This window comes from Dipodomys merriami, unplaced genomic scaffold (genome assembly GCF_024711535.1).
Source record: "Dipodomys merriami isolate MVZ:Mamm:240054 unplaced genomic scaffold, mDipMer1.0.p SCAF_3, whole genome shotgun sequence".
Taxonomy (NCBI): domain Eukaryota; kingdom Metazoa; phylum Chordata; class Mammalia; order Rodentia; family Heteromyidae; genus Dipodomys; species Dipodomys merriami.
In genome coordinates this window covers 28,625,184-28,913,541 of record NW_027204492.1, presented here as the reverse complement: position 1 = coordinate 28,913,541, position 288,358 = coordinate 28,625,184, and the positions used below count along the sequence as shown (strand labels likewise).

Here is a 288,358-nt window from a genome sequence, read left to right as displayed (position 1 = left end):
GTAAAACTTAAAAAGTAAGAGTTATTTGTATTTTCGCATTCATTGAGGAATTGTGTAATCGCTTATTGAAATACTACTTGACCTTTCACCTTTCTCTTTAGTTAGAAGTAGAAGACTTAGGGTCCTTCAGAGATAGCAAGGTATTTTGTGTATTAGAAAGTAAGTGAGAAAGTTGTGAACAAATTAAGATTGGGGTTTTTGCCATTCTGGGTGACTTTTAGGTAACATGAAGTGAGATATTATCTTTCTGATAAAACAGTCCAAAACACTTTCCCCTTCTCTATGCCATAGAGATAGTGGCTGGTTTATATTACAATACAAGAAGAGTCTTAAACTCTGAACTGAATATTTTAGGCGATCCTGACTCTGCTGTGACTGAGCTCCGGTGTGTTTGGCACAACCTGAGCTATATGACATGTTCCTGGCTTCCTGGAAGGAATACAAGTCCGGACACGAACTATACTCTTTACTATTGGTGAGTATGTATACATAGTCGATTTGATGAAGCTCTGATTGTAAGTGATTGCTTAGGCCTTTGAATTCAACCTAGTTCAAAAGAAAAAAAAATGGCTTATCCGTTTTTGCAAATGGGATCCATTTTGCATGCCAAACAAGTATTCCACAACTGAACTGTACTCCCAGCCCCAGTCTCATCTTTTCTGAAAAGACAAAAAAAATAGACAATTTGCTTCAGTGAAAAATATATCTTCTTTGGATAGTTAATTTAAAAAAACACTTTCTGGCTGGGCACTGGTAGCTAACACCTATAATCCTAACTACCTTAGGAGGCTGAGATCAGAGGATCATGGTTCCAAGCCAGACTAGGCAGGTAAGTCTATGAGACTCTTATCTCTAATTAAGCAGCAAAAAAGCCTGAAGGGGAGCTGTGGCTCAAGTGGTAGATACTAACTTTGAACACAAAAGCTCAGGGACAGTGCTCTGGCCCTGAGTTCAAGCTCCAGGACCAACACACACACACACACACACACACACACACACACACACACACACACACACACACACACACACACACACACACACACACACACACACACACACACACACACACACACACACACACACACACACACACACACACACACACACACACACACACACACACACACACGACCACTTTCTATTTTTAAGTACAGATACACAAGAAATTGCAAAAAATGTATAGGAGAACCCATGTACTTTTTAATCTAGCTTCTCCCAGAGATAATATCTTAGAAACATTGACAAAACCAGAAGATTCGTATTCTATACCCTTAATCTCATTTTATCAGTTTTATGTATACTTGTGTATGTTGTGTTTGTGTATATGTGTGTGAAGTTCTATGTAATTTCTTCACATAGCTCCAACACTACAAAGATCTTATTGCTACATCTACCTCCCGAAATCCTGAGTCTCAAGTCTCTAACCTCTGGCACCCACTAGTCTGTTTTCCATCTCTGTATTGTTTTCATTTCATGAATATTACTAGAATGAACTCCTACATATATGCCACATAAAACTGGCATTTTAGGTGTACTGGGGATTGAATTCAGGGCCTTGTGCTTGCTTAGACAGGAACACTACCACTTGATTGATCCACGTCCTTCTGGAACCTTTTTGCTTCAGTTATTTTTCAGATAAGGTCTTGAATTTTTGCCCAGGGATACCCTCAGACCATGATCCTCCTATCTATAGTCTCCTTTGCAGTGGACTTTTGCCACCAGACCTGACTTATCTACCAAAATAGAATCTTGCTAACTTTTTTCCCCAGGCTGGCCTTGAACCACAATCCTGATCCCTGTCTACCCTCCAGTAGCTAGGATAACAGGTATGACCACCTTGCTCTGGAAGACTTGGATTTGTTTTGCCAGTCCTGGGGCTTGAACTTAGGGCCTGGGCACTGTCCCTGACCTTATTTTGCTCAAGGAGAGCATTCTACCACTTGAGCCACAGCACTACTTCCAGCTTTTTTGAGTAGTTTATTGTAGTCTCACAGACTTTCCTGCCTGGGCTGGCTTTGAGCTGTGATCCTCATATCTCAGCCACCTGAGTAGCTAGGTTTACAGGCATGAACACAGTGCCTGGCTCCAGTTTTTCTTTTATTAGAAGTAAAGCTGCCATACATAATCTCACGTGTTTTTAGGTAAGCATGACCATTCATTTCTCTGGAAAAGTGCTCAAAGTACAATTAGTAAATAATGTCATAATTTGAACATTTAGGTTTTCGTTGTTGCTGTTTTATTGTTGTTGCTTTTGTGCCTGTCCTTGGTCTTGAACTTGGGGCCTGGGTCCTATCCCTGAGCTTTATTGCTCAAGACTAGCACTCTACCACTTGAGCTACAGCTCCATTTTGGGCTTTTTTGGTGGTGTATTAGTCTCACAGACTTTCTTGCCCAGGCTAACTTCAAACCAGAACACTTGGATTTCAGCCTCTTGAGTAGCTAGGATTATTGGAAGAACTCAAGGTGTGGCTTGTGTGGTAGAATGCCAGCTGTGAATTAAAAAGCCAAGCAAGAACTCTTGAGGCTATGAATTCAAGCTCCAGTACTAGTACACACATGCATACAAAGACCAACAACAACAAAACTACCAAACTTTTTTAGAGCAGTTGGATCATCTTATATTCCTATTAGCAACGTATAAGTTAGTGATGTCTAGTTGTTGTTGTTTTTGTTGTTGTTTTTCGTACCTGTCCTTGGGCTTGAACTCAAGGCCTAAGTGCTGCCCCTGAGCATTTATGCCTAAGGCTTGCCCTCTACCACTTGACCCACAGCTTCACTTCTAGCTTTTTTTTTCTTTTTTTGGTGGAGATGAGTCTCATAAGGCTTTCCTGCCCAGGCTAGCCTCAAACTACAGTCCTCAGATTTCAGCCTCCTGAGTAGCTAAGATTATAGTCATGAGCCACTGGCATATCCATCCTGATGTCTAGTTTTAAAAAGAAAATTGAGAGCTAGTGGTATGACTTATGCAATACAGTGCTTGCCTAATCAGCACCAAAAGTCTGAGTTCAAACCCCAGTATGGCCAATAAACAAACAATAAATAATATGGCTTAGCAAGTAGTTTAGCTTCTCACCAAATAACTTTGATACTTTGGTATGTGGTACTTTAATATTTGATCATTCTTGGTATATCATCTATAAACTTAAAATTTTTAAAGTAATCTCTCATCATTCCTTTTCACTTGGAATTCTTTCCGAATACATTCTTTAGAATTATTAGCAATCAAACATGGAAGAGAGGGCCAGGCAAACTCAATTCAGTTCAGTGAGCTTTTATTTAGCACATGGTGTGGGTAAAGTACTGAATGGACAGCAGAAACCTATCCCCTTGGGTCTAAAGCTTAAAATATAGAAGGGAAGGAAGTGGCCCACATAGTTGTCTATATTAACATACAGTCATATATGTCAAAGGTATTGAATAACTGGTGGAATGTGAATTTGTTTTTTAAAAAAAGCAGCTTTGGGGCTGGGAAGGTGGCTCAGTGGTAGAGTACTTGCCTTGCATGCCTGAGGCCCTGGTTTCAATTCCTCAGCACCACAAAAAACAAAAAGAAAAAAGCCAGAAGTGGTGCTATGGCTCAAGTGGTAGAGTGCTAGCCTTGAGCTGAAGAGCTGAGGGACAGCGCCCAGGCCCCAGAGTTCAGGCCCCACGACTGGACCCCAAAAAAACCAAACAAACATAAAAAAGCAGCTTTTTTTCCAGGGAAATGAATGGAACTAGAAAAAATCATTTTGAGCGAGGTAAGCCAAGAGCAAAGAGACAAACGGCACATGGTCTCCCTGATACTATGGATGTTAAATCCAAAATGCAAGGAGATACGACAAAGTATACAGGACTTGAAAAACAAAGGGCCTCCACTCATCTTGTCATATCATTACTAATTGACCTCATGTTGTTGACCACATATACGGTGTGTGTGTATATGTATATGTGTGTGTGTGTGTGTGTGTGTATGTATGTGTGCATACACACACACACACACACACATATACGCACACATCTGCGGGAAGCTAGGAGGAGGACACAAACAGAGAGAAACAGGGGGAAACACACAACAGAGGGGCCCATCAGCTGCACTGCACATTGATGAAAATGAACTAAGCAACTCAAAGGCAATGATGAGAAGGAGGGAATGAGAGGGAAAGAGGGAACAGCTGACAATAAGCAAAAGGAAAAAGATGTACATATCACCCTGTGTGGAAGAAATAGTTGTATTGTCAAAGCTCATAGAATTCACAAACTTTATAGACCATGATAAGGACAAGTTGCCTCCTGAAGATTAGAATATATTTGTGACTTTAAGTATCACTATCTCACAATACTGTGAAATTTGTGAAATGTATCTAATCATTTAATCACAATAAAAAATTCTTTTAAAAAAGAAAAAAAGCAATTTGAAAGTGCCTGGCTCATGAAAAAAAAAAAAGCAGCTTTTTTCTAAAGACCCTCAAAGCCTCAGATATTCATTGACTACTTTTTAAATTGACATACAATATTCATACTTTTTTGCTGGTATGGTACGAATTCAGGGCTTCATGCTCTTGCTTGCTTGTTCATGGCTAACACTCTGCCACTTGAGCCTTGCCTCCAGTATAGCTTTTTGGCTGGTTAATTGGAGATGGAGTCTCACAGACTTTTTTGTTTGGGCTACTGTGATTCTCCAGATCTCAGCCTTCTGAGTAGCTAGGATTACAGGCATGAGCCATCCACAGCAAGCTGGATATTACCATTTGTATATTGAAATCTGCATACTCTTCTCCTCTCATTGTTTTGAAAGTAATTTTTGTAGACCGTTACAAGCCTATTGTGCTAGACAACATTAGAACTACTCTCCACCCTCAGTACTGTATTTTGCTAGCTATTATCCTCCCTCTCACTACTCCCTTATCATTCAGAAATGGAGACATTGAGTCAATATGGTAGTAGGGTGGAAGAGATTTAGCCTCTGCAGTCTGCCCTCCACAAGGTCTTGACCCCTTCACTATTTATTGAAACAGCTCTGAGAGAGTGGGTTGATCAGGCTGTGTCCATGATAACCTGAACTTTCCTTATGGAGTGTCAGGCAGCTTAGTGGGAGCATACATGCCTAGCAAGTGTGAGGCTTTGGGTTCTATCCTCAGCACTCCCTCCTTCCATCATTGTGGAGTATCCATTTTACCTGATAAAAATTATTTGCAATCTATTAAAAAAAATTATGGAAGCCTGGCTCCAGTGCCTCATGCCTGTGATCCTAGCTACTCAGGATGCTGAGATCTGAGAATCGCAGTTCAAAGCCATCAGGAAAGTCTGTGAGATTCTTATCTCTAATTAGCCACCAGAAAACCAGAATGGCACTGTGCCTCAAGTGGCAGAGTACTTACCTTGATCTGAAGAGCTCAGAGACAGCACCCAGGACTGAGTTCAAGACCCTCGGCCAAAAAAAACAAAAACAAAAAAAACACATTTGTTTTATGGTACCAGACAACCATGACTCACTCCTACAATCTTAGCCACTCAAGAGGCTAACATCTGAGAATTGAGGTTTGGAGTTAGCCTGGTTATAAATCTGGGGACAAATCCATAAGATCCTTATCTCTACTTTTCCAGCAAAAAGCAAAAAGTGTGTCAAGTGTTAGTGTGTCTGCCTTAAGTGAAAATGCTGAGCAAGAGCTCAAAGCCACGTTCAAGCTCTACTATAGGCACAAAACAAAACAAACACTATGGCTATGTCATAAAATAATGTGCAAAAATCTCCCATAGGTTTCTTTCCATCTTAATTACTTTTTTAACAGATATACAGAAAAACATAAAATATATATTTATGTATGTTTGGGGTACAGTTTGATATTTCAATCAATGCTTAGAGTGTATAAGGTTTACATGAACTTCAACATATTTATCTCCTCCAACCATATGAATTTTGGAATGAGCACTTCCAAAGTGACCTGGGGTTCTTGTTCCCTCTCCTCCCCAGAGGCTGGGGAGGAGGGTCTGCCTGGTTAAGTCAAGAGCAGTGTAAATGAAGCCAGATGGCACTGAGATTGTGTTCTTTCAGGAAGTTTTACCTTTCTCCATGTAAAAAACAAAGTTCTCATTTGAAGTTTTGTATTTTCACTCATCTATTTTTTGGGGGCCAATCTTGGGGCTTCAACTCAGAACCTGGGTGCTGTCTCTGAGCTCTTTATTGCTCAAGGCTAGCTAGCACTCTACCACTTGAGCCACAGCTCTACTTCTGGCTGTGTGTGTGTGTGTGTGTGTGTGTGTGTGTGTGTGTGTGTGTGTGTGTGTGTAATTTACTGGAGATAAGATTCTCATGGCCTTTCCTGCGTAGGCTAACTTCAAACTACAAGCCTCGGATCTCAACCTCCTGCATAGGATTACGTGCGTGAGCCACTGGCTCCTGGCTCACCTACTTTTTTTCTTTCTTTTTTTTCCTGGCCCACTTTTTGTACCTGTTATTCTCCCAGTTTATTGTTCTTTTCCTTAAACCCTTCGGTGATAAAATCCATTCTTTCAACATGACAAACAAACCTACTTATGACCTGACCCTTGTCAATCTCTCTAGCCCCATCTTATTCCCTTCCTCTCACTCTGCCTACTGTCCAGCCCACATAGAACTTCTTTCGGTTCCTCAAATTGGCTCTTTAGACACTCAGTCAAGAGAGGAATTCAAGCAGAATGTTCTCACCGAATAGTGGGAACATTTTGTCTCCTTGCAATCCCATGCCTTAGCCTTTCCCCCATTGCCTCTTCCTTGTCCTCAGCTCAGCTCAGATGTCCTTCCTCTGTAGAATGCCTTCCCTGACCTCTCAAGTCCAGAGACCTGCCCTTCTATATCCCACAGCACCTTTTACTGCATGTTCTGTTGCTCAGCACATTGGGTTGTCATTTCCTGTTTACTTAGTGGGAGCCTTCCACAGACTTCAATCTTCTTTGAGAGCAGGGACTGTGTCTTATGACACACATGGTAGGTGTCCCATAAATCAGCTATGAACTATTAGTTAGGATCCAAAAGCTAGAGAACATTCCAGGGTTGTGATGACTTAGGGTGTCTAGGCACCTCAGGACATTTATAGTTGAGGAATCAGAGGATTGCATAGCTCTGGCTCCCTGAAGGCTTGCTAGTGAGTGGGCAAAAAATGAAGCCTAAGGTTAACCTAGTGCTGTAGTGAAATTTGGGGATAGCTGTTCCTGCAGGATTTAAGGTGTCTTTGGACTTGATAGCATCCTATGTTGATTTTGTTATTAGTACTCAGAGTCATTATGGGTAAAACCACAGGGAAATCCTTTAAAGAGGCTGAGTCTATATTAGGATTAAGGAAATCTTAAAACTCTACGTCATTGCATGGCAGACTGTGTAGGCGAGTAGCCAGACTGTTAGAAACGGGGTGTCATTGCAAGTAGGTAAGGTAGCCTAGTCCTTGAGAAGAATTCTAATAAAGGAAAATAGCGAGTGTCTCGAGGATGGATTTACCCAAACCAAGTCTCAGTTCAAATTGCATAGAAGGCTCCCCTGAGGTGAATGAATTGGGGGAAAAAAACTGAATTGAGCAGTTTGAATTGAGCTGATATGGACTCTTGCTCCACAGTTGACAGCAGATGGTGCTTGAGCTGGCTTTCAGCCCTCTGTTGATGCCTTTTGGCAAGGCATAGTCTTGGTGTACAATTGGGACTGGCTCAAGAAGTAATCTGGCCGGGTGCCGGTGGCTCATGCTTGTAATACTCAGGAGTCAGAGATCTGAGGATTGAACTTCAAAGTCAGCCCAGGCAGGAAAGACTGTGAGACTCTTATCTCCAATTAATCACAGAAAAACCTGGAAGTGGCACTGTGGCTCAAGTGGTAGAGCACTAGCCTTGAGCACAAAGAAGCTCAGGGATATTGCCCAGCCTCCAAATTCAAGCCCCACAACTCATTCTTTTTAGAGCCACAGTGCTTAGGTTCCAATCCTGGTTCTCTTCCTTACTAGTCATGTAATTTGAGTCAAGTCTTTGAGCCATAGTTTATAATATGAAAGTGGGGATAGTGGTAATAGTGCTGTGATTAACTGGTATCATGTATAGTAAGTACTCCATGCATAGTAGTTGTTTTTGGTGTTTTATTCCCACTCCCTTGCAGAGAATCAACATGCAGTACAGGCCTCTCCCTTCACCACATAGAATTGGCATGAATCCCATATGTCTTCCCACCCTGGCTCTCCCCTAGACAAGAGAAACCCTCCAATCAAAGTCACAAAAGCAGGGAGTCCATATGTATTCATTCTCAAGCATCTAGAAAGGGTTTAGGGTTGGGTGTAAATTATACCACAAAACTTGCTAAAGACTATTTCCCCCAATCTCCAACCAGAAAATATACAGTCAATTTTTGAATTCAGAATAATTATTTCAAGCCTGTCAGGGCAGTGACTTAAGTTCTCAAAGGGATAGTCTAGCATTAAAAGGAACCTGACCTGAATAGCTCCAGACTAGCCAGGGTGATGAATTTTAGGGAGTTTTCCCCCCTACCATATCAGTCATCTTCAGAGTTGGAAGCCTAGTCTTCAATTTTTCCAATTCCTTCTCCTGTCTCTAGTGGGATTGTTCACTAGAATTCTAAGTGGGAATTTTCATAAGAATCACCTGCTAGCTTGTATTTCTCTTCAGATCATTCACAGAAAAGTTCCTAAAGATTGTCTGCTCAAAGCCAATGTTTTCCCTTTTAGTATTTTCAAATTACAACGAAATGGCTTTACATTTTTAAGTGTGACTATATATGAAAAGAACAAGGGAGCTAAAAGAGTGCCTATCAGAAGATACCTTTCTTTTTTTCTTTTTTTTTTGTTTGTTTTTTTTGGTTGGTTGTGGTGTTTGAACTCTTCAGCTCAAGGCTGGTGCTCTACCACCTGAGCCACAGTGCCACTTCTGGTTTTTCTGAGTGGTTGATTGGAGATAAAAGTTTCATGGACTTTCCTGCCTGGGCTAGTTTTGAACCATGATCCTCAGATCTCAGCCTCTTTCATTTTTTTTAAATACTTTTTTTACTTAGCTTTCTTTAGTTATGTAAGGGAAAAGAGCTTTAGTGTCTTTAGTTTCTATTTCTGTGAGTGGAAAATATTCCAGGACTGTATGATTCAAAAACCATTCATGATAATAACAATTTTAAAACAGTTTTATATCATAAGTGTGGAGACCTGCAACTAGTAGAAAAGGTTTGGTAAGATACCTATTTCTTTTTTCTTTTTCTTTTTCTTTTTCTTTTTTTTTTTTTTTTTTTTTTTTTGGTGCTGGTCCTGGGACTTGAACTCAAGGTCTAGGCACTGTTCCTGAGCTTCTTTTGCTTAAGGCTCACACTCTACATCCACTTTTAGATTTTTTGGTACTTTGTTGGAGATGACAGACTTCTGCAAGACTGTCATCTTTTTTTTGCTGGCTTTGAACCATAATCCTCAGATCTCAGCCTCCTAAGTAGCTAGGATTGCAGGCATGAGCCACCAGTGGCAAGCTTGTAATATCTCTTGAAGGAAAAGAATATTTTCAGTATTAAAGCATTTCTTTATTCAGTCTCTTTAGGAGCAAATGCATTAGATCTAAATGTTTAAGGCTTTACGTGGCTAAGTGCATGACTTTTTAGGTTGTAACAGTCCTGGGTTTAATTGCCAGTACTGCAAAAATACCCTTGATTTGCAGCAGAATTCTGTCCAAATGCTGATTTTTAGACCTAGGGAAAACCTTCTAAATTAGATCTTGGGGAGTTTAAGGAACCAGTAATTTTGGTAGGTAGTGCAGGGATTTGAACTGAAGTCTTTAAACTTGTTTAGCTTGGGGCTGGGAAGGTGGCTCAGTGGTAGAGTGCTTGCCTTGCATGCATGAGGCCCTGGGTTCGATTCCTCAGCACCACATAAGCAAAAAAGAAAAAAACCGGAAGTGGCGCTGTGGCTGAAGTGGTAGAGCACTAGCCTTGAGCTGAAGAGCTGAGGGACAGCGCCCAGGCCCTAGAGTTCAGGCCTCACGACCAGACCAAAAAAAAAAAATTTCTCTGGTGTGTAAACTTGTTTAGCTTACTTTCTCACATGTGTCTACCACTTGAACCATGCCTCCAGGCCAGATATTTGCTTGTTATCTGGAGATGAAGCCTCATGGACTTTTCTGCCCAGGTCAGCCTTGAACTAGCATCCTCTGAATCTTAGCCTTTCTGAGTAATGGAAATTATAGGCATGAACCTCCAGTAGTTCCTGGCTAGGAACCAGCATTTTAACTTGCTACAGATGATTTTGAGGTCAAAGGTCAAAGCTTTGGAACTCTGCTATGTTCATTTTTTTTTAATTATCTTTTCTGCAGAATCTTTGCACAATTCCCATTGTGGCTGATGATGTAAGGCTTAACTCTGTCTTTTGACATTTACTAAGAAACAGACTACTCTGATAGCCTACACAAAAAATGTAATAAGCACACTCTGCCTTACTGCACCAGATTAGGGGCTGATGGTCATTATGAAAAGTACTTGTAGGAGTGAAATGAGGAGTGAGATACAAGCAGTATCACTTACAGAAGACATTGAAAGCTCTATGTTGGAGAACACACAGAAAATCATTGTGTTCCAGAACATTGATCTGGCAGGAATCAGAGGGCACTAATAATGAAGATCAGAGAGGTCTATCTGGCAAGGACATGAAGCCTGAAGCAGTGAGATCATGAATTAGGGTGTGGGCAATGGGATGATCACAAAAGATGAGACTCCAAGCAACTTTGCAAACAGAATTGGTGATAGAAAGAAGTCAAAAGGTAATTTTTAAGTATCTAAGGAGCTATAGAAGATGACCTCTGAGTGATGGAAATGGGAAGGTTGGAAGAAAAGGCAACGTGGTGGGGAAGGGTGTGTGATCTGTTTTGAATATGGACTATGAGGCAAGAGTGGAGCACTCACATGGAACGGTAAGAAATCTGAGACTAGCTGTGAGATGGAAGGTCAAGACTAGGAATCTCCAGAATACAAATTAGAGTGGTGGGAGTAAAATACTGGAGTGAAGCTGGGTGGGTGGCTTACACCTACAATCCTAGCTACTTAGGAGGCTGAGATGGGAGGGTTATGGTTCAGAGCCAGCCCAGGCAGGAAAGTCCATGAGATTCTTATCTCCAATAAACTACCAAAAGGCCAGAAGTGGAGCAAAAGAAGTTCAGGGGCAGTGCTCAGACCCTCATTTTAAGCTCCACAATTGACACACATGCATATGAAACACACACACACACACACACACACACACACACACACACTCACACACTGAGATGAGTAAGATGAGGGAATCAAAAATAGAAAAGAATGTGTTCATGAGCCTCTTGAGAAGAGAGGAGAAGGAGAGGAATAAGTGAAGAAAATGAAGGAGCAGGAAGAGGAGACCAGAGAGGAACCATGAGTTCAATACACAGTATTTTCAAGAATGTGAAATTTCTCTTGGTTCAGAATGTCTTCCCTCATCAAAGGAGGTCAGGATTCCTGTAGTTTCCATAGCTATGGTTACTACCAGTTTCTTATCAACAAAGACCAGTCTTTTCTTCTAGAGTATACAATCAGCCAGATGATAAAATAGCATTTTCTTAAAGCTTTTGTGCCTTGTTGCAAATATTGCTTTTCATTGACATCTACTTTAAAATCTCCCCATATCTCTTAACCTTATTCAAAATAATGCATTTTGTCTTATAGGCACAGAAGCCTGGGAAAAATTCTTCAATGTGAGAACATCGATAGAAAAGGTCAACACATTGATTGTTCCTTTGATCTGGCTAAAGGAAAGGATTCCAGTTTTGAACAACATAGTGTCCAAATAATGGTCAAGGATAATGCAGGAAAAATTAGACCATCCTTTATTATAGTGCCTTTAACATCCCATGGTAAGTTTTAGAAGCCCTCTGTAAAGGTACGGATAAAAGTGTGTTACATCTTTTGAACAATTAATGTAAACAATTTTTTTAAATGGTAATTTTACCATCTTCCTGAAGCAGACTAAATTTATGTAAACTATTCTTTGGTAGGCCCTTATTTTGTTCATGTAGAATGGCTTGGACTCAGGGCCTTGTGCTTGGCTTTTTCCCTCAAGGCTGGCACTGTACCACTTGAGCCACATCTCCACTTCTATCTTTTTCTGGTTAATTATAGATAAGTGTGTCATAGACTTTTCTGTCCAGGCTTTATTTGAACCAGGAACCTTAGATCTCAGCCTCCTGAATAGCTAGGAGGATCGCAAGTGTGAGCCACCAGTGCCTAGCCTAGATCCTTTATTAAAGCAGCAAGTTTGGAAATTCTGTTCAACATTTGTGTCAGATGCTTTATCTTTGTTTACTTAGGCTGAAACTTAAGAGCAATTAGTTGTAAAACTAGGATTACAATGCAGGCTGCCTCACTCTTAAGATAAAGTCTCTTTTTCACGTTTTTTACTTGAAGGATGATGCTCATATGATTATATAGTTACTGAGTAATCTGTCCCAGTTAGAAAAAGTTTAGATTGAAGGTGGTGTAATCAGAGATGCTGAGGGTTGACCCAAAGCCTTCAGAATGCAGGGTACATCTACCACTGTTACACTGCATCCCAAACTATTTAACACTGTGCAGCATAGGCACTGACTAATCAGAACAGCCCAGATAAACATACCTGAGACACTAGCTGAATTCTGGTCTGTTAAAGGCCTCATCTTTTGAGATACTGGTTCCTCTTAACTTCTGACATATAAACTCATATTTCTTATCTGTAAAATGGACTATGTAGCCCCATTTGGCCCCAAAGACTTTGTCACAAAGTTCAACTTATATAAAGTATATAAAATGTTTTATAAATCTCTAAAGCAAAATACCAGTTTATTAACAAGAAGCTCAGATTCTGATTAAGTGGTATACAGATGATTTACTGGTAAAGAACTCATTACATGAAGGCTTTCAAGCCTGGAAGCAGAATAATATTTAAGAGGAAACCAAAGGCAGACTTTTATTATTATTATTATTATTATTATTATTATTATTATTATTATTATTATTGTGAAAATATCGTACAGAGGGGTTACAATTACATGGCTAAGGTAATGAGTACATTTCTTATCAAACATTGTTGCCTCCTCCTTTGTTTCCCCTTCCCATCCCTTCCCATCTCCCCCCCGCATCCCCCTACCCCTGCCAACGTTGTAAAGTTCCTTTTTCAACATAACGTCTCAATGGGTCCACCTGTATCCCTATTTAAAAGATTTGTTTTTTTTCCCTTCCCCTCCACAATGTATACCAACATCAAATACAGTGAAAACAGGGGTTATACTGTGTGGGAGGGACATACAAAGCAACAAAGAAGTCATCTTATAAATATGTTAGAAACAATCACAAGAAAGAAAAACCATTTGAATCCTTATCTTGGGGTTCATTTAGCCTAACATTAACTTATCTGACCATTTTTGCTTATCTCAGACATATACTAGTTATTGCAAATAAGAGAAACCATGGGACCTATGTTTCTTTGGGCCTGGCTTACTTCACTTAATATAATTTTTTCCAAGTCTTTCCATTTCCTAACAAATGGGGCAATGTCATTCTTTCTGATGGAGGCATAGAATTCCATTGTGTATATATACCACATTTTCTTGATCCATTTATCTAATGAGGGGCATCTGGGTTGGTTCCATATTTTAGCTATGGTAAATAATGCTGCAATAAACATAGTTGTGCTGATAGCTTTAGTATGGTCTTGTTTGTGATCATTTGGGTACATGCCCAAAAGTGGGATTGCTGGATCATAAGGGAGCTCTATGTAAAGTCTTTTGAGGAACCTCCATACTGCTTTCCAAAGTGGTTGAACAAGTTTACACTCCCACCAACAATGCAGTAAGGTTCCCTTCTGTCCACATCCCCTCCAGCATCTGTTGTTATTAGAGTTCTTGATTAAGGCAGACTTTCTTTTTATAAGCCTAGAGAATGAAATCTGGGTAGTTTGCATATGTGGTAGCCTGAAACAAAGCTTCTTTGTATCCTAGTTTTAAGACTTAGCTTTTTACTCTTAGTGGAATTACTGGCTACATAAGGCAAGCCTTCTCAGCCAGAAAAAATAACATCTACAAGTTGTTTTCTGTTAATGATCAATTATTGTTACTTGCTTTTAAGTATAGTTAATTCCTGCAAAAGTGAATTGGCTTGGAAGAGACTTTTTAGCAACTATTTTATTCTTAATTGTGGTTATAATAGTTTACCATAACATTTTTTACTGTACAGTTTAATAGTTTAGTTGTATATTCACATTGTTGCACAGTATGATCTCTAGGACTTTTGCATCTTGCAAAACTGAAACTAGCCCACTAGACATTAATCTCTCTCCTCCCCTAAGCCCTTGGCAACCACCTTTATACTTTCTGATTCTATGACTTTGATTATTCTAGATATCTCATGTGAATGGAATTATACAGTATTTGTCTTTTTTCTGACTCGCTTATTTCACTTAGCATAATAACTCCAAGGTGCATCCATGCTGTAGCATGTGATGGAGACTAGAATAATTTTGAGGTTTTTTTATTAAGTTTTTTATTGTGAAAATACTGTACAGAGGGCTGGGAAGGTGGCTCAGTGGTAGAGCGCTTGCCTTGCATGCATGAGGTCCTGGGTTTGATTCCTCAGCACCACATACACAAAAAGAAAAAAGCCGGAAGTGGCGCTGTGGCTCAAGTGGTAGAGTGCTAGCCTTGAGCTGAAGAGCTGAGGGACAGCGCCCAGGCCCAGAGTTCAGGCCCCATGACTGGACCCAAAAAAAAAAGAAAATACTGTACAGAGGTGTTACAGTTACATGAGCAAGGTAATAAGTACATTTCTTATCAAGCATTGTTGCCTCCTCCTTTGTTTTTCCCCTACCATCCCTTCCCTCCCACCTCCTCAGCTACAGCCACCCCCACCCCCCACCTCCCTATCCACCCACCCCACCCCCCCACCCTCTACCCTACCCCCCCACCCCGCCTAAATTGTAAAGTTCGTTTTTCGACATAGTGTCTTGTACATTTCATTGTTGCAATGGTCAATCTGTATCCCTATTTAAACAATTCGTTTTTTTCCCTTTGGTATTGTGTTTATTGTGCCTGTCCTAGGGCTTGAACTTAGGGCCTGGGTGCTGTCTCTGGCTTTTTTGACTCAAGGCTAGTGCTCTACCACTTGAGCTAAAGCCCCACTTCTGGCTTTTTGATAATTTAGTAGAGATAAGGGTCTCATGGACTTTCCTGCCTGGGCTGGCTTCAAACTGTGATCCTCAGATTTCAGCCTCCCGAATAGCTAGGATTATAGGCATGAGCCATCAGCACCCTGCAAGACTAAGTTTTTGTTGTTGTTGTTGTTGTTGTTGTGTGTGTGTGTGTGTGTGAGAGAGAGAGAGAGAGAGAGAGAGAGAGAGAGAGAGAGAGAGAGAGAGAGAGTCTGTGTGTTGTGCTGGTGCTCAGGGCCTGTGATGTCCCTTAGTTTTTTTGCTCAGGGCTGGTGGTTTACTACTTGAGCCATTCCTCTACTTCCTGCTTTTTGGAGGCTAATCGGAGATAAGAATCTCATTGACTTCCCTGCCTGGGCTGGTTTGCACTCCAATCTTTAGATGTCAGCTCCTGAATAGCAGAAATATAGGCCTGAGCCACTGGCACCCAATTTAGGATAATGTTTTAATTGTAGTCTTGGATTGGCCTGAAAGAGTAACAGCTAAGGATCTTGTTACTCCTCAGGTGAAGCTCATCTAGACCTAAGCAGATGTCCTGTTTATAACCTGGGCATTTTTAACCAGATACAGGTTGGAGTTCATGTTATCTATCAGACACCAGCAAAGATGTTCCTTAAACCTATTTTACTAACCAGCTTCCTCCACTAACTGTGGCTATTCAGAAATTCTACAGCTATATAACAGATCATGTAAAAGCCATTAAAACCCATCTGTACTAATTGAATTTAAACTTTAGAAAGCTAATTTGTTTTCTTCTATTTTTCAGTGAAACCTGATCCTCCCCATATTAAAAATCTCTTCTTCAAAGATAGTGCTTTATATGTGCAGTGGGAGAATCCACAGAATTTTAGTAGCAGATGTTTATCTTATGAAGTAGAGGTCAATAACAGCCAGACTGAGACCCATGGTACTTTCTATGTAAGTTTTTCAGATCATTACTTTTCTTTGGATATGTTTCTTTTTCTGGAATTTCCTACACTGAATCATGAATGAATTGTAGCTTTTTGTGGGGTAAAAATGATAATGAAACATTTGGTTTGAAATAGGGCATCGTGGAAGATTTGAGGGTATAAGATAACATTGCCTGCAAGGTTCCAGTCATTCATTAATTCATTCATTCAGCCCCCCCCCCTTTTTTTAAGTATCTACCATATTCCAGGTATCAATTTATATGCTGGAGCTAAGGCAATGAACATGACACCTGATGGATGAATAAATTTTTTTTTTGCCTTCATGAGCTTGTATATTAGAAAATAAGATTGTGAAAATGAACAAACTAATTTCAGAGCAAGAGTAGTATGAAGAAAGTAAAATGGAGTGGTGTACTAGGGTGGCTGGGAAGGCCTGAGGGGATGTTAGCTAGTGAAGTCATGAAATAACAGCATTTAATAGGAGACCAGAATACTGAGCAGCAGCTAAATGTATGCAAATCTGGGCTTAAAAGAGACAACAGTTAGAAAGTCTGAGGCACTGATGAACTTGATATGTGTGAGAAAAGGGGCTGGTGTGGACAAATATAGCAGAAAAGCCATTGAAGCAGTAGGCAGAGATCAGATTGTGTAGATACTTAGATGCCCCCATTTTCTTGGAGTTGGTATTGAGAACATAGTCTAATCTGAGGCATATTTGTTTATGTGCATTTATGCTGCTCAGAATCTAATGCAAAACATACCAGTTTGAGGTCCCTACTAGGCCTTCACCAGAATGTAGTGTAACCTCAGGACCTTAGTCCCATTGATATCTTTCCCATACATGTCACAAATTAAGGCCTTAGTTTTTTGTTTGGACCACAGGCAAAGTAGGAGTTCATTTGTTTCTTTGCTTATTACATTTTTTTTTGCCCAAATTTAAAATCATTTGCCCTAGGAGCATATTTCCATAAGGTGGGGCCTAAAGACCACAGGGACTGTACCACTCACTTGTTTGCTTCTTGTCTGGTTCTTTTGTCTTTTGAGTTTTAGAGGTTTGATGCAAACTATATTTGCTTTTAAAAGAGCCCAGTATTGTGCATGTGGGCAAGTTCTTTGGTCCAGTTCATCAAGGAACTTACTAAAATAAGCCAGTGTTGACAGGCAGTAGCTCCAGTGGGAGTAGCTGCGTCCACAGCAGAGCAAAGCTCTCCTGGGCATTTACAGATGACTTTGTCTGCTGGCTTACAATCTTTACTAGTACCAGAGGTTATGGTATCCTTATGACATACCATAAAGGGCAAAAGCAAAAGGCTTCCTTGTGGGGAGGGAGTGGGTATGATGAAATGAATTATCAGAAAGCTGAACTTAATTATTCCAGCCTTGTCTTTCCCCTTGTTGGTTCTATGGGAAATCCTGAGGTATATGCTGTCTGGATTAACTCATTTAAGCTATTAAATTATGTCCTGCTTATTTAAAGCCTTGGTTACATATGGGCCTTTTCTCTCCACTGAAAATATAAACTCCTCTAGGGAGGAGTCAATTGATGTCGACTCTACTGTTCTTGTTGCTAACAGCAACTTGCACGTATTGATGGACTACTCTCTAGTAGGTATAGTAGTAACTACTTTGAAGTAATCTCATTTAGAACTCACACTAGTCCTAAGGATCTGTTATTTCTCCATTTTACAAATGAGAATTTTTTTTTTTTTGTCGGTCATGGGGCCTGAACTCTGGGCTTGGGCACCACCCCTCAGCTCTTCAGCTCAAGGCTAGCGCTCTACTGCTTGAGCCATAGCACCACTTCTGGCTTTTTCTGCTTATGTGGTGCTGAGGAATCGAACCCAGGGCCTCATGCATGCAAGCAAACACTGTTCCACTGAGCCACCTTCCCAGCCCCACAAATGAGAAATCTTTGTTCCTTAGGCTACATTTCTAATAACTGATTAAAGCAGAGTTCTTACTCCAAGTGCCAAGTGTTGTATTCCTTTTTTTTCTCTGATGCTGGTACTGGAGCTTACTTGAATTCAGGGCCTTGCATTCTCACTTCATTCTTTCCTTTACATCTGAACCACACCTCCACTTCCAGCTTTTTGCCTTTTATCCAGTTAATTGGAGATAAGAGTCTCTGACTTGACTACCTAGGCTGACTCCTAAGCTGGATCCTCAGATGCCAGTTTCCCAAGTAGCTAGGATTATAAATATGAGTCACTTGCACTCAACTTCCTTTTTTCAAGGTTGTAAAGATGTTCTATGTGACCAGGTTTCAGCTCACACCTGTAATCATAGCTACTCAGGAAACTGGCTGAGTAGTTAGGATAGAAGTTCAAAGCCAGACCAGTCAGGAAAGTCCATGAGTCTCTTATCTCCAATTAACTATCAAAAGGCCAAAAGTAGAGCTGTGGCTCAAGTGGTAGAGTTCCATCCTTGAGTTAATAAGCTGAGATAGAACCCAAGCCCTGAGTCCAAGCCCCAGTACCAACACACACAAAAAAATGTTCTGTGTGTTCATATCAAAGCTGGATTATATTAATGTGTTTTATTTGTTCATTTATTTACTTTCCATATTTAGATGTGAAGTACATTTGGAACTGATCTTGTGGATAGTGTCAGGTTAGGAACAAGATTCCTTTATTCCCCTATGGATATTTAATTGAGCTACTGCTACTTAATAAGAAGACGAATCTTTGTACCTGGATCTCTTTTGGTGGACTAGACTAAAGGAAAGCTTGTTGATAATGGGTAAATGACAATAAATGTGTTTTGAAAACTTTGAAACCCATTCTTTTTATTTTCAAGGTTGAAGAGAACAAATGTGAGAATTCAGAATTTGGGAGTAAGGTCAGTACATTCAACTTCAGCTATTTAGACTTGAATACCAAGGGATTAGACATGGGGCTGGCCTAGCACACTGTAAATCTGAGCTGCTTGGTGAAAAGCAAGCAATTTTGTTCTATGGGTTATTGCCAGGAGTGAAAGATAATTTGAGCTGACATCTAAGTCTTAATCATATACAGAATTTGGTAGATAATCATGATTCAATAGCAGAAAATAGTAATGTTGTGTGTTTTTATTTTGTGTCTAAGGTTACAAGTTGTTTCATGGTGGTCCCTGGTGTTATTGCTGATACTTTTTACACAGTCAGAATCAGAGTCAAAACAAATAAGTTATGCTATGAGGATGACAAGCTTTGGAGTAATTGGAGTCAGCCCATGAGTATAGGTAAGAGAAGCAGATTTTGTCATAATATAAAACCCTAGTACATGGAAATTAAACTGATGCAGAAAGTACATTGGGAAAGTACCTCTTGAGCTTTCTTAATGTCAGCCAAAGAATACCTACATTGAAATTTATTTCCTCTTTAATCCCTGCCAAATCCCTCAGGATTAATTGACAATATGCAGCTCTTTGGAAAACTATAATCCAAGTGGTGTTCTCTTATCTGTCCCATGTCCATCTTTATGTATAACCAGAACAAATACATAGAAGGAGGCATGATTAAATCCTTAAGCTATACCATGCCAGAAAACTTTTCCTATACTGGAGACATGAATGGAAGAACACCAGCTATGAGCAAGAAAGCTGAGCAAGAGTGTAGTGCTCTGACTTCAAACTCCATTACTGGCATGTGTGTGTGCACACACACACACAAACACAAACCCTATCCTATATAGAATCGAGGGGAGTAATATCCATGATGGTATTTAGTACAAATAAACTTGTATCTAGGTTTGAAAACAGAAATCATTTGTTGATGGTAACACTGAGTAAACCAGATTCAAGTACAAGATGGGAAAGATACAGGCTGTATAAATGTAGGTGGTCATAGAGTGGGGTACATGGCTTCACTTGACTGTAAATTCAATGGGACTCAACACTGGAGCCTTCCATATCTCTAAAAGCCACTCTTGGTCTCAAGCAGTAATGTTGGTATAGCAGGAGGGATTCCTCACTAGAGCCTTAAGAGGGAGTATGACCTTGCTAATACATTGATTTTTAACTTCTAGCCTCTAGAACTGTAACAGAATACATTTTCTTGTTTGAAGCCATCTAGTGTATGATCATTTGTCACAGCCAACAACAAGAAACAAATACCGAGACCTCCCTTAGTTCCTTGCTTCTTGGACCTTCCCATATAACCTCCCTTCTGACATGGGAATTGGTTTCCCTAAGTGACAGATCCAAGCAAGAAAGAATATATTAGAGAACACCCAGTGTGAAAGTCCTGATCTTTCATCACCTAATCTTGGAAATTACATCCCATTTCCCCATGCCCCCCCCCCAGCTTTTGCCAGTCCTAGGCTTAAACTTGGGGCCTGGGTGCCTGGGTGCTGTCCCTGAGCTTTTTCAGTTCAAGGCTACTGCTCTACCACTGAGCCACAGCTCCACTGCCAGCTCTTTTTGTGATTTATTGGAGATAAAAGTCTCATGGAAAGGAGCTGGGAAGGTGGCTCAGTGGTAGAGCGCTTGCCTCGCATGCATGAGGCCCTGGGTTCGATTCCTCAGCACCACATAAGCAAAAAGGAAAAAAAAGCCGGAAGTGGTACTGTGGCTCAAGAGGTAGAGCACTAGCCTTGAGCTGAAGAGCTGAGGGACAGTGCCCAGGCCCAGACCGGACCCCCAAAAAAAAAAATCATAGTAGTCAGGGCATGATGGGGCATACCTGTCCTCCCAGCCCCTTGGGGAGCAGAGATTGGGAGGATCATACTTGACAGCAGCCTGGGCAAAAAGTTTTGAAGACTTCATCTCAGCCAACAAGCTGGGGATGGTGACATACATCTATCATCCCAGCTACATGGGAGGCATAGATAGGAGTATCACAGTCCAAGGCCAGCCCTGGACAAAAATGTGTATCCCTATCCAAACAACTAAAAGCAATAAAGGACTGGAGGACTAGCAAGCATGAGGCCCTAAGTTAGACCCCAGTACCACTAAAAGAGAATCCTAGTAGTGTAGTAGTTATTAGGATTATTTTAGTGTTTTTTGTCAGTTGTGGGGCTTGAACTCATGGCCTGGGCACTGTCTGAGCTTTTTCACTCAAGGCTAGCACTCTACTACTTTGAGCCACAGTACCATTTCCAGTATTCTGGGGGTTAATTGGAGATAAGAGTCTTATGGACTTTCCTGCTCTGGCTGGCTTTGAATAGCGATCCTCAGATCTCAGCCTCCTGATTAGCTAGTATTACAGGTGTGAGCCACAGCACTCCGCCAAGAACTTATTTATTTATTTGGTGCTAGGGATTGAATTTAGGACCTTGCTCTCAAAAGGCAATGTGGCACTTGATTCACAGTTTTTTTAAGTAATGATAAACAATAAGAAAAGGCAGACACTCTTGATGAGATGTCACATTTAATAGGATATCTTTGTTACTAATGTCTGAAGCAAGTTAAGACACCTGGATTGCAGGTAATCAAGGTGTTGACTGATCCAGAGAGTTTAGGGACCAGAGCAGATCATTTTCCAAAACTCGAGGTAACAGAATATAAGATGATTGAAGAGTGTGGTCAAAGGGAATGAGATAGGGATGGATACATCTGATCTCATTAGCTAAAAGTATTGGTGCTTCTCACGTCTTGCTGTTTGTTCTCCACTGTGTAGGTAAGAAGCCCAACTCCACATTCTACATCACCATGTTGCTCATCATCCCAGTAATTGTCGCAGGTGCAATCATCGTCCTTCTACTTTACCTCAAGAGGTAAGGCAGCAGTTGGTGAAGCTTGTATTCTTTCTGCTAGCCTTGTTGCTATGGTTACTACTCTTTATGCTGCTATTTTATATTTGTCCAGTATATTAGATGAATTGTGGCCACAAATGACTTCTACTGGTATGACATGGCAAAGATGTACTTTGTCCACTTTGTGGTGAGGAAAGCAAGCCTAGGGTACATTTTTCACAGCTCTGCTCAGTTGCAGATCATTTTGCATGTGATTGGAAGTGCTAAAGAGGCCCTGTGTTCAATTACTTCTTCCAGTACCTGATAAATCAAGTTAGCTGGTAGGTCTTAGAATGAGGTTTTAAGAATAGAGGCCAGAGGTATAGCTTAGTGGTAGAACACATGGTTAGCATGAGTAAGGACCTAAGCTCGATTCCTAACACCAAAAAAGGGAATGAAAACTGTTGCTAATGAGTGACTTGTCAAGTACTAAAGCAAAGCAGGCTGCTACCCAGTATTTAGAAAAGACAACTTTACTTATGCTACTTATTCTTTAAAAATGGTTTATGTTCCCTATCTCACTATAGGGGACTGCGTATTGCTCTTGTGGTAAATAACTGAAAGCAAAAAGGGCTCAATTGGTAGAGCACCTGCCAAACAAGTGTAAGTCCTTGAGTTCAAACCCTAATACCACCAAATACAAAAATTCTGTGATAGGATGTAAATAAATTGCTTATCCTGGTGTTTCATTTGTGCTCTACCCAAACATGATGCTCTTACAATCATTGCTTTTATGTATGTGTTTGCTGGTCCTGGGAATTGAACTTGGTACCTGGGGGCTGTCTGAGTTTTTGTGCACAATGCTAGTGCTCCTACCACTTTGAGCCACAGCTCCATTTCTAGCTTTTTGGTACTTAATTGGAGATAAGATTCTCATGGACTTCCTTGCCCAGGCCGGCTTTGAACCACAATATTCATATTTCAGCCTACTGACCAGCTAGGAGTTTGAGCCATTGGCACCTTGCAATCATTGCCTTTTGTTTTGTTTTGGGGAGTTTCAGTTGGTTGTGGGACTTGAATTCAGGGCCTGGACACTGTCCCTGAGCTCTTTTGCTCAAGGCTAGCACTCTACTACTTAACCAACAGCTCCACTTCCATTTTTCTGGTGATCAATTGGAGATATGAGTCTCATGTACTTTTCCTGCCCTGTCTGGCTTTGAACCACAATTCTTAGATCTCAACCTCCTGAGTAGCTAAGATTACAGGTGTAAGCCACTGGCACCCAGTAATCATTGCCTTTAGAAAGGTAAAGGTAACTTTTGATATGGCTGTACTAACATGGGACATTCCGATGTACCAGAAGGTTTGATCCATACTTTCTCTGTTTTCTTAAAGGCTCAAGATCATTATATTCCCTCCAATTCCTGATCCTGGCAAGATTTTTAAAGAAATGTTTGGAGACCAAAATGATGATACCCTGGTAAACACAAACTTCTTATGAATTTAAAATTGGTTAGAATTTTGGGGTCTATGGGATTTCTTTTAAGGTGGTTTTATTTATATGTGTGTGTGTGTGTGTGTGTGTGTATGTGTGTGTGTATGTATGTATGTATACATATATATACACATACATGCATGCATACATACATATGTATGTATGCATGCATATGTATATATGAATGTATAAACATGAAACATTTCATCCATTTATAAGTGAACTGTTCAGTGCCATAAAGTATATTTACAATACTGTCAAATACCATAATTATCTGTTTGTAGAACTTGTGCATCCTCCTGAATAGAAACAGAGCCCACTAAACAATGGCTCTCTATTTTCTAGTTCCCTGCCCCTATAACCACTACTCCCCTATTTGTGAATTTGCCTGTTGTAGGTAGCGCCTATATGTGGACCCCTATGGTATTTGTCCTTCTGTGTCTAGTTAACTTTACTTAGCATCCTGTTTTCAAGATTTATTTTGTTGTAGCATGTATCAAATTTACATTTTGAAGTGTGTGTGTGTGTGTGTGTGTGTGTGTGTGTGTGTGTGTGTGTGTGTGTTTGCTGATATTGGGACTTGAACTCACGGCATTGTGCTCAAGGCTAGTACTATATTACTTGAGGCACAACTCTACTTTCGGCCCTTTGGTAATTAATTAGAGATGAGTACAACTTTCCTGACCAGGCTGGTTTTCCTCCTGAGTAGCTAGGATTACAAACACGAGCTACCTGTGCCTAACTTTAAATTGGTTATTTTAAACTTACAACTTAGTGAAAACATTAAAGAAGTGTTGACTTGAAATGCTGTATCTCAGGCCAAGTATCTAAGAAACTAGAATGTTTGCCCACCTCATCACTGGGCTCCATTCTCCTTTTGTGGTAGGAAACATATTTTACCCAAACACACAGGAGGATGAACCTCTCTTATTTTTTAAATAAGTTTTTTATTGTGAGAATACTGTACAGCAGAGGGGTTACAGTTACATGAACCTCTTCTATTAAGCTAACCTAATAGACAAACCTTCTGACTCTTAAAACAGGACCTCATTGGCTGGGAAGGTGGCTCAGTGGTAGAGTGCATGCATGAGGCCCTGGATTCGATTCCTCAGCACCACACAAGCAGAAAAAGCTGGAAGTGGCGCTGTGGCTCAAGTGGTAGAGTGCTAGCCTTGAGCTGAAAGCTGAGGGACAGTACCCAGGCCCAGAGTTCAGGCCCCACAACCAACAAAAAAAAAATCAGGAACGTATAATGCAGGAAAATACAAAGTGAGCATAAACAATTAAAATGCACTTGTGCTATTGCATAGAAAGCTGGACTCCAAGACCATGGAAACTATTGTAGTTACTTTCCTGCAGACTCTCATGCTAAGATTTGTGATTAAAATTTTAAGGCATATGGGAAGAAAATAGTTAGAGGTTTCTGTGTAAATACATTTTGCTATAATGAGATAATGAAGATATTGAGTGAAATAAATATCAATATCATTTTATATATCTTAACTGAGCAATAACAGGCAGAAGGCAGTTAATTTAGGAAAGTAGCAAAGCATACTAGATAATAACCTGGGCTCTGGAGTCAGATTGTCTGCATGCAGATTGCAGCTATGTCATTTACCATCTTTTTGACCTTAGGTAATTTCCTTAGCTTCTCTGAGACTCGGTTTTCCTATTTATATAGTGGAAATTACAGTAGCCCCTACCTCATAGTAGGTTATTTGGATCCAGTTAGTTTAATACATGAAAATGGACTTAATCGAAACCAGCTGATGTATCTGGCACATTTTATGTGCTTAGTGTTAATGATGAGTCATGTGTGTGTGTGTGTGTGTGTGTGTGTGTGTGTGCCCATGCATACACACATGCGCGCACCAATATTGGGGCTTGAACTTAGGGCCTCACACTCTAAATTGGCTTTTTTTTCTCAGGGGTAGCACTCTACCACTTGAAGTACAGCTCCATTTCCAGCTTTCAGGTGGTTAAGGACTCCTATCTAGGCTGGCTTTGAACCATGATCCTCAGATCTCAGCCTCCTGAGTAGCTAAGATTACAGGCTAACTCTAAAATACTCCAAAATCTAAAACTTTTGAAGTCTATATCAGTGCTCAAAAAGTTTCTGATTTGGGAACATTTCAAATTTGGAGTTTGTATCTTTTGTATATCCTTTCTTGAAGGCAATTTGGTCAAATGTACCCAAGACTTTTTGCTTCTATAATTATACGTTTAGAAATAGATTTTTAAGAAAATGATCCAATAATGGCTTAAGTATTATTAATGTATCATTTGTTTATTACTGTGAAAATTAGAAACTAATGAAAAATCAACAATCAAGAATTCATTTTTAAAAGTTAAGTTTTCAAAGCCTTCAATGTCTAAAATACTTGAGTAAAAGGCAAATTATAAATGTATAGTATATTGCAATCCTATTTTTACAGAAATATATTAATACACACATAGAGCAAAGAGTGGTAGGAAATGGGTCAGAATGAATGTGCTTCTCTAGCCAGTGGAATTGTGGGTAACTAATATGACTGTCTACCTTTCTGAAACTTCCAATTTGGCTATAATGAACATGTGTTAGTTTTACAAAGGGAAAGAATATCGTAGTCATCCAAGCCTGGGAGATAATAGTGACTTGAACTTACATGATAACAGAAGAGATTGATGGGAGAGACATTATTAAAAGAAACTCATTATGACTTGGTAACTCTGGGTGGATGATGAAAGGTGAGGGAGAGTAAAAAATAATTTCAACTTTTCAGCTTTGGGTGATAGACTGACAGCAAAATCAGATCAATTATCTTTCTCAGAGATGGGAAAATTGCTTTTTTTCAATTTACTGTCTAGATGAGAATATGTTGGTTTTGTTCTGATGAGTCAGATAATTTTGTAATTTAGTGAGGTAGATACTGACAAGATGGACCACTGAACATGCTGTTGTTATTCATGGTGGCTGCAGACCATTAAACAATAATCAGTTGTGTTTTTTTTAACTAGAAGTATAATAAAAATGCCAGGCATGGGAAAAGGTAAGAGGACAAAATTTCCTGTTTGTTCTCAGTCAAATGACTCATCTGCTTTCTTTCTTTTCTGGGGCTTGAACTCAGGGCCTGAGCACTGTCCTCCAGCCCTTTGGTGCTCAGGCTAGCAAGCACTTCTGGCTTTTTCTGAGTGGCTTATTGGAAATAGGGCTCTCATGGACTTTTTTGCCCAGGCTGACTGTAAACAGCAATCCTCAGATCTCAGCCTCCTGAATAGCTAGGATTACAGCTATGAGTCACTAGCACCCGGCTTCATCTGCTTTCTTTACATGGCATTGGGCCTTACAAATAAAACAGCATATGTAACAGAAAGAGTAGCCTTTACCTTCTAGAATCATTGACTTGCAGAACAATCTTGGCCTTAATGAGATGAATGTTTACATGTGTACTCATTCCCTCTAATTACAAGTTTCCAAAACTCTAGATTTTCAGCCAGGCACCGGTGGCTCACACCTGTAATCCTAGCTGCTCAGGAAGCTGAGATCTGAGGATCACAGTTCAAAGCCAGCCTGGGCAGAAAAGTCTGAGACTCTTAGCTCTAATGAACCAGCAAAAAGCTGGAAGTGAAGGTGTGGCTCAAATGTTAAAGTGCCAACCTTGAGTGAAAAAGCTAAGGGACAGAACCCAGCCCATGAGTTCAAGCCCTAGTACCAGCACACATACATTCAATCTCTCTCTCTCTCTCTCTCTCTCTCTCTCTCTCTCTCTCTCTCTCTCTCTCTCTCTCTCTCTCTCTCTCTCTCTCTCTCTCTCTCTCTGTCTCTCTCTCTCTGTCTCTCTCTCTCTGTCTCTCTCTCTCTCTCTCTCTCTCTCTCTCTCTCACACACACACACACACACACACATACACACACCCTCTTAAGTTCTCATCCAAGCATCTCACTATAGAGAGAACTGTAGAAGGCATGGAGAGAAGTATGGCAATTATCATATAAAGAGCTTACTACAAAGCTGGACTACATGGGGGCTGGGAAGGTGGCTCAGTGGTAGAGCACTTGCCCTGCATGCATGAGGCCCTGGGTTTGATTCCTCAGCACCACATAAGAAAAAAGCCAGAAGTGGCACTGTGGCTCAAGTGGTAGAGCGCTAGCCTTGAGCTGAAGAGCTGAGGGACAGCGCCCAGGCCCAGAGTTCAAGCCCCACGATCGGACCCCCCCCCCAAAAAAAAGAGAAAAGCTGGACTACAACCAGAAAGCCCAAAGTTACCATCTCCTAAGCCAAGTACTCCAGGCCCTTTTCAAAGCCCCTTCACCGCTGCACTGCACTTCCAATAATGCTCCTTTTAAAAACATACTTAGATGTGGCTATTAAATTAAATACAATCTTCAGATTTGTAGTGTTTTGTTGATGTTTTGGTCATCACTGTAGTAACATTTTGGCCAACAACATGTCTTCCTGTTGCTTTGCTATTTGCCTTTTCCTTGTGACTAATTGGGCTGCTGGCCATATTCAGCATGAGGAAAAGGGTGTAAAGAGAATTGCTTCTTCTGAGTCTGCATTGCTTTCTTCCTTTAAAAATATATATCTCTTTCCCTACTTCTTGGAAACCAATTATATTTTCAGTGCTGTGCCAGATTTACATTCCTGATCAGAAAGCAACCAGCCAAATATTTTTGTGTTTTTTTTTAATTTAGTGTCTATTTTTTAAACTAAGGCTGCTTTCCAAAATAGCCTACAGAGCATTTCTGCATTTAAAAAAATTATAAATTCCTTAATATTGTGTAATACTTAGCCCAAGATCATATTTTTCCAACTGTTCCAGTAGTCTTTGGACTCATAGCATCTAACCATGCCACCATTAGTAAGGCTGAGATTGGCTATCTATTTAAGGTAATACAGCATGTTACTTCTTGCCATTTATTTCATCCCTACCACCAGGAAGTTCTGTGTAGAGTTCTGCTAACACTCTGTCCATCCTTCAGCCAGTGCAGGTTTTGGTTTGGGGTGTGTTGTTTTTTTGTTTTTTTGTTTTTTTGTGTTTTTTTTGTCGTGGGTCTTGAACTCTGGGCCTGGACGCTGTCCCTGAGCTCTTAAGCTCAAGGTGAGCACTCTACCACTTGAGCTCAGCACCACTTCCAGTTTTCTGGTGGTTTATTGGACATAAGAGTCTCACAGACATTCCTGCCCGGACTGTCTTTGAACCAGTATTCTCAGATCTCAGCCTCCTGAATAGCTAGGATTACAGGCATGAGCCACAAGTACCCAATGGGATTTTTTTGGTGCCAGTCCTGGGCACTCAGGGACTGGGCACTCTCCCTGAGCTTTTGTGCTCAAGGCTAGTGCTCTACCACTTAAGCCACAGCTCCACTTCTGGCTTTTGCTGAGTGGTTAATTGGGGATAAGAGTTTCACAGACTTAACAAAAAAAGTTTCACAGACTTTATTTCCTGAGCTAGCTTTGAACTGCAATCCTCAGATGTCAAGCTTCTCAGTAGCTAGGATTATAAGTGTGAGCCACCAGAGCTTGGCTTGCTGTTATGTCTTACCTCATCTTAAGATTTCCATTGAACTCATTTTAATATATGGCAATATTACATGCCGATTGGTATTTTGTCCTTTATACATATAGTAATGCTAATTTTATGAGTACTATTAAAATATTATTATTTTTGCCAGTCCTGGGGCTTGAACTCAGAGCTTGGGCACTGACCCTGAGCCTTTTCTGCTCAAAGCTAGTGCTCTATCACTTGATTCACAGCAGCACTTCTGGCTTTTTGGTGGCTATTTGGAGATAAGGAGTCTCACAGATTTTCCTGCCCAGGCTGGATTTTAAACCATGATCCTCAGATCTCAGCCTCCTGAGTAGCTAAGATTCCAGGAATGAGCCAGTGTTGCCTGGATCCCTTTGCTTTTTTGCTCAAGGCTGGTGCTCTACCACTTGAGCCACAGCTCCACTTCTGGCTGTTTGCTAGTTAATTGGAGATAAGAGTCTCCTGAACTTTCCTTCCTGGGCTGGATTTGAGCCGCAATCATCAGATCTCAGCCTCTTGAGCAGCTATGATTATAGGTATGAACCACTGATACACTGCTTAAAAACACATTTGCTATAATTAAAATGTAAAATAATTTCAAATAAGTATTTATTGAAAATTCCAAGTAATGACGAGAGTGCAGAATAACCAGCTCTGGATGATAAAAATGTAAAATAGCACAGTCACTATACAAAACAGCCTGATAAGCTGGGCTCCGGTAGCTCACACCTGTAACAACTATTCAGTTGCTCCATACTGTGCAATTGGAGATGAATGGATTATGTTAGAAGCATTCAGTTTTAGAGTATATGAAAGAATGAATGAGAAAATGCTGCTTAAATGTCCAAATTATTGGAAACAAGTTATTTGCCAGGTGCCAGTGGCTCACACTTGTAATCCTAGCCATTCAGAAATCTGAGATCTGAGGATCATGGTTCAAAGCCAGTTCAGGCAGTAAAGTACGTGAGACAGTTATCTATAATTAACTACCAGAAAACTGGAAGTGGTAGAGCACTAGCTTTGAGCAAAAGAGGTCAGGAACAGAAAGCCCAGGCCCTGAGTTCAAACCCCATGACTGACAAAAAAAAAACTGATAGTAGCTGGGCACTGGTGGCTCACACCTGTAATCCTAGCTACTCAGGAGCCTGAGATCTGAGGATTGCAGTTCAAAGACAGGCAGAAAAGTCTTTGAGACTTATCTCCTCAGAAAAAGCTAGAAATGGAACTGTAGCTCAAGTGGTAGATCACTAACTTTGAGCAAAAAAAAAAAGCTTGGGGATAGTGCCCAGGACCTGAGTTCAAGCCCAGGACCAGCATAAACAAAACAAACACAAAAAAGTTACAACCTCCACAAAGACAGCCTGACAGTTTCTTATAAAACTAATCATATGCTTATCACATGACACAGAAATCCTACTCCTATGTGTTTACCTAGAGGAAATGAAAACATGTCCACACAAAGGCTTCTAGTGCATGTTATTGGCATCTTTATAATAACTCTAAATTGGACACAATCCTGATGTCCCTGATCAATGTTTACATATGAACTCTCCAAACTCACTATGCAAACAGGGCAAAGCTGCACTCCAAGGGGAAAACTCTGTCTGGCAATAGACTCTAACTGGCCAGCAGAGCAACATCAGACACAAAAATTGAGAGAGAACTAAGAAAGGGAAAAAAAGAGAAAAAGAACAAGCAAATAAATGTGAAAGAAAAGTAAAGGATAGAGACAAACAGGTCTAGGAGATTTCAAAAATTAATTCACCATACTCTTGAACAATTCTTAAAAGTTATATAAGAGGAAATTCTACAGTCATGAAATTAGGGAGGAAAAAAAAACCCTTACTTATGTAACTGTAACCCTTCTATACATCACCTTGACAATAAAAATAAATAAATAAAAAAGAACTCTAACTAACCTAGGTGAATTTTCTTTCTAAAAGTTCAGGGAAGCTCTTTTATGTAAAAATGTAAAAAACAGAATAATATCTTGCAGAATTAAAACATGCCAGAAAGATATGTCCACAAAGATAAATGGGAAATATAACCTATCATTTCCAAATGCTGTTATAAAAAATTACATGATATGAGAAAATGTAAATGACAGGGAAGAATGCATAAAAAGTCAGAACTAGTCAGGTGCTCCTGGTTTATAACTGTAATACTAGCTACTCGGGAGGCTGAGACTGAGGATTGTGGTTGGAAGCCAGGACAGGTAGGACAGTCTGTGAGAGTCTTGGGTCTAATTAGCCACCAAAAACCTGGAAGTAGACCTGTGGCTTACGTGGTAGAGCACTAGCCTTGAGCACAAAAGCTCAGGGACAGTGCCCAGGCCCTGAGTTCAAGCCTCGAGCCCCAGGATCAGGACAGACAGATGGACACACACACACACACACACACACACACACACACACACACACACACACACTTTATCTACCTTTTTACAGGGGGCCTACTTAATAGGTGTGTTGTCTCTGAGCTAGTTCAGCCAAAAATTGTCTTTTTTTTAGCATTAGCCACTCTACTAGATGGGTCAAGGTCAAATAACTTGTGTATGTGTGTGTTTGTGTATGCATGCATGTGGTGTACACGTGTATATGTGTGTCTCTCTGTGTGTGTGAGCTGATCCTGAGGCTTGAATTCAGGGCCTGTACACTATCCCTAAACCTCTTTACTCAAAGCTAGTGCTATACCACTTGTGTTGCATCTCTGCTTCCAACTTTTTAATAGGTAGAGCTGAGCCTCAAAGACTTTTCCTGCCTAGGCTGGCTTTGAATAATAATCCTCACATCTCAGCCTCCTGAATGGCTAGGATTACAGGTGATAGCCACTGGCACCTAGCAAATAACTTGTTTAGAGTAATTTGGACATTTTGACCAGCATTTCCTCACTCTTCATATACTCTAAAACTGAATGCTTCTAACATAATCCATTCATCTCCAATTGCACTGTGTGGAGCAACTGAATACAGTTTCTCTTGTTTCTATTTTGTATATTTCTATTTCTTCCTATAAGCTTAGTAAACCATAGAACAGATAAAAGGATCTTAGTCATGATCTAGTGCAGGGAGTGGCAAGCCTTTTTAAATGAAGGCCCAGATAGTAAATATTTTGGCTTGTTAGTCTCTGTCACAACTTAAGTCTGCCACTATAGCATGAAAGCAACCACAGGCAATACAAAATGAATGTGTATATTCCAATACAACTTTACTCACCAGAGCAGGCAGCTTGGCAAGTGGCCCATAGTTTGCCCACTCCTGCTTTAGTGCAACAACTTTGACAGATGAGATAACTGAGCTCAGAAGACCAACCAGGATGTTGAGCTTGCACTATATGAGACCAGTTTGAATTGGGTTTAAAACAACCTTGCTTTATGCATATTACCTTGATCTAACAAACAATGTTACATAAAGCTGTTGATACAGAGGCTTTCAAAATTTTTAATTACACACTTTCAGGACATCCTACATACTACCATTTACCTGAGTGTTAATTGGTCTGTTTTGAGCTGTCTTGGGGTTTGCTTGGGCCTTCACACTTGCTAGGTATATGCTCTACTACTTGAGCCATGCCTCTGAGCCCTTTATTGACTTGAGTCTATAATATCTCTAGAGCATTGGTCAAATTTCAGTGGAAAGAAAGTAAAGAAAGATCCAAGTACTGGGAGAGAGCAAGGGAAGGGTGACACTGTGCATAAAGAAATATGCTCATTGGGCTGGGAAGGTGGCTCAGTGGTAGAGTGCTTGCCCTGCATTCATGAGGCCCTGGGTTCGATTCCCCAGCACCACATAAGCAGAAAAAGCCAGAAGTGGCGCTATGGTTCAAGTGGTAGAGCGCTAGCCCTGAGCTGAAGAGCTGAGAGACAGTGCCCAGACCCAGAGTTCAGGCCCCATGACCGACAAAAAAAAAAAAAGAAATGTACTCATTACCTTACTTATGTGATTGTAGCCCCTTTGTGCATCACCTTTATAACTTGAACTCAGGGTCTGGCCTAGTCCCTGGGCCTCTGTGTTCAAGGGTAGCATTTTGCCAGTTGAGCCACTGTAGTTTATTGGACATAAGAGTCTCATGGACTTTCCTGCTTCATCTGGTTTCTAACTGCCATCCTCAAATGTCAGCCTCCTGAGTAGCTAGGATTACAGATAGATTACTGGCTCCTGGCTAAAAAGTTAACTTTAAATAAATAAATAAATATAGAGAGAGGAGAAGAAAGAAAGAAAGAAAGAAAGAAAGAGAGAGAGAAAGAAAGAAAGAAAGAAAGAAAGAAAGAAAGAAAGAAAGAAAGAAAGAAAGAAAGAAAGAAAGAAAGAAAAGAAAGAGAAAGAAAGGAAAAGGGAGGGAGGGAGGAAGGAAGGAAGGAAGGAAGGAAAGGGGAAAGGGAAAGGAAGGGGAAAAGGAAAGGAAAAAGGAAAGGGAAGGGGGTCCAAGTGAGTCTGGGAAAGGTGGCTCTCACTTGTAATCTCAGCTACTCAGAAGACTTTAGATAGGAGGACTACAGATTGACTACCAACCCCAGGCAAAATATGACACCATACCTTAACAATAATCAGAAGCAAAAAGGGCTTGGGCTATGAGTCAAGTGGTGCAGAGCCTACCTAGCAAATGTGAGATTCTGAGTTCAAATCTCAGGACTACCACCGCCCCCCAAAAAAGTCTAAATTAAGTAATTAAAATAAGAAAAGCATCATTACCCACTTCGTTTATCTTCAAAAGACTGTTTCCAATGTAGGAAATGTCCCACTTTGTTTTACTCTTGATAAACAAGAAATGCTTTTCCATCTTTAATATTTGTTTCTGATTGTTTTGTTTTGTTGAATGTTCAAATCAATGAATAGTCTCAGGTCAAAAAACAAAACCAAGAAAACATGACATTCATGGTGTCTTGCACAGATAACAAAAAAAAAAGAGAAGAATTAGCAATTGAGTGCTCAGGGAAAGAACATTGTTTAAAGAAGTGATCACCTATGTTGTTTTTTTTTTGTCTCCCTAGCAGCACTGGAAGAAGTACGACATTTATGAGAAGCAGTCCAAAGAAGAAACTGACTCGGTAGTGCTGATAGAAAACCTAAAGAAAGTCTCTCAGTGATGGAGATAATTTATTCTTGCCTTTGAATGTGATCCTGTGAAGTATCATCAAATTCTCCATTTGTTATCCCAGAACTTGGTAAATGGAAACTAAAACTACTGGACCCTTTAGAAACAGGCAGCCATAGGAGCCAAATGAGTGGTGCACTGACAAAGTAAAAATATTGGGTCCTTTGGAAACGAAAGTGGAGTCATTCCTATTGAATCGTAAAAGTAGACATCCTTTGAGAAGTCTTCAAACTGGAGGACCAAGGAAAAGCTAATGGCAGTTAAGTTAATCTTAGCAAGAGTTATGATGACTCCCTAAGGGATGAATGCTTGTTTTGTGTCAAATAAGATCAAGAAATTTTATGTGTGAGGTAACTATTTCTGAGTATAAATGCCATGACTCACATAGAACATCTAGCAAACAAAACAGATACAATTTGGTATCTGCCTATTGTTTGGGATCCCACTGAGTAATGTTGGTAGCTATTAAAATTCTTGAAAGTCCAGAAACATCATCCACTAGAGTAGCATTTTCCTCTGCTTTGAAAAACCTCAGCAATCAGTGATTACCCTGGTGATGATAACCAACACACAAAGCCCAGGCAACTTCTTTACCAAGACCATTCCATACCTTTCCAAGACTTTTCAGGGCAGTGGAGATAGAATGACTCCTTGGATATTAGGATTGGAACCAAGGAGTCTCTAATGATGGATTCTTTTTTTTCACCTTTGCTACTCAAATCAAGTATTGACTGGCTGGTGCTAGGCCCCCAGTGGGTTTAAGATCTAGTTGGGACTTTCCAGTTCTTACCACTTTTTTATTTTTTGGGTCCGGTTGTGGGGCCTGAACTCTGGGCCTGGGTGCTGTCCCTCAGCTCTTCAGCTCAAGGCTAATGCTCTACCACTTGAGCCACAGAGCCACTTCCAGCTTTTCCTGCTTATGTGGTGCTGAGGAATCGAACCCAGGGCCTCTTGCATGCAAGGCAAGCACTCTACCACTGAACCACCTTCCCAGCCCCATCTTACCACTTTCTTGATCTCCCACCAGCCAATGCTCAGACTTTTCAACTCCCCAGCTCCTATACTGTTTTCCACCTTCTTCATTCCCTGTCTTTGTAGCCTATTGGCTTTCATTGGAAATTAAGAGGAGCAGGGAATCATTTGCATCTCAAGTAGTCTGCCTAGAGTGACAAACCGTGACTAAGTCTTTGCATTTTTGTTAACTTCTCCTGGGCCTCTTATGTTTGAGGTTTTTCAGCTCTTGATGTTTCTCTGTGTATTTTCTAAATGGGGATGTGTATTATCTTCACTTAGAACTTAGCTGTTTGCTTGAATTAAACATAGTTGCACATCCTTCCCATTCATTGCAAGATGGGCCCTAGGGGTTCCTCTTTGCCCTCCTACAAATGCTTACTTAGATTTTGTGTGTTATATTAATAGCCAACCTTGTAGGACCTCCACTGTATACTTACTCATTTTTTTGCATATGTTAGGGTTCCATTCTCCGCATCCCCATAAAATACACATATACATTTATACCTACTACTTCTTTTACTTCCTCCAAATTTAAACCAAGAATGGGAAGTGAGAAGTATCCCCTTTTTTCTCACACACAGATTCAGAGTCCTGTTCCTGGGGCAGGGAACAGACCTCTGCTCTAAACACATCTGTGCAAAAATGCCAACCTGCTTCCATTATAGTAGGGGAGCGCAGTGCTCTGGCATCTCAGAGGCAATTCAAGTGCATGCTAATGGTAACTGTAAAGGTATTTCCTCCCCATGCTTTTATTGGCATCACACTGAGGCTGGGACACAGGCCTAGTATGTATATTCCACTTTGTTCCACTCTAACTTAGCTTTCTGGTGGAGGGATGAATTTAACTTCTTAGCCTCAAGGCACTGGTGGCTCCTGCCTGTAATCCTAGCTACTCTGAAGGCTGAGATCTGAGGACTACAGTTCACAGCCAGTCCAGGCAGGAAAGTCCGTGAGACTCATCTCCAATTAACCACCAGAAAACCAGAAGTGGTGCTGTGGCTGAAAAGGTGGAGCACTCGTCTTGAGCACAAAGAGGCTCAGGGACAGTACCCAGGCACTGAGGTCAAGTCCCAGGACCAGCAAGAATAAATAAATAAGGCCTCCCTCAAAGCCACTTTTACTGTTAGCCTATTTTGTAGAGGAGGAGAATGCTTTGAAATCCTCAGCAACCGTTACACAGCTTTGGAATGGGAGCGAGAGGGGTGGTCAGACTTTGTTTCCATCCTCTTTTAAAAGCAGTGAAATCGGTGAGGCAAAGAGGGCAGTACATCATAGGAATGCCTCTGCTTATTGTACAGTTCATTGGAGTCTCCCAGCTTGGAAGCGCTCAGAGACACCAGTACATCACCTGTAGGAAACTAATACGTTTATTCACTATTTTGTCTAACCATATACCTAAGTAAACCCATGGTGGGGAGGGTCATTCTTATTCTTTCATTCAGATAAATATTTTTTCTGCATCTGGGCACTGAAGGGATTATGTGAAATAATGTTAACATTTTTGGTAATGTCTTCAATGAGGGATCATTTTTTGTTAAACTTCTATGAATGCTTGAGTCAAATAAATACTGTCTTTTTATATGTCACCTAAATGTTCTCCTTTGGTCTTATTTTGGGGAAAATATTAGGGTGACTGTTAGGGCACAGTTTTGAGTTAAAAGAATAAATATTGTAAAAGTAGGAATCTATTTTACCTTGTGGGGGGGGTGTGGGGGTGTGCTCACATGCCAATCCTGAAGCTTGAACTCAGAGACTGGATGTTGTTACTCTGTCTACAGTATCTAAACTCTTAAGGTAAGGGCAGGACTGCTGATATTGGGTGTGTGTGTGTGTGTGTGTGTGTGTGTGTGTGTGTGTGTGTGTGTGTGTGTGTGTGTGTGTGTGTGTGTGTGTGTGTGTGTGTGTTGGTCCTGGGGCTTTAATTTAGGGTCTGGGTGCTGATAGTGTGTGTGTGTGTGTGTGTGTGTGTGTGTGTGTGTGTGTGTGTGTGTGTGTGTGTGTGTGTGTGTGTGTGTGTGTGTGTGTGTGTGTTGGTCCTGGGGCTTTAATTTAGGGTCTGGGTGCTGTCCTTAAGCTTCTTTTGCTCAGGGCTAGCTAGTTGAACCACAGCTCCACTTCCAGCCCTCCTACCACCACCACCACTACCCCATAGTTAGAGATAAGAGTGTCAAAGAGTGTCAAACCAAAATCCTCAGCTCTCAGCCTCCTGAGTAGCTAGGATTACAGGTGTGAGCCACTGGTTGGTCAGAATATTTTTATATGTTTATAATTATCCATGAATATTCTGGAAATCCATCTCCAGTTAAGTACAGTTGTTTGCTTAAGAAACCCCATTTAATGGAGGACATTTTTTAAAAACATATTCAATTGTACAAAGGGGTTTCAATTCAACATGTCAGGTTATGAGTACAATGAATCTTGATGAACTTAAAGTCCATAAATATGTATAGATCTATGGAAAATAGATTCCTGTAGCCACAAACACACTGACCTTGTCTCAAAGGGAGTAAGGAGCCAGAAAGATGAAACAGATTCGCTTTCCAGAGTAATTTACCACTTTCAAATTATCCTGGGCTCCTGCTCTTTTCAAAGTGCAACTTTATGCTCAGATGACTAGCATATCATGGTGCCGCTATAGTAGTTGTTGAAGAAAACAAAAGTATAGGAATGCTTACTTCAGAAATCTGATTTCTTTCAGACTTCAATGTGGTTAGCTAACTCTTAGTCTGATTGTACTTCAAGGAAGTATTTTTCTTGACATTTTGGATGTGCTAGATAATTTTGGTTTTTATCTCAATCCTGAACATTCTTTGTCTTTTAACTGTCTTTCATAGTGGTCATACCTGTACCATTAGCAACAGGAAAATATTTTATTTCTGGTCTTCCGCATCTGTTAGGTACACTTATATGGGTAAAAAAAACCAAAATGATAAAAGCAGAACACTGGAGGGGTAAATGCAACACAAAATTGGTTGGAAATACATCTGTATCCCTAAGTATTTATCTCTACAAACTAAGGAACTTTTTTTATTTTAAAAAATCAGAAGGGTAGAGTGGGTCATACATGTAGTCCCAGCTATTCTAGAGGCTAAGGGTAGAGGATCTCTTAAGCCCAGTTCAGGACCAGCCTGGGCAACACAGATTTCTTCATAAACAACTTTTCAACGTCTTTATTACACTAAAAATTAACAAAAGTGCTGAGCACTGGTGGTTCACACCTGTAATCCTAGCTACTCAGGAGGCTGGGATCTAAGAATCATGGTTCAAAGCCAGCCCTGGTGGGGCTGGGAAGGTGGTTCAGTGGTAGAGTGCATGCCTTGCATGTATGAGGCCCTGGGTTCAATTCCTCAGTACCACATAAGCAGAAAAAGCCGGAAGTGGCACTGTGGCTCAAGTGGTAGAATGCTAGCCTTGAACTGAAGAGCTCAGGGACAGTTCCCAGGTCCAGAGTTCAAGCCCCACGACTGACAAAAAAAATTAACAAAAGTAGCAAAATGTTACCAAATATTCAGTTAATGTTCATATTTCCCCCATTGTCTCTTTTCTATTATTTGATGAAATCAGAATTCAGTAAAGTGCATGGTGGAGCTTTAATACTTGGGCTTTGTGCTATACAGAGGCAAGCATGTGGGAAAAATGATTGTTTGGCCTTCAACTTTGTATTATATCAGCACATAGTAATATGGCTCTGTCACCAAAAAGTAACTCCCTTTCCCCCTTCTAGGTTGCTGTTGTGAAATGTTTAACCCCTCATAGGATTCCAAACGTTCTTTATAAGCACTGTAAAGACATCTGTGGCAGTATAAAAGAAGGGAAAATTCACATTTACCCTTGACATTTTAAATTTTTTAAAAAAACAAGACATTGTCTTTCTTTTTTTAATTTAATTTTATTTTATTTTATTTGTGAACATACTGTACAGAGGGGTTACAATTACATGGGCAGGATAATGCATACATTTCTTGCCAAGCATTGCAGCCTCCTCCTTTGTTTACCCTTCACATCCCTTCCCAGCCTCCCCCCCCACAATCCCAATCTTTCCCCTCCCCCCCCCCCCACCGACGTTGTAAAGCTCGTTTTGGACTTGACAACTTGTACTTATTGTTGCAACAGGTCCACCTGTATCCTTAAACAACTGGTTTTTCCCCATCTCCTCCACAAGTTATACTGACATCAAATATAGTGAAAGCAGGGGTTATACTATGGGGGAGGGACATACAAAGCAACAAAGAAATAATCTTATAAATGCGTTAGAAACACATGCATGAAAGAAAAAAAACATTAAAATACATATCTAAGGGTTCATTTTCCTAACATCACATTATCTGACCTTTTCCACTTGACTCATACATATACTAGATATTGCAAATAAGGGAAACCATGGGGCCTATGTTTCTTTGGGCCTGGCTTACTTCACTTAATATAATTTTTTCCAAGTTTTTCCATTTCCTAACAAATGGGGCAATGTCATTCTTTCTGATGGAGGCATAGAATTCCATTGTGTATATATACCACATTTTCTTGATCCATTCATCTACTGAGGGGCATCTGGTTTGGTTCCATATCTTAGCTATGGTAAATAAGGCTGCAATAAACATAGTTGTGCTGGTAGCTTTAGTGTGGTCATGTTTGTAAATGCCCCAAAGTGAGATTGCTGGGTCATAGGGGAGCTCTATGTGAAGTCTTTTGAGGAACCTCCATACTGCTTTCCAAAGTGGTTGAACAAGTTTACATTCCCACCAACAATGAAGTAAGGTTCCCTTCTGTCCACATCCCCTCCAGCATCTGTTGTTGTTAATGTTCTTGATTTTTGCCATTCTAACTGGAGTGAGGTGGTATCTCAATGTTGTTTTGATTTGCATTTCTTTTATGGCTAGGGAGGTTGAGCATTTCTTCGTGTGTCTATTGGCCATCCTTCTTTCTTCTTCAGAGAAGTTTCTCTTCAAGTCTTTAGCCCACTTATTTATTGGGCAGTTGTTTCTTTGAGAATTTGTTGTTGGGGGATTTAATTTTTTGCGTTCCAAGTATATTTTAGATATGAGACCCTTGTCCGTTGTATGGCTAGTAAAGATCTTCTCCCAATCCGTGGGCTTTCTATTGATCTTGCTAGCTATGTCCTTTGCCATGCAGAAGCTCTGCAACTTTATGCAATCCCATTTGTCCAACCTTTCTTTGATTTGTTGTGTTTCCGGGTCTCTATTCAGAAAATTTTGGCCTGTGCCAAGGAGACCTAGGGTTTCTCCTATTCCATCCTGTAATGTTTTCAGAGTGTCTGTTTTCACTCCGAGGTCTTTGATCCATTTGGAGTTGATTCTGGTGCAGGGTGATATATAAGGATCTAGCTTTAGTTTTCTACAAGTAGTTAACCAATTTTGCCAGCACCATTTACTGAAGAGGCTGTCTTGCTTCCATTCTATTGTTTTAGCTCCCTTATCGAAGATTAGATGTCTATAGGTCTGTAGGTTCATTTCTGGGTTTTCAATTCTATTCCATTGGTCCTGAGGTCTATTCTTACGCCAATACCAAGCTGTTTTGATTACTATGGCTTTATAGTAGAGTTTGAAATTTGGTATTGATATTCCTCCAGCAGTGTTCTTTCCGTTGAGGAGTGTTTTTGCTATTCGGGGTCTTTTATTGTTCCATATGAATTTTTGGATTGCCTCTTCTATTTCCTTGAAGAATGAGGTTGGAGTTTTGATAGGTATCGCGTTGAATTTGTAGATAGCCTTGGGAAGTATTGCCATTTTCACGATGTTAATCTTGCCAATCCAGGAGCATGGGAGGTTTTGCCTTTTTTTAAGTTCTGTGTTGATTTCTTTTTTCAAGATTTTAAAGTTTTCATCATAGAGGTCCTTCACTTCTTTGGTTAAGTTAATTCCTAGGTATTTTATTTTTTGTGGGGCTATTACAAATGGAGTTGCTTTCCTAATTTCAGCCACACTTTTCTCATTGTTGGCATACAGAAAAGCCACTGATTTTGGGGGGTTAATTTTATACCCTGCTACTTTGCCAAAGTTTTGAATCAGCTTGAGTAATTTGGGAGTGGAGTCTATGGGATTCTTTAAATACAAGATCATGTCATCTGCAAAGAGGGAGAGTTTTATTTCTTCTTTTGCTGGGGCCCTGAGCCAGTTGCTCACACCTGTAATCCTACCAACTCAGCAAGCTGAGATCTTAGATCTTAGGATCACCATTCAAAGCCAAGCCAGACAGAAAAATCTGAGAGACTACTACTCTTATCTCCAATTTTTTTTAAAAAATTCAGGAAGTGGTACCAGGCACCCATGGCTTCCACCTGAAATCCTAGTTACTGAGGAGGGTGAGATCTGAGGATCACAGTTCAAAGCAAGAAAGTCCATGGAGACTTATCTCCAATTAACCACAAAAAGTCAGAAGTGGAGCCATGGCTCAAATGGTAGAGTGCAAGCCTTAAGAACCAAAACTCATGGACAACGCCCAGGCCCTGAGTTCAAGCCCCAGGACCAGCAAAAGAAAAAGGAAAAGAAAAAAGAAAAAAACTAGACTTGGGAGGTACCTCAGTAACAGAGTGTGTACTTAGCATGCATAAGGTCCTGGGTTCCAACCCCATCACCAAATGCAAAACACAACTCTTGTGAGTGCCCACATGTGTAAATGCCAGCTTCTAACACATCTAGGGGATATTTTTGCAAACAGCAGCACAGATCATATCTGTTTTATGTGATGTGTCTTCACATAAGATCAAGACCAATATAGATATGTTGGACATGCACTATTAAAAGAGAGTACTTCAGCCTAAATTAAGGCCAAAATGTTGCAGCCACCTTCCCTTCTTGTAGTACTGGGGTTCAAACCCAGGACTTTGAGCCATGTATCCAGTCTTTTTGCATTTCAATTTGTTTTCAGATAAGGTCTCTAGATTCTTCAGTAGCTGGGGGGGGGGGGAGAGGGCACAGTTTTGTGCCACTATGCCAGGCTTGTTTTGTAGATAGAGTCTTGCTAACTTTTGATTGATTACATTGAACTAGGAGTTTGGGAAGTATTCTATTCCACTTGCCTTTTTTGAAATTTGTATTTTACTGTAAAGGCGCTATACAGAGGGGTTACAGTTACATAAGTAAGGTGATGAGTACATTTCTTGTGGAACACTGTTACCTCCTTCCCTCGTTTTCTCCCACTTTCCCTCCTCCCTGACTCCTCTTCCCCACCAGGTTATAGAGTTTATTTCCAACATAGTGTCTTGTGACTATTGCTGTTGCATTGGTTCACCCTTTTCCTTTGTCTCACCATTTTGTGATTCCCCTTCTCTTCCCCAAATCAGATAAACATATATCCAAGACACAGGGTACCAAAATAAAAAACAGTGACAACAGGGGATAAACCAAATGGGAAAAAATGAAAGAAAAGAAAAATAACTTCACACAGTACATTAAAAAAAAAAAAAACCTTTGTTTCCTTATCTTGGAGTTCATTTCAATTAGCATCATTTTATATGGTCATATGTATATAACTATTGAGCTATTCCCATTTGACTTTCTAAATACATTTATTCAAGAAACCTTTAAGTATATTTACACATATTTAATATGCTATATTATATCAATATAGTGTACATAAATACAATAAATGTAAAATAAATATAAAATAATGTATTATATAATAGATAATATACAATACATTATGTAATATGTATATTATATACATATTCTATATAAAATATAGAATATTATATATATTCTTGCCCTCAGGAATGACAGATGTGTTTTCTCTTGTTGTCAAGTTCTGCTTTGAGTACTGTTCTGAGAAGAATTTGGAGGCTGGTTTGGGGCTCAGAGGGAAAATCCTGAGTACTGAAGCTATTGTCCTGTTGAGTTACTATCCCTGCCTAAAGGCTGGAGGGAGCTCCTCAGATAGATCAACAACACATAATCAACAAGGCAAACTGTTCAAAAGTATAGTGGATAGACAATGAAAAGAGTGATGGGGATGTTGGGACCAGAAACATATTCTTAAAGGAGGAGTTGAGATAAACTTTAATGATGGGTAGAAAATGAAAAAAATTAACAAAAGAGGGTCTCTCTCCTTAGTGGGGTTTGAATTAAGGTGTAGATCCTAATAGCAAGATGGGTTGTGAGAGGAAAATGATGAAGATAAGCAAATAAGCTATAATATTAAGTAAGAAATGGCCAGGATATGCTTTATGTCAGGAAAACTGGAGTGAAGGTGCGGATCTGAAATTGTTTAGAGATGGGAGTCACCACAGTTTGATGGAAGATGATAAAAAATGATACAAAGAGCCAGATATGGTGGAACATGTTTGAAATTCCAGCAGTTAGGCTGAGGCAAGAGGATCATGATTTGAAGCTAACTTGGGCTACATAGCAAGACTTTACCTCAAACAGACTAAAACGTACAGAAAAATGATAAAAAGAAATGGAGGAGTGGCTAAAAGATATGAAATCTATTTTGGATCTATTGTCTATAAAGTGCTGGAAAGAACATTATTATCATGATTTCCAGTAGGGCTGAGAACACTCAGGATTGGTAATGACAGGAGAACAGCTGTAAAGAAGGATCAAAGAAGACATTGCAAAGCCCTCTCAAGACAGGTAAGAAAACCCCAAAGCTAAGCTTGCTATGGGAGCAATCATGAGATGACAAGTTCAATGGCAAAGCAGAGTACTCAAGCGCTTCCAGATCACGAGTGACACACTGCTTCCACCTGGTGGCTACATGTAAAACTCATAATGAGGACATTTTAGAGCCAGCAAAGTCCTTCCCTCTTGAAAGCCTTCTAGAGTTCATTGTTCTCTCTACTTAATTTTCTTTTCTTTTCTTTTCTTTTTTTTTTTTTTGGGGGGGGGGTCTGGTCGTGGGGCCTGAACTCTGGGTCTGGGCGCTGTCCCTCAGCTCTTCAGCTCAAGGCTAGTGCTCTACCACTTGAGCCATAGTGCCACTTCCGGCTTTTTTCTTTTTGCTTATGTGGTGCTGAGGAATCGAACCCAGGGCCTCAGGCATGCACTCTGAGCTCTACCACTGAGCCACTTTCCCAGCCCTCTACTTAATTTTCTTTCCATCTCTACTTCTTTTGAGAGACATTTAATTTATCAATATTTTAGATATATGGGCTAGACAGTCTGGCATTATTCAACTTTATTTGTTATTTTTGCATTTTAAATATTATCCTTAAGAAACATTCAACAAGATTGCTAGCCTTGAGCTGAAGAGCTGAGGGACAGCACCCAGGCCCAGAGTTCAAGCCCCACGACCAACAACAAAAAAAAGAAACATTCAACATTTTTTTTTGCACTACTGAGTATGGAACCCAGAGCCTTGTACATGCTAGCAAATGCTCTATCACTAAGTTACATCCTCAGCCCCACTATTCTGTGTGTGTGTGTGTGTGTGTGTGTGTGTGTGTGTGTGTGTGTGTGTGTGTGTGTGTGTGTGTGTGTGTGTGTGTGTGTGTGTGTGTGTGTACGGGAGCTTGAACTCAGGGCCTGGGTCCTGGGTCCTGTCCCTTAGCTTTATTGCTTAAGGCTGGTGCTTTACCAGTTGAATCTTGCCTTCACTTCCAGCTTTTTGGTGGTTAATTGGAGATGAGTCTCACAAACATCCCTGCCCAGAATGGCTTCAAACCATGATCCTCAGATCTCAGCTTTCTGAATAGGATAACAGGAATGACCCACTGGCATCTGACTCTCACTATCTTTTTATAGTAATCGTTCTTGTTTCCTTTTAGCTTTATCATATCTATATGCATGTACAAACAGTATACTTTATCTCTCCCAGGTCTGAGCTTCATATACACAGGTGCATACTACCATAATTCTTTTTTGAAAAGCGGGCTTTGTTGTGATACACTGTAAATAACACAAATTCATTTTTTTAATTTATGTAGTTCGTTTTTTAAAATAAATTCAGAGCTGGACCACCATAATCATGATCAATTTTAGATTATTTTAATCATAGTAAAAAGAAATAATATACCTTGTCCATATAAGTGTAACCCCTCTGTACGGTATTTTCACAATAAAAAAAAAAGAAAAAAAGAAATAATAAGCCGGGCGCTGGTAGCTCACATCTGTAATCCTAGCTACTCAGGAGGCTGAGATCTGAGGATTGAGGTTCAAAGCCAGTCTGGGCAGGAAAGTCTGTGAGACTCTTATCTCCAATTAACCACCAGAAAACCAGAAGTGGCACTGTGGCTCAAGTGGCAGAGCATTCAACTTGAGCTGAAGAGCTCAGGTACAGCACCCAGGCCCAGAGTTCAAGCCCATGACTAAACAAAACAAAAGAAAAAAATAATGTACCCATTAGTAATCACCCTCTTTTCCTTCTTCTTGAAGCCCATAGCAATCACTAATGTACTTCCTGTCTCTGTGTATTTGTATCTTTGACCATTGTATGTAAACAGAATCAGACAAAATGTGCTCTTTTCTGTTTGTCCTCTCACATTGTTTTCATGATTCATCTATGAACATTAATTGGTACTTTTTTCCTTTTGTCCATTCATCAGTGGATGGACATTTGGATTGCTTCTACTTTAGGCTATTATTATCATTAATATACTGCTATGAATGTTAGTGCACAGTTTTGTATAGACATGTTTTCATCTCTCTTGGATATGCACTTAGAAATGGAATTGTTGACTCATATGGTGATTCTATATTTAACTTTTGAGGAAATTCTCAACTGTTTTCCAAAATGAGTGCACCATTTTACAATCCAATCCACAATATTTGAGGATTCTAACTTCTTTGCAGACACCTGTTACTGTATTTCTTTATTATAGCTATGCTAATTGCATTAAGTAGTGTTTCATTCTGGATTAAATTTGCATTTGTGTGATGTCCAATGATATGGAGCAGCCTTTCATGTATTTATTGCCATTTTCATGTTCTGGAGAAATGCCTACTAAGATCCTTTGCCCATTTTAAAAAGATTTATTTTGCCAGTCCTGGGTCTGGGCACTGTCCCTGAGCTTCTTTTGCTCAAAGCTAGCACTCTACCAGTTGAGCCACAGTGCCACTTCCGGCCTCTTCTATTTATGTGGTGCTGAGGAATTGAATCCAGGGCTTCATTCATGCTATCCAGTACTCTTCAACTAAGTCCCATTCCCAGCCCCTCAAAAGATTTTTGTTAGCATACATCAGTTGTACAAAGGGGGTTTCATTGTGACATTTCCACACATAAATGCATTACATACATATATTACATACCTACATATATACAATATACCCTGATCAAACTCCATGCATCACTGTCCCTCATTTCCCTACTCCTCTCTTAAAGCAATCTCAACAGTTTTCACTCTTCTTTCACATATTCATATAAAGTATTTCAACTTTATTCAGTATCTTCACCCTCTGAGCTGGCCATCACTTCTCCTGATGATATTTAGCTCCAAATAGAGCCTGTTTACCATGCTATAAGGGCCTGGGCATTGTCCCTGAGCTCTTTAGCTCAAGGCTAGGCACTCTACCAGTTGAGCCACACAGCACCACTTTCGGTTTTCTGGTGGTTCATTGGAGATAAGTCTTATGGAGTTTCCTGCCTGGGTTGGCTTTGTACCGTGATCCTCAGATCCTCAGATCTCAGCGTCCTGAGTAGCTAGGAGTATAGGCGTGAGCCACCAGCATCCAGCTTGTTCCTGAAGGTTTGTGCTCAAGGCTAACACTCTACCACTTAAGCCCCAGCTCCACTTCTTTTGGCTTTTTGAGGTTAATTGGAGATAAGAGTCTCACAGACTTTCCTGCACAGGCTGGCTTTGAACCTCAATGCTCAGATCTCAGCCTTTTGAGTAGTTAGGATTACAGGCATGAGCCATTCGCACTTGGCTCTATGTCAAGTTTCATGCCTTTAGTCTCAAGACACAGAATTGACTCAAGGGAGAAAGGAAGGATAGAGGGAGGAAGAAAGAGTCTTAAATTCTGCAATTGGCTTCCTGTATCCAAGAGGTTCACTTGTTCCTTGAGCCTGTTGCTCCGTCCTCCCGGGCCCCCTCCTCTTGGGTACCCTGGTCAAACCTGAGCCAGTCGCCCGCCCCCGCACTCCACTGATTGGCTGCAGTGGCCTGTTCGTCACACTCTGCTGTCATCGTGGTCAGAAGATAAAAGCAGCCGCGGCTGCCTTGGGAACCGTGCTGCTTGGACTCGGGTACCCTTCTCTGGGTGGCCGTGCGAAGCAGCCCCTTTCCCTCCCCCTACGCCCCCGGATCGCTTAACGGCAAGAGCGGCGCGCGTCTTCCCCCCGACCCCAAGCAGGGTTGCAGGACCAGTAGGCTGAAACCAGGCTCCCAAACGTCCTCAGCCCACCAGCTGCGTGGAGGTAAAGTTGGGGGGGGATTTGATTTCCTGGTATGGGGAGACGTGAGGGGGGGGAAGCTGGCAGTCCTGGGTGGCACAGGGTTTGGAGAATCGGCAATTGCGAGGTAAGGGAAGGAGCACCCGCAAAGCCTGGCAGCTTTGAGGGAGGAGGTGGGGTTCACCTGGTTGCTGCAGAGTGGGTAAGATGTGCTTGCATTGGGGGAAGGGAAGAAGAAGCCACGCAGGAGAGGAGGGAGAAGGACTCGAGTTTGCCTTGGACTCCCCCCTCCTCTTATTTTGAACCCCCCTTTGCACCTCATCACATCTTCCTGGGGAGGACTATGTGGGTGGGTGTGTCCAAGTCCTATTCCATTTCTCTAAAGCAGCCGATCTAAACGGAATCTGACCTCGAATTGTGTGCAACTGCTTGTAGATCTGGTAGGCAATGCTGGCACGGGATCAAATGGGGAAGGGTCGTTGAGGATCGTTTGAGGGAAGGTGGGAGAGGGAATTTTCTGCCTGGCGACTGCAGAGGCGGGGAAAGGGAGGGGGAGGAGGGAGCAGCGGGATGACGCGCAACACTACCTCCGACCCTCCACCCCCTGCCCGCCTCCCCTGTGGCGCAGTTTGGACACCTGGAGCACACCGAATCTGTGAATCCTGCGGACTGTGGTCGACCCGGACCCCAGAAGCAAGCTTTCTTACGAAGAGTACAGATTTCACCAGCTGGAAATAAAGGTGCACTCATTTCTGCATCTGTAAAGGATCTGAGAATTACCACAGGGGTGGGGAGGTCACAAGGGGGTGTGGCTGAGGCCAGATGATGCAATCACTGAGATCCTCTGTGATTTCTACGCATCTGCGACTGCTGTGCTTGCTTATGAGAGTCTCACTGTCGATTCTATATACTGTTCAAGCTAGATAGAATTCGAAGCAACAGTTGCCATTCCCTTCGAAGGACTTGGGGGCGCAGGCGGGGGTGGGGGTGGATTTGGCTGCATAAAGCGCCCAGCGAGCCTAGAAGCCACCTGAGACGAGCAACAGGAGGTTATCATTGCCCATCTCTTGCAGGATATTTTTTTAAGAGGAGGCGGGGGGGGGGGGCCGGGGACCCTGTAATGCAGGCTATTGAGGTAAGGAGTGAACACAGCTACAGTATGTCTCTTATTAACTGCCCCCCCCTTTTTTTTCTTTACAGACCCTACTGGAATAAGAGGAGGACAGAATCCCCTGCACACCTGCAAATTAGCCCCCTCCCACCCCCGCCCCATAAAAGCCCAGGAATTCTGTATTGAGATCCTGTGTCATCAGCAGGCATGGCAAGCATCCTTGCACACGTGGGTGCCAACCGGGGGCAAAATGCAGCCATGCCTCCTTGGGCCCATTCCTTGCTGAGATCCCTGGGGAGAAGTCTTGGCCCTTTGATGGCCTACATAGCAGAGAGAAACCTGAAATTGTTCTCAGGGAAGGCAGTGCCAGTCCCGGGGGAAGAAACCTTTGAAAACTGGCTGATCCAAGTCAATGGGGTCCTGCCAGATTGGAATATACCTGAGGAAGAGAAGCTCAAGCGTTTGATGAAAACGCTCAGGGGTCCTGCCCGCGAGGTCATGCGTTTGCTCCAGGCTGCCAACCCTAATCTAAGTGTGGCAGATTTTTTGCAGGCAATGAAATTGGTGTTCGGTGAGTCTGAAAGCACGGTGACTGCTCATGGTAAATTTGTAAACACGCTCCAGGCACAGGGGGAGAAAGCCTCCCTTTATGTGATCCGTTTAGAAGTGCAACTCCAAAATGCTATCCAGGCAGGCGTCCTGTGCGAGAGAGATGCCAACCAGACTCGCCTGCACCAGTTCCTGGTAGGGGCTGAGCTGAGTAGGGACCTGCACTGCAGGCTTAAGGGGCTTCTCAGGGTGTATGCAAATGAGCCAGAGCAGCTTCCTGATTTCCTGGAGCTAATCAGGATGATACGGGAGGAGGAAGATTGGGATGACACATTTATTACACCAAAGCAGCCCAAAAGATCTGAGTCAGAGGTGGAGAATGTAAGCAGCCCCGTGATATTTGAGGACAACTCCCAAATCGCCATGAGCAGTGCTGACTGCAATGTGATAGAGATAGACGATACCCAGGATGACTCTGATGAGGATGTGATTCTGGTAGAATCTGAGGACCCTCCGCTCTCATCCTTGGCTTCCCCTCCCATCCCAGACATCTATCAGGACCAAGTGCTGCTCATTGATTCCCCCAGCACTTCCGCCACTCAGTCTCCCTCCACCAGCCATGGTGATGGGCGGAGAGCCAGGAAGCGAAAACACACAAGGGGCTGTACTTCTTGTGGTGAGGAGGGTCACTCAAAAGAAACCTGTGACAATAGCAACAAGACCCAAGTTTTTGAGAATCTGATCATCACCCTACAGGAGCTGACACATAGAGAGCAGGGGCCAAGACCTGTCAAACCCTATGGCCCCTGTGAGCTACAGTATGGTGCTGGCCCCCAGCCTTAAATGAGCTCCTGACTAGGAAATTAGAGGAGGGGATGTCTAACTTGCATGAATTAATCTGAAAAGCAGTTTTCTTTTGTATAGAGAAAGGGTCTTGAATAGCAACCAGTAGAGTGAAAGAAGATGGCCTGTAATCCATCCTTGCTTTTTCTCCCCATTGCTGAAGATCCTGTTTTCTGTGTGTGCCCATTTCCTTGATTGCTTTGTTCTCTTGATGAAAATGGCATCTTTCATTGTTAAGTGTTCAACTATTAGAGAAAATTATAAAAAGGTGATGTACAAGTGATCTAGAACTCTCCACCCTTTGGTAAATGTCCTTCTAGATATTTCTCTATGCCTATGTACACAGATAGCTCTATATTATAGATAAGTGACTCAATATAAGTGCTATTCTATATGCTGTATTTTTTCACCAAATGATACATGTTGTGGCCTTCTATGTCTGTAAAAAAATACAATACATACATACATATGTATGTATAACAACATCTACCTTAATGTCTCTGTGGTATTATTTAACGTCTCTGTGATAGTATTTTAAGAAGATGTAAAGGGAAAGAAAAAATATACTGAAAAGCTATAAAGGGGCAGGGTCATAGTCTGAGGATTTTTTTTCAATCAGCTTCATTGCAGATGAACAAAGAAGAAGAAATGTGCTGAAATATTTCCCAAAGAGAAAAAGTCCCTTTACCACAACTGACCTGTCCCCTACCTCATAGAGCCAAATTATGACCTGCATTAATTGACAATACACCACTGATTACTTTCCTGTTGAAGCTAGAGGAGTGGGGTGGGGGAGGATGTCCAGTGCTATGTGCCCAACAAGAGAATCCCAAGGGTTCCGCTCCTGTTCACTTTGGTGAAGGGAAGTTCTCCCCTGGGTGGATTCCTTACATTTCTGCAGCAGCTTCTGGACATTTTTTTAAGGTGCCACGGTCCTGGAGCTTGAACTCACTGTGTGGGCACTGTCCCTGAGCTTTTTAGATTATAGCTAGTGTTCTACCACTTGAGCCACAGCTCCACTTCCAATGTATTTGGAAGTTATTGGAGATAAGGGTCTCACAGACTTTCCTTCCCAGGCTGGCTTCTAACCATGATTCTCAGACTCAGCCTCCTGAGTAGTGAAGACTACAGGCATGAGCCACTGGTGCCTTGCTTCTAGACAACATTCTGTTGACAAGGAATCTCATCTGTGGACTGACACCACCCTCTGCCCCCTCCCCAATGAGGGAAAGAGAAAAGAACAACTCTTGGGAGCTCAGCACCAGCAGGCTCAGCTCTGTTACAGATTACAGGACTCCCAACTAACCCCACTGGAACCCAAGATCGCTTTCATAAGGCAGGTTGAAAAACAACCCCAGGGGCTGGGAAGGTGGCTCAGTGGTAGAGAGCTTGCCTTGCATGCATGAGGCCCTGGGTTCAATTCCTCAGCACCACATAAGCAAAGAAGAAAAAAGCCGGAAGTGGCGCTGTGGCTCAAGTGGTAGAGCACTAGCCTTGAGCTGAAGAGCTGAGGGACAGCGCCCAGGCCCAGAGTTCAGGCCCCATGACTGGACACCCCCCCCAAAAAAAGAAAAAATCCCATACCCAGGTCACTTGAAAAAACATGGGAATCAGCCAGCCAGGAAGCCCCAGTCGCCATTAGAGGAGAGTGGAGGATATGTGTGGGGAAGGGACGGAAAAGGGAGACTTTCCTAGGAGCTGGCCTCACAGAAGCCCACCCTGGATCATCTACTGACCTCCATTTGAAGGATGACAAGAGAGGACAATGTGATCTTAGACCATATGGATCCTATGTTTTGTGAGCAGGACAGGGCTGAGCATTTAGGAGCAGGAAGAGAATGAAATGTAATGGAAGAGAGTGGAAGAGTGGAAGAGGGTACAGGTAGTGTGCAAAGGAGACACAGAGTGAAGTGAATGGGTGAGTCTGGGGTTCTTGAGGGATTCCCAGGTAATGGAGGGCCCACACTGCTTAAGAGGACAGCGTATGCAGTAGCAATGGGAGCTGGTATGCCAGAAGAGAAGCATAGAGCTGCTGTGTGGCTCAAGGAACTACAGGGACTCCCATGCAAATTGTCAGGGGCAGGAAGCCTTGTAAGAATCAGGACCAAGGGATTCATGCAAAACCCTGGGCTGGATTGTACAAGAATTGGCATAGGTTGGTGGGGGCAGGACGGGGGCTCCCCAGAGAAGGCCCTTAAGGTCCTAATTATGCTAGCAATGGATGGCCCACTAAGTGGAGACAAAGGGAGCCCAGGTTGAAGTTCTGAGGGAAAGGTGGTGACCAAGTGCTCAAGAAGCTCTCCCTGGGTTGAAGTGCTTCTCTGCAGAAAAACCCTTTAAGCTCCTCTTTGGCCTTTTGCTCCTACTCCTTTCATGACTGAACTTTTTTTTTTCCTTGTCAGTTGAACTCACAGCCTGAGTGCTGTCCCTTAGTTTTCACTCAAAGCTAGCTCTCTACCACTTTGAGTCACAGCTCCATTCCCATTTTTCTGGGGATTAATTGGAGACTTGAGTATCATGGGATTTCCTGCCTGGGCTTAGAACCACAGTCCTCCATCTCAGCCTCCTGAGTGGCTAGGATCACAGGTGGGAGCCACCACTGCCTGGCTAATGACTCTACAATTTGACCTTACAGTCACCACCAGTCCCCTCACCCCGTGCTCCCTGGCGCCCGCACTTGTCTTCTGGTGACAGTGGTGGAGGCACAGAGCTCTTTCCTCAGCTTCCATGTCTCCACCACTTCCAACCCCACCACTAGATGATTGTTTTAAGCCTCAGCCTCTAGAAAGAAACCAGAAGCCGGGATCCAGTGGCTCACATTGGTAATCTTAGCTACTCAAGAGGCAGAGATCTGAGGATCATGGTTCAAGGCTAGCCAGGGCAGGAAAGTCTGTGAGACTCTTATCTCCAATTAAAAAAAAAAAAACAAACACCAAACTACCAGAAAGAAAAACTCAACAACAGAAGTGTCACCGTGGCTCAAAAGTGGTAGAGCGCTAGCCTGAAACAAAAGAAGCTCAGGGACAGTGCCCAGGCCCTGAGTTCAAGCTCCAGGATGCCTCTCTCCCCCACCCCTCCTGCCCCCAACAAAGAAATATCTTCTGCCTCTGCGTAGTTGACAACTGGGTAAGCTCCACAGGAGGACCACTCCTAGCATCCCTTCATGGCACCTCTGAGCCCAGGGCAGCCCTCTATTGTATTCCCAGAGTGGAGCAGCTCACCTCTGATCTCCAGAGCCACAGGAATCCCCAACAACCCTTAGCTTGCACAGGTTTTACCTCTTAATTTTGATCTACCCTGACTAAAGCTTCTCTTGACATGCACGTGTGTGTGTGTGTGTGTGTGTGTGTGTGTGTGTGTGTGTGTGTGTGTGTGTGTGTGTGTGTGTGTGTGTGTGTGTGTGTGTGTGTGTGTGTGTGTGTGTGTGTGTATCTCCCCACCTAGTCTTTTTTTTCTGGTCCTGGAGCTTGAACTGAGGGCCTGGGCACTGTCCCTGTGCCTCTTTGTGCTTAAGGCTAGCACTCTAACACTTGAGAGCCACAGCGCCTCCGGATTTGTCTGAGTACTTTATTGGAGATAAGAGTCTCATAGATTTCCCTGGCCAGGCTGGCTTTGAACTGTGATCCTCAGAGCTCAGTTCCTGAGTAGCTAGGATTACAGGTGCCAGGCTTCCATTTTTTTTTAAACAATGGTCACTTTTTCTCATTTTTACTCTATAAATACTTGTTGAATGGTTTGCCCAAAGATACAGATTGATGCTGCCATCATTTCTCTCTGGCACCATGCAGATTAGGAACATGAAAGGAGAAAGAAAGAAATCAGTTTTATGCCTTACTACCAACTTCTTCCTCACTAAAGTTAGCTGCAGTGGAGATCTCTGTAGAGATCCCAGCTTGTAAAACCTGTTTTATGGTCCTTCCCCTTCTTTCCTCTTCCTAGTTTCTTCCCTGTTTGTATACACTTGAAACGGACAACAATTTTAGCCTGCTGTAAACCAGCATTTCTTTTTTTTTAAAACTTCATTTTGTGAGACACTGGCTTTGCCATCATGCAAGAAATATGTATTTGCTCTAATTGGATACCTACAGTATTCAGGAGAGACTAATGGGCTTTGCCAAAAGGAGGCTATTAGAGACTTTTATGTCTAGATCCCTCATTTCAAGCTATGGGCTTATTTTCTTCCTCCTACCTACATTCCCATTGGTTGCTAAGGGATGAAAATGGCTCTTTGTCTTGTTAGAAGAAGCTGGCCTCTGGGCACCCTTTTGTGTTATTTTCCTCCTGCCTGGCATCTTTTCTCTTGGTTTCCATGACACCCTCCTTTGATGGCTCCCCCTCCTTGGCCTTTTTAGTAGCCACTTCTCAGTCTCTTTGCTCAATTTTCTTCCTCTTCTTGATCTCTGTACCATTATTTCCCGTACTTTTTTTTTCTCATTTTTTGTGCTGATCGCAGATGGTATCCTTGATTTCTTTTTTTTTTTTTCTCTCAAAGCCAGCACTCCATCACTTGAGCTACAGCTCCACCTCTGGATTTCTGGTGGTTAATTGGAGATAAGAGTCTCATGGACTTTCCTGCCCAGGCTGCCTTTGAACCTCTCAGCCTCCTGAGAAGCTAGGATTACAGACATGAGTCACCAGGACCCTGCTTACTCTACCTTTTATTTGAGGAGGGGTGAGGGGAAAGTTAACAGAGAAAAAACTGGGAACAAAAATCACAAGTATTGATTGCTGAATAAATCAGGTTTTGTGTATACAGTGGAATGCTACTGTATGTGTACATGTGTGGGCATGGTGTCATATCATTGCTGGAAAAATAATGTATGTTCTCTGTGGATCAGGGCTTAGAAGAGTACCACTTCATCATACCCTCTGTGTTACCTTTTTTTTGGGGGGAGGCGTTGGTGGTGCGGCTTGAACTCAGGGCCTAGGTACTGTCACTGAGCCTCTTTGTGCCCAAGGCTAGTGCTCTATCACTTGAGCTACAGTATCACTTCCGGTATTCTGATGGTTAATTGGAGATAAGAGTCTCACAGACTTTCCTACCTGGGCTGGCTTTGAACCAAGATCCTCAGATCTCAGCCTCCTGAGTAGCTAGGATTACAGGCGGGAGCCACCACTGTCAGACTTCTGTATTATCTTTTTTGTTGTTGTTGTTTAATTTTATTTTATTGTAAAGATGCTGTACAGAGGGGTTACAGTTACATGAGTAAGGTAATGAGTACATTTCTTGTCCAGCATTGTTACCAACTCCTCTGTTGTTCTCCCACTATCCCTTCCCTCCCCCACATCACTCACTCATGCCCCCGCCAGAAGTTGTAAAGTTCATTTCCAATATAGTGTCTTGTGGATATCATTATTGCAATGGGTCATCCTGTGTCCTTGTTTCAGAATTTCGTTATTCTCCATCCCCTCCCCAAATTAGACAAATGTGTTATCTTTGATGGTCCAACCTGCTGACCCCTCCTTCACCTGCCAGATAAAGATTGCCCAGATTCAAGTCTCATCACCTGGCATCCCTTGGGGCCGCCTTCCGTGACTTCACCAGAGCTTGTTTCCTATATACTAGGTACTGCTTCCCATGTTGTTCTATCAGATTGTATAATGAACAGCTTTCCCTGCTAGGCTTACAGTCCTGTGTCCAGCACAGCATGGTTGTCCAAACACAGTCACAGGTTGGCATCTGCTATTCCTCCAGAGAGTGGTGTGGATTCTTCACAATGTTTCTGAATTTGCTTAGAAGTTGCCTTTTCAATGAAGCCATTTAAAACTGCACAGCTGGCCACCCAGCCTTCTCCTTCCTCCTATTCTCTGCTTTCCCATGACACGGCTCTCTTCTGCCATACATCGCTACATCATTTACTGGCTTATTACAGAATTCATGTGGACCTGGCACCGTTTCTCTATTAGCTTCTCAACCATCATCATCTGGAATGAAACAGACCAGGGTAGCATTAAAAAGAGCTCTGGAACCAGATGCCTGTGGCTCTTGTAGCTACTCAGGAGGCTGAGATCAGAGGATTGCCATTCAAAGCCAGTCTGGGCAAGAAAGTATGTGAGACTCTTACTTCCAATTAACTACCCAAAACCCAGGAGTGGAGCTGTGGCTCAAAGTGGAAGAGTGCTAGCTTTGAGTGAAAAAGCTCAGGGACAGTGCCTAGGCCCTGAGTTCAAGCCCCACGACACTCTCTCTCTCTCTCTCTCTCTCTCTCTCTCTCTCTCTCTCTCTCTCTCTCTCTCTCTCTCTCTCTCTCTCTCTCTCTCTCTCTCTCTCTCTCTCTCTCTTCTCTCTCTCTCTCTCACACACACACACACACACAAGAGCTCTGGTAAAGCATGGTCAGTAGTATGTATCACACAACAGGTACAAGGAATCTTACATTCACTAAGGTGTGATATACTGCCCTGGATCTCAAACATCAGAAACAGTGCAAACGAAGGAACACAAATATGGTTTACTGAATAAATTTGGCTCCATACAGGCAATGGGATTCTGTACATTTAAAAGTGTGAATGTAGGCTGGACCTGGTAGCTCATGTCTTTAATACTAGCTACTTGAGACCTGAGGTTTGAGGTTTGAAGCTAGCCTGGGTAGGAAAGTCTGTGAAACTTTTATCTCCAATTAACCACCCAGATGCTAGAATTGGAGCTGTGACTCAAATGGTACAGTGCTAGCTTTGGGAAAAAAAAAAAAAAAGCTCAGGGGCAATGCCCAGGATCTGAGTTCAAGTCCCAGAACCCAGGAATTGACATTCGCTCCCCTCTCCCTCTCTTTTTCCCTCCCCCGCCCCCCCCCCGCAACAAGGGGGTGAGTCTTTCAAAGTGGTGAGTTTTTTCAATGTGTGTATTTTACTGAGATTGGGTATGGGTCATGGTATCAACACTCTAGGCTTGGATATTAGCAAAGGGGAAGTTTTCAGGTTGTTGGAGGATGCAAGTTGTGTATGCTTCTCATTGATGGGATGGGATGGGATGGGATGGGGGTTCTGTAATGCAGAAATGGTTTGCCTGCACTGAGGAGTCCTGGAAGAGTAATGCATTTGAAGACAGTGTAATCCTAGCAAAGTCCTTTTTAGGTAGCTACCAAGAACTGGATTTGTTTTTCAGCATGCAGGCTGAATGTTGGGGAGAAATGGTTTTAATTTTCCTATACATTTTTAAATTAATATTGCATTTTAACTTGTGTTTTATAATGCCCAAATTTTTGTTGTTGTTTTTGGCCAGTCCTGGGACTTGAACTCAGGGTCTGGATGCTGTCCCTGAATTTCTTTTTTTTAATACGTTTTTTATTGTAAAAATACTGTACAGAGGGGTTATAGTTATTTGAGCAAGGTAATGAGTACATTTCCTATCAAGCATTGTTACCTCCTCCTTTGTTTCCCCTACCATCCCTTCCCTCTCCGCCTCCACAACTACAGTCCCCCTCCCCCAGCCTAAATTGTAAAGTTCATTTTTCAACATAGTGTCTTGTACATCTCATTGTGACAATAGGTCAACCTGTATCCCCATTTAAGCATTTTGTTTTTTACCTTCCCCTCCCCAAATTAGAGAAGTGTATACATAAGATGCTGGGCACCAACATCAAATACAGTGAAAACAGGGGTTGTACGGTGGGGGAGAAACATACCAAGAAACCAAAAAAAAAATCACATGGTACATTATAAATAAGTTAGAAACAATAGCAAGAAAGGAAAAAAAACACTTGTGTCCCTACCTTGGGGTTCATTCCCCTAAACATCATCTCTTTTTTGGGGGAGGTTCAGTTGTGGGGCTTGAACTCTGGGCCTGGGTGCTGTCCCTCAGCTCTTCAGCTCAAGGCTAGCACTCTACTACTTGAGCACAGCTCCATTTCTGGCTTTTTTCTTTTTGCTTATGTGGTACTGAGGAATCGAACCTAGGGCCTCATGCATGCAAGGCAAGCGCTCTACCACTGTGCCACCTTCCCAGCCCCCTAAACATCATCTTATCTGATCATATGTACATAGCTTTGGACCTTTTCTGCTTGTCCCATACATATACTCATTGTTGCAAATAAGGGAAACCTGGGGCCCCATGTTTCTTTGGGCCTGGCTTACTTCACATACTATAATTTTTTCCAAGTCTTTCCATTTCCTAACAAATGGGTGATGTCATTCTTTGTGATGGAGGTTAGAAGGGAAACCTACTGCATTGTTGATGGGAGTGTAAACTTATTCAATCCCTTTGGAAAGCAGTATGGAGGGTCCTCAAAAGATGCCACATAGCGCTCTCCTATGACCCAGCAATCCCACTTTTGGGCATTTACCCAAATGATCACAAACAAGACCATACTAAAGCTACATACTAAAACAACTATGTTTACTGTAGTATTATTTACCATAGCTAAGATATGGAACCAACCCAGATGCCCCTCAGTAGATGAATGGATCAAGAAATTATGATATAGATAGATAGATAGATAGATAGATAGATAGATAGATAGATAGATAGATAGATAGATAGATAGATAATGCAATTCTATATTCCTGAATTTCTTTTGCTCAAGGCTAGTGTTCTACCACTTGAGCATTTGAGGCAGAGCAACACTTCTAGCTTTTTCTGTCTATGTGGTACTGAGGAATTTAACTCAGGGCTTCATGCATGCTAAGCATGCACTCTACCAGTAAGCCACATTCACAGCCATAATGTCCAATTTTTTAATTAAAATTTATTCCTTTAATCCAGTACAAAAGAATACGTGCTCTTGTGTGGTAAAGCGGAAAAATAAACAGCTAGCTTTGACCAGTGTGCTAAACCCTTTAGGTGGATTATCTTGGCTATAGATACATACTTTCAGGACAAAACAAAAAACCTCTTATTAAACAAAACTGCTAAAAAAAAAAAAATAAAAATCAACAAAACTGCTCCTTCCTTCCTTCCGGGATTCAGGTTCAAGGTCATTATTTGGCCATTTGGTCAAGTTGGGGGTCATCCTCACTCTGGGAAGGAGAAACTATATAAGCCTCTATCCATCTTAGTTGGGGTTTGAGGCCGCTGCCGTGGATCTCGTGGTGGGGAGCACACACTCGGTCGCTTCCACTATAGAGGTCAAGGGAGTGTTGATACTTGTTTCACTTGCACAGAGTCACCAGCCTACTTTCGGCTCTTCTTGCTGCTTCCGTCTGGGTTTGGTATACTGGGTTGGCTAAGCTCAGTTTGCTTCAGCGCTAGCTGTGCTCGACTAGGCTATTCGGCTAGCCTCGGACTCACTTGTGCTTGATTTGGCTACACTCGGCTGCCTTCGGTTCACCTCAGCTGCGCCCGAGTGCTTTCGGCTGGGCTCGGCAGTACTAATCTGCCCTCGACTAGATGTACTTGCTCGGCTGCGCTGGTCTGAGCTGTATTCGACTGCCTTTGGCTGGGTTTGGCTCGGCTGCACTCGGCTCTTTGGGTAGGCATAGCTGGGCTGAGCTCGGCTACCTTCGGCAACGATCGGCTTGCTTGTGCTGGGCTCTATTGCACTAGGCTGAATTCGACTGCTCTGCTTTTGACTAAGTCGGCTGTGCTCGGCTCTTCAGCTGTATTCGGCTAGATTCGACTGCCTTCAGTGGCCTTCAGCCAGGCTAGCCTAAACTTGGCTCCCTTTGGCTGCACTCGACTGCCTTGGTCTGGGTTGGGCTCGATTCAGCTGGTGTTCGGCTGAGTTTGTCTGGGCTGCGGGCAACTCCCTTTGGGTTCTATGGGTCATGAATTGCTTTGGCTCAGTTCGTTGCTTTCGGTTGTGCTGAGTTCTTTGGCTATCTTCGGCCGCATTCAGCTTGTTTGTGCTAGGTTCGGCTCCAGCAGTGCTCGATTCGTTTGGTTGGGATCGACTGAGTGGTGCTTGCTCGTGCTCGGTTTAGCTGCGCTCCCCCTAGCTGGGTTGGGCTCTCCCATCCACAGTGCTCGATTGCGCTAGGCTCGTCTAGGTTTGGCTGGGCGGCGCTAAGGCTTGAGAGTGATTTAGAACTAAGTAGGCAGACTGGGAGAGACAGCCGCTCGATGGACGCGGCACTCATTCCTCTTCCTGGGGATCCTGAGCGAAAGCAAAGGCCCGGGGAGCCTGCACCTGCTCATCCTCTAGAAAGACCCCGGAAAGGCAAAGATCGCACGGTGGAATCTAAATCCCTTCCTGTGTGAAAGTTGAGATAACGGCTCCGACAAAGCAAATACCCCGACAGTTTTGGAGCAGACCCCCCCTCAGGGGCACTTGCCTCCCGGGAGTGAGGTGGGCGGTGACTCTACCACTAGCCAAGGTAGCTGAAACTCATGTAAAAGACTATAAAAAGAGGACCCTCCTCCCGCCTGCAGGCAGGGCTGTTACTTATTTCTGGGCTATAGGAGAAGTCTGTACTCTTCTTGCCGGAGAGGCAGAAAGATAAGATCTTCTATGAAGCTGGGAATGTGGCTCAGTGGTAGAATGGTTGCCTTGCATGCTGAAGCCCTGGGTTCGATTGCTCAGCACCACATAAGAAAAAAGAAAAAAGCCGGAAGTGGCGCTGTAGCTCGAGTGGTAGAGTGCTAGCCTTGAGCAAAAGAAGCTCAGGAACAGTGCCTAGGCCCAGAGTTCAAGCCCCAGAACCGACAAAAAAAAATAGATTTTTCTATGATGTAAGGTAGCCCTTCCACTTAGCATTGGGGCGCTAATACGCACTCGCCAATAGCAGAGGGGCATTTCCTTGTCTTCCCCTGGCATCTTACTCTTACTTTCAAAGAAACTTGACCTCGACTCCTACTTCTTCACGTAATTCTCTTATTTGGTTTTCAACTAGTCTGTCTCCAGTGATAACAATTACTGTCTCTTTTCCCCTTTTTAATTTTTGCTAGTCCAGAACCTTGAACTCCGGGCCCAGTCACTGCCCCTAAACTGTTTTTGCTCAAGAGTTGGGCTCTACTACTTGAGCTATAGGTCCATTTCAGGCCTTTTTGTGATTAATTGGAGATAATAGTCTTACAGACTTACCTGCCTGGGCTGGCTTCTAACCACAATCTTCAGATCCCAGCCTCCCAAGTAGCTAGGATTATAGACATAAGCCACCAGCGCCTCGCTTAGCTTTGATTTTTGTATGGCAAGTATAAATCTATTTTGTATGTGTGTGTGTGGGGGGGCAGTTATGGGGTTTTAACTTGGGGCATAGGCAATGTCCCTTAACTTTTTGCCGAAGATTAGCACTCTACCACTTGAACCACAGCTCCACTTCTGGCTTTTTGCTGGTTCACTGAAGATAAGAATCTTATAGACTTTCCTGCGGTGGTTTGTTTCAAACTGTGATTCTGAGATCTCAGTATCCTGAGTAGCTAGGATTACAGGTGTGAGCTAACAGCGCCGTGCTCTTAAAAAAAAAAAAAAACATTAAGTAGTTATACAAAGAGGTTTCAATTCAATAAGTCAGTTTATGAGTACAATGCATTTTGATCAATATCACTCTTTCTATCGTTGAAACTCCTGACCCCGCTTGTGTCCTTTACTTTAAATTCTTTGTTGGACTGGAACAACAAATCCGAACACTACACACTAAGTCTCCCCCTCTCCGCTGGGCTCGCTGCCGCAGGTAACTCAGCGATGTCTGGCTAGTTCGGCGTTTTGCCTACACTCGGCAGCGATCGACTTGACTCGGTTACACTCGGCTACATTCATATCTGAGTAGCCCTGCTTTCGGCTTCCTTCGTGTGCTGTTACGTGCTTGGGCTGGGCAACGCAGCACTTGGCTGCGATCGGTTGCTCTTGACTGCACAGTCATGCGGCTGGGCTCGGTTTGGCTTCTCCGGGGCCGGCATCGGCGGCCTTCGATGCGTGTCGGCTACATTTGTACGCACACTCGGCTGTCTTCGGCCTGGGCTCCGTTGTGATCGGCTTTTGGTTTCGGCTCAGCCGTGCTCGGCTAAGTTCGGCTTACCGGCGTTCGACTCTTCGGCTACGACCGGCCCATCGGTCGCGCTTATGCTCTTCGGTCAGGCTCGGCTCTTCGGCTAATATCGGCTCGGCCAAGCTCGGTTCTTCGACTAGCTCGGTTCTTCGACTAGCACCGGTTCTTCGGCTGCACTCGGCTGCGCTCGTCTTTTTGGCAGCGCTCGGGCTTTCGGCTCGGCTGCTCTCGGCTCTTTGGCCGCGCTCAGCTTGATGCTCTAAAACTAGGGTAGGCTCAGCCCTGCAGAGCTGCGCTCGGCTTCATTCGGCTTGCTCGTTATATTCACTTCGGCTGCACTACTGCCTTCGGCTCGGCTGGGCCTCAGCACCTGCTGTGACCGCTCCTGACCGCCATGAGGCGCTGCCTCATGCCTGCGCATTCCGAAGGTGCTGCGGCCACTAGACCCGGGGAGGGCGGGTTTCAAGCTCCGGGTCCTGGGGTGAACGGGGAGTTCGCGGCCACTGCGGGGAAGGGAAGGAAATGCACTCAGTTGCCAACTCGGCATCGTCCCGCACCGCACCGCACATGGCCCTGTAGCTCTGCGCGACCCAAACGCTTTGTCCAAGTACAAAAGCAATGGAAGCCCCAGCCCAGCTCAGGAGACTCCTCTCTGCACCCCCAGCTCCAGGCGGGTTTTGCTCCTAGGAAAACTGGCAGACTTAGCCCCAGGCCTTCTAGCGGGGAGAGGTGCTTTGCACCCTGGTGTGTGTCCCCTTCGTCCCGCGACAGTTGCTCCCCGCTGTAGGACCCCAAGGTGGCCGGCAGTGGGGATACACGTGTATCTTCGCTGCTGTGATAGGACATCCCCGACCCTTTGTCCTCACCTCCAAAATGAGGTATTCGGTGGTCCACATTTCAGGCTTGGGCCGAGCTAGAGCAGTGCTAGTTCTGATGTGGGCCAAGAGGTGCAAGCAGAGTGACCCGAGTACAGTTTCTCGTGTGGACTTCAGACTTTGGACATGCACAGGCTTAAACTAACAGAATTATTATTATTATTACTATTAGTCAGTCGTGGGGCCTGAACTCTGGGCCTGGGTGCTGTCCCTCAGCTTCAGCTCAAGGCTAGCATTCTACCACTTGAGCCACAGCACCACTTCCGGCCTTTTCTGTTTATGCACAGGAGTCAAACCCAGAGCCTCATGCATGCGAGACAAGCACTCTACCACCGAGCGACCTTCCCAGCCCCTAGCAAAGAAATTAAATAAGAAATGCATCGATTTGGGCTGGGAAGGTGGCTCAGTGGTAGAGCGCTTGCCTTGCATGCCTGAGGCCCTGGGTTCAATTCCTCAGTACCACATAAGCAAAAAGAAAAAAGCTGGAAGTGGTGCTGTGGCTCAAGTGGTAGAGTGCTAGCCTTGAGCTGAAGAGCTGAAGGACAGCACCCAGGCCTAGAGTTCAGGCCCCACGACTGGAACCAAAAAAAAGAAATGCATCGATTTCCCCCCCACCCAGCCTTATGCTATACATATTATAAAGTCCATTCATTGTAAGTTTACAATGCCTTTTACTTAATTATTTGTGCAACTATCACCACAGGCTGGTTTTAGAACAACTCGACCACTCTCCATAGTTTCTTTAAGAATGTGTGGAGCGAATTTCCCCTCTCCCTCTTCTCTATAACCAACCACTTTGCTGCTGTCTGTAGGTGATTTTTATGGCTTTTTTTTTTTTTTATCCTGGAGCTTCAACTCAGGGCCTGGACACTGTCCCTGAGCCTTTTGTACTTAAGCCACAGCACCACTTCTGGCTTCCTCTGAGTAGTTTATTGGAGATAAGTCTCATGGACTTTCCTGCTCAGGCTAACTTAACTGCAATCCTCAGATCTCAGCCTCCTGAGTAACTAGGATTACAGTATGAGCCACTGGAGCCCAGCTTTCTTGCTATTTTATTTAAACAAGTTTCATACAATATTTTATATTTTCCAGGTTTATTAGTTAATAGCATTATTAAGTCTCTATTTCGTTTTTCTGGTTGAATAGTATTTCATTATATGGATATTGTTTTTCTATTCATCAGTTCATGCACATTTGAATTACTTCAACTTTTTGATGGTTACAAATAGTCCTATTGTGATCATTTCTATAAGAACTTTTTTGCAGGCCTTTGTTTTCTCTTGAGGGTGTAGCTACGAATGGAAATGCTGGGTCATAGGGTAAGCCTTTTTAAGAACTTCCAGACTGTCAAAGTATGTGCAGTATTGTATGTTCCCATTGGTAAAAGTGAGGATTCCAACTGGCCACAATTTTTTGTCTTCTTGATTTGTCTCATTGTGGTGCTAATTTGCCTAGATTGAGTATGTTTTTGTTGAATTTGGTTTATCTAGTTTTACACACCATGGTAAATGTCTTACTTATTTATCTGTTTATTTACTTTTCTTTTTTCTTTCTACTGCTTTTTTTTTTTTTTTTTTTGGTCAGTTGAGGGGCTTGAACTCTGGGCCTGGGCGCTGTCCCTCAGCATTTCAGGTCAAGGCTAGCGCTCTACCACTTGAGCCACAGCACCACTTCTGGTTTTCTGGTGATTTATTGGAGATAAGAACCTCACAAACTTTCTTGCATGGGCTGGCTTTGAACTGTGGTGCTCAGATCTCAGCCTCCTGAGTAGCTAGGATTACAGGCATGAGTCACAGGCACCAGGCTTTGCTTTCTTACTTTTGATACTGGTCTTAGAGCTTGAACTCAGGGCCTGGGCACTTTCCCTGAGCTTTATTTGCTCAAAGTCAGTGCTCTACCACTTGAGCCATAGCTCCACTTCCAGCTTTTTTGGAGTGAGTTTGAGATAAGAGTTTCATAGACTTTCTTGCCCTGACTGGATTTACTAGCCATAACTTAGTCTAGCACCAGTCTCACATGCACTGATTTTGAAATTGGACATTCTCACGCCATGTGCCTTGTCAATCTAAATGAAAGACACATGCTGAGCAGGCAGGAATGAGTGACTTCCCTTTTGCTGGTTGTGGGGCCTGAACTCTGGACCTGGGCCCTGTCCCTCAGCTCTTCAGCTCAGGGCTAGCGCTCTACCACTTGAGCCATAGCGCCACTTCCGGCTTTTTCTGCTTATGTGGTGCTGAGGAATCGAACCCAGGGCCTCATGCATGCAAGGCAAGCACTCTACCACTGAGCCACCTTCCCAGCCCACAATGCAGATACTTTAAAAGGGGTCTCTTGACTTGCTTTCTTCATTCCTATTACATGAATAGTATTATAGTACTATCATATCATTTCAGTAAGTCACCACCAAAATACTACTACTTTTCATTCAAACTTTCAAAGCAAAAGTAAAGTCTTCATAAGCTCTATGATATAGCACAAGTGATTGACAGTTCAGGGGTTTCAACTCAGGGTCTTATGTTTGCTAGGCTCACTTGCTTGGTTGGCATTCTGCCACTTAAATCAGTCCTTCAGTCTGGCTTTTTTTTGCTAGTTGAATGGAGATGTCTTGTGGACTTGAGCTGACTTTGATACAGGATATTTCACACCTCAGCCTCCTAAGTAGTTAGGATTTATAGACATGAGCCTTTGGTGCCTGACTAGTTTTTCTTTTACTCTTTTTTTTAATGGCTTTGCTAATATGGTCTAGCAGCTTTCAACCTCTATGAAGCAAACATTTATTCTAGTCTATTCTTTTCTTTAGTAGACCTGCAATACAAGGGCTTATATTTGGAATTTAATAAGAAATTGTGGATATATATATATATATATATATATATATATATATATTTGTTATTGTTGTTGATCATGGGTCTTGAACTCTGGGCCTAAGCGCTATCCCTCAGCTCTTCAGCTCAAGGCTAGTACTCTATCACTTGAGCCACAGTACCACTTCTGGTTTTCTGGTGGTTAATTGGAGATAAGAGTCTCACAGACTTTCTTGCCTGGGTTGGTTGTGAACCATGATCCTCAGAACTCAGCCTCCTGAGTAGCTAGGATTACAGTCCTGTGTGTGTGTGTGTGTGTGTGTGTGTGTGTGTGTGTGTGTGTGTGTGTGTGTGTGTGTGTGTGTGTGTGTGTGTGTGTGTGTGTGTGTGTGTGTGTGTGTGTGTGTGTGTGTGTGTGTGTGTGTGTGTGTATTCTCTTAAGTGCCTATATTCCTGCTTTTGCTCCTTGGCCCACAAATACTAACCATTACCTAGCCTTGACACAAAAGTTTGCTGACTCCTGGTTTAATGAAATAAAAAGAGGAATAGAAACCAGTGGCCATGTACTTGCTTGATCACCTTGTAAAGTCACTTTGTTTGGTTTTCATTTTTGTTCTTTATAAAATGAGAATAAAGGGGCTGGGAAAGTGGCTCAGTGGTAGAGTGCTTGCCTGGTATGCGTGAGGCCCTGGGTACAATTCCTCAGCACCACATAAGCAGAAAAAGCTGGAAGTGGCGCTGTGGCTCAAATGGTAAAGTGCTAGCCTTGAGCAAAAAGAGAGAGAATAAAAACAGGTGAGGGATCTTTGTCTATTTGGGAGGCAGAATGGCAAGAGAAGGTGGAGAAATCAAAGTTCAAGGCCAGCTGGGCATAAAAGTTTGTGAGATTTACCTCAAGCAATATCTAGGTGAGATAGCATGTCCATGCTATTCCAGCTACAGGAAAAGCACAATGGCTGGGTGTGGTGGCACATACCTGTCGTCCCCATCAACACTGAGAAAAGTAGGATCACAGACCATGGAAAATACATGGAAAATAACTAAAGCAAAGAGGACGTGGATCTGTGGCTTAAGTCGTATAACCTTCCCAGCAAGTGTGATGCTTGGGCTTCAATCTCTTTACTGCCCTTCCTACCTAAAGTTGATAAGGGGTGATGGATCTATGCGGAAAAACTTCAAGATAGACCCCCCTTAACCCACTAAGGTTTTTTTCTGGCCTGCCCACTGTCCCTGAGCTCCTTTTGCTGAAGACTAGTGTTCTACCGTTTGAGGCACAGTTCTACTTCTGCCTTTTTCTGAGTAGTTTATTGGAGGTAAGAGTCTTATGGCCTTTTTTTTTGCCCCAGCTGGCTTCAAACCATGAACCTCAGATCTCAGCCTCCTGAGCAGCTAGGATTACAAGCCTGAGCCACCAATGCCCAGCTTTTAATTAACAAATTATACAGATAATTGAGTTATTGTTATATACTAAGAACTGTTAAAGGCCTTGGGAGTATAGTAGGAAACAAATTTCCTGGCTTGAAAAAGACTACTCACGTACACAAGAAGACACTTAAGAAGCAATGTGTGGTGTGAAATCAGATTCAGATTCGAACATCTATCTGGGACATTTTGGGGGAAATGAGAGGAATTTGAATATGGCTGCCATTAGATGAGATGAGACCTTAATAGCCATGGAATGAACTGAGAAGCAGTTACAAAATGGGCATAGTATTCTCATTTAGGTAAAGAATGCATAGATGTAGAAAAGAATTAGAAGGATATATACTAAGAGGTTAATAGTGGTCATATTGCATGTGTGTGTGTGCGCGCGCACCAGTCTGTGAAATCAGGATCTAGGGCACTGTCCCTGAGCTTCTTTTGCTAAAGGCCAGACCTCTACCACCTGAGCTACATCTCCACTTCTGGCATTTTGTGGTTAATTGGAGATAAGAGTCTCATGGGCTGGCTTTGAAACTTGATTCTCAGAACTCAGCCTCCTGAGTAGCTAGGATTACAGGCATGAGCCACGAGCACTGGGCTAACAGTAGTCATTTTTCAGTGATAGGAATACAATATTTTCTGTTGACTTATTTTTGTTTTCTACAATGATTATTCATGCATTTTTGTAAAAATCAAATGTTATTTCTAACTAAAAGAAAAAAAAACTAATCTTCATGGAGTTTACATTCTGTTGCCTTTGCAAGTATCTATAATGTCAAATTTGTCCACCTTTCTCCCCCCTGAAGAATAACTGCAAATCTGGAGGTGTCCCCTTGCTCCTTGACTACAAGGGATCCAGGAGCTGTAAGGAACAGGTATGGAGCAGTAACTGCCACTGCCACTGAGTCCCTTGGAGTAGTCAGGTAAGCAGAGCTTTCTTTTTTAATTTTTTTTTTTTTGGTCGATCATGGGGCTTGAACTCTGGGCCTGGGCGCTGACCCTCAGCTCTTCAGGTCAAGGCAAGCGCTCTACCACGTGAGCCACAGTGCCACTTCTGGTTTTCTAGTGGTTTATTGGAGATAAGAGTCTCATGGACTTTCCTACCCAGGCTGGCTTTGAACCTCAGATCTCAGCCTCCTGAGTAGCCAGGATTACAGGCGTGAGCCACCAGCACCTGGGACAGAGGTTTCTTAATGCCCAAGGCTTTCCAGGGCACAGGATTTTGCAGGGCAGGCAGCACTTACAAGGAGGATCTTCAAAGAGGTCATCCACAGTGCCTATCTAAGCAGTGTTTAGGAAGGAGAGGCCTCTGCCTGGCACTGAAGGTACATGCCTGTGTTGTATTGCTAAACAGGCTACCACAGCTGAAGCAATTAAGCAGCTGAATCACATCACTAGTCCTCTCCTTCATCCAGCCATGGATCAGCACAGCATAGCCTGTGCAGCAAATCTGACCCACTCCTCTGCCCCCCACTTTTTTTGGTACCAGTCCTAGGGCTTGAATTCAGAGCTTAGGTACTGTCCTTACGTTTTTTGCTCAAGGCTAGCATTCTGCCATTTGAACCACAGATCCAACTTTTAGCTTTTTAAGAAGTTAATTAGAGATAAGAGTCCCACAGCTTTTTCTGCCTGGGCTGGCTTCAAACCACGATTCTCAGAACTCAGCCTCCTAAATAGCCAGGATTACAGGCATGTGCTACCAGCACCAGCTGTATACTCTTATTTTTGTAAGTCATGTTTTGGGGGAATCATCCACACTTCACTTGTGTGCCTATGGTCTGTCCCCACTTCTGCTCTAGAGACTGTGTATAACTCACAAAACCAAAAACATTTACTCTCTGGGCCTTTACAAAAAAGTTTACAGATCTTTTCATTTTCCTATTCTCAATAGAAAACCATCTCCATGGGCATTCCTGTGGGGGAGAGAATGCTCACTTAGGATTGTATTAATGAATTGGTGATTAGCTTTATTAGTGTGTTTAGAGTTCTCAGCTGTGGCTAGTTCTAGATTAGATTTCTTATTCTGCAAAGCTGAGTTGAAGGGCAGGCCATGAACAATGAGAGCAAATCCATGCAGATAGACACTCCCTGTGTGCTTTATCAACAGCTAGGAGATTGGTGTTCCATTCATTTAGCTAAGGTCTTCGAATGCTTCTCATTGAGTGCCAGTGCCACCTCCTCTCAGAAGCCTCCTCTGTAACACCCTTCACAGTCAGTCCCCCAGCATACCCCTCAATGCTACCTGCTGAACATTGGACTTCACCTCGTTCCATGGGAGAAGTGAGCACTACATTCATTTGTTCTCACTGTGTTCATGAGCCTAGCACACTGTCAGGCACACAATATCTTACTAGCTATGTATCTGTGGCCATGCAATGCCTCAACCTCAGCTTTCTCCTCTGAAAAGTGGAGTGATACCTAATAGTGGGGCTTATTAATGACAGGAGACTGTAGCAAGTAACTCTTCAGCGATTACCATAGCCAAGATGTGGAATCAACCCAGATGCCCCCTCAGTGGACAAAAGGATCAAGAAAATGTGGTAGATACACAATGGAATTCTACTCATCCATCAGAGAGAATGATATTGCACCATTCATAAGGAAATGGAAAGACGACAAAAATTATATTAAACCTGATGCAAATGTACATAGTTTGTATGGTTTCCCTCATTCGTGGTAACTAGAATGTGCCTATAAATCTACAAGTCAACACACTGGATGGTAAAAGAGAAAAAATACACTGGGAAATGATATATTATACAAGACTCTAGACATTGACACAGTGAGACCAAAGGAGGCTATTCTTAGGATCATAAAGGTACAAAATCTATGTGCATCTGATCATATAATATTTATTGAAATGAACTCCAGGAAATGGAAACGAGATTTTTTTCTTTGTTGCTGTTTTTGTTTTCTTTTCCTTTTGTCTTGTTTGTTCGTTTATCTGTCTTTGGGAGCGTAAAAGTAGCACAGAAATCGAGAGACAAAAGGTGAACCAATGCAGCAATACTCACTAGATACTGAGTTAGGAATGAACTATACAAGTTGTAGGTGAGGACGGGAGGGAAAAACTGGGAATCAGCGAGGGATGGGGGACAGTGTTCAAAAAGAAATGTAATCTCTATATGTATATACCTATGTACATACCTATAGTTATGTACCTATAACTTCTCTGTACATCACCTTTACAATAACAATGAATACATTTAAAAAAAAGTTAATATGATCAAGAATGGACCCAAGTTGGAATACGAACACACACACACGAAGGAACTTAACGGTATTACAACTAAATGAAGAGAACCATGTAAGGTAGGAGAAAATAAACTAGGTATTGGGGACTGAATTGTGTTCCCATACCAATTTATACATTTAAGCCTAATTCTCACTTCCTATTTGGAGATGGGACCTTTAAGGAATAGCTCAGTTTAATGAGGTTGTAATCACCACATCTTCTGTGGAAAGAAAGGACCAGCAGGAAGGTAGGTGCAAAGAAAGGCCATCTGCAAACCCAGGAGGGAAGCTTCATTACAAAGCAACTTTGTGGCCATGTTGATCTTGGCTTTTAATCTCCAGAATGGTGAGAAATCAATTTCTATTTTTTCTGTCACCATTTGTAGTATTTTATTATGATGTCCTTTAAGCTAAGTAAGTTTGGAAAACAATATGTTTTTTTTTTTCCAGTCCTGGGGCTTGAACTCAGGGTCTGGGCACTGTCCCTGAGCTTCTATTGCTCAAGGCTAGCACTCTATCACTTGAGTCACAGTTATATTTTTTGCTTTTTTTGGTAGTTTATTCTAAATAAGTGTGTCATGGATTTTCCTGCCCACCAGTCTGGTTTTGAACCAAGATCCTCAAATCTTAGCCTCCTGAGAAGCTGGGATTGCAGGCATGAGACACTAGCAGTTGGCCAGAACATATTACCTCAATTTAGTCAGGATGAACAGTTAGACAAACCCTGAACTGTACCTAATTAGTATTTTTGAAAAATTTATGCCAATGGGAATGGAACAAGACTGAGAAACCATTTTAGGCTGAGGAAACTTCAGGAGACCTATGTGATACTAAGGAGACCTATGTGATCCAGATAAAGGACATTCCTGGGGCAACTAGAGAAATCATATATGATCTATAGATTAGATCATAATTACTTCCTTATGCTCTATAGAGTATTTACTTTTACCCAAATATCCCTGGGCAATCCCTGATTGCTCTGTGTAGTGTGGCTGGTAGAAGGGCCAGAATTAGGTCAGCAGGGGAAATGATAGTAGTGGAGATAGAGAGGGATGGATGCATTTAGGATGCATTGTTCAGCTTGGGCTTAAACGCAGGGTTTGGGCACTCTCCCTGAGCTTTTTTGCTCAAGGCTAGTGCTCTACCACTTTGAGCCACAGTACTGCTTCCAGTTTTCTGGTGGTTAATTGGAGATAAGAGTTTCATGGACTTTTTTGCCTGGGCTGGCTTTGAACTGCTGGATTACAGATGTGAGCCACCAACACTCATATTTCAGGATGCATTTTGACATTTCCATGGAAAGGGCATTGTACAAAGTACATAGAAGGGGGGAATAACTCATTTATAAAGGTAGTTCTCTGAGTATACTTTCAGATATAGTGTGGAACAGAACTTTAAATCAACTACTTTTCTCCAATTCGGAAGAATTTCAACAGTAAAATAAGTTGATACATTCCTCCACGTGCTTTCATCATTCCTTTCCCTTGTTTCTGTAGGTATCTTTTCCTTTGAAATATCCTATTCACTTCCTTTGTCCCTAGTGATTTTCCTTGTAACTTCCTAAGAACAAGCCTGTTCCTTTCTGTTATTTCCACTAGAGGGCACTCCTTTCCACATATAGGTCATTTTCCCCCCTTTAGACATTGAAGATTTCCACAGATAAAATGGCAAAGCAAAGGAGAAATAGTAGGAAGTGAGAACTAACATCTCCTGGGACTGGATGCTCAAATGCCATTTCACTGGTCATATTGTGTTTTGATATGGTTCTAGTCCATGTGTCAGGATTTCTCCCTTTTGAGAAAGGTTAGACCAACGACTTCATATTTGTTGTATTTCTTAAAAAAAAGATAAAGAGGTTGTGGCATGTATGAGAAATACTCAGGGGAAATGACTGCTTTTTTTTTTTTTTGCTGGTCCTGGGGCTTGAACCCAGAGCCAGGACTCTTTCCTTGAGCTTTTTATGCTCAAGGACAATGCTGTGCCACTTGAGCCACAGCTCTACTTGTTGTTGTTTGTTTTGTTTTGTTTTTTGGTGGTTAATTAGAGATAAGAGTCTCATGGACCTTCCTGCCACCTGGGCCGGCTTTGAGCCAATATCCCTAGATGTTAGCATCCTGAATGGCTAAGATTACAGGTATGAGCCACCAGCATGTGGCTCAAATTGCCTACTGTTTAGCTGGGGTAAGGTAAGAGTGTCTCTAGGATAATGCAGCAAAATAAAACTATAGACTTGTAAAAAAAAAAAGATTTCTTTCTTCCCAATCTACTTCATTCATTCCGGCTGCAAGTCCATATGAAGTGTAAATTTCATGTCACATGTTGTTGTCCATACAGAGTTTCATTTGTAAGCAAAACAGGCCGTCACCAACCTCATGGAGCTGATATTCATATACAGCAGTCAATAAGAAAGACAAAGACCACACTTAGTACATTAGATGGGGATAAAGATACAAGAGGAAAAGTATGCAGGATCTGTAGGCCATCGCAAGAATTCTGACATTTACATGAGGCATTTTGAGCGGAGAAGAGTGATGACTTCTATTTTGAAATAATTTCTCTAGTTGTTTTGAGGTAAATGAATGGTAAAAGAATTGGGAAGAAATTATTTGATCTTTGGATATATTCTGAAAGTAGAGTGACTGGATATGCTAACAGATCAGATGAAGGATGCAGAGAAATCAAGTTAAACAACTTCTCCATGTTATACACCATCAATATCATTCTTGAAAATGCCCCCAACAGGGGCTGAGAAGGTGGCTCAGTGGTAGAGCGCTTGTCTTGCATGCATGAGGCCCTGGGTTCGATTCCTCAGTACCACATAAGCAGGAAAAAAAAAGCCAGAAGTGGTGCTATGGCTCAAGTGGTAGAACACTAGCCTTGAGCTGAAGAGCTGAGGGACAGCACCCAGGCCCAGAGTTCAGACCCCACAACCGGACCCAAATAAAGAAAGAAAGAAAGAAAGAAAATGCCCCCGACACCCTCTGGGTGATGCCTTCATTTTTAGTGTAAGAAGCTGGAAGGGTGGAGTTGCCACAAACTGCAGTGGGAAGCAAACTTGGCAGCATCTCAGAAGGTTGATTGTGAATGTGTGGAATTTCAGATGCCAGTTAGATATCTAAGTGAAGGTGTGGGATATATGAGCTGGTATTCAGAGGAGTAGTTTGGGCTGAAGAAAATGTCTGAGTCATAGGCATCTAAATAATATTTGACATGTGCTCTAGATGACATTGTCAGAGGGACAAAAACAGAGAAGTGCATGGGACCAAGGACCAAACCTTGCAATATTTGGAGGTGGGACACTAGGAAGAACCAACAAAAAAGATCAAGAAGTGATCAGATGGTAAAAAGCAAACCAAAGAGAATGGGATCCTAGACGCAAAGTGAAAAAGCTGCCTCAGAAAGAGGAAGTTAGAAACTGTAAAAGAATACTTCTAGGGGCTGGGAAGGTGGCTCAGTGGTAGAGTGCTTGCCTTGCATGCATGAGGCCCTGGGTTCGATTCCTCAGCACCACATAAGCAGAAAAAGCCGGAAGTGGGGCTGACGCTCAAGTGATAGAGTGCTATCCTTCAGCTGAAGAGCTGAGGGACAGTGCCCAGGCTCAGAGTTCAGACCCCGCTACTGATAAAAAATAAAAAAAAAAAACAGAAGAATACTAGCCAGGTGCTGGTGGCTCACACCTGTAATCCTAAAATCTGAGGATTGCTGTTCAAAGCCAGCCCAGGTAGGAAAGTCCATGAGACTGTTATCTCCAATAAACTACCAGAAAACAGGAAATGGCATTGTGGCTCAAGTGATAGAGAGCTAGCCTTGAGCTAAAGAACTGAGGGACAGTGCCCAGTCCCAGAGTTCAAGCCCTATGACTGACAAAAAAAAATATATTTCTAGAGTTAGGCTTCAACTGTTAAAGTTTGCCTCTGTGTTTGTTAGGCTTCTAGAGTTAGGCTTCTGTTAGAGTTTGTCTCTGTGTTTGTGTGTGTGTGTGTGTGTGCGCGCGCGTACACACACACACACACACACACACACACACACACACACACACACACACACACACACACACACACACACACACACACACACACATACACACACACACTGGCCTGGGGCTTGAATTCAGGGGCCTAGGTGCTGTCCCTGAGCTTTTGTGCTCAAGGCTAGTGCTCTACCACTTGAACCACAGCTCTACTTCTGGCTTTTTAGTGGTTCATTGGAGAAAAAAGTCTCATGTACTTTTCTGGCCTGGGCTGGCAGTTTTGTTGTTGTTATTTTTTGTTTTTTTGTTTTTTTTTGTGTTATAATCAGTTATGGGGCTTGAACTCAGGACCCTAGGGGGCTGTCCTGAGCTCTTTTGCTCAAGGCTAGCACTTTACCATTTTGAGCCACAGTGCCACTTCTAATTTTCTGGTGGTTCATTGGAGATAAGAGTCTCACAGAGGAAGTGGCGCTGTGGCTCAAGTGGTAGAGCGCTCTCTTTGAGCTGAAGAGCTGAGGGATTGTGCCCAAGCCCAGAGTTCAAGCCCCACGACCGACAATTAAATAAATAAATAGATAAGCAAATTGCAGTTTTTACAAAAGGGTTTTACAGAGTTTTCTGTCTGGACTGGCTTTGAACTGTAGTGCTCAGATCTTAGCCTCCTGAGTAGCTAGGATTACAGGTGTGAGCCACCAATGCCCAGTGAAGTAAGGGTTATATAGAGGAGGGGAATCTTCAGCTTTGTGTCTGTGGTTTAACAAATCCTGGGATATTGATATTGATAACAAAAATCTCTTGCAGTTCACCAGAAATGAATTTTGTAAACAGAGATTTTTTTCCCCAGCAAATTCCCTTCACAAGAGGCCCCATCTAGAATTTTGAAACGCAGGGGAGCTACTCTGGGCCAACATTGTGTGGCTAGCCTTTCCCAAATGCAGAAAACATGGTTTTGAATAGTATTCCTTGGGCAAACCTCCTGTTTCCGTTTGTAGTTTAGCCAGAGGGCCCTTATGGGCACTGGAATACATTTTAGATGATTCTGTCCTGTCTTTGCCCCCCCCCCCAATACATTTTCTGAAAAGATTGGCATGCGATTTTTGATCTTCCTCACCCCAACCATCAGGCAGGGGGGAAGTAGAGAGTGGCATGTTTTCCAAGAGAGGGCTAGGGGCCCACTGCTTGCTCACATTTTTAATAGGGGCCTCTCAGTCATCATAGCATTGGGGCTATATTTAAATTATTGAGATCAAGGCCAGAGTGTGGGGAGAGGAAAACCTTTATGTCTCTTGTCTCTCAGAAAACTAATAAAGCCATTGAAGCTTGTCTGGTTCTCCATGGAGCTAATGAGAACAATAGAATTTAGAGTTCCTAGTGTTCCTCTAGAGCTGATTTTGGCAAGCCATAAGTAGCTTGTAAAAGGTCTTATTATTTGAGGAGAGCTTTGGCTCCCTGACTTTTTAGGCTGATTATTTATTTTGCATGTTGTATAACAGGAGCATTGGGCAATGCTCTGAAGAGGCCTTCTGACTCCGAAGTATAAGGGCTTCCCTGACATTCTCTTCCCAACAGAACTGGATTCTAGCTACACAGTAAGAGGCAAGCTTGCCTCCAGGGACCAGGGCCTAGCCCCTGAAGAGTCCCTAGCCACCAGACAGGCTTCCTTACACTTTCTTTAGGGCTTGAAAAACATCAAACTTTCCATCTATCCCAAGACAAATATTGTTGTGTATGTATATAAATGCTCAAACTTGGTAATGTGACCTGCTTTGAAAAGAAATAGTTTTAAACACAGTTTGGTCATTTGTAATAAGCAGTCATTATGAGACCCTTGTTGTTTCAGTAAATAGAGGCCCTAAAAGATAGGCTTTCAATTGGCTGCTGCAAAAATTTTTTTAAAAAGGGCAAGTATTCTTCCTTCCTCCATGAAGAATGCTGAACCAAAGTTATCCTCAGCCTTTTTCTTTGTCAGTCATGGAGCTTGAACTCAGAGCCTGGGTACTATCCCTGAGTATTTTTTCCATCAAGGCTAGCACTCTACCACTTTGAGTCACAGTTCTACTTCCAGATTTTGGGTAGTTAATAGGAGATAAGAGTCTCAGGACTTTCCTGCCTGGGCTGGCTTTGAACCATGATCCTCAGATCTCAGCTTCCTGAGTAGCTAGGATTATAGGCATGAGCCACCAGGGCCCAGCTTGTCCCCATCTTTTTTAACGCATCATGACTCCTCTCTCATGCCAGACTTGCTAGCTTACTGAGAAAGATTCAGAGGCTAGCTTTAGATGTTTTAGTGGGGAAGTTCCTCTTCTTCTCTTCTAATGTTTAAAAGTGCATTGAGGCTGGGAATGTGGCTTAGTGATAATTTGGGGAGGGGAAGGGAAAAACAACTTGTTTAAATAGAGATACAGGCGGACCCATTGCAACAATGAAATGTACAATATGCTATGTCGAAAAACGAACTTTACAACTTTAGCGGGATGGGGGGAAGTGTAGACGTGGAGATGGGAGGGCAGGGATGGGAAGGGGAAACAAAGGAGGAGGCAACAATGCTTGATAAGAAATGTACTCATTACCTTGCTCATGTAATTGTAACCCCTCTGTATGGTATTTTCACAATAAAAAATTATTAAGAAAAAAAAGAGGGCTGGGAATGTGGCTTAGAAGTAGAGCACTTGCCTTGCATACATGAGGCCCTGGGTTCGATTCCTCAGAACCACATAAGCAAAAAGAAAAAAGCCGGAAGTGGTGCTGTGGCTCAAGTGATAGAGCGCTATCCTTGACCTGAAGAGCTGAGGGACAGCGCCCAGGCCCAGAGTTCAGGCCCCACGACCGGACCCCCCCCCCCCAAAAAAAAAGAAAGAAAAAAAAGAAAAAGAAAGAGTAGCACTCTACCACTTGAGCTACAGCTCTACTTTCAGCTTTTTGGTGGTTCATTGGAGATAACAGTCTCATGGACTTTCCTGCCGGAGCTGGCTTCCAGCCTTGATCCTCAGATCTCTACCTGCGGAATAGCCAGGATTTCTAGTAATTTCTTGTTCTTTATGAGGCTAATCTCACATATTTGGGGCAGTTTATGCCTATAGGCCCTAGTGCCTCAGGTTTGTTTCACCAGAAATGTATCCCAACAAAATGAAGACAAGTCCTTATTATTCTTAAGTATCATTGAGATACTCCCAGAAGAAATGATGGATGTTTCCAAATTTGTCACACAAAGTAAAGGCCACTTCCTAGAAGGAATCTAAGAGATAGTGGTTGATTTTTCCTGACCTTTTCCTGACCTGACCATAGTGTGTAAGAGAACAGTAGCTATTGGATTATACTAAAGTGGTCATATCTATTATCTCTCTCTGTATATCTAGAGATCCAGATGACAGAGATATGAACAGATAACACACACACACACACACACACACACACACACACACACTATCTATGGTATTTGGTAGCTCAATCCTTGCAACTATGGATTGACCTCTTTCTTTCTTTCTTTCTTTCTTTCTTTCTTTCTTTCTTTCTTTCTTTCTTTCTTTCTTTCTTTCTTTCTTTCTTTCCTTTCTTTCTTTCTTTCTTTCTTTCTTTTCTTTTCTTTCTTTCTTTCTTTCTTTCTTTCTTTCTTTCTTTCTTTCTTTCTTTCTTTCTTTCTTTCTTTCTTTCTTTCTTTCTTTCTTTCTTTCTTTTCTTTTCTTTTCTTTCTTTCTTTCTTTCTTTCTTTCTTTCTTTCTTTCTTTCTTTCTTTCTTTCTTTCTTTCTTTCTTTCTTTCTTTCTTTCTTTCTTTCTTTTCTTTCTTTCTTTCTTTCTGTGCTTGTCCTGGGGCTTGAACTCAGGGCCTGAGTGCTGTCCCTGCCCTGAGCTCTTTTGATCAAGGCTAGTGTTCTACCACTTTGAGCCACAGATCCACTTTCCATTTTTGAGTGTTTAATTGGAGATAAGAGGATCACAGGCACTTTTCTGCCCAGGCTGGCTTTGAACCACAATCCTCAGATCTCAGTCTCCTGAGTAGCTAGGATTACAGGCGTGAGCTACTGCCACTTTGCTTGTTCCTGAGCTTTTTTTTGCTTGCAGTTAGCACTCTTGAACTATAGCTTCTCTCCTGGCTTCTTTTTGAGTAGTTAATTGGAGATGAAAATCTCAAAGACTTTCTTGCCTAGGCTGGCTTTGAACTGATCTTCAGATCTCAGCCTCCGAGTAGCTAGGATTACAGGTATGAGCTGCCAGCACCCAGCTTTGACCTCTTAAATTTGACGCTCAGGAATGCACAAATGAAAGGAATAATTTACCCGTACTGCTTTTAGAGCCTTCCTTGGGAAATGAGTGACTGATGGCAGTGTAGTTCAACCCAAGGAGAAGAAATCTTTCAGAACTGTGTCCTAGCTTTTTTGGTTCTGGCATATATACTTTTTTTTGAAAGGTAAGCCCTTGTAAATTCTTTATTCTGTGGATAATTGATTGGTAAATTTAGAAGGGTGGAGGGGGCAGAAATGTAAGGAGGGAGAGGTAAAGAAGGGCCTTGGCTGATTGGGCCATGATGATTGATTTTCTCATAGGCAGGCTCTCTCTCTCTCTCTCTCTCTCTCTCTCTCTCTCTCTCTCTCTCTCTCTCTCTCTCTCTCTCTCCCCCCACACCTTGAGTCCTTATTTATTACTTTTGAGATAGGGCCTCAAGGTGGGTTTGATCTGTGATCCTCCTAGTTATGCCTCCCAACTACACCACTTGGCATCAAGCATTTTCTGATGAGATAGTGTCTCTCAAACTTTTTTGCCTGGGATAGCTTGTTTATATTTCCCCTATCTTTCCAGTTAACAGCATTTAAATTCTCCAGTTACACATTTTCATGTCTTCTTCTTCCTATTTCACGTCCCTTGCTATTGTTTGATTCTTTCCTTGCTAAGTTTTCTTCCCTTCTTCACAATGAAACCCTAAGCTTTTCTTCTTTTGTATATCCTTAGTTTGGGTTCTTATGTGTGAATTCTAGTAAAAGTTTTAAGTTGTTGAATATGTTTAACTTAAAATAGTTAGAATGGCCCAGATTTGTGTGATCTTTCCAAGGGATTCAAAGTAATCCACTTAAAAACTAAATACTCAATTATATTTCATTTATCATGTCTAGATAGCTGGAAATGAGGCAAGGACCAATTTTACCTTATTTACACATTTATTATTTTGAGTCAGGGTCTCACTATGTAGCTTGAGCTGGCCTTCTCCCTGCCATCTGAATGTAGGGATTATAGATATGCACCCCCTGCACTGGAAGGGCATGTTCTTTGGAATGTTAGAAACCTAGAAGGACAGGAAGAGGCCAGCCAGAAGCAGCTGGCAGGAGGAAAACACAGTTGTCTGGAAAATGACTAGAGAAATGGTGTATGTTGGACTTCAAATGAGATTTTGGGAGGGCTCATAAATGCTATTTTAGAACCTCAGAAGTGATAAAATGTGAAAAATGACAAATTACTTGTACATGTCTTTGGAGACAATAAGAAAACAAAGCTGAAGCAAGGACAAAACCGCTAGGGCGCAGATGTATATATACTAACAAGTATGTTGTACATTAAATATACATCTATTTTCTGTATTTTTTTGTTGATCATGGGGCTTGAACTCAGGGCCTAGGCTCTGTCCCTGACCTCTTTTTCTCAAGGCTGGTACTCTATCATGTTGAGCCACAGCACCACTTTTTGAATATACATATATTTTCTATGTTAAATGTGAAGATATGGCTGAAGACTCAGCAGTGATAACTTTCATTCTCATCATCATTGTTGATTCTTTGATATCTAGACCACAAAATAGTGAAATGATGGCCTATGAATTCTGCATTATATATCCTTCTTGGGCTGAAAATGAGATTGAGATACATTGATGGAGATTGCTATGCATACCATACATGGGTAAATGATCTGGCAAAGGCAGAACTCTGTAGTAGGACCCTCAAAGGCAGGGACCATAGTACCTGGAATTCCTTTTATCACTGTGCACAATTGGGCAGTTGAAGTCTGGTCTAGCTTTTCCAGTAGAATCCTAAGGAGTATGTAGACATAGTAGCCAGTTTGCTACCAAGAGTATTATAAACTGTAGAAATAGAGAAGTATTAAAATGTTCTTTCTTGGGGCTGGGAAGGTGGCTCAGTGGTAGGGCGCTTGCCTTGCATGCATGAGGCCCTGGGTTCGATTCCTCAGCCCCATGTTAGCAAAAAGTAAAAAGCCAGAAGTGGCGCTGTGGCTCAGGTGGTAGAGCACTAGCCTTCTGAAAAAGCTGAGGGACAGTGTCCAGGCCCAGAGTTCAGTCCCCACGACCGGACCAAAAAAAAAAAAAAGAAATTGTTCTTGGGACTGGGAAGGTGGCTCAGTGGTAGAGCGCTTGCCTTGCATGCCTGAGGCCCTGGGTTCGATTCCTCAGCACCACATAAGCAAAAAGAAAAAAGCCGGAAGTGGCGCTGTGGCTCAAGTAGTAGAGCACTAGCCTTGAGCTGAAGAGCTGAGGGACAGCGCCCAGGCCCAGAGTTCAGGCCCCACGACCGGAAACCCCCCCCCCAAAAAAAATGTTCTTTCTTAATGTAGCAACTGATGGTTGAGGATAGGAAAACAAGAATGGCTTTTTAAAATTGTTATTATAAAGGTGGTTTGCCAAGGGATTACAGTTACATAAGTCAGGTAACGAGTACATTTTTAAAAATTTTTATTTAAATTTTATTGTAAAAGTGCTATACAGAGGGGTTACCATTACATAGGTCAGGTAAGGAGTACATTTCTTTTTGAGTAGTGTCACACCCTCCCTCATTTTCTCCCCTCCTTGTCCCCCACAACTTGTATAGCTCATTTTCAACATAGTGTCTAATGAATACTTCTGCTGCATTTGTTCACCCTTTGTCCCTCCATTTCTTTCCTCCTCCTTCTTCTTCTCCTCCTCCTCCTCCTCCTCCTCCTCCTCCTCCTCCTCCTCCTCCTTCTTCTTCTTTTTGCCATTTGTGGGCTTGAACTCTGGGCCTGGGCGCTGTCCCTGAGCTCTTCAGCTCAAGGCTAGCGCTCTACCACCTTGTTTTCTGTTGGTTAATTGGAGATAAGGGTCTCACAGACTTTCCTGCCCGGGCTGGCTTTGAACTGTGATCTTCAGATCACAGCCTCCTGAGTAGCCCATGAGATTTTTTTTTTTTTTGGATCCGGTCGTGAGGCCTGAACTCTGGGCCTGGGTGCTGTCCCTCAGCTCTTCAGCTCAAGGCTAGCTCTCTACCACTTGAGCCACAGTGCCACTTCTGGCTTTTTGCTTTTTGCTTATGTGGTGCTGAGGAATCGAACCCAGGGCCTCTGGCTTGCAAGGCAAGCACTCTACCACTGAGCCACCTTCCCAGCCCCCCCATGAGATTCTTATCTCCAATTAGCAATCAAAAATCTGGAAGTGGTGCTGTGGCTCAAGTAGTAGAGCACTAGCCTTGAGCAGAAGAGCTCAGGCACAGCACCTAGGCACTGAGTTTAAGCCCCAGGATCAGTCACAATAAACAAACAGAAACCACAAAGACATGTTTCCAGCTCCCAAGGTTTTTAGGTAAGACTTCTAAGATCTCAAATATTATTATTATTATTATTTTGGTGCGGTCATGGGGCCTGAACTCTGGGCCTGGGCGCTGTCCCTCAGCTCTTCAGCTCAAGGCTAGCACTCTACGACTTGAGCCACAGTGCCACTTCCAGCTTTTTTCTGTTTGCTTATGTGGTGCTGAGAAATCGAACCCAGGGCCTCATGCATGCAAGGCAAGCACTCTACCACTGAGCCACCTTCCCAGCCCCTCAAATATTATTATAACTATAAAACTTCAAAATTCTCATTTTAGAGGCTAGGAACGGTGGCTCATGCCTATAATCCTAGTTACTTAGGAGATGGAAATTGAGAGGTATATGGTTGAGGCCAGCTCAGGTAAAAAAAAGTTTACAAGAATGCATCTCAATTAATAAGCAGGGTTTGGTAGTATACACTTGTGATTCCAGTTTCATAAGACATTTCAGACTTTACCAGAGGCTGCCTCAGCTGCTCATAGGCTTTTCCTTCTATTTCTTCCCATGGCCCAGGAGCCATTGATCTTCTGTCAAAGTCTGAGCTGGAAGGGAATACAGATCAGGATTGAGGATCCTTAACAGGAAGCAACTCCAAACCTTAGACAAATCCCTGCCTGGTTATCACTAGATTCATTGTGCTAAAGAACTAGCCTAGCATTTATCAGCACCTCTTGAGTCAAAAGCCCAGGCCAGGCACGGAAGCTGGTGTTCACATTCCTCTCTTGCAGCCTATCCTGTTCACATGGCCATGAGCTTTCTCATCAGCTGCTGTGAACTGGCAAGTCCTGGGCCAGAACTTTCTGCTACCATCACATGCATCTGCAATTACCTCTCTTCTGTTGCTTGCTGATTAGTAGCCTGGTCACATAACTCTGTCAGCAAGAAGGTCTGCTTTATTCACTGTTTTCACTGGCCTCCAACCCCCCCACCCTATGACACAGAATATGACTGACTTGGTTCAAAGCAAAGAAGCAATGAGGCTGCAAAAACCCATAAAGCAGTCAGAAACATGTCTCACTTAGCCCTTGCGATTGTAATGCATTGGCTCAACATTTTGCTGCCTTCTTCTCTTCTGGCCCTTAACCTGCTTCACCAAGGCATGACTGCTAATTGGAAAATTCACTGCATTAAATCATCCTTGAGGCTGGGTACAAGTGTCTCAGTCCTGTAATCCTAGCTTCTCAGGAGGCTGAGATCTGAGGACCATGGTTCAAAGCCAGCCTGGGAAGAAAAGTCCTCATGAGACTCTTACCTCCAATTAACTACTCAAAAACTGGAAGTAGTGGGGAAGGTGGCTCAGTGGTAGAGTGCGAATGACACCCTGGGTTCAATTCCTCAGCACCACATAAGCAGAAAAAACTGGAACTGGCACTGAGGCTCAAGTGGTTGAGCACTAACCTTGAGCTGAAATACTGAGAGATAGTGCCCAGGCCTAAAGTTCAGACCCCATTACCGACAAAAAAAACAAGCAAACCTGGAAGTAGTGCTGTGGCTCAAGTGGTAGAGTGCTAGCCTTGAGGCTCAGGAACAGTGTCCAGGCCTTGGATTCAAGCCTCAGGACCAGCAAAAAAAAAATGCCCATGAAGATGCTTCTTACAACTCTCAAACTACTAAATAGGACACTAAAATGGAGCAGTGCTCTTGCCTGGGAATCTGGAAGCCTGGGTTCTGATCGTGGATCAGCAGTGACTGTGATCTTGAGCAGGCCTCTTGCTCATCTTGCAGAGGGGTGGAGGTGATGGGCGTACTATATGATCTCTGAGGTCGAGCAATAACCTTCCATTCTTTTTCTTGCCCACACAGACCAAGACGTTTTGATGCACTGCTTAGAGTGTTTTCTCTCCTCTGTATCCATGTGTCACTTTACCTAAACCTCTCTTTTGGTGAAGTAGTCATCGATTTTGTTTGAAAGTTCCTCTAAGAATTAAGATTGATGTGATAAAGTTGCGTTGGTCCTAAAAGTTTTTGCTTTGAATGGGACATGGAATTCAAGGTGAATAGTTGTTGGAGTATTTATCTCCAATTCTAATGATTAAATTCATAGGTAGAGCAGCCAAACTCACCATCCACAGTGCAGTGCCATTTGGGATTATTCTCTTGTAGGTGACTTGGGTGGGAGAAGAAGGAATATGCTGTCCCATCCCATAATATCATCTATACAGAAAAAGTAAGGGAGAGATTAAAAAGGATGTGGCAGCAAACTTGAGTAAGGATGCCAGACAAGTGGCAGACTTTATTCAATGCTCACTGTTTGGCAAATGAGCCAGGCATTGTGGAACAAAGAGGACATCTTTCTATAAACAATCCCTGCCTGTTCTTCTTCTTCTTTTTTTTACATCAGTTATGAAGCTTGAACTTGGGGCCTAGGCACTGTCCCTGAACTCTTGGGCTCAAAACTATTACTTTGAGCCACAGTGCCACTTCTGGTGCTGGCTTTGAACTTTGATCCTCAGATCTCAGCCTCGTCAGTAGCTAGGATTATAGGCATGAGCCACAAGCACCTGGCTGCCTGTTCTTGATTTTTTGGCTTACACCAACTTATTTTTTGCCACCTGACATCCTTCTTTCTCTTCTTAACATATTGGGAATCACACTCCTACAGCAAGCTCCACCTCTGTTTCAGTCAGTAAGTTCTCATTGAGAGCTCCCCAATCTTTGGGCGATTGCTCTTGGGGGATACAGAGAACAATCAAAATGTGGTCCCTGTTCTTAGGCTGATTGTACTGCACTGTCCTGCTTGGGTTACTGTTGTTTCATTTAGGTTCTTTTCCTCTCTTCAGCTAAAGATTAAGATCCTGGAGGTCAGTTACTGGGTTTGGGGAGTCCTCCAACCACCCTAAGTTGGGTGATTTGCAAGAAAGACATACAACTCAACAGCAGGTTTTGATCACAGCTAAGGTTTATTATAGCAAAAGATGCAGAGCTAAGACACCAGGATAAAGGGCTTGTTCAGGGACAGACCTGTAGGTCTTTTTCTATCCAGGATCTAACTAACAACAAATTGCAAGGACGACTATGAAGTATCACTGCTCAGAAAAGGCTGCCTGAGCTTCATAGTCTCTGAGGCTTTTACAGAATAAAAATGATGATCTAAAGCTGGGCGCTGGTGGCTCATGCCTATAATCTTAGCTTCTCAGGAAGCTGAGATCTGAGGATCATGGTTCAAATCCAGCCTGTGCAGGAACATCCAGGAGACTCTTATCTCCAATTAACCATCAGAAAGCCAGATGTGGAGCTGTGGCTCAAAGTGGTAGAGCACTCAAAGTAGTAGCCTTGAGCAAAAGAGCTCAGGGATAGTGCCCAGGTCCTGAGTTCAAGCCAAAAACATTTGTTTATATATTTTCCATCACTCTATACAGATTAGAATGCAACTTTATCTATTTTATTTCCAACATCTCTAATATCCATGCCAAATTCTGAGTAGGCAGTCAATAAATGTTCTAATATAGTAGGTGATTGATAATTGTACGTAATTCCCTAAAAGTGACAATCTGGTCTCCATCCTAAAAGGTTTACATTCTACTGAAGATTTGATTAGGAAAATAAAAAAGCCAAAATAAATAAAATATCTTTGGATGTTCTGGTATCCAACACAGGATGGGCAAGACTCATTCTAACCACAGCTCCAGTAGCACCGAGTTCACTGTGGAGGAGTGGGAGTTGGGAAGGAAGGGAGCTCTCAGCAGCTTGGATGCAAGAATGATGGAAAATGTCAGGTCAGGACAATTCTCACACTATATTTGTGCCTTGCTTCTGGCCTTCTGAGAGATTCACCTCACAAGAGTTTAGAGGGTCTTTTTTTTTTTTTCAGTCATGGGGCCTGAACTCTGGGCCTGGGCGCTGTCCCTCAGCTCTTCAGCTCAAGGCTAGCACTCTACCACTTGAGCCACTTCTGTTTTTTTCTGCTTATGTGGTGCTGAGGAATCAAACCCAGGGCCTCATGCATGCAAGGCAAGCGCTCTACCACTGAGTCACCTTCCCAGCACCTTCAGAGGGTATTGAGCTGTCTAATACCATTCAATCCATTTTTTTTCTGCTAGTCTAAGTGGATTCTGTAGTCTATAACAAAGAACTGTGACCTATTTAATAGGCTGAAAATAAAAGGGTTGAAATCCAGACTCCTGACTTGTAACTCACATTTGAGTTTGAATAGCAAGTGTTAAAATTATACCGACCTTGGAGGTATTACCTCCACAAGCATTTACCCACAAGCATAGGGCAAGGTGTGTCCGTATATATTTTCATGTATCTGTAAAGGTCTATTTTTAAAAAATGAGTATCTTTGAGCACTTGCTTCATTAAATTGTATGTTATTATTGTCCAGTGTCATATTTTTATGTATATGAAAATTATTAAATGAGAGAAACTTCAAATATTTTTAAAAAGTGAAACTAAACTGTAGAAACTTGGGTGATAAACCTTGGGTGACAAAACTATAAAGAAAAGCAAAGAAGCCAGGTACTATGGCTCATGCCTATAGTCCTAGATTTTAAGATCAGAAGTGTCAAAGTTCAAGGATAGCTGGGGCAAAAAGTTCATGAGACACCCCTCATCTCACCAGGAAAAGCTGGGAATGGTGGTACATTCCTGTTATTCCAGCTATGGTGGGGAAGCATTATGGTTCAAACCAGATGTGACCCTATCCCAGATATAATTAAAGCAACTGGGCTCTAGTGGCTCACATCTATAATCCTAGCTACTCGTGAGGCTGAGATCTGAGGATTGTGGTTTCAACCCAGGCAGGAAAGTCTGTGTGTGGGACTCTTATCTTCAATTAATCACCAATAAGCCAGAAGTGGAGCTGTGGCTCAAGTGATAGAGATAAAAAGCTAAGGGACAGCGCCTAAGTATATTAACTACGCAAATGTGAATTATCTCTAGAAAAATATCCTTATTTGTTTTCATTTCAGAATCTGAAGACTTCAGAATCTCTGAGGATTTCATTATGGACTTTTTTCCTTTTCTGGGAACATGAGAATTCCTATATAAGCTTAACAGAGAGCTTAAAATGTTTGCCATTCTTTATAATTAAAGTAATACAAAGGACAACAAGACACCATTTTGCCCTATCAAACCTTTAAAGAAGCCAGGTGTTGGTGGCTCACACCTGTAATCTTAGCTACTCAGAAGGCTGAGATCTGAGGATGGCAGTTCAAAGCCAGCCGGGGCAGGAAAGTCCATGAAATTCTTTTTTTTTTTTTTTTGGTCCAGTCATGGGGCCTGAACTCTGGGCCTGGGCGCTGTCCCTCAGCTCTTCAGCTCAAGACGAGTGCTCTACCACTTGAGCTACAGCGCCACTTCCGGTTTTCTGGTGGTTTTATTAGAGATAGGAGTCTCATGGTCTCTCCTGCCCGGGCTGGCTTTGAACCGCCATCCTCAGATCTCAGCCTCCTGAGTAGCTAGGATTACAGGCGTGAGCCACCAGTGCCCGGCTTGTCCATGAAATTCTTATCTCCAATAAACCACCAGAAAACCAAAAGTGGTGCTGTAGCTCAAGTGGTAGAGTGCTTGCCTTGAGCTGAAGAGCAGAGGGACAGTGCTCAGGCCCAGAGCATTGTTTATTTTTGGTTATTAGTGCCCTGAAAGCAGAAATTAAAAAAAAAGTGAGTATAAAGGACTTTTTTTGGGGGGAGGGGGGTCCGGTCATGGGGCCTGAACTCTGGGCCTGGGCGTTGTCCCTCAGCTCTTCAGCTCAAGGCTAGCGCTCTACCACTTGAGCACAGTCACAGTGCCACTTCCGGCTTTTTTCTTTTTGCTTATGAGATGCTGAGGAATCGAAGCCAGGGCCTCATGCATGCAAGGCAAGCACTCTATCATTGAGCCACCTTCCCAGCCCCATAAAGGGCTTTGTTGTTGTTTTGTTTTTTTTGGCTGGGCTTGAACTCTGGGCCTGGGCAATATCCCTGAGCTTTTGTGCTCCATTCTGGTTCTACTACTTGAGCTACCACTCTACTTCTGACTTTTTGTGATTAATTGGAGATAAGAGTCTCAAGGACTTTCCTGCCTGAGCTGGTTTTGAACTGAGATCCTCAGATCTCAGCCTTCTGAGTAGCTAGGATTACAGGAAAGACAGATAAATGAACCAACAAGACAAAAAGAAAATGAAAGAAAAAAAATCTTCTTGTTTCCATTTCCTGGAGTTTATGTTGATAAATATTATTTTATATTTTCAGAGACACATAGGCATTGAACCTTTGTATTCCTCCCCTAAGAGTATCTTCCTTTGCTCTCACTGTGTGTGAATGCCTAGAGTACTGTATAAGTTATTATGTCCCAGTGCATTTTAGAACTAGCTTCTGCATATGAGAGAAAACATGCTCCATTTGTCTCTCTGAGCTTGGCTTACCTCACAACATGATTTGTTCTAGGATCATCCACTTCCCTGCAAATGATGTAATATTATTCTTTCTAATGGCTGTGTAAAGTTCCATTGTGTATACATACCATAATTTTTTGATCCGTTCATCTATTGTAGGGCATCTAGGCTGTTTCTACAACTTGGCTATTGTGAATAGTACAGCATAAACATAGATGTGCCAGTATCTTTACAGTATCCTGGCTCATGATGTTCTGGGTAGATGCCCAGCAGTGGTATGGCTGGGTCACAACCTGCACTCTTAATTTGCAGAACTGGAAAGCAGAGGGTGCTCCTGAATTGCAACAGTGACCACTGTCTCCGAGCCTCTTTTGTGTTCAAGGCTGACATTCTACCACTTGAGCCACAGTGCCACTTATGGATTTTTCTGGTAATTTATTGGAGATAAGAATCTCACAGACATTCCTGTGTGGGCTGGCTTTGAACCACAATCCTCAGATCTCAGCTTCCTGAGTAGCTAACATTACAGGCATGAGCCATAGCACCCAGGTTGGTTTTGATTTTTTTTTTCTCGGTCATGGGGCCTGAACTCTGGGCCTCGGCGCTGTCCCTAAGCTCTTCAGCTCAAAGCTAGCACTCTACCACTTGAGCCAGAGTGCCACTTCCAGCTTTTTCTGCTTATGTGATGCTGATGAATCGAACCCATGGCCTCATGCATGCAAGGCAAGCACTCTACCACTGAGCTACCTTACCAGCCCCTGGTTTTGATTTTTGTATAAATTATACATAAATCTATTCTTTTTGTGTGTGCAGCAGTCATGGGGTTTGAATTCAGGGCCTGGGCACTGTCCCTTAGCTATTTTTGCTCAAGGTTAGCACTCTACCACTTGAGCCACAGTTCTACATCTGGCTTTTTGGTGGTTGATTAGAGATAAGAGTTTTATGGACTGCCTGCCATGGTTGGCTTCAAACTGTGATCCTCAGATCTCAGTTTTCTGAGTAGCTAGGATTACAGATGAAAGCCACCAGCACCTGTTTTAAAAGAGTACCTTTTGTGTAGAAGTGTAGAAAAGGTCTGGAGATGAAGTAAGTGCTAAGGAATGAGAACCTTAGCAGAAATGAAGAGTTAAGACAGGAAACAGGCCTATCAGTTGGAGGCAGTGGGTCCCAGTAAAGTGGACTTGAAGTGAAGGAATTATCAGAAGAGGATTTAGAGCATGCAGAAAACAAACTTGGCCTACTTCATAAATGGGCCTAGAGTTTGCCCTGGTGGGCCCTACTATTGAGTTGGATATCTTGGTGCCACAAATGCCTTGAAACCCAATTCAGTGACAAACAGTATTTAGGCCTAGCACTCGTGGCTCATGCTGGTAAACTTAACTACTCAGGAGGCTGAGATCTGAGGATAACAGTTAAAGTCAATCCAGGCAGGAAATTCTATGAAATACTTATCTCCAATTAACTACCAGAAAACCAGAAGTGGAGTTGTGTCTCAAGTGGTAGAGCACTAACCTTGAGCACAAAAAGTCCAGGGACAGTGCCCAGGCCCTGAATTCAAGTTCTAGGATTGTCATACACACACACACACACACACACACACACACACACACACACACACAAAAAAAAAAAAAAACTAGTATTTATGAATCCAGCATACTTAGCTAAAACTAAGGGTGAGGGTACCTTTAGATTTCAAGAGAGCTTTCTTTTCTTTTTCTCTCTTCTTTTTTTTAAAAAAAATCAAGTTACCTCCTTTTATGTTCAAAATATTTTTCTTCTCTCTCTAGGGCAAGCCATCCTTGAAATCCTACTTGTACAAGGAATTCAGCTGCCAAGTACTGAAAACTGTCAGTGTGTTTAACAGAAGTGACAGTCTCAGGTGGTAGGATTTGTCCTGGAACTTAGGGCAATAGGACAGTTCTTGCATGTTGCATTCTTCTGCCCAAGGCTAAGCAGGGCTTTAGTGTTTTTCACTAAGGTTATTTTACAAGTGTTTTCCCGCACTCCACCCTACCTAAGACACAGGTGACTAGTGATATAAGGAAGGCAGATCCAGTTATATAACTTTCTGCTAGTTAACTAGTGTCCAACAATTGGCATACTAGTACATTGTGCTGTATTTTCCACTGCTTTAATCTAGTGGTTATAAAATAAACCACTACTTGTTTTATTGACATATAAAGTGGCTCTTAATACATGAGAAAGATGTTAAGACAACAAAGACTAATCGAAAGCACAATTTATCACTTGGTTTTTTTGTTTTGGTGCCGGTCCTGGGGCTTGAACTCAGGTCCTAGGTGCTGTTCCTCAGCTTTTTTTGCTCAAAGCTAGTGCTCTACCACTTTAGCCACAGCTCCACTTCTGGTTTTCTGGTAGTTAATTGGAGATAAACGTCTCATAGTCTTTCCTGCCCGGGCTGGCTTCCAACTGTGATCCTCAGATCTCAGCCTCCCGAGTAGCGAGGATTATAGATGTGAGCCACCAGCACCCAGCTTCACCTTAGTTCTTAGACTCAAACTATATAGTGACAGCAGCCCTTGGTTAAATAAGCAAAACAGTAAATCGACAGCAGAAGTACTAAGGCAAAGACACACAGTCTCATTCCTTAAGAGTCCTGGCAATGGCACCTGTATACCAGGTTGCTGTGCTTAGGTGTGACCCAGGAAGAGGGAGATCAGAGAATTCAGACATTCCAAACAAATTAACAGTAAAAAGAGAAGTACTGCTTGAGGAAGAGTAGAAATAAAATATACCTAGGAAGCTAGGAAGGTATTTTTGAGATGCAACTGAGAGCAGGACAGAAATACATATACAGGTCTAGTGCATTTAGGACCCTTTCATGGTGAGGCTCAAACATTCACAGATGGGGCAGCAACCTTCCCTCCATGTCTGTTGATCTAATTTTCCATTTCACTTGCTCTTTCCATACCCAGCCCCCCTGTGGGGCTGCACACTAATTATCTCATGGTGGCAATACCATCTGCCAAAGAAGCTGGCAGATGAGCAATCCTCAGCTTCCAAACTTGTGGCTTGCCTCTGCCTGCCCTGCTACAAGAAGCAGAAGGCCATGAGATGTCCCCAGGACCCTGCTCAAGAAACTGAATCAGTTTCACAGGTTGGAGCAGACAGAACTAATCCATTTCAAGCTGTTTGCTGGTGGCTCACGTGCCTGTCATCCCACCTACTTAGGAGGCTGAGATCTGAGGATCATGGTTCAAAGCCATTCAGGGCAGGAATGTCTGTGAGACTCTTATCTCCAGTCAACCACCAGAAAATCAGAAGTTTTACTGTGGCTTAAAGTGGTAGAGCACTTGAGCAAAAAGAGCTCAGGGGTAGCACCCAGGCCCTGAGTTCAAGTCCCATGACTGATTTAAAAAAAAGAAAGAACTGAATCATTTCTCCTCTGCCTGTAAGGCTCCACATCAAAGTTTTTGGATTCAGCTATGTTTACATTACCTATTGCCTAGGTGGTAGACCAAATAGGATGGCAGGTTTAATCAGAGTAGTTGGCAGGGCTACCAAACATAGGAGGCTCATGGTTTTGAGACTGGTATAAAGGAAGCAGTAAGCTACTTGGCCATTGCATTTACCTGTAGCATTGAACACATGGATCCACACACAGCAAAGCTGTTTGGTCATAAGAGAGAGTATGGAAGATGCAGAATAATCCCATCCTCACCTCTGGAAAAAGAACTGAAAAGACATGGCTTACTCATATATCAGTTGTGCCATCTTTCCGTAGACTAGATAGTACGACTTTATTCACAGTCCCTCTCCTGAATTTTTGTTGTTGTTGGAGGGGGTCATGGGGCTTGAATTCAGGGCCTGGGCACTATCCCTGAGCTTAGGCACTCAAGGCTAGCACTCTACCACTTTGAACCACAGTGCCACTTCCAGTTTTCTAGTTATTAATTGGAGATAAGAGTCTCATGGACTTTTCTGCCTGGGCTGGTTTTGAACTGTGCACCTTAGATCTTAGCCTCCTGAGTAGCTAGGATTATATGCGTGAGCCACTAGTGCCTGACCCTGAAATATTTTTAATGTTCAGAATAGAAGTTAAGAGCATAGGTATTCCACTGGATAAAATGTGTCTACTGGCAAGTATGGAAAAAGATGGACAGGGAAGTGATCCTAGTCTTACCCCCCACTTGTCACCAGTAAAGCTTTAGAATATTTGGTAAGATGAGTTGGTGAGGTGAGACAGTGTGCATTTATTTATATATTGTTTCACATGTTTATATGAATGTTTAGACAAATTCATATAAACATGTTTCACATGTTTATACGAATCCAGACACAGCATTAAAAATATATGTATATATTAAAGCAGTCTGAAACTATGATAACCGTGAGGGAAATTGTAGGCAGAACAATTCCACTATCTCCTCAAAGTCTGCAATATTCCCCAGGCACCAGTGGCTCACACCTGTAATCCTAGCTACTCAGGAAGCTGAGAACTGAGGATTACAGTTTGAAGCCAGCCCAGGCAGGAAAGTCCGTGAGACTCTTATCTCCAATTAATCACAGAAAAATCCAGAATTGGCTATATGGCTCAAGTGGTAGAGTGCTAGCCTTGAGGAAAAGTAGTTCAGAGACAGTGGCCAGACCCAGAGATCAAGCCCCAGGACCAGCAACAAAACGAAACAAAACAAAGTGAGCAGTGTTGTTGAATGATGATGGTTCATACCTGTAATCCTAGCTACTCATGAGGCTGATATCTGAGGATTGAGATTTGAAGTCAGCTCAGGCAGGAAAGTCAATGAGACTCATCTCTAGTTAACCACCAGAAAGCCAGAACTACTAGCTACCATTTGCCTTGAGCAAAAAAAGCTCAGGGACAGCACCCAGGTGCTGAGTTCAAGCCCCAAGATCGGCATAATTTAATGAATTAATGAATTAATGAAAACAAAGAAATAAGGCCATTACAACATCAATGAAGCTATTAAAAATCCAAATGCCTGTAATCCCAACTACTCAGGAGGCTGAGATCTGAGAATCATAATTCGAAGCCAGTTCAGACAGGAAAAGTCCATGGGATTCTTATCTTCAATTAACCACCAGAAAGTGTTGCTCAAGTGGTAGAGCACTAGCCTTGAGCAAAAAAAGCTCAGGGACAGCACTCAGGCCCTGAGTTCAAGCCCCAGGACTAGCACACATGCGCGTGCACGTGTGCACACACACACACACATTTCTCCTTTGACTCTCAGTTTGTTTTACTTACCATATTTTGTGATTATCTAGGATTTTTTGAATCTTCTGTTCTTCATTTTTACATGGCAAAACTAAAACAGAGAAGGAAGGGGGCTGATCTCCGGATTCTCATTCCTATAGTTTTTCCAGAATATGATATTTGACCCCATTGCTACATATTTTCCTTGCTAAGATCTGTAAAGGTCATTAGTTGGGATTCCTGGGGCATATAGCCAATTAAGTGTTAAGGGAAACCAATTCAGAGCCATACAAACAATAGGAAATTTTTTTTTTTTTTTGGTCAGTCGTTGGGGCCTGAACTCTGGGCCTGGGCACTGTCCCTCAGCTCTTCAGCTCAATGCTAGTGCTCTACCACTTGAGCCACAGTGCCACTTTTAGCTTTGTCTGCTTATGTGGTGCTGAGGAATTGAACCCAGGGCCTCATGCATACAAGGAAACACTCTACCACTGAGCCACCTTCCTAACCCCAAAAGGAAAATTTAGACCCCAACTATTCATCCTGAATGATCAGATTGAGACTCATATGTAGTTTTAAGTGTTAAAGTATTGGCATTTTCCTAGATTCTATCCTTGGCCTTCTTAAGAGTAGCTTTGTATTCAGGGTTGATTTTTCTGTTCAATAAACAAGACTAAAACTTTGAATTGATAGCTGTTAGCCGGGCACCTGTGGCTCACGCCTGTAATCCTAGCTACTCAGGAGGCTGAGATCTGAGGATCACAGTGCAAAGCCAGCCCAGGCAAGAAAGTCTGTGAGACTCTTATCTCCAATAAACCACTAGAAAACCGGAAGTGGCATTGTGGCTCAAGCAGTAGAGCATTCACCTTGAGCTGAAGAGCACAGGGACAGCGCCCAAGCCCAGAGTGCAAGCCTCAGTCAGTCAGTCGTGGGGCTTGAACTCTGGGCTTGGGCGCTGTCCCTGTGCTCTTCAGCTCAAGGTGAATGCTCTACTGCTTGAGCCACAGTTCCACTTCCAATTACTTTGGTTTTTATGATGTCTGCCTATTTCAGTAATAAGGTGTCATTTCTCCAGTCCAGTATCAAGCTTTTCACCTATCCATCTCTTATAGTGCTTTGTTTTTCCATTATTCTATCTGCTATATTTGTGACCTCAGTAAAAGTCCTCTGTTGTTTTAACAGCATCACAATACAAAAGGCCTTTTACCTGATGTACCCCGTAACTATTGTAATCTGCTGAGCCTCTTGTGTGTGGGGGGGGGGGGCACATGCTTGCTTGCTGGTCCTAGGGCTTGAACTGAGGGTGTGGGCACTGTCCCTGAGCTTTTATGCTCAAGGCTGGAGCTCTAATGGAGCCACAGCTCCACTCCCAGCTTTTTGATGGTTAATTGGAGATTAGAGGCTTAAGGATTTTCTTGTCCAGGCTGGTTTTGAACTATGATCCACATGGCTGGATCCTTAGATCATCAGATTTTAGCCTCTTGAGTAGGTTGGTTTACAGATGTGACCCAAAAGCAGCACCCAGCTCTCCTTTCTTTTCACCTGCATCCAATGGACACCTCATATTCTCAGTGATCTTGCTCTGCAGGATTCATCACTGTTCAACCACTACTCTCTATTCCATGTTTTATTTTTAGAGTCTCTTTCACATCTGTTAATTCATTTGTAACCCCTTGCTCACCACTCAGTGTGTTCATTTGTAGATTTATAGGCACACTTTAGCCACCCCAAGTGAAGGAAACCATGCAACCTGGTTCTCTGGGTCTGGCTCACTTTGCTTAATATAATTTCTTCCAAAGTTTTAATTAAACCATTCTCTTCCCATTCACCTATTTCTCTGATATTATCAAGGAACTAATTTGGTTTTAGTTATTTTGGGGGGGGGGGTTAATGCTCAGTTTAAAATGTCCTTTATTGACCTTTGTATGTCCCTCCCCCACGGTATAACCCCTGTTTTCACTGTACTTGATGTTGTTATAATTTGTGGAGGGGAAGGGAAAAAACAAATCATTTAAATAGGGATACAGGTGGACCCATTGCAACAATAAGACGTACAAGTCATTATATCGAAAACCAACTTTACAACTTTGGTGGGGGAGGGAGGCGGGTTGGGGGCCGAGGGGGCAGGGATGGGATGGGAAGGGGAAACAAAGGAGGAGGCTACAATACTTGATAAGAAATGTACTCATTATCTTGCCCATGTAATTGTAACCCCTCTGTACAGTATTTTCACAATAAAAAATGTCTTTTATTGAAATACTTCATAAAGCAGTGATAAAGCTCTGGGATGTAGCTAGTTGTACTAAGGATGGATTTCTTACTACAGGTGAATGCCTGGCTTGTAGGAGTACATTCTCTTGAGTTTGTTAATCGAGGGAGCCAGGCTGGTAGGTCACATAGATTCACTGTGGCCAGGTGACAGTGGGTGAGTGAATAGGAGATACTACTTTGTAACAAAAATAAAAATAACCCAGGCGTCACTGGTGGCTTACACCAGGAATCCTTGCCATTCAGGAGGCTCAGATCTTTGGATTTTGGTTTGAAGCCAGCCTAGGCAGAAAAGTCCATGAGATTCTTATCTCTAGTTAACTACGCAAAAGGCAGAAATGTAGCTAGAGCTCAGGTGGTAGAGCACTAGCCTTGAGCAAAAAAGCTCAGGGACAATGCCTAGGCTCTGAGTTCAAGGCCCAGGAATGAATGAATGAATAAAATAACTAAAATGAATGTATAAAATAAGCTCATATTCATGGAGAGTAAGGGACAGAGATGTTCAGGAGGAGAGGAGAAGGAAGAAAGGGGAAGAGGTGTGAAAAGCAGTAAGAAGAGAGAAGGGAGTGATGCAAGAGGGAGGGGGAACATGTAGAGAAGGTACCCAGAAACCTTTCTCTTGGGTGCTTATGCTTACTTCAATTGAAGTATTATTCCCCTGTATCTTTATAATAACCCTCTCTTTTTACACTTTATTTTAAAGGATTGCTGTTTCATGCAACCTTTTTCCCAAGGCACCTCTTCCTCCATACTCTTCGTCTCTCCTTGAGTGTTCTCATCTACTTTCTTTTTTATAGTTTAAATTTTCCTCTCTATCAATTTCATACATGCTCATAGCTTTTTTGTAAGAGGGCCAAAGATTTGTAATATTATTCAGAGGTCCATATTGCATACTTTTTCTGACTTCTCAGAAACAATCACTTTGGGATCTTCCTTAGGCTATTTACCTTATTTCTTTAGAAAATATATCTTTTCTGTCTTGTAAAAGTTCTTGAAAAATAAGGAGAGAGGAAGAAAGAAGGAGGGAGGGAGGGAGGGAGAGAGAGAAGGAGAGGGAGAGAGAGAGAAAGCCAGCCAGCTGGGTACTGGTGGCTCACACTTGTAATCTTAGTTATTCAGGAGGCTGAGATCTGAGGATCATGGTTTAGAGCCAGCCTGGGCAGGAAAGTCTGTGAGACTCTTATCTCCAATGAACTACCTGAAAACAGGAAGTGGCACTGTAGCTCAAAGTGGTAGAGCACTAGCCTTGAGCAAAAGAGCTCAGGGACCATGCCTAGGCCCGGAGTGCAAGCCCTGTGACTGACCCCACACACACACCAAAAAAAAATAAGGGAAGGAAGAAAAGAAAAAGTTACTGAGGTAAGATGTCCGCAGACATCTTAGCAGTTTAGCCATGTTAAATGTACATTTCAGTGGCATTAAGTCCATTCATGTTGTTGTACAGCCATCATCACCACTATCTAACTCCACAACTTCTACCTCATCTGTCTATTAAAAGACGACCTCTCAACTTATATTAGGAATTGAGAATGAAGAGCAGTTTGTCTCATATATCTCTGGGAAAGCCATCAGTCACTTAAGAAAAAAATAGACTAAGCTGTGCACTGGTGACTCACACCTATAATCCTAGCTACCAGGAGGCTGAGACCAAAGCCAGTTCGAAGCCAGTTCAGGCAGGAAAGTCCAGGGATTCTTGTCTCCAGTTAACCACCAAAAAGCTAAAACTGGAAGTGGAGTTGTGACTCAAGTAGTAGAACGCTGGCCATGAACAACAAAAAGCTCAAGGATAGCACCCAGGTCCTGAGTTCAAGCCCTAAGTTCGACACGTGCACGCTCACACATGCACACACACACACAGCACTTTCTTCCTCCAGTCCATGGTGACATTTTGTTTTTCAAAAAGTTATTCTTTTTTTTTTTTGATAGAATGTCTTGTTATGTAGCCCAGGCTGGCCTTGAACTTTCATATTCCTGTCTCAGCCACTGATGTGTGCCAACAGGTGCTCCCAGCCCTGCTTTCTTAGGAATCATACAATATATTTTTTTTTGGGGGGGGGGGTTCAGTCGTGGGGCCTGAACTCTGGGCCTGGGCACATCCCTCAGCTCTTCAGTTCAAGGCTAGCACTCTACCACTTGAGCCACAGAGCCACTTCCGGCTTTTTTTTCTGTTTATATGGTGCTGAGGAATCGAACCCAGGGCCTCAAGCATGCAAGGCAAGCGCTCTACCACTGAGCCACCTTCGCAGCCCTACAATATTTTTCCTTTTTTCTCCCTCAGCATGTTTTTAAGGTTTATCCATGTTGTAGTATGGATCAGAATTTCCTAAATAATATTCCTTGTATGGATGCAGCACATTTTGGGGCTCTTTGAATCATGCTGCCATAAGAACAGTTGTATAAATACCTCTTCAAGTACTGCTTTTTACTTTTTGGGAGTGTATACTTATAAGGGGACAACTTTAGAAGGGCAATTATTGACTTTAGTGAATAATACTGTAACTCATATAGTAGTAGTGCTACTTTTTGAAATACTGCCATACCCTTCCACATCTTGCTATTTCTTGGCACATACTTTTTGAACACTATCTCCTGATTTTAGATTAGAGTAGCTCTTAAAATTTTATCTAAGCCAAGCATAGAAAGACAAATATGACATATTTTTTGTTCAAATGTGGAATCCAGACCTAAAAAAATATATGACATGATTGTAAAAGGAGGAACTGCTTGAGTAGCAACCAGCTGGAGGTGGGGAGGAGGGGGAATGGGGGTGAAAACTATAGAAATATATTTGTACAAAAAAAGCATAATAAAGCACACTAAAATTTGTTCAAAAGGAGGAGAAAGTAAAATGGGGAGTTAAGAAAGTAATATAGATGGGGTGAATTTTATCAAAGTATATCATATGCATATAATGTAAATATCACAATGAGAACTCTTTGGGCAGTTAATTTATGTGAATAAAAATAAAATTTAGCAAGGAAAAATACTAACCCCTATATGCTGATTCTTTTCTATGTATATCCCCAGTCCTGTCTTTACCCTTGATCCTCTGGCTTATATTGTCCAAATGTTTGCTGGAAATCTCATGTAGAAGTTAGGCTGTGTATCCAAAACAATTAAAATAAATGCCCCTACTTCAACCTCCAAATATCTTTCTTTTTATACCAGTCCTGGGGCTTGAACTTAGGGTATGCGCACTCTCCCAGAGCTTCTTTTACTCAAGGCTAGCGCTCTGCCACGTGAGCCACAACTCCACTTTTGGTTTTCTGGTAGTTAATTGGAGATAAGAGTCCCACAGAGGGGCTGGGAAGGTGGCTCAGTGGTAGAGCGCTTGCCTTGCATGCTCGAGGCCCTGGGTTCGATTCCTCAGCACCACATAAGCAAAAAGAAAAAAGCTGGAAGTGGTGCTGTGGCTCAAGTGGTAGAGCGCTAGCCCTGAGCTGAAGAGCTGAGGGACAGTGCCCAGGCCCAGAGTTCAGGCCCCACGACCGGACCCCCCAAAAAAAGAGTCCCACAGACTTTCCTGCCCTGGCTGAGTTTGAACTGTGATCTTCAGATTTGTCTTCTCAGTAGCTAAGATTACAGGCATGAGCCACTGGTGTCAGGCACCCGGATATCTTTTTCCTCTGGTTATGACACTGTCCTCTGCCTCAGTGACTGTTACCAGTATTTACTAGGCACCTCAAGAAAAAGCCTGGAAATGGTCAAACTGCATTTAGACCTTACCATCTATGGATTACCAGGCTTTCCTCCTTTCACCTCTTAAATATTATTCACTTCATTCCCTTTTGCTCTAACTTACTGTTATGGCCTTAGTCCAGATCTATTTTTAGGTGGACAGGATGCAAGATTTATTAATGAGCATTACTAAGGGCTCTTGTTCAGATTTTAATAGTCTATTTTTGTTGCATATCTGTATTTAAATTTTGCTTGTAAACAGTTTTTATTAAGATATCGTTGACAGCCACTCAATGGTGGCTCACACTTGTAATCTTAGCTACTCAGGAGGCTAAGATCTGAAGCTCTCAGTTTGAAGCCAGTTTAAGTAGGAAAAGTTATGAACCTTATCTCCAATTAGCCACCAGAAAGCTAAAAGTAGAGCTGTAGCTCAAGTGATAGAGCACTGGCCTTGAGCAAAAAAAGCTAAGGGACAATGTCCAGGCCGAGTTCAACCCCTAGTATTGGCACAATAAAATATAATCATTGACATGAATTGTATATATTTAAGGTATACATCTGAATATTTTGATATACATATAGTTTGTGAAATGAACACCATAATCAGGGTGATTATCATATCTATTACTTCTGTGTTATTATTGTGTGTTAATGTATGTGTGTATATATGTATGTATGTTTTTTGTACTGGTCATAGGCTTCAACTCAGGACCTGGGCACTGTCCCACAGCTCCACTTCTGGCCCTCTTGCTATTTTAATTGGAGACAGGAGTCTCATGGACTTTCCTGCCAGGGCTGGCTTTGAACCGTGATCCTCATATCTCAGTCTTCTGAGTAGCTAGGATTACAGGCGCCCAGCTAAGATTTAATATTTTAAAATAATTACCTTTCTGGGCTAGAAAGGTGGCTCAGTGGTAGAGTGCTTGCCTAGCATGCAGGAAGCCCTGAGTTTGATTCTTCAGTACCACATACACAGAAAAAGCTGGAAGTGGTGCTGTGGCTCGGGCAGTAGAATGCTAACATTGAGCAAGAGAAGCTCAGGGACAGTGCCCAGGCCCTGAGTTCAAGCCCCAGGACTGGCAAAAAAAGCCTGTATTAAAATAATTACCTTTCTTTAATCATATTACAACTCAGGCTAAGACAATTTGACCTCATATAATCAAGGATTTTACAATGAATAAATATCAGTAGCTTCCAATGATTAGAGATAGTTGTGGATTGTGGTATTCATCCTCTATTTTGGGTGATAGGTGCTAATGAAAACACCACTGTGACCCAATTCTGCCAATCATACACTTTTATCAGTCCTGTACCTTGGCTTCATAAGCTCCATCGAGCTCATAGAGGAAAAACTCACTTGAAGCAAGTTCAGCAACTTGCTTCAGTAATAGTTCAGTAATAGTTTAGCTAAATGTTTAGTCAGACCAGGCAACCAAATCTTTCATTAAGTGTCAGATGTGAAACTTGGTAGATTTCTAGACCTAGAAATGCTACTCTGGGATTACCAGCTCCCTGGGCCTTGTTCATGTGAGGTCAGATTGAAGCATTGATCCATACATACAGAATACCATTTATTTCACCAGTGAAAGAGTCCTTGATGTCAGTGGACAAGTTGTAGGTTTGGGAAGATTGGTTAAAGTTTTCCAGTAGTTGCTTCTGGAGTTGGATTCATAATGAAGTCATCCAGATGTGAAGTCAGTGCTGCCACAAAGTGATCTTTCTTGGGGGGTATTTCAGATATTAACTGTGCTGAGGGGATAGGTGTATGTACATGTGCACATATATGTGTCGATAATAAATTTATCCTTCCATGTATATCTGCCACATTGTTTTCTGCATAAAATCGTTCTCTTCTCTGGTTCCTTACTACCTACAAAGTAAGGTTCAAGTTTCTTTAAGTTATATATAGGGCTTCCAAGACCTGCCGTTTACCTCCTTCTTCTTAGCACTTTACACTCTAGTTAGAAATTACCAACTGTGTGCAGTTAGCCCGTGCTGCTCTCCTGTGCTGATCTCCCTGTAGCTCTGTTAGGGGCTAGTGCTTGACTTCCACCTGGGCCAGATTTCCAAGCTTTCTTCATTTGGCTCACTTTTACTCATCCTCTGTGATTTCAACTCAGGCAGCAGCCCTTTCGACATGCTTTCCTGTAACCCTTTCAGAGTGAGGCTTATGTGTCTAACACTTGTCTAGTGTTCACTGTGTGCCAGAAACCATTCTAAATACCTTTAACCGTCACACATTTATGAATTAGGTTCTATTATTATCCCATTTTCAGATGAGGAAGCTGAAGCATTACAGGTTTAACTTGCTTGTGTTTATATCATTTGTAAATGACAAATCTCCCCTTTGAACCTGATCTGTTTTGGAGGGGTTTTTTGGGGGGGGGTGTTTTTGTTGTTGTGTTTTTGGATTTGTTTTGATAGGGGAGTCTTGCTATGTTACCTACACTGGTTTTGGAATCCTGGTCAAGCAATCCTCCTTCCTTAGTCTCCTGATTCATATGCTCTTAATCCATATGCTGTGCTGCTTCTCAAGAACTCTTCTTCTGTATTCTTTTTTTTTTTTTTTTTTTTTTTTGGTCCGTAGTGAGGCTTGAACTCAGGGCTTGATCACTGTCTCTGAGCTCTTTTGCTCAAGGCAAGCGCTCTACCACTTTGAGCCACAGTGCCATTTCTGGCTTTTTGTTGATTAATTGGAGATTAGAGTCTCACAGAAATTCCTGTCCAGACTGGCTTTGAACCATAATCCTTAGATCTCAGCCTCCTGAGTAGCTAGGATTATAGGTATGATCTACCAGAACCTGGCTTTGTATTCTGTTGTTGTTTTTTGTAAGTTGAATTTAATTTTATTAATTATACCTTTAATATAAAAATGATGCCAGTAATTGTTATTGTGTTTACAAATTCATATCTATCTTTTAAATGTAGAAGTTACATGGTTGTGTTTTTTATTTTTAAATTATTATCTTTAAGTAGTTGTACAGAGGAGTTGCCATTTAACGAAGCAGTTTATGAATACAGTATATCTTGGTCACTATCACTCCTTTCAACATTTTCATCCTCCCCTACCCATCCCTTCCTTCACTCTTCTTAATTTTGTAGGATATAGATTGGATTCTTATCTACATTTCCCACTTTTCTCCTCTTCATTCATCTACCCTTTTCCCCTTGACCTCACCCAACCTTTTTCAAGTACCTGCTTCATGTGCTTTATTTTGCTGAACTTTGTCTTTCTAAGGAATTACATCATTTGAGTTTTTCCTTGGATTCTTAATATATTTGTCTATATTTGCATATCATCCAATGTATTTACTTTTAAGTTTATAAGCTAAGTCTAGCTTCCATATATAAGGGAAACCATGAGTCCTTTGTTTCTTGAGGCCTGACTTACTTCACTTAACATAGTTATTTTTTGTTCCTACAATTTGAGAATATTTCTTTGTGTATGTTTTTGCTGCTGTACCATAAGGCTCTTAAAACTTACTAGTATCTGAGGCAGCATAATATAGTGGTTAAGATCATGAGGTTTGGAATGAGACCTGGGGTTGTTAAATCCTGTCTGTGCTATGTACTAACTGTGCATCCTGAGACATAATATTTAACCTTTCTATGACTCATCTGGACAAATGGCAATAAGAAAACCTTGGAAAGAAGAAAATGGGATGATGTCTTTAAAGCACATGGTGGAGTATCTTTCATAGTAAAAAAAATTCTTAGTAATTCTTGACAATTACAACTAGCTATTCTCTCTGTATCTGTAGCAAACCAGCATGGTCCCTGAGAAATAAACATTTGATAACTGCTTGTTGAACTGAACTATTATGGAAAGTTTTAACCTGTATAATGTGACTTCAGAAATAATCTCCTGCAGTTGTAAGCATGATGTAATATGTTACTTTGCTAGGATATATATGAGTTTTACCTCTAAAAGTTAGATAGCCTTGTAACTTTATAGTCATGCATCTAATGAGTCATCCATTTGAATGTGACTAAATTCATCACTTTGAACTTCGTCTTATTATCTAAGTCATCTCATCATCCTTCAAAATGGAAGAGAACCTCATTTCCATTCTTACCTTCTCAGGGCTATCCATTTTCAGATCCCTAACCTTTCTGGTTGTGAAATTCTTATGAAAATTTCTTCCCTAATGTCCTAAGACTTAAATCCTTTCGGCTGGACATTTATTTCCCTTGTCATCGGGATGAAAAAGTGCAAGTATCAAACATGCCCTGATCACCTTTGGAACCTGTCATGAAAAAAATCCCAGTTATAAATTAAATGCCCATGTGCTTGTATCTAGGAGTAACTGGAAAGTTGAAATAGACATGCATGTCTCCACAGGAAAATGGAAGGCAGAGTTTTTAGCTAACTTGAGGGCAGAGGAGAAACCTTTTCTTTTTTATTAAGAAGGGAAGTCAAATAACTATTTATTTTCTCTTCCTTCAGAATCTTGCAGAGTCTCTAGGTCAACCCATTACCATCTCAGAATGTTAGGTAGAAAGAGAAAGTGGAACAAATGGAACTGAACATGTGTCTCAGTTGTAACCTAAAATCCAACAGTTTGGTTAAACCTCTGATATTTTCAATTGTCACTTTTCCGTGTGTGTGTGTGTGTGTGTGTGTGTGTGTGTGTGTGTGTGTGTGTGTGTGTGTGTGTGTGTGTGTGTGTGTGTGTGTACGCGCATGTGCACGCCAGTCCTAGGGCTTGAACTCGGCCTGGATGCTGTTCCTGAGCTTCGTTTGCTTAAAACTACTGTTCTACCACTTGAACCACAGCTCCATTTACAGCTTCTTTGGTAGTTTATTGGAGACAAGTCTCACAGACTTTCCTGCCTGGGCTGGCTTTGAACTATGCTCCTCAGATCTCAGCCTCTTAGTAGCTAGGCTTCTAGGCATGAGCCACCAGCAACTGGCTTGCCTCTTTTTTCTCTTCCCTGATGAATTTTATTATACCATCACACAAAACAGTAAGTCTAACTAGTTATAAGGCTCTGGATTCTTAGGTACTAATAGTATTTGCTGAAATGGAACAATGGCTGTAATGTGGGTTTGGTCAAGAAGGTCCTGGAGAAAGTCTCTAGCTAGGTGACAAGGGTTAGCAGAGGATCCCAGGAGGGACTAGATGTGAGCCAGTGTGCACAGTGCACATAATTAGCTAAGGTTTTATGCCTCTGGTTTTATGCTTAGAACAAGGTTGAGATAGCCATCTGTTTTTCTGTCCAAATTGTCAGAAGCAAACCATGATCATTTTAGGAACATGGAAGTTAAAAAATGTTTAGCCATAGAAAAAGACACTGGCCAGAAGTAAGGTGATGTGATTTCCTGGTTCTTCCACTGACTTGTTCTGTAACAGTGAGCAACTTTTCCTCAGACCATTTCCAGGTCAGGGTCAACACAATAAAGATGGACATATGATTAGGTCACCACACAGAGCTGATGGATGGATTTGGTTAAAGCTTGTAATTATCCACCAGATGTACATTATTGAGATATTGTTATTACAATACTAAAGCTGGGTGCTGATGGCTCATGCCTGTAATCCTAACTACTCAGGAGCTGAAATCTGAAGACCAAAGTTCAAAGTCCATCTGGGCAGAAAAGTCTTCCAGACTCTATCTACTTCCAACAAAAAGCTATTAACCAGCAAAAAGCTAGATTGGAGGTCTGGCTCAAATGGTAGAGTGCCAGCTGAAAGCAAGAAAATTGAGAGAGAGCACAAGACCCTGAGGTCTTGACTTCAAATCCAGATACTAGCACACAAAAATATTGATGTCACAGAAAGATAGTATATTTAACTAGTCAGTTGTATATTATGCTCACAGACCCCAAGAAGTGGGTGTTAAATAAAGAAAAGATTTTTTTTTTGTCAATTGTAGGGCTTGAACTCAGAGCTTGGGCACTGTCCCCGAGGTCTTTTGCTCAAGGCTAGCTTTCTATCACTTTGAGCCACACTTCCAGTTTTTGAGTGGTTAATTGGAAATAAGAGTCCCAGGCTGGCTTCGAACTGTGATCCTCAGATCTCAGTCTCCTGAGTACCTAGGATTACAGGCATGAGCCACCTGCACCTGGCAAAAAAAGAGATTTTTTTTTTGCAGTTCTGGGGATCAAGATTCTAGAAATTTACTTTTATCTCATGGGAAGGCCCCTTACAAGTGACTCTTATGGTGAACATTTCAAGGAGAGTGGAAAGCTACTGAAGGGAATATTTTGGAGGTTGCAAACTGATATTAGATACAACTAGTTTAATCCCTTTGTGTCCCTTAATCCATATTGATCTTGGCTGACTTGAGAGCCCTTTAAGCTTCTGTAGCTAAACTTTTAAATTTTATTGTAAAACTTGTTACTACTGACACAGAATTCTGCTAAAGTTTTATTTTATATGCTTCTGCCAAACCTTGTAAAGTTTGATTCTCTTCTGTGTGAACTGTATGTTATTCCTTTGAGCCTAGTTTGGAAGAGGAAACTGGAAATCGATAACTTAAAAAGGGAGATAAATGTCAGAGTTTAAGTTTGTATCAGAGGGCTTGAGAACAAGAGCCTGCAAAGCATGGAGGTAAGGAGGGAGAGAGAGGGAGAGGAAGAGGGAAAGGAAGAGGGTGGAGGCAGGAGGAGGAGGAAAGGAGGGAATGAACACACATGTGTACATTTGGTGCTTCCCCATATCCATTAACTGGATACTGCTAGCTGGATAGGAGCCTTCCTGGTTCTTGTCCTTGGCGTTGACCATTCAAATTCTCTTTCCAGTCTTTTTTTGTGTCAGTTGTAGGGCTTGAACTCAGGGCCTGGGCGCTGTTCTGTAGCTCTTTTGCTCAAGGCTAGCACTCTACCACTTTGAGCCATAGTGCTACTTCTAGTTTTCTGGTGGTTAACTGGAGATAGGCAGCACTGTACCACTTTGAACCATGGCCCCATTTCTTATTTTCTGGTGGTTAATCAGAGGTAAGAGTCTCATTTGACTTTCCTGCCTGGGCTGGCTTTTAACCATGATCCTCATATCTCAGTCTCCAGAGTTGCTAGGATTACAGGTGTGAGCCACCAGCGTGCAGTTTTCTAGTGTTTTTTTTTAAGCAAGGTACAGAAGAGTGGATTTATGACTGAGACAATTATATCAAAATTGGCAATATATAACGTGACAAAGGATGCTTTTTTTTTTTTCAATTACCAACCATCTCAGCTACCAGAAAAGCTTGGCCAAGATGAAGAGCTAGAGACATTGGCGGGACTCCTCTCTAAGATATGTTTGCTAGCCTTTTAAACCACTCTGTCTCGGAATGCAGGATTTTTTAAAATGTGTGTCCTGGAGCTTCAACTCAGGGCCTGAGCATTGTCCCTGAGCTTTTTTTCTCAAGGCTAGCACTACCAGTTGAGCCACAGCTCCACTTCCAGTTTTCTGGTGGTTAATTGGAAACAAGAGTCTCATGGGCTTTCCTGGCTGGGCTGGCAATCTTCAGATCTCAGCCTCCTGGTATGCTAGCATGAGCATCAGCACCTACCTGCCTGCCTGCCTGCCTGCCTGTCTGTCTGTCTGTCTGTCTGTCTGTCTGTCTGTCTGTCTGTCCCTCTTTTCAAGACCAGGACTTGAACTTGGTACCTACCACTTTCATTCATTGACTAGCATTCTGCCACACCTCCAACTCCTAATCTCTGCTGTCTTGAGCCAACATTAAGCACAGGAATCTTTTTAAGAATGTGAGACCTGTTTGTCGAAATTTAAAGGCTGAAAATGTTAACTCTGAACATATTGAAAGGACTTGCAGTAATCCTTGTGACTTTGTTACAGAGGATCCAGGCTTTTTCTTGTAAAGGATGGGAGATTTTTAAAGTGACTGTTCTCTTTGAGAACATGTCCTTGAGTTTAGCCCTGTATTCAAGAGAAGTTTGAATATGCTTCTGTGTAAAGTTGGTGGCTAAATGCCATTCCCTTAGCCAAATCATAGCATTTACACCTTTGTTTAATTAAGGCGGTGGAATTTCAAATTTGTGTGTTAATATATAACTTCAGTAAAACTCTGAAGAGGTATCTTGTTAATATTTTCACATTGGATCATTTAAGAACAAAACACTTTTGTTCTAGTGAAGGGAGAGACTCCGGAATTCATCACACTTTTCTATTCCCCACCCAGTATATTTTACATAAAATTACACAGATTTTGTTAACAGCTTTAATAGTACCCTATTGTAAATGCCATATTATACTAGAAACCTTCTCAATGCTAAGTGATTTTTAATTTAGAATGCATGAAGAAATTCTTTAAAACTCTTAAGAGAATCCACTTTTCCTCAGCTAAATAATAAGTTCAAAAGGTAAAAGGTGCAGTTCTTATATAAAAAGTGGCTCAAGTTTTGGAATCATTACAATAAGCATTTGTGAGCACCTTTCTGATACATTTTAAAATGTCCTTGGCAAGCTGAGTGCTGACCTGTTCACACCAGTAATCTTAGCTACTCAGGAGGCTGAGATCTGAGGATCGATGTTCGAAGTCAGCCTGAGAAAGGAAAGATTTGCACAAATCTGCTGATCTCCAATAAACTACCAAGGAAAAGATTCAGAAGTGGAACTATGGTTTAAAGCACTAGCTTTGAGAAAAAAGGGTCAGGGAGAGCCTAGGCTCTGAGTTGAAGTTCCAGGACTGGCACACATGTGTGCATACACAACACACACACAGAGTTGGAAGTAGAGCTGTAGCCTTGAGCAATAAAACCGAACACTAGTATGAGACAGCTCATCCTAGATGCTGCCAGCCAGTCCACAGATGGGAAAAGAGAAAGAATGGAGATGGTATGTGGAATTCAGACTTTACTCTGAATACCATTGCACTAATGAGGACTTCATAGTAAGCCCCATCTCCATGGAAGAGGATCTGAGAAATGCCAGTTCCCATCTGCTGAGCCACTCCCTTCAAAGCCACAATTCGGCATGATGAAAGGAATGATACAGATATTTGGAGGCTAGCCAAACATCCTTTGTCACAGTTATATATTGCCAATCATTAATTGTCATAAATCCACTGTTCTGTAACTTGCTTTATATTAGTGATTGGATGCTGGAAAGCAGGTTTCTGCCTTGTCTGTTGCCTCTGTGTTTGGTTCTCCCAATAGGAGACAGTAAGAAAAGAAGCTGCAAAAATGGTGGAGGACGAGATTTGTTTCTGCCTGCTTACTGACTCTGCATTTCCTGTCTGTTTGTGACCGCTTCACTCTGGAAATACCAAGTCCTTCCTTTGGCACTAGCCAAACCAGTTTGCAGTAATTCATCACACTTGGCTCAGAAACAACACTAAAGTTCTGTTCCCCTCTTCAGAAGTCTGGGTCCTAGAATATCCAGGCAGCCTCCTCTAAACTCAGAGATTCCAGAACCTATCCGCAGGTACCCCTTTTCAGAAGTACAATGTTAGCTTATGTTAGCTTAGAACCCTTCTTTCAAGTTTAATTACCACCTCTTCCCTGTCTCCCCTCATACCCTAGGGGTGATATTTGCTTCCTACATCTTTTACGTGTGTATGTGTGTGTGTGCGTGTGTGTGTGTGTGCGTGTGTGCATGCACTAATCATGGGGCTTGGACTCAGGGCCTGGCAATTGTCCCTGAGCTTTAGTGTAAAAGGCTAATGCTCTACCACTTGAGCCACAGCTTTACTTTCAGCTTTTTGGTGGTTAATTGGTGGTAAGAGCCTTAAGGCCTTTCTTGTCTGGGCTGGCTTTGAACCACAATCCTCAGATCTCAGCCTCCTGAGCCAATAGTACCCAGCTCATCTTTTATTTTTGTGGTACTTTAGGGACAGCACTGTCCGAGAAATATAAGATGCATTGTATACAAGATTTTGATTTTCTAGTAGCCTCATTTAAAAATTAAAAAGAAAGCAGTGAATTTAATTTAATAGTATATTTAACCCACTATATGCAGTGTTTTCATTTTAGTATGAAAATGACTAATGTGATGATGTTTACATTTTTATATGTCTTTGAAATCAGGAATATGTTTTTACACCTCTAGAATAGCTAGATTTGGATGAAAAATTTTCAGTCTGTATTTGGATTTCACAAAATTTACAGTTGAAAAGTGTACATGTTCGAGTATCTCAAGACATACTTAAAAGTTTTCCAGTAATTGAGTTGAGCATCAACTTTAGCATCTCATTTTGAAATAATTAGAAAAAGTTGTAACAAGCAGTATAGAGAGGGTCCAGATACCCATTACCTAGCTTTTCCCATTAGTGACATCTGATAGCAAAGTAGATTACAGATCTTAATCAGATTTCACCCATTTTAGCATATAATTTTCTTCTCTCTCTGTCTCTCTCTGTCTTTATCTCTGTCTCTGTCTCTCTCTTTCTCTTTTGCTTCTCCTGGAGCTTGAACTCTGGGCCTGAGTGCTGTCCCTGAGCTAGTGCTCTCCCACTTGAGTCACAGTACCATTTCTGGCTTTTTCTGAGTAGTTTATTAGAGATACGAATCTTACAGGCTTTCCTGCCCAGGCTGGCTTTGAACCATGATCCTCAGATCTCAGCCTCCTGAGTAACTAGGATTACAGGTGTGAGATACAGGTATCCAGCTCATTTTCTTATATCTTTGTGATTATATGGCATTTCCCCAAAGGTTAGCTGTGTAAAGTTACCACCACCACCACAATCAAGAGATAGAATGGTTCCATTACTACTATGTTCACTTCCTCCTTTACCCTCGCCTAACCCTTTGCAGTCACTAATACATTCTCCATCTCTTTATTTTTTATTTTGAAGATATAATTCTGTGTGTGTATATGTGTGTGCATGTGATTTGTGCCTGTCCTGGGGCTTGGACTTAGGACCTAGGTGTTGTCCCTGAGCTGTTTTGCTCAAAGTTAGAATCTACCACTTGAGCCATAGCTCTACTTACAGCTTGAAGATGCAACCTTTTTTTTTTTGGGGGGGGGTCCGGTCATGGGGCCTGAACTCTGGGCCTGGGTGCTGTCCCTCAGCTCTTCAGCTCAAGGCTAGCGCTCTACCACTTGAGTCACAGCGCCACTTCCGGCTTTTTTTTTCTGCTTATGTGGTGCTGAGGAATCGAACCCAGGGCCTCATGTATGCGAGGCAAGCACTCTACCACTGAGCCAACTTCCCAGCCCAAGATGCAACCTTTTGAGATAGACATTTTTACTGAACATAACAGCCTTCAGATCCATATAAATAGTTAATTATATCGATGATATAATTATACCAATTATATCATTCAACCATTGAAGAACATTTGGTTTCTTTAAAAATTTTGGCTATTACAAATAAAACTGCTATGAACATTTAAGAACAGATATTTGAGTTTTTTGAGACAGGGTCTTGTTTTGGAGTCCAGTCTAGCCTGAAACTCAAAATCTTCCTGTCTCAGCCTACTGAGTGCTAGAATTGCAGGTACTCAGATTGAGTACAGATTTTGGGGTAGGCACGAATGTGCAAATAAATAATAAGTACCTAAGAGTGTGATTGCCAAGCCTTATGACAGCTGTATATACTTTTTATTGTGTGTGCCAGTCCTGGGGCTTGAACTCAGAATCTGAGCTTCCTTTGCTCAAGGCTAGCACTCTACTACTTGAGCCATAGCTGTACTTCTGGCTTTTTTGTAGTTTAGTGGAAGCAAGAGTCTCACAGACTTTCCTCCCTGTGTGGAAACCACAATCCTCAGATCTCAGACTCCTGAGTAGCTAGGATTACAGGCGTGAGCCACTGGCACCCAGATATAACTGTATATACTTTTTAAAGAAACTATCAGAATGATTTCCAGAGTAGCTATCTCATTTCACATCCCTACCAACAATGTATGAGTAATCTTATTTCTTGGCATTCACATCAGCATTTAGTTTAACTAGTGTTTTCTTTCGCTATTTGAATAGCCACATATCATTGTAGCTTTAATTTTGCATTTTGTGATATTGAATATCTTCTTATGTATACAACCACCATTGTTTATCTAATCTTTTGGTGATGTGTTTAAGTCTTTTTCCCATTGGCAAAAAATTGGGTGTATATGGTGGTTCATGCCTATAATCTTAGTTATTCAGGAGGTGGAGATAAGAAGCCTGAATTCTGAGGCTGACTCCAGCTAAAGCAAGACAACTATCCAAAAGACAAACTAAAGCAAAAAGGGCTGGAGGCATGGGTCAACTGATAGAGTACTTGCCAAGCAAGTATAAGGCCCTGGGTTCAAAACCCCAGTATCACCAAAACATTGCCTGGTTTCTTAGCTGAATCTTAATAATTCTTTTTATATTCTGAATACAAATCCTTTGTGAGAAGTATGATTACAAACATGTTCACCCTGTCTATAGATTTTATTCTTTTATATTATTCATTTTCCCTTCTGTGCATTATGTATCTGCTGTTATTTCTAAGTCCCTTTCACCAAATATAAAACCATGATGTTTTTCTCCTATGTTCTCTTCTAAAAGTTATGTAATTTTACGTTTAAATCAATTTTATGTTTAAATCACTTGTTTCCAGTTGTTATATAAGGATTTATCATCATTTTATCATCATCATAGGTTTATCATCATTTTGTCTAGGGATGTTGAATTTTGCCACCACAATTTGTTGAGTAAAATTCCATGCTTCTGGGATGCCAGAACTGCTTCAGGCTCGTGGATACTCTAGAAGGAATAGTAGATTTTACTCACTGCTATGTTTATTGCAGCAAAGGATTACAGAACAAAAAACAACAGAATAAAAGACATGCTTTATTCAGAGTCCAGAGAAGTTAGGCATAGACTGCCCACCGGAAGTCCCACATGATGTTCTTTTTCTCTCTCATTGAGTTACAGGAACGCTGAGGAAGAACTGCCCAAGAAAACCTGTTCCTGTTCCATGGTTAGAGACTCATCTATAGAGGAAGAGCTCTGTTTTGGCGACCTGGTGACACAGGCTACATAGGCTAATTTGACCTGCACTTTATCTCGGAGTCTTGGCAGACCTATTAGGGATTCTCTTAGTATGTGTTTGATGTCATCTTTTTTGCTGTGTTAGAGAAGGTTCACAGGGCACTGGCACTTTTGAATCCTTTTGAAGTCAGGGCCTAAGCACTATCTCTGAGCTTCTTTTGCTCAAGGCTAGCACTCTACCACTTGTACCACAGCTCTACTCCTAGCTTTTTGGTGATTATTGGAGATAAGAGTCTCGTGGACTTTCCTGCGCAGGCTGGCTTTGAACCATGATCCTCATATCTCAGCTTCCTGAGTAGCTAGGATTTTAGGAGTAAGTTACCAGCACCTGACCTTTGAGTCTTTTTTTTTTTCCAGTCATGAGTCTTGAACTCTGGGCCTGGGAGCTGTTCCTGAGCTCTTCAGCTCAAGGCAAGCACTCTACCACTTCAGCCATAGCACCACTTCCAATTTTCTATATTTTTTTCTCTTTTTTCAGTGGTGGGGGCATACTCAGGGCCTCATGTGTGTTGGGCAAGTGCTATTCTACTCACTTGAGAATATATGTTTTCCTTGGTGTACATAACTTAGAGGAGAGTAGATGAATCATTTCATAAGTATATGATTAACTTTTTTGATATAACCATCAAACTGTTTAAACCATTTGCATTCCTGCCAGCTCTGTGAGAGACTTCAGTTCATTGGCATCCTCAGCAGCATTATTGTTTTTTGTTTTTGTTTTTGTTTTGTCAGTCATGGAGCTTGAACTCTGGGCCTGGGCACTGTCCCTCAGCTCTTCAGCTTAAGGCGAGCACTCTACCACTTGAGCCACAGTGCCACTTCTGGTTTTCTGGTGGTTAATTGGAAATAAGAGTCTTACAGACTTTCCTGCCCAGGCTGCCTTTGAACCACAATCCTCAGATCTCAGCCTTCTGAGTAGCTAGGATTACAGGTGTGAGCCACTGGTTCCTGGATTTCAGCAGCATTTTTATAGATATTCTTTTTAATTGAAGCCATCTTCATGTGTATGTTAATATATTTTATGATGGTATTAATTCACATGTACCTAATGACAATGACAATGTATGTCCTTTTTGAAGAAGTATCTGTTCAAATCTTTGGTCAATTATATATTGATTTATTCATTGAGTTTATTTTCTTATTAAAAATTGAGAGTATATTTTTCAATACAAATCTTTTGTAAGCTGTATGCATTGCAGACAATTTTTTGAGTCTATAAATTGTCTTTTATTGTTTTGTCTTTTTATTTCTTTGTTTTTGCCATACTAGGGTTTGAACTTAGAGTCCTGTGCTTGCTAGGCAGGTGTTCCACCACTTGAGCTATGACTCTAGCCCCAAAACATACAGAGAGAGAGAGAGAGAGAGAGAGAGAGAGAGAGAGAGAGAGAGAGAGAGAGAGAGAGAGAGAGAGAGAGAGAGAGAGAGAGAAGGGGGTGTGTGTGTGTGAAGATACTGGGGATCAAACCTAGGGTTTTCTTGACCATGTTAAGGAAGTGCCCTAACAATGAACTACTTCTCCACTCTCAACAGATTTTTTTTTGTAGTATAGAATTTGAACTCAGGGCCTCCTTGTATGTGCTATGCAGGTACCTTATCACTTGAGCCTCCTCTCCTGTCTTGTGTTTCAAAGAGCAAAAGTTTGTTTTTGATTTTTATAAAGTTCAATTTATTTTGAATGGATTTTGCTTTTTATGTCATCTAAGCAATCATTGCCTAACTGAAGATCATAAATTTTTTCCTCCTAAATGTTCTCTAAGGACTTTTTTAAATCTTAGTTTTTATATTTAGGACTATGATCTATTTTGAGTTATCTTTGTATATGACATATGTATATCTAGTTGTTGCAGCAACATTTATTGGAAAGGTTATTCTTTTTCCAGTGAATTGCCTTTTTACCATTGATTAAAAAATAGCAGTTGTCTGTTTTTGTGTGTATATTTTTAGACACTATCCTGTTCCATAACTATATTTATTTGACACTAATATGCACTATCAAATATAATATAGCTTCATAGTAAGCATTAAAACCAACAGCTTTATAATAACTATTAATATTAAGTGGTTTCAGCTTTCTTTTTTATAAGTGGTTTCAACTTTCTAAATGTGTTCTTTTATTAAAGTTCTTTGGGCTCGTTTGGGTCATTTACATTCCTATTTGAATTTTAGAATCAGTGTGTGGGTTTTCATAGAGAAAATCTTTTGGAGGTCTGAAAGAGATTTTACTGAATCTGACTCAATTAGGAAAAAACGTCATCTGAACAATACTGAATCCTCTGACAATATGAATAAGGCACAAATCTCTTTATGTAGATTTGCTTTAGTTTCCGTTGTAGATTATTGTTTCCAACAAAAAGCATTTCAGGCATCTTTTGTCTGATTTATCCATAAGTATTAACATTTTATTGCTTTGTTTTTGAATTAACATACATTTGTAATGCTGAGGAGGTTTCATTGTGATATTTTCATACACTCAGTAAACTTTGCACAAATTCACTCCCCACCATATTTACATGTTGTAAATGCTAAGTTATTTATTTAACTACTCAGCAATATGTCTTCATTTCAAGGGGTATGGGGGGCAGTGTTAATATCTGCCTTCCTTGCTGTTGCCCCTGCCGCCCAGGGCTCCATGGAGTTCAGAGTCCTCTATTGGAGAGGCCCTGACACATGTTCTGGAGGAGGATAAGCCCTGGTAGCTTGCTTGTCTTTTTTATAGTGGCCAGGAGCACAGGCTCCAGTACTCACAGCTCCATTATGTCCACAGCTGCTCTTGCAGGGTAGTGGGGAATGACGGTATTCCCCAACCTCAGCAGCCAGAGAGCCTCTGTAATTAGTCTTCCAGGGTAGCACCAGAGAAGCAGCTTAAAGCAAGGGCTTCTGACTGAGGGCAGGGCTGGTGGGAAAGCTGTGCGGGGGCTGCAGTAGGGGTGGTCATTATATAGGCTCAGTGTAGAGACGTGGATGGCCATGTTTTCCTCAGACTCCCTGGCATTTCCGAGTCTCTGCCCTCTCCAGGTAGCATACGCAAGGCCCCATGGGAGAAGGATGTGTAGGGGGGGGGAATTCCAGAGGCTGCTGTAGGATCATTAAGATTCAAGGTCCTGTGGACCAAGGGGTCATAAATGATATTTTATATTTTCAATTTCAATCACCCTTTTAGTAGAGAAGCAAAAATATTTTTTGTATATTAAGATTGTAATCTGAAACTTTGCTAAACCTTATTTAGCTTTTTTTTAGTTGCAACTGTTTTTTGTATACAAGCAGTTATCTGAAAATACTTCTTCTTTTACAATTTGATTGTATGTCCATTTCATGTCCAGTTAGTCAGGTGGTCTGTATATGTTAAGCAATTAGCCAAAGTCTTTTCCTCTAAATCTGTAAATGTATTGACATACATTTATTCCCTTCTTCTCCTTAGTATTGTTGTTGTTGTTGTTCATGAGGCTTGAACCCAGGGCTTGGGCATTGTCCCTGAGCTCTTTTGGCTCAAGGATAGCCTTCTATGACTTTGAACCACAGCACCACTTCTGGTTTTCTGATAGTTAATTGAGATGGTCTCATGGACTTTCCTGCCTAGGTTGGTTTTGAATCGCAATCCACAGATTTCAGCCTCCAGAGTAGCTAGGATTATAGGTATGAGCCACTGGTGCTCAGCTTTATCCAGTGTTTTTATCTTAGATATTACGATTTTCATGTTTAGAAACTCAGTTTTCCTCTTTGTAATATCTTGCATGCCTCTATATCACTTTTTGACCATTTAGAAATGATAGAGTGACAGTTATAGTTCAGTTTAATTCTTTTTAAAATTTCTTAAACATAGTTTTCTCTTTTTTTTATTGTGAAAATACCATACAGAGGGGTTACAATTACATGAGCAAGGTAATGAGTACATGTCTTATCAAGCATTGTTGCCTCCTCCTTTGTTTCCCCTTCCCATCCCTTCCCATCTCCCTCCCCCCCCCATAGTTTTTCTTTTTTGTCAGGTTATCTTTTAGATAGCAGCAAAGCATTGTCTCCCCCTTCCTCTCCACTGCCAAGCTAATTATCCCCTTCTAATGAGACAAGACCCTTCTGAGTATGCTATGCAATTCACCATGAATGAGTTTTCCAGTCTGCCTTTGGGGATAAGGAGTGCTCTTCTAGATTTGTATACATGACAAAACTAACAGGACTTAAGAAACAAAGAACTCCCACTCATCTGGTTGAACCACTACCAAATATCCCCACGCTGCTGATCACATATATGGTATATAACATGTGAGCACCGTTATATATTACAGACTGTGATAGACAATTTGCTCCAGGAAAGTTAGAATGAACTTGTGACTTTAAATGAGCATCATTATTCCACAATACTGTGAATTTCCGGAAATTAAGTAATCACTTAATCACAATCAAAAAAAAAAAAAAGAACCTCGGGGAAGGGAGGGAGGGAGGGGATGGTAGGGGGAAAACAATGGAGGGGGTAACAATGTTCAAGAGGAAGTGTACTCATTACCTCACTCATGTAACTGTAACCCTCTGTATAGTATCTTTACAATAAAAAAATTAAAAAATATATAGATTTGTATACAGGTTGAGTGCTGTTCCTTTCCTTGTCTCTGGTAGTTTCCTCACATATTTGCACCTATCCTTATTTTGCCATGTACTCAAGGGTGAGCCTTCTGCAACTTTCTGAAGTTATCTGCCTGGGAAGTGCCCTCCTTCATGGTATTTTTGTGCTGAAAAATCTAGCTGCTTTAAGCATCCTGAACTTGTAGCTCTATCTTCTTCTTCTTCTTCTTCTTTTTGTTTGTCGTGGGGTTTGAACTCTGGGCCTGAGCGCTGTCCCTCAGCTCTTCAGCTCAAGGGTAGTGCTCTACCACTTGAGCTACAGCACCACTTCTGGTTTTCTGGTGGTTTATTGGAGATAAGAGTTTCACGGACTTTTCTGCCTGGGCTGGCTTTGAAGCGTGATCCTCAGACCTGAGCCTCCTGAGTAGCTAGGATTACAGGCGTGAGCCACTGGTGCCCAGCTTGTAACTCTATCTTCTTAACTAAGGGAGTTCCAGGCTCTGCCTCTGCTTCCCTTGACCACAACCAGGAAGCTCTCTCTCTCTCTCTCTCTCTCTCTCTCTCTCTCTCTCTCTCTCTCTCTCTCTCTCTCTCTCTCTCTCTCTCTCTCTCTCTCTCTCTCTCTCTCCTCTCTCCTCTCTCCTCTCTCCCCATCCTAGGGCTGCAACTCAGGGCCTGGGCACTGTACCTGAGCTACTTTTGCTCAAGGCTAGCATTCTACCACTTGAGCCACAGCGCTACTTCCAGCTTTTTCTATTTATGTGGTAATGAGGAATTGAACCCAGGGCTTCATGCATGCTAGGCAAGCCCTCTACCACTAGGCCACATTCCCAGCTCCAACTCTCTCTTTTTTATTTTATTTTTTTATTTTTTGTTGGTTGTGGTTGTGGGACCTGAACTCTGGGCCTGGGCACTGTCCTTCAGCTCTTCAGCTCAAGGCTAGTGCTCTACCATTTGAGCCACAGCATCACTTGTGGCTTTTTCTACTATGTGGTGCTGAGGAATTGAACCCAAGGCTTCATGCATGCTAGGCAATCACTCTACCACTAAGCCATATTCCCAGCCCAGGAAATTCTCTTAAATTAATAAAGCTGGGGGACAGTCCTTGATTATTTTTTACTTCACTTGTTTCCTTCTCTCAGGGATCTTTGCTCCTGTTTGTTTTTCAGTGCCTCAAAAAAACTACTTTATACATTTTTTCCAGTATTCAGTTGTGTCAAGGAGAATAAATCCAGTCCCTGCTTGTCTAGATTGGCCAGAATTGGGCATATCTAGGCTCAGGTTTTTTTTAATTTAAAGGAATTACAATTAAGTAAAATTAAAAATGTAGTTCATCATTTGTACCAGCCATGTTTCAAGTATTCACAAGGCATATATACCTAATGACTATTCTATTAGACAGCACAGTTTTACCTCTATTGGGTAAAAATTTGCCTTTATGTTGTTTCAGTTACTTAGTTAACTGTATGCTTGATTAATAATTATTTATATTAAATTTTCTTAAATGAAATAGCTAATGTGCTTGCTTGCTCTTGATTAGGCCCTGGTTGATACATTTATTCAAGGCCCAGTGTGGTGGCTCACTCCTGTAATCCAAGCTATCCAGGGGGAGTGTGATTCAAGATCTCTGACTAAAACGTGGGTATGGTGGTTTATACCTATGGTCTCATCTATGTGAGCTACAGGTTGGAGGATAATGCTCTGATTGTAGATCCACTTAAAGAAAATAACTAAAGCAAAACAGGTTTGTGGGCATGGCTTACATGGTAGACTGCTTATTGAGCAAGTGTGAGGCCCTGTATGCAACCCCAGAACTGCAAAAGAAAATTCTATCCAAAGAGCAAGTAGATAGGCCTTAGTATACCAGCAAATTACTTCATCTCTCCAAGTATCAGAATGTTACCAGGTAAAAAGTGGAGAGCCACCCTCCAGTAGCTCATGCCTGTAATGCTGGCTACTTAGGAGGCTGACAGCCAGAGGATTACAGTTTAAAGCCAGTCTGGGCAGAGAAGCCAATAAGACTCCATCTCCAAAATAACCAACCAAAAACAGGGCTGGAGATATGGTTTAAGTGGTAGCATACCAGGTGAGCAAGCAAGCTGAGCTAGTGCAAGGCCTGGAGCATCTCAGTACCATTATATAAGCCTCCCACTCAATTACCATTATGTCCTGAGAACACGAATGCCTATGCAACTACATGCCTCATGTTTAGAGGAGTCCTAAAAACCAAAAGACCTGGGTAGAGTAAAGATAACCATTTTGTTATTAAAATATTATATATATATATATATATATTGTCCATCATGGGACTTTAACTCTGGGCCTGGGTGCTGTCCCTCAGCTCTTCAGCTCAAGGGGAGCACTCTACCACTTGAGCCACAGCACCACTTCAGGTTTTCTGGTGGTTAATTAGAGGTAAAAGTCTCACGGACTTTCCTGCCCAGGCTAACTTTGAACCACAATCCTCAGATCTCAGCCTCCTGTGTAGCTAAGATTACAGGCGTGAGCCATCAGAACCAGGCTCTCAATATTTTTTAACAAAGGAAAAGCATGCAATGTTGGTTCACTTTGCATAGACAGAATTCTGGATTATAATTCATAAACTTGATCATTAATATATATCTGTATTAAAACTTCTTCAAGCTTCAAGAACTAAGATGGAACTCTGCTGTGATCCTAAAAGAACTGAATCATCTAAAAGGGCTTGTAATTTTTCCAAAATAATTTAAAGCTATACTAGGGATTAAAATTGAATCAAAATTTGAGAAGTATTCTTTAATAATGACATTACCTACATTTGGGAAGTTTATTGCTTCGCTTATTACTACATCATTTCTTTTATTTGGCCTTTAATTAATATTGGTTTTCTTTTTTTAAAGTTGAGTTTCCTTGTCTCAGAAGTAATTCTAAGATGACAATTTATTTTGCAATTGGTTATTTTGTATGATTCATGAAGAAACACTTTAAAAATAACTTCGTAATAACGACAGAAAACTGTTTCTTCACGATTATGATTCATCATAATTATTTTTGAACATTTGGTAAACCCTATTTCTGTGAACTTGGAAAAAGAACTTGAAAAACCCCTTTCAGAGCCTTGTTAATCCATCCCACTTTGTGGATTCTGCAAAGGATTCATTTGATTAAGCATATGGGCTTAGGGCTGGGAAGGTGGCTCAGTGGTAGAGCGCTTGCTTTGCATGCCTGAGGCCCTGGGTTCGATTCCTCAGCACCACATAAGCAAAAAGAAAAATGCCGGAAGACGTGCTGTGGCTCAAGAGGTAGAGCGCTAGCCTTGAGCTGAAGAGCTGAGGGACAGCACCCAGGCCCAGAGTTCAGGCCCCACGACCGGACCCCCCCCCCAAAAAAAAAAAAAAAGAATATGGGCTTAGGGTAATAAACCTAGTATGAGACAATAAAGTTATACACACACACACACACACACACACACACACACACACACACACACACATACACACACACACATATATATCCCTCCATATTATTTACATTTTCAGTGTCTCCCCTAAGAAGTGCAAATAAGTCAAGTGATTATCTTGTGGAATTAAAATTGTGAAGAGTGAAAACATGGCTCCATTAACCTTCCAAATGGCATGATCTAAGCTTTTTGGCCCAAGGGACAAGCAGGAAGTAGGTTATATATTGCAATCTAGAGAAGATGGTAAGGATACTGTGGCCATTTTTAAAAAAGAAAACTTGAATGGAAACACAGACACATTTTCTTAAGAAAAGGAGAGAGATGGATGCTGGTGGCTAATGCCTGTAATACTAGCTACTCAGGAGGCTGAGATCTGAGGAACAAAATTAAAAGCCAGCTCATGCAGGAAGGTCCTGTAGACTCTTATCTCCAATTAATCACAAAAAAAGGAAAAGAAAAGAAAACCAGAAATGGAGCTGTGGCCCAAGTGGTAGAGTACTAGCTTTGAGCTGAAAAATCTCATAGACAGCACCCAGGCCTTGAGATCACATTCAGGACTAGCAAAGGAAAAAAATAAAAAGGAAGAAAGAAAAGGAGCCCAAAGCACTAGAGATTGTGGCTAAAGTGTCAGAGCACCAGCCTAGCAAGGACAAGGCCCTGAATTCAATTCCCAGGACTGCCAAAGAAGAAATAAGAAGAATAAAGAGATGGAGAATGTAGTACTTGTAACCAGGTTGACATGCTATATATGACATTTGTTGCAAGTTTATTTTGTTGAAGTGAATTTTCAGTTTCAAGTTCATAATTACTATTTAGGGAATGGAGAAGACCACTGAATTGTACAGAATGAGCACACAGCTGTCATATTATCCCCCTCCCAAGGTTATTAACAGTTTGTCCTAGAGTGATTGTTTTAATCTGCTGCATGGATCCTGAGCAGAACAATCATAAATGCATACACATTTTGTCAGGAAAATCTGCATCTTGAATATATATATAAATGTATAAATATATAACATAATTGTGCAATGTATATTATTAATTAATGATATTAACAAGTCAATAATATTGCTAGGTTGATAACTTATTAGATATTAATAATACTTAATATGTAATTATATATAAATATATATAATCTCTCTATATAATCTATCTCTATATATAATCTCTAGGGTTTCCAAACTCACCTAGAACCTTCTCAAGGTTCTAAAAATGGAAAGGTTTCCCTATCACAACTACTATAAATCCTGTTGTTCTTCCTCTGTCAATATTAAAAATCTAAACATAGACTTTAATGGTCATTTAAGTTACATTTTTCTTTCATAAGATCTCAAGGTATCCGAGTCTCTACTGTTTGAGTATCTTGCCCCCCTCCCTCCTTCCCCTTGGGTCCCCTTGACCCAGGCATTTTCACTGATGCTGCTGCCTCAGGGCTGCTGAGAGCCTCAGTTGGTTCTCTCCTCTCCAGGCCATGTTCCCACCTTCCAGTCACTACCTCTCTTCCCTGCTCTCACAAGCTTCAAATGTTCAAAGGTAGGGATTTGTTCTCTCAAGGCCTTAGTGCTGTTTTCTGAAGGAAAAGTAGACATTTCTCTAAGAGCCTCATAAATGTCACTTGCAGGAGGAGGTAACAATACCCAATAGGAATTGTACTCATTACCTTACTCATGTAACTATAACCCCTCTGTACAGTAGTTTTACAATAAATAATGTATTTAAAATAAATAAAAATGTCACTTGAAATTTAAAATCTTTACATATTTTGGAGTGTGGATAACCACAGATTTCACAGATTTAAATTCTCAATGATATTGTTCCTCATAAGGTATAGAAGTAGGATACTCTAAAGGACTATTGATTACACTGAAGTTGGTATTGTCTGATTTGAAGATTATTGTTACTTTACCAGAGAGCTAGTAGAAATAATACCTTTTCCCAAAGAAAGGGTTCAGTAGGCCCCATGCCCGGAGCCTGTGGCTCACGCCTGTTATCCTGATTACTCAGGAGACTAAGATCAGAGGATAGTAGTTCAAAGCCAACCCAAGCAGGAAAGTCCATGAGCCTATTATCTCCAATTAACCACCAGAAAACTGGAAGTGGCATTGTTGCTTAAAGTGGCAGAGTACTAGCCTTGAGCCAAAGAGCTCAGGGATAGCGTTCAGGCCTTGAGTTCAAGCCCATAACTGACAAAAACAAAACCATAGGCCCCAGTGGAGGTAACATATTATTTGGGAGAGAATTTAGGGTATCTCATCATAATATATGAGTGGCTACTTTTTTTTCCTGCTTGCTTGCTTGCTTGCTTGCTTGCTTTGTCAGTTGTGGAGCTTGAACTCTGGGCCTGGGCACTGTCCTCAGTTCAAGGCTAGTGCTCACCACTTTGAGCCACAGTGCCACTTCCAGTTTTTGGTGGCTAATTGGAAATAAGAGTTTCAGGGACCTTCCTGCCCGGGCTGACTTTGAACCACTATCCTCAGATCTCAGCCTCCTGAGTAGCTAGGATTACAGGTGTGAGCCACCAGTGCCCGGCTCATTTATTTAATTCTGCTGACAAAGAAATTAAACCTTTAGTGTTACCATTATGATATGGTCCCAATGAATACAAAAATATAATATACCTTAAAATACTAACAAAGATGCCAAAAAATGGTATGAGGGGGAAGCATTAAGTTCATTTAAGTCAACATAACATTGATCTTGCTGGTATTCTTTCATGTTGTTAAAGGCTCCATGGGAAGGCTTGGATGGCAAGGAATCAAGAGAGGCCTCTAGCCAGCAGCATATGAGGAATGGAGTTGTCCTGACAACAACCCCACAAGCAAATATGGGGAAAAGATTCACTCTGATCATCTTCAAATAAGACTGCATCTCCAGCTAACACTTGAGGATTGCCAAAGCAGAAGACTCAGCTAAGCTGTGTCTGGATTCCTGACAATGTATATTGTAAGCTGCTGAGGTTTGTAGTAATTTGTTAATTTGTTATGCAGCATGATATTTCACCTTCCAAGATGTAACCACTATCTTAAGTATGTGGTTTATCATTCCCATGAATGTCTTTATGCAAAGACATATATATATATATATATATGTATGCAGGTATGTGATGCGCATAATATATTTGCATACCTAATTCACACATGGTATTGAATGTTTTAAAATCTATATAAGTGCTCTTAGAATATTTGTATTCTTCTGAAATTAGCCTTACCCTTATTCTTTCTCTGTCTTAGCCACTATGAATTCTAGCCTCCTCAGCTCAGTATTTAGTGTCCTATTCACTTTCTCCACAATACTCCCAAGCCAGTGAATTGAGCCAGGTCCTACCTTTGTTGAAGCTCAGCTCCTTCTGACTCTAAACTGAAATACAGATGGAGGCTCTTCAGCAGTAGCTCCCTGGGCTATCACTTTGGTTTCCTTTGGTGCTGGTGTATTCTAAATCAGTGTATAAGTTTAATTTAATGTGTGTAATAATGATCTGTGGGCCTTGTTAAAATGTCATTGTGACTTATTAGGTCCACAGAAGGCCTGAGATTCTGTATTTGGATAACACTCAGGTGTTAGTGATGCTGTTGATATATGAGCCATATATTTTAATACAGGGTTTCAGAGGCACCTTTATCTATATCTTGATTTACAAAACAAAACTGTTTTAACTTAGACAATTGATGTTAAACAAAACTGAAGAGCTTAGAAGAAAGAGGCTTTTACAATGATAAAATGTGATAACCTTGCAAAAGATGTAAGGTAGGCCAAAAACAAAACCTGATGCGAGTCAAAGGGAGGAAATACTATATTAGAGTGGAAATTAGTGGAAGAGAAATAGAAAAGGAGAAATCAACAAAACCAAAAAGTAGCTCTTTGAAAAGATCCACAAAGTTGTCAAATCTTTAGCTAGATAGATCAAAACAAAAACAAAAATACAAGACACAAATGATCAGCATGAGAAATGAAAGTAGAAACATTACTTTTGGTGGCAGTACTAAGGATTGAACTCAGGGTTTCCAGTTGCCACGCAAGTACTTTAACACTGAGCCATGCACCTAGCCTTTTTTTTTCACTTGTTATTTTGAGATGAGGACTCATTATTTTGCCTGTGCACATGCCTGGACCACAGTCCTCCTATTTTATACTTTCTGCAATAGCAGGATGACAGATATGCACTACTATGTCCAGCATCTTCCACTGAAAGAGTCATACAAACTTTTTTTCTTTTTTCTTTTTTTTTTTGCCAGGGCTGCCATGGAACTATGATCTTCCAGACCTAAGCCTCCCACATAGCTGGGATGACAGCATGCACCACTGTACCAAGCTATTGGTTGAGAAAGGCTTTGAAGAACTGTTTATGCTTGAGCTCATCTTGAAGCAAGATCCTTCTGATTCCTGCCTCCTGAGTAGTTAGGATTATAGGTATGAGGCACTGTGCCTGGCTAGAATATTACCTCTGACAAGTATAAAGGGGAAAAGGGAATATTTACATAGATTAAAATGGAAAAATTACTAAAAAGATGAAAACTATTGAAATTGACTCAAGGAGAAATTTGAACATGGATAGAGGTATAACAAATGGAAAGACTGAATTACTGCAGGTTCATCATCCCTAACCCAAAAACCTAACATGCTCCAAAATCTCCAATTTTTTAAAATACCATCTGGATGTTATAAGTGGAAAATTACATACTATCAAACTTCATTTCACATACAAAAGATTTAAAATATTTTGTACAATTTACTTTGGGTCATGTATATAAAGTATATGTAAAACATAAATATAATTTATGCTGAGAGTTGGATCCCATCCCCAGATATCTCACTATGTATATACAAATATTACAAAGTCCATAAAGGTTGATATCCAAGACAGTTCATTCTGGTCTTGAATATTTCAAATAATGAACACTTAATACTTTTAAAAACATGCCCACAAATAAAAACTCAGGCCCAATCATGTTCTACTGAGTCCTAATAAAATATTTAAAGAATTAACACATTCTTTACAAACTTTCTCTAAAATGATAGAGGATAGACCATCTCCCAAGTTATTCTCTCAGGCCAGTTATTAACCTGGTACCAAAACCAGACAAAACATCAGAAGGAAACTACAAATTAATGTGACTTACAAATATGGATGCAAAAATGAAAAACAATATCTAAAATATCCCCTGAAAAGTGGGGTAGGTCTCTGGGATATAGGTTTGAAAATCAATGCAATATACCACAGCAATCAAATTTTAAAAATCACATGATCATCTCAACAGATGCATAAAAAGCACTTCACAAAATCTAACATCCTTTCATGATTTAAAAAAAAAAAAAAACTCAGCCGGGCATCAGTGGCTCACACCTGTAATCCTAGTTACTCAGAAGGCTGAGATATGAGGATTAAGGTTCAAAGCCAGCCCAGGCATGAAGGTCCCTGAGACTTTTATCTTCAATTAACCACCAGAAAACCAGAAGTGGCACTGTGGCTCAAGTGGTAGAGCACTGGACTTGAGCTGAAGAGCTCAGGGATAGGACCCAGGCCTAGAGTTCAAGCCCTACAACTGTCCAAAAAAAAAAAACTCAACAAAGAAGAAATTGAAGAATATTTTGTTAAAGGATATCTGTAAGAAATCCACAGCTAACATACTTAATAGTAAACAAATGAATACTCTTCAAATTAGGAACAAAGCAAGGATGCCAGCATGTCAACATTGTACCAGAGTTCTAGCCATTAATGCCATCTAGATTGGAAAGCAAAAAATGTACGAGTTTGCCAACATTGTAGAATATAAGGGCAGTTAGTAACTGGTGAATGGGATTAAGAAATAATTACATTAAAAAGACAGAATACATTTAAGAAAAGGAATGTAAAATTTACACATATGTGCTGAAAGAAATTTTAAAAGTTTAAATAAATGGAAAAATTTCATGCTCATGGATGGAAGGCAGATTATTAGGCTGGTTATTTCTCCGAAAGTGTTCTAAACTTTCAAATGCAATGCCTGTAAGAGTTCCATCTAGATATCTTTTCAAATTATTAAGCTGATTCTAAAACTCAAATGGAATTGCAAGTGTCTCAGAATAGCTAAGACAGTCTTGAAAAAGAACAAACTGAATGTGGAATCATAAGCCTATAATACCATCACTTGGAAAGCTGAGGCAGGAGAGTCATGAGTTTGAGGTCAGCCTGGGCTCTGTACCAAGACCTTGAAAAAGAAAGGCAGAAAGACAGACAGAAAGAAAGAAAAGAGAGAGCGAGACAGAAAGAAAGAAAGAAAGAAAGAAAGAAAGAAAGAAAGAAAGAAAGAAAGAAAGAAAGAAGGAAAGAAAGAAAGAAAGAAAGAAAGAAAGAAAGAGAAAGAAAAGAAGGAAAAATGGAAAGAAGGAAGGAAGAATGGAATGAGAAAAAAGAAAGAAAAGGAAGGAAGGATGAAAAAGAAAGGAAGGAAGGGGGAGGGAAGCAGATAGGGAGGAAAGAGATGCTTTCTGATTTTGGATTTTTTTATGAATCAATTGTAATCAAACAGTGAGGCACTTGTATAAGTTTAGACATGTGAATCACTGGACTAGAACTGAGTGCAGAAATTAAACACTATGTCTGGTCAACTCATTTGCCAAGACCATTCACTGAGAAAAAAACACTAATAGTTCGGGGACAAATGTATAGGCATATGTAAAACAAAGGGTGTTTCATACCATATACAAAAATAAACTCAAGTAGGTCAAAAACCTAAAAACAAGGACTAAGTCTATAAAATTCTTACAAAAAGCACTGGGTAAAATTTCATAACCTCAGATTTGACAGACTTGTTATTTATGACATGAAAAGGATGAATAACTAAGGAAAAATGGATAAACTGGACTCCTCAAAATTTAAAATTTTTGTGTTTTGAGACACAGACCCTGGTGCCATGGGCTCACACTTGTAGTCCTAGCTACTCAGAAGGCTGAGATGTGAGGATTGTGATTTAGCCAAGACAGGGAAGTTAGGGATATTCTTTTTTTTATTGTGAAAATACCATACAGAGGGGTTACAATTACATGAGGAAGGTAATGAGTACATTTCTTTTTTTTTTTTTTTGTAACCAAAACTTTAATAATGAGTACATTTCTTATCAAGCATTGTTGCCTCCTCCTTTGTTTCCTCTTACCATCCCTTCCCATCTCCCCCAGTCCTGTGCACCACCACCACCCCCCCACAAGCCAAAGTTGTAAAGTTTGTTTTTCTCAAAAGACTCCACATAGAGCTCCCCTATGACCCAGCAATCCCACTTTTGGGCATTTACCCTAATGATCACAAACAAGACCATACTAAAGCTACCAGTACAACTATGTTTATTGCAGCATTATTTACCATAGCTAAGATATGGAACCAACCCAGATGCCCCTCAGTAGATGAATGGATCAAGAAAATGTGGTATATATACACAATGGAATTCTATGCCTCCATCAGAAAGAATGAATCGCCCCATTTGTTAGGAAATGGAAAGAATTGGGAGATTCTTATGTACAATTAACCCCCAGAAAACCAGAAGTGACCCCTTCACTCAAAGAGGTAGAGCACTAGCTTTGAGCACTAAAGCTCAGGAACAACGCCTAGCCTACACACACACACACACACACACACACACACACACACACACACACACACACACACACACACACACACACACACACACACACACACACACACACACGGAAGGAAGGAGGGAGGGAGGGAGGGAGGGAGGGAGAGAGAGAGAGAGAGAGGGAAGCAAGAAAAGGAAATGACAACCCATAGAATAAGTGAAAGCATTTGCATATCATTAATGTAAGGGAAGGTTAACTACATAAAGAATGCTTAGAACCCAATAATAAAAAGATAAGGCCAGGCACTGTTGGCTCATTCCTCTAATCTGGCTATTCAGGAGGCTAAGATCTGAGAATCACAGTTCAAAGCCAGCATGGGCAGAAAAGTTCCTGAGACTTTTTTTTTTTTTTTGGTCCAGTCATGGGGCCTGAACTCTGGGCCTGGGCACTGTCCCTCAGCTCTTCAGCTCAAGGCTAGCGCTCTACCACTTGAGCCACAGTACCACTTCCGGCTTTTTTCTTTTTGCTTATGTGGTGCTGAGGAATCGAACCCATGGCCTCAGGCATGCAAGGCAAGCGCTCTACCACTGAGCCACCTACCCAGCCCATCCTGAGACTCTTATCTGCAATTAACTACCAAAGAAATGGAGGTGTGGTTCAAATGGCAGAGTACCAGGCCTGAGCAAAAACGCTAAGGGAAAGTGTCCTGTTCCCAGTACTCGCAGATACACACAAAAATAAGATAAATAAGCCAGGCACCGGTGGCTCACGACTATAAAACTAACTACTCAGGAAGCTGAGATCTGAAGATTGTGGTTCAAACCCAGCCTGGGCAGAAAAGTCCCTGTGAAACTCTTATCTCCGATTAACCACTGGAAAACCAGAAGTGGAACTATGGCTCAAAGTGGTAGAGTGCTAGCCTTGAGTGAAAAAGCTCGGGGACAGCACCCAGCCCTGAGTCCAAGCTCCATGACTGACAAAACAAAAATAGCCTAATTAAAAATGACTATTAAAAAAGATCTGAGAAGACATTTTCCCCCCAAGGGAGATATATAAATGAACAATAAGCACAAGAAAAGTTTCTCAGCATTAGCCACAAAATGAAAATCCAAACCACAATGAGAGATGCACCTTCATACCCACTACAAATATAATTACAAAGTCAGATAACAAGTATGGGCAAGGATCTGAAGAAATTGGGACCCTCGTATACTGCTAGTGGGAATGTTAAGTGATACAGCCCTTTTGACAGAAGTTTCCCTTCTTAGGTGGTGAAAATTTGTGATACTTGGATGTGTATGTAAATATATAACCAAATGGGTGAATGTTATGGTATATGAATTATATCTCAATAAAGCTGTTGGAATATGCTGGGGGTATTCAAAGTGTTTACCTTGTTTATTTCCTTTTGCTCTGGGGTCACTGTCCTTTACTGACTACTGTTTAATGTCTTCAAAACTTTTGTTATTGTTTTGAGATAGTGTCATTGATGTAGCCTAGGTCAGCCTGAAACTCATGATCCTCTTCCCTCATTAGTGCCTTAAAAGCTCTTGATTCATGTTGATGTTTTGTTTTATTTAGTTTTGTGTTCTCATATAGAAAGGTAACCTAAGCCCAGCTATTCCATCTTAGCCACAAGTGGAAGTCTCCCTATTTGTTTTTAAGTTGAGGCCAAAAAAGTTAATTGGCTTATCAGAGTTCACACTACTTGATAGCAGAATGAGTACTGTAATGAAAATTTTCTAATTTGTAATTTTTTTTTCTTGTTGTTCATCATGGGGCTTGAACTCAGAGTCTGGGTACTGTCGGAATTCTGTTGCTCTATCACTTTGAGCCACAGCGCCACCTCCAGTTTTCTGGTGGTTCATTAGAGATGAGTCTCACTGACTTTCTTGCCAGGACTAGCTTTGAACCACAGTCCTGAGATCTCAGCCTCCTGAGTATCTAGGAGTGCAGGTATGAGCCACTAGTGCCTGGCCTAATTCATCATCTTAAATGGAAACAAAATGGCCTCTTTTCTGTCCAGTTTCTGGGGCAACTTAATAGTAAAAAGGTTAAGAGCAAAGGCAGGGGTGACATTGTCCAAAAATAAATGTGCTCATTATGTGACTTATGTAACTATAACCCCTCTGTACATCACCTTTACAATAACAACAAAAATAAAAAAGTAATAGATTAGTTACCCAGGATTAGGCAAATTAAGATTGTGTGTGTGTTTGTGTGTGTGTGTGTGTGTGTGTGTGTGTGTGTGTGTGTGTGTGTGTGTGTGTGTAGGTGGGTGTGCCTGTATTCGAGCTTGAATTCAGGGCCTGGGCACTGTTCCTCAGCTATTTTGCTCAAGGCTAGCACTCCACCACTTGAGCCACAGCTACACTTCTGGTTTTTGTGGTTAATTGGAAATAGAATCTCTCAGAATTTTCCTGCTTTGAACTGGTGATTCTCAAATCTCAGCCTCCTGAGTATCTAGGATTGCAGGCATGAGCCACCAGCGCCCAGCAGGACTTTTTTTTTCTTTGTGGTACTAGAAATTACTTTACCTCTTAAAGCCACACTCCAGCTTTTTAAATTTTTATTTCATTTTTGACACAAGGTCTCACAACCTTTGCCCAGGCTGTCCCCAGAATTTTTGATCCTTCTGCCTCTGCCTCCCAAGTAGCTGATATTACAGGAATACACTAGATGCCTGGCTTCAAAGTAAATGTCTATGACTTGAGAATCCCTGAGAGGTTCAGATTAATCCTCTACTTTTAACCACCAAATGGTTATTGATCCCCTATGTGTAATGCCTTTTTGGAGGGGGCGGGGCAGGTCATTACTAGAGAAAGAGAAGCAGATGTCATATGCTCTGAAAACATGGGGCTTACCATCTGTTTGGGGAAAAGAAAAACACTATTCAGGAAATCTTGTACTGACTCTTAGGACTTAGACATGTTTTACTGTGATTTCATGACTCACAGAGCAGGTCAGCCAAGAGAGTTAGGACAGGTTGTACTGTAAGGGGTTTTATCAGGAAAGGCTTGCCAGAAGAGGCAGCACTGGGGCTTTAGAAGGTAAGCGCCATCCCCTGACTGGGTAGGCAGTAACTAGACAGGACACCATCTCCTGAGTTAATGGGAATACACATTCTCAGAGGGTCTTTGGCTGTAGGGGAAGGAGAGGAATATTATGGCTGGGAGACAGTGACTTAATTGGGCACCTTCTTCACCTGCTGCAAAATCACATCCTCCCAGGTTGACAGTTTCTGTAGGACAAGTGTCTTCCCAGGTCATGAAAAGCTGCACTGTCCACTTGAAGCTGCAGGACTAAACAATTCAGACAATACTAATTCAGCAAGTATGTATTGAGCACCTAATATATTCTTGGAGTTGTGCTATGGGCTAAGGACTCATAGGTACCTAAGACCCCCAACTTACTACAGTTTTCAGTTAGTGAGAAGACACACTTTTGGATGAGATGATAGGTTTCATCTCTTTTTTTATTTTTATTTTTTTATTGTGAAAATACTGTACAGGGGGTTACAATTACATGGGCAAGGTAATGAATACATTTCTTATCAAGCATTGTAGCCTCCTCCTTTGTTTCCCCTTCCCATCCCTTCCCATCTCTTTTTCCCATCCTATTCCCTTTGTGAGACATTGGAGTTGTTTTTCATTGGAGACGCATAGGGGCCAGGCTGGGACAGAGGAGGGACCTCTGTCAGTCACCTCAAATACAGTGAAAGCAGGAAAATGAATGTTACAACTTTGGTTGTCATTGAATAGCAGAGATTACACAAAACACTCTGTCTCCTCCTTTACACATTACTGTTTTAACCTGGCTCAAGATTCACCATTCTGGCTGGGCACTGGTGCCTCACGCTGTAATTCTAGCTACTCAGGAAGCTGCGATCTGAGGACTGCAGTTTGAAGCCAGCCCAGGCAGGAAACTTCATAAGTCTCTTATCACCAATAAACTACTCAGAAAAATCCAAAAGTGATGCTGCTGCTCAAGTGGTAGAGCACTAGCTTTGAGAAAAAGAATCTCGGGGACAATGCCCAGGCCCTGAATTCAAGCCCTTGGACCAGCATCAAAACAAAACAAAACAAAAACCTTCACCATTCTGTGCAGCCTTCCTTCTGCACTCCATTCTGGGCTATGCTGAGTCAATGAGCCTTGTGACCAAGGCTTTAGCTCTGGGAAAACTCAGTCCCTTTAGGGGGATCATCTAGGCCTTCCTCAAGTTTGTAACACCCTGCCACCTAGCACAGGATTTTACACCAAGGGAAGTGTTTGAAAAAAATGGTTTTTGAATGAATGAGAAACTTTGGAACCCATGTCCACATTAAGTGATAACCACATTATTGGTTCTCACTGGAGAGACAGCAACACAGCCATGCCAGCTCCCTGTAGGCAGAGGAGCCCAGGATCCTGAGCTCAAACCTTCCTGCTGCTAATACGACCCAAATGAGGGGCAATGGACCATCATTACGAAGTTCTTCAGTATTTCTCCTTGACTCACATTCTCAAGGCGGTACACTCAACAGACTCCGTGACTACAACACAGCCCCTGAGAGTTGAGTACTGAGCGAAGGGTCCATCCTTGCCTGAGAAAGATCTGCAGTCCCAAGTCCCTGACTTGGGTAACTTTGATTTACCGAAGGTCCTGTTTCACCCTCTGTATATGCAAGGACCTTAATTTTCACACAGACAATTCTCTTTCATTTAATTGGTACCTCTAGATAGGCACATCTGGTAGATATTTTATAAACTGTAACCTTCCCTCCTTGATCATTTTTCTCCTCGGCTGGATTTATGACTCAGTGAATTTTCCCTCTTTGTCAAGAAATACTTTATTAATATAAGTGTCCCAGATACAAATGTACCAATTTATCTTGGTTGACAGTTTGATTTTGACAACATCATGCTCAGTAGACTTTTGGGGAAAATAGCTTTCAACTACAAGTGTCTTACGATCATAAATGTAATTAAATTAATTATCCGGTTAATTGGAAATAGAGTCTCCTGGACTTTCCTGCCTGGGATGGCTTTCAACCACCAATCTCCAGATTTCAACCTCCTCAGTAGCTAGAATTACAGACATGGGCTACCAGCAACTCACATAAGGTCACAAGTTAATGAATTTGAGTATATATTTGTTCCATTCACTCCTCTGAGTTTTCAGATAGGAATATATAAAAAGAATGGGATTAATTGTATCTCAAAGCTAATTCATGGCCAAGGCTAGTACTTAAGCTTGTGTGTGTATGTGTGTGTGTGTGTGTGTGAGAGAGAGAGAGAGAGAGAGAGAGAGAGAGAGAGAGAGAGAGAGAGAGAGAGAGAGAGAGAGAGAGAGAGAGAGAGAGAGAGAGAGAGAGAGAGAGAGAGATCCTTGGGCTTTGAACTCAGGGCTTGGGTGCTATTGTCTTTGAGCTTTTCTTGTTTGTTTGTTTTTGCTCAAGGATAGAGCCCTACCACTTGAGCCACAGTTCCACTTCTGGCTTTTTTTGGTAGTTAATTGGAGATAAAAGTCTCATGGACTTTCCCACCAAGGCTGACTTTGAACCACAATCCTTAAATCTTGCCCTCCTGAATAGCTAGAATTACAGGTATTAGCCACTACTGCCTGGTTTGGGTCCATTCTTTTTGAGCCTCACCCTGCATATTTGGACCTCCGTGGGATAGGAGTGTTTGCTTACACACTACTCATTAAACATGTAAGCCAAACCTGTGCAAGAATGACTTGAAGCTCAGGGTTTGAAGCCATAGTACACTGGTGGCCAATTAAAAGCTCAGCATTTGTGAAATTATTATCGACTACATAGCAACCACTGGGGAAACAGGATGCAAGTTCATTAAAATATTTACGAATACAGATCTAGAAACTTGCCTGATATTTTCTAAAAAAGGTATAAGCATCTTTCAAGATACCCTTTCCTTCCCTTAACCGTGGAATCCTGTAGAATTATGTCCTTATATTGTGGAGAGCATAGGAGATGTCAAAGCAGAAAGCCCATCCTTGATCAGATCCCTTCTAGCTAGGAACTTGTGTAGACCCCTTGCTTTCCACAAGCCCCATGAATGAAATGACAATAATATCTGGGTCACTTAACTCCCAGGAGTCAACTGAGGTCATCCACTCCTTCCCCATGTCTACTCTATTTTATTCTAAATATCACTTGAACTCTGTGCTTATTCCCCTAAATTGTATTCTCTTCATTGCTTCCACATTATAGCCAAAGATGTGTTTCAAAGAGACAAAACAACCACATTCTTCATCTGCCCCAAACCCTACAATGAGATCCTATTATTTCCATGATAAAGATTCTAACTCCTTAGCCTGATCTACAAAGCCCTTCATGGCCTGATACGTGCAGGCCTTTTTAGGCTTGTCCCACATAAGTGTTTCTTAAATTTTAGGCTCTAGACATAATCATTTCATAGCTGTTCACCAAGGCAGTTCCTCTACCAGCCTTTTCACTAGCGTCTTGCATTACCTAGAACATTTAGCCCCTTTCAGCTCACAATTTCCTCTCTGAAAGCATAGTATCCTGAAGAATTCTATGTCCTTCAAGAGCCTCTTCTCCAACTCTGAGCTGCTCCTGTACCACTCTTGCCACCACCACCACCACCCCCCGCCAGCAGCATCCTATGTTTCTGTCTTCTTAGCCTGATTAAAACTGAATTTTCCTTTTTGATTTCTCTTACTCAGCCTTGCAATACTGTACAGTATTCCTCATCATGTTTCTCCCAGAACTTGTTGAATGGTAAGAGTTTAAATGCTTTGTAAACTGCAACTTTTTATGCAAGTGTTAAGTGTGATATAATATTATTTTGTTCAGATGGGTGGCAAAAATTCCATGAAAATATTGTAACATCATTCATCATTGGTCAAATACAAATCAAAATCTCAATGTGATATTCAGTCATACCCATTAGGATGGTTATTATTTAAGGAAAGGAGTGAAAATAACAAGTGTTGACAAGGATATGGAGAAATTGGAACTCTTGTGCATTGCTAGTCAGTAACAGATCATGCAGCAATACCATTTCTGAGTAAATATGTATATGCATATATATATATATATATGTCCCCAAAGCATTGAAATCATGATGTCAAAGAGGTATTTGTATATCCATTTTTACAAAAGCAATCTAGGTATCCAATACAGGATGGATAGATAAGCAAATGTGTAGCCGAACAATGGAATATCATTCAACCTTAAAAAGGAAGGAGAGGGCTGGGAAGGTGGCTCAGTGGTAGAGTGCTTGCCTTGCATGTATGAGGCCCTGGGTTCCATTCCTCAGCATCACATAAGCAGAAAAAGCCATAAGCGGTGCTGTGGCTCAAATGGTGGAGGGCTAGCCTTGAGCTGAAGAGCTGAGGGGCAGCGCACAGGGCCAGGGTTCAAGCCCCACGACCAACAAAAAAAAAGGAAGGAGAGGCTGAATGATAAGACTACATGCCTGTAGTCTTAGCTACACTGGAGGCTGGGATCTGCCTGTTGAAATCTGAAGCCAGCCTGGGCAGGAAAGTCTGTGAGATTATTTTTTTAAAAATTTTTTTGCTTATGTGGTGCTGAGGAATCGAACCCAGGGCCTCATGCAAGCAAGGCAAGCACTCTACCACTGAGCCACCTTCCCAGCCCACCTGTGAGATTCTTATCTCCACTTAATCACCCAAAAAGCCAGAAGTGAAAGTGTGGCTCAAGTGGAAGAGCTCTAACCTTGAACAAATAAAGCTTAGGAACAGTTCCCTGGCCCTGAGTTCAAGCCCCAGGGGATAAAAATGGCATTATGCTAAATGAAATAAGCCAGTCAGAAAAAGCCAGTAGCAAAGGAAGCCACTTATTTGAGGTACCTAGAGTAATGAAGTTGACAGAGACAGAGTGGTGGTTCCAGCAGATTTTGGGGAGCTTGTGTTGAAGGGGTACTTGTAGTATTTTGGTTATCCAAGGTGAAAAAAGTTCTAGGGATGAAGGGGTGGCATTGTCCAAAAAGAAATGTACTCATTACTTGACTTACAGGACTGTTAACACCTCTGTACATCACCTTTATACTAATTTTAAAAGTTCTGGATATGGATAATGGTAATGAGTGCACAACAGTGTAATTGTACTTAATGCCACTGAGCCATACATTTAAAATGGTTCAAAGGAAAAGGAAATTAAATGTCTATTTTAGCAAAATGAAAAAAATCCAAGTCAAAATGTTCAGTCTTGCCTAAGTCTTCAGCAAATTGACTCCTAATACACACACTTGAACATGGATTTTCTTTTTCATTCTAAGACCAAAATTCTCTCTGCCCAGCTTCCTCATTGGTCTATGTCTCTGCAGAGAGCAAGACCCAGCTTCAGGCCTGTAGCTTATTCTACTTTGGGGGGAAATGCTTATTCTGAGGGCAGCGGGCACATGTTTTACTCATAACCATTGGCAGATGGCTGTGGATCCCTTCTGTTCCCATCATCACATCGGGACTGGCTGCACTGTGCATTCTGCATCACTGGTAGCTAATCTGAACAATGACGTTAGGCATCATTATTAATAGGCGAAGAACAGACATAAAGAGGGGAAATGGCTTGGGCTGAGTCATACAGCAAAGATAAAACTCCAAGTTCACAGCAGCTAACCTCGCCCTGGGCTCTGTCTCACATATCTGGTACCTCTAAAAGACTTGCTCCTTTGGTGTGTGTGTGTGGTGTGTGTGTGTGTGTGTGTGTGTGTGTGTGTGTGTGTGTGTGTGTGTGTGTGTGTGTGTGTGTGTGTGTGTGTGTGTGTGTGTGTGTGTGTGTGTGTGTGTGTGTGTGTGTGTGTGTGTGTGTGTGTGTGTGTGTGTGTGTGTCCTAGAGCTTGAACTCAGAGCCTGGATGTTTTTTGGTGCTTCTTTTGTTCACGTCTAGTCACAGCTCTACTTCCAGCTTTTTGTGTTTCATTTGAGATAAGAGTCTCTCAGACTTTTCCTGCCTGGGCTGGTTTTGAACTGCAATCTGCAAATCTGAGCCTCCTGAATAGTTTTGATTACAGGTATGAGCCTCCATGCCCGGCTAGACTTGCTCCTTTTTCTACTTTGGGCAAGACTCCCTGGCTAACCAAGCAAGTCTGACTTGTCTTGTAGAGAAACTAAGTAAACCTTTCTTAGGATAATATTTTGTGATCTTTCTGTTTCTACTGGCTAGCTGAAGGCCAGGTTTCCCCCTACTTGTTGGGTGACCTTAAACACGTTACTGAAAGTCTCTAGATGCTCATTTTACCCTCCAGTCCAATGTACTGAAGAATTATTGATGCCTCATCCCCAGGGAAACTGAGGGAAACAGTCTATTCTGCATCATTCTTTAAACAGATGAACACCAAGCCTAGCTGAGTATCACAATAATCTGGGTAGCTAACCCCTACCCTCCCCCATATGTTAAAGCTTTATTCATTCAATGGGGCTAGGAAAAGGCAGGTAATTGGTGCCTCTCACTTTAATGTGCTATTGTTCTGGGCTTCAGGTAGCTCTCCGTCCTCTTCAGCTCATTCTTCCTGCTGCTTCTTCTCCTCCTCTGTTGCCACCTTCATCTGTTCCTGTGCTGGAGGTTTTAGGTAACTGTAGTGATTGGCTCTGTAGGCCACACTGAAAACCAGGGCTTGATGACAGAACAGAGTTTGATGAGCAGAGAGACTTGCATGGGGGGGCACCATAATCTCTGCCATGCATCTGTCTGTCTGTCTGTCTGTCTGTCTGATTGTCTGCCTGTCTCTTTCTTATTGTTCTGGTGCTGGGGCTTGAACTCAGGGCCTGGACACTGTCCCTGAGCTTTTGTGCTCAAGGCTGGTGCTCTACCACTTAAGCATTACCCCCACACCCAGATTTTTGGTGGTTAATTGTAGATAAGAGCCTCACAGACTTTCCTGCCCAGGCTGATTTGAACCATGATCCTCAGATTGCAGCCTCTTGAGTAGCTAGGATTATAGGAGTGAACCACTGGCACCTGGCTTATTTATTGACAAGGTTTTGGTATGCAGCCTAGGCTGGCATAGAATTCACAATCTGCCTCTCACATGCTGGGAATACAAAGGTCAAGATTACAGGCATATGTGAAAAGAAGCAAGTAGAGATTTCCTCCTCCTCCTCCTCCTCCTCCTCCTCCTCCTCCTCCTCCTCCTCCTCCTCCTCCTCCTCCTCCTCCTCCTCCTCCTCCTCCTTTTGTGCTGGTCTGGGGTTTCAACTCAGGGCCTCATCATTATTCCTGAGCTTTTGTACTCAAGGCTAGAGCTATACCACTTGAGCCACAGCTCCACTTCTGGCTTGTTGGGAGTTAATTGGAAATAAGAGTTTCATGTACTTACCTGTCCAGGCTGGCTTTGAACTGTGATCCTCAGATCTCAGCCTTCTGAGTAGTCAGGATTACAGGCATGAGCCATCAGTTCCTGGCTTTGCCCCTTTTGTAAACTACAAATTCCAGGGCTTGGGAGGTAGCTCAATAGTAAAGCAGTTGCTTAGCATGCGCAAGGTCCTCGGTTCCATTCCTAGAACTTTCTCTCCCTCTCCCTCTCCCTCTCCCTCTCCCTCTCCCTCTCCCTCTCCCTCTCCCTCTCCCTCTCCCTCTCCCTCTCCCTCCCCCCTCTCTCTCATCCTCCTCTCTTTCTCTCTAATGTGAGACTTGCCCAGCTCTGCATACTGAGAATTCTTTCCGCAGGCTACCTAGCCAATATGAAGGGAGCTTCCTTGAGTTGAGCAGCAGCTATTTATGTCTCCAAGCACCTGGTTTAAAGGCACCTTTTCTGAGATGGGAAGCTCTGCTTCTTTGAAAATTCCTTCGGACACACTGTTCCCAATGTTGGCACTTCTCACATACTGCCTGTTGTTACTTAAGAACAGTTCAAACTTTGCCTCTTGTTTCCTCAGTAAGCTAATGGAGGACAAAGACTGTGTCATAGCCTTCTATATTTCTCCACAAATGCCAGCTCCATTTGTTGGTAGATAAAAATAAATAATTTCTTACTCAGTTGAGAGACGTTATGTGTCCTTTTGAAGCTTTCTGATCATGTGGAAAAACTCTCCACAAAAATATAGGAATTCTAGGGGGCTTGGAAGGTAGCTCAGTGGTAGAGTGCTTGCCTTGCATGCATGAGGCCCTGGGTTCAATTCCTCAGCACCACATAAACAGAAAAAGATGGAAGTGGCGCTATAGCTCAAGTGGTAGAGTGCTAGCCTTGAGCTAAAGAGCTGAGGGACAGCGCCCAGGCCCTGAGTTCAGGCCTCATGACCAGCAAAAAAAAAAAATAATAATAAATTAAAATTAAAAAAAATATACACATATATATGAGTTCTAGAGCCAGGCGCCAGTGGCTCACGCCAGTAATCCTAGCTACTCAGGAGGCTGAGATCTGAGGATCACGGTTCAAAGTCCGTGAGACTCTTATCTCCAATAAACCACTAGAAAACCCAAGGTGGCGCTGTGGCTCAAGCAGTAGAGCGATTGCCTTGAGCTGAAGAGCTGAGGGATAGCACCCAAGCCCAGCGTTCAAGCCCCACGACCAACAAAAAAAAATCTATCTATCTATCTATCTATCTATCTATCTATCTATCTATCTATCTATCTATCTATCTATCTATCTGTTCTAGTTTCCAAGCCTGGCTGTGACTCAACTTCCCATTATAACCTAAAGCATGTCCGTAGCCTTGTCTGGTACAGTCTTTGTTAGTGCTGGGTTTGAGTTACTCTCCAGAGCAAGGGGAAGTCTTTTTATTCCCCCTGTGAAGGCTTTTAGAGTCCATACTGTTTTTTCTCTGTAAGGATAATAAATTGATCCTGGGTTATGAAATGAGAAACTCAAGTAGAGAGCAAGCTTACAGGCATTGTGTGGCTATGTCTGCTCACTCCTTGTCTCATGTTCCTGGCTTTGTCTCCATTCTCCCATCCCAGAGCTGCTTAATGTTCTGTTCTAAGAACAGGCTTGCCAGCCATTCTTGATGCATTCTATGAATGAATGAGTCCCGAGTTTCTTCTTGTCCCTCTGCACACTTCCAGAATATCTATTGCTATGTTCAATAAGATCTATTCACTGTCCTCTCAGGAGGAAAAAAAAGATATAAAAAAAATCAATCCTTGCTCTCAGAGAGCATTTGCTCTACACAGGATGCCAGCATAAGAACATGAGGGTGTGGGGACGAGTACAATGTGCTACCACACTTGGAGGAGGACCTGGAAATGAAGGGCAGCTTTGATATAGCTCTAGTATGTGGAACAATGTCTGATCCATAGAAGATGCTCAATAAATTCACAAAACGAAAGCAAATTTTCCTGACTCCAATTTTCTGTATATAAAGAAGAAATCTTTCATGATTGTACCTAGGAGCTGAGTATATGAGCCAGATATACATAGTGCTGCCCTGATTGAGAAGAGCTAGCATTAGGTCCTGTCTACTTTTCTCCTTGGGGTCCCAGGGAAATTATTTTATTTTTTGTCAGTCAAGGGACTTGAACTCAGGGTTTGGGCACTCTCCCTGAGCTATTTTGCTCAAGGCCAGTGCTCTACCACTTTGAGCCACAGCGCCAGTTCCTGTTTTTGAGTGATTAATTGGATATAAGAATCTCACAGACTTTCCTGCCCAGAGTGGCTCTGAACTGAGATCCTCAGATCTCAGCCTCTTGAGTAGCTAGGATTACAGGCATGAGCCACCAGTGCCTGGCTTCCCAGGGAAGTTCTTTTGATCCTAATTGGAAAACTATAGCTGCACTCTGTGAAAATGTGGGGTTGCTCAACTTTTGCTCCCTTTTATCAAATAAGTGATGGTTTGATTTGCTCTTCGAAAGGAACTGTTGGCATGAAAATGTATTGTCTTTTTTTTTTTTTTTTTTTTTGGTCGTGGGGCTTGTGCTCTGGGCCTGAGTGCAGTCCCTCAGCTCTTCAGCTCAAGGTGAGTGCTCTACCACTTGAGCTACAACGCCACTTCCAGTTTTCTGGTGGTTTATTGGAGATAAGAGTTTCATGGACTTTTTTGCCTGGGCTGGCTTTGAACTGTGATCCTCAGATCTCAGCCTCCTAAACAGCTAGGATTACTGGCGTGAGCCACCGGCGCCCAGCTTGTATTGTCTTAATTAAAAAACAAAAAAAAATTGGGTTATAGAAGGTCAGCAAAGGGTGGGTTTGAGATTTTTGAGTTGGTTAAGTGGGCATTTTGACAACATGGCTTCTCCTTTGGCATGTGAAATTGTGGTATTTAACAGATATCCTAACATTCTCTCCTTATTTAAAAAAAGGTATTGTCAATCTCCCCCTTGCCCTTCTAACTGGGTAAGAAGGGAGCTCCAATTAGTAAGAGCAAGGAGGAAGAGACTTAGAGTAGGAGATTTCTGAGTTGATCCACAAGCATATATGAAGATAATTATTTGTCTAACTGAAAGAAAATCACTGTGGTCAAGTTTTCCAACAATCGATAGAAAGACATTTGGTGCTGGACTAGAGTGTACATTGTAATGTAACCTTGTGGCATCTTGTCACTGACTAAATGGTGCTACCTTTTCTACCAGGACACCCTACATCACCATCACTCTCATTTTGTTTTTAGATATTTGGGGGTGGGGGTGGGGGGATGGGTTCCTGAGGCTTAGATGCAGGGCTTGGGTGCTGTCCCTAAGCATCTTTTGCTCAAGGCTAGCATTCCACCACTTGAGCCACAGCTTCACTTGCAGGTTGTTTTTTTTTTTTTTTTAATAGTTTATTGGAAGTAAGAGTCACAGCTTTCCTGCCCAGGCTGGCTTCAAAAGCTGATACTCAGATCTCAACCTCTTGAGTGGCTAGGATCACAGGTGTGAGCCACCAGTGCCCAGCTTCTTTTTAGTTTTAGTGGATTTTGTTATGGTGTTTTATATGATCATATTCACCGTCTCATTTTCCCTCCCCTTCTTTTGTGTATGTTCCTTTCTATGTCCCTTTCTCCCTGTTCTTGCTGGAGAGAGAAGTTCTAGCGCTCACTGCACAGAACTTGTTTTGTGGGATCTTAGTGTTGGCTCAAGGTGGGATTAACAAGCAAGAGACTAAGAACCCCAAGGGAGTCTGGCCTCCTCAGCTGTGAAATACTATTTAATTCCAAGTAAATCATGCCTGCCGTTAGTTCAGAGTGAACTGAAAATGAGAACTTCTAGAGTTTTGGTGCTCTGCCGACACCTAGCTAAGAAGTGGCCAAAACTGGAGCTAACTCTTAATCTTCAGGTCCAGGGGCAGCGCTGAGTCTAATTCTTGTTCCTAGCACTGCGTGTAGGCTTTAGTGGGACCACTGACTACGCCTAGGCAAGCCCAAACCCTGCCTCCCGGTTTTTAGTATCACGACTGGCCTTCAGGAAGTGCATTAGTCCCTTACATGTGAAGCCTATCAGCTGATTTGTGTTCCTGGCTCTCATCGGAAATGAGGGGAGGCAAAACAGCGTGTGTGCGGCTGGCCACAGTGGTTTGTTTGAGGTTTCTGGTGCCCTTTCCGCGAGACTCTCACTTGTGGCATGATGCTGTTAAAACAGCTACGTACTCGAGGATCGGGATTCTAGAAGAAACTTGGTCATTGGTCTGCATTTGGATTCACAAACTTTCCCTAGAGTAGCACTGCTTTTGGTTTTCATCAGTCCTTGCTCCCAGAGTGTCTACAGAAGCCAGTAAGCGCGGTGCTCAAGGCCACGCCCGTAGAGTTCCCACGGAACCTAGCAAGCTCTTTACTCCAGGATATGCTCCAGCAGTCCACAGCGAACCTAGCGAGCGCCGGGTTCCAGACCACGCCCCTAGAGTGCCCACCGAACCTAGCAAGCCTCGTGCACCAGGCCACGCCCCTAGAGTACCCATCGAACCTAGCAAGCGTCGTGATCCAGGCCACGCCCCTCGAGTACCCACCGAACCCTGCAAGCAGCGCTCCAGGCCACGCCCATTCTGCCCTGCCCATTCGGCTGTGGGTCTCTAGCCTCGGCCCCTAAAGCCCACCCAAAAGCAGGTTCCCGCGCGTTGGGAGGAGCGAGGCAAGCGCGCCGAGGGGATAGGAGGGCGTTCCCTAAAGCCGCACCGGCAAGCTTTTCTCGGCGCGTCGCTCGAGCGCTGCTCAACTTCTGCGCTCGCTGGACGCTCCTCTCTCAGGAGCGCACCGGCCCAGAGCCTAAGAATTCTCCAGGACGTCGCACTCTTCGTCTCAGGGAGACTGCAAGCAAAGCCTAGAGGTACGGCGGAGTTTCCAGGGTTCTTGGGCGGGTATCAGAGGCGCGGGCTTCCCCCGCACCCTCTCCCAAACAACTCGTGTCCCAGGTAGAGTGTAGTAGTTGCCCCCTGGAAGGAAAGCATTTGAACCACAGCGCTTCCAGGTACCAGCTTCTTCAGGACAGGGCAGGGCAGGGCAGGGCACCACAGTAGCAAGCAGCTGGCCTAAGAGACTTGTTTGCTGGCTAGTTTGGAAGTCGGATGGGGTGGCGTTTGGAGCCGGGAAAACGTGAGAGAAGAGTTTGAGTTCCCCTCCCCCCTTCAAAAGGCGCCCAAGTTTGAGCGGGAAACAAGGCAGCGTGTAAACAGCAACAACCGCCCAAAGAAGCCAAGAAAAGCGGAGCCAGAAAGAAGCAAGCACAACACTGTTACAAAACTGTCTGGTTTTGTAACAATTTCCCCGCCTCTGGCCAATGAGCTGCGCTGTGGGACGTCACGTGGTGACGTTTTATATAACACTTTGCTGAGACAAGACAGTTATTAGGCGGCTCGGGCCAGTCGGCTTGGAGCACGCAGAGGCGCGGCGGAGCCGGGTGTGTGGCGGTACAGTGGCCGAGATCGTCCGGATTCTTTCCAAACGCCACTCCTTGCTCCTTATCCACTGTCCCTAGACGACTCTTCCCTGAGCGGGTCCCTCTGTCTATAGATCCCTTTCAGACTGAACAGATGTTTTGCTTTTCCTCAGAGCTCGGCGGCAACAACTTAGAACTGGCGGAGCCGATGGAGAAGGCAGCTCTAGCGGCCGAGGTAGACTCGGACCCCGAGCTTCTACGGAAGCAAGAGCTAGAGCGGTCCCCAAGGACCTCGACGTCGCCAGAATGTGAAGTCCTACTCACACAAGCCCACGACTTGGCGTCTCGGGGGTGCCTTCGGGAAGCCCTCGAGGTGTACAGACAACTCTCCGAGAAGCAGCAGCTGGTAGCCGAACAGTTAAAGCAGCTGGTGCTTTGCCTGGCAGAAAAGATCGCGCAGGAAGAGGCACCCTCGAACACGAGCAGCGCCGCAAACTGCATGGTGGAGACCACCGAGGTATGGGAGGGCTTTAAGTGCAGAAAGTGTCATGGATTTTTTTCTGACCCAGTGTCCTTGTGGTGCGGCCACACCTTTTGTAAGATGTGCCTGGAAGTGGAGAGCGCAGCCGACCGGAGTTGTGCGTTGTGCGGGGTCAAGCTGTCTGCCTTGATGGTGACCAGTGGGCGAGTGTGGGGCCACCGGCGGGCCCTGAAGGCGGCGCCCCTGCCACTGCGGGTCAACGTGGTGCTTCGAGGTCTTCTTGTGAAGTTGTTCCCGGTACTCGTGAGAGCGTCGCAACTCCGGCAGGAGGGCAATCAGCTCTACCAGGAACAGCAAGTGGAAGCGGCGCTACTCAAGTACAATGAAGCCCTGAGTCTGGGTTAGTTCACCGCGCGCGTGCTGGGTCTCCCAGACTTGGCGGGAGCGGGGTTACAACTTGGGTGTGTGGGGAGGGGGGGGGAAATGAACCCTCCTGGGAGATCGGGCTTAAACCAGAAGGGTGTGGGAACGCGGGGACCCTAGCAAGCCAGAAAAGGGGGCGGGGGAGGTATTTCTAGGAGTTAGTCTGTCTTCTACACTTCAGCTTTTCTTTAGCTTTGCCATAGTCTCTCTAGCTCTGTTGCTTTGGATCTTTTTCTTCATCTTTTCTTAGAAATATATTTTTCTGTGTCGCCGTCGCTGTTGCTGCCCCTCCCCCCCTGTTTTACCTGTCCCCTTTCCACAGTCATTTTTGCATCTTTGTAACTCTTTCTGCCTTGTGCATTTCGCGGCTAAATTTTTCTGCCGTTTTCTCCCCCTCCCCCTCCTTCCCCTCCTCCCCCTCCCTCCCTCCCTCCCTCCCTCCCTCCCTCCCTCCCTCCCTCCCTCCTCCTCCTCCTCCTCCTCCTCCTCCAACTCCTCCTCCTCCTCCTCCTCCTCCTCCTCCTCCTCCTCCTCCTCCTCCTCCTCCAACTCCTCCTCCTCCACCACCACCACCACCACTACCACCACCGCCACCACCATGCTCAGGGCTCCCTCATACACCTGCTGGCGCGTTTCCTGCAGGAACAAGAACTTCGCACCTTTCTAGCATTTGCATGCCGGGTGCTCCCGGGCTCCTGCCAGCTGGAGATGTCTGCTTGGCGCCTTCCTCTGCTGCTCCCGCCTCTGGGAGTTGTCCCTTCCGGGCCTTGGCTCCCACTGGGGTGGGTCCGGCTCGGAATTAGGTCAGGAGAGCACTGGTTGCATAAGGGCCAAGAGCGGCCCGGGCCGGGCGGCCCCTCCTCCACGCGGGCGGGCGGGCAGGCGAGATTGTGTAACGGCTGAGGTAACTGAAGTGGGCCAAGCTCGTCCCGCGAGCCGGTGCGGGGTGGGTGTGGGGGGGGGAGCCCTCGAGCCCGCTGCCCTGTGACTCATTGTCACCGCTTCCTATCACACGATCCTTGGCTGAAATAGATGCTACCCTGCCGCCGCCGCCGCCGCTGCTGCCAGCCAGCAACCAATGCCCTCCTCTCCTACTCTTTAACCCCGCGAGCCTAGCAGACGACCGGACCAAAGATTCCCAAGGAAGCAGGAACTGGGCACATAAGGAACACACTTCTGTCCCCCACTTCCATGTAGCCTTTGCAGCTTCAAAGACAGTCGGGACAGACCCACATCTGACTAGACTGAGATCTTCCCCCTTCACAGTTTTCTGGGGGGACCTGTTTGCTCTGCCTTTATCCCACATCTGCACATCTGGCCTCAGGAAGTGGCTGCAAGCAGCAGGTGGGCATTCCCAGGCTTTGGAAAATTATCAGTAGTTCTGCAGGTCGGCAGACAGGAGGGCAAGGTGGCTAGGGAAGTCTGCCAGGAAGGAGGTGACTGGCAGACAGGACTTGGAGATCTGAAGGTGCCCAGCACACAGCTCTGCCTGGTGGTGAAAGGGGGATGTGTTACAGGTTCCACTTGTCCAATCTCCACTTCAACCTTCAACAGGTCTTGTAGGACTAGCACACTGACAGGACAAGGCTTGCCATTGAGAGAAGGGAGCCCCCACCGTGTCCTACACATACCCTGTCTGTGCCCAGGCAAAGTAGACTGTAGTAGTTGCCACAGGACTGGTCTCTGTTGTAGAGGACAAAGGATACAAAACACTGTCAACTGGTTGCAAAAGTCTTAAAAGCAAGTAATGGGCATTCATGGAAGTGCTCAGCACATTCCTGTGGGGTGGGGGTGAAGGAGTTGAGTGGGGGTCATCAAAGCCTATTTCAGGCAACAGGAGCTGGAGCCCAATGCTGAGGGAAAAGAATGAGGTAGTGAAATAGGTTCAGGCCACTTAATTACACATCTCTAAAAAGTGACACCATTTCTTTCAGCCGTTCCTTTCAGCTGGGAATGTCCTCTGGTCCTCTTTTACTGTTGCTACTCCCACTTGCCCTTTGCGGGGAGGAGTCCTGTATTTTCATTAGTCTCAGAGCAGTCAAGAAATGTCAAGACCAGTATCTCCCTTTTTGGAGGAAAGGGGGCCTCCTCAACAGTTTCTTTGTCCTGGAAGATGGTCAGTGTTTTCTTTCTTCCTTTTTTTTTTTGATCAGTATTTTATTAATTCTAATACCTAACCACCCTCAGAAAAGGGAACTTTGTTCCCCACCTAAGTTTTAACCTGTAACCAGTTAGCAATGACTGATCAGATATGTAACCTTAAGCAGATGTTTTCCTTGCTCTGGCCTTGACTTTTCCAGACTGGAGAATGGGTCAGTTGTGCTGGTTTACCTCTAAAGGCCTGTCTAGCCATGATATCCAGTGATTCAGATGGTTGGTGAGAGTCAGCTTCACGTTGTTCTTACATTCAATGACTTAAAAGAATGGGAACATGGTATTTTGTGGGGGTGTGGAGGTGTGGGTATGTGTACATGCCAGTTCTGTGGCTTGAACTTAAGGCCTGGGTGCTGTCCCTGAGCTTCTTTTTGCTCAATGCTTGAGCCACATTCCACTTTCAGCCTTTTCTTGGTAGTTTAATGGAGATGAGTCTCACAGACTTTCCTGCCCAGGCCAGCTTTGAACTTGATCCCCAGATCTCAGCCTCCTGAATAACTAGGATTACAGGTGTGAACCACCATTGCCTGGCTGGAACATGGTATTTATGAATCTTATACTTTCCTTTCCTTCAAGACAGCTTTGGGTGTACTGGCTTTTGTCAAAAAAGATGTTCCCAATGTTACCATTCATCCTACCTAGACGACTAACATGGACTTGTCTTGCTCCACACCAAGATAGGGCTCACATCTGTCCATCTCCTCTCATTTCCTCTTTGGCCTGTTGTTGGTGATACCTTACTCAGGAGCTAAGCTACTAGGATTTCCTTTAAGTAAAAGTCTCTAATGCAACTTGGATAGTACAAGGCCTCTAAAGGACTACTTGCCAGAGAGAAACAAATGTGCTTCTTTGCAGTTAGGGAAGCTCTGACTTAGAGCAGCTGGGTATGGAAGGCGGGATGCTATTAGGACTAGGAATGGAGCTTAGTCCCTTGGATCCTCAGTTAAAAAATTGTAGATGACTTGTCTTTGCACAAGATTCATCCTCATATAGGATTTATCACATTCTTGGGGCCATTAATGAGGGCTTTTGTGTTTTCTCACAGATCCAAATGATGCGTTGCTTTACAGCAACCGGTCTCAGATCAACTTTACATTGAAATCACATGAAGACGCTCTTCATGATGCAGAAATAGCTTGTAAACTCCGCCCAAAGGGTTTGAAGGTGAGTGTGGGGCAGGCAGGATGATTGGACAGGAAGGAGAGGGAGGCAGTGATTGGCAAGAAGAGCTCTATCCCTGGGGTTAGTGATGCTAGAGCTCAAATAGAGCAAGGAAAGGGCTTTCAAAAGGAGCCAGAGGATGGAGGGTGTGCCCATGGCAAGAACTGATTCAAGTGTGCTAGGGAACTGGATTCTTCTCTAGTTCTGTATTTAGTTGGGGACTTTCAGAGCAACCTGGACTTTGTTCATAATCCAGGTTTGGGAGAGTCAGAAGGCCAGAGTTTATGTTCCAGCTGTGCTACTTTTACCAGTTGTGTGGCCTTGAGCAAAATTGTTTAACTTCTCTTTTTCTTCACTCCTAATCTGTAAAATGAAGATGTTCAAAGCACCTACTAAATGGGGCTGTTGTGGGGATTATCTGAATTTGAATAGAGAACAGGCTTAGCACAATACCTGGAATGTAGTCACTCCTCTCCTTCCCTCCCTTACTCCCTCTGTCCCTTCCTTCCCTTCTCTTTGTCTTTCTTTTTTTTCTGTTCTGTTCTTTTCTTTCTTCATGCCAGTCCTGGGGCTTGAACCTACAGCCTGGGTCTTGTCCCTGAGATTTTGTGTTCAAGATTAGTACTCTATCATTTAAGCCACAGCTCCACTTCCAGCTTTTAGTTTTGATGGTTAATTGGAAATAAAAGTCTCATGGACTTCCCTGCCTGGACTGGCTTTGAACGTCAGTCCTCAGATCTCAGCCTACTGAGTAGTTAAGATTATAGACATGAGCCACTGGCATCCATCTTTATCCAGCTTTTCTTGAGAAAACATATTGACTCTCACACAATGGCAGTGCATTTTGTTTGCTTCCTTAATATGGAAAGGCAAGTTGCCTGTATCTTCTAAAATTTAGTCATACAGTATAACTGGGGAGAAACACAAGCAAGGAGGTTGATGGAACTGCTCAAGTGGTAAAGCACCTGCTAAGCAAGCCTAAGGTTCAAACCCAAGAGCCACCACCAAAAAAAAAACCCCACATTATCTTATGTTCTTGGGTTTTTTTTTTTTGGTTGGTTGGTTGTGGGGCTTGAACTCTGGGCCTGGGCGCTGTCCCTGAGCTCTTCAGCTCAAGGCTAGCACTCTACCACTTGAGCCACAGTGTCACTTCCGGCCTTTTCTGTTTCTGTGGTGCTGAGGAATCGAACCCAGGGCCTCATGCCTGCAAGGCAAGCACTCTACTGCTGAGCCACCTTCCCAGCCCTGAAAAAAAGAACAAAAACATTATCTTAAAGTATACATTTAGCAAGGTGCCTGTGGCTCACACCTGTAATCCTAACTACTGAGGAAGCAAAGATCCAAAGGATCAGGGTCAACTCCAGCCCAAGCAGAAAAGCCCCAAGACTCCATTTCTAATAATAACCAGCAAAAAGTCAGGCCAGACAGTTAGCTCAAGTGGCAGAGTACTCAACAAACAAGCAAAGGAAGAAGTTTGAGACCCTGAAAAGGCAGGCATCATGGCACTTGGATAGCAAGTATCATTTTCTGCATCTCTGTCTGGCCCCAGTACTTAGTTCAACCATGTATAAATATTTTATTTAAAAGATTCGATTTAAGCCTAGTCTGTGCTACTTGCAAGCAAAGTGCCCTGGGGAAGTGGCTTCTTGGGGCTAGGAATGTGACTTAGTGGTAGAGTGCTTACCTAGCATGCATGAAGCCCTAGGTTTGATTCCTCAGTACCACATAAACAGAAAAAGCTGGAGGTGGTGCTATGGCTCAAGTGGTAGAGTACTACCCTTGAGCAAAAAGAAGCTCAGGGATAGTACCCAGGCCCTCAGTTCAAGCCCTGGAATTGGCAGAGAGAGAGAGAGAGAGAGAGAGAGAGAGAGAGAGAGAGAGAGAGAGAGAGAGAGAGAGAGAGAGAGAGAGAGAGAGGTGGCTTTTCTCTCTGATTCCCAAGTGCCATCATGTATATAAAATGATGCTATTCCTAGCAATACTGATTGCCTTATAGGAATGTTTAAGGGTCAAAAATGAGCATGACCAAGAGAACATTCCACAAGCTAGAAAGCTTCCTGGGTTAACTTATCCAAGGATAGTATCATAGGATCATGATGTCTTATCTGAATTTCATGAGACAAACATGTTCAGAATATTGTTTTTCTAATTGAAGGAAGACCATACTTTCTAGTCAGAAGTACCCTTAGTAAACTCAGGACAGTGTCCTAATCATTTGTATTACCCAATCATTGTCCCAATCACAGTCATTATACACACTACCTCTGCAGTGAGTTACATGAAAACTCACAGTAAATCTCACAAATACTTTCCAATACTTTTCATCACCTTAGGTAAGGTGTTGCCACCTAAATGAGTTATATAATGTCAAGCTTATGAAAATATTGGGCTATTAGATTTCCATTTGGATCTAGGAACTTCAGATAAAGCATTGTGGACCTGCCTACTCTACCATTCATGTGAGGGTGAAATTCCTAGGCTCTTTCACAAGAAAGTTTTCATGGATGACGCTGGGTCAGTATGTTCTTTTGCCTAAGGAACACATTTACAGCCTAATACAAACCACCATTGTCTTAACTAAAAGGAACTTTAGTGGAGGCAGTTCTGGCATCCTTGTGGCTCAAGTCAGGAAGTTGCCTGGAGGTAAGAGAACCTCCCTTGTAACTTTAAAAATTTTCCTGTCATCGAGCCTAGGGCCTAGGGCTGAAAGCAGTGATATCATACAAGACAGTTAGCATTTTTGATGAAATGGAAAAAGTGAAGGAAGAGTTGCTGACAGTATGAAGCAGCAATTACATTTCCTGGTGGTTGGGAGGAAAGGGGAGGGCAATGAAGGATTTTTTGGGACATAGAAAAGCTGATAAATCCATTTCCAAACCACTTCACATTCCCATTTGTGCATTTCCCACCATTTCTATGGGAATTGCTCTAGAGGAAAAGGTTTCTCTGGCAGCCTTAAACCGGCCATCCAGTGAGCATACAGTGGTTTTCACAACTTGAAGACTTTATAGTTGTTAGTGGGGCTAAGGGGAAGGGGACTACCCTGAGCAGGTGCAGTGTATGAATTGCTTCCTGGTACTCCGGAAGCCCCTCTAGCTTCCATGCAATGTCACATAAGCCTTGCTCCTTCTGGCCCTAGTTCATATTGTTGGGAGAAGCAACTAGGACATCAGCTAGAATTGGGCTCCAGAAGGAGATGGGAACATGGGCAGAAGTTGATCAGAGGTTTGCACCAGGCCCAAGGCTCAGCTCAAGAAGGCAGCTCCTGGCCAGCCCCTCTAGCCATGCAGAAGCATGTGAGAATCTGATCGTTCCATTCATTCTCTAGAGACACAAAGAGAAGGCAACCCTTTCCCATTTTCTTCTTTCTTTTTCTTCTATGCGTTCTGCTTTCTTTATAGTCTCACCCAGCACATTTGGACTTGAACCCCAGGAACCCTAAAACTTCTCAAATTTTTTTGATATGGGGAGGGAGCAGAAATGAGCTGAGTTCCCAGAAGCAAAAATCTTGGTTCAACCACGAGTTATCCCTCTGAACAATAGACTGCTTTGTGGTGAAGAGTGTTCTCAGAGTCCTTATGTCACAATTGTAGTCCCAAGTTTGTCATTAGTGATGCTTGAGGTCCTGGGGAGGGGGTTATGCTCCTTCTCTTGGGCCTTCTTTGGAAAATGATGCACAAGTCTAAGTGCTTACTCAAGCCACTCCTGTTGACCAGGTGTCTGTTTACATATCAGTTCAAAGGAAGGTCTACCTGACTGAATAGGCTGTGAAAGCTGGGCTAATGTAGGGTCCAGTGGGGCTTTTGGCTATGCTCACGATACCTCATTTAATGGTCGGACAGAGCAAAGGTAGTGCAATAAACTGGTGAAGAATATGGGCTTTGGGACAGTTCCAGGTTCAAATCCTGCTTCTGTGTTTTATCAGCTGTGTTAATGTAGCCAAGTTACTTTTCTGAGTCTGTTTTGCCCTCTTTCTGATAGGATTAAAAATAGTTGCTTATGTGATAAAGATGCAGATAAAAAGAGTTCTGTGAAAATGCTTCACACAATAGTGACTGCTCTGGAAGTACTCAGAGATGGTTAGTAAGAATAGTAGCATTAAGAATGTGAATGAGACTGAATGCAAATGTTTTCCTCCCTCCCTCCCTTCCTTCTTCCTTCCCTCCCTCCCTCCCTCCCTCCCTCCCTCCCTCCTCTTCTTTCTTTCTTTCTTTCTTTCTTTCTTTCTTTCTTTCTTTCTTTCTTTCTTTCTTTCTTTCTTTCTTTCTTTCTTTCTTTCTTTCTTTCTTTCTTTCTTTCTTTCTTTCTTTCTTTCGTTATGGGGCTTAAACTCAGCACCTGGATGCTGTCCCTAAACTTTATTGCTCAAGGCTAGCACTCTAACACTTTGAGCCACAGTGCCACTTCTGGTTTTCTGGTGGGTAATTGGAGATAAGTCTCACAGATTTTCCTGCCTGGGCTAGCTTTGAACCTTGATCCTCAGATCTCAGCCTCCTGAGTAGCTAGAATTGCCGGCGTGACATGAGCCACTGGCACCTGGCTAATGCTAATGTTTTCTTGCAGGCACATTTTAGAAAGGCACAAGCCTTAGTTAACCTAGGCAAGGTGGAGGAGGCACTACGGGAATTCCTATACTGCGTGTCCCTCGATGGAAGGAACACAAAGGCGAGATATGAAGCTCAAAAGGTAAATTGGGATGACACCAGGTCCATTTGTCTACTGGATCCCACTGACCTTTCTTTTCTAGGGAGGGAGATGAAGCTACTAGCCTTGCTGGCATTTGGAATCCTGAGTGGGTGGTCCCCTGGATTTAGGGGACAGAAGAGAGACAGAGTGTCAGCTCACCACCCAGAAACACTACCTTCCTACTGTGTACATTCAAATTGATCAGCTTTTCTGAATTTTGTAGGAGTCTGTGAGGAATGCTTTGACTCAGGGTCTGAATTATTAATGGGATATAAAACCAAATACTGGAAATGGCACTATGGCTCAAAGTGGTATGGCACTAGCCTTGAACACAAAAGCTCAGAGACAATGCCCAGGTCCTGAGTTCAAGCCCTGGAATCCACACAAAAAACAAACCCAGACATTCACCATGTGAGTTAACCTGAGGGTAGAGACTTGCTGAGGAAATTCTGATTGTTAATGAAAGATCTGGAATGTAGGGTTACTGGCAGTTGTATAACTTTTCTTTGTCTGAATTACAGTTTCACCAGTCATATGGAATGGCCAGCTCCTGGGAAGGGATGGTGATGGTGATGGTCCCCGTCTCACATAGGACTCCAACTCCAATTTCATTTCCTTTGCTGACACTTAAACATGTTGTGTCACAAATGCAAAGTAGAACCATTAGAATATAATCCAAATAGTTCTTCCAACATTTGGCTCCCAGAAAAATGTGGTGTTACCAAAAAAAATGCATGATATACTAACAACATGATGGATTTTACTGTTTATTGTTTTACAATTAACTCTCCTGGTGTCTGGATAATTAACCTAAAAGTTGGATGCTAATAGTTATCTTTGCTTTCTTATGTCCCACCTTCTACTCATGACCAGGCCACAAGGCCTTCTGTTCCTATATGTTTTGGCAGGACAATTGAAGAAGAATATGAATAAGAAACAAGACTGGTTTCTAAAGGCTCTAGAAAGGAGTCTTTAGCAAAATTGATAAACTTGGTGAAAGCTGGCCTGTGGATTTTCTTCCTCCAACAGAGAATTTCCTGTTAGAGAAGTTGCTTTGACCTGGTTTGGGTGTTTGGATAGAGTTGGTTTTTTGTTTGTTTGTTTTTTTTTTGGGGGGGAGGAAAACATGTATGGATCAGGGAAAATTGTTCCAACTGGGGACCTCTCCTGACATCTTAAATTTCCTGAGCCTTTCCTATACACCAGATACTGTGCTAGGGGCTTTATGTGGAAGATATAATTTAATCTCCACAACTTCACTATGAGGGTAGGTGCTGTGATTTATCTCCATGTTGCAGGAGGCCGATGCTTGGTGACTTTCTAGAGCTTGATCATACATCTCTTGGTAGGTGGGAAGACTTTCAAACTCAATTTGGTCTGCTTCCAATGTCTACCCCTTCTTTATTCCAATATCCTGCTGTCCCGGAAGGATGTGTCCTGAATTTGAATATTTACTGAGAGGACTGAGAACTAGCAATGGAATTACCCAATTCTGGAGGGACAGTTAAGAGAGCCTTGGGGACTGGTATACAAATGCTCTAAGAGGCAGGTCTTGAACACAAGAGGAATGTGATTTTCTTCTTTTTTAAAACATCTTTGTCCATTCTCTAGCCTGGGAGATTCTGGTTATCAGCTGGATGGACATTTCTCTCCAGTTTGCTTTTATAGATGGGCTGTTGTTATTTTCACCCTTGTCTGTTGGGATGAAAGGCAAGGCATTTTCTGAAGTTCTATAGACCCACAGAGGCATATAAAGTCTTCAAGGAACTTGTAATCTTATATTTGTTAATGGTAATGCCAGACAATACATGTGAACGTACACTAGTGATAAATGTTAAAGAGTTCTAAAGCTAGTGTGAGATTTTAGAAGCAAATTTCTGAGTGCCATGAGACCAGAGCAGACCACAGAGAGATCACAGAGAGACCTCAGCTTTACTTACTCACTGGATTGCTTCAATTTTAGGGCTAAAGATTTGACAAAAATGGTCCAGATTCACTTAGCATTAATAAGCTGCCTTGGAACTTGCAGCCCTGTGTTTCTTTCCGGTGTTTTGTTTTTTTTTTTAACCTCAGATTCTTTTTTGTTCTTCCCTTCTTGACCCAGTTGTGCCTCTCTAAGGCTAAAGCTGCCTTGGAATTGACTTTCATTCATGTGGAATGATTTTGCTTACTGAGAGTTGACCCAAACTTTTGTCTTCCAAATCCATTGAGAAGGCCTAGAGTGAAAAAGATCTTAGGTAGTAAAGAAAAGGAGGGTACTGACACTATTATTTCCATCTTGTTTCCTTTGATATGTCCTTCTCACTGTCCTTTTCCCTCCTGCCATCCTCTGCCCATTCATCCTGGTACCCTGGAAGGTTCATTCTCTTTTGTGGAGGATTCCAGGGAGACTGCTTACCAAGTGTGTTGCTTCTGTTGGGCTCCTCTGGAGAGGAAGGGCTTCTGAAAGCTGGCATTTAGGTTCTTGGGCATTATGTCTCCCCAGTTCATTCCTCTGCAAACTTACACCTGGGGAATGGGTTTTCCAGAGCTGGAAGGAAACAATGAGATCCTCTGAGGACTTTGAGCAGAAAGCTGGGCTTTTCTTTGGGCCCTGGGATGGATAAATATTCAATTCTATCCAATGTGCTGAGTATTTATTAGGCATCTGTTCTGTGCTCTCCAGAGCTGGCCATCTGGCTGGAAGAACTTATTGCTGTGACACAATTCCAAGACCACTTAGGATGGCTTTGTTGGAGACACTGTGTCATCATCTGTAGAAAACATGAAAGGGCAGGTGAGATCAGAGAGATGGGAGTAGTAGAGGAAGGAAACACTTGAGCTGAGCTTTGGTGGCCTAGCAGGGTGTGATTTGATGGTAAGTGCACTTATGAAGGAACAGTATGAAGAAACTGGTGGGAGCTTGGTGTTCTGTCAGATTGCCTTGATCAGTTAATACCCTGACTGTGAGGCCTGAACAAGGGTATGGGAGATCCTCTAATAGATCTTCCAAGTCTGCACATACTGCTAATTGCAGACACTTGATATTTCAGAAGCCCCATGACCTGCTCTTCTTGAGTTACATCTCTCTCTGTCTCTCTGTCTCTCTCTCCCTCTCTCCCCATCCCTCCCTCCCTCTCTCCCTCTCCCTCTCTCTCTGTCACACACACAAACACACACACACACACACACACACACACACACACACACACACACACACACACAAACACACACACATATTCTTATAATCCCTGGTACCTGGCAGAGGGAAGAATTGGAGCAAGAATATAGACAGCTAGTAGTGCAGCCTGCATTTGAATGAACAACTTTGATTACAAATATGTTCTGCTTCTTCTCTCTATTCTTGCAGCCTCTCCAGTTGCAAGCAGAACCAGCAATAGACTAGAATCTGCCTGCCTTGGGTACTTGAACCTAACCTAACATTTTCTGGAAAGAGAAGGCTCAAATAAGAGAGAGGCTATAGAAGAAGAGGGAAGAAGTTTAAGTTGGGATTTCCTAATACTTCATGGTTCAGGTCCCTGGATCTGAAGGAATTAAAGATACAAGGGTGATAGTGGTGAGAGGAGAAAGCAAAATGTATAAGCCAAGAAAAGAAACAGTGATAAACCTAGGAGACATTTATAGCTTTTTGTCCCCTCAGGTCTTGTAGACATGACTCCATGTTCCTCAACTGGAATTTTGCTCCTGACTTCACCACTCTTTCATTCCAATGTGTGGATGTTCCTGTGGAATAGTAGAACTGAAGTGGTGACTCTTAATATTGTCTTGGTAACAGGCATCTGTAGTGCCTTCTCAAAATCCAGATTCTTGGGCTGCACTTCAGACCTGGGGAGATAGAAATGGGGATAAGAAATTTGGCTTTTTTTCATAAGGAGTGATTCTGATGTTTGCTGAAGCAAGAGCCCTTTCCCTGGTGTGTCCAGGGATACTAGTCCAAGGCTTCCTCCTTGGAGTTTTGCCCTGCAAGGTCTCCCTCCCTCCCTGATCCCTTCCCCCCCACCCCACCTGAGTACCTGTAGAAACTTAAGTAGTGAAGTCTTCTGTTTTATGTCACAGCTTCTCCTTAGTTTCTTTTCACCATCAGTCCCGGGGGATTCTCCCGATATCCTGAAGCTGTTGGCACCTCACCCTAGATTAAAGGAACACGTAGGAACAATGTCTACTGAAGGCACCAGTCATAATCTACCAAAGTTGTCACAGGTAAAACTCAACTCACCTGGTTCACTCGTGAAGCTTTGTTTTGCTGTTTTGTGGGTAAACACAGAGAATAAGCCCTAATTTTCCTACTATGGCTTCTAAGGAAGAAAAAAAAAAAGACATATATAAGAAGGTTACTTCTTAAAGATACAACTGTAAATTTCAGGCCTAGCCCCAAAGTTTGTTTATTTATTATATTTCTTTTTAAGTTTTGGTCAGACCCAGCCAAGAGAAAGATTTGGTACAATGACAAGGAATTGACCACTTCCCCGGGAGCCATATAATTGGGGTGGACTTTTTTGTTTCACTTTGGGGCGTAGTCTGGGAAATAGTCTTACTACCCTTACTTTCCTGAGTTTTGTTTGTTTAAACTTACTGGTCTTTGAGCATCAGCTGAGGTCCTTGTGTAAAGGCAACTCCATTTGATCTCCAAGTGAACATAATTTTAAATCCCTACACTATACCTTACATATAAGTAGGCTTCCCATATGTGTATATATGTGTGTGTATATATATGTACACATATGTATGTGTATATGTGTATATGTATACACACACACATATATATACAAATTTGTAGCAGAGAAGAAGAAAGTTTAGAGAGAGGGTTAAGTTGAAGTTCTTGGAAGACAAGTATTTATGTCTATCTCTCTTTGAGAATAAGAGAACAGAATATAGAGCCTGGACTACAATTGCTAGCTTTCCTAATAGAAGTTAAGGGAAAGAAACTGGGCTCAGAAGTCCAGACTCGAGGACAAGAGTTCAGTGCTGAGTACCTTGGGCACCTCTGGCAACTAGCTTCTCCTTCCTTTATGCTAGTATTCTTTGCTTATATATAAGACCTTGGCACTCGCATTTCATTATTTTGTGTCCCTGCTCTGAAGAAGAAATTAAATGAAAACATGCCTGCTTTTTTTAGAGCATAATGTGGAATATTCCTGAAATCAGAGAGCCTCCAATGGTCATTATTCCACGTGAGAATGCTAATACTAAACCCAAGTGCCTGGACTTTTACTTGCAGCAGAAGCTGAGATGAAGAAATGATAGTACTCCTGGCTTTCTAAATGTGAGCCAGCTGGGAAAAGGGGCATAGGTTTTCACCCAAACTGCTCTATAAGGCAGTATATACTCTTGCCTGCACAATGCCTTGGACCCATGGAAGGTGAAAGTTGTGTTACTACAGTACTAGGATACAGTACATGATAGAGACTGAGAAAACCCACATAGGTTTCTCTTCACTTCATCATTTTCCCTAACTCCCCTTCATGTGAAACATGATGAACCTTTTGACCTATGAACTATGAAGTTAGAGTCTACAAAAGATTCTCCAGATAAATCTACATAAACATGCCATTGGATTTATTTCTAGATCTCTTTTCAAATTATCTTTCTCCTGGACAAAAGCTAGAGACCATACTGATTGTTTTGCCCAAAGATTTTGTGTCTTTTTTGAGGCCCACAGTATTAGAAAAGGAATAGACTATCCCTTGATCAGTATAGCACATAGCTTTGAGGTAGCTTGGCAAACCTGTGAACAGACCTGGGCCAAACCCTTATTGAAAGTCCTTTTAGAGTAGGGTTTTGGGGATTGCACATGGCTGGGAATGATAGTGAGGGTGAGAGGAAGTAATGAGTGTCAGGATCTTCCCTCAATGCCTTAAAGTGGTTGCTGGAGAATGATACAGATAGGAGGAAGAGGGGGTGTTTTCCTTATGTTCCTCCTTCCCCATTGCCCAGGAGCATTTCCTCCATACCTATTGTCCTTGCCTAACTCCACATAATCTGGATATGCTGTGTGGACTGGAATGGAGAAACAATCCCAGCGACTGCCCCACATTTGAGTTGTATATCCTCTAAGTGGTCAAGAGTGACCTGTTATTCTCTTTATCCCCTCTGGGTAACAATACCAGAGGATAATATTGCCTAAGTAAAGTCTAATATTTGGTTCTTTCTTCCTCCAGGAAAATTCAGAGCTTTCACATTGCTCTGATCAGAGGGAACCAACAGCCAGAACATACAGCAACAATCTGATGAATGTCATTCACGGAACAGTGGATGGTCAGCAACACCATGTGAAAGACCTGGAAAAGGAGACGCAGGCCATTGCCTGTGTTGAGTCTGACAACTGCAGACAAAAGAAAAGGACACATAGTCAAGTCGAACCTGAAGAAGACACTGATATACTTCATAAAGACTTCAAGAAAGGTACTGATTCTACCCAGGGAGAAAGTGGCTTGGAGCTGATGACTGGACTCACTGATATATGCCAGTTACCCTCCACATGGGAGTGCCTCTGGCTCTGGTTGTAGGGCCTAGCTATGGCATTTACCAGCTGTGACCTCAGGGGGTGCTATAAGGTTTCTGCCAGATGGTGCATGAGTGCCTAGGACACTGCAAATCTCAATGGTGATTATCAAGGAAAGCCAAGGCAGCCCAGCACCAAATAATGACATCTGAAGTCTTTGATGGTGTCACTTCATTCTAGGCCAACTTTTCCCTGCCATCATCCCTGTTCCAGGAATGTAGAATGGGAGAAGTTGGTCCGAACACATTCAAATTGCAGCAGCTGCAGCTTCATAAGTTTCTGAGACAGGTTGGAAATACCAAGTAAGATTCAGTCCTAGATCTGAAGGCCTGGCTCAGTCAGTGGAGCTGCTGCTATTGAATGAGGTGACTGTTACATTTGAATGAAGTCTCCATAGTTCCTGGACTTTCACTTCTTTCACTGAGGGTTTTTGGAAATCTCTGAGAGCCTCCTGTGCGGAATCTCACTCCTGATGGCTTAGGCAGTCACTAGATTAGTGTGTGGGGTAGTGGGGGGAGGTAAGAGTGATGAGTTGAAAAACATTTTATTTTAATCTCAGAAGCACTATCTCTGAAATCAAAGTTGGTGCAGATCTGACTTCTTGCTTTCTAAATCACAGATCTTCCCACTGATCAGGAGTCCAAGCCTGCTTTTACTATTCCACTTACTTTTGATGCATCTGATCTTGAATGTGCCCTATGTATGAGGTACGTGATGTGTTATCATTTACTACCTGATATATTCTCCTCTCTGGTATCTTGACCTTCCTGTTAGTGACATACCCACTCAGTTGGTTAGCATGTAAAAGCATGGTTTTAGTGAAAAGGAAATCACAGCAATCTCACAGAGCCACCTTGTATACACAGCACAGAGGCCACATTCCACATTCTGTTTTTTGTTTTGTTTTGTTTTGTTTTGGTCAGTCGTGGGGCTTAAACTCTGGGCTTGGGTGCTGTCCCTGAGCTCTTCAGCTCAAGGCTAGCACTCTACCACTTGCGCCACAGCATCACTTCTGGTTTTCTGGTGGTTAATTGGAGATAACAGTCTCACAGATGTTCCTGCCCGGACTGGCTTTGAACCACAATCCTCAGATCTCAGTCTTCTAAGTAGCTATGAGCCACCAGTACCTAGCTACATTCTATATTCTTGACTTCTAACTTAGAAAGACCTAAAGCATGGCAAGATCCCAAACTGATGGCCCTTGAGATGAATATATATTTTGTTTGGTCCTCATTGGGCTTGTTTGTTATTAACTGAATATCTTGAAGACAGGATATAACACTTTCTAGTCGGTTATAGTCCTTATTTTTTAACCTTCCCATGACTTCTATTTACGTTATTTTCCTAGACCTAGAAAATTTAGTTCCAGTTTTAACTACTGGATCAATAACTCAAAGCTCAGCATTTTCTGTCAATGCCACAAGACTATTTGTTGGAAGCAAAGAAGAAAGCCTGACTAACTTGTGTTTTCTGTGTCTGTGTCTGTGCCGGTCCTGGGGCTTGAATTCAGGACCTGGGTGCTGTCCCTGAGCTTTATTATGCTCAAGGCTAGCATTCTACTCCTTGAGCCACAGCGCCACTGTGCCACTTCCGGTGGCCTCTCTCTCTCTCTCTTTTTTTTTTTTTGTAGCTAATTGGAGATAAGAACCTCATGGAATTTCCTGCCTGGATTGGCTTTGAACCATGATCCTCAGATTTCAGTCTCTGGAGTAGCTAGGATTACATATGTGAGCCACTAGTACCTGGCACTACTTGTGTTTTATGCTGAGCCATGAACCAGTAGTTAGTTGAAGATGTGAGTCCTTCTGGTCAAGCATGTCTCCTTCAACTAGTGCCATATCATCTCTACTTGCTCAGATTCCTGTAGAGGCACATTATTCACATCCTACCCACTACAAAAAGTAGAAAGATGCTGTGATCATGGTGTGTGTAGCCACATACAATTTTTTTTAATTACCTTCATTTCTTTCATTTCACAACTGTGACTGAGTGGCCAAGTGGAGAGGACTCCAGAGCCAAGATTTGAAACCTGTCTCTTTCTACTCACAGGCTGTTAATCCTGGTTCAAGTGACATTATCACTGTTTTGTAGACTTTACCACATGGGATTGTTAGGATTAATTGAGAAAATCCGTTTAATATCTAGAATAGTACCTGGTACTCAATAAACATTGTTTTTAACTCCTAAGACCTGAGGTTCTTAACACTAGGCCCATGAACCCCCTGAGAAGGTTCTAGGTTCCCATGAACCCCCTGAGAAGGTTCTAGGTTCTATGTATAAATTCAAATCGAACTATGAATTCACTGAAGTTGTAAGAGAGAGAGAGAGAGTGCGTGCGTGCGTGCGTGCGTGTGTGCGTGTGTGTGTGTGTGTGTGTGTGTGTGTGTGTCCAGGACAAAGGTCCACAGTTGAATTTCAGTAGATTCTCAGAGGTAGCTGCATTCCAAAACATCATTAAAAGGAAGCTAAAACCAGTCCCTGGTGGCTGACGCTAGTAATCCTAGCTAATCTGGATGCTGAGATCTGAAGATTGTGATTCAAAGCCAGTCCAGACAAACAAATCTAGGACTTTATCTCCAATTAACCAGAAAAAAAGCTGGAAATGGAGGTGTGTCTCAAATAATAGAGCATCAGCCTTGAGCAAAAAAGCTAAAGGACAGCACCAAGGTCCTTTACTAGCACAGAAAAAAAAGCCCCAGTATTAGCACAGAAAAAAAGGAAACAGATATTTTCCCCAGATATTTTTTTAAGGTGGTTGGTCCAAGAAAAGAGCTATCAAGAAGAATTTTTTGATCTATCACAGTGTATCCAATCATCAGAGACTCCTCAGATATTCAATTGCCCTTTGTAAGCACCGATTCTTCTCTTATCAACTGCATGCTTTTTTGTGTGTTCTCAATGACTTTCTTAACGTATAAATAAGAGTAAGTCCTCCATTTCTTTTTCTTGTGCTGGTCCTAGGGCTTGAACTCAGGGCATGTGTGTTATCCCTGAGTTTTTTCACTCAAGGCTAGCACTCTACCACTTAGAGCCACAGTGCCACTCCTTTTTTCAATGTTTAATTGCAGATAAGAGTTTCACAGAAGCTGGGCACCGGTGGCTCACACCTGTAATCCTAGCTACTCAGGAGGCCAAGATCTGAGGAACACGGTTCAAAGCCAACGTGGGCAGGAAACTCCATGAGATTCTTATCTCCAATAAACCACTAGAAAACCAGAAGTGGTGCTGTGCCTCAAGCGGTAGAATGCGCTCACCTTGAGCTGGAGTGCAGGCGAAACGTCCAGGCTCAGAGTTCAAGCCCCACAACTAACAAAAAGAACCAAAAGAGTTTCATAGACTTTCTTGTCTGGGCTAGTTTCAAACAATGATCCTCAGATGTCAGCTTCCTAGGATTACAGGTGTGAACCACTGGTGCCTAGCTGAAAACTAGAAAAACTTAGAAAAATTCTACTTGGGGCTCGGAGTATAGCTCAATGGTAGAGCATTTGCTTAGCATGTGTGATGCCCTGGATCCAACCCCAGCATTACATAACAACCATAATATAAATTCTATGGTGGTTAGATTGTGTGGGCAGACCTGGTAATGCAGCAATCCTTGTGTATATTGTCAGTTAGAGTGGCTTAGTACTGGTTGGGCCATTCTATATAAGCAGCTCCCTTTTACTATTTCCCTCACTATCACAACAGAGGAGCAGATCGACCAGGTTCCAAGCTGAGAAGTGGCCCCTGTAGCTACCACCAGCACCACTATGGCTCCAACCTCCGTGATTTATATGGCCCATGGAATAGGCTTAATGTAGCTTTCTCAGAGAGAACATGTCTTTGTTGTATTTATGTAACCTCCTTAACACTCCCGCCAACCTCCAGGCCATACAAAATCAAACATACAGATTCTTCCTGTTTGTATTTTTCTCTCTAGACTAAGAATCTTGGGGAGGTTGAAGTTCTTTTGTTCCTCTTCCTCTGTATTCTCCCTTTCATCTTGTTTGTCCCTGATCTCAACAGGGGCCTTGGAGAAGGATTAGAAATTTAGTACAAGAAATAAACAGGGAGAGGATAAGACCCCTCCCTTCTAGTTTGCACACTGAGTTTAAAAGCCTTTACAATGTTCCTTTATCCTGTCTCCCTATTTGTTCTATGTGAAACTACAACCCCCAAATGCAACTTTGCCTGGGGTAGCTATTGTATAGGTTGCTGAGTTACAAGTAGCCCACTGCTTTCTGGTCATAAAAACCCTACCAATCAATGGAACATTTTGTTTCATCTGAGTGTTAGGACTGCAGCCCTCAGGTGTTGACAGAGATGTTTCATATGCATACATTACCTTCACTTTTTCCAGTCTGGAGAAAGTCTCTTTTTTTGTCTCTAAGGTTTTTCTTCTTGTTATTGCTGTTATTTTATTTATTTAATTTTTTTGTTGGTCATGGGGCTTGAACTCAGGGCCTGGGTGCTGTCTCTGAGCTTTTTCGCTCAAAGCTAGCATTCTACCACTTCAAGCCACAATGCAACTTCTGGTTTTCTCATGGTTAATTGGAGATAAGAGTCTCATGGACTTTTCTGCCTGGGCTTGCTTTGAACTGTGATCCTCAGATCTCAGCCGCCTGAGTAGCTAGGATTACAGGCATGAGCCACCAGTGCGCAACTGTTATTGCTGTTATTATTAGGTTCTGTTCTTAACCTTCACATGTCTTTGAGGGAGAGGGTCAAAGAGCAGAGATCATCTCAATCTTCTGGGCCAGGAAATCACACATTTCTATCACTTATGCAAGTTTCTAGACTGAAATCTAATCCTGTGTTTTGCATTGGTAGAAACACAAATTAGACCACAAATTTGTGAAACCTGTTCTAGTTTCACAGGGAACTGGTATAAAGAGTGGATGGAACAGCACTGGAGGGATGAACTTTTCTAATTTCCCAGTCTCCTTTGCTGAGCTGGGAGACATCTACTGTGGAAAGTTGCCCCTGACTTTAATATCTCAAAACTTTGTCATGAAGTTTTAGCGGCTGAAAATCCCTGTTTGTGACTTACCTGTGTATTCCAACCACTTGAGGGCCACCTCTGGGGCTGCTGTGAAGTATAGCACCTGTAGGGTGATAAGGATATTTTGTGATATGTCTGATATTTGAATTACTTACCTAATAGCCCAGCGACCCTATTGTCAATCGAAAGAGGCTTTTTCATCTAGTATTAGCTACTCAAGTCACCATATATTAAGGACTCTTTAACATTAACTGGGTGTTAAGATATTGAGGCTCCTTCTCTTCTTTCTCCCCCACCCTTTTGCTCTCATCTGAGCAACAGAATGCAATTCAAGGATGTAAGTTGGTAAGAAAAGATAATTCTTTCCAGATAAGGCAAGCATTTTATCTGGCTTGATACCTAACTGGAGGCAATTATTATTACCATTGTTTATTCCATCTCTGTGACAATGGAAAACACTTTTTTGTGAGAAAATCTACTACTGCCCTGATTCACAAATGCCTGTCTGAAGTGTTTTCTGAAACTGTTTTCTGAAACTCAAGTTAAAAAAAGGTGGGGGGGGGGGGCTAGTATATGTCCCTATCTACAAAGGTAAAAATCATAGCTGGGAGCTGGTGGCTCATGCCTGTAAGGCTAGCTACTCAGGAGGCTGAGATCTGAGGATCATGGTTCAAAGCCAGTCAGGCAGGAAAGTCCATGAGACCCTTATCTCCAATTAACCACCAGAAAACTGGAAGTGGAGCTGTGGCTTTCAGTGGCAGAGCACTAGCCTTGAGCAAAAAAGCTCAGGGACAGCACCCAGGCCCTGAAGTCAAACCTCACAACCAAAAAAAAATCTTTGAAATTGAGTGTATGATTATATATGTATCTAGGTGGGTGGTATCTATGTGAGACAAAGAGGTACATATAGTTTTATCTGTGTCATACAGCAGACAAGGAAGATTGGCTGGGGAGTCAGGTTTGATTTCCCATCCAGGCTTTCTGCTTACCAACTAACAGTCATTTAACCTGTTTTGAGTTTTAACTTCTTCACTAGCATAATGGAGCTAGTCACAATTGCCACATATTAATAGTATGTAGAATAATACAGTATTACACATACCCAGAAATATAGCAAGGAACATATATTGCAGCTGTTTCCATAGAAGTCTCATACAATTTTTAAAGCAGTTGTAAATGTTATCTTTAAAAGAAAAAGCAGGGGCTGGGAAGGTGGCTCAGTGGTAGAGTGCTTGCCTTGCATGCATGAGGCCCTGGGTTCATCCTCAGCACCACATAAGCAAAAAGAAAAAAGCCGGAAGTGGTGCTGTGGCTCAAGTGGTAGAGTGCTAGCCTTGAGCTGAAGAGTTGAGGGACTGCGGGAGGCCCAGAGTTCAAAAGAAAGAAAGAAAGTTCAAAAAAAAAGAAAGAAAGAAAATCAATGTTTTTTGCTACCACATAGAAGGACAACTCGGTGCATTAATCCTATTCTTTTTTTGTATAGTTGCTGGTTCTGGGGCTTGAACTCTGGGCCTGCACACTCTCCCTTAGCCTTTTTGTTCAAGGCTGGTACTTTACCACCTGAGCAACAGCTCTACTTTTTCTCCTGGTTAATTGGAGAGAAGAGTCTCAGAGTTTTCTGCCCAGGCTGGCTTTGACCAGATCTCAGCTTCCTGAGTGGCTAGGATTACAGGTATGAGCTGCCAGCACCTGGATGAAGCATCCTATTCCTTAACATTCAGCACATATTTTTTTGTTGATTGTGGGACTTGAACTCATGGCCTGGGTGCTGTCCTTGAGCTTTTATGCTCAGTGCTAGCACTGTACCACCTGGAGCCACAGCACCACTTCCAGTTGTCTGCTGGTTCATTGGAGATAGATTTTATGGACTTTCCTGCCATGGCTGGCTTTGAACCACATCCTCAGATCTCAGCCTCCTCAGTAGCTAGGATTACAGATATGAGCCACCAGTGCTTGGTGTCTTTGGATTTTTTTATGATCTCTAAATTTATTATTCATTAGGGAATTATGACAGATTTGATTTTTTGCCAGTCCTGGGGCTTGAACTCAGGGCCCGGGCACTATCCCTTAGCCTCTTTGTGCTCAGGGTTAAGATTCTACCACTTGAGCCACAACATCACTTTTGAGTGCTTTTACTAGAGATAAGAGTCTCACAGATGTATCTGCCTGGGCCGGCTTCGAATTGCGATCCTCAGATCTCAGCCTCCTGAGTAGTTAGGATTTCAGACTCGAGCCACTGGCGCCCACCTAGATTTGATTTTTATCGTTTCCAATTGTCATACTTTTGTCTTATTTCCGTAGTTTTTTTTGTCTTAGGACTTCCATCATGAAGAGGTTTCTGTTGAAAATTAACTTTTTGGCCAAATTTAATAACCAAAATTTACAAATGCTACTAGACTAATGAACTAATTTTGTAAACAAAATTTCACAATTAAAAAAATACACAACAGATGAATACATGAAAGGTGTCTCTCCTATTCCAGACCTCTATGGACTTGCCATAAATGTCCCTGCCCCACACCCTTGCCTCTTGAATCTGTTTCTGAAGCCAGTGAAGTGTCACTGAATGTTTATTTAAAACTCCGCAGGTGACTTTGATAATTATGTTTGAAGAATTCTAGGAGGCTGGTGGGTGCAGGAATGATAGGATCACGTAGTTCAGTGATTCTCAACCTTGGTTGCACATTAAAACCACACTGAGGCTTTAAAAATTCAAATGCTTGGCCTGTCCACTGAATCTGCAGATCTGGATCTCTGTACAGTGTTGGGCAGTTGGAGTTTTTCAAATCTCCCAGGTGACTTCCAGATAGGAGGGGGAGGAAACTTTTGCAAAAGGAGTGTGGTATGTTCATTGTCTGAAATTGTGATGATGGTCTCCTAAGCGTTTGCATACATTACAACTTAGCACATGTTCCCTTTACGTCTGTTCAGTTTATTCTATGGAAATTACACATCAATGGTGCTGTTTCAAAGCAACGCTCCCCAGGTGATTCTTATATGCAGCAATGGTTGCGTATCACTGTCTAATAAAAATGGCAGATGTCTAGAAGTGAAAGTTGGAGAGGGACTTTCACTTCCTGAAATTCTAATCCCTCTGGACCCCATTTTATTCTAGTTTGGTGAATTCAATTTCTTCAAGTGCTTTCCAACACTGACATTGTTGTTGATTGAGAGAGAGAGAGAGAGAGAGAGAGAGAGAGAGAGAGAGAGAGAGAGAGAGAGAGAGCGTGCGTGCGTGCGTGTGTGCGTGTGTGTGTGTGTGTGTGTGTGCTGTCCCTGAGTTTTTGTGCTCAAGGCTAGTGCTCTATAGCTTGAGCCACAGCCCCACTTCTGGCCTTTGGTAGTTCATTGGAGGTAAGAGTCTCAGAGACTTTCCTGCCTGGGCTGGCTTTGAACTGTGATCCCAGATATCAGCCACCTAAGTATCAAGGATTACAGGCATGAGCCATTGGCTCCAGAGCCAACTCTGACAAGCGGCTGGTGCACTTCCTAGCCATATGAGGGATCTATGCAGCTAGTGGCCTCTTCCTCTCAATTGAACACTTGAGAGGTTAAAATAGTTTGACCAGGATACTCTCCCTGCTTTCTGAGCTCATGCACTGGTGAGTACAAGACTCACTTCTTAATTGTCATCAGGCACTCCCATCATGGGTTCTGAAGATGCAGAACACTTTAATAAAGGGTCCTTGGGGTTTTTTTGAAAATATCATGCTTTCTTAAAGCAACTAAAATAGGATCAACTTGAAGTCAAGTATGTGTATATATACATATATATACATATACATATATGTTGAATAGATGACTATATCTTTATATTTCTCTCTATTCATGTCTGTAAGTACATTTATAGTACTCTTCTACTACCCAGCCATAAATAAAGCAGAGTTTCAAGTTCAAGATCCATTGAGCAGTAAATTTTGTGTAAGTGAAAAAGAAAGGAAACAAAATCAGCAAACAAATCAAGCTTTTCCCATTGCAATATGGTGTATATGTATCTATAGCTATGCCCTAAACAGAAACATTACTTTAAGTCTGGCTCAGAAATGAAAAGTAAGACTTTTATGAAGGACTTAAAAGAGCCCTCTTCACAACAAATTTTTTTCCCACATAATCCTATAAAACCTTAAACATGAGTACTGCTTTTATTTTTTACCTTACTATCATTTTGTTTTATTTTGATTTCTAAATTTCAGATTATTTTATGAGCCTGTCACAACACCTTGTGGACATACTTTTTGCTTGAAGTGTCTGGAACGCTGCTTGGACTATAACGCAAAGTGTCCACTGTGCAAAGATGGCCTCTTACAGGTAAACCACTTTTCCCTTATTTGGGTTAGCTTCTTTGGAATTATTTAAAATTGGATCGTAAGTCACTGCTGTGTGCCAGAGAAAAAACAAAATACTCTATCAGACTCCAGTGTTCTTGTCTTTTAGCCATCCCTCCCTTCTCAGTCCTTTAGGAGAGATGAGCAGCATCTAGCTTTTTAGGAACTATTAGTGATGAAATTAATTTGTGTTGGAAGCAAAAGTATTAAGTGAGTGATAAAGGCAGATTCTGGTTCTAACCCCATCACGACATCTAGTACATCGCAAATTGGGGTGACCTTTTTTTCCTTACTAGCCTTGTACTAGATGTTCTCTTATCAAAACATTGATTATGTTTGTGAAGTGATCAACTTCCAGGGCCCCAAGTTAAAAAACCTTCACAGAACTTTAGTGTGGTCATGTTCAACCCTTTAGGTGCCATGCTACTTACAAAGTTCTAGGGTTTTCTGGTGGTCTAAAATTGATCATATAAATCCCCACCTTCAGTTCTCAAGGGGGCCTTTATAAAATTTGCTGAAGCAAAAGAAGGCCAGAAATCTGCCTTAGTTTCCCTTCTTTGGGGAATTGTAGATTACAGTTGATAGCTAGTAATAATATTCCTTGACTCTGTCAATTCTGAGAGGAGATTAGATAGAGATGCAAGACTCTCTAGTGGTGAGGTGGTGGGGGACATTCCTATAATCTCAGCACCCCAGAGGCTGAAGTAAGAGAATGTCAAGATTGAGGCCATCTTGAGACCTTGTCTCAAACAAAAACAAGACTATCTCTAGGTGATCATCTGTCCAGAAAAATTATATATTGAGATTTAAATTCCAGCAGTTAGACTAAGGAAATGGAATGAAGTCATCACTCAAAGTCACTTTGAGAGATGTGTATTGGGGTTGGAGATGGGTCAAAGTCATACTTTTTCTTAGATAAAGGGATGGGATTTGCGAGCCTATTTATAGATGAGAACCCCATGGATTTCATACTTAAATAAATATATCTCTGTTTCAATAGCACTACAACATTTAGATAACTAGAAAGAAGAGAAGTCTACCCATATGCTTAACACTTAGGTAACCATTGTTACCTGAGATTGGCTCCTCCCCCATCCCTTTGCTTTCCCTGCAAAGACTGGGTACTTGTCAAGGAAGTTTGTCCTTCTGTGGCCCAGCAATGGTTATGGCTAATAAAGCATCCAGAAGGCAGGGACTCAGGAGCTAGAAGATATTTTTATTTACCTTTATGTATTCACATGAGCCACACTTACATTATTTTACACAGAGCTAAATATTCCTATCAGGCTTATTGTAGAATAGAGACATTATTGGCTGTAGACAGCAGTTTGATACTAAGGCATTCCCTCCCTGCTGTACTTTTAAGGGTAGTTCCCACAATAAGATGTTCTGCATATGAATTTTGACATCCTTTGATTCACACCATTAAATACTCACTACTATACTTGTAGATCCTAAGACATGCCCAAGGCACTGGGGTATGGAAGGAGAGTAATAGTGACTATTGAGTTGAAATCTGCTGCTGGAATTACATCTTACAATTTCAGTTATACCTAGATAGCATGTTAAAAACTAAATAGACAAAATTACCAGTGTTTATCTGGTGTATGTGTGTTTCTAATAAACTAGAGCAAGATACACAGACTAGGAAATAACCCAAAGCCAATTAAGGAGGAAGAGTAGGACAGAACAGGGTTGGGTAGGAAAAGATGAAGGAATGTGGAGTTTTTGCTCCCTGAACTTAGACTACTGTCAACACATTCCAGATAAAGACCATTTCTGTGAGCCTGTAAACATAATAATCAGAAAAAGGAGGGGCTAGGAAGGTGGCTCAGTGGTAGAGCGCTTTCCTTGCATGCATGAGGCCCTGGGTTCAATTCCTCAGTACCACATAAGCAAAAAGAAAAAAGCCGGAAGTGGTGCTGTGGCTCAAGTGGTAGAATGCTAGCCTTGAGCTGAAGAGCTGAGGAACAGAGTTCAGGCCCCATGACCAGACCCCCCAAAAAAATCAGAAAAAGGAAAGGAGAAGGTTTTCCCTTTTTATTTTGGACAAAAAGCTATCTCAATGTCAGTGTTTTAGAAAAGTAATGGGATTTTTTTTCAGACGTCTGTGCAAGTTTTTTTTTCCCTCCTTGTTAAAATGTTTCTAATTATAAAGATAATCATTTGCATATATTTTTAAACCAAATTTAAACTATAAGATGTAGAGAAGTTGTTAGTTGAAATTATGCCAATATGTGGATCGTTTGACTGTTCTGACTGCATCAGAAGTCCTTTGTAATTTTTTTTGAGGACTGCATCTTATCTAATTGCCTTGTGTCCTCATTTAGTGTTTGGCTTCAAAAAAATATAGCAAAAACATAGTCATGGAGGAGTTAATAGCAAAATTCCTACCAGAAGAACTTCAGGAACGAAAAAGACTTGATGAAGAAGAAATGGAGGAATTTTCTAGGTATGTCTATGCTTGTTTCTATCCTCAGTTTCACTCATTGTAATTGAATGTGCCCAATTCTTCCCAGCTCATAGTCTAGTGATATCATCTTGATAGTTTGAAATTGGCCATGGTGAGAGTATTTACACCATGCATATCAGCAAATGCTACAAACTAGGACCCCCACAGAATCCCTAAATCAGTTGTTAAGCAATTACTGCCTTGTGAGGAAACATAAGCCAAACCACTGAGCAGGATGTATCTTGGCACTAGAAACAGTTTGGTGTTGGCACTACAAACAGGTTGGTGCTGACAGGAATAAATTGGAATAGCTTAATCAGGAGAACTCTTGAAGTATCCAGAAGATTGTCTTTTAAAAGATCCAAGTCAAATTATATTAAGTGAAATAAGCCAGGCCCAAAGAAACTTAGGTCCCATGGTTTCCTTTATTTGCAATAACTAGTATATGTCTGAGTCAAGCAGAAAAGGTCAGATAAGTTGATATTAAGGAAATGAACCCTAAGATATGTATTTAAATGTTTTTTTCTTTCAGGTGATTGTTTCTAACACATTTATAAGATCATTTCTTTGTTGCTTTGTATGTCCTTCCCCCATGGTATAACCCCTGCTTTCACTGTATTTGAGGTTGGTATAATTTGTGGAGGGGAAAGGAAAAAACAAATCGTTTAAATAGGGATACAGGTGGACCCATTGCAACAATGAGATGTACAAGTCATTATGTGGAAAAACGAACTTTACAACTTTGGTGGCCGGGGGTTGGGGGGGGCAGGAGGATGGGAAGGGGAAACAAAGGAGGAGGCTCATTATCTTGCCCATGTAATTGTAATCCCTCTGTACAGTATTTTCACAATAAAAATTAAAATAAAAATAAAAAATAATATAATAAAATAATTTAAAAAATAAAATAAAAAGATCCTAGTTCTCAGGGCTATTTATTATAAGGCAAATCTTTGGGTCCCAATCCTAGATGATGTGAACCAGGCATCTGGATTGAAGGCTCCCCAATTACTGTGCTATAAAGGAAAATTGGAGCATTAGTGAGCTAAATTACTCTTCATTGTCTCTTGCTTGTACTTCCTCCTAGCGGAGCCTACTATGAGCATTCTCCCAGAGGCTTTGCAAATTTGACATATGCATAAGAACCTTGCAGAGAATTACCCACTTCCCTTCTAGGAAGCTAGATGCACTTATATCAACATCCCCTTCTTCATACTTCCTGCAGTACACCTGGAAGGATTGTTTTGAATAGAGAAGGAAACAAAGGGAGAGATGGAAAAGGAAGGGAAGAAGAAAAGGAAGGGGGGAGGGAGAGAAGAAAGGAGGGAAAGATTTATAGCTGTCACCCACATGTTAAAATAGCAGAGAACTATCCAGCTAAATTAGAATGTGTACAATACGAAGTTTTAGTCTCTGAGACATTAGGCTAACCTCTGTGCTAGATAATGAGAGTCAGCCCACAGCATCACTTGTATTTCAGTGCTTTTCTATCAACCATTGACATTGCTGCCTTGCCTTCCCAGGGGAAATACATGAGTATATTTGCCCAGCATTTCTATGTCCTGCCCCATTGCTTTGATATCCATCTCATTTGTTCTTCCTGACAGCTTAAATAAGAATGTGCCTATTTTTGTGTGCACCATGGCTTATCCCACTGTCCCATGTCCACTGCACGTTTTTGAGCCTTGTTATCGCCTGATGATTCGTAGATGTATGGAGACAGGCACAAGACAGTTTGGAATGTGTCTTAGCCACCCTGTTAATGGGTAAGTAAAGAACTGTGGGAGGAATTGTTTTGGGGGAGGAGGGCTTCAATAGGTGGAGAGGCCTAGCTCATGAGGGTTAGCCAGCTCACCAACAAGGGCAATTGTTGGGCTTGTGGCCCTCTGATGCCTAGTTTACCATGTGAGAGGTTGCCTATTTAAAAGAACTACATAGAAAGTGGATCTGTGGCTCAAGTGGTAGAGTGCTAGCCTAGAGAGGAAAAAAAAACTAAGGGACAGCATCCAGGCCCTGAGTTCTAGCCCCAGTACCAGCACCAAAATATAAAAAGCCTCAGAACCAATCTTTTATTGAACAGATGATCAGTGTTTTGAAAACATATTGCTTAAAAGTATGGAGTCATGAGTTCAAGCCCTAGTACTAGCCCACATGTGTGCACATGCATGTGCAAATGCATGCACACGTGCATACATGCTCACACACGTGTACACACACACACATCTTCCAACTCTGAGTGCCCAAATGAAAGGAATGCTTTAGTAAAAAAAAAAAAAGTATGGAGTCAAACTACCTAGGTTCATATTCTGGCTCCATCCATGGAACACATTAGATTTTGGGCAAGTTACTTTCCTATCCAGTGTCCTTGTATATTAAATGTGTGGTACAATGATTTTTTTTTAGGATGTATATTATGTTAATGGGATAATTTAGACATTTCTAATAGTCTTCCATTTTATAGAGTAAGTGAATGATCTTCATGATCAAATGTAACACTGTTCTATAGGACTTATCAGTCAGTCGTAGAGAACACAATGAAAAGAATGTTGTCTGCCTTTTTTTTTTTTTTATCAATCATGGGGCTTGAACTCAGGGCCTGGGTGCTGTCCCTGAGCTTTTGTGCTCAAGGCTAGTCCTCACCATTTTGAGCCACAATGCCACTTCTAGTTTTCTGGTGGTTCATTGGCGATAAGAGTCTCATTGACTTTCCTGCCTAGGCTGGCTTTGAACTGTGATCCTCAGATCTCAGCTTCAAGTAGCTAGGATTATAGGTGTGAGCCATCAGCACCCACCTAATGTCTTCCAGTGTTATCTGTGCAGAAGTATGAACTTTAGCATTTAGCAGCATCAAATCACATAAATCAATAGGATAATTCATCACAAATATTCAGCTGTAAGAGACAAAGCTCATTTATTTTTTTTTTGTCGGTCGTGGGGCTTGAACTCTGGGCCTGGGCGCTGTCCCTCAGCTCTTCAGCTCAAAGCAAGCGCTCTACCACTTGAGCTACAGCGCCACTTCCGGTTTTCTGGTGGTTTTATTGGAGATAGGAGTCTCACGGTCTCTCCTGCCCGGGCTGGCTTTGAACCACGATCCTCAGATCTCAGCCTCCTGAGTAGCTAGGATTACAGGCGTGAGCCACCAGCGCCCGGCAAAGCTCATTTATTTTTGTTGGGAGGATTAATGAATTAATAATGAACAAACACTGGCTTGACTGAGTTTATTTTGCATACTGTAACAAAATACTATAGACTGAGTCATTTATAAGTGGTAATTGAAAGTTTCTGGAGACTAAGAAGTTCAAGATTTAGGTATCTATATTGAGCAAGGGCCTTTTTTGTACTAGGGATTGAACCCAAGGCTTCATACATGCTACCCTGTATTTTATTTTTATTTGATTTTGGGAAAGGATCTTATTAAGTGTAAGTAGTCCAGGCTGGCCCCAAACTTGTGATCGTCTTGCCTTATCCTCCTGAGTAGTTGAGATTATAGGTTGTGTGCTACCATGCCCAACTCTTGACAATGGTCTTCTTGCTGCATTATAACAGGACAAAAAGAGCGGGGGATTGGGGGGAGAAAGGGAGGATGGAAACTAACCTTATCATTTATAATGTAGCATCATTATTCTATTCATTAGACCCTTCATGGTCTAATCACCTCTTAATAGTGTTACAAAGGGGCTGGGAAGGTGGCTCAGTGGTAGAGCGCTTGCCTTGCATGCATGAGGCCCTGGGTTCGATTCCTCAGCACCACATAAGCAAAAAAGAAAAAAGCCAGAAGTGGCACTGTGGCTCAAAGTGGTAGAGTGCTAGCCTTGAGCTGAAGAGCTGAGGGACAGCACCGAGGCCCAGAGTTCGGGCCCCATGACCAGACCCCCCCCCCAAAAAAAAATAGTGTTACAAAGGCACTTAAGTTTCAAACTGAGCTTTGAAGGGGACAAACCATAGCACTAACATATAATATGTGCTTAAGAAATGGTAGCAGCTGTACTGCTACAGTCAGATACTGCCTGTTGGGTAGACTATTAGGGAAAAGTCCCTTGAAGCACAGCATAAAGTTGCAGAAATAGCAGGGTCCAGGCCAGGAAATAGAACTCAACACATCTCTACTTTCTTGATTTCATTCTCAATAAACAGCTTTGCAGATTATGGATGTATCCTAGAGATCAGACATGTTCAATTCTTTGCCGATGGCCGCTCAGTGGTTGACAGCATAGGCAAGAGGCGCTTCAAAGTACTGCAACAAGGCCAGCGCGATGGCTATAACACAGCGGACATTGAATACATCGAAGATCAAAAAGTGAGTGGTCAATGCCAATCCCAAACCCAGACTATCATGCAAAGATGATTGCAAAGGATTTCTCTGGACTCTCAGGAGGTAGTGGGTGGGAGGTCTCTTGTGATTTCTCACCAAATTGTGCAGCAAATGTGAAATGCAGCTGGAGTGCTGTCCAGCTGCAGAACAGCAGTGAGAGTACCCACTATCCTTGTGCTCCTTGCTTAGTTGCTGAGTTGCTGTCATACATGAGAAATGCTACTGCAAACTAACTCTGGGGCCCAGTCAGCCCAACTTAGATCTCTGCCAGGGACAGATTTGGAGTGAAATCTACACACATGTATAATTTACCTATCGATTTATTTATATATTTATTTATTTATTTATTTGTCAGTCATGGGACTTGAACTCTGGGCCTGGGCCCTGTCCCTCAGCATTTCAGCTCAAGGCTAGCACTCTACCACTTTAGCCACAGCACCACTTCTGGTTTTCTGGTGGTTAATTGGAGATAACAGTCTCACAGACTTTCTTGCTTGGGCTGGCTTTGAACTGTGATCCTCAGATCTCAGCCTTCTGAGTAGCTAGGATTGCAGGCAGGAGCCACCAGTGCCCAGTTCCATGTATGTATTTTAGTCAGTTGTGGGCTTTGAACTCAAGGGCCTGGGCTCTGTCCCTGAGCTCTTTTGCCAAAGGCTAACACTCTACCTACTTGAGCCACAGCACCACTTCTGGTTTTCTGGCAGTTTATTGGAGATAAGAGTCTCACAGACTTTCCTGTCCGGGCTGGCTTTGAACTGTGATCCTCAGATCTCAGCCACCTGAGTAGCTAGGATTACAAGCATGAGCTACCAGCACCTGGCTAATGTATTTATTTATATTTTCTAACTTTTTTCCTTTGAGATCATTGTAGAGTCACACATGCTTTTTTAAAAAAATGTATCCATTCTGACCATTGACTCCTGCCCTTGAAAGCAGTCATCCATCATTTCCAGAAGCAGAAGGATGATAAGTCCCAATCCTTTGTTTTTTGAGTTAATGGGTAGATGGAGAAGACAATAATCTCATTTGTTTATACTTATATTTACTCTGTAGATTAATGAATACTTGATCAAAGAACAAATGCATTTGATTTTGAAGATAGTTAACCCTTCCAGACAGCAAAGGGAAAATCAATATGAAAATGAACACAGCAGAGGCATGTAATACATAACTTGCTTTAATCACATGCCTCCAGTATGGGCAGTTTGAGTCTCTTTTCTTCTCAGCCATGCTTCTCAGCTGAGCCATCCTCCTTCCTTTCCTCCTATCTCTAGTCATATTTATACACAGCCCAGCACCTGGCTGAGAAAGCTGGATGGGTAAGCCTTCCCAGAGGAAGACAAGATGGATGTTCCAGAGTGTCAGGTGCCACAACTCTTGGAGGGATAGAGAAGATGCACGTTTCACTTCCACTTTGATTCTTTCAGGTTCAAGGAGAAGATTACATTGAGCTTGTAGAGTTACATAACTCTGTTTATAAGCAAGCATCAACATGGTTCCATTCACTGAAACCATCTATGAAAAATCGAATCATCAGTCACTTTGGTCCATTTCCAGAAAAAGATGATGATCCTCAGGTACATCAAATGCCTGTCTCTAACATTTATCAGTGTCTGTTTATTCCCCACTAATTGAGAGTCCTTGGGATTTGTGATTAGATGGGAAAATCAGGTAGAGATGATAGATCCAATTTAGATATTATACTTCTGGGCATTTAACATCATAGGAAAGACAAAAAAGATCCCAATTCAGAATTGGGGTACCTAAGGTAAAGAGTAGGAACTAGGATCCAATACATGTGTTGACAGATAAGGGAAGTGAGAGACTAGGAACCTACATACTGCCAATGGAAAAAACCTTCAAGCTCACACCTGTAATCCTAGCCCTACTCAGGAGGCTGAGATCTGATGATTACAGTTCAAAGCGAGAAACAGAAAAGTCAGTGAAACTCTTTATTTCCAATGAACTACCAAAAAAAATCTAGAAATAGATCTGTGGCTCAAGTGGTAAAAAGTGCTTCACCTTGAGCAAAAAAAAAAAAAAAAAAAAACTCAGGGAAAGCACCCAGGCTCAGAGTTCAAGCCCCAGGACCAGCACAAAAAAAAAAAAAAAAGAAAAAAGATAAGGCCTTCCATGGGAGTCCAGATCCACACCAAGGTTCTGTTAGGGTGACAAGATAGCCCCAAATGCTAGGGCATTAGAGAGTTGAGACCAAAGCCAAGAATCTTCTAGAGCCCTCCTCTGCTGCTGTAGCAGTATGGAGCTAGGAGCAGCTACCCTCTAAGAGAATAGTTGCATGGGCACAGAAAGTACACAACTAGGCTCATCCAGCTTTACAGGACTGCGTACTATTGTCTTCACTGGGGAACAAATCCTGAGAATAATGATCTTGTCTTTTAAGTGTATCCTTGGCTGAGCTATGCCAGAGAATAGTTCAGTAGGTTCAACAGGATCCATTTTCTTGGGTGTGGGGGATGGTGGCATTTTTTGTCTCAAGCTATAGGTCAGAAGCTCCCCAGTATAGTAGAGAGAGTCAGGTTTCAACAAACTTTGCTTACCTGGTTTAAATCAAGGGATACTTTCAGGGAGTTCTGTAAGTATTAACATCAGCTTAAATATGTGCTAATGATCTTGGAAAAAAAAGTTCAGGATGTTAATCTAGTATATAGCCCTTTTTGCTTAAGTTTTTTTTTTTTTTGTCGGTCGTTGGGGCTTGAACTCTGGGCTTGAGCGCTCTTCAGCTCAAGGCCAGCGCTCTACTGCTTGAGCCATAGGGCCACTTCTGGTTTTTCCAGTGGTTTACTGGAGATAAGAGTCTCACAGACTTTCCTGCCCGGGCTGACTTTGAACAGTGATCCTCAGATCTCAACCTCCTGAGTAGCTAGGATTATAGGCGTGAGCCACTGGCACCCAGCTTTAAGTTATTTTTTAAATAGTTTCTTCCCTTTTTTTGGTGCTGGTCCTGGGGCTTGAAATCAAGGTCTGTTCCTGAGCTATGCTGTTCAAGGCGAGCACTCTAACTTGAGCCACAACTCCACTTCTGGCTTTTCTTTGCTAGTTAATTGGAAATAATCTCACGAACTTTTCTGCCCAGGCTGGCTTTGAAGCACAATCCTTACACCTCAGCCTCTTGAGTAACTAGGATTATAGGCATGAGCCACAGGTGCCTGGCAGGTTCTTGCTTTTTGACTGTCAAGATGAATCAAACTATGTTCTTCCTATCTAGACCTTCAGGGTAGTAGGAATTAGGAGTATGAACTATCCTGTCTTATTTGTAGAGATTAGGTCTTGTTAACCTTGGCCTTCTGGTTTTGAGCTATGATCCTACAGATTTCTACCAGTGGAATTACAGGTGTGAGCCACCACATTTAGCCTAGCATGTATGTATTTTGACCGATCCCCAAATACTACTTTCAATCCTTTATGCGTTTTTTTTCTTCCGGTCATGGGGCCTGAACTCTGGGCCTGGGCACTGTCCCTCAGCTTTTCAGCTCAAGGCTAGCACTCTACCACTTGAGCCAAAGCGCCACTTCCAGCTTTTACTGCTTATATTGTGCTGAGGAATCGAACCCAGGGCCTCATACATGTAAGGCAAGCACTCTATCACTGAACCACCTTCCCAGCCTTGCTTTACTTTTTTTTAAGTAAGGTCTCATGTTTATGCTAGGGATGGCCCTATTTATATTTCCCAGGTATCTGGGATACTGTGAGACCCAGCTTTCTAGTATTATGACTTTAGATAAATCGCTACTTCTTTCTCAACTTTTCTATGAAATGAGAGAGATTCCTAATGTTCCCCAATTCCTCTTGTACCATGAGGTATGTAAACATCTACTTGTTCCCCAATGGGCTGAAATGTCTCGCTTTCTTTAGAGCACAAAGTAGCTTCTTTCCTCCCTGAAAAGGCATCATGAGGTTTTGGGTTTTTGGTGGGTTTTTTTGGTCCATTGTAGAGCTTGAACTGTGGGCCTGGGGCACTTTCCCTGAGCTCTTCAGATCAAGGTGAGCGCTCTACCACTTGAGCCACAGTGCTACTTCTGGTTTTCTGGTGGTTTATTGGAAATAGGAGTCTCATAGACTTTACTGCCCGGATTGGCTTTGAACCATGATCCTTAGATCTCAGCCTCCTGAGTAGTTAGGATTATAAGCGTGAGCCACCAGCGCCCGGTGTATCATGAATTTTGAAAGGAGGAAGGCCAGTCAGTGGGTGCTTCCTAGTGAGCTGGCTCTTGGCTCTGAGCCATGGTGACTCATAACTGAGCAAACTCCTCATCAGGCTTAATATTTCCCTTCACCTGCTTGGAAGCAGTTCTCCCCAATCATGCAAAAGGTAGAGATCAGCCGTGTTAACCACATCTTCCAAAGAACAAACCAGTGTGATTCATAAGGACTTAATGACATAGCAAGCAGAGACCATGGATTTCATTTCCTTTTATTTTAGTTTTATTACCACATTGCATTGCAATGGCAGCCCCTGTGAAAAACAAGAATCCATCCAACTTTGATAAACCAATACTGCAGGCCTGGCTATCCCAGGAATAAGAATGTCCTAGGCCTTATGAAAAGGCGTCTTAGAAACCACTACCAATGTTGTCATGGGCTCATCTACTGATGATCCTGGGAAAGAAGGCTCCGTGTCAATCTGATATCCAGAAGTGGTCAGAGGAGGGCAGACATGTTGCAGACTGTACTCAGGGACCAAAACAAGAATCCAGATGATGCTCAAGGCACAGAGAAACAGAGGGCAGTGGGATCGGGAATAAACCAGACCAAATAATCACAAACCTAGGGGAGGTAGACTGCAATATGGTTCTTTACATCCCTAAAAGCAACTTTCTGAAAGTTGTGGGAAGAAAACTCATTGGGGTTTAGGAAGAAGTAAGTTACCAATATCTAAAATATATACTCAAGAAACAAAAGCAAAATTGTGGTAAAGGGCTGATAAGGAATGAGAAAGTTCTTTATTAAAGGGAAAGCTGGAGGTAAACGTAAATGTTTTCTTTCTCTTTTACTTCTTTTCCCCTTTAGTATTGAAGGTTAAACTCCGCCTCAAACTTGCTAGGCAGGTTCTGTACCATAGGAGCCATGCTTTCAATCCTTTATGCTTTATTTTTTTTAGGTAAGGTCTCATTTTTATGCTAGGAATGGTCCTATTTATATTTCCCAGGTATCTGGGGTGCTATGAGACACAGATTTTATTGGGATGGGGTCTTTTGTGAACTCTTTAATCCAAGCTGGCCTCGAGCTTCAGTCCTCCTGGATCTCTACCCCCCAAGTAGCTAGGATTACAGGTGTGAGCCACTGAACCTAGCTTAATGTAAATGTGTTTTCTGACTGGCATTTTTGCAAAATGGGGTTACTGTTCTTAACTGTGTCCATGTCTGTGTCTGTGTGTAATGACATGGTATATTCAGACTATTATATTCAGGTAGAGCAAGAAAATGAAGGGATCTAAGAGACATATCCAAATAAAGGTATCATGGGAATCAAAGGCCTGTGTGTTATATGTGTCCATCCAAGGCATCTAAATCAAGTCTCAGAAGTAGAAAAGACTAGTAAATATTCCAGCTTATAAAATTACACTGATTAGGAGGGGCATGGTAGATTGGTTAGAACATTGGTTTGTTTGTTTTTAACAAGTATCAAAAATGACTTTGAGTAAATTCCTTCAAATGACTTTGAGTAAATTCCTTCAAATGAGATGGAAGACCTCAGTTCTAGAAGGATAGTTCAGCTCTGTTGTAAGGGAATATTCAGGGATTTAGGCTCCTTTATCACAAAGCTCTACCATAGTTAGAATGTTACTTTGGGGAAGGTAATCACTATCATATCTATAATCTTGCTAGGAGAAATAGGGAGAAAGAAGCAAGGCAGAGAGCACGTGCTTTTCCCAAAATAGAAATTTGAAGCTACACATGTCACTTCTTTCTACATCTTAATAGGTAGAATTTTTGTCCTATGAACTCATGGAGTCTGAGGTGGGCATTCTCCCCTCCTTCAACGGCGTGGCTATACACCCAGCTAAAAGAACAGGAAATAAGTATGGAGGCAACTAGTAGTCTTTTCTACATATAGAAGCACTTCAGCCTGGGGTGTTTGTTTAGGGCACTTGGATATCTGAAAATTGATATGGCTTGCATGGAATTAAGATGAACCCAATGTGTTTCTCTATTACAGATTAATCCAAATGGCCCAGCCTGGTGCTGGTGGATGTTAGCTGTGCTTCCTTTGGAAAATCGAGCACAACTCCCTTTTCTAGCAATGAAGTCCTTAAAGGATCGCCTGAATGGTATTAGCCGAGTCCTGGCCTTCATGTATGGACATAAAAAATAGCCACAGTGGAGTGTGTGAAGATGGGAGGTCTTATCAGTATATCTAATTGCAATAACATCTTAACAAAAGGGACTACCAAATAGAAGCATTACCACCTATTGATCACACAGAAATCAAGTAGAAAGATCAAAAGAATGTGTCCTGTTTAAAATTTTCTGTTTAAAGATAACTCCTTGACATGCTGCCAACCATATCAACAGCAAAAGCATTTAAGAGCCCAGGAAAAAACAATTGGAAGTTTAACATAAAAGTGTCTGAAAACCTAAAGTGATTTTGCTTTAGTTTTTTTTTTTTTCTTTCTTTCATAGACGAGTGACTGTGTGGTTGAAATGAAAAGACACTAATAATGTTGTTATAGTACTTCAGTGACTTGAGGTTTCATTCCAATGGTTCAGGTTTTTTAGAGCATTGTGTAAAATGTTCAGAGTTTTTCCTTGTTTTAATACTTTATTTTTTGCACTACTGTATCCGTTTTTTTCTATGTGTGTGTTTATAACTAAGAGAACATTACTGAAACGGTCATTGCTTTATTTATTGATGTGGTTTACCATGCATCCAGGGGAAATAACGGAAGTAGAAATGTGTATTTTTTACATTGAACCCAGCTCTTGAACCATCTTCATATTTGTCCAAGTGGATATTAAAAGACTTTCAGAATAATGCTAAGATCATCTCTTTTCACAAAGTCCACGTTTTCAGTTTGAATTAAACATCATAAAATACTTAAATGAGCAGATGCTAGGTTTATTGTGTAAAATCATCCATTTCTGTGTGTAATGAAAAGTAAGACTGAAAAAATATTGCTCTATAATGAAAAGATAAATCAGGGAAGTGTCAAGTTTTTTGCAATCTATTGCAGACAAATATTGTATGCACAATGCAGAATAAGGCTGAAAGAATTATTGCTCTAGAATGAAAAGATGAATCGGATAAATGTGGAGGCTATTTTGTCTTTTCTTTTTTAATACTGGGATCAAACCCAGGATGTTGCACTTGCTAGGCAAGTGCTTTGCCACTGAGCTACATCCCAGCCCTGTGCAATCTATTATAGGCAAATATTATCTATACAGTCTGGTTAGAAGTATTTCTCCTCAGTGAAATTAGGAATTGGATTTTAACTGTTTAACTTTTTAGATGGAATGGTTTTGTTTAGTGGATCATAGATGTTCTCAACTAGCCTGCATACCTCACTTCTCAGAGTTCAAAGATCTGCATTTGAATGTGCCAAAACACTTGAAGGACCATTTGTTTTTAAAAGTGTACAGTTAGGTCAGATAGGGTAAAATTCTTACAGTGCCAGTGGCTCACACCTGTAATTCTAGCTATTTAGGAGGCTTAGATCTGAGGATCATTGATTGAAGCTAGCCTGAGCACAAATGTCCATGAGACTTTGATCTAAAATTAACCACCAAAAAGCTGGAAGTGGAACTATGGCTCAAGTAGTAGAGCTAGTGTTGAGCAAAAAAGCTCAAGGATAGTGCCCAAGCCCTGAGTTCAAGCCCTAGGACTCTCTCTCTCTCTCTCTCTCTCTCTCTCTCTCTCTCTCTCTCTCTCTCTCTCTCTCTCTCTCTCTCTCTCTCTCTCTCTCTCTCTCTCTCCCTCTCTTACACACATACACACACACACACACACACACACACACACACAAAACTAAGCCACAGTTTTATCTAAATAGTGCTTTTTCTAGTTGCAATGGGCCAAAGATTTCAGCACAGGGGGAGAAGAGGGATGAGGAGTTGAGGGCAAGCACTAGCTTGTTTAATGCTGATTTGTTTCCTTCAGTGTCAGAACTTGAAAATCCCCAAAGTGTGGGTATGTTGTAATGACAGAGTGAAACATTAGAACTATGGAGAACTGAGTTGTTACCATTATCATTATACCTTTTTTTTCTTTTGTAGGCCATGGGGCTTGAACTCAGGGCCTCAGCTCTGTCCTTGAGCTTTTTTGCTCAACACTAGTGCTCTACAACTTTGAGCCACAGCACCATTTCTGGTCTTCTGGTGATTCATTGGAAATAAGAGTCTCACAGACTTTTCTGCCTGGGCTGGCTTCAAACTTGAATCCTCAGATCTCAGTCTCTTGAGTCGCTAGGATTACAAGCATGAGCCACTGGCATCTGGTGACATTATACTTTTATATGCATTACTTCATAATGTTTATGAAGGCAGTTTTGATGCATTGTTCACATAGAAACTATCCACTGTTACGGTACGAAGGTCATGCCATGACCTTCAAGTAATCATTCTTATTTCTTCTATCACCACTGCTAGTCAGAAACAGGCAAGAAGGGGGTTGAGATGATCCAGGTACTATAATATAGGCAAAAGCTTAATGATCATCTGCACTTGATTAATGGATACTATTCTTTCAGGGCACCATATTACCAGATTTTGTTTGTTTTCATTTTCTCTCAACTTACTTTCTTTGAATATTTTACTATCTTGAAGTACTTGTACAAAGGAGTTGCCATTCAACCGAGCAGTTTACAAATACAGTGCATCTTGCTCAATGTCACCCCTTTCATCATTCTCATGTACCCTACCCCCAACCCACCCCTTCCTTCACTTTTCTTAATTTTAGGTTATGTATTGATTTTTGCCATTTAGCAAAGCAGTTTATGTAAGCAATACATCTTGATCTTTGTCATCCCTCAACATCCCACTTTGACCCACCCCTTCCCTTATTTTTCTCAATTTAGTGGCATATACAAAGAATTCTTGCCTGCATTCTCTCCCCTTCCCACATTATCAGGTTTGATGTTGGGATTGGTCTGAGCTGGTGCAGAATGCTATATATGGAATGGAGGTATAAGCTTGGTTCCTGTATAAGCAAACAAGATCCAGACAGCAGGAATAGACTTCCCTTTCCCCAACCACATGGTTATAGCACAGTCCTAGTGCAGTATCCTGTTCCCTAATGTAAATACATTAAAGAAAGGGGATATAAGCCTCTTCACTTATTACTACATACATTACTTTGGGCAGTGATTTAACTTTTGTTGAACCCCACTTTCCTCATCTACAGCATTAGAGTTGTTAGGGACATTAAATTAAATGGGTCAGAAATCACTTAACACAGTGCCTCTACTGGGCGGGGTAGGGGGGGCGCTTTAACAAATCACAGCTATTACTACATTAGTTATACATACATTTTCATAAGACCACCTTTATACAATATCTGCATACAATACCTTTAACTTGTCTGCTGCAGGGCTCACAAAACACCTTAGGACTTGGACCAAAAGAATCCAAATGTGGATTGGTGTGATGGACCTTTTTATTTTGCCAGTCCTGGGGCTTGAACTTAGGGCATGGGCAATGTCCCTGAGCTTCTTTTGCTCATGGCTAGCACTACCACTTGAGCCACAGCTCTACTTCCAGCCTTTCTAGTAGTTCATTGGAGATAAAAGTCTCATAGACTTTCCTGCTTGGGGTAGGTCAAATCATGATCCTCAGATCTCAGTTTCCTGAGTAGCCAGCATTACAGGCATGAGCCACTGGCACCCAGTGTGATGGACATTTTTGGTAAATGATTACATTGCTCAGAAATGGAGAGAATGACTGTAGGAAGGAAAGAAAACAGTTGTCATAAATGGAATAGACAGCTGTGGTTTATATAATCTGGAGGCTTTAAGGCAATGGATGCAGAAGAATCTCCCCACCTTGAGAATAACTCAAGTTCAAACATTCTAGAGCATCAGGGCATTTGAAGTTGGATAGAGAGTAGCCTCAGAGTTCTAGGTTGTTAAGTAATTTTGAACAGTGCTCCATTGGCATAGATTCCAGCAAGGGAACATGTGATTCAGTATAAGGCTTAACTTTTACTTTCCTAGTTTCCTTTTTGTCCTTTTTTTTTTTCTTGGTTAATGCCTTGGCTAGGCCAGTAGGTGACACAAATACCCTTCAGCCCTATGTGGGGTCCTTAAAAGTAAGCTCTGAGTACTGCTCCATTCAAGCTCTGGATGAAAGCTGCCGTAAAATGATCACTCCTGTCCCTATCTCAGCCCTACTTGTCCTCATCCATGAAGACTACAAGATTATAACAATGGTACATTATTTATGTGTAAATTTTGATTCTCCATTCCTTGGAAATGAAGAAAAGCTGAGTCTTGGACACAGCGGCCACTCCAGAATATATAGGAAGAATATAGATCTATCTGTCAATTAAGGGCAGCAAACAATTACAGTGGGAAATGGGGAGGTGGATCAAAGAAGAGAGACTTTGAGTAGATCAATGGCCTGTCTCGAAGCTGAGTCTACAAAGCAAGTACATTACTTCTATTTACACAGTCTACAGTACAGGAGCATAAATAGCAGAAGTCTCTCTCTGATACACGTTTCATTCATTGAAAAATGTATGTGGCTCTGAAATTTTTTTTAAATTTTTATTTGAGGGGAACTTTGGGAAATATGTAGTCCAGGATACAAAAAGCTGAGTCTGAGGATGCCGGTGGTTTACCTATTATAACAACTGGAAATTCTCATTATATGTACAGGTGGCAGGTAGAAAATCTGATTAATACAGAGGCCTCTGGAAATGAATTTGAGACTTCAGGTTTGCCCTAGTTCAGACGCTTCCAGCTCTCTTCCACTATGTGTTGTCAACTTCCTTGCCTACTAGCCATTTCACTAGTCTGGACATGACAGTGAAGATGGTCCTTTAGCATAATACATACACAACTAAGGGATACTTTCCACTTCATTATTTCTCCTTTTAGAAAACTCACTTGGCTTACTTGGTTGGGAATGTATAAATACAAAAGAAGAACAAGAAACCCAGGAGACAAATGGAAATTTTTTTCTGAGGTAGAAAGCTTTTCAAGCATTCCCTAGTGTGAAAGACCACATTGTACTTAAAATGTACTCAATTCCTTGTTGAATCGTGGTTTACTTTTCTGTTATTTCACTTTTTTATTAGGAGAAGGGGGGAAGGTCAGCAGAGCAAGGGTTTCTATAGCAACCTGGCATTGGCACCTCTTGTAACCTATGAAATCATTAAATTGAGAGGTGCAACTAGGTCAGAAAAGAGCTTTGTGGGAATAGGCTGACCAACGGTTATATAACTGGGATAAATGAAGGCCAAAGCTCATTCATCCAGGAGTAGGCAAGCCAGACTGGCAAGTGCCTGAGGCTGTGTCATACTACCCTACCTTCACCTGGAGATGAGGGGCACAGAGTATGTGTCTTATCTGTGTTCTTAGGATGGGAGATGGTGGGATAAAGAGTGGAAGGGGGAAAAATGGAAAAATAACCTAAACTTGAGTTAGGAAATTGATACTACCCACAGTGGTCCCTAGCTAGATGGTGCTTGTTGCCCTGTGACCCTGGTAGGTGTGAATAGGCCTCTTTGCTGGGGTGGGGAAAGAGGGGAGGGAGGATACCTATTTCCTCTATAGCCAGTTATACTTCAGTGTAAAGTGCTGAGTGGCCCTACAATACACATAGACAAGAATGAGCATGGCATGCTGGTAGGAATGAAAAACCTAAGTTGAACATGCTGGAGGCTTACCCAGTTCAGATGTTAAAGCTCTGTGTTTGGGAGATACATGCTTTCCCTTCCTTATTCTCCCCCTACAACCCATTCTCTTTCCCACAACCCATTACAACTGGAAATTCCCATTATGTCTACAACTGGCAAATAGAAAATGAATGATTTAATACAGAGATTGCTGGAAATGAACACCCACCATTAGGTTCTTTTTATCTCTGCAACACCTCTGCAAACCAGATGTAAATAGATTAATCAGCCCAGTTTCACCCAATGTGGGAATTGCAGTGCATTACATAATGTAGTGATTTTTTTTAAAATTTTGCACCTGCTCATGAGAATAGGGTTTGATGCATTCTATTTTCTCAGCATTCTGTGGGAGGAAAGTGCATTGCCTGATTCACACTAGCCCCATCACACGGACAAAGTACCTATTCTCACCAATCACACAAATTCTGAGACTGGTCTTCGGAGCAGCCCAATTCCTGGATTGTAGAAATGACTTCTTTGGCAACCCCTCTGGTGTCTCAGTACCCACCTCTGCCTTCCGCATTCTCTAAACAGCACACTCAGGTGCCTCATTTGTCACTTTTGAGCACATTTATCAGAGCAAAGACAGGAGTAGAGGACTAAAGAATGTATAACTTTGGGGAAGTGGTGAGCAGAGAGGTCAGTTGGAGACAACAAGCAGAACCATAGCAATCATGCATTGGTGCTAATACTAAAGTCCAGGGTCATTTCCAGCCTGCTGAATGACCTTCAGCCCTCTATGAGTCACAGCTTCAGTTGAGTCATAGGCACTAAGACAGAGGCTGTTTTCTGCTTGTGGAACTTCTTCCTCATTCCTTCCTCATATTCTTTCAAGCTAACTGAGAAAGACATGACACTGACCACAATGACAATCATGACATTCTATGGCTTTAGAATCATAGATTTGTCATTTACCATCTGTGGACTATTTACTCATATACCATTGGAATAAAATAGCACTTCAAAGTATATGACAGGAGTATTGTGAAGTTTAAATGAGATAAGCCATATAAAGAATTTCTGAGTCTTTGTCACATAGGCTTAAACAGTAGGACTTGTTATGAAATGACTCCAGAAATTTAATTCCAACATATGGGAATATACAGTGCTGTATAGCAGTCCATAGAATATTGTGCTCCAGAACATAGGGCTAAATTGTCCTTTGGATCTTAAAAATCCATTTCATGTGAGTTTGATCAGTGAAGATCATTTCCTCAGAATCTCATGACCCTGGAAGAAGAGGCAATGATCCAGTCCACCTTCTGCACAATCCTAAGCACACGCCAGCCCATAGACGGGCACATACCCTACCAAGCCATGCATATCTCTGATCTTCTCTAGCACTTGGTAAAGAGCGTATGAATACACTAGTTTGACAGGCTTCTGTTGAGAGTGGAAAAATCTTGGGGTTTTCTGTATAACTGCTAATGAGATGGTTTGGTCGACCCCTACAGAGAGAGAATGTTGCTTCTGTCAGTAAAACCTGTTCCTTGGCCATCCTGTTGCTCTCAAATTGAAGACTACTTACTTTGCTCATTTCTTTCTCTACAAACAGCACATTTGCCCAGATTTCTTTTTTAATCTCCCGATGTTTCCTTTTTTTTCTTCCAGAGAAAAGAAAGTCTGTCAATAGGGTTCTATGAAATGTGACAACGTCTTTCCCACAACAGATTCAGACAGCCAATTTCAAGGAACAGTATGCTTTTAATAGTTCCAGAAATTAAAAAAAAGGATTAATTTGCCACATAGCCTTCCATATCCCTCATTGTAGTCATAGGAAATCTCCAAGCTTCCAGTCTCCTGAGGCAGTCTTTTTGTTTTGTTTTGTTTTCAGGAACAAAGCTTAGGCAATAGTTCATACTCACAAAGCGCAAAACAAGATCAGTGCGGATGTTTTAATTGCTCCAGACCAAGTCATCAAAGAACTATTGTGTGGGTTCCTCTGAAGCACCCCGTTGTGCTCCAATTGCGAAGCGCAGACGCATGTAAACACTGATGGCAAAGTATGTGCGCTCACCCTCGCTGAGCATGCTAATGACATGCTCACCAGCGAGGCCACCTTCTCCAGTGGGTTGTGGCAGAACTCCTGCCGTGCCTTTCTCTTCCCCAACAATCAGGGGCATGGGGGAAAGTTCACAGTGCTGATGAGATTTCATTTCTTCTCATAAGCACATAGATGTTTGTTTTTTTTTTTTTTACCAATAATTTAGAACACATTTCAGCTTCCTCACCTTGGGGGATAATAGGAGACAGACGGAACAAACATTTCTGTAATGAAGGAGTTTTGGAATTGTTGTAGGATGATATTGAAAATAGAAAGGGCTCATAGAAATTATATAGTTTAAAATCTTCATACGTGTGTGTGTGTGTGTGTGTGTGTGTGTGTGTGTGTGTGTGTGTGTGTGTGCCAGTCCAGGAGCTTGAGCTCAAGGCCTGGGTGCTGTCCTTGTGCTTTTGTGCTTAAGGCTTTTTTTTTTGAACCACAGTGTCATTTCTGGCTTTTTAGTACTTAATTGAAGATACGAGTCTCACATACTTTCCTGTGCAGGCTGGCTTTAACCTGAGATAGTCAGATCTCAGTCTCCTGAGTAGTTAGGATTACAGATGTGAGCCACCAGTGCCCAGCTGTCTTCACATTTTTAAACAAGTGAATAAACTAAGACCCAGAAAGATTTGTGTCACTTACCCAAGGCCACTATGTTTATTTAGTGCTAAAATATAATCAGAATAAGAATCCAGGCCTCCTGACATTTAATTCATTGTTCCTTCCAGGACAGCATGCTACTTTCTACTACATGTAATGCCATTAGTTTATTTATTTATTTATTGTCAGTTGTGGGGCTTGAACTCTGGGTTTGGGTGCTGTCCCTGTGCTCTTCAGCTTAAGGCAAGTGCTCTACCGCTTGAGCCACAGCGCCACTTCCGGTTTTCTAGTGATTTATTGGAGATAAGAGTCTCACGGACTTTCCTGCCCAGGCTGGCTTTGAACCTCAATCCTCAGATCTTAGCCTCCTGAGTAACTAGGATTATAGGCGTGAGCCACCGGTGCCCTGCCTGCCATTAGTTTATCTTACATACTAACAGCTAGTACTTATTATTGTCATTCTTGTGTTTGTCAGAAGTTATACCAAGTACTTTACTATATTTAACCCCCAAAACAATCTCCAGAGAGAATGAATTTGATTGTTCCCACTCTATAGATGAAGAGATAGAGGCTTAGAGAGGTCAAGTAATGGAACTAAGTTGTACCATACAACTATTCCACTCATTAATGTACTAATCCAATTGATCCAAACCAAGAAATAGAATGCTCAAACTAGAGAAGACGATCAGAATCTCTCAGAATGTCAGAATTCTGTGTACATTTTGTTAAATTTTTGTCCTGAGAAGACAAGTGCATTATCACTTACAAGTTTGTTTCCGGGAGACTCTTCTCCCTGCTGAATGCTCTCATTGCCATTCACCATTATGTTCAGGAATGACAATGAGATGAACCTTTGCATATATGCACAGGATCAAATAAAAGTGGGAGAATGGAAATTCAAATATTGACTGATTTTAAAAAGCTGATTGGAGGGCTGGGAAGTTGGCTCAGTGGTAGAGCACTTGCCTTGCATGCTCGAGGCCCTGGGTTCGATTCCTCAGTACCACATAAGAAAAAAGCCGGAAGTGGCGCTGTGGCTCAAGTGGTAGAGCACTAGCATTGAGCTGAAGAGCTGAGGGACAGCATCCAGGCCCCACCACCGGACCCCCCCCCCAAAATAAGCTGATTGGTAGCTCACACCTGTAATCCTAACTACTCAGGAGGCTGAAATCTGAGGATCATGGTTCAAAGCCAGCTTGAGCAGGAAAGTCTGGTGGATGCTTATCTCCAATTAGCACCAAAAATACATAAGCAGAGCTATGGCTCAAGTGGTAGAGTGCTAGCTCTGAGCAAAAAAATGCTCAGGGACAGTGCACTGAGCTGAGTTCAAGCCCCAGGACTGGCACACAAGAAAAAGAAAAAGAAAGAAAGAAAGAAGAAAGAAAGAAAGAAAGAAAGAAAGAAAGAAAGAAAGAAAGAAAGAAAGAAAGAAAGAAAGAAAGAAAGAAAGAAAGAAGAGAGAGGAAGGAAGGAAGGAAGGAAGAAAGAAAGAAGAGAGAGGAAGGAAGGAAGGAAGGAAGGAAGGAAGGAAGGAAGGAAGGAAGGAAGGAAAAGAAAGAGAAAAGGAAAAATAAAGAAAGCTGATCCCACAGAAGTTCCTTGTAGAATGGGACAGGCAATTCAGAGCAGTCCTGTGGTCCATGTTATTGTTCTGCTTATCAATGGTTTACTGTATCCACAGTCTTACTGTCCACTTGACAATGAAGTTCGAGTCAGATATCTTAACTATAAAGTGGGTACCACTGGCTCATGCCTATAATCCTAGCTACTCAAAAGGCAGAGATTTAAGACCAAGGTTCAAAGCCAGACTGGGCAGAAAAATTCCATGAGATCCTTATCTCCAATGAACCAGCAAAAATCAGAAATGGAGCTGTTGCTCAAGTGGTAGAACACCAGCCTTAAGCAGAAAAGTCAAATGAGAGTGTGAGACCTTGAATTCAAGCTTCAGTACTAGCACGTTTTTTTAAAGATATCCTACTTGTACCACTTTCCTTACTCCTCAGTGGGTTAACACAGTTGGAACTCAAATGAATGTTCACAATTGAGAAAGAACTAAGGGTGACATGCTATAAAGGATGTTTCTGTGAAACATTTTGAGAAACAGCCAGAAGAGAGTTCCTTGCATGAACAACAGTTGCAATTTTCTCTTGATGCTAAGACTATAAGTAAATTAAGTTGGAGTCTGTGTTTAACCAGACTAAATTCTGGGTCTATCTTCCCTGGGCCCTTTGCCATGGATCACAGAGGAAACTCAGCTTTGGATGAATGTTTCGTTGGGGAAGTGGAAAGACACTGTTCAAGTGTTAGTGTGGGAACAGCAGGCGATGGGAGCTGAGCCATCTCCCTCACTGAAGGGTGACCAGGAAAATAGGAAATTACTATGCACAGTGGATTGTGGGATTGTGCTTTGTTGGCAGCTGGTAAGTGGTAGAGCTGGAACAGAGACCCAGGCAGGCTGGCTCCACAACTACTAGGTTACGCCGGCTTTCAGGGTCAGGCCTCTGTTAGCGAGCATACTCCCTGTTCCTGCCTTTCCAGTATTTGCTGCCCATGAATGCAAGGAGTCTCTTTCAGTCTCTCTTTTCTCTTTCCCATCCCTCTCTCTCTCCTTTCTCTATCTTTGTGTCTCCCCTCTCCTCTGCCCTGCTTCCCTCCCTCTCCCCTCCCCCTCCCTTGGCCCTTCTTTCTCTCCTCCTCCTTCCTCTGCTCGCCTCTCTCCCTGGATCCACACTTCCTGGCAGACAATGGGTGTTCATGACTGCCAGCAACCCCATGGTTTAATGCTCCAGCTTCTGGATGTTAAGAAATCCTTCTCTTTCTTCAATCAGGATTTTACCACATGGAGATGTGTAAGGGAACTTCTCAGATGCATTTCAAGTATAGGCTCCTGGCTGCCTTCTCCATCCCATGGGTGTTTTTGCCTCCAAGTCTTTGCTCTCTTGTTCCCAACTCACTGCTCTGTCTCCATCTACCTCGCCCCAACTTCTACCTCTTTTCTATGAGGCCATCTCTGACCACTCTACCCTCAAAGGACTTCCTCACTGCTCTTCCTCTTGCTCTGTTTCTTTGATCCTTTTCAATTATATCAAGGTCGTCTTGTTCACTACCATAACTGAAGGCCTGACACTACAGACAATCCAGTGACAAATAGTAGCCTGTCCTATTACTTGAGCCTTAATCTCCCCAACTGAACTCTCAGGTGCTTGAGAGCAGGAATTGTGTGCTGAGGACTCATGATTTATGTACCACACTCGATGTTTTAACTAACTCTTTTAACATACTAACTCATTTAACACAAGTCGGTGAGGCAAATGCTGTTATGATCTCCGTTTTCCATGTTAAAATATCCACTGACGTACACGGAGGTTAAATAACTACCCAAGAGTACACAGCGGCTAGGTGACAGAACTAGGGTCACAATGGGTATATCTGGAATTTTAAAAAGGGCTCTGAAGAAAGGCTACCCTGTTTATTTTTTATTATCTTTAAGTACTTATCCAAAAGGGTTCCAAGTCAACATATCAGTTAATAAGTATAATGCATCTTGATCAAGGTCACCCTTTCTGTATCCACATCTTTCCAACACCACCCACCCCTTCAAGTTACGTGGCTCCATTTTCACATACGTACATTGAATATTATCACTCCATTTGCCCACCCTTCCTTTCTCCATTCCTTGTTGTGTTCTCTCTGGACCTGAGGTGTCTTGAAAGGATTTGGAGAAATGGGAATATTTCTAGTAAAGGTACAACAATGAGATGGATGAAAGCTAACCACACAGATAAATTACTGATTATTACATTTCCCCCCTCCCCATGGCCAAGAATGCTTTCCTTTTTAAAGGTTTGACTCACCTGTGGCTCATGCCTGTGTAATCCTAGGTACTCAGGAGGCTGAGATCCAAGGATTACAGTTTGAAACTAGCCAAAGCAAGAAAGTCCATGAAATTCTTACCTTCCACTAACTACCAAAAAAACCCGCAAGTAGAGCTGTGGCTCACATGGTAGAGTGCTAGCCTTGAGCACAAAAGTTCAGGGATAGCATCCAGGCCCTGAGTTCAAAGCCCAGGACAAGTGGCGGGGGGGGGGGGAAACCTTTGCAAAAGACATTATTTTTTAAGAAAAAATCTCCTATAGATTTCTTTAAGAATGAAGTACCTTTCAAACTGATTCTGATCTTCACTCTCTGTTCTCTCCCTTGCCAGTCTCTCTCTATCTAGCTGCCAGTCTAGTGTAAGACCCAGATGGAAAAGCACTGTAGCACTTGTAACAATCTGTGTGTGTCCTTTTAACTGCTAGGTGTCTCCATGGTTGAGTAGTCTGGGGAGGCAATTTGTTGCCAAGAATTACCAAACAAATTGTTTGAAGTTTTGAATTAGCCCTGGTAAACCTCTGGTTCACCTTCAAAACTGCAAAGGGGGTTGTTGGGCTGCAGGCATGAAACTTCCTGAACTACACCAGGGAGCCATCTCTGGGATTCTTTGCCTTCCAGTCATTTAGAGTAGGCAGCTCTGCTGATAGTCCTGCCACAAGAGTCAACAGCTCTTCTAGCCACATATGTGGTAGAGCCAGGAGAATTGTGAGTTCCAGGTCAGCTTGGGCTACATAGAGAGACCCTGCCCTCAAAAAGCCAACCAATGGAAAAAGAATCCCATTCTGCTAACCACTTGAGAGAGAGAGAGAGAGAGAGAGAGAGAGAGAGAGAGAGAGAGAGAGAGAGAGAGAGAGAGAGAGAGAGAGAGAGAGAGAGAGAGGAAATATTGATATATATCTTATCTATCCATCTACCTATATAATCTATTGATCTATCTAGAAACTTGCTTAAGAACATCCTGATGTTTGCCCTCACTTTACAAAAAAGTGTATGGTTATTATTAAGATGATCTACACTAGGGTTACCATTTCATAAGTCAGGTAATGAGCACATTTCTTTTTGGAGACTGTCACCCCTTCCTTTGTTCTCTTCCAGTTTCTCACCTCCTGTCCCTACCCCATAGTCCATTTTCAACATAGAGTGTTCCTCACTGTTTTGAACTGGGATCTCAGCTGTAAACTTTATTGGGCCTTTCCAAGTCGTAGAATACCGTGGCTAAAGAGTCTTCTGCATTGTCCTAGAGGAATGTATGGGGGCACCAGTGTAATGAAGGATTAGTAGGTTGATGGATGGCTCCTGAGGATTGTAAGCTACAAAGGCCCTGGGAGGAAATATTTTCCTGAGGCATTTTTGCTACCTCTTCTGTGTCTTCCTCTCCATTTCATTCCAAGGCTAATGGCCATGCATGTGGAGCTCTTCTACAAATACTCTTTGAGCATAATCCACTTTACATAATGCATGCCTTTCAAAAATAAGCATCCTTAAAACCATGTTTGTGTGAACAGAGCAGCTTCCATTTCTGTGTGAATTCCATTTCTGTGAGGATCTAAGATGCCACCTGTCAAATCATATGATGCAAAATTGCTATGTAGTTTTTCCTTAGATACTCAAATGATGCTACCCTTACCCTTTTACATGTAAGAAAACTGAGGCAAAGTGAGTCTAAGAAAGAGACAATGGAAATAGGTTACCATGGTAAAAGCCTGGGGAAATTCTGGGTGGAGGTGGGTTAGAAGAAATGAAGGAAGCTTTCAGGTAGATATCCTGTTACTGTGAACTTAATAGGGAAAGAGAAGAAAATAGGATTGGAATTTTCCTGGAATGAGAAAATCTGCAGTCAGTGTAATAAAAACAAAAAACGAAGGAAGGAAGGTAGGAAGGAAGGAAGGAAGGTAGGAAGGAAGGAAGGAAGGAAGGAAGGAAGGAAGGAAGGAAGGAAGGAAGGAAGGAAGGAAGGAAGGAAGGAAAAAGAAAGAAAAAGAAAGAGAGAGAGAGAGAGAGAGAGAGAGAGAGAGAGAGAGAGAGAGAGAGAGAGAGAGAGAGAGAGAGAGAGAGAGAGAGGGAGAGAGGGAGGGAGGGAGACAGGTATCCTTGTCTTGGAGTAAAGCCAGATCTCTATTCTGATACAGAGTCACATTGCTCCACCTAGTGACAATCTTTAGATAGTGCATTGAGTGTCTGCAGTAGCCAACCAGATCCATTGAATTAGAACCTTGAAATGGAAATGGAGGGGAGAAGTGGTTGATTATAAAATTAATATATCATATTAATGATATATATGCTATAATATAATATATTATATATCACATATGATATATATCATATATATTAAAAGAAAAAAAAAGAAAAGGCTGGGAGCGGTGGCTCACGTCTGTAATCCTAGCTACTTAGGGAGCTGAAATCTGAAGTCCACAGTTCAAAGCCAGCCTGGGCAGGAAAGTCAGTAAGACTCATCTCCAACTACTAAAAGCTGGAAATGGAGCTGTGGCTCAAGTGGTAGGGTGCTAGCTTTGAGGGGGGAAAAAAAGCTCAGGGACAGTACCCAGGCCATGAGTTCAAGCCTTAGGATCAGCACATACAAAAAGCTTCCTATGGTGCTCTAATGTGCTGCTATTTCTGAGAATTACTGACCAAACTCATGCTTTCCCTATGACATGGTGACTTTGTGATGCCAGTCACTATCTCAGAACATACCTGGGAAGGCAGTAACCCAGGCCCTATCTTTTGCTTTTTGCATTTGTTCCTCAGTAAGTTCGTTCTTCTCCCTTTCCTTTCTTCCTTCCTTTCCTGTCCTTTCTTTTCCTTCTTCCCTCCCTCCCTCCCTCCCTCCCTCCCTCCCTCCCTCCCTCCCTCCCTCCCTCCCTTCCTCCCTTCCTTCCTTCCTTCCTTCCTTCCTTCCTTCCTTCCTTCCTTCCTTCCTTCCTTCCTTCCTTCCTTTCTCAGTCCAAGATCAGTACTCTAGCTCCGTACCTGCTGCTTTTGTTAATTGGCTAGTGCTCCATCAACTGAGCCATTCCTCTAATCCCAATGATGGGTTCATTCTTTTTTTATTTTTTGAAAGGGGGTTCATTGTTTCCCATCAACGAATCGGGGAGTGTTTGTTCATTAAGTTCTGGGGACATACAGGGCACACAATGACTAAAGGCTCAGTTCTTATGGAGTTTGCAGTAAGGAAGAGAGACTAGCCAGTCTGTACTTAGGAGATGGTGCTAAGTAAGCAGCCATGACACTGAGCTAGAGCATGACTGTAGTCAGAGGACTCTGAGGAGATGATACTGAAGCTGAGACTTGAAGAGCAAAAACCAGTCTGCCATGGGAGAAGTTGCAGCAGGGTCTCTGTCAACCCACATAGTGTCTTTGATCTAAAAAGTAATTAGCTCCCCTCTAGACTCACACATCCCTGGTGACTGATGATAAATGCCTACTGGTATTGTGGTGGGAAAAGATAGTTTTCTCCAAGCAATTACAGCCTCTCACAAGAAGGCACAGTTTATCAAGAAAATTGTAGTTAGATTTCCACCAATTCTACATCTCAGTTGAGTATTTTTGTATCGAGAAAATGTGCACAATTTTCCATGGGATTTGGGGTAAGTGGATTGATAAAAAAGATGGAATTAATTTGGTACTGGTAGCTTATGCCTATAATCCTAGCTACTCAGGAGGCTGAGATCTGAGGATTGCAGTTCGAAGCAAGCCCAGAGCAGGAAAGTCTGTGGGACTCATCTCCAATTAACCACCAGAAAACTGAAAACATCACTGTGGCTCAAAGTGGTATAGCACTAGCCTTGAGCCAAAAAGCTCAGGGACAACACCCAGGCCCTGGGTTCAAGCCCCACAACCGACTCCCCCCCCCCCAAAAAAAAAAGATTGAATTACATATACCAGAAAAAACCTTATGTGTCCTATAAACTCGGAGACCAGTGGCAGGTAGGCACTAGATAACACAGGATCTTGTAGAGGAGTATGAAGATTTTGTATCCTATTTAATTCAGAAGTCAACGGATGCTTTCAAGCAGGACTACAAGAATCTAAATATTTCTTTAAAAATATCTCTTCTAGGGCTGCGAAGGTGGCTCAGTGGTAGAGTGCTTGCTTTGCATGCATGAGGCCCTGGATTTGATTCCTCAGCACCGTATAAACAGAAAAAGCTGGGAAGTGGCGCTGTGGCTCAAGTGGTAGAGCACTATCCTGGAGCTGAAGAGCTGAAGGACAGTGCCCAGGCCCAGAGTTCAGGCCCCACGACCGACCAAAAAAATATCTCTTCATCTCTATTGTGATGAGACTCTATTGGGGGTAATAAGGAGATTGAGTAGTCAGATGTTAATACTTTGGATTAGGATGGTAATAGTCAGAGAGCTGAGAAATGGATAGATTTGTGACACATTTAGGAAGCACATTGACAGCTGGAGGTAAAGAGGTAAAGAAGGCTACTAGATTTCTGATCAGAACACCTGGGTGGGTAGAAGTGTTATTTGCTAGAGCGAGAAGAACAAGTGAGAAGGAAGGGCAAATCAGGGATGGCATTTTAGCAACTTCAAGTTCAAAATATCTGTGAGATATTTAAATGGAGATGCCAAGTAGAATTTGTCGTAAAAATCTGAGGAGGAGCTAGGCATTGGTAGCTCAAACTTGTAATCTTAGCTACTCAGGAGACTGAGAGCTGTAGAGCACAGTTCAGAGTCAGCTTGGGTAGGAAAGTCCCTGATACTTTTATTTTCAATTAATCACCATAAAACCAGAAGTGGAGCTGTAGCTCAAAGTGGTATAGTGCTAGACTTGAGCAGAAAAGTTCAGGGACAGTGCCCAGGCACTGAGTTCAAACCCCATGACTGGCAGAAAAGAAAGAAAGAAAGAAAGAAAGAAAGAAAGAAAGAAAGAAAGAAAGAAAGAAAGAAAGAAAGAAAGAAAGAAAGAAAGAAAGAAAGAAAGAAAGAAAGAAAGAAAGAAAGAAAGAAAGAAAGAAAGAAAGAAAGAAAGAAAGAAAGAAAGAAAGAAAGAAAGAAAGAAAGAAAGAAAGAAAGAAAGAAAGAAAGAAAGAAAGAAAAGGAAGGAAGGAAAAGAAAAATCTCTCATCTATTATTGAACACTGAATGGCTTTGGAAATTAGTATTTGTATTTGTTGTAAGTTAGTCCTCTCTCTCTCCCTCTTTCTCTTTCTCAGTGGTACTGCAGGTTGAGCCAAGAGTCTACTTTACTATGTGCTGTACTACTTGAGCACACTCTCAGCCTTTACTGCTTTTAGTTATTTTTTGGAATATACTTTCCCATTTATGCCCAGGACAACCTGAACAGAAATCTAATTTAATGCTTTCCTCATAGTTGGGATGACAGGTATATTCCACTGTGCATAACATTAGCTGAGATGAAGTTGTGCTAATTTTTTGTCCAGGATGGTCTAGAACTTCAATCCTCCTGATCTCTATCTCCTAATAAACTACAATTCCAGATATGAGCCATTGTATTCAGATTGATAATATTGTGTGTGTGTGTGTGTGTGTGTGTGTGTGTGTGTGTGTGTGTGTGTGTGCCAGTCCTAAGGCTTGAACTTAGGGCCTGGGCACTGTCCCTGAGCTTTGTTGCTCAAGTCTAACAGTCTACCACTTGTCACAATTCTACTTCTGGATTTTTGGTGGTTAATTGGATATGAGAGTCTCACAGCCTTTGTTTCCCGGGGTGGCTTTGAATTGTTATCCACAGTTCTCTGTCTCCTGAGTTGCTAGAATTATAGATGTGAGCCACCAGTGCCTGGCACAAGTATAGGAATTTAGGAATCTTAGTTTGGATTCCTTAGGAAGTATTATCAAGAGGAGCAGCGGTGGCTCACATCTGTAACCCTAGCTACTCAGGGGGCTGAGACTGAGGATTGCAGTTGAAAGCCTGTGGGAGTCATCTCCAATTAAGCACTAGAAAAGCTGGAAGTAGAGTTGTGGCTCAAGTGTTAGAGTGCTATCCTTGAGCACAAAAGCTCAGAGATACCATCCAGCCCTGAGTTCAGTCCCACCTTATTACAAATCAAAGTATTTGTAATCAATCAGTTTTGATGATAGAGAACTCTGACAGTGGTTCCCAATCAAGCAAAATATTACTCTCACAATAATTCAGTTTTTTTGATTACTAGGCCTATAGTATTTAAAATATATGCACTTATTATATTTTTAGTTTTAATGGTAAAGTATTTGTGGAGATTTGATTTTTTTCTCTATTATGCAAGAAGTTTGTACATAACCTCAAATTTTCTCTGGATCCTATAAAGTCTAAAATGTTTCCTCTTTGCCCTTTAGAGAAGAAGTCCTCCAGTTTAGGTTGTCTCCTCCACATTGTGTGTGTGTGTGTGTGTGTGTGTGTGTGTGTGTGTGTGTGTGTGTGTGTGTGTAATATGTGCTGCTTCTGGGGACTGAACTCAGGTCCCGGGGCTTTTTTGCTCAAGGCTAGTGCTCTACTACTTGAGGCACAACTTTGCTTTCGGTCTTTTGGGTGGTTAACTGGCATTAAGTATCTCATGGACTTTCCTCTGTTTGCCCGCTTTGAACTGCAATGCTCAGATCTCAATCTCCTGAGTAGTATAGGCGTGTGCCACCAGTGTCTGGCTTGCCTCAATATAGTTATACAATATACTTTTATTATAAAATAATAAAAGCAAACAGTCAGGATGTGCATGAAGCTAACAGGCAAAGTAACAACACGTACTAAAGCTTCAAAGAAAGGTATGTAGCTGTGAGTAGTCATTGGATATAGAGCGTGTCAATCTTCACTTTTCAGCAAATCAGGTTACATATTAGAACTCATAAAGTAGGTGTGCAGCCATTTGTTGATGCTTCTACACTCTACCTCCCTTCCCCGCCCCTATCACCATATAGAATCCCCCCCCCCACACACACACACCGATTTGACTTCTAAGGCAATGTTTGGTTGGTCAATCCAGCGATTGAACCCCCGCTTTTTCTATAGAGCATCACTAAAGGCAGAGTTGTCCCTTCAGCAGTTGGCTGTTCCAAAGGCCCTCCCCTCCCCTCAGACTCCTCGTGTACGGGCCTCCTTACGTCAACGGGCCTCCTTACGTCAACGGCCTCCTTACGTGGCAGCCAGCTTGGTGGCCATCATTGTTGCGTTGTCTGCGATACCTAATTCCAATAGCAACGCTGTTGGGATACCAACTGGTGTCATGTCTGCCACCAGAAATGGAGATCCTACCGATGAAGGCCAAGAGGGCCGGGTGAGCTCCACTGGAGACTGGGCCCAAATGGCTCAAGAGGGTGAGGGGATGGGCAGTGGCTCCGGCCCACAAGAGTGCGATGTGGCACCGGTGGCTGGGGAAGCTGAAGTCGCTGGGCCCAGGGAGGTGGAGGCCATAGAGGCAGGGGGAGGCCCCGAGGAGGAGGAACGTAGTGAGCAGGCCCTAGTCCTCGCCCAAAACTTGGAGGGCAGTAATAACGATGAGGATTCTGACATCGGGCCCGCTGAGGAGGAGGGAGGGGACCAGAATATAAGCCATGGCCTTATAGTGGATGCCCGCCAATTCCCCATGGTTGGCTTCCGGTTCATGTTTCTGGACCTGGTCCACACCCTCCTACATCGTCTCCACTACAACGACCATATCCTTATCCGGTCTGACCACCACGTAATAGTGCGACCCCGCCCTCCTGCCCCCGATGGCTCTGGCGAGTTGCTGGCGCTCTCCGTACCCCAGCGGCCCAGGGTAATGGCTGCATCCCTAGAGGGTGAAGGCGAGGGCCCAGGTCCTGGCTTGTCTCGAGCATCCTCAATCCTGGCGCTGGAGGAACCAAGAGAGGAACTGGAAGCAGCCTTGCATTCTGATGAGCCATCGGAGGAAGTGTCGGTGGTGATCACAGAACAGGAGGCTGACGAGAAGGTAGAAGAGATGGCAGTGGGGATTGCAGACAAAGTGGTAGAGGAGCCCGCAAAGGACAGCGTGGAGTATGTCACTCTCTCCAGTGGTAAGAAACAGTGTGCAGAGGCCAAAGGTCAGACACTGCTGGACAGGGGAGGTGGGAAAACTGGGATAAGCAGTGGGTGGGAAGGGTGAGGAAGTTATACATGAGGCCCTGCCCCAACTTAAGGACAACTATTAGGATAGAAGCCCAATTGTATAAGCTCCCTGTAGCTTTGTCCTCTATCAACTACTGTTTATAAGAGCTGAGATTATTGATGTAATTTATGAGGACACAATGGGAAATAGGTGCCCAGAAGGAATGTGGGGGAAAAAATGGAAGGGGTGCGTGAAGGGGGGGGGGAAGCAACTGATGTACCTCATTTTGTGTTCATGGCTTTTTAATAACAATTCAAGATTCAGCACTGGGTGAAAAGGGAATGAATAGTCAAGGGATTGAGAAAAAGATCTGCTTCACCATAGAATGTGTCTTTGAGGCAAACAAATATTTTCCCAGCCAAGTTCTGCCCAAAACATGGAGAATGCAAACAGACCCAATGCCTTGGATCCTTTCCTCAAAAGACAGGTAATTAGCAGCACTGGGTGGGAAATTTATTGGGAAAGGGGAAACAAAGAATGAGTGCCACCGAATGGTACTTATCAGCAACAAAACTGTGTTTAACTCTCTTTAAAAGCTAATTTCCATCCTCCTATGAGTGCCTGCTCTCAAAGTCTATATTATTCTTCCCTAAAGAAATAACTCAAGAGCAGGGTGATAACCATAGTGAGGACAAAGAGGACATTGAAGAGGAGGATAAGGAAGGAGCAGAGGAAGACACAAAGGAGGAAAACTAAAGTAACTAATGTGGAACCAACATGTTACAGCTCCAGAAAATCTAGGTAAAAGTGATTGTAGTTTAAACTCAACATTCTTGCATTTCCTGCTTACTTAGAGCTTTATTGTTTTTAGTAAGTTAAAAAATACTTAAAATTAGGTCAAAATTCAACTTAATCTTCTTAGAATGTTACTAGAAGACTCCTATACCTAGTAATATAAAATGCAATGTGTTCTCAAATATACGTCATGGCTGCTGGTCTATTCTTCTGAGGGCTTTTGTCACTGCTGTAAGACTACTAACAAGTGGCAAAGGTCTAAGACTTAGTTTTTATTTTATTTTTTATTTTTTTGGGTCCGGTTGTGGGGCCTGAACTCTGGGCCTGGGCACTGTCCCTCAGCTCTTCAGCTCAAGGCTAGCGCTCTACCACTTGAGCCACAGCACCACTTCCAGCTTTTCTTTTTGCTTATGTGGTGCTGAGGAATCGAACCCAGGGCCTCATGCATGCAAGGCAAGCACTCTACCACTGAGCCACCTTCTCAGCCCAGGTCTAAGAGTTACTAATGGAGACTAATATGAGTGTGTGCAACAGTTCCCAGAACCAGCAATAAAAATGGTAGGGCAAGGCACTACTTGGCCTTCAATTATGTGGTGACAGAAATACAGTTCCCTGTCTTAAGAGACAATGCATTTTAGGGTGTTATCACTAACAAAGAGCAAAACAGGAATGTCAGAGTGACCCATATTTAATCATTAGTGCTTTGCTCATTTAGTTGTAGATATTTATATTTTATGTCAGTCAAAAGAAAAGAAAGTCACCATACGATTTTTTACCACTGGATTTGTAATTCTTAAAGTGTAATCCATATATATGTAAATGATCAACATTTTTCCCTTCTTGCATTTTCATAGCTGTGTATTTTGTAAGTCTTTCTCATATGGTAGCTACAAAAATCAAGGCTCTGAGAGGGTAGGAGAATATCTTTTGAACCAGCACAGGCTTATAGAGCTGGAGATATTTATTTAAATGGCAGAATGGTCTCCCAAGTAAAACACACACACACACACACACACACACACACACACACACACACACACACACACACACACACAGGCAGAATGGTCTCCCAAGTAAAACACACACACACACACACACACACACACACACACACACACAGAGTCTCAAGCACTTTTGGTGTCCACAAAGAGGAAGACATGATTATAGCCATTGGTTGTGTATGTATCCTTACATACAAGGGTTTGAATTTTAAGAAGGAAGCATGCTCCGTACTTACTGAGATATAGTCCAAATGCAGCAGCCATGCAAAAGGGACGATTATTTTCTTAGATTTTTCTACAGGTTAAGTGTTCTAATAGCTGTCAATTTTCTCTTATCTACAGTTAAGAATGGACAAAGAAGATTCCAATACTTACTGTTTCAGAAACCAACATCAACCCTTACTTTATGCCAAAATATATTTGTTAAGTATAATATCCAATAATATCTGGCTTTTCTGTATAGCTCTTATAGATACATTTTAAAGCAATTACTCAAGTTAAAAATTAGTTTGTTTAAATGAGTTCATTGAAATACAGGCAGCTTTCTTACGAGAACATTCAGATCTGTTTTACCTCTAGCTTTATATAAAAGGGATCACTTTTCATCAATTCAAACTTGTATTACAGTCAGAATAATTAAAATGTCAAATTTAAAATATTTTGTAAGGTGAGAGGTGAAGATGCATCTTTTACTAAAACAGTGTTGTAATATCCAATGTTTTCTGCCTTTTTGTTTAGCTATTATGGATGTATTTCACATGTTTGGTAAAAATTAAAAGTGAGTTTTTACGAAATGCCTGATATTTAAATAATCCTGATTCAAATCTCTTCTTTGAAATGTCTCACTCCTCTTTCTCCCTCTCCCTCCCCCTCCCCGCTTTTTCTCTCATCTTATTATATAGCCCAGGCTGGCCTCAACCTCTAGATCTTCCTGCCTCAGCATTTGAAGTGGGGTATATCACTATTCCTGGTTGCCCTGAAATATTTTAAGACAAAATGAAACAAATAAGGAAAGAGAGAGAATGGGCTTAATGTCTATACTGTGTAAGGGGATATACGTGATGTCATATTTGACCAGACTAGAAGATCACGAAGGGTGAACGCACAGGAGCTTGACACTAGACAGTCTCAATTTTGCACTTGGGTGCTCTCTTGTTAGAACATTTCTTTATACTCTGTAGGAGCACATATAATATTCTTACATACTAGCATTTTTTTCGTTGAAATTTACAAGAGAATGAACTGTGTTAAAGTAAATATTTCAGTGATTAGGACATTCATAATTTTGTACAACTGCTATTTCTAATTTCAAACCATTTTCCTCACTCCCAAATCCTATATCCACTAAGAAACAGGTCATTCTTCATTTCCCTTCCCCAAGTCCGGAGCAATCAACTATCTGCTTTTTTTTTTTTTTTTTGGATTTACATACTCTGGACATAAACGGGGTTCAAATCTGTCATTAATTTAACACTTGTTGCAGGCGCCAGGGCATCATTCCTGCAGGTGGAGGGGGGAGGCACTACTGGAGTTTGAACTCAGGGTCTGCACACTATTCCTTAGCATTTTCTACTCAGGGTTGCTGCACTATCACTTAAACCACAGTTCCACTTCTGGCTTTCTTCTGGTTAATTGGAGATTAGTCTCAGGGAATTGCCTAACAAGCAGACACTCCTACTGGTTCTTTCTTTCCTTAGAAGGCTCAATGCCTAGGATCTCATTAAAGTGAGCTACTCCTTAAAGGTCCCATCTCCAAACAAGAGTCATAAAGGAGACTGGGGCTCATTGTTTGAATTGGTACAGAAAAACAATTGAGTCCTTAACATCTCTGTTATTTTCTCCTATCTGTACATGGTGCCACTATTTCATTTTTTAAAAGTATATACATGCATAGAACCACATGCTGGCATGCATATAATCGTAGCTACTTAGGAATCTGAGATCTGAGGATCATGGTTTGAAGCCAGTGTGTGCAGAAAATTCCATAAGACTCATCTCCAACTAGCCAGGAAAAACTGGAAGTGGAAGTGTGGCTCAAGTGGTAGAGCACCAGAATTGAACTAAAAAATAAATAAATAAAAACCCGAGGAAGAGGTCCTGAGTTCAGACCCCACTACTAACACAGACACATACACACACACACACACAGACACACACACACACACGAAAGAAAACCAAAGACACATGAAGACCCCTTGTACAAAAGCTTCTTTTATTATTATTGTAAAGGTGATATATAAGGGGTTACAGTTACATAAGTCAGGTAATGAGTTTATTTCTTTCTGAACAGTGTCCCCTCTTCCCTCGTGTCTCCATTTCCTCACTGTATGCTGGGCTGTCTCATCTCTGCACCCCACAGCCTACCCTGCTCAGCTCCATCCAGGCTCTTCACACTCTTGACTCTGTTTCTTTGTGTCCCAGAGCTCTTTGCAAAGAAGGACCATGACTTATTCATTATTATTATTATTTCAACTCCTAGGTTTTATACTATGTAAAAGGTGTGCAAAACTAGGTAAACCACATTTAATCAAAACACTCTGCCTAGGCAAATCAAGAGGCAATGAGACCAATCAAGAAGACAAAAAAAAATGTGGCTGAGGATGAGCAACTGGAATCCTCACTCATTCACCAGTGGGAACACACAATAGTGCATACATTTTGGCAGTCTGGAAGTTCTAAAAAGAATTGTGATCCTAGCTACTCAGGAAGCTGAGATGTGAGGATCATGGTTTAAAGTCAGCCTGGGTAGGAAAGTCTAGGAGACTCTCTTATCTTCAATTGACCACCCCAAAAATTCAGAAGTGGAGTTGTGGCACAAGTGGTAGAATGGTAGGGAAGCTCAGGGTCAACACCCAGACCCTGAGTTCAAACCCCAGGACTGGCACAAAAAAAAGGGGGTTAAACCCTCACTTACCATATGCCTCAGCAATTCCATTCGTAGATATACCCCCTAGAGAAAACATAGGCTTGCTGAAAAGTTTTGATAGAAATGATCACAATCAGACTATTTGTAGCCACCAAAAACTTGAAATAATTCAAATGTCCATAAACTGATAAATAGAAAAACAGTATGTGGTGTGTCCAGGTAATGAAATACTATTCATCCAAAAAAAAAAGGAGAAATAGAGACTTGATAATGCTACAAACGAATGAAACTGGAAAACATAATGCTAAAAGATAGAAGTCATTCACAAAGGAATATATTGTACAAACTTTATTCATATAAAATGACTAGAAAAATCACCTAGAGACAGCAGCAAAGTGGTTGGTTAGAAGAGGGAGAAGGGAAATTCGCTCCAAACACGGTTCAAGAAACTTTGGAGCGTGATCAGGTGTTCTAAATCTGGCCTGTGGTGATAGTTGCACAACTAATTACTGTGCATACCCAAAGCCTGAACTCCACGAGAGAAACTGTACTCGGGTTGCTCATGGCTTGGCCCTCTCGGCCCAGATCAGAACTAGCACTGCTCTAGCTCGGCCCAAGCCTGAAATGTGGACCACCGAATACCTCATTTTGGAGGTGAGGACAAAGGGTCGGGGATGTCCTATCACAGCAGCGAAGATACACGTGTATCCCCACTGCCGGCCACCTTGGGGTCCTACAGCGGGGAGCAACTGTCGCGGGACGAAGGGGACACACACCAGGGTGCAAAGCACCTCTCCCCGCTAGAAGGCCTGGGGCTAAGTCTGCCAGTTTTCCTATAGGAGCAAAACCCGCCTGGAGCTGGGGGTGCAGAGAGGAGTCTCCTGCGCTGGGCTGGGGCTTCCATTGCTTTTGTACTTGGACAAAGCGTTTGGGTCGCGCAGAGCTACAGGGCCATGTGCGGTGCGGTGCGGGAAGCATCGCCTTTCCCGCTGGGGCCCCAAACCCTGAGCTTAAAACCTGCCCTCCCAGGTGCAGTGGCCGCGGCCTCTGTCGGAAAGCGAAGGCATGCGGCAGCGCCTCCTGGCGGTCAGAACCGGTCACAGCGGGCGCTGCGGCCCAGCGGAGCAGAATGCAGGGGAGCCTAACCGTGCCCAGCTGAAGGCAGCACAAGAAAACGAAGCCCGTCTCCGTAAGTCCGTTCAGCCAAGCCCAGCCAAAAGCAAGAGCCGAGCCGAGCCGAGCTCACCAAAGTCCAGCCAAAAGCAGCCGAACTCAATTGGGCCCAGCTCAATACAGCCGAGCGCACCCCTGCCTAGCTCAGCCGAAAGAGGCGAACCCAGATCAGGACAGACCAGATCAAACCAAGTTGATTCGAGCCTAGTCAAACCTAGCCAAAATGCTCAGCCCAGCCCAGCCCACCCTAATCGAGCCCAGCCTTGCCGATTCCAGCCGAGCTCGTCGAGCGCAGCCAAGTCCAGCCGAGCCTAGCTAGAGCCAATCCCAGCCGGAAGGTAGTGGAGCGCAGCGAAACACAACACAGGAAAACTGAGCATAACCGAAGGCGGCTGAGCCCAGCCGAGTGCAGTCTTACCGAGCCTAGCCAAAGAACCAAGTGCAGCCGAGCAGAGCACAGCCGAAAGTAACCGGATGCCGATAGCTGAGCCAATCCCAAGCAAGTCAAACCAAGCCAAACCAAGCCAAAGGTAGTCGAACTCCATCCTGTCGAGCCCAACTAAGTAGAACTCCAATTTGCCGATTCTACCTGAGCCCTGCCGAACCTGGCCGAGCTCATCCGAGCCTACCCGAACCCGGCCGAGCCCAGCCGAGCACAGTTGAATGCCACTAACCCCAAAGGAGCGAGTGGATTACCAAGTTTAGCCAAGCAAAGGTGGGAGAACCGAGCTCAGACAAGCCAAGCAAAGCCAACTGGAGCCCAAACGAGTGCAGCAAAGAGGAGGCCAAGCAAACAAAGCGCGACTTTTTTTCTTGTTGTTGTTGGTTCATTGCACACAAGCGTGGCATGGACTTTCCTACCCGGTCTGGCTTCGAACCGCGACCCCGAGATCTCAGCCTTCTGAGTTGCTAGGATTACAGGTGTGAGCCACTGGCGCCTGGCAGGAAATCTGCAGAACATTGAATTCAGACAAACTTTTATGAGTTGGAGGCACATTTATATTTCTGGGCAATTAGAGAGGTTCACAGTAGTGCTGGGACAAAAGACCAAATGCTGATTGACTAATTGTCCAGACGAGTAGAATAATAGGAAGAAATGGTCTGCTAGGTAGGGAAATTATTACTTTCACCCCAATGAGAACTATTGAGAAGCCCCAGAGGTATGTGGAATGTGTTTCAATAAATAGTGGATTATAAGGGGATTGGCTATGGAGGTCACTTTTGTCACCTTTTAGAGTCATTTGCAAAGCTTGGAGTAGCTAACAAATAATTCAGCATTTAGCTAGGCTCATTAAAACCCCCTACAAGCCTGGGGCTGGGAAGGTGGTTCAGTGGTAGAGTGCTTGTCTTGCCTGAGGCCCTGGGTTCGATTCCTCAGCACCACATAAGCAGAAAAAAAAGCCAGAAGTGGCGCTGTGGCTCAACTGGTAAAGCGCTAGCCTTGAGCTGAAGAGCTGAGGGACAGAGCCCAGGCCCAGAGTTCAGGCCCACGACTGGACTCCCTCCCACCCCCCAAAAAAACCCTACAGGTCAATTTGTGGGCCAAATCATCTAAATATTTTCATTGGAATTACATCATTTGGTTGAGGGAAATAACAATCTTTTAGTTACTCCAACAAAATCTTTTTTGCTTTCTTCCTTGTGAGGCACATTGCCCAAAGTTTGAAAGATTTCACAATTCCACAACAGCACAAGCATTTTCTCCATAGATTTTTAGGGAGGAAGTGCTGGGTGTGTGTGTGTGTGTCTTAATGCTAGCAGTGACTACTGAAAGCTAGGCATTAGTGGCATTTAGTTCATTCAAATGATAGTGCACACTACAAGAATCACAGTAAAGTAAAACAAGGCATGTGTAAAAACAACAGAGAAACCTACTGAAATAAGATTAAAAAGGGAAGAGGGGGATGAGGGAGAGAGATAAAGGTGGTGAGTAGGTCAGGGTACATAGTAAGTATGCTTGAAAATCACACAACGAAACTCCCTTGTATAACTACGATGCAAATAAAAACATTTTAAATGATTTCCTTTCCATTTCTAAGATTCTTTTGCTTAATAAGAAATAGCCATCGTAACTAAATCACTACATAGAATTGCTATAGTTATTGGCAGTTATCATTTAAACTATTAATGTGACAGCCTGAAGTTATTTAGTTATGACTTCTGCCATGTGGCTCCATGCTCTGGCTTTCTTCTTGGCCAAGGAAAACCACACAGGCTCGTTTCCATCATTCGGGTCCACAGGTTCATCTGGCCAGTGGAGCCTGGCTGGAAGGCTTAAAGATCGTTTGGCTTCTTTCTTTGTGGATGTGTACTCATCTTCAAATGCAACTGGAATCACAGCAAATAACACAGTAAGCATGAGGAAGGTCCAGAAATAATGGGGGTACATTTATTGGATGAAATCACATGTTTCAATTTTTTTTCAGGTTCCCTCTGATCACTATTCTCTGAGGTCTTTCTACTTCTACTTCCTTTGATGTCAGGTTTCTGAATGTCAATGCATGAGCAATGTCTTGAGTGCCATATCACAGGAATAAAATAAACATGGCTATAACCACTGAAACCTAGACAAGGGGGGAGGCTTGAGAAGTAATCCCTAAAGCTCTGTCAATCTTGCGGTGGCTATTATTCAATTGCCCTGTACTTGTTTGTCTGTGCAGTCCTGGGGCTTGAAGTAAGGGCCTGGGCACTGTCCCTTAGCCTTTTTGCTAAGAATTTAGAGGAAATAAAACAAGGTGGTTTTTTTTTTTTTGCTTTTTTACTTTGTAACACTTTGGGGGTGGGAGCATTTTTTAATGTTGGTCCTGGGGCTTGAGTTCAGGGTCTGGGCACTGTCACTGGGTTTTTTGCTCAAGGCCAACTGTCTACCACTCAAGTCACAGCTCCACTTCTGGCTTTTTGGTAATTAATTGGAGATAAGAGTCTTATGAACTTTCCTGCCCAGGCTGACTTCAAACCCCAACCTTCAGATCTCAGTTCTCCTGAGTAGCTAGGATTCAAGGTATGAACCACTGGCAGCCAGCTGGGGGATGCTATTTTATTTTTCACTTACTCTATATTATTGTAATATGTTAAACTGTACACAGTAAATGATTGTTTTAACTGATTAAAAGTGATTCCATACCACTGAGACTCTATTTTCAAGAGTTTCATTGGGGATAGAGCAGGTGGGGAAAACTCTGCTTTGCTCTAAGCTGCAAATTCACTTGCTACAGAGCCATCTGACAGAGCCACAAAAATGTTTTAGTGACCACAGTTTTGTGCCTTGACAGCTTCTTCCATGAGGAGAAAGACTAGAGGACTCCCTGAAAGTTCCACACTGGACACATATTAGTCATAATAATTAGAGGGTTTTTTTTTTTGGTCAGTTGTGGGCTTGAACACAGGGCCTGGGAGCTGGCTCTAAGCCATTTTGCTCAAGGCTAGTGCTCCAACACTTTGAGCCACAGTGGTGGTTTTCTGGTGGTTAATTGGAGAGAAGAGTTTCACAGACTTTCCTGCCTGAGCTAGCTTTGAACCATGATCCTTGGATCTTAGCTAGGATTACAGACATGAGCCACCAGTCCCCGGCTTAGATTTTTTTTTCTAAAGCAAGTATTATGTATATCTTCTCATGGAAGAGTCCTGAGAAAATCATGGAGTTTATATAGGGAATAAAAGATGTACTAACAACTTTAATGACAAGGGCCTCAATATTCTTCCAGGGTCAGCATAGATGCTCTTACCTGATTTGGCAGGCTTCAATGGTCCCATCTCATGTCTATGGATACTAGAAGTGAGAATCTTTTTAAGTTGGAGTTCATTGGTAGAGCTAGGATCCTTTAGGGGAAAAAAAACAAAAACCAGAAGACTTGTAAGTCCTGAGATAAACAGAAAAAAGTTATAGTTACAACATCATGCAAATCCTGTCTTGGGTATTATGAACTTAATAATGAAAAGAAAGCAAATAGATAATCTATAGGTAAGGAGAAGAAAGGGCACCAAGTCCCTTCATGAGAAACTCATATTAATAAAACCTAAGGAGACTTAACACCTTCCACACTTGGAAGAAAAGATTGTCTAATTATATAAATCATGTAAATAGAATAATGAGAATAAGTTAACTTGAAAACAACCTTTTTCTTTTTTCTTTTTTTTGGGGGGAGGGAGAAGGGTCCGGTCATGGGGCCTGAACTCTGGGCCTGGGCGCTGTCCCTCAGCTCTTCAGCTCAAAGCTAGCACTCTACTACTTGAGCCACAGCGCCACTTCTGGCTTTTTTCTTTTTGCTTATGTGGTGCTGAGGAATTGAACCCAGGGCCTCATGCACGCAAGGCAAGCACTCTACCACTGAGTCACCTTCCCAGCCCCCAAAACAACCTTTTTCTTTGCATGTTGTCAGCACTTAACAGTAAGCACTTATAAACAAATCTGATCGATCCACTGGAGTGCATTTCTTATGGTTATTTCTTTGCAAAAGTTGCTGACACATGACTAGAAGTGCTTCTTGTATTAGGAAATGATATAATTGTAGTTCTTTAAATTCTTTTTTGGTTTAGGCTTTTCAGATTAACCTTTCTACAACTAGTCTAAATTAATGAGTTTGTTTACACTAGGATGAGTTCCCCAGACTAAAAGCTTTAACTAGGAAGTGGTGCTGTTGCTCAAGTGGTAGAGCGCCAGTCTTAAGCACAAAGAGGCTCAGGGACAGTGCCCAGGCCCTGAGTTCAAGCCTTACAACTGACAAAAAAGCTTTAACTAAAGTGGATCTTAAGGAGGTTGGCCATGGCTCAAATGGTACAGCACCTGCCTAGGAAGTACAAGGTCCTGAGATCAAATCCTAATACTGCTAAAAAATCAAGTCTCTCAAAGTGGAATTTACCCTTGTATGATTCTCTTCCTGGATAAATACTACCAGTGAAAGAGATTTTTTTTGGGGGGGGGGGGTCCAGTCGTGGGGCCTGAACTCTGTGTCTGGGCGCTGTTCCTCAGCTCTTCAGCTCAAGGCTAGTGCTCTACCACTTGAGCCACAGCGCCACTTCCGGCTTTTTTCTTTTTGCTTATGTGGTGCTGAGGAATCAAACCCAGGGCCTCAGGCATGCAAGGCAAGCGCTCTACCCCTAAGCCACCTTCCCAGCCCTGAAAGAGATCTTTTAAAGTGAGAAGTAAAGTCAAAGTGTAGATCTTTTCTTTTCTTTTTCTTTCTTTCTTTCTTTCTTTTTTTTTTGGTTCAAGACCAGGACTTGAACTCACTACCTGCCACTTTCACTTCCTACCTGACACTTTTGCTTATTGACTAGTACTCTACTAACTGAGTCATACCTCCAACCCCTATAGGATTGGTCGCCTCCAACCCCTATAAGATTGGTCATTATTTTTTTCTTTTCTTTTTTGGTCTGAGACCTAGTAAAAATCTTTCAAAGTGAAAATTTCAGTCTTCATGTGATCTCTCAATAAATTTAGTAAGCACCTAAAAGCATAGGGAATTACATATGTTCTTCCCCGCCCCCTCCCCAAAAGTCCTCCTTCCTTGATTAATACTCTCAAAGGGTGGCATGTCTGCCATAGTTCTCAGTGGAAGCTTAATCAGTGGCTCTACAAACCTTGTGCAGTATTTTCTGGGATGTCTCACATTCCACCCTATATAGTTAGGCTTTTTATACAAGGCGCTTAGCCTTGTCTTCAGCTCTCACCTCAGATTTAGGCTCATTGGTCTCAGCCTTGTTTTCAGCTGTGTTATTGATGTTTAGCTCTTTCATGGGAATGCAGGATGGAAAATTCCTCTGTTTCTGCTTTGCCATGGTAATCCAATCTGGCTCTAGAGTGGCCTGATCTGACTGCTGACCAGGAGGCTTTCCTTAAAAAGAATGAAAGGAATTATAACCAAAGCAAGGCAGGCAAAGGTTTGAGCCTGGTTGGGGTGTGTCCACAGTAATGTCCAAATAGATCCTTATTAATTGCCAAATGAAAATGAATAGCTTTCAAGTAGAGAAGGGCTCCCTTAGTTTATTCCCTCCCTACAACCTGGCTAAAGAGTCCCTCGGGTAATTAAGAAGCTATACTTAGATGTGGACATAGTGTCCCTGTCCTGTTATTGGACCCTTCCATTTTTCTATTCACCCCTCTTCCAATCCCCAAATTAAAGCAGGATAATAGTTGTCAGGTTGACTGAGAAAGTTCCTATGAGGTGAGAAGCTCAGTCTTTGTTCTCATTCTTTCAACTTCAAGGAAAACCTTGTGGAATTTAATATAAGGATGTGGCATCATAGTTGTGGTTAGAGGCATTGGTTAGACAATTGTGGGCAAGAGCCAAGGTACAAAGGTTTTTGGGAGAGAGTAGTGCTCAAAAAGCCACCAACTACCAGGTGCTGGTGGCTCAGGCCTACAATCCCAACTACTCAGAAGGCTGAGATCTGAGGATCACAGTTTGGAGACAGCCTGGACAGAAAAGTCCATGAGACTTTCTTCTCCAATTGACTACAAAAAGCTGGAAATGGAGATTTGTCTCAAGTGTTAGAGCATTAGCTTTGAGCAATACAAGCTAAGGAATAGCACCCAGGCCCAAAGTTCAAGTCCTATGACCAGAACAAAAACCCCACCAGGGCTAGATACTTGGACATTTCAGGTAGTGAAGAAAAGAAGAAGTGAAGAAAAGTTTAAATTTCAAGCTATGAGTCTGAACATAGTGCTCCTAATGAATTGACTTCTAGAGATCAACAAGGTAGTTTAGGAGGGGCATGATCGATGCAAAAATATTTTTGAAAAAAGTGTATGATTCCACCCAAAGTATGTTGAATGGAGGGTATGGAGAGAGGGAATGTGAAGATGGTCATGTGTCCATTATGGAATGTGGATGCATGGCCAGACCTGTGCACTCTTGGGAAAAGGAAGACTCAAAACGAGCTATCTCCAAATCTGTCCATCTACAATATGCACTAACTCTGCTCCCAAATCCACAAGGTAGCCCTATAAAAATAACAGTGCAGCCAGGCCCCATGGCTCATGCCTGTAATCCTGACTACTCAAGGGGCTGAGATCTGAGAGTTGAGGTTCAAAGCCAGCCCAGGCAGAAAAGTCCCTGTAAGAATCTTATTTCTAATGAACCACTCAAAAACTGGAAGTGGAGCTGTGGCTCAGTGGTAGAATGCTACCCTTTAGCAAAAGAGCTCAGGGACACCGCCCAGGTCCTGAGTTCAAGTCCCACCACTGACAAAAAACAAAGCAAAACAAAAATAAAACAGTTCAATAGACATGGTTAGTTTAGACTTTGGAGCACAAACGGGGCTTTGCTTTCTAGTTCTTCCCTCCACTTGGCATCTACTTCCCATCTGAAGAGAGAAAACTCTTACCTGCGATCTTGCACGCTGGTTGCTTCTTAACCAGGCCTTCAGACTTGGGATTGCTCTGTTGTGTCTCTGCAGAGTTAAATGTTGGTTCGAGGTAATCTGAGTTGTCGAGACACTTCGGAGAGACATTCCTTCTTATTTTCGGTTCTTTGTCTGCAGAAGATGAAGTCGGGCCCAGGGCCTGTGAAGGAAGCTGGCTGACATGATCTTGTTTCTCACTCTTATGTTTTGATGAAGAATGGGTTTTTCTCAGTCGAATTCCAAAGATGTTTTCAACATCATCCATTTCATTGGTGGGGAAGCATGAATGGTTGTCATAATTTTCATTGCCACCTTGAAGAGCGTCCTCCTTGGAGTAAACATCAAAAGTATTGAGCATTGTCTGGGCAGGACCAACAATGAACTTCCCAGGTTTGTTAATGGGAATCAAGATGCTCTTAAAGAAGTCTTCAGGGCCTGGGCTGTGTTTCTTCGTTTTCTTGATTAAAGGTTCGTTTTTTTGCAGGAACCAGTTGCCCGAATTCTCAAAAGTTGCTCTCCTGAAACCTGTGGAAACCTGTTGCCAATATTCAGTGTTTCCAAAAGCCTTGAAAATATTCCTGGAAGGTAAGAGCTCCTCCCTATTGCTCTGCTCTCCAGAAACACTCCCAGAACTGGTTGATGCCGTTGGTGGCCAGATTTCAGAGACTTTCCAGGGTTGGAAAGGGTAGGGAGACAGCAGCTGCTCATCAACACTCCTCCATTCTTCAGGAAAGTTGACAGACATGGAGATATCTGGCCTGTACTCAGGTTTCCCTGTGACCCTGGAAATCTTTCTGGTGGGAAGCTGCTTTTTAGAGATGTTCTTCACAGGAAAACTGGCCGAATGTGAGAAAACTTGTGGCTCTTCAGGCTTTGCCCAGGACTGTTGCGGATGCTTCATATGTGGCTTCTTGAAAGAAATGCTTCCCTCAGGGACAACATTTCCCCAATCTGAGAAGACCTGCTGCTCAACTTTCAGCTTCAGTAAAGATTTGGAACGATGCCTTGAAGCCACAGGATCCACGTACACCTTCTCCTCCACAGGAGGGCTGTCTGAGAAGATCTGCTGTGCCATAAACTTCACAAATGACTGCGAAGGATCCCGGTGAGCCTGTGCTTTTCTAGTGATGTCTTCTTCCACCACCTTATTCTCCAGACGGGAGGATATTTCCTTCACTTTAGACCTCCTAAAGAACGGAGGGGAATGTTTGAGAGGGGCTGGCTTGCCATTAAGGAATTCCTCGAGATTCTCCAAAGCAGACGTGACTTTGGGAGCATCCCGTGTCCCAACAGATGGAGAATGCTGTCTGGGAAACCCTAGATCCTTAGAAAGGCTCTGCATCCTGACAAGAGCCTCCGCATCAGGGGCGACTTGATGCTCCGATTTAGGACTCATCCATGACTGGTAAACATATCCGGGAGATATGGGTCTCACAGGGCCGCTCCATTCTGCAGACATCAAACTTGAGGACATGTCTGGCTTAATCGTGGTTCTCATTGGGGGCTGAGAATGATGCCGGCGAGGCCTCAACTCTGTAGAAATGCTTCTCTGGGTGGCAGTGTTCTCCAGACACGCAGAGAGCTGTTGCTTGAATGCTGCATTCATCCCATGCTGTAAAGGAGGTTTCAGTGGCTTGGATTCCACCAAACTGCTGCATTGGGCAGAATTGCTCACTGGTCCCAAGGAGACAGGTGGATTGATGGCTAATCTCATCACAGAATGAGCAGGCATTTGAGGTGATGGGGAGCCCATTGAATTTTCCAGCTCAGTAGCAGTATTCTCTAGACCTTCGGACACTTGCTGAATTGGAGAAAACAACCGTGGTCGGGAATGGTGTCTAGAGGCCGTGGTCTCCATCATAATGCTCCCTTCCTCCTCAGCATTCTCTGGACAGAGAGAGATGTGTTGCTTGAATTTACGGTTTATCCGGGCTTGGAGAGTATGATTAGCTGGCTTTAGCTCCATATGATTGGTCCACTGGGCAGAAGGATTCCCAGTGTCTTGGATCATCTGTGATTGGACGTGAGGCCTCCCAGAAGACTCAGGAGGGAATCTGGCTGGCAGTGGCTTTGTCAAAATGGGCTCTTCTACAGTGTTGCTGTGTGCAGAGGAGATTTGCTGGCCTGCAGGACTTGGCAAGATCTGGGAAGAGGACTTGGAATGGTCCCCAGAGACGGCCTTCTCAGCTGCAACAGTCTCTGAACTCATCATCATACTTGTATGAAATTTAGGCTTTTGGGGGAGTTTGGGGGGAATTTTAGCAGGCAGTGACTCGGTAGAAACGCCCCTTTCAACAGCCTTGCTTTCTGGAAACAAAGAGACTTGTCGCTCCATTGGAGAGTTCAGCCACAATTGGAAAGAATTCCCAGGAGGCCTCGGATCCACCGCAATGCAGTCTTCTGCAGATACGCTTCTAGAAGTTACAGTCATTTGTTGCTGGTTGAAGGGATGCATTGAGGAAGATTTAGGAAACAGTGACTCCATAGAAACTCTCCTCTCAATTCTACCGCCCTCTGCACCCAAAGGGATTTCTTTCTTGACTAGTGGTTTTGCCAAGGGTTGGGGAAGCCCTTTGGGAGACTCCATGGAAACATTCCCCTCAAGGATAGTGCTCTGCACATGCGCAGAGACTTCTTGCGTGGCTATGGGTTTGGCTATGGGAGGTGAAATGGGAACAGGGACCACTTCTCTCTGACTTGTAATTTCTGGAGTTGAGATTCTTTGCTCAAGTTTTTTCCTTGGACGCTTGGGAGGTGCTTTATGAGCCATTGGCTTCTCCATAATAATGCTCCATTCGACTGCAACCCTCTCTAGATCTGACTGGAAAGAATGGCTGGGAGGGATTTTCTCCACAGGTCCTCGCTGCTGAATAGTATTCTGTGTAATGGGCTGGGCTGGGTGACTGGGAGGAATCTGCTTGACTGACACATTGCACTCTTCTGTAGGAATTTTCGTCGAAACTGAGGATGCATCTGCTTCTTTGGGCTTCTTCAAGGTCCTATCAGCTTGTTGGAGAGACAGGTCTTCCTCAGAGCTGCTCATATCATCAGCACTGTTATACTTTTCCACATAACTATTTGAATCCAGGATGATGCCTTTATCTTGTAAGAGGTGGAAAGCAGGTCTGGGAATCAGGTGATCCTTGGAGATGGAAGTCACACGAACGCCTTTGGATTCTGAGGCGCCTTGTCTAGCCTTACCCTGGGACTGGTAAGCCGGACTGGGAACCACTCGCTCAAAACTATTGTCCCCCTCTGGTATCGTATTCAAATGTGACACAGCTTCATCTTGAGGCTTTCTCATGAACTGGGAAGAGTAGCCAGGAGTTCCTTTCTTCTCGAGATTGCTCAATTCTTTACTGGCATTTTCTGATTTGGAGAGGACCTTTGGGTCCCCTTTATCTTTCCACGAGGATTGGAAATGGTCGTCAGGAGTCTGCTTTTCCTCAGAACTGTTCTCCTCTGAATTACTCTTCAGAGTTGTTGAGTCTTTTTCAACTCTCGTCGCCTCCAAAGGCTGAGGAAGGCTTCTAGGAGGCAGCCTGTCTGTAGAAATGTCTCCTTCTGGGCTAGGGCTTGTCATACCCGGAACATTCCCTGTGAACACCTGGATAACATTTCCACAAGACACTTCTTTGCAGATAGTTGGGACACTCTGGGCCTGCTCCATTTTGCATTGAGCATTTGAGCTGGAAGCATCTTGCTCTTCTGATTGATCTGAAGGGCTCATGAGCAGCTGAGCATCTGCTGCTCTTGATAGCATGTTCTCTTCTTGGGTTGTAGGGAGCCTTTCTGCCAATGGCAAAAGGGAACTGCTGACTTCTTTCTTCTTGGCTCCAGCAGCTTCATCTTTATGGTGTCGTGATAGATCACCGCTCATGAACTCAGGGTCTCCAGATATAAGTTGGGGTTCAGATGCTCTTTTGGCTTCAAAACTTGCTTTAGCATTTCCCTTTTCTATATCCCCTTTATTGGAACGCACCTCCATGCCTTGCTTCTCCAAAGGCTGGAGCCATAACAGGCACTCCTTATTAGAAGGTGAGAACTCAGCTTTATTGCCTAGATCATGCAGTGGATTGGGCAGTCTGTCTCTTCGGAGTCCATATTCCAGTGTTAGTTTCCTTCGGCATCTTTTCCCACACGCTATTGACATTGAGTGGACTTGGTTCCCAGCAACAACAATATTTGGAGCCTGGTCTGTTGTCTTCTGATCACACATATCAGTTTTGTTTTGGTCCTTGATGGAGAGACCTGTAGCAAAGAGCAATAAGGGAAAGAGAAAGACATGTGTTTTGAGTTTTAGATTTCCTAAAATAGAAATACTTTGCTCTGGCCCGGTGGATATGTATTTGCTATGTATTTTACTATGAAGAAGCAGCTATTTATCAGCTTTGTGCAATAGGAAACCTTATTGAGTTTCTTAGGCTTGTTTGTGGGTACTCGACTTGCTTGTTCAGCTGGTGCTCTCCCACTTGAGCCATGCTTTCAAGCTATCATTTTGCTGGTTAACTGGAGAAGTCTTGTGGACTCTTATGGACTGAGCTAGCTTTTTTATATGTTTTTTAATTGTAAAAATACGGTACAGAGTGGTTATAGTTACATGAGTAAGCTAATGAGTACATTTCCTATCGAGCATTTTTACCTCCTCCTTTGTTTTTCCTCTACCATCCCTTCCCTCCCCATCTCCCCAACTCCTTTCTCCCCCCTGCTGAAGTTGTAAAGTTTGTTTTCAACATAGTGTCTTGTACAACTCATTGTTACAATGGGTCCACTTGTATCCTTATTTCGGCCAGCATTTTGTTATTTCCCTTCCCCTCCCCAAATTAGAAAAATGTATATATAAGATGCAGGGCACTGACATCAAATACAGTAAAAACGGGGGTTATACCATGGGGGAAGAACATATAAGAGAAAAAAAATCACATAGTACATTTTAAAGACGTTAAAAACAATAGCAAGAAAGAAAAAACTACTTTTGTCCCTATCTTGGGCCTCATTTAACTTAACATCATCTTATATGGTCATTTGAAGATAGCTTTTGGGTTTTTCTGCTTGTCCTAGATTTATACTAGTTATTCCAAATAAGGGAAACAATGGGACCTATGTTTCTTTGGGCCTGGCTTTCTTCACTTAATATAATTTTTTCCAAGTCTTTCCATTTCCTAACAAATGAGGTGATGTCATTGTTTCTGATGGAGGCAGAGAATTCTATTGTATAAATATACCACATTTTCTTGACCCATTCTACTGAGGGGCATCTGGGTTGGTTCCATACCTTAGCTATGGTAAATAATTCTGTAATAAACATAGTTGTGCTGGTAGCTTTAGTATAGCCTTGTTTGTGATTGTTTGGGTAAATGCCCAAAAGTGGGATTGCTGGGTCATAGGGGAGTTAGCTTTTTTTGTTTTGCCAGTCCTGGGGCTTGAACTCAGGGCCTGGACACTGTCTCTGAGCTTCTTTTGGTCAAGGCTACCACTTGAGCCACAGCACTACTTCTGGCTTTTTCTGCTTATGTGGTACTGAGGAATCAAACCCAAGGCTTCATGCAGGCTAGGCAAGTACTCTACCACTAAGCTACATTCCAAGCCCCAGCCTGAGCTAGCTTTAAATAATGTTCCTACAGGTTTCAACTTTTCTAAATAGCTAGTATTACAGGCATGAGCTACTGGTACCTGGCTGGAAATTCTACAAGGTGAATTTCAATTCTATGAACTGATTTCAGAATTGGATCATCAATATTTTATCAATAGCCTGGTCCCTTATTACGTATGAGATGCATCAAAAAGAAAACGTTGTGCAACAACAATTATCTCTGAGGAAACTGACTGAGGCAGGCAGAAGGAAAATTCTTACTTTCGGATGACTATTTCTATTTTCAACTTAATATTTATCTGAACTACTTGGAATTCCATATCATGTGTCTGTCTCCTTTATTTTTTTAAGAAAGGTGTCAACAGGAGTTGTCAACAGCCTCTAAGGTAGCAGCTATGCAGATTGCTTCTCTCTTCTGTAGCATACTTTCTAAGGAACTCAGGTTGATCCCCAGGTATAGTAGCCCCTTTCTGCCTTTCTTCCCTCAGCAGCCACTGAGTGCTCAGCGCCATCTATTGGTGGCATGTGTAACCTACAGCATTGAGAATAAGGGGTTGCGCTCCCAATTATGTTTATCATGTGAAACATCAGAGTACCTGCTTCCCATGGGTATTGATTCAGCTCTTTTCTCCATGTATAAAAGGGACAACTATTAAAAGTGAATTAAAAATACTACTCAATTATCTTTCCTTGTTTCCTTCCATCCCATACTATCTTCCTCTTCAAGAAAATTTTGTGGTTTTGTTTTCATGGGAAAAATATGCTTACGTCTTGGCTGTCTTTGATCCTAAGCTATTTTTGAGTCTGTGAAATCCTTGGTGGCAAAACTTGAAATAACTGTTCAACTTAATTTGTGGGACATGAATTTCGCTTAAAAATATCAAATATTCCTTGCTATTCATCATTAACTGGAGCCAAAATCCATATATGCACCCACAAACACAAGGAGGGATTTTCTTACTCTTTTGACATTCACAAAACTTTTTTTCCTGGAATAGAAAAAGAATGAAAGGTTTAATATATATGTACATATACATATTAGAAAAACTTTAAAATATATGCATTTTTGCCAGGTACTAGTGGCTCACCCCTGTAATTCTAGCTACTTGGCAGCAGAGAGCAAGAGGATCAAACTTCAGGGCTAACCCTGATGGGAAAAAATGTTCATAAGACTCCTATCTCAATAGAAAAAGTTGGGTGTGGTGGCATGTGCCTGTCATCTCAGCTTCTTCAGTGGTGTCACTAGGATATTGCAGTCCAGACAAACTGAGTGGAAAATATGAAATTCTGCCTCAAAAATAACTAGAGCAAAAAGGGCTAGAGATGTAGCTCAAGTGGTTGGTTTGCCTAGCAACTATGGAACCCTGAGTTCAACCACAATACCACCAGAAATAAATCTTTTTTGACAGTCTGTTGTTCCTGTCTGGAGGACCAGGAAGGAAAAATGCTGAGAAATCACTAGCTGTACTCTTGTATCTGGGTTCATAAACTCAGCATGCAAGAGAGGATTAAATACATTTACCAAAAAACCCACCTCTCTAGTTGGAAATTCATTTTGATGTGATAGATGTCACCCTCTACCCATATGCCCCTCAGTAGATGAATGGATCAAGAAAATGTGGTATATATACACAATGGAATTCTATGCCTCCATCAGAAAGAATGACATTGCCCCATTTGTTAGGAAATGGAAAGACTTGGAAAAAAATTATATTAACTGAAGTAAACCAGGCCCAAAGAAACATAGGTCCCATTGTTTCCCTTATTTGCAATAACTAGTATATGTCTGAGTCAAGCAGAAAAGGTCAGATAAGTTGATGTTAAGTGAAATGAACCCCAAGATAAGTATTGAAATGTTTTTGCTTTCATGCAATTGTTTCTAACATATTTATAAGATGATATCTTTGTTGCCTTGTATGTCCCTCCCCCACGGTATAACCCCTGCTTTCACTGTATTTGATGTTGGTATAATTTGTGGAGGGGAAGGGAAAAAAACAAATCTTTTAAACAGGGATACAGGTGGACCCATTGCAACAATGAGATGTAAAAATCGTTATGTGGAAAAACGAACTTTACAACTTCGGCAGGGGGGGTTGGGGGGAGGGGAAGGATGGGAAGGGATGGGAAGGGGAAACAAAGGAGGAGGCAACAATGCTTGATAAGAAATGCACTCATTATCTTGCCCATGTAATTGTATGGTATTTTCACAATAAAAAAATAAAGACTTTGCAAATGTTAATTGGGATCATTTGGTAGGTTACATAGAGAACACTATATGGACTACCTCTATCTTCAATTACAGACTCTGAAGGGCTACAGTCAGGCCAATACTTATTCATAGCTCTGGGCATATTGCATTGTGCAGTGAAGCCTGTAGCACACATTTCTGGGTGAAGGGGAAAATATGCCAACCTGCATTGCTTTTCTTCACCTTCTTTTGGACAGCTTCTCTTGTTCTGGTTGGGTTTTTTTCTTCTTCAGAAACCAATGAAGGGATGGACTCTTCCTGCTTGGGCTTTTGCTAAAAGATACAAAGAAAGAGCTGGAATCTGATCTACTCTCCCTTGGCAAAAAAAAGTCATTCAAAGTAATGATAATGCATCATTTGCAAAGAAATGGAGGGACCTGGAGAAAAAAATTCTGTTGTAAAGTAAGCCGGGCCCAGAGAGACGATTACGTACAAAGGTTACATGTTTTCTCCCATGTGGAAACTAGAATTTGTTTATAAATATATAAGTACTTTGGGTGTATGTAAAAGGACACAAAAGCATTAACTGAAAAAAAGGTAGATTCAAGGGAGAACTCAGTGTAATTCCTTGGAAAAAGGCAACGTCCATGTTCAACAAAATAAATACAAGGAAGTGGGTTCTTGAAAGGAGTTAAGAGGCATCAAGGGGAGATGGACAGGCAAATGAGGAGAAGAAAGGGGAGAAATGCCGTCAATAATCCCATGCATATCCTATAAAATTAAGAAAAGTGATTGGAAGTAGGGGGTTTGGAGGGGCAGGTGGGATATTAAAGAGGTGATGTTGACCAAGATGCATTTTAAACTGCTTTGTTGGGTGACAACTCCTTTGTACAACTACCTAAAGATAGTAAATGAAAAAAAAATCATTCAGAGCTGAGTGCTGGTGGCTCATGCTATTCAGGAGGTTGAGATCTGAGGATCACAATTCAAAGCCAACCTGGGAAGGAAAGTCAATGGGACTTTTGTCTCCAATTAACCACCAGAAAACCAGAAGTGGTATTATGGCTCAAGTAGTGGAGCTCTTGCCTTGAACTGAAGAGCTCAGGGACAACACCCAGGCCCAGAGTTAGGCCCCATGAGCACCACTACCCACAACAAAATCGTTCACTTGGGTCCATAATAATACTGGTAAGGAGGGATGTTCTTTCCAACGGCCTCCTATAAGAGGTCCCTAGGGATCACTACTGGAAGTTATTTATCCACACCTGGAGCATCATGCTGTAGGATTATTCTGAAAACACCTCAGATACTACCAAAACACACTGGAAAGCCAGAAATCTGAAAAATGGGTCTGCTGAGCCTGACAACATAACGTTGGAATTGGAAAATTTCCCAAAGTCCAACAAATCCTGTTTAGCTTCTCCATGGGCAATGAGGGAAAGCATGAATTTGACCTTTTCTGCTCAAAAGAATAAAAGACGGTTAGGGATTTCTCAGGAAGAAAGGCAGAAAAAAAATGGTGATGAGTTAAGCCCTTATGCTGCATGGGTTGAAATTGGTTCAATGTAAATAGGGTTTTCAGATAATTACTGTCAACTCTGGGAATGTCAGAGTAGCATTACATTGAGGAATAATTATCTCCCATTTGCTTAGTGGGAGACCTTGTGAGAAATATCAAAAGGCATCTCTTACCCCCAGTGAAAATGGCTGTGCAAATAACAGCAGACTGAAATCATTTACTTTTCAGTAAATGAGGTCAGAGAGATATGGGTTCAAGTCTCGTCATCATTTACTTGCTGTGTAACCTTGGGCAAGTTATTTTCTAACTTTGAAAATCAGGAGTCCCACTGGGACTTGCAGATTTAAGAAATTCCAGAGCCTGGAGAAGTGGTAGCAGCCTCTGTGTTATAAGCAATCCTGAATCTTCTTCTGTTCATCTATATGGCAAGGAGAAAGTCACAGGGATGAAGTAGATGGCCTGGTCTTCTTGGAAAGTTCTGCTCTGATCTTTGCTCAATTAGTTTGTGCAGAAGGACGAAGGGTCACATGAAGTTTCCCTTCACCACCATACCCTCCCTCCCTCCCAGGTTTTTGAAGATGTGCTTAGGTAGATAATGTACCTATAGGGTTTGGCATCTGTTAATTGGTCATCCCTTGCTTGATAGCAAATCAAGGATGATTTCAGAGGCACCAGAAGTCCTCCCACAGGTCCTTGCTCCTCCAATGCTTTCTCCATTTGTATTATGCCAACTTTCTAAAAGAAGACTGAGATGTGTAAGGAATAGGCAACATCGTGGGCATGAAAATAGGACCAACCTGGAAGTCAAAAGACTGGATTCTAGTTTGAGCTCTGCTCTTGCATGAGTACTTGACTTTGGACAGGTACCTGAATGATTTGGGTTTTAATATTCTTCCCTGGAAAATGCTTGTGCTACACAATCATTGCATTTTTTCCAACTGATGTAAAGCCTTTTATTTTGAGCTCCAAATCACTGAGAAATTGAGGAGTTGACCAAAGTAGAATTTCAAAGTCATCAACACATCCTTTTGAACACTGGGGGTGGGGGGAACCTTTAGAATTCTTTGTGACCAAGCTTTTTACTAAAAGCAAGGATCAAGAAACATAATTTAACATTTCTTGGTGAATTAAACAAATAATGAACATGACTTCTTACCCTAGTATGGCCCCAAGGAATCTAATGAGGTGAGCAATGTTCTGACCATCTACACTAAGTATTTCCAGCTTATTTTTGTCCTAGCTCTCTAGCCTCTGTCACTTCTCTTTGCTGTCAGATCTCTGTGTCTGATCTGTGGCCATGTATTTTTCCTCTGTTTATTTGCCATACTTGAGGATGAAGCCCAGGGCCTTGCATATGCAAGGCAAGCACTATACTACTATCCAGGCCTTTTTGTGGTGAAATATATATATTATATATTAAATATTATATTGTATTATATATGTAATATAATAAATTATAACAATATATCATATATTAATATAGCATATTTTCATATACTATATAATATATAAATTATAATGTATTTGCATATAATATATTATACTATACACACACATATACACATATGCTCTCTCCTCCCTCTTGGGGTGTCAAGATTATGTCAATTTTGCCATCCCTGCTCGGCGTATGGATTTCCTAAACCATATCTTTCCCAAGGAGTGCTTTGCAAAGGTTGAAACTCATCTTCTCTTAAACAGAAATTTTTAACTTGGTCTTTTGAAAAACTTACAATTAAAATAATCTTCTTCTTTTGTTTTCGAGGATTTAAAGCCATTTTGTGTCTAGCAGCAGAAGAATCCAAACAACTTTGGTTGGTGGCTGGGATGCTGAAATCCGCGTGCTGGTGGATGTTGCTCGGACAGGAACACATGGCAGACTGTAAGTGCTCAGACTCAGGTGATGGTTCAGCGAGGCTCTGGAAAGAGTGGGAGAAAAAAAGTGAGTCAACCTCTGTGCTGTCACTGATCTCAAAGTTGGAAATATTTCTGCCTGAAAAATTCCTAATGGGCTAGGTGCCGGTGCCTCACACCTGTAAATCCTAGCTATTCAGGAGCTGAGATCTGAAGACTGTGGTTTGAAACCAGCCCAGGAAGGAAGGAAAATCTGTGAGACTCAATTCTCCAATGAACCAGCAAGAAGCCAAAAGTGAAGCTGTGGATCAAGTAGTAGAGAGTGCTAGCCTTGAGCAAACACCAAACACACATACACACACACACACACACACACACACACACACACACACACACACACACATACACACACACACACAGCGCCAAGGCCCTGAATTTAAGCCCCATCTCTCTCTCTCTCTCTCTCTCTCTCTCTCTCTCTCTCTCTCTCTCTCTCTCTCTCTCTCTCTCTCTCTCTCTTACACACACACACACACACACACACACACACACACACACACACACACACACACACACAAATTCCTAAGGAAGAAATCAATGAACGACTACCTCCTTTTCCTCTACTGCTCTGTGGACACATTAAAGGCAAACTATTTGGCTGCTCCTCTTGTAGGTGAAATTCGGAAACAGGAAGAAATTCAGGTTGTGCAAGGTCAAAGAGTTTACATGTTTTCTTGTCCCATATCCCTCTCTTAGTGACAGGAGGACATTTGATTGCAGTAAGACACACAATCTGTGTCCAAAACCCAGTAAGTTTCTAGGATTTCTACACCAGATGGTTGGGTGGGGTGGAGGGAAAAAATCAGGTTGGAAGATGACTGGTTTGCAAGTTAGGTTTTCATAGAGAGGATACTAACTCTATTTATAGGTACCTCTTATAGGGGCAAGGATGATGGCAGGTCCTTGAAGAACTGAGAGTTTCTAATTCCAAAGGATTAGAACTGAGAGTTTATAATTCCAAAGGGGTAGAGTTTCTAGCCTCCAAACTATTTGGTTCTTACATACCAAGTTGGATTCCTTAGTAGGAACTTCAAAATGGTCTCCTCTGAGTTATGGGCCATGCAATTTTTTTTGTGCCTGTTGTAGGGCTTGAACTCAAGGCGTGGGCACTGTCCATGAGTTTCTATTGATCAAGGCTAGCACTCTACCACAGCTCCACTTCTGGCTTTTGGGTGGTTAATTGAAGATGAGTCCCATGTACTTTTCGGCTCCTTTGGCTTTGAATGGTGATCCTCAGATCTCAGCCTCCAGAGTAGCTAAGATTACAGGCATGATTCACTGGTACCTAGCTCATAAGTTATAATGTTTAAAAAAAAATCTAGGAGCATGCCAAATATGTCCTCTGACAAAACTAGAATGAAACTAGAAATCAATAACAGAAGGAAAACTAGAAAAGTAATAAATAGGTGGATATTAACAGTATATTCTTAGGAAACTAATGAGTTAAAGAAGTAATCAAAATTAACCAAAGTTAGAAAATATTTTAACATTAATAAAAACTAAAAGAAAATATAACAAAACATATGAGATATATCAGTATATGTCTATGTTAAGAAAAAAAGAAAAAGATTTCAACCCAGTAACTAGCCAAATTCTCAAACTTAAGGAACTAGGGGAAAAAAGCCTAAAACTAAAGTTTCTAGAATAAAGAAAACAATATCAATTAGAGCAAAAATAAATGAGATGGTGAACAGAAAAACAAGAGACAAAAGTAACCAAGAAAAAGAAATGCATACTAATCTGGGTCCTGGTGGCTCACGCCTATAATCCTAGCTATTCAGGAGGCTGAGATTTGAGGATCCTGATTCAAAGCCAGACTAGTCAAGAAAGTACATGAGACTCTGATCTCCAATTAACCACCCCCAAAAAGGGAGAAATGGCTCAAGTGCTAGAGCAGTAGCCTTGAGCACAAAAGCTCAGGGACATCACCCAATGCCCTGAGTTCAAGTCGCAGGACCAGTACTAAAAAAAAAAAAAAGGAAAGAGAAAGAAAGGAAAGAGAAAGAAAGGAAAGGAAAGGAAGGAAGGAAGGCAGGCAGGCAGGCTGGCTGGCAGGCAGCCAAACTGAAGATAAGCAAATAAAACTCTATTCACAAAAGATACACTTCTATATAGAGAAAATTCTAAAGAACCCCTATAGACTTATTGTAGCTGGTTAATGAATTCATTAAAGTTAAGATACATGATCAACAAATGAAGGATCCAAAAAAAGAAAATTAAGCAAACACAAAAATATTAAGCAAACAACAAAATATCAAAGAATAAATTTAACCAAGAAGGTACAAGGCTTGGACTCTATATAACTACAAAATTTTGCTGAAAGAAATTTCAAAAGACTCTGATAAGTGAAAAAAATTCCATGTTCATGAATTATGAAGCAATACTAAAATGGTGATACTTTCCAAAGTTTTATACAAATTAAATATCATCCTTATGAAAATCCCACTAGACTTTTTTTTTGAAGCTATGGAAAAACTGGTCAAAACATTCATAAGAAATTGCAAGGACCCTGATAAACCAAAACAACCCTGAACAAGATCAAAATTCTCACACTTTCAATGTTAAAACACTACATAATTGCAGTAATCAAAATACTACGGTACTGGTATTAGGATAGACATATATATTAATGAAATAGAACTATGCTCACAAATGAACCTGTTCAATTATGGATAATTGACTTTCAACAAAAGTATCAAGAAGATAAATTCAGCGGGAAAAGTATTAAAAGTCTTTTTTAAACAATTGTACTAAGACAACTGCAACTACCACATGCAAAAGAATGAAATTGCACCCTTATTATTCACAATGTACAAAAATTACCTCAAATGGATGAGAAATAAAACTAGAAGAAAATGTAATAGTGATGGCTACATAATGGAAGCAAAAATATCAAAAAGTCAAATTAGATTTCATCAAAAAATTTCAAAAGTTATTGATCAAAGGCAACTCCCAGTGAAGGAAGGGGTGGATAGAGGAGGGATGGGTGAGAATGTTGAAAGGGGTGACATTAATCAATATATAGTATATTCATAAATGGCTTTTGTTAAATGGCAACTCCTTTGTCACAATTTAAGGATAATATGTTTTTAAAGACAACTCACAAACTGGAGGTGTGGCTCAAGTGGTAGAGACTCGTCCTGAACAGAAAAAAAAGAAAGGCAACTCACAGAAAGGGGAAACTATAGCATTCACAAAACACATATCTTAAGGGTCTTGTATCCAGAATATATAGAGAACACTTACAAGTAAACAACAAAAGGATAAACAATCCAATTAATAAATGGCCAAAGGACTTGTGTAGAAATGTCTCCAAAGATACATAAATGGCTAACATCATTTCCTAAGGACACACAAATCAAAAGCACATTTAAATACTGCTTCACATTCATTATCCTGACTAAATTTTTCAAAAAAGAAAACAAATATTAGCTATGATGTGGAGAGATCAGAGCCCTCATATATTGCTGGTAGAAAGATAAAGTCATGTAACTACTAGGGAAACAGTTAGGTTCTTCAAGAAGTTAAACATACAGTCACCATATGAACCACCAATTGCACTTGTAGATATATTCCCAGAAGAAATTAAAACAAGTGGTCAACCAAAAAATGTTATATGAATGTTCCTAATAGCCTAATAGTACTGCTATGATAGCCAAAAAGTGATGAGATACAAATGTCAATCAATGGATAAATAAGCAAACAAAATGTGGTACATCTATACAATGAAATATAATTCAGCTATAAACAAGACTGAAGTTCAGATACGTGCTACAGCATGGGTGAACCTCAAAAACATCATCTTAAGTGAAAAAAAACTGAGCATAAAAGGTCATACATTGTATGATTCTATTTACATGAAATATAAAGAATAGTAAAATTCAGAGAAAACAAATAATTTTTAGAGGCTAATGAGAAAATGGTGAGTCACCATAGGTACTAGGTTCCTATTTTGGAGATCCAGACAAGTTCCAAGACAAAGTAATGGTGATGACTATAGAACATTGTGGCTCTGTGTGTGTGTGTGTGTGTGTGTGTGTGTGTGTGTGTGTGTGTGTGTGTGTGTGTGTATCTAGCTAGCTAGCTAGCTATTTCTCCAATGCCACTGAATTACATACTTTGAAATGGCTAAAATGATAATATTTGGGCTATCTGTATTTTCTCACAAAAATATTATCTAATTTGATCCTTCTGCCAATTTAGACTATCCATCATAATTCCTCTGATTTAGTGGCATTCTGCAGGAAACATTGATCATCATAGCCCACATCCAGAAATGAATGAGCAACATCTACCTACTTACAGTCTGTGCTTTGCCTTTGTTTCTACCCTAATTTTTTACATAAATAATTGAAGGCTGCTGCTCTTTATGAGATCATTTGACATCAAAAATAGAGTTTTGTTCAGATTGGCCAATTGTTTTCATTATAAATTATTTCTTTTTCCCTTTTTAGTTCCCAAAGGAGATGACTCTAAACCTTGTCATTCTACAAACCCTTTGAAGCTCAATAGTTAAACACACACTAATTTGAGAATGGAAATGATGATATAGGCACAATGTTTTAATTTTCCAATTGTTCATGGGTCTTATTTTGGTTGACATACCTAAACAAGAAAGACCTACATGTTCCCTCTCATATATGAACTGATTTCTCAGTTCATAGGATATGTGGCTATTGAATAATACTAAATAATACCAAATAATAAACAATACTAAATACATTTTTGGATTTGGAAGTACAGGGGATTTGCTTCTGTTATTTTTATTTTATTTTATTTATTCTTTTTATTTTATTTTCACAAAACACCTGAACACATCTATATAATATCATTTATTTATAAAGAATACATATTATATGTAATATAATATAAAGAATACATATAATATTATAATATAGTATAATATGAATATAATAAATCATACAAAGCATATTATTAAAATATATTATTAAATAAAATAATAATATAACAAATAATATAATTATATAAATAATAGTTATTTCCTCTATCATTTGTAAATTAAAATGGTAATGGTTTGTAGAATGAGTGAAAAAAATGTAAACCGCTATGTAAATCAAAAGGTCAAGAATGGCTGCATTTTTCCACAAACAAATAACCACTTTAGATTCCCCTAGTGTTGAGCTACAGCAAGAAAAAAAGGAACATAAAGCCTGGTGTGGCAGTGAATGTCTGTAATCCCAAGTACTGAGGAAGCTGAGCTAGGAAGATCCTGAGTTTTAAAACAGCCTGGGCTGGGAAGGTGGCTCAGTGGTAGAGCGCTTGCCTTGCATGCATGAGGCCCTGGGTTCGATTCCTTAGCACCACATAAGAAAAAAGAAAAAAGCCGGAAATGGCACTGTGGCTCAAGTGGTAGAGCGCTAGCCTTGAGCTGAAGAGCTGAGGGACAGCGCCCAGGCCCAGAGTTACAAAAAAAAAATTTTAAAACAGCCTGGGCTACACAGCAAGACCTCTGTAAAAAGATGAGAACATGAAGAGTAATAATGGCCAACAGGCAACCATCCCCCAACCTTTGCTAGAGGAAAGGGTTAATACCTTCTTTAGTGAAATCTTGTTTGATAACTGCTTCTTTTGTAGGTTCTTAGACATGTCATTATCGATGAGGGTTTCTTCCAATTTCCTAGACGTTGGGCCAGATTGGATACGAGCTGGGCTGAAAGTGGTGTTACGTGGGTGCTGTGGTGAGACCTGTCAAGGGGAGAAAAATATTAAAACTGTGTGCTTTCTGCCAAGCTACTGGTGTGCACGTGTTCCTTAATTGGTGAAGGATTAAGAACCTAAAAAGAATATATGCACCCAAAAAAGGATCTCCTACCACCTTGCATTTACCTCTAATACTTACTTAAACTAAAGACAAATGGCCTTGCTTTACTCTCTGCACTGCTGCACACATTTGCCGATCTCTAAACGATGTATTGGTCTGATCACACGAGAATTCTGATTATCTCCTTACTGATGCTAACTCCAAATATTGCTTGTTTCCAGCTTTTGTTTTACTTTGGGCCATGTTTTCAAAGGCTTGGTTCTTACAGAGGTGAGTAATCTATGAGTTATGCTCTAGGATTGACATCCGAACTACAACTCTTGCTCCTTTTGCTTGTCTTAATCTTAACAAAGTTTACTTTTTTTAAAGAAAGGATACAGGTTGAAAAGTGGTCAGTGGTAGAGTGCTCACTTACCTAGTATGTACAAGGCCCTGGATTCCATCCTCAGCCCCAAGAAAAGATGGAAGGAAGGAAGGAAGGAAGGAAGGAAGGAAGGAAGGAAGGAAGGAAGGAAGGAAGGAAGGAAGGAAGGAAGGAAGGAAGGAAGGAAGGAAGGAAGAAAGGAAGGGAGGGAGGGAGGGAGGGAGGGAGGGAGGGAGGGAGGGAGGGGAGGGAGGGAAGGAATAGGCATTGATCTCTGCAAAGTTCCTCTTGATGGGGATCAGAATTCCTCATCTTCACTTCATAAGCATCTACAGTGTGTTACACCTGTTTCCAGGAATGAGGTCCACAATGAACAAAACAAGAACTTTTCTTTTATGCAACTGACATGGTTCTGTTGTAGGCTCTGCTTGGCTCAAGACACATAGACTTCACATACTGCAGCCAAAGAAAAATTGCTGCAAATGGAGGCTGGTGTGGCAGGGTTTTGCTCCTGGGGTATTACTGACTAGGATCTCTAGTTCCCCCTTCTTGCTACCAGACTCCATTGGGGACTGGAGAGGAGGCCAGTTCAACCATTCCCAACTCTAGCCCTAGTCAATTATCCCCAAATCCATCCCCAATAATGACTACAAATAATGAGAAGTCACTTTTACATGGAGCATTCAATGTGCCAGATAGGAAAAAACACTCCATAAATATCTCATTTACACCTCACATGTTTGAGAGGTTTTTTGAAAACTAAATTTGAGAGCTGATGCAACTGGTTTTAATCCTTCCAGTGGTAGAATAAGCATTTCAAGGATCTGCCCAGCTTTATAGCCTGTGTTCTTAACCACCATGTACTCTTGTCTCCTAACTGTAAAGACCAGGAAAGAGAGATCACAGACTGAAGACCAAGTTGGAGCACTTTAAAGGCAATAACCAGAACATATGGTGTGCCTGACACTTTAAGAAAGGTCACTGGAGCCAGGCATCAGAAAACCAGAAGCAGTGGTTCAAGTGGTAGAACTCAGGGACAGCACCCAGGCCCCAAGTTCAAGACCCATGACCAACAAAAAAAAAAGGAAAAAGAAATGTCACAGGGCCAGTGTTGGGCCTGAGAGCAATAAGAGAAATGGCTTTCCAGTCTTCGTTTCTTTCTCCCACTTGAGCTACTGCTCCACTTCCAGCTTTTTGGTAGTTAATTGGAGATAAAAAAATCTCATGGACTTTCCTGCCTTGGTTGGCTTTGAACCATGATCCTAATATGTCAGCCCCCTGAGTAACTAGGATTACAGGCATGAGCCACTAGCACCTGGCATGCCTTGGTTTCTTTTTCTTTTCTTTTTTTTTTTTTGTCCATCATGGGGCTTGAACTTTGGGCCTGGGCTCTGTCCCTCAGCTCTTCAGCTCAAGGCAAGCACTCTACCACTTGAGCCACAGCGCTACTTCCAGTTTTCTGGTGGTTTATTGGAGATAAGAGTCTCATGGACTTTCCTGCCCAGGCTGACTTTGAACCGCAATCCTCAGATCTCACTCAGCCTCCTGAGTAACTAGGATGACAGGCGTGAGCCGCCCACGCCCAGCCAAGTCTTGGTTTCTTAAATGACTGAATTCAATTTGATTCAACAGCAGGAAGATGCTAATAATACACTGTTAAATCTTAATCATTTGTGCTTAAAAAGAACATGAAATGTCTTAGAGATGAAATTAGGCACATATTCCTAACATTTCATACAGGACATCAGGTGATTGTCTAGCAGAAAATAAAATTGACCCAGTCTCAATATTTCAGACATAGCAGTATATCTAAATTTCATCTCACAATCTTTCAGTTGTTTTGACACTTATAGGGAATTAAAATCTTGCCTCATGGGGCTGGGAAGGTGGCTCAGTGGTAGAGCGCTTGCCTTGCATGCCTGAGGCCCTGGGTTCGATTCCTCAGCACCACATAAGCAAAAAGAAAAAAGCTGTAAGTGGTGCTGTGGCTCAAGTGGTAGAGCGCTAGCCTTGAGCTGAAGAGCTGAGGGACAGCGCCTAGGCCCAGAGTTCAGGCCCCATGACCAGATCCCCCCCCCCAAAAAAATAAAATCCTGCCTCAAGGGAGCTAGTCATGGACCAATTCCACACTTGCTCCAGGTTCTATGCAGCACTGGGTATCAGGAACCTGTTTTATTTTTGTTTTCTGGCAGCGTCTTGCTATGTAACCCCAGTGGACTCATGATCTTCCTGCCTCTGCGTCTTGACTTCTGGCATTACAGACATGCACTATTACCACATCTAGGACCCTTGACATAATACTATCAACTATTCTTCATTTTATACTATCAACTATTCTGCATTTGGGGTCATCACCTGGCATTTAAAGGATGTTTTCCACATGAAGTCAATCTGGGTTTGATGGTTCAGAATTTATTAACACCCTATGCTGTCTTCAGCCTTGTTACCCAAGGGAAGGCCTATAGGACCAGGCTAAAGGTATTAGGTAGGCAAGCAAACAGCATTTGAGAAAACTTATCTTTGGACTATTGTAATTTCCCCTCATTCTTTTCATTGTGAGAAGCAATGTTCCTAGTACACTAGCTTCAATTTTCACAAAACTTAACCTTTCTTTGTCGTTAATGGGGCCTGAGTGTTGTCCTTAAGCTCTTTGTGCTCAAGGGTAGCGCTCTACCACTTGAGCCACAGCACCACTTCCAGCTTTCTCTGAGTAGTTTACTGGAGATAAAGAGTCTCACAGACTTTCCTGCTCAGGCTGGCTTTGAACCATGATCCTCAGGTCTCAGTCTCCTGAGTAGCTAGGAATACAGTCATGAGCCACCAGCACCCAGTTGAACCTTTTTTTTTTTTTTTTTTGTTGGTCGTGGGGCTTGAACTCTGGGCCTAGACGATGTCCCTGAGCTCTTCAGCTCAAGGCGAGCGCTCTACCACTTGAGCTACAGCGCCACTTCCGGTTTTCTGGTGGTTTATTGGAGATAGGAGTCTCACGGTCTTTCCTGCCCGGGCTGGCTTTGAACCGAGATCCTCAGATCTCAGCCTCCTGAGTAGCTAGGATTACAGGTGTGAGCCACCAGCGCCCGGCTGAACCTTTTTTTTTATTTTTAAGATATGGAATATCTCATGTGTGCGTATATATATATGAGCTTCTCAACTGTTGAGATTAAGATAGAGAAGGATCTTTCCCTGTTTCCAGAAACAACTTCCTTCCCTGCAAATGTGAGAAATTACCTTGTGGCACTTGGTTTGAAGCCACAAGGTCATAGCTATGGAGGCAAGTGAGAGCTAGTGTTAACATTCAAACCTGAAGACTGAAAACTTCCCAGATGTTACTTTTCCTTCTGTAGCACAAGAGAGCAACAATCTGCTGACTATAGATCCTGCTCTCCAGCCAAGGACCAACACATTTGGTGACTAGTTCAGTGTTTCCTTCTCTCTCCTTTATGTCTAATGGACTGAATACAACTTCTGTCCACTGTGCAGAAACCAGAGCACATCATATAGGAGTCTTAAGCAGATATGTCAGAAATAAGCATCACTTTTTGGCAAGGGCAAAATAATTAGCTCTCCGGTAGGGAAGGGTCTCCTCCTGTGTGGCCTTCCTAGTTCTTCAATAGCCTTTGAACAGAATCTCATCAAAAGTTCAGAGCAGGAAGAAGCAGCTTCTGTTAATATCTGAATCTGAGTTCCAGAAGAGTAGACTGACAAATGCATTATGCTTACTCATCGTAAGTTTAGGATTCACTGGAGGTAAGGCATTATCCTATGGACATGCTGCATTTTACTGGGAATGTAGCTGTCCATTGTTCAGGTAGATACAAAAGAACTGAACCTCTTAGAAACTGGAGTAGTGGAAAGATTTTGAGGCTAACATACCTGAGTCAAATTTCCAAGTCTACAACTTATGTTACTTAGGTGAGCTTGGACAATTTCTTTAACCTTTCCAAGTCTTCATTCAATTCTCACAAAACAACTCCTTGGTGAGGGTAAATATTACTGATATACCTATTGTAGATGGGGAAATGAAGGCTCAGAGAGATTAAGCAACTAGCCTAGGGTCGTGCAGAGCGAGGATCCAAGCACGGGTCTATCTGTCTAACTTAGCTGACCATGCTCTGAATCATTACGCTCTATTACCTCAGTAATCTTGGAGCCTCCAACCCAGATTCCATCTCTGGGTAAATATATAGCTTCATATATATAGTATCAGACACCATCATATTAACCATCCCATCTGTAGGCAGAGTTCTGGAAACAAGAGATTTCTGTGGAAGAGAAGCACTTGGGGGTTGGTTTGCTAGGACATAAATAGAGGGTTGTCAGTGCTAAAATAATGAGAGCATTCTTATGGTATGTTAGGAGATGTCAACAAGGTAATACCAACCAAAACTCTGTTTGACAACTAAGCAAGCACATTTTTTGTTGTTTAATGTGTATGACAGCCCTGTGGAGTAGAACCAACTGACAAGCAGAGCAAAAATTTTCCCTATTTTGTTTGGGGGGGGGGGTGAGTGGGTGCAGCAGGATAGGATGAGGAAATGGAAGAAGAGTAGTAGTTCAATCAGGCACTAATGCTCAGGTCACTATTACCTCCAGAGGTCTGCCTCTCTGGACTTCCACTGGGGAGCATTGCTTTGTTGGTCTTTCAGATGCAGGATCCAACATGAAGATGCTATCGTGGGATAAGGCTTTGTTCCCCATGCTGCTCCTAGACCTGGACAAATAGGAACGCTATTGTAAAAATTATCCCAATGGATATAAAAATTGAATGTCTATTCAAAATGCTGCTCACCATAGGCAATTCAGGGGGGAATATGAAAATGCCTGTGTACTGACACAGAAAGCTGTCCATGAAATGTAAAGTGAAAAAATAAAGTATGGGCCCATTTACTATATACATAGGCAGTACATGCAGATATCGCTTATGGTCAAAGACAGGAAGTCTAGAAGAATATCCACAAAATTGTTAGTGGTGGTTTGTTCTGAGAAATGGCACTATAGACAGGAGGAGTATTTTAATTGTATGCTTTATATACTTTTTTATTTTAAGATTTTTTTATTGTGAAAATACCGTACAGAGGGGTTACAATTACATGAGCAAGGTAATGAGTACAGTTCTTATCAAGCCTCCTCCTTTGTTTCCCCTTCCCATCCCTTCCCATCTCCCCCCCGCCCCACCCCGCGCCAAAGTTGTAAAGTTCATTTTTCAACATAATGTCTTGTACATCTCATTATTGTAATGGGTCCACCTGTATCCCTATTTAAACAATTTGTTTTTTCCCTACCCCTCCACAAACTTATATACTCTTGTATAATTTTAATTTTTAACATGATAAACATGTTCTTTGTATAAGATATGGTTTATTTACCATTCAATTCACCTATTTTAAAGTATATAAGTTAATAGTGGCATCCTGTGGGATAGAAGGGTTATTGAAGACTTTTCATGTATACTTTTTTCCTTTTGTGTTTCTATTTTTTTGTTTTGTTTTGTTTGCCAGCTTGAACTCTGGGCCTGGGTGCTGTCCCCAAAATTCCTTTTCTCAAGGCTAGCACTCTACCACTTGAGCCACAGTACCACTTCTGGCTTTTTTGAGTATATTAAAAATAAACTGTGAGGAGAGAAAGAGAGAGAGACAGAGACAGACAGACAGACAGACAGACAGACAGACAGACAGACAGAGACAGAGACAGAGAGAGACAGAGACAGAAAGAGAGAGACAGAGAGATTTTAATCACAGGGAGAATACCTAAAAAATACAACTTAGGGGTCTGAAGAAGATCTCCCTCAACCTCAGTTTCATGCTTAATGTGCCAGAGCAGAAACCCTGGAGGGGGTCACTAAGAAGTTAGGGAGAGAGACGAACATTTTCACCTGGTCTGTACAATAGAACTAGTATCTATTTCCCATATTGTTATGGTGTGTCTGATGGAAGGAACAAATGCTATTCCTTCATTTTTATTTCTTAATGCATGCTTTATAATGTGTTGCTTTTGCTGAGATTTTTTTTGTCAGTTGTTGGGTTTGAATTCAGAGCCTGGGCACTGTTCCTGAGCTTTTTTTTGCTCAAAGCTAGTGCTCTACCACTTTAAGCTTCAGCTCCACTTCTGTTATTTAGGTGGTTAATTGGATTTAAGAGTCTCATAGACTTTCCTGCCCAGGCTGGCTTTGAACCATGGTCTTCATATCTCAGCCTCCTGTGTAGCTAGGATTATAGGCGTGAGCCAGCCCTACCCAGCTGCAGTTCCCTTCTTATCTTGCCAATGACCATTCATGGTTTAGAACTGTGTTGTTCAGTTTCCATGAGTTTGAGTATTTGAAGGGGTTTCTTTTACTGTTAACTTCTACTTTTTTAATTTCTACTTGTTTCCCATTATGTCTGACAGGATACAGGAGTTTATTTCAATTTCCTTGAATTTGAAACTTGCTTTAAGACAGTATGTGGTTTGTTTTAGAGAATATTATATAGGCTACTGAGAAAATGTGCATTGTGCAGCTGTTGAAGGAAATATATGTGTATAAATATGTATATGGTATCTATCTATCTATCTATCTATCTATCTATCTATCTATCTATCTATCTATCTATCTATCTATCTATCTATCTATCTAGCTATGTATCTATCTATGTATCTATCTATCTATCTATCTCTGTCTACCCCTGTTAGGTCCAGTTGGTCTATTGTCTTTCACATCTGAGATTTCTTTTTGAGTCTTCACCTGCTTGACCTGTCTATTGGTGAGAGTGGAGTGTTAGAGTCTCCAACTACCATATTGTTGGGAGCTATGTAAACTTTTTACTTTTGGTTTTGGTTGGTCGTGGGGCTTGAACTCTGGGCGTGGGCGCTCTCCCTAAGCTCTTCAGCCTAAGGCTAGCGCTCTACCGCTCTACCCCTTGAGCCACAGAGCCACTTCTGGTTTTCTAGTGGTTTATTGGAGATAAGAGTCTCACGGACTTTCTTGCCCGGGCAGGCTTTGAACGGCGATCCTCAGATCTCAGCCTCCTGAGTAGCTAGGATTATAGGCGTGAGCCACCGGCCCCGGCTTGCTATGTAAACTTTTTAAGTTCAAGAGTGTTAGTTTAACAAAGTCGAGTGCTCATGCATTTTGTGAACATATGTAAAGAATTGTTGTTTTCATGATGGAAAGTTATCTTTATTACATGAAGTGGCCTCTTTGTCTCTTCTTACTAACTTGTATCGAAAATCTACTTTGCCAGATACAAGTATAGCTTACTTCTACCGTCTTGTGAATTCCATTGTCTGGAAGATTTGTTTTCAGGTAAGTATCTTTAATTTCAGATAAGTATTTCTCTTGTAGGCAACAGATGGTTGGATCTTGCCTTTTGATCCGACTCACCTATCTATGTCTTTTGATGAGAGAACTGAGTTCATTAATAATGAGTATTAAATTGATAGGTGTGTAGCTGTTCCTACCATTTTTTATTTTAGTGTTGCTTCCTTTCCTGCTCTGTCTATGCTTATCTATACATGTGGTGGGATTTGTTTATGTTACTTCTTTCAGGTTTACGTTGGTCTTCCTGTGTGCTGGATGTCAGAGTATCTTCTCTAGTCCTGGAATAGTGGTGATAAACGTAGCTTTTGCTTGTCATAGAATGTTTTTTATTTGTACTTCTTTTATAAATGATAGCTCTACTGGATAGAATATTCAAGGTTGGCAATTATTGAATTTTAGTCCTTGGAAAACCTCATTCCAAGCCCTCCTTGTTTGTAAGATTTCTGTTGAGAAATCTGATGTTATTCTGACAGACTGATCTTTGTAGCTTAGATATTTCCCCCTTACAGCCTTCAGTGTTTTTCCTTGGTAGAGAAGTTATATTCTCATCAGGTCTGTTAGGTGTTCTAAATGCCCTTTACCCAAATTGGCTTCTCTTTTTCAGGATTTGAGAGGCTTTTTGCTATTCCTTTATCAAATATGTTTCCCATGCTATTAGTTAACATCTCTTCCCCTTCTGAACCCTCTATGATGCTCAAATTAGGTCACTTAATGAAGACCTCATTTTTTTTTCATATTTCTTTGTATTTTCTTCTAGTTTTTCTACTATGTCTAAAGTTTTTCTAATACATCTAATCTATCTTCAGGTCTTGAAATTCTGTCTTCTGTGTTGCCCATTATGCTGAAGAGGCTGTCCATTTTATTTTTTAATATCCTAAATTTGAATTTGATTTGTTTTTTTAGATTTCTATCTCTTTGTTAATGTTCTTTTCAATATCTTTATTTCACTTGTTTGTTTACATGCATTTTATTTGAACTCTTGTATTTAGTAATTTGGGGAATTTTAAAATTGAATTTCATTTGAAATTTTCTCTTCTGATGATGTCTTTGGTTCAATTTTTCTGCCAGTCCTAGAACTTGAACTCAGGGCTTAGGCACTGTCTCTGAGCTTCTTTTGCTCAAGGCTAGCACTCTATCACTTGAGACTTCCAGCTTTTTTTGTTTATGTGGTACCGAGAACTCGAACCCAGGGCTTCATGCATGCTAGGTGAGCACTCTGTCACTAAACCACATTCCCTGATTCAAATATTTTTTGAACTAAAAATATGTTATTAGCCAGGTATTTGTGACTCACAACTGTAATTCTAGCTACTCAGCAGGCTGAGATCTGAGGATTATGGATTGAAGCCATCCTGGGTAGGAAAGTCTATGAGACTCTTATTTCCAATTAACCACCAAAACACCAGAAATGAAGCTGTAGCTCAAGTGATAGAACACTAGCCTTGAGCAAAAGAGCTCAGAAACAGTTTCCAGGACCCCTGAGTTCAAGCCCTAGGACCAGCATACTCTCTCTCTATATGTATATAATTATTTATACATAATTATAATTATGTATATATAATTATATATGTATAATTCCTGTGTTCCAAATGGAGTTTTTTGTGCTTTTAGCTTTTCCTTTGGTTCTGTTTCCTCTAATTTGACTCATCACACAATAGTGATAAACCTAATTCTATTCCTAAGCAGAAGATATATGTAAGTAGGTGTAGCAAACTGAAGGAGTAGAGTGATGGGTGGTACATAAGATGACTTTGTAAATAGGCAAGATACACCATAGAATCTTTGTGTGAAAAGGGGAAAATAGTGAATGAAAGTCATCTATAGCTGGGCAGATCCTTGATACCTGACAAATCAAAACAGAAACACAACTGAGCATCCGTGCTTTATGTCTGTATTCCTAGCTACTCAGGAGGCTGAGATCTGAGGATCATGGTTCGAAGCCAGCCCATGCAGGCTTTGAGAATATAGCAGAGTACATGGACCATTTTGGAATAGAACACACAAGTAAGAAGGGGAACATAAAACTTGAGTAGAGACAGTCCTTACTAATCTGCAGAGACAATGCAGACCAAACAAGAATGTGCCTCCTTCCCCACCCTCTGATGTTTAGTAGGACTAATCTTAGTCTTACTTAGATCTATAAGGTTGGTCTATAATGGCATTATTATTATCATTTGCCAGTCCTGGGGCTTGAACTCAGGACCTGAGATCTGTCCCTGAGCCCTTTTTGCTCAAGGCTAGCATTCTACCACTTTGAGCCATAGCTCCACTTCTAGTTTTTTGGTAGTTAAATAGAGATGAGTCTGGCTTTGCACTGTGATCCTCAGATCTCAGCCTCGTGAGTAGCTAGGGTTACAGGTGTAAGCCACTGAAGCCCAACAATAATGGCATTATTTTTGAAGTACATTATAAGCCCCTCTGCCAAAAAAACCCCATCTCCCCCACTAGTGAGGCTATCTGAAAGTCATCACATTGGAAGCAATCATTAAAGTTCTTCTTTAGGAGCCATGTGTGCTGTCAGGCTATTACGTCATAGGAAGTGTTGGAGACAAATGTTGAAGGGGCCATAACGTGGTAACAAGCTGACCCCTTACTACCAAGAAAAACCTTGACAAGTTCGCTAGCAGTACTATTGAGCGTTGTGGAGTGTCCAGAGAAATCTACAGTTTAAGGCCAGCAGAACAGGCCAAGTAGAATGAGAGGGGTGGAGAGAGAGAGACAGAGAGACAGAGACAGAGAGAGAGACAGACAGACAGAGAGAGAGAGACAGAGAGACAGAGAGACAGAGAGAGACAGAGAGAGACAGAGAGAGACAGAGAGAGAGAGAGAGAGAGAGGCCCAATTCATCAAGGGATAGTTGGGGGTACCAGGGGTCTAGTGAAAGAAAAACAATGGGAGATTGAAATTGGGGCCTCACAAAAATATGAATAAGGGTGGCAGTGGTGGCTGCAAAACACCCTCTCTGTGACCACTTCTAGCATTTGTCCCCATGTGGCATGGAAGGAGAGGGACTGGAATGTTTTGCTTCTTTGTGTACTTTTACAGCAATACAATGAGTTTATTTTTTCTTGATGTTTTAAAAAAACATTTATTTATGAACTATAATCACCTATTTTTCCATAGGGCAGAGCATATGGTTATAACAAGAATAAAAAAGCTTTTGAACGTCAGAAAGCTTCTCCAAAGTCAGTTATAATGATTGGAGAATATGTATATCATCAATCTGTGATTAAATTTCTCCTAACAATGTGGCATATGTTTATACATCCACCGATCCCAAACCCAGATAGATGGCTTTAATGTCTGAGACTTTATTCACTCATTATGAGATCTAGCATATCTGTAATCTAGGGCCTGGTTGGCAAACAACACCCAGTCTTCAGAATGATGTAGGTCATCCCCACTGCATGAAACAGACCTGCTAGCTTTTCATTAGCAGTAGATGCCATGTCTCCAGTTTTTCTGTGACAGGATGGCTTCCTTGATCCATCCCCACCCTCTACCCTGGTGCTTTTGGGGAAGGAGGTGTGTATTTGCTGTGTTCCATCCCACTGAGCCACACAGCCAAGAAAATAAACACATACCTAGTACATGAAGAAGATCTCTGAACATAACTGTTTTGGTAATGGCTTCAAGCCATATGCATTGAGGTAGAAAGGATGGAAATTCCTGACACCAAAGGCCCATTGGTCATTTGGTTGCCAAGGGTGGACCTAAATCTAGTTATGTGTCCTTGCCCTGGGCCCACCCTCTGCACTCCATATGAGCTTACCTAAGTTCAATTTGTTGACCTTCCTGAATTGGCTTCAGTGAAGTCATAATGTTGCTACTGGATAAGCTTGGCTTTAGCGCTTTCCCTCCTTGAGTGTCATCAGAACTTTTTTTCTTCTTCTTAACAAAAAAATTTTTGAAGACTCGAAATTTGGATTTTTTCTTTCCTGAAAGTTAAGAAGTGAAAGTGAGACAGAGGGTTATGGAGGAAGGGGAGGTACATGGGGCTCAGGGGTAGGGGAAAGAGGACCTTCATGACACGAATGAGAACCGTGGTCTCAGGTGCCTTACAGATCGTTAAATGCTCTTAAAGATTGCTTTGGCTTTCTTTAGTTTCCAACTAAACACACTATATGCCTTCATTAGAACTCAGTAGAAAAGGAATATATCTATATCTATATATCTTCTCCTTTTCAGTTGTTAGTTCTTATGGTTTTCACATGCAATGAATGACCAACACAGAAGTGGCATTACAATAGTCTGCTCTCTGGAAGACCACCTTGGTATGGCAAAGGCTGCACTGGCAGTGAAAGACCCAGCCAATATGGCATCTATTATGGCAGGTGTGTGCTGGTTCAGTGTCTGAACACTCTGGAATCTTGGAATTGAATGTGGTATGGCTTAGCTCCGTGACCTTACTATGGGAGAAGCACTCAACTTCTCTACCACTTTGTGGGAAAATGAAGAGACTGCACTCGATCATTATCTCTCAAAGTGTTTTCTGAGGGATGCTCCTACATTCTCTTACATGAAAAGGGGATCAATGTAGGAGATGTGGATTAGACAATAGTCTGCTTTCCAACAAGATGTTTGGGAGGCTTTTGGATGCTTATATGTATGGTAGAACTCCATAAATTGGGTAACAAGAGTATCTTCTCAATGCACATGAGAAAAGTATTTGGCAACACACATTGGGAAATACTACATACAGTTTTACTTAGCTCTGAATGTCATGATCTCTTTGGGTGCTGATTTGTCCTAGGCTTACCTAGTAAAAAATGTCTCTAAATTTCAAAACTTGTTATTAACTAGTTTCCCATTAATCTAACCTTGTCTGTCTTTTCTCCAGACACCAAAAATTTGTCTAATAGGACCACATTTTCCATCTTAATGTTCTTTATTTCATTCCTTCATTCTTTCATTTGTTCATTCACTCCCTCAACCACTCCAAGTATTTAAGGACAAGTACTTCCTAAGATCTGGGTATCAATAAGAAAAGAATTAGATACAGATATAATTCTATTTATGTTAATTAGAAACAGTGGCATATCTAGAATGAACTCTGAAGTCTACATGATTAGAAGCAGCAGCCATCTAGGAGTGGGACAATGAAAGATCTCAAGGCTGTTGGATTGCTAATTGCTGCTTAAGTAATTTGTGTTTTGGATTACTTAGGCAATTACTTATCTACTAGGATGTTCCTGTATGAAGGATCTTGGTTGTAAATTCATCTTTCCCCATGTTCACTTCTTTTTTTTCAGAAAAAGATCACACTAATTTGTTTAATAATATGAAAGTATTTTAAATAATGTTCAGTTTCCACAGAGTGACTGTCAGGATTCCATATGAAGGCTCTTGGAAGTTTACAGCAGAGTAGAATGACTCTAAAAGAATCCCTATTTTGCTTTTTGACCCGCTCTCTTTATCTCTCCACTCCCAAATAATTTTTACAACCCATAAAGTTGTGAGGTTTTTTGTATAAAATTCTGAGTAATCAAAATTTGTTTGGTGCTAGAAAATGTTTAACAACTAACCCTTGAGATAATGCATGATTTGTATTATTTGCCGATTCATGTAGTATAAATACTCCCACTATGGACAATTTGAAGCTACAATCTGATTTGGGGGAAGAGATGTATAGTCAGTCTCCCAGGCCAGCTAGAGTCAGCTCCAATATACCATTCAACCATTCCTGCCCAGTGAGAGAGATCTTTTCACAAATAGGAGAAAATGTGGTATATTTTAGCCTTTGGAGGTACTGCCTGTTTGTGGGTTGTTGTTGGTTTTTGTTGTTGTTGTTGTTGGTTGGTTGTCATGTTTGAGCTCAGGCCTGGGCACTGTTCCTGAGATTTTTCACTCAAACCTAGTGCTCTACCACTTTGAACCACAGTGCCACTTCCAGTTTTCTGGTGGTTAGTTGCAGATAAGAGTCTCATGGACTTTCCTGCTCAAGCTCAGATCTCAGCCTCCTATGAGTAGTTAGGGTTACAGGCCTGGGCCACCAGAGACCTGGCTGTACTGCTGTTTTTGAATGAGATTTATGGATTCTTGAAGGGTGAGTGTCCTGTCATCTCTCTGAAGGGGGAACAGCTATATGCTCAGAACGTAGCATAAAGAATGTTACAAACATCCACCATCTTTAGAAACATGGTGACTTTCATTTATTCTTGCTTCAAAATCCCAAAATAGGGTGAACAAATGCAGGTACTCACTAGACAATATGTTGAAAATGAACTATACAACTTGTGGGTAGGGACAGGATGGAAACGCTGGGAGACAGTGAGGGAAGGGGTGACATTATCCAAAAAGAAAAAATGTACTTATTACCTGTCATGTAACTATAATTTCCTTTGTGCATTACCTTTATAATAACAATAAAAAATACATTTTAAGAAATCTCAGAATGGAAGGGAAGAAGGCAAGGGGAGAGAGAGACGTGGGGCTGCAAGCCTGCTTCTTAGCACTAGCCAAGACAAGGACAGGAGAATCAGCAAGTGGTAACTACATTTGTAACACAATCTATAACACTGACTAGCCCAAGACAAACATTTCCAATAAATTCTTCAAGCTATGAAGGCAAACTTACCAAACATAATCATTGCATGAGCAGACAAAAATTCTATACTCACATAATTTATGGTTCTAAATGCACAAAATGGCTAGCTATTTTAGGACTGGAACAGGTGCTACAATTTACGTATGCCTAGATTCCAATTATCTTTCAAATTCTTATCACTTATCAAGTTAGTTTCTTATAAGGATTCAAAATTTCTTTTTTTTAGGATTCAAAATTTCTTAAGCAGCAATTTACATTTCTTTCAATCAGGGGCACTAGAGGAAAAGAATGGAAACATTCTACCCTGTGAGATGGCTCTGAATATGGTAGCCATACAGCTCTGTGAGCAGGTAATGAGGAGGACACTAAGGGAAGGTAACTGTCAAATGTGGTGGTTTGGATGTGCATTAATCAGAAAAACAGCTTTTTAAGCTACATGCAACCTTAGAGAGCAACCCATTGCCAGACTTCCAATGTTAGCTGCAAGAGCCCCAGTCTTCAGCTAATTCTCTTATTGCTGTGCTGGAAATGAAACCCAGGGGGCATTACACTTACTGCAGAAGTAGTCAACCACTGAGTGACATCCCCAAACTCTTCAACCTGTTTTTGATTAGGACATTTCCCTATCCTCAATTGTAACACGTCCGTATGTATGGAGATAGACTGGATCTCAGGCCTGGGACTGATACACAATCCTCATGCTATGTTGTTTTCCTAATCCTAATAGAAACCATGATGTTTGCCATAAATTTGCTTTGTAGGCTTCCTTTTGTTCTGGAGTTTTTTTTAATTTATTGGCAGCAAAGCCCTGCACAGGCTGACACCAAAAGCGATTAAAAGCACAAAGGATACATAGGCATTAACAATTAAGGAAGGGTTAAAAAAAAACAACCATGTTTATACCTAGCAATGTTTATATATATTGCCCATGTCACCATAAGAGATCACAACTGTAGCCAGAGAATAGAGCCAGGAACTGTCAGCTATTTCGACTTCTAGAACAAAGACATTCATTTCCCTGTGTAAGCCCAAGAACTACACATTTCCAAAGAGCAAAGTAGCTTTCAATATCACCATTCAATGACGGCCTGTCAGTTGTGTCGCATGTCGCAAAACAGCCAATTGAAGGCATTGTTCCCTGCCCCCCCAACTCCCACTCCAGAAAAAACCGTGGCTAAAGCCTATGAAGAAATTGTGGCTTCTGGCTTATATCTTCATGTATCCATCATGCACACAGGAAGATCATCTCCTCTGGGTTGAACTTAGATTTTCAAATGTATAACATAAAACTGAGTGCAGCCAGGCGCTGGTGGCTCATACCTATAATCCTAGCTACTGAGATCTGAGGATCAAAGTTCGAAACTAACCTGGACAGGAAAGTCCTTGAGACTCTTATCTCCAATTAATCACAGAAAAAGCCAGCCAGAAGTGGCGCTGCAGTTCAAGTGGTAGATTGCTAGCCTTGTGCAAAAGGAACCTATGGACAATGCCCACACCCAGAGTTCAAGCTCCAAGACTGGCAAAAAGCAATAATAAAACCCCAATTGAGTGTAATAGTACACACCCATAATCCAGGCCCTGGGAAGTAGAAACCGGAGAATCGTGAATTTGAGGCTAGTCCAGATTACATTACAGATACCCCAACTTAAAAAAAAAGAGCACAACACAATGATGACCTTGTTTGTACACGATGCTGCTTGGATATAAAACATTCTGTTAATCTTTCTTTCCCTTTAGTCTCTCAACCACACTGCATAAGTCTAAAAACATCCCAAGCACAAACAACCCCTGAGAACAGAAAAAGGGCATTTCCTCACCACCACTCATCACCATGCACTGTACTTTCACCTTCTTTTGTTGGCATGTGTCTAACTCCTATTGGAAAAGATAGGTCATTTCGTTTGGCAGTTGCACCTGCCTTGACAAGGAAGTCTCACCTTTAACTTCTTCAGTCATTCATTTCTTAAACATTTAAGTGGGTGTCTCTGAGCACAATACTAAGCAATGGTAATGCAGAGATGAGGACCCAAGCCTTGCCTTCAGGGGTCCACTAGCAATCTCAGCATCTCATACCCGCATATTCAGTGATGTCAGGCACCCAAGAAGTCGTGAGGAGGGAGGTTCCTTTAGCTTTCTAGGCAAGCTCTTATGTGCTACACACAACTAAAAAATACTCATATACACAAAAGAAAAGAAGAAGCCAATTTTACTGTTCTGCCTTTAAGTAGACAGCTCATCTTATGTCTTATATACATTTCCTTTTGTATTGTGTGTGTTTTAAGAGAGGGTATTGAGGAGGTGAATATGGTCAAAAGACATCCTATGCATGTATGAAAATGTCTTCATGAAGCCCATTATTGTGTATAATTAATACACATGAATAATAATGAAGAAAACTTAAACCAGATATTATTTGTGATTTATATTTCCTTTTCTATTATCCCATTCAGTCCCCCATCACTCCTGGATAAATGCCACAATTAGGCATGAGTATTCATCTGAGTAAATTTTACAAACAGTTTGGTAAATTGAACTCACTGAATAGAAGCCAACGGGAGCATCATTTTATTTCTGCATCCCTTCTTTCCTATGCAAATGATAAATTCCTCCATTGGTTATCAACTTTGGTTGAATCTGTGAGATTATTGTCCCTTGTGATGGTTTTTTTTTCTGATTGGGCAGAAATACTTCTGCCTCAGTGAGTAGAATTCAGTAGTCACCTGCAGAGATTACAGGGCCTCAGAAAAACTGTGTAGACTATTAGAGGTTGGAGATAACAGAGAAGAGCTTAGAAAGATTAACAGTGCGTATGAATCTAAAGTTATTACAATTAAGTTGATAGGAACTTGTTTTCTTGAGAATTGGTTCTTTTCTTTCTAGGGGCCAAACACAGTATGCATCTAGTTTCAAAGTTTTATTGGATTTCTTACCTTCATCACCCATGTCCAGAATTTCTTGACTACTGGATACTTCACTTATTGACTCAGCCATGATAGAATCACTAAAACAATATACAAAGCAAATCAGAAAAATAATCATCACCACTGAACTCACACTTGCTAGACAGGTGTCTGCCAATTGAACCATACTCCTAGCTTTTTATCATTTTATGTCCATAATGCAATACAATCTTTTCACCCTTATTCTTCATCCTTCAGGTACTTAAATGATTCAAGACAAAATATACAAATGTAATTACCATTAGGACAAATCATCCCCCCTCCAATTTTTTTCTTACATTTTAAAAATTAACATCAATTAGTTGTTGAAGAGGATTTCATTTTGACATGTCTATATATTCATGCAATGTGCCTTGACCAGATTCTCCATCACTTCCCTTCACCCCACTTCCCCTGCCCCAACCAATCTCAACCACCTTCATTGTTCCATTTCCACGCATATACATAGAGTATTTCAATCATAGTCACCTTCCTTCATCTTCTCCATTCACCCATTAGCCCCACCACCACTATCCACTGTTACCCACACCCCAGACAGGATCTGTTTTACATTCCTTTCCTTTCTTTTTTAAAGTATATACTATTTGTTCAAAGGGGGCATCATGATATTTTTAAGATAGTAATTCCATTAGTATGTCATGTCCAGAAAAAGCCAAATACATAGGGAATGTCTTGCTTGGAGATAGGGGAATGTGGTTTTGATGGGTGATCAATGAAAAAAATCAATGGAATATTTCCAGTCATCTTAATAAACACAGTAGCATCCCTGCTTCCATCACTCAGAAGCCTTGTAAGCAGTGGGGAAGCAAACCTCTCAGCATTACAGATAGATGCTCATGGAAAAACACCAGGCCACAACACCAGGCCACAGCAGGCTGACATTGCCTTTGAGCCATTATTTCTAGTGTTGGAAAAAGAAGAGGAAAACAAAATCAAAGAGAAAAATATGAAAGGCAAACGGTAGAACAAACGAACTCATCTTTGCACTGCTAGAACCAGAGAGAACTAATAGAACCATTCGATTTAAATCTGGAGTTCAGAAGGTCTGAAATTCTTTCCGATATACTTGCTTTATTTCCCCAAGTGATAAAAAGGCCGAAAGAACAACCTCACTGTTCATTAATCAGTTGGAACATGTCAGGCATGTGTCTCCTTAAACAAACCAACAAAACATGCAAATCTCAGTTACAAACTTTCATCCCATTACTCCCCTGTCTCTCTAAATTCCCTTAATGTAAAACCCAAAGAAATGAATAATACTCACTTTCTTTGTGGGCGCACCTCACTTTCTAACTCTTGAGCTCTCTCCAACTAAGCTTCTGAACACGAAGCTTCCAAAGGCAACTGCTTCTAAGCTCTGCAAAAACTGTTCTTCTATCCAACAGGCAGTTAACCCAATCTTCCGGAAGCAATCGACTCATTTTTGAATAATTTTATCATTGGCCTTTTGAAACACTCCACCTCCCCTAAATTTCCTCGTGTTTTATTGGCTGTTGCTTCTCTGACTTTCTTGCTGGATCTTCCTTCTCAACCTGATTTTGGAATGTTGTAGCTCACAGTGCGATGTCCTTGGCACTATTGTTTAAATCATTTATTAAATACAAATATTAATGTGAGCACATAGATTTTTAATTTTTCTAGTTGCAATATTTTTAAAAGTAACACCAACCCTCCACCACATAGACAAAGTTAGTTTCATAAGATATCTTACTAAACCCATTAAAAATCCGAATATTATTATTTGATCATGCATCATAAAAAAAATAAAATTTGTGGTCTACATTACATTCTGCTTAGCACTCTAAGCTTCCTCATTAGTTGCATCAGCCTCTTGCCAGAAATTCCTCCTTACCCCTCAGTGGCTTGTAACCATGCTTAGAATAAAACCCCAGAGCCTTAACAGGAGCCTAACCTGGTCTGGCTCCACATCTGTGCCCTACTCACCTTCAACCCTGCTACCCGCTCACTTTATCCTCTGCTGCAGCCCCACTGCACCTTCTTGAAAATCCCCAGTGCACCAAGCTCCTTTCAACCTTAGAGCCCTTACACTAGCTGCTTCCTCTGCCTGGAGAGCTCTATCCCCCAGACAGTGGCATGACTGATTTGTTCAAAGGGGACAGCACTTACATAAGCATCCTAGGTAAAGCACTTCCTGTCTCTTCATCGTGTTATCGTTCACCAGTCTCCTCATAGAACTCATTACTGTCTGAAATTAGATTCTCTTAATTACTTTCTCGGTCCCCATTACTAAAATATTAGACTCCTCAAGGACAGGAGCTGTGTCTCTTTTGTGCACTACTGATACCCCTAGCACTTAGAATCATACTTGGAAGAATCACAGGATTATCCACTAGGTTAGATGTCTCATGTAAGAGAAATAGCACATAATAGTGTAGTGTAAATTCAATTTCAAAGAAGGAAGTCATATAAAAACCACCTCATCTGTATGACCAGCAATAGAAGTAATGGCATGCCATAAGAGGCAGAGGAAAACTTGTCTTGGGGAAGAATCCTTTTGCTACTCAATGTAACAGAAATTGCCTTCTCTCCCAGCAAGATGGGGCTTCATCCCTGACTTGCAGAATCAAAGTACCCTGGAAGCCCTCATATCTTTGATACAGAGTCAAATGTAGGCATCCCTACCATGTGAACCCTGGGCATGAGATGCCCAGCTGGGCTGGCTGGTCTTGGACCCTTAATAGTAGGAGATTCCTCTTCCTCCTTACCCCCCACCACTGTTATGGTTTAGTTAGAAAATGCCTCCCCTAAAACTCATGTGTTCAAGGCTTGGTCCTTGATGCAATGATCACAAGATGATCTATTGGAAATTTGAGCCACACTTGAAGCGAGGACTCTGAAAGAATTGATCCATTGATGGAGATTCGTCCTTTGATGGCCTTATGGAAAGGTGGGAGAAAATAGGAAGTGGGGCTTAGTTGGAGGCAATGGGTCACTGGGGGAGTACCCTCTCCTGAGTTACTTCCTCTGTCTCTCTCTGCCTCCTATCTGCCAGGAGATGGATAACTTTGCTCCCCCATGCCCTGTCACCATCATATTCTGCTTTACCATGGGCCAACAACAATGGGGTCAAATGACTGAGGACTGCAAATCCTTTTATTCTCCTACACAAATCCTTTTATTCTCGAGCTAATTTTTAGGTGCCACTCAGCTCATTTGAAAAGTAAACAAAGGCACTAGGAGGAAAAGGTGGGTGGAGGAAGCAAGGGGAAAACCCTGTTTTCCAAGGATTTTGAAATTGTTTCACTGCAACATGATTTAGGTTCAAGGATTCTAAAGATACCTTTGATGCCTTCATGCAATGGGGGGGATTGCTAATGGACAACAGTTGACCTCCAGCTTAATAACCTAATAGGATACGGTGATTTTCATGATGGCTGTAATAGAAATTTAAGATGGTGTTCATGATTTTCACTCCCAGTGAAAGTAAAAAAGGTGCTCAAAAGACCACGCCGACGAAAAAAATCAGAAGAGGGACAAGATTTCTAGTTAGCAGAGCTAACAAATTCAAGCACTCACGAGGAGGGGATAAAAATGGCGCCAACCGGCTCCTCAGAGGACGCTTTTATATAGTCGGGGGCCAGAGTTGGGAGGTGCTTCACCTATGCACACGTGCTGCCAATGAGGGCAGAGATTAGGTCTGCCAGGGGGGCGTTTCCTTACACCCAGTACACTGCCTTGTAAATCTCCTCTCCCTAGTATGAGTGGGTCCAACTGAACCAGGTGAGCCATTTGAAAGGTGGTCTGGAAGTCACCTAGAGAATTCACACAGATCTGAAGTTGCAGCAGATGCCTTGAAAAAAACCCAAAACTGCATGCTGTAAAGGGCCACGTGGCAGGAAATAACAGTACCCAGGAACTGAGAGCAATCTACGGGTAACAACCATCAAGAAACGTGAACCCTGTAACCACAGAAAATTTAATTCCATCAGTAAATAGTCTAAAAAATGACCTGCAACCTTGGATAAGACCTCAGCCCTGGCACATAATATTGATTGCAGTTTGCTAGGACCTGAGCAGAGGACCTAGTTCAACTATGCCTGGATTATTGACTCATAGAAGCCTTAAAATAACAAAGTGGTGTGGTTATAAATGACTAAATTCTATCTCATTTGTTGCATAGCAAGAGAAAACTAACAGTCTTATAGACCCCAGTTCCAATTAAGGGAGAAGCTGAAAGTGAGGTATGACACAAGAATGGTATCCAGAACCCATCGAGGAGAATTTTTTGCACCCAACCATAAATAAATCTTTATGAGGAACCTAAGTTACTCCTCTCTCAAGCAAGTTGTCAAATGGATAGAGCAGACCCTGCCAAATGTTAGACCACACAGAATGTCTTTAAAGGTTCATTTTTATTTGAGATGACTTGCCCTACCCCCAAGAGGATGTCTTCAACCCCTTCCAACTAATGCTATACTTTATCACTTCAATCAACAGCATGTGTATCTGCTGACCAGCACATGGAGGGTCCGAAATGATGGGTTGATCATTCTGAGGTATGTGACAGGGAGAGAATCAAAATGATTATTTATTACTCAGCTAACTCCAGAAGAGTGTCTCATAGCAGGATGCCAATTAAGAAACTTATGATAACCCCCCCCACACACATACACACAACAGTCATTCATTTTTTGTTTTTGTTCCAATCCTCAGGCTTGAACTCAGGGCCCAAGAGCTGTCCCTGAGCTTCCTTTGCTCAAGGCTAGCACTCTAACACTTAAACAGTTCTACTTTTGGCTTTTTTTGGTAGTTTAGTGGAGTTATGAAGCTCATAGGTTTTCTTGCCCTGGCTGGCTTCAAACAACTATCCTCATATTTCAGTCTCCTGAGTAGCTACAGTTACAGGTATGAGCCATTGACACATAGTTCAACACTTAATTGTAGAAATAAGCTAACTTCTAGTGGATAGGAGGCTACGACCACTCCCCTCCCTCTTTGCCTGTGTGAGGTTGGCAGGAGAACACCACAGGTGCTCACCACATTTGAAATTCAACCCTGAGACAATGAGAACAGCTGAGCCTCAGATCACACCATGAACTCCAAAAGTCCCACTCCACAATCCCACTCCTCTTCAGGATGGCTCTACTGGGGGTAGTCACCCCAATTCCTGACAAGAGTTCTACCAAAGATACAACTACACCTGTACAAAAATCAGGTAGGCATTGTTCCAGCAGCAATTCAGGATAGCAGCAGACTCAAGGTCAAATAGATTCCCATAGAATTTCTGTTTGTTTACTCTGTAAGCAACAAGGTGTGAGCAACTTTATGGGGACCTGAAAAGAAGAGATGATATTGTTTATAGTGTTTATCCTGGCTCTGAGCACTCTGGGAGGATATCTGCCTAAAGCAGAAATTGTTGCATGGCTTTAGTGGCACATTATTTAATATGACAACTCCAGTAGTAGTAAGGGATTAGCAGAAAAGGTCACATCTGTACATCCCAAGTCACCACTTGTGGATATTTGATCAGTAGGAACCCATCCGTGCTGTAGGGGAGTCTTGCCTCAGATAGATACCTACTCTAGAGTAATTAATGGTCACTACAGTCTACGTTCTACTCTAAGAGGCCAGAAGGAACTTTTTCACCCCAGAGAAGCCAACTTCAGGAATCCCTTTGAGCACTCTGCTCACCATTCAGTGAGCATGGCATTATCCTGGAGACTAGAGGCAGCTTCAAAAGAATGGATTGTTGCAGGGTGCTGGTAGCTCACATTTGCAATATTAGTTACTCAGGAGGCTGAGATCTGAGGATAGCAGTTCAATGCCAGCCTGTGTATGGAAGGCTATGAGATTCTTATCTCCAAAACACTACTCAGAAAAAGCCAGAATTGGCTCAAATGGTAGAGCACTAGCCTTGAGCAAAAGAAGCTCAGGTCCAGCACACAGGCCCTGAGTTCAAGCCCAGGACTGGCACAAAAAAGAAAGAAAGAAAAATGCAAAATGGATTGTCTCTATTGGAGGACATCTCCAAATTTCTCTGGAGACAATAGCGCAACCATGAGGAAAACTGGACAAGAGGGAATAACATCTAGTCCATCAGGGAAAAGATAATTTCTAGTTGGGACAGACCCATGTAAGAAAGACTAGCAAGCAAATGTCTTACTAAGTGGAGCTTCTGGGGCTTGAGCTCAAAGCCTTAAGCTCTTGCTTAGCTTTTTCACTCAGGGCTGGTTGGTGTTCTTTCACTCAAGCCACACTTTCACTTCTGTTTTTGTTTATGCTGGTTAGCAGGAGATAAGAGTCTCTTAGATTTTTTTCTGGCTTCGAGCCTTGATTCTCAGATCTCAGCCTCCCAAGAATCAAAGGTCCCTTCAGCACTTCTTTTGGAAAGGTCCTAACTTCTTCTCTAGCTCTGACTTCTTATCCTGTATTATACCTTCCTGCCTCCACAGTGACCCAGTAGAGCTTAGGAAAATATATCTGCTGCTCCTAACACCTTAGACACTCTGGTGAGAGCTAAAAATGCAAAGAACTTTGTCTAAAAGATCCTTTCTGCCATCTCTCTAGTGGCCCAGAGGCTGATCTAGCAGGAAGAACTATAGTCTTTTAGTCCATATATCTATAAAAGACTCCGTTCTTGCCTTTAATTGGGAGCACTTAATATTCACAATTAGGGCTCCATGGAAGTGCATTTGCCTTGCATGCACTTGCCATCTCCAGCACTACAAAAATAATTCTACAATCAATCCAATTAATGAAACTCTGTGCCAGGCAGCCACCATGAAAAACAATTTCAATTTCAATTTCATTTCGCTGGATCTATAGAAAACCCCTCTGAGGTAGGCTGTATTATTCTATTATTTTCATTCCCATTTCCCAGATAAGGAAACAATGTCTAGCTGAAATGAAATCATCTTTGTAAAATCATACATATTGTAAGAGAGTTAAGACTAGAGTCTAATTTTACCTGAATTCTAAGCCCATCATTTGATCACTACATTCTTTCTTTCTCACTTGGCCATTCACTCTGCTTCCCCCTAACTTTCCTATATAGGATTTGAAAATGGGATAACTCACCAGACCATTATCAGCCCCTAACATCTTCACAGAGATTTTTTTTTTTGATCAGTTTGACAATGAAGAGTCTTGCCAACTATTATTATGAGAGCTCTTTAAAAGGGATAGGTCTGTAGCAAAGAAGCTGTTAAATGGTGTCTATACCTCAGCAGTGGGTTCCAGGATAGTGTGAGGACAGTGGTGGTCTTGAGAGAAGAGCCAGGATAGGTCCAGTTGCTCAAGCCTGTAATCTCAACTAGTTGGGAGGCTGAGGTAGAAGGATTACTTGAACGCAGGAGTTTGTGGCTAGCCTTGGTGCTGGGTTTCGACAAGAAGTTCCCCCAAAAGGCTCATGTGTTGGAGACTTGGTCTTCAGTTGGTCAATCTAATCATTAGGAGATGTTTGGATCATGAGGGCCCAATCAATAGATTGTTTATTGTTGTTGTTCCGTTGTCATTTTGTTGGCCGTAGGGCTTGAACTCAGGGCCTGGGTTGCTTTTGCTCAAGGCTAGTGCTCTACCACTTGGAGCTACAGTGCCACTTCTGGTTTTTGAGTGGTTAATTGGAGATAAGAGTCTCCTGAGGACTTTCCTGCCCGAGCTGGCTTCTAACCATGATCCGCAGATCTCAACCTTCTGAGTAGCTAGGATTACAGGTGTGAGCCACCAGCTAATAGATTGTTTTACTGATGGATTCAAATTCAGATGGCTCTACAGTAGACTTTAGAAGGTGGGACCTGGTTGTAAGACATAGGTCACTGGGGTCATGTGTGTGGGGTATCAAGAGCTCTGTCCCCAAACTCTGTTTTCAACTGTATCACAAGCAGGGTGTGTAAGGCTTTTGCTTTTATTATTTATTTGTTGTAGTTGCTGTTATTAATGCTCCCAGAAGAATACATCAGTTGGGGAAGGCAGTGAAAAATAGCTCCAAACAGGGGAGAAAAAAAGCAAAGTAGAAGAAAGGGAAATGAGCACTGGTACAGAATGTGACTTTAAACTAGCCCATTCTGTGGGATTAGATACATATACTTCTTTCCTCCCCTTCGAATTCCAAAGGCACTAAGGGAGGAGGCACCAATAGCCTCTAGCCGCTTCTTGGCCAGCAGAGGCAGAAAAGATAAAGGAGGATGAGATATCAGGCCTCAAGAATGTGCCATTTTCCTGAATCTTTATCTCTTTGTGAAGGCAACCTTGAACTGGTTTTGTCTGGAGACTCCTTAGCCCACCATTCTGGGATTAAAGCAATACCCACAATACCTGGGTTATGATGAAAAGACTCCGTTCTCCCCTAGGGTAAAATAGAGTGGTCTCAGAGTGAGCTTTATCTTTGGTGGGGGAAATAGACTTAAGGAGAGGTAATGCCCCCCAAATTAAAATTATTCCAAGAATCTGAGAGCCTGGACATTTTCAATCATGGCATTACCTGTGAGCTTGTAGGACCTCAGGTTCCCTTAGCCCATAGCTAAGGCAGCTAAAGACAGCGCTACAGCTGAGCAAAGAGGCAGCTGCTTGCCTAGAATGTGGGAAGAGTGATCCTGAGTTTCTCTAGCTCCCCATCTCTTCTTTCCCCAAGCCATGGTCGTGACACACTCTCTCTGTATCTTGCCTAAAATATTCATCATTAGACTCATTCCCTTGAACCAGACAACCAAGTCAGAACATGATTCCCCAGAGCTTCTCTTTTAGACCCAGAGTCTTCATGCACTCCTACTATGTGCTCAATTCTGTATTAGGTGCTGTGGAGGCAATGACAATTAAACAATGAACATTTTACTGAACACTAAAGATGTGTAGACATGGTTTGAAGTGTTTGCATAAATCATCACATTCAATCCTCAAAGCATTCTTGTGAAGTAGGTACTATTTGTTCTCAGTCTTCCTTCATTTTGTAGATGGGGAAGCTAGAAGGCTAAGTAACTGTCTAAGGTAACACGACAAAAACACAGCACATCATTCAGGTTCTGAAGGCAGGATCTGAACGTAGGCAATTGGTCTTCAGAGCTTACAGTGCTGCATAAAATTACCCACTCCGTGATGACAAAGAGAATAAACATGAGAGCAAGGCACGGTAGCACAAACCTGAAATCCTAGTACTTGTGAGACAGAGGCACAAGGACCTCAAGTTCAAGGCCAGCCTGAGCTACATATCAAGTTCCAGACTAGCCTGGGCTATATAATGTCATCTTTTTCCCCCCCTTTTGGTGGTTTTGGGGTTTGAACTCAGGGTCTTATGCTTGCTAGACAAATGCTTTACCACTGAGCCATGCCTCAACTTCTTTTTTGCCTTAATTACTAATTTTAGATAGGGTCTGTTATTTTGCCTGGGCTAGTCTGGACTATGATCCTCCTATTTATGCTTCCATCATGGCTGGGATGACAAATATATATCTCCACAAGCACCTTCTCCCATCAAACGAGTCTCATGAACTTTTTTTTTTTTTTGCCTGAGATGGCCTGGAAACACAATTCTCGCTATCTTAGCCTCCCATATAGATAGGATGTGTGATAGATTGGGTGAAATTAATTGGAATATGGTGTAAACATGTTTACAGATGTAACAATGAAATTCACTATTCCTGTATAACTAATGTAGGTCATTTAAAAAAAAAAAAAAGAAAGACAGCATAGGTTGGTAAGAATGGGGGGGGGCAGGAAGGAACCATTATACAATGTTGGTGGGAATGTATACTATTGCAACCACTATGGAAATCTGTATGGAGGTTCCTCAAACAAGCTAATAATGGAACTATCATATACTCCTGCTATACCACTGTTGAGTATATAGCTGAAGGAACATGAGTTAACATATAGTAGAGGTACCTACACATTCATGTTTATAGCAACACTACTCAAAATAGCCAAGCCATGCAATCACCCTAGGTACCCATAAGCCAATGAATGGATAAGCTAACTGTGTTATATAGGCACCATTGAGTATTACGCAGCCACCAGAAAAAACAAAATGATGTCATTTGCAGAAAAATATATGGAACTAGATGTCATCAAGTTAAGTAAAATAAAGCAGACTCAGAAAGACAAATATGTTTTCTCTCATATGCAGAATCTACCTTGTTTTTATAAAAAAAAAAAGGAACATGAAAGTAGAAAGAAGATTATTTGGGAAAGAGGATTATTATTGGGAATGGGACTAGTGGAAGGGGGAGGAAGACAAGTGAGAGTAATGGGGTGAGTATAATTAAAGTATTGTTCACACATTAAATGTACATTTAATGCCATTAAATGTACATTAAATGCCATTAAAATGTACAAAAATAAGCTCAAGGCTCCCAAATCCTTTTCCACTAGGAAACATTAGCTCAATGCAAATAGAAAAATGTCTATGTGTGAGGATGTCATAACTAAGTCACTGAATACTGGCAAATAATAGGGAGTGGGGGAATGGGGAAAGAGAGTAATAGAAGTGGTTAAGGTGATCAAAGGACAATGTATGTATGTGTGAAGGATCACAGGAAATACCATTTGGGGAATTAATATACAGTTTTGTTTTTTTGGGGGGGGTCCGGTCGTGGGGCCTGAAATCTGGGCCTGGGCGCTGTCCCTCAGCTCTTCAGCTCAAGGCTAGCACTCTACCACTTGAGCCACAGCACCATTTCCGGCTTTTTTCTTTTTGCTTATGTGGTGCTGAGGAATCAAACCCAGGGCTTCAAGCATGCAAGGCAAGCGCTCTACCACTGAGCCACCTTCCCAGCCCCTAATATACAGTTTTTAAAATGAATAACACCAGGTGCCATTGGCTCACACCTATAATCTTAGCTACTTAGAAGCCTGGGCAGGAAAGCCTGTGAGACTCTTATCTGCAATTAACTACCAAAATGCCAGAAGTGGAGCTACAGCTCAAGTAGTAGAATGCTAGCCTTGAGCAAAAAATCCCAGGCCTTGAATTCAAGCCCCAAGACCAGCACACACACACACACACACACACACACACACACACACACACACACACACACACACACACACACACACACACACAGAATGACAGGAATGTAAGTAAAACAAATCCTGTTCAGAGTGAAAACCAGCGGGGAGGGGAGTTGAAGGTTGCGTGGAGAGGGGGAATATAATCAAAGTACTTTATTTATATTCATTTATGAAAGTAGATCAAGGAAACCTGTTTAAATTGCTTCAAGAAGGGGAAAAGGGATAAGGGACAGTGATTGGGGGGTTCTAAAAAAGACATAAGCATATATAGAAATATACACAAAAAATAAAAAAAGAAATATACAATTAATATATGCTAACAAAATGTTTTTAAACTGCTCATGAGAAGCAAGAGTGCAGAAATCTATGGAGTTTCCTTAAATATTAGGCACAAAGCCTAATTATTAGGCACAAAGACCTAGGAAAAGAAAAGACCATGCAGCTGGACACTGATGGTTCATGCCTGTAATCCTAGCTACTCCGGAGGCTGAGATCTGAGGATCCCTGTTTGAAGCCAGCCCAGGTAGGAAAGTCTGTGAGACTCTTATCTCCAATGAACCACCAGAAAACTGGAAGTGGTGCTGTGGCTCAAAGTGGTAGAGCACTAGCTGAAACAGAAGAGCTCAGAGACAGTGACCAAGCCCTGAGTACAAGCCTGACAACCAAAAAAAAAAAAAAAAAAAGACCCTGCTGGGAGTAGTGTCCCCAGTGTCCCCACTGTTCTCACAGGTACTTGAGAAGAAAAACTTAAATAAAGGTAAGGAGTGGCTGTACATCACCTTTGATAACTAATTTTTTTAAAAGCTAGGAAAAAATTATATATACAAACATGCAGGAGATTGGTTAGAAGTCTCTCGAGTGAGAGACTTCCAAAGAGAGTTTCTTTTTTGTCAGTACTGAGATTTGAACTCAAGACCTTGAAAGTACTCTATCACTTGAGCCCCATCTCTAGTCTTAAGAGATTATTATTTAAAAAAAATCTTTTCAAGTCAAGAATTCATCCCTATCAGAGAATGAACCACCTCATTCCAGAAATTATCTTCCTATCTGCCAACGCTTAAGCAAACATATGAAAATGGATCATGGATGTATAGCTTCTGAAGCTACAGGGATGACAGAAATAAGCATTTCTGAAAGTCAAATCATGGTCTCCCAAATATGGAATGGATTCAGGAGGCGAGGTTTGAGGATCACAGTTTGAAGCCATCTGAGGCAGAAAAATCTTTGAAACTCTTATCTCCAATAAACTACTACGAAAAGGCTGAAAGTGATGCTGTAGCTCAAGTGATAGAGCACTAGCCTTCAGCACAAAGAGACTCAGAGACAGCCCCTAAGCCCTGCATTCAAACCAGGACCAGCAAAAAAAAAAAAAAAAAAAAAAAAAGGAATGGGCATTTAATAGGGATCCCCTCTCCTCTTTGTCTTTATGGGCCTTCCCTCTGAGACCCAGAATCCAACTATCAGATTAATTGTGAGACCTGTGCTTCCGTGCTTCATGGCAGCAGGCTCTGGACAAACCTGTGTATGGCCAAAACCTGTAAATCCTAGCACTCAGTTTGAGGCCTACCTGGCTGGAGGGAGGGGGGGACAGAGAAGAGGGAAGAAGAGGGAAGAAGGAGGAGAAAGAGAAGGAAGGAGGGAGGCAAAGGAGAGAGAGGGAGAAAGAGAGGCAGTCTGTTACTGGAAGCTTCCAGAAGCCTTTTCTGTACCCACCCCCATGAGTCTCAGAAAAGCCCATTTATTTCCCCCAGAGAAGTCACTTTTTGACTTACTTTCCATTTTCCCAGGACAATGGGCTTATGGAAATCCAAATGCAATGAAAACAGTGAAATAGCATGTCCCTTAGTTTGTGATATAGTCTGATCTTTTTTTTTTTTTTTTTGTCAGCCCGTTGGGCTTGAGCTCTGGGCCTGGGCGCTGTCCCTCAGCTCTTTAGCTCAAGGCTAGCAAGGCTAGCACTCTACCATTTGAGCCACAGTGTCACTTCCGGTTTTCTGGTGGTTAATTGGAGATAAGAGTCTCACAAATGGGGAGGATTGGGTGGGAGGGCAGGGGGGCGGGGAGGCTGGGAAGGGATGTGAAGGATAAACAAATGAGGAGGCTGCAATGCTTGATAAGAAATGTACTCATTATCTTGCCCATGTAATTGTAACCCCTCTGTACAGTATGTTCACAAAAAATAAAAAATAAGAAGAGTCTCACACAGTCTCCTGCCCAGGCTAGCTTTGAACCTCGATCCTCAGATCTCAGCCTCCTGAGTAGCTACGATTACAGGTGTGAGCCACTGGCTCCCAGTTTAGGCCTATCTTTACAGAACAGGATGGTGGGGTGGGGTGGGGTGGGGTAGGAAGGATAGGTGAGAATGTTGAAAGGGGTGACATTGATCAAGAGGCACTATATTCATAAACTGCTTTGTTGAATGGCAGCTCCTTTGTACAACTACTGAAAGGTAATTCAAAAACTATTCAAGGGCTGGGAAGGTGGCTCAGTGGTAGAGCGCTTGCCTTGCATGCATGAGGCCTTGGGTTCGATTCCTCAACACCACATAAACAAAAAGAAAAAAAGCCAGAGGTGGCGCTGTGGCTCAAGTGGTAGAGCGCTAGCCTTGAGCTGAAGAGCTGAGGGACAGCGCCCAGGCCCGGAGTTCAGGCCCCACAACTGGACCCCCCAAAAAACTATTCAAAACAACCAAAATTACAAAACAAAAAGAACAGGCTGGGAAGTTCCCTGCTAGGATCCCGTTAAATAAATTTCCTAGGCTGGTCCACCATACCCACTAGATAGAAAAGAAGAAATAAAGTCCTTGCTGATACAAAACGCAAGATAGCTACAATAATCTTAAGTTGCAATGGTTTTTTTTTTTTTTTCCAAAATACAATGCCCACTATGTTGTTGCTTTTTTCTTAGCTCTATCTAGACTTTCCCATGTCCATGTTTCTTCTTTTTCTCTTCTCTCATCTCTCCCCCTCATTTTGCACATCCCTTCTATGATACAATAAACTGAATGAGATTGTTATAATTGGTGGTGTTTTTTATCACAAAGCTTTGCAGTCCAAATTAGATATGTTTTAAATTCCAGGCTTCTGAGCAAGCCATTGTCTCCCAAAAGCTTTTCTTAAGAATCCAGAGCAGAGTAACTCCTTTGGTGGAACTCCAAAGCCCAGTGAAGGCTGCTCAGGTTCCCCGCTAACTGTTTTAATGATTGCCTCTGAGACATGTGCTTTCTTTTTTTTAATTTAAGTGTATTGTTAAGATGTTGTAGGGAGGGGTTACAGTTACATGAGTAAGGCAATGAGTACATTACTTGTCCATCATTGTTACCCCTTCTTTGTTGTTGTCCCACTATCCCTTCCCTCCCCCACTCCCCCCCTCCTATGTCCCCACCTCAAAGTTGTAAAGTTCGTTTCCAATATACTGCCCTGTGGGTACCTTTGTTGCAATGGGTCATCCTGTGTCCTTGTTTCAGCATTTTGTTATTCCCCTTCCCCTCCCCAGAATAGACATATGTATATACAAGACGCAGGGTATCAAAATCGAGTACAGTGACCACAGGGGATATGCCATAGAGGAAAGACCATACAAAGGAAACAACAAGAACAACAAAAAATAAAATCACATGGTACATTTAAAACAATAATAATAAACAGACCTCTTGTTTCCATATCATGTGGTTCATTTCACTTAGCACCTGAAGCTCCTTGAAATGCACCCCGAGACACGTGCTATCTACTGCACCCGTCTGATCCTAAATAGTTCATATTATTCTCATGGACATGGAAGTGGCACAGAAAAGAGACTGCTCTCCTTCTCCTTCTCCTCCTTCTCCTTCTCTTTCTCCTTCTTCTCCTCCTTTTCCTTCTCCTTCTTCTTCTTCTTGGTTGGTTGTGGGGCTTGAACTCAGAGCCTAGGTTCTGTCCCTGAACTGCTTTTGCTCAAAACTAGAGCTCTACCACTTGAGCCACAGCTCTACTGGTTTTCTGATGGTTAATTGGTGATAAGAGTCTCATGGACTTTCCTGCCTGGGCTGGCTTTGAAGTTCTGTCTTCAGATCTCAACCTCCTGAGTAGCTAGAATTACAAGCATGAGCCACCAGCACCGAGCTGTTTCCCTCTTTTTAAGAAAGGCTTAAATAGGTTTTTTTTTGTACCAACAACAGGGATTTCCCTTTCTCTATCCTCCACCCCTACTCCCAAATAGCAGAAATAGAATCATCACTACTTAATTGGTTAGTAGCTTCTCTTTATCAACATTGACAGGGGAACTCATTTTTTAATGAAGACAACCTATGATTCTCTGAGGTAGGAATCATTTCCATTTTACAGATGAGAAAAGTAGAGTTCAGAAAAGTCAAGGCATTCCACCATTGCAATGTACTGATGACAGCATTTTGAGGGTTCCAACAAAAGTTTGACTACAATACCTCATGCTCTTCCTACTTAATGGTGCCAGAAGAATTTCATCAACAGTGAGAACATCTCTCAGTCCAGACCTTCTGTCAAGGTAGCTGAGCCCTGGACAGTATGACCCTGAATGGAACACTACAAGCTGTTTAGGGGGCCATCTTCTCTCCCTCCCACCTTGAGTCAGATGCCTTGTTTCTTCCTCAGAAGCTGGACACAGGAGGTCCATGCAGTGGCTTGCTCTCCCAGGCTCAAATGCCAAATTTAGATGCATCCTTAAAATGATGCCTGGACAATTGATCCTCCCATACTATTGGCCCAATACTGTGAGGATCTTCTAGCTTCCCATTGCTCTGCAGGTTGCTGCAGTATAACCCTCCTGCTGCAAACACTCTCATTGTAAACTAAAGTCCATTTTATGAAGGCAGGAGTGTGCAGTAAAACAGAATGAAAGTAATACTCTATGCAAACTCTGTGCACAAACCTTACCCTTCAGAGAGGGCTACATACTCTACAAAACACACCCGCATCATGACAATTCTGTGATGTGGACAGCGAGGCAAGTGGCATTATTATGATCACTATTTCATTTTTGCCACTTTACAGATGAAAAAGCCAAGGTCCAATGGGGACACGCCTTCAGCAATGCTGGGAGGACTGAGAATTTGGACTCTGGTGTCTGAATTAGCCCTTAAGTAATATTCCCATAGAAATCTTGTTTACAACAGAAGTCCCTTTACACAAGGGCCACTAGTGGACTAATCACAAATCACTGGCAACAACTAACAGCTCTCAGATGCTTTCTGTGTTGGACATTATGCTACATGTTCTATTCCATTTCATTCCATTCTATTCTATCTATTCTATTCTTCTATTCTATTTGTGTGTGTGTGTGTGTGTGTGTGTGTGTGCAAGAGAGAGAGAGGGAGAGAGAGAGAAAGAGAGTGGTAAGAGAGTGGGAGAGAGAGTGAGCTCTAGTTCACATGTTTAATTATGCATTGTTTCATTTGAAACTCACAATCATGAAATTAATCCCTCTTATTACTTCCTGCTTGATAGATGAGGGAATGGAGACTCAGAAAGCTTAGGTGACAGATTTGGGGCCCTAAAACTAGGAAGTGGTTGATTGTAAACACAACTCCATTAGACTATATGCTTCTAAAGTTGAGTCCAACATGGAAGCCAGTAGCCACTTGTGCCTATTTGAATTTAAATGAAATAAAATTAGATATTTATCTCCTGCCACACAATGCCAGTGCTCAATAGCTACATGTGACTTATATTGGACAGCACAGATAAAAGATCATTTCCATGAGCACAGAAACTTCAACTGGGAAGTGCTGATTTAAGTACTTGTTTTCTTTCTTCCTCTTCCTCTTTTTTTTTTTTTTTTTTTTTTTTGTCCGTCATGGGGCCTGAACTCTGTGCTGTCCCTCAGCTCTTCAGCTCAAGGCTAGTGCTCTACCACTTGAGCCACAGCGCCACTTCCGTTTTTCTGGTGGTTTATTGGAGATGAGTCTCATGGGCTTTCCTGCCCTGCCTGGCTTTGAACCGTGATCCTCAGATCTTACCTTCATAGTAGCTAGTATTACAGGCGTGACCCACTGGTGCCCAGCTTAAGTATTCTTAAGATTGGACCTCCTAGGACTTCTGCTTTGGTTAAATATTACTTATTTAATGCATTGGTTAAATATTATTATTAGCTCTAGTGATTGGATGCATTTAGCAGCATTTCTAGCTTCTTTCCACTAGATGTCAGCAACATACCATATCCACAATTTTGACAGCCCAAAAGGTCTCCAGACTGCCGAAATGTCCCTTCCCGTTAGGGAGTAAAATTGCCCTCCAACCTGGCTCTGACGTTACGAATCTTTGGGTTAAATAACAAGATGTCACATCTTTAAACTAACTGAACTTAGTCTTCTGAAAGCAAGCCAGATGGCTGACAATTTTTCTAGCAAAGTATAAAGCTTGCAGTAATCCATATTGAATGAGTAACTTAATTGTTACGAAAGATTTAGAAAGAATTGCTTCTCTGTCTTTTGGCTATAATCAACTGTAAAGATTTCATATAAGAGGAAATCAATACAAAGCAGCCAAATCTGCAAAGATGCCAAGATGAGATTAGAATAATGTATTGTGCAATTAATTCCTCAGATTTGCTATCTGGTAACCCAATTATGAAGTTTTGAAAAAAATATAAGAAAAACATTGCTTTTTTAAAAAATTGGAAAAAGTTAAAGTATAAAATTAACCAGGCGGGCTGGGAAGGTGGCTCAGTGGTAGAGCGCTTGCCTTGCATGCATGAGGCCCTGGCTTCAATTCCTCAGCACCACATAAGCAAAAAGAAAAAAGCCAGAGGTGGCGCTGTGGCTCAAGTGGTAGAGTGCTAGCCTTGAACTGAAGAGGGACAGTGCCCAGGCCCAGAGTTCAGGCCCCACGACCAGAACCCCCCCCCAAAAAAAAAAACAGGCATCAGAGGTCATGCCTATAATCCTAGCTATTTAAGAGGATGAAATCTGAGGATCATGGTTCAAAGCCAGCCCAGGCAGGGAAGTCTATGAGATTTTTAACTCCAATTAAGCCTAAAAAAAAAAAGCCATAACTAAAGTTCAAGTGGTAGAGTGCTAGCCTTGAGCAAAAACTCAGGGACAGAGCACAAGCCCTGAGTTCAAGCCCTAGGACCAGCACAAATAAAGGAAGGTGGGTAAAAGTAAAAAATCAAGTAAGAAATAAACAAATTGCATACTGCATTGTAGTTGCTAGTTTTCAGAAGTGACTATTTTAAAAAGTGTATTACTCTAGAAACTGGTGAAAGAATCCTCAATATAGTAGAAGTTAGCATAGCAAATAATGTGCTTTCAAAGGATTCACAAGAAGCTAGCATATAAACAAAAAAATCTGAAGTGACAGATGTGTTGATTACCTGATTTAATTACACCATAATATACACATATATCAAAATATCATATTGTCCTCCATAAATATGTGCAAATGCTCACTTGCCAATTAAAAATTAAAAAGAAACTACAGTGGCATTCTCACGTAATATGCTAAAATTTTGATTGATGGTAAAAGGCACTTTTTCACATTTCTACTCTTCAACTTGTTTTTGGCAGTACTAGGATTTGAACCCAGGACCTCTTGCCTCCAGCCTACTTTTTCACTTTTAAAAATCTTTTCCTAAGACAAAGAAAACCTCCTTACTACAAATGAAACACTGCTGAAGACCGAATGAAAGCTGTCAACTGTATCTTCAGTGAAATTTCCAAAAGCTTTGAGAAACTAGCTCTTCTTAAATGAATTTTTGCAAAGACAAATATTTGACCTATGGTGTAGTCAAAAGTCAAGAAATTGACCTAGGGCCAGCCTTCTCCCAATCTCCCACAGAGTGTTAAGGCTGGAGCCCTGGGTCATCAATACGTACCAATCTTCCTACTGCTCTTGAAAATAAAACGTGTGATGGGCAAATGTCACAGAGTGACTGCAAGTTAGCAGAATTCAACACCACACTGGGCCTCCTGCCAAGGAATTGGAGTTACCACCCTTTCTTCTAATACTAGCGTAGGAGAGGATGAAGCTCAATGGTAGAGTGTTTGACTGGCAGGCACAAGGCCCTAGGTTCCACCTTTAGCACTGAACCAACCAATTAATTAATTGGTTAATTAATCAAAACCTTGGGAAGAAGAAAAAAACAGGGAAGAAAAGAGAGGAGATAGAGAAGGAACTGGAGTACCCTAGGGATCTCTAATGATCACATGAAACACAGCAGAAGAGGCAAGCTGGGTCTGAGCTGGCAGGCTGCTTTTGCAAGCTTACATTTGCCATGCTCTTTTAGAAGCTCATCTAGAGTCACCATTGCTTCCTGGGGATAGCTAAGCACACAGCCAGCACTCAGGATCCAGAGAACTGGTTGCAGATGGGGTAGGAAGATGGCTCCAAGACTGTCAACCATTTGAGAGGCCTTGTAGGGCCTCGCATCTGGTTTCCAGACCAAGAAAGAAGGCATAGACTCCTAAATGCCAGCAATTAGGGCTCAGAAAATTCAACATTTGTCGTCTCTAATTTCAAGTAGCATCCATTCTGCTCTTGGTAGGCACGGGGGATATTGAAGGCACCAGGGAGGTTTGGGAGCCAAGGGGAGCACATAATTAATAATAGTTATTCCCTAGTTAGGGTTCAGATGCCTGATGTAGAGCTCTTAACCTCATCTGCCTGAATTCTGTTCTTAGAGTCAGGATGTGAAGGGCCATCCTAACCTGTCCAGTTGGTACATAATCCATCAATAACATGAACCTATCAGCACATAGTTGAAGTGGCCAAGGATATCCTTGAAGCCGGGCACTGGTGGCTCATGCCTGTAATCCTAGCTACTCAGTTTGCTGAGATCCAACCAACCACCCCCAAAAAGCTGGAAGTAGAGCTGTGGTTCAAGTAGTAGAGTGCTAGCCTTGAGCAAAAGAACTGAGGGAAAGCACTTAAGTCCTGAATTCAAGCCCCAGTATGGATCAGTACACACAGACACACAGACACAGACACAGACACAGACACAGACACACAGACACACAGACACACAGACACACAGACACACACACACACAGACACACACACACACACACACACACACACGGCCCTTAGCTACAGGATGATACTGTGCTAACTGAATGAAAATCTGTAGCCTAGGATGATACACACCTAGAGAATCTAGGCATGGGGAGAATGGGAAGATTCAGGCCCAGCACCTGTGGAAAAGGTACTGAAATAGTCAATGGGGGGAAAAAAGAGAGATTGAAATGTCCAAACTCAAAGTTGCCTTAACTCACTGATTTTACCTTGGGTGTATAGCAGCCCTAGCTGGGCTCCCTGATCCCCTTAGGCTTTGTCCCATTGCTAAGGTGGGGGTGGGGGGAAAGATTGTAGTCAAGAATTCAGTGCACATCCTACAAAGTTAAGAAAAGTGAGGGATGAGTGAGAATGTTGAAAGAGGTGACATTGATCCAGATGCATTTATTCATAAACTGCTTTGTGAAAGGGCAACTCCTTGGTGCAACTACTTAAAGATAATACTTTTTTTAATTAAAAAAAGCTGATCTTTTTTATTAATAAGTTTTTTTATTGTGAAAATACCATACAGAGGGGTTACAATTACATGAGCAAGGTAATGAGTACATTTTTATGAGTACATTTCTTATCAAGCATTGTTGGTTCCTCCTTTGTTTCCCCTTCCTATCCCTGCCCTCTCATTTCCCCCACCACCACCAAAGTTGTAAAGTTCGTTCATTTTTTGACATAGCATCTTGTACCTTTCATTGTTGCAATGGGTCCACCTGTATCCCTATTTAAACAATTAGTTTTTTCCCTTTCCCTTCCCAAATGATACCAACATCAAATACAATGGAAACAGGGGTTATACTGTGGGGGAGGGACATACAAAGCAGCAAAAAAATAATCTTATAAATATATTAGAAACAATAGCAAGCAAGAAAAAAACATTTGAGTCTTTATCTTGGGGTTCATTTTGCCTAAAACATCAACTTATATGACTGTTTCTGCTGGTCTCAGACATATACTAGTTATTGCAAATAAGGGACCTATGTTTCTTTGGGCCTGGCTTACTTCACTTAATATAATTTTTTCCAAGTTTTTCCATTTCCTAACAAATGGGGCAATGTCATTCTTTCTGATGGAGGCATAGAATTCCATTGTGTATATATACCACATTTTCTTGATCCATTCATCTACTGAGGGGCATCTGGGTTGGTTCCATATCTTAGCTATGGTAAATAATGCTGCAATAAACATAGTTGTGCTGGTAGCTTTAGTATGGTCTTGTGATCATTCGGGTAAATGCCCAAAAGTGGGATTGCTGGGTCGTAGGGAAGCTCTATGTGGAATCTTTTGGGAAAAAAAAAAAAAAGCTGATCTTTGGGTTGGAATATGGCTTAATGGTAGAGTGCTTGCCTAACATGCATGAAGCCTTGGGTTCAATTCCTCAGTATAAACAGAAAAAGCAGGAAGTGGTGTTGTACCTCAAGTGGTAGAGCATAGAGAGGCTCAGGGACAGAGCCCAGTCCCTGAATTCAAAACCCACAATCAGAAAAAAAGGCAGGGCTGGGAAGGTGGCTCAGTGGTAGAGTGCTTGCCTTGCATGCATGAGGCCCTGGGTTCGATTCCTCAGCACCACATAAGCAAAAAATGCTGGAAGTGGTGTTGTGGCTCAAGTGGTAGAGCACTAGCCTTGAGCTGAAGAGCTGAGGGACAGTGCCTAGGCCCAGAGTTCAGGCACCATGACTGGCAAAAAAAAAAAAGGCTGATCCTTTATCCCAGGCTATAGAGACTTTTGCTGAGAGCTAGGGTTTTCAGGATACTAACCTTGGAATTGCTCTTGACAGTGTGACCCAAAGAGAGCCATTTACCACCTGTGGGGCCCAGTTCCCTCATCCTTAAAATGAAGACCTGGTCACTCATTCACCCCTATAGGATCTTATCAGATTGTTTTCCCTTAATATCCTTCTATGTTCTACAATACAGTATCTCAAGATGAATGTTAGTTTTCTCTTTTTCTAATAAGCATGTTCACTTATCCCTTGATAATTCTCCTGTTACCTGCTGCATATATAAAAATATATTTAATGTAAAATTTATATATGGTATATATAATCTAAATATATATTTGTACACATAAATATATATATAAATATATATATGCCAAAAGTAGTCCCTGTAATAACCAGTTCAGAATTTAAACACCAAAATCTGGCATTCCAATAATTCATTTGATTACAGCAAAGTGCCAGCGAGGCTCTTGGCATGGAGTCAAGGCCCACAAAAATCTTAGTGGCTCTACATATACCCATTTCCATCAGTGGCTAAGCATCTTACACATCAGCAATTCATATAATAAATGTACATATCTATACATAAAATCTAAAATATAACTGTGAGCTGGCAAGACAACTGTGAAGCACACCTGGATTTCTGACCAGATTTCATTTATGAGGCCTCCTGGGGTTTGCTCCTTAAACGGGTGTAATTCTAGGCTGTTTTGGTATCTTGGCCATTGTGAATACAGTGGTACAGCAGGATCATATGGAAGTTCTACTTTTAGTTTTCTTTTTTTGAAATTAACTTTGTTTGTTTGTTTGTTTGTTTATATGGTACGGAGGAATTGAACCCAGGGCCTCATGCATGTTAGGCAAGCACTCTGCCACTAAGCCACATTCCCAGCCCTACCTTTAGCTTTTTTTTTTTTTTTTGGTTGGTCGTGGGGCTTGAACTCTGGGCATGAGCGCTGTCACTGCACTCTTCAGCTCAAGGCAAGCGCTCTACCCCTTGAGCCACAGCACCACTTCCTACTTTTAGCTTTTTGAGGAACATTTATACTGATTTCACCGTGGCTACACTAAGATAAAGAAAATGTGGTATATATACACAGTATAGTTTTCTCCGGTCATAAATAAGAACATCGTGTAATTTGTAGGAAAATGAATGGAGCTGAAGATGATTATGTTAAGTGAAATAAGGCAGAATCAGGAAGACATATATCACATGTTTTCTCTCACATGTGGAATCTAGATTTGAAAAGATATGAAAGTAGAAGGGAGACTATTAGGGAAGAGGAAGGGAATCAGCAGGGAGGAGGACAAGCGATTGGCTACATAAATCTGCCTGAGATTTGTTTTTAACTCTTTCTTTACAGTTTTCTGAATCTCTTTCATATCTGTCTTTTTATTGTAAAGCAAAAACACAAAAAAAAACTAATAACAGTTTTCATTATAACATTTGACCAGAAGATGCACTCCTACTAAGCTGGACAAGTTGTGATTCTAAGAAATCCCTTGTTGGGAGAGGATGTTGGGAGGCTATACAATAAGCACCCAAGGATTACAGGGGTGCTGTGAATGTTTGAATAGTACAATTTCCCTCCCAGGATTCTCCCACTACATCTAGTTCAGAGAAGAAGAGCTCAGTTCCTCTACTGGCTTCCAAGTTCTCTCTCCTCTTCTTTCTATTGAGCTTATGATCCTTGCTCCACCTTTAGCAAATTGCCAGGTTTGATGTTTTCTGGGTTCTAGGAAGAAAAAGTAAAAGTCTCCCCCGACTCCAAGGGATCAGCACAAAGCTAGCTATAGAGTAAGTACACACTATTTTTGTATGTAATGAGTCTCCTATACTCTTTAGGGCCTGTCAGGGACTTTGCCATTTATTTGTAGAGGCTCAGGCTCCTAAATCTCCTCAAATGTCTTGTTATCATTTCTCTTGCTGCTTCAGCACAGAGTCAATAAAGCATCACTTGAGTTCAGATTTAGACTTCTTCACCTGTGGCTATAAGAATAGGCATTTTTTGTCTACAAAAGCTCCCTTTTTCTACCCTTAAAACCTTTATGCGATTCCAGATTCCCCTCCATGAAAAGCAGACAATAGATTATAAGAAGACAATAGATTATAAGAGTATAAAGGCCCCAAGTAAGGATTGTCTGTTTGCAAATAAGGGAATGAAACATAAACTAGCACTGAATCTCAGGGAAGAAGAGCTTATTGCTCATCTGAGAGAAATGGCATTACTATTATCTTCTCTCACTGAAACAGTGGTCATCATCCTTGTTTTCTCAAAGCATTTATGGTCAACTTCTCTGTCATCTGGTGCTACTGTGAAGTACACAGAAAAAGAGTCTTGTAACTTCCACAACATCCGTCTAGGGCCATAGATCGACAGTACCACCATGAGGTAAGTGTCCTAGGATGAACATTTTTTTTGGGGGGGGTCGGGTCATGGGGCCTGAACTCTGGGCCTGGGCGCTGTCCCTCAGCTCTTCAGCTCAAGGCTAGCACTCTACCACTTGAGCCACAGCGCCACTTCCAGCTTTTTACTTATGTGGTGCTGAGGAATCAAACCCAGGGCCTCAAGCATGCAAGGCAAGCACTCTACCACTGAGCCACCTTCCCAGCCCTAGGATGAACTTTTAAAATAGTTTTGAAGGACAATTTTATACACGGACTAGCACACTTTCAAGAGTTCTCCTCACCAGGCAAATGGGAGCATGACATTGATCTTGAGAAAGAAGTCAAAAGGGGTGGCATGTCCACACCCCACACCCAAACCATCGGTCTCTTAACACTTCACATCGAATGTCACTAAAAATCCCAAAGAAAGCCCCTTAGAGCTTACAAGCCAGCCATTAGAGACTATTCTAGCTATGGTTCTAGGTTGTAATACCTGAGAGAGTTTGCTTCAGTAGTGAAAATGGCAAAGAATTGTGAATACTCATCAATTAACCATATGACTAAATCTATGCTGGCCATCCTGTTACTCTTGGCGCTGCATGTTTACACATACACACACACACACACACACACACACACACACACATACACACACACACGACATCTGAAAACAACACTGTAGGCTTGTACTAAGAATGAAATACAGATGATAACCAATTCATTAAGTAACAAAGTGTATCATGTACAGCTTGGAAAGATTTTAGAAAATTAAGACAACAGAGAATTCGGGATGATTTCATTGGCTCCAAATTCCTCTTTCTCTTTCCACCCCTGTCTCCTACTTTGCTCCTGTCTTCCAATGTCTTTCAGGGTTCCAGTGAAACTCCCACTGCACAATCTTTCCAGTCTTGCTGGCTGTTGACTGGTGGTAGAATATATTTCCATGGAATTGAAATACAATACTTATCAGAAATATTACCATGAAATTATTGAATATCACAGTTAATGCAAGTAGTTGAGTTGATGCTAACTATGTTCTTTGGCACATATAATTTACTACCTGTAGCCTAGCTCCAGCCCTCCTTAGCCCATCTGTTACCTACACATCCTCAGTAGCTTTCCCTTCTCAAATTCTTCTCTCTCTTTCTTAGCAACTCCAGTAAAGCTGAGACTGCGAGTGCCACAACGTATCTTGGGATTTCGGCAACCCCATTAAATATGCACGTGCACTTGCAGCTCCACCAAACTGCCCATTTGGTGTTTCCATTGTTTGTTTTGTTTCGTTTTGGTACTGGTCCTGGGGTCTGTACTCAGGACCTGAGCATTGTCCTCGAGTCTCTTTTTTGCACTTTAACACTGAAGCCACAGCTCCACTTCTGGCTTTTTTGGTAGTTTGTTGAAGTTAAGAGTCTCACAGTGTTTCCTTCCCCAGGTTGGCTTCTAACCTGGATCCTCGCTAAGTATCTAGGATTCCAGGTGAGCCACGAGTACCCAGATCCCCTGTTACTTTTACAGGCAAATCAATCAACAATCGCAACCGTTTGGAGGGAAATACCAACTTTCTTCCCGTGGCTCTGTGGCAGAAAGGAGAGGAAACCTGGAAAGTAGAGATGCTCCCTGGCACTCCAGATTGCTTTGCTGGGTAATAACTCCCCCCATGGACCGCTGTGCTTTCCCACGCACAGGCATCTGCTTGAAATCTCCCAGCAAGCTACCCGCAGACTGTGGAAACCTCCCAAGCTCGTGCTTGGGAGAAAACACTGCCTTACTCTCCCAACCCCCCCTCCCACCCGTCCTTCTTTAAGCAGGTGACTGGGTCACAACCCCTTGTCCTACCCTGGGTCTGGGGGGGAGGGGACGCTCTATGTCCCACAGCACCGTGCTATCTAATGGGATTAGGTCCGCTGCACCAGTCACTTACTTTATTATCCTCAGGTAGCCGTAATTGCCAGCCATAGTGTTTCTGAGGGAACCTCCAGCCGGTGAGACAGTGGACCTGTACGCACAGGGATACTTTGGATCCCAGCGTGCCCTGGGCAGCTGCCACGCTGGGGGTGGGTAGCTTTACCTTCCACGCACTCAAGTGCATGGAACTGCTAGCAATAAGTAGGGAGATAAAGCTTCTTCTCTGAGGTCTCTCATCTCCTAGGTCTATAAAGGGCTAGGTTTGTTCCTTACATAGTTGGAAGCTGTGAACGCCTCCTTTTTCCTCTGCCTCCCACTTGCCAAGCAAGCACAGCATCCTTAGTGCAGAAAGCCAGATGCTCTTTCTCAGCCTGTCTACATCCCTACAGAGTCAAGGAGTGCAAGGAGTAATTTAGAGGAAAAGCCCCAAAGGACAGAAGACAAGTGCTTTTTTTTTTTTTTTTTTTTGGTCAGAGTAAGGAGGGACACTTGAAAGCTTTGGGAAGAAAATGTAAATAAGTTGCTTTCTAACATTTTAGACCAGTGTGGACTGAGGATGGGGGAGTGAAGAAGAGAGAAGCCAGGGCAGAAAGGGAATTTAAGTATCAAGGCCCACCTTGATCTGAAAGCTGTTTATGATTCCTTTAAATTGTTCCTGTTCAATCCTATGAAAAAATTGTCTACTCCCTAAATCAGCCTGGGAATGCACCACACACACACACACACACACACACACACACACACACACACACACACACACACACACACACACACACACACACACACACACACACACACAATCAAAAATAAACCAAGAATTTTCTTATCCAGGTATAGTGGTGCACCTCTGTAATCCCACGATTTTAGTAGCTGAAGCAGGAAGATTAGGAGTTCCAGGGAAGTCTGGGCTACATAAGAAGATCCCCACCTCTCTCTCTCTCAAAAAAAAGTTTGCTTAAAAGTTGCAAAAATCAGTTGGGCTCCAGTGGCTCGGAACTATAATCCTAGTTACTCAGGAGGCTAAGGGATCATGGTGTGAAGCCAGCCTGGACAGGAAAGTTCATGAGACACTTATCTCCAGTAAACTACCCAGAAAAAGCCAGAAATGGATCTGTGGCTTAAGTGGTTGAGTGCTAGCCTTGAGCAAGAAGAAGCCCAGGGACATCACCCAGGCCCTGAGTTCAAGTCCCAGAACAGGTACAAAAAAAAGTTGCAAGCCAGGCAGGTGCTGGTGGCTCATGCCTGTAATCCTAAATACTCATGAGGCTGAGATCTGAAAATTGCTGTTCAAAGCTAGCTCATGCAAGAAAGTCCATGAGACGTTGACTCCAATTAACCACCAGAAAACCGGACGTGGTGCTGTGGCTCCAGTGTTAAGAGTGCTCACCTTGAACTGAAGAGCTGAGGGACAGTGCCCAGGCCCAGAGTTCAAGCCCCACGGCTGACAAAAAAAGTTGCAAAAATCTTTCTACCCTTCAGTGAAAGTCCTTAACAAACATGACATACATATATAGTGTGCCCAGTTATTACACAAATTCAGAGATATGGCTGATCAGAATGTGTCTGCAGAAGAGTGGGTGGGGGGGCGGAGAGAAGGGAAGAGATAGAGGGGATGGGGCACAAACATGTGACCTAGCATCTGCTATTGGGAAGTCTGCATAGGGCATTTTCCCCATTCCCATTTTGATAAAGGTGTGTTCCTGGCCATTTATCAGAAATGTACAGATTTATAATACTTTGATTTTTGAAAGTTTATTGGGAGTGTGAAAAGCAAAACAGATGCAGAGTTTTTCCTTTTTTTAAATAACTGGGAATCAAGGACTGTAGAGGCCAACATTTACAAAATCACTCTGATTTCATTTGTGAATATAATATAGAAAACAATGAAACAAATGGAAGCAATTTGTGTGTGTGTGTTTTAAAGAAAGTCAACATTTCTCCTGTGCATGCATTTGTGACTGGGAGTGGTAGTGTCACTAAACATTGCTCAGTTAGGCCTAATCTGATAGGGGTTGGTGGTGGTGGTACTGAATTTGAACTCAGAGCCTTATGCTTTCTAGGCACACACTCTATCCCTGAGCCATGTCTCCAGCCCTTTTCTGCACTGATATTTTTTTTTAGTGTTTGCCTCATTTCTTGCCCAGGCATGTGTCCAGACTACATTCTACCCATAGTAGCTGGAATGACAGGTATGTACCATAGCATCCCATTTCATCCATTGAGATATGTCTCTTGGCTTTTTCTCCCCTGGGCTGTCCTAGAACCACAAGCTTCACAATTTCAGACTCCAAGTATCTAGGATTACAGGTGTAAGCCACTGGAACGTCTAAAAGCCTTTCAAAAATTCACTTTCCCCACATAAGAATTAGAAGAAAAAAATTCAGAGCAAATACCTTTTAAGCATTCTGGCCAGCATGGCAGTAAAGGGTCTACTCTCTCCTTCAGTCTAAAATAGACATCTTACTTCTGGAATTTTATTGGATAGAGTAGTCAGGTCAATCTAGACCATAACAATATCTGGGACCCTCTCTTCTTAACTGTGGGTAAGTGGGATAAGATTGAGCAACAAACTGGGCATGGGGGGGGCAGTGCTCACACCTAGCTACTTAGCTACTCAGGAGGCTGAGATCTGAGGATTGTGGCTCGAAGCCAGCCCAGGCAGGAAAGTCCTTGAGATTCTTATCTCCTATTAACCCACAGAAAACCAGAAGTGGCACTGAGGCTTAAACTGGTAGAATACTAGCCTTGAGCAAAAGAGCTCAGGGACAGCACCCAGGCCTTGAGTTCAAGCCCCACAACCAACAAGAAAAAAAAGAATTTGAGCAACAACCAATTCTAGGCTCCTATTATGGATATTCAAGTCTGCACTCATTTTCCTCATGCCAACATGCTGAATCCTGAACAGTGGCTAGTGAATTTCTTTCCAGGTGGACTTTGTGTCTGAGTCTATTTGGTGGTGACTCATCTATTGAGTGGAATTTCTTTTGATCATTGTATTTCTAATTAAATTCAAACATCTGCAGTACCCACTCTGATTGTATGTCAGAGAGCGATTAAAAAGACCACTTTTAATATTGACTGGAAAATAAATTAAAAAAAACATATCCTACTCAGTGCTTTTGGTTTAGAAAGTTTTCTTTGCTTTGTGACAGAATCTGCCACAAAGCAAAGGTGGTTTTGCCTGCTTCTTGTCTTGAAAATGGTGCCAAAAATATATGAATTTGACTGAGATCAATTTCAAGAACTCAAAGAATATATCTTTTACTTCTTGATATTAATAATTACATTAATAAATCATTCAATAAATTATTTGGAGAATGTACTAGGTACACAAGATCTTATTCACAACCCAAAGTAAATATATAGAGATCTAAGTTTCATAATAAATATTAAGACACTTGTAAAAACTACAAAATACTCAGGACTTAACTAAAAAATGCTAAATAGCACTAAACTACCAAAATCATATATTCATGGAAAGTCATTAGTTATTTTTCCATATGAAGAGTATTCTTGGTTTATTATATACAAGTTTAGTATCATACTGAATAAAACCAAATATGATTTACTTTGGAAAAAATAATAATATTGACCAGAGAAGAAGCTAATTCCTAAGGCAAATCTATGTGCTTCTTATCCTAACAAAATAGAATACACTACAAAATTATGGTTTAAAAAATTACGTATGCATTATGATTGTTTGCCTGATTCCTTCCTTCCATTGCTGTAAATAATCAGGAATAGCAAGTCCACCGAAAATCTCTTCTGGAACTTCCAGACTGTATTGAGGTCTCCTTCTACTTAATTTTCAAAGCACTTTGCAACTAGGGCTCTAGAGTCACAGCTAGGTTCAAATTCTGTAATAATTGTGATTTTGTAGGAAACTGTTTTTTATTCTTAGGAGATTCATGCCAAAGTATTTAGAGAAGAAATATAACGATGTTTGCAATTTATGTTCAAATAGTTCTGAAACACATGGTGTGTGTGTGTGTGTGTGTGTGTGTGTGTGTGTGTGTGTGTATGTGTGTGTGTACAGAGAATACTAAAGCAAACAAAATATTAATAGTGAAACTAGGTAAAGCACACATGGAATTTTAATTATGGTATTTTTCAACAAACCTGTAGTTTTTCAGTGTTAGCTAACTAAAAAGTTGGGGGTAAAATTAGCTTTGTCTAGGCTATCTACAAATTCAATGTGATACCTATCAAAATTCCAACCTCATTTTTCAAGGAAATAGAAGAGGCAATCCAAAAATTCATATGGAACAATAAAAGACCCCCAAATCGCAAAAACGATCCTCAACAGAAAGAACACTGCTGGACGAATATCAATACCAAATTTCAAACTCTACTATAAAGCCATAGTAATCAAAACAGCTTGGTACTGGCACAAGAACAGACCTCAAGACCAATGGAATAGAACTGAAGACCCAGAAATGAACCTACAGACCTATAGCCATCTAATCTTTGATAAGGGAGCTAAAAAAAATAGAATGGAAGAAAGACAAACTCTTCAGTAAATGGTGCTGGCAAAATTGGTAAACTACTTGTAGAAAACTAAAGCTAGATCCTTATATATCACCCTGCACCAGAATCAATTCCAAATGGATCAAAGACCTTGGTGTCAAAGCAGACACTCTGAAAACATTACAGGATGGAATAGCAGAAACCCTAGGTCTTGTTAGCACAGGCCGAAATTTTCTTAATAGAGACCCAGAAACACAACAAATCAAAGAATGGTTGGACAAATGGGATTGCAGAGCTTCTGCATGGCAAAGGGCATAGCTAGCAAGATCAATAGAAAGCCCATGGAGGGGCTGGGAAGGTGGCTCAGTGGTAGAGCGCTTGCCTTGCATGCCTGAGGCCCTGGGTTCGATTCCTCAACACCACATAAGCAAAAAGAAAAAAAGCTGGAAGTGGTGCTGTGGCTCAAGTGGTAGAGCGCTAGCCTTGAGCTGAAGAGCTGAGGGACAGCGCCCAGGCCCAGAGTTCAGGCCCCACGACCGGACCCAAAAAAAAAAAAAAAAGAAAGCCCACGGATTGGGAGAAGATCTTCACTAGCCATACAACAGACAAGGGTCTCATATCTAAAATATACTTGGAACTCAAAAAATTAAATCCCCCAACAACAAATCTTCAAAGAAACAACTGCCCAATAAATAAGTGGGCTAAAGACTTAAAGAGAAACTTCTCTGAAGAGGAAAGAAGGATGGCCAATAGACACATGAAGAAATGCTCAACCTCCCTAGCCATAAAAGAAATGCAAATCAAAACAACATTGAGATACCACCTCACTCCAGTTAGAATGGCTATAATCAAGAACTCTAATAACAACAGATGCTGGAGAGGATGTGGACAGAAGGGAACCTTACTGCATTGTTGGTGGGAGTATAAACTTGTTCAACCACTTTGGAAAGCAGTATGGAGGTTCCTCAAATGACTTCAGATAGAGCTCCCCTATGACCCAGCAATCCCACTTTGGGGCATTTACCCAAATGTTCACAAACAAAACCACACTAAAGCTACTAGCACGACTATGTTTATTGCATCATTATTTACTATAGCTAAGATATGGAACCAACCCAGATGCCCCTCAGTAGATGAATGGATCAAGAAAATGTGGTATATATACACAGTGGAATTCTATGCCTCCATCAGAAAGAATGGCATTGCTCCATTTGTTAGGAAATGGAAAGGCATGGAAAAAATGATATTAAGTGAAGTAAGCCAGGCCCAAAGAAACATAGTTCCCATGGTTTCCCTTATTTGCAATATCTAGTATATGTCTGAGTCAAGCAGAAAAGGTCAGATAAGTTGATGTTAGGGAAATGAACCCTAAGATATGTATTCAAATGTTTTTTTCCTTTCTTGCGATTGTTTCTAACACATTTATAAGATTATTTCTTTGTTGCTTTGTATGTCCTTCCCCCACAGTATAACCCCTGCTTTCACTGTATTTGATGTTGGTATAATTTGTGGAAGGGAAGGGGAAAAACAAATCGTTGAAATAGGGATACAGGTGGACCCATTGCAACAATGAGATGTACAAGTTGTTGTGTTGAAAACGAACTTTACAACTTTGGTTGGGGGGATGTGGGGGGCAGGGGGAGGATGGGATAGGAAGAGGAAACAAAGGAGGAGGCTACAATGCTTGATAAGTAATGTACTCATTATCTTGCCCATGTAATTTTAACCCCTCTGTACAGTATTTTCACAATAAAAAAATTTAAATAAAAAAACTAGCTTTTTCTGCTGTTATCAACTGCTAGAGAAAACACTTTGCTCTTTGCAAATTTGTGTTCTTTTGGTTCCAAACTTAAATCATTAACAGAACTCACTCCAAGAAGTTGTATGAAGATTAGAATGAGCTAAACCCTCTGAGCCTGGTGTCTGCTCTTTAGGAAGTCTTAGTGACTGATAAGTGTTGCTATTACTATGCCATTTTCACTGGATTCGACACTATCCTTTATTGTTCTTAAAGGATATATATATATATATATATATATATATATATATATATATCCTTTATTGTTCTTAAAGGATATATATATATAAATCATAGATAGATAGATAGATAGATAGATAGATAGATAGATAGATAGATAGATAGATAGATAGATAGATAGATAGATAGACTGTATAGCTAAAAATGATCATAGCACTGGCTTTAAAAATCATCATATACTCAAAGGCCAGTTCTTATTTATGGAAGGCCAGTAGAAGAAAATGTTAACATGTTAATGTTGTACTCTACTATATTTGAGAATTGCAGATGACCATAAGTATTAGAAACCACCAAAAGATTCTAACCATTCACATGCAGGGAGACCAAAGGAGGAGACTCTTAGGGGAAGAACACAAAGGCACAATGCCTATGTGTTTCTGATCATGTAAAATAATATTTATCAAAATGAACTCCAGGAAATGGAAATAAGTTTTTTCTTTGCCATTGTTTGTTTTCTTTTCATTTTGTCTTCTTTGTTCATTTATCTGTCTTTGGGAGGGTAAGAAGGGCATGGAAATGGAAGGACAAAGGGTGAACAAATGTAGCAGTGGTACTCACTAGACACTATGTGGAAAATGAATGATACAACTTGTAGGTGGGAATGGAAGGAGAAACTAGGAGAGAATGAGGGAAGGGGTAACATCATCCAAAAAGAAATGTATTCATTACCTGACTTATATAATTGAAACTCCTCTGTACATCACCTTTATAACAACAATTCTTAAACGATTCACACAAAAAAGAAAAGAAACCACCAAAAGCAAACCATAGCATTTGCTAATGGTACCTCTCAGTCCGAATGACATCTTCTTCCTTCTCTTCCTGTTGCTCTACAAGGCAGTCTTCTGACTGGCATCTTTTTCTGCATGGACACCTTATCTGGGGTTGTGAGGAGAGATACAACAAGGAAAGCTGTCGTCATGTGATGCAGTCAGGCTAGTTTTGAGGTAGACAGCAACAGTTTGGAGGAAGTCTGCATCATAGAGAATGTTGAAAATGCACTTTAATTACTTTCAGGCTATGTGTTCAGTAATGGAAATGTGGCTCCAAGTGTGTTAGGGGAGCCTCTTCACTGGACAGAGATGACACGTTTGTTCGTAGACATTGTGAGATATTCTAAACACACGTGCATCTCTCTGCTTGCCACTATGATTTGCTTGTATTTCAAAGTTTTCTCTTTCCTAAGCTCAGATGGGGCTGTTGGCATTGGGAATATGGATACGGAAGGCCCTTGCTAATTTCTTACTGGATACATTCATTTCCTTTCTCTTGACTTTACTCTGAAGTCATTCCCTCCATGCTCCTTAGATCCCTGGCCTTCAAGAGCATCAGGATGGTGCAGTGCTCAGAAAGGAAGAGGAATACCATTTTCTCTTGTATTACCTCTTACCCATGGCCAAAATAACAAGAAGCTGAAAAATCACCAACAGGAACTACAAGCATTTATCACTCATACTTCACTCAGCCCATTGCTTGAGTAGTGATTCTGTTGGGGCCCTACAGCTGCCACATTTGCGATCAAGTTGCTCTTCTGCCACAGGCAATCCCATCCAAAGCACTCAACAAACCTCTTCCACCCCAACCATTAGTTCATCATCAAAGAAGGGGCAGGCCCAGGTTGCTACCCTCACTGGTTGTCCAGACAATTGAGTGAGAAGCAACCCAACACTGGCCAACCCGATGGCCTCTTTCTGTCAACTGTCATTTGGTTTTCTTCCTATCCCATAGGAGTTCATGGTCCTTCTCCTGTGCCACCAGCATTATGAATCAACTGGTCAATGGGACCAATAAAAGCATGTAGTCAGCTTAGATATTCTCCAAGAGCTCCTTAAAAGAAATAAAAGTACAATTGGAAATGTCTCATAAGTTCCCTAAAGGATAACTTTTTTGAGTCAAGTTCTTGCTGGCTGTAGCCCAAGCTTGCCTCAAACTTGAGATATTCTTGCCTCCTGAGTAATGGGATTACAAGGGTGAGCCACCACATCCCGTTGAGAGTATAAAATGTTGATACATGAAAGACCAACTTTACCCTTTACCTCCAAGTCCCTATTCTACTTCCTGACTTCCCTCCAAAAATAAAGACACACACACACACACACACACACACACACACACACACACACACACACACACACACACACACACACTCAGGGAGGAGAGGGAAAGAGGGAGGGAGAGAGGGAAAGGGAGAGAAAAAGACAGAGGGAGAGGGTGGGAGTTCTTTGCTACCCTGGCAATCTATCCTTCACAGGATTAGAATATATCCCTTGCCCCTTGTAGGCCATATGTTGCTTGACAAGGATGACTCGTTCTGAAAAATGTCATCAGATCATTTTGTCATCATTGTGTGAAGATCATAGACTATACCAACAGAAACTAAGATGCAAGAAACTTACGATTGCAAGGCTATCTTAGACTATATAGAAAGATCCTGTCTCCAGGATCACGGTGCCATGTGGAAAAACAAAGACTTCAAGAAATCCTTCTATTCCGTTTCTTAACTATGGCAGTAGATTTTTCAGTTAAGATAATTGCTACTTTATTTTTTGGTACCAGTCCTAGGGCTTGAAGTCAGGGCCTGGGCACTGTCCCTGAGCTTTTTTTTTTCTCAAGGCTAACACTCTACCACTTGAGCCACAGCTCCACTTTTTTGTGGTTAATTGGAGATAAGAATCTCATCATCTTACAGATTTTCTTGCCTAGGCTGGCTTCAAACTGCTATCCACAGATCTCAGCCTCCTAAGTAGCTAGGATTACAGGCATGTAATTACAGGCATGATTACTGCTTGGCAGTTACCACTTCTTATATTGAGAGACTGAATATACAAATGGGCACTGACCACATCATATATGACAGAAGAACTCTAGTCCCACAATCTCTAAGCAATAGCCTCAGAACTATCAGGACATGGTCAATCTACTATTTTAGAAACTCTATGTTTACCACTGACCTGCCTTCTAGTTCAGACAAAAAAGTAAGACAAATATGTTCCACAAGCTAATGATATAGGAAGTCCCACTTCTAGTTACCTTATCTCCAACTTCCCCATGCTGATAGCCTTCAATCAAGACATACCTGTAGTCTTCTTAGTTTTTCACCAAAAGCTTTTTCATTCCCTTAAATATCTTTGAGTCTCTACTGAAACAAATGATAGTAGGAAGCTCTGACTAGCTGGCCTCTTTTAGTTCTCATTTGAAGGAATCTTCATTTATCCCTCAATGTTATACCACTCAGCTGGCTGCCTGCTCCTGTCTAGTACCTACTGGGATCACCCACAATGTCCTCGCTGGCACACTATCATACGAGATGTCCATGCTTAACTGCTCCACTCTTACACATCTGTTGGCAACTTAGTTGGTATTGGTATTGGAGCCAGAGTATATTGATATTGGAGCCAGAGGCTGTAGCACTCAGTTGTATGACCTGTGGAATGTCACTTACCTTCAGTTTCCACATGTTCCAAGTAGAGAGAAGGATGTTCTCTGATCCTTCTCCTAGAGTTGTGTCCTTAGACAGAGCCAATTTAACCCTGTTGTCTAAACATGGGAGTCTTTGACTCTAAAAGCAATGGTCCTAAGCCAAACACCCACTGTTGAGCAGTGAACTGAGAAAGGAACAGCTAATGACTCGTGAAGATTTTATGTGGGAACTATGAGTTAAGCTCTGGTCTGGGTCATGGAGATGTTAGCACTCCTCATTTTTTTTCTGCCCATCTGCCCATGGACAGGACAAAGAATGCCTACTCATTTAATTGGTATCCAAAAAAAGATGAAAAGCTGCAAGGATATTGATCTTGATTGTCCTCTGACTTTGCCAAATGTTGTGACTTTTGTTATGCCACTCGAGCTTCTTGGGTGTTAGAGCTCTCATCTTCAAAATATCAACAATAACCTCTATCACTTTTGAATGGCTGAATTGTTATTAAGATCCGATGGAAAATGTATGTGAAACCGTGTTAATTTTCTAAGGGTTATACAGTTGTAGAGAACTATTTCTAGAGGAGATATATAGATACAGATATAGATGTAGTGGTTCCTCAAAATACTAAAAGTAGAATTATCTTGCCATCCAGCAATTCCACTGTGGAGATCGTTTCGAAGAAACCTGTAAAGATCCTTGGAAAGCCAAGTGCTTAGTACCCTTTCAATAACCAAAGCATTATTCACAACAACAACCCTAAGGACCACTAGTGGATGAGTGGATAAACAAAATGAAGTATGTCCATAGAGTTCAATATTATGCAACATTAAATATCAAGGAAAGTTTTACACTTGATATAACAGGAGTGAACTTTGAGAATATTGTGTTAAGTTAGATAAGCCAAGCATGGAAAGACACGTACTGTATCAATCTTATTTGAGATGTCTAGTCAATTTGCAGGAACAGAATATCATGGCTTTCAGGAGTGAGAAGAGAGGTATAGAGTTTCTGTTTTACAAGATAAAATAAAGTAGTCTTTTGGGAAGTTCTGGAGATCAAGCCTCCCACATGGCAGGCAAGTGCTCCACCATTGAGCCACACCCCTAGCCTTCAAGAAAAAAGGAGTTCTTAGGATGAAGGGTGGTAATGGTAGCCCAAAGGGTGGTAATGGTAGCCCAAAGTGTGGGTATAATTAATGCCACTTATCTGCACAGTGAAACATGCTTAAGATGAAAACATTATGCTACATAGGGTAGCTGAAGGAGAAATAGAGACGTGGGCCAGAATAGAAAAATGGTGGTGGCTCACACTTGTAATCCTAGCTACACAGAAGGCTGAAATCTGAGAATCATGGTTCAAAGCCAGCCCAGGCAAGAAAGTCCATGAAACTCCAATTAACCACCAGAAAGCCAGAAGTGATGATGTGGCTCAAAGTAGTAAAGTGCTAGCCTTGAACAAAAGGAGTTCAAGGACAATGCCCAGGCCCTGAGTTCAAGCTCCATGATCAATGGAAAAAAGAAACAAAAGAAAAGGGAATCAGAATTTGGAAAACTCTGCTAAAGAAATTCTAACAGACTCATATTTCCCAGTAAGCCAAACATCTCATCAACTTGTTAGGGTCTTTCTAGTCTTAAAGATTTCTGCTCAGTGAAATTGCAGAGCTTCTGCATGGCAAAGGACATAGCTAGCAAGATCAATAGAAAGCCCACAGATTGGGAGAAGATCTTCACTGACCATACAATGGACAAGGGTCTCATATCTAAAAATACCTGGAACTCAAAAAATTAAATCCCCCAACAACAAATCCTCAAAGAAACAACTGCCTAATAAATAACTGGGCTAATAAAAACAAACACATTTTCAATGTTAAAGGCTAGAACAAAATCTACCAAGCAAATGGCCCCCATAAACAGGTGGGGGTTGCAATCCTAATATCAGATAAAATAGACTTCAAATTAAAATTCGTGAGAAGAGATAGAGAAGGTCGTTACATACTAATTAAGGGATCTCTCCTTCAGGAGGATATTACAATTCTAAATATCTATTCACCAAACAATGGAGCACCCAAATTTATCCAAGAAACACTAATTTCCCTCAAATCCCACATAGATCCAAAGACATTAATTATTGGGGATTTTAACACACCACTTTCCCCACTAGATAGATCAACTCGGCAAAAACTCAACAGAGAAACCGCAGATGCAAACAACTGCATAGATCAACTAGATTTAACAGACATCTACCAAATATTTCACCCAGCAGCATCAGAATACACGTTTTTCTCAGCAGCACATGGAACATTTTCTAAAATAGACCACATTTTAGGCCACAAAGCAAACTTGTCCAAATTCAGAAACATTGAAGTTATACCTTACATTCTCTCAGACCACAAGGGAATAAAATTAGAACTCAACACCAAAAGCCACCAAAGAAAGTCCTGTAACACATGGAGGCTGAACAACACACTGCTGAATCACCAGTGGGTCATGGAAGAGATTAGAAAGGAAATTCAAATGTTCATGATATTCAACAAAAATGAGCACACAAATTACCAGCTCCCCTGGGACACAGCAAAGGCAGTGCTCAGGAGCAAGTTTATAGCTCTGAGTTCCTACATCAACAAATTGGAGAGATCTGAAACCAACAATTTAATGAGACATCTGAACCTCCTTGAAAAAGAGCAGCAAAATAAACCCCAATCCAGTAGATGGAAAGAAATAATTAAAATTAAATCAGAATTAAATGAATTAGAATCCAAAAAAAAAAAACTATAGAAAGAATCAACAAAACAAAGAGTTGGTTCTTCGAAAAAATTAACAAAATTGACAGACCCTTAGCAAATCTTATCAGAAAAAGAAGAGAACACACCCAAATAAATAAACTCAGAGATGAGAATGGAACCATCACCACAGAAACAACCAAGATTCAGAACATTATAAGGGAATACTTCTCAAAACTTTATGCTAATAAGTTTGAGAACTTGGCAGAAATAGACCTTTTCCTAGCAAATATTGACATGCTGAAACTAAACCAAGATGAGTTAAACCATCTTAACAGGCCCATATCAAGCATTGAAATAGAAACAGCAATAAGAGACCTCCCATCTAAGAAAAGTCCAGGACCAGATGGTTTTACAGTGGAATTCTACAAGGCCTTCAAAGCAGAGCTCACACCAATACTCTTCCAACTCTTCAATGAAATTGAAAGAGAAAGTTCACTACCTAACACATTCTATGAAGCCATCATAACTCTCATCCCAAAACCAGGCAGGGACTCATTAAAGAAAGAGAACTATAAACCCATTTCTTTGATGAACATTGATGCAAAACTTCTCAACAAAATTTGGGCCAATCAACTTAAACAATTCATCCAAAAAATCATACAACACAATCAAACAAGATTCATTTCAGGGATGCAAAGCTGCTTCAATATACACAAATCAATTCATATAGTTCATCACATCATCAGGAGCAAGGATAAGAACCACATGGTTATCTCAATAGATGCAGAAAAGGCATTTGACAAGATCCAACACCCCTTTATGATGAAGGTTCTGGAAAAATTAGGAATCCATGGAACATTCCTCAATACAATAAAGGCTGTATATGACAAACCTAAGCCAGCATTATACTTAATGGTGAAAAACTAAAGCCATTTCCTCTTAACTCAGGAACAAGACAAGGATGTCCACTCTCTTCACTTCTCTTCAATCTAGTATTAGAATGCCTAGCTACAGCAATAAGACAAGATGCAAACATAAAGGGGATCCAAATAGGGAAAGAAGAAGTAAAACTCTCCCTCTTTGAAGATGACATGATCTTGTATTTAAAGAATCCCATAGACTCCACTCCCAAATTACTCAAGCTGATTCAAAACTTTGGCAAAGTAGCAGGGTGTAAAATTAACCCTCGAAAATCAATGGCTTTTCTGTATGCCAACAATGAGAAAAGTGTGGCTGAAATTAGGAAAGCAACTCCATTCGGAATAGCCCCACAAAAAAATAAAATACTTTGGAATTAACTTAACCAAAGAAGTGAAGGACCTCTATGATGAAAACTTTAAAAACTTGAAAAAGGAAATCAAAACAGAACTTAGAAAGTGGCAAAAACTCCCATGCTCCTGTATTGGAAAGAATAACATCATGAAAATGGCAATGCTTCCCAAGGCTATCTACAAATTCAACGTGATACCTATCAAAATTCCAACCTCATCCTTCAAGGAAATAGAAGAGGCAATCCAAAAATTCATATGGAACAATAAAAGACCCCAAATCGCAAAAACGATCCTCAACAGAAAGAACACTGCTGGACGAATATCAATACAAAATTTCAAACTCTACTATAAAGCCATAGTAATTAAAACAGCTT

The 288,358-nt window shown here is 41.9% G+C and overlaps 5 protein-coding genes, 1 long non-coding RNA gene and 1 pseudogene across 15 annotated transcripts in view; 5 read left to right on the top strand and 2 right to left on the bottom strand.

Moving 5' to 3' along the window:
- The window catches only part of Il13ra1 (interleukin 13 receptor subunit alpha 1), a 77,284-nt gene extending 40,860 nt beyond the window's left edge, over nt 1-36,424 (top strand). For 2 of the 3 annotated variants that reach the window (XM_070039847.1, XM_070039845.1), the window contains exons 4-11: nt 355-475; nt 11,654-11,841; nt 15,931-16,082; nt 18,872-18,913; nt 19,159-19,294; nt 21,672-21,768; nt 23,122-23,206; nt 33,721-36,424. In XM_070039847.1, coding sequence (XP_069895948.1) covers nt 355-475; nt 11,654-11,841; nt 15,931-16,082; nt 18,872-18,913; nt 19,159-19,294; nt 21,672-21,768; nt 23,122-23,206; nt 33,721-33,816 — 917 coding nt within the window. In that variant the 3' untranslated portion in view covers nt 33,817-36,424. The remainder of the gene's footprint in view (nt 1-354; nt 476-11,653; nt 11,842-15,930; nt 16,083-18,871; nt 18,914-19,158; nt 19,295-21,671; nt 21,769-23,121; nt 23,207-33,720) is intronic. The other variant, XM_070039846.1, reaches the window with a different exon arrangement.
- Nucleotides 36,425-46,953: 10,529 nt separating this feature from the next.
- Nucleotides 46,954-50,115, top strand: Zcchc12 (zinc finger CCHC-type containing 12). 4 transcript variants are annotated; one of them, XM_070038965.1, is made up of 4 exons: nt 46,954-47,147; nt 47,512-47,563; nt 47,752-47,863; nt 48,324-50,115. In XM_070038965.1, the coding sequence occupies exon 4, from the start codon at nt 48,442-48,444 to the stop codon at nt 49,624-49,626; it is 1,185 nt and encodes a 394-aa protein (XP_069895066.1). In that variant the 5' UTR covers nt 46,954-47,147; nt 47,512-47,563; nt 47,752-47,863; nt 48,324-48,441; the 3' UTR covers nt 49,627-50,115. The 4 variants fall into 4 exon arrangements, with proteins under 4 accessions (XP_069895066.1, XP_069895064.1, XP_069895067.1 ...); XM_070038963.1 differs by having other exon boundaries at nt 47,509-47,563; XM_070038966.1 differs by lacking the exon at nt 47,512-47,563.
- A 9,496-nt stretch (nt 50,116-59,611) lies between these two features.
- On the top strand, nt 59,612-127,341 carry LOC138840110 (uncharacterized). Its single transcript, XR_011376040.1, has 4 exons — nt 59,612-59,877; nt 67,396-67,512; nt 122,383-122,613; nt 123,890-127,341. It is a non-coding gene; the product is annotated as an uncharacterized lncRNA (long non-coding RNA).
- On the bottom strand, nt 114,406-114,633 carry LOC138839395 (host cell factor C1 regulator 1 pseudogene; annotated as a pseudogene).
- Nucleotides 127,342-142,115: 14,774 nt separating the features above from the next.
- Lonrf3 (LON peptidase N-terminal domain and ring finger 3) lies at nt 142,116-181,379 on the top strand. 3 transcript variants are annotated; one of them, XM_070039844.1, is made up of 13 exons: nt 142,116-142,363; nt 143,086-143,793; nt 147,016-147,134; nt 151,695-151,817; nt 155,874-156,017; nt 157,976-158,219; nt 158,939-159,026; nt 167,494-167,608; nt 169,956-170,077; nt 171,682-171,840; nt 174,209-174,371; nt 175,814-175,963; nt 180,564-181,379. In XM_070039844.1, the coding sequence occupies exons 2-13, from the start codon at nt 143,121-143,123 to the stop codon at nt 180,717-180,719; spliced, it is 2,256 nt and encodes a 751-aa protein (XP_069895945.1). In that variant the 5' UTR covers nt 142,116-142,363; nt 143,086-143,120; the 3' UTR covers nt 180,720-181,379. The 3 variants fall into 3 exon arrangements, with proteins under 3 accessions (XP_069895945.1, XP_069895943.1, XP_069895944.1); XM_070039842.1 differs by lacking the exon at nt 142,116-142,363 and having other exon boundaries at nt 142,897-143,793; XM_070039843.1 differs by lacking the exons at nt 142,116-142,363; nt 155,874-156,017 and having other exon boundaries at nt 142,897-143,793.
- An 18,275-nt stretch (nt 181,380-199,654) lies between these two features.
- Nucleotides 199,655-202,990, top strand: Ct47c1 (cancer/testis antigen family 47 member C1). Its single transcript, XM_070039324.1, has 4 exons — nt 199,655-200,708; nt 201,159-201,227; nt 201,396-201,541; nt 202,879-202,990. The coding sequence occupies exons 1-3, from the start codon at nt 199,655-199,657 to the stop codon at nt 201,494-201,496; spliced, it is 1,224 nt and encodes a 407-aa protein (XP_069895425.1). The 3' UTR covers nt 201,497-201,541; nt 202,879-202,990.
- Nucleotides 202,991-207,551: 4,561 nt separating this feature from the next.
- Nucleotides 207,552-284,088, bottom strand: Kiaa1210 (KIAA1210 ortholog). Of its 3 annotated transcripts, XM_070039838.1 has the most exons (13): nt 284,013-284,088; nt 281,358-281,449; nt 248,048-248,118; nt 242,343-242,508; nt 235,864-235,987; nt 230,684-230,836; nt 228,235-228,270; nt 224,950-225,135; nt 221,925-222,033; nt 213,902-218,170; nt 212,246-212,409; nt 210,301-210,394; nt 207,552-208,903 (listed from the first exon to the last, which is right to left on the bottom strand). In XM_070039838.1, the coding sequence occupies exons 1-13, from the start codon at nt 284,025-284,027 to the stop codon at nt 208,719-208,721; spliced, it is 5,664 nt and encodes a 1,887-aa protein (XP_069895939.1). In that variant the 5' UTR covers nt 284,028-284,088; the 3' UTR covers nt 207,552-208,718. The 3 variants fall into 3 exon arrangements, with proteins under 3 accessions (XP_069895939.1, XP_069895940.1, XP_069895942.1); XM_070039839.1 differs by lacking the exon at nt 228,235-228,270; XM_070039841.1 differs by lacking the exon at nt 281,358-281,449 and having other exon boundaries at nt 284,013-284,069.
- Nucleotides 284,089-288,358: the final 4,270 nt, after the last annotated feature.

Bases quoted from the DNA above. Each gene is read 5' to 3' on its own strand.
- Zcchc12 (XM_070038966.1), top strand. From the start codon at position 48,442: ATGGCAAGCATCCTTGCACACGTGGGTGCCAACCGGGGGCAAAATGCA.
- Lonrf3 (XM_070039842.1), top strand. From the start codon at position 143,067: ATGTTTTGCTTTTCCTCAGAGCTCGGCGGCAACAACTTAGAACTGGCG. The intron at 143,794-147,015 runs GTTAGTTCACCG...GTTTTCTCACAG, and splicing joins CAATGAAGCCCTGAGTCTGG to ATCCAAATGATGCGTTGCTT. The intron at 147,135-151,694 runs GTGAGTGTGGGG...GTTTTCTTGCAG, and splicing joins TCCGCCCAAAGGGTTTGAAG to GCACATTTTAGAAAGGCACA.
- Ct47c1 (XM_070039324.1), top strand. From the start codon at position 199,655: ATGTTTGGTTGGTCAATCCAGCGATTGAACCCCCGCTTTTTCTATAGA. The intron at 200,709-201,158 runs GTAAGAAACAGT...ATATTTTCCCAG, and splicing joins GTATGTCACTCTCTCCAGTG to CCAAGTTCTGCCCAAAACAT. The intron at 201,228-201,395 runs GTAATTAGCAGC...TCTTCCCTAAAG, and splicing joins ATCCTTTCCTCAAAAGACAG to AAATAACTCAAGAGCAGGGT.
- Kiaa1210 (XM_070039838.1), bottom strand. The intron at 218,171-221,924 runs GTTGGCATATTT...TCTTTGCTACAG, and splicing joins GGTGAAGAAAAGCAATGCAG to GTCTCTCCATCAAGGACCAA. The intron at 208,904-210,300 runs GTAAGAGCATCT...CTGTGATTCCAG, and splicing joins ATTGAAGCCTGCCAAATCAG to TTGCATTTGAAGATGAGTAC.